The sequence below is a fragment of the Buteo buteo genome, chromosome 20, assembly GCF_964188355.1.
Source record: "Buteo buteo chromosome 20, bButBut1.hap1.1, whole genome shotgun sequence".
Classification (NCBI taxonomy): Eukaryota; Metazoa; Chordata; class Aves; order Accipitriformes; family Accipitridae; genus Buteo; species Buteo buteo.
This window is the reverse complement of record NC_134190.1, coordinates 25159285-25447642: the sequence shown is the minus strand read 5'-3', so window position 1 is coordinate 25447642 and position 288358 is coordinate 25159285. Positions and strand designations below refer to the sequence as shown.

The window sequence follows — 288358 nt, the reverse complement described above, 5'->3', positions numbered from 1 at the left end:
CTAGTTCATCACGAGGATATCAGTGATTCATTTGTTCTTTAGAAACTTCTCAAAAGAAACCACTGTCTTATGAATTTGGCTAGCTCTAACTCTTGCCTAAAAGAGCTTCAGCCAGCAGCCACTGGCACCTGAAGTCTAGCAGATACCACTGGCAGAAAAAAGACCTCGTGGTAGCCTACTATTTATAAAATTAAGTGGAAGAAATAATAATTCTTTATCTTCATAATTGTTTGTTATCTAGGATTTGTAGAAAGCGCACAAGACAATGAAGGTCTTAATATCTATTACACGGTCTCTGGAGGGCAAGACGATTCTTACCGGGGTTGTATTTGTACATGAGTCCCCGGCCAGGGATAATGGCACTTCTGTGCAACAGCTTCATTCCTATGCAACGTGGTTCATTTCAAAGTCCTCCCTGTAAGGAGATACACATGGATCCATCATAACTGTGTGAGTACCCAATATCTATAAAGGCCATCCTGAGGGCTGTGAAATTCTGCATGCTTCCATGACGAGAGGAAACAAATTAAGCCAGAGTGTGTATCACTTTACTTAATTACAACTGTAACTGGCTGAAAACAAGAGTGCAAAGTAATTCTACGGAAGAAGAAAATCTTACAAGAACTTGATAGGCCACTGTCATGACAAGATACCCCCTTCCAATTTAATAAAATGGTTTTAAGGCTCGCTTTCTGGCTGATCCCTTGCAAACCAGGGCTCTGGCATCACCTGTGAAACCTATTTCTTTCCAATCTCTTCACGACAACTTCCCTCCTTTCCTCTCGGAAGACTCAGAGTTAAACTGTTTATGACTGGAATGAACAAGCTTCTCTAGGTCATCGTTAATAAAGTTAAAGAAGGAGCGTACGACAGCTGCAGACAAAGCCTGTATTTTTCAGTGTGCCTGGCCACTAAGTGACGCAGAGAGTGGACCCCTCAAAAAGTTGGCCTTCTGTAGACTTTTCTTTTGATTTCTCTGTATTTTATTTGGAGTGCTTTATGCGTTAGGCATACTTGCAAAAGTATTTTCTTGAGACTCGGGAAGAATGGAATCCCACCGTGAAATCTACTATAGAGCACAGCGTACAGGCTGACGGGACCGGTGCAGTGCTTTGTCTTGCCATGATCCATGGCGGAAGGAAACAGGTTGTCTATAAACTTCTTCTCTGGGCTCCCCTTGTTTAATAAGACAAACAAGCAATTGACTTTCACCTCGAACGTGCTGATTTGCATTTGATGGAAGTGAGTTCCTGCATACACCATAACTGAATCCCTCTGGTGTCTTTGTGTATGCGTATGCGGCAGCCTTGGGCAGAATAAAAAGCTTTAGCTCAGTAGTTTTCCTGCTGGGTTGTATGGCATGTTTCCAGATGAACTACCACACAGCTTCCCGTACTGTGCTGAGGCATCATCTGTTCGTCTTCAAGCGATTGTACTTCCTGCTGGTTGCAACCTCCTGCTGGGTTTTTTGACCCACAAAATCGTGACATCTCCAAAAATACCCATATGCGTTGCCTGACTGTTGTTGCTTTATATCAGGTTAAATTTTCTGTGATTTATGAGTTTTCTAGATAGGCACAAAATGGTAGATGGGCTAGCAGGGGAGTGAACAGCACCAACCTACAAAAGAGTCTGGCAGCATTAGAACAGAGACAGTAGACCAAGAAGAGATGTTTGATCATAATAAATGCAGAGTTATTCACAGTGGCAGAATAAATAAAACCCAAGATCTGAAATCTACAATTCAGAATGAGGTAATGCCTCCAAGGAGCAATCGCAAATACAGCATTGAAGTGCCTCATTGACTCCTGTGTATTGACCTAATATTGACTTTGCTAAAGATTAAGCTTCCACAAATTGGCTGGGGAGAGAAATGGAAGCTTAAAGGTTTCTGACTGGAGTATTCTTGTGTATGCACCAATTCACCAAAACACTGAATGTTGTTTACCTTTATGCATAGTTTCTCTGAATCAACGTCTCAGCCCCTGATGAACTAGAAGTGATTGTTTCTGAGTAGATGAGTTCATTTTGGTCTTTTGGTGCATACTCAGACGGGAAATGGTGTGAAAGAGCATCCTGCTTTTGAGAGATTATCTATCTACACCAACACCTTAATTTAAATGACATACTAAGGATTTTCAACAGTTCCTTAAATTACTTGAATGAGTCTCACACAGCATAGGGTGGAAGTCTCAAATAATATACAACATGATCAATATTTAAATTGGATAAAATTTGGTTTGGTTTTTGTTTGGTTTTTTTCATTTGGAGAGGGGGAACATTAATCCCATGGTAGAGACTTGTTCCATGAGTATACATACAAAGATTGAGAGGCACGGCAATCTTGTTTTGAACAAAACAGTCCTTTAAATAAATGCATTCAGAAAACAACTTAAAAATTATTCTTTAAATATGGTAGACAAACTGTTAACTTTGTATGAAATGACTTTATAGTTTTTTGTGGGTTTAGCACTACTACAAGCTAGATATTCAAAATTTCTAGTAACTTTAGTTACCTGTAACGTTGAATGAATTTCATAATTTAATTTATTATAACTTTTATTTATTTTATGCTTTTTCACATTACTGGAGACTTATTCTTTGCTTTGCTCAGGATGGCATTTTTCATATTTTGAAAACCAAACAGTATAAGAAATATGGAATAGACTAAGAAACAGTGGTCACTGCTTCATACTGGGAGGGAACTGGAATGATCAGTGTGTCGGCACTCTATTATTCCCCTTATTTCAGTTAGGCATGGTTAACTAATGATGGATTTGGACGAAGGAAAATGGACAATAGAGTGCTTTATTCCAAAGGGCAATATGAAAGCAACCCTAAAACAAAGAAGTGTTTTAAAAAAGAAAAGAAAGTGAAAAGCTCAATCAGCACAAGGGATTTGAACTAGATCAGAGAAGGAAAAATAAAAATGTATGAATGCAAAATAGCTTCATTCATAGCAGAGAAATCAGGTTTATTTTTAGGCAAGATATATAAAAAGGTATCAGAAGAAAGTAATCTGGGTCAAGGTGCAAAGAGGTGACTGTATCAGAGCTGTTGTTTACAATAGGAGTGGGTGGGAGTAGGCCATGAGTGCATTAGCAAAAGAGCATCACTGGAAACAGTAAAAACTATAGAGTAGGTTGCACATTACTACCATTATCTGCAGACTTTTTCACTTTATAAAGCTGTTGTTATAATGTACTATGTAATAATATCTCTACCGTAAACTCTTTGACTGGGATTGCAATATGCAGTTATTTCTCTAAATTTGTGACATTTAGTGTTTACCTTTCTGTTCCTCTGCTAGTTTTTTGGTAATATTTTGTGCTTTGGACCTGTTTTTCACTCTTACATATGATGAATGTTACCACAAATCACAATGTCTCTTACTAGTTTTAGCATGTGCCCTCTTTCCAATACACTTTTCTCAAGGTTCGTTAAATGCCATTTCTGATTACTTCTGGAAAAGCGTCTGGCTATCTATCTGGAGTTGCGTATGAACACTATTATATAATCCAGATCAGTTTAGTATCTTTGCTGGGATCTGCTTTTCAAAGACTTCCATCTTTATTTGTACGGTGACAAATAGGAAAGCTATTTATTCAGCTGCTTCTTGTTATTTTTTTTAATGCTTAATTAATTCATGAAGTGATGATTTTGACTTTACAATAAGGGTAGCATTAAAATACCTGAAACTGTAGCAGCTGTTTCTGCTAATTTAAATTCCACTGTTATCTGTCCACAGGAATGTGCATTACTACCCCAGTAGAGACAAAACATAATGTACCCTTGTCCAATCCCATTTCTGTCCAGCTATTATTTTTTCCTTGACTTAGAATCATAGAATCACAGACTGGTTTGGGTTGGAAGGGACCTTTAAAGTTCATCTGGTCCAACCCCCCTGCAACGAGCAGGGACATCTTCATCTAGATCAGGTTGCTCAGAGCCCCGTCCAGCCTGACCTGGAATGGTTCCAGGGATGGGGCATCAACCACCTCTGGGCAACCTGTGCCAGTGTTTCACCACCCTCATTGTAAAACATTTCTTCCTTTTATCTAGTCTGAATCTATCTTCTTTTAGTTTAAAACCATTACCCCTTGTCCTATCACAACAGGCCCTGTTAAAAACTCTGTCCCCATCTTTCTTACAGGCCCCCTTTAGGTACTGGGGGGCTGCTCTAAGGTCTCCCCGGAGCCTTCTCTTCTCCAGGCTGAACAACCCCAACTCTCTCAGCCTGTCTTCATAGGAGAGGTCTTCCATCCCTCTGATTTTTATTTTTTTTTTTCCTGTGGCTGTCCTCTGTTGAAGTGTATGGTGTCAGCAAATATTAACAAGACCACAGTTGGTTTATTATAGAGCCATAAAGCTAAATTCCTGGTAAAAATATTTCATCTATATTTCATCAATATCACAAGCAATCAAAACCTAATCAAATCTAAAGGAACAGAATGCAGTTTTATTCAATGTCTACAGGTCATTAATTCACCCAATCCTCCTTGATTTACAATATCCTGAAATATTTTTTGAAGGTCTAAGGGACTCAGCTACTTAGCAGTAAAGTATTCAAGAGGAGGAAACTGAAAATGTCAGGTTGGTATATGTCTGTACCTGTCATTTAGTATTAAGGGCTTTTAACAGTTTGTGATGTTTTGGACTATGTTAAATTACTGGAATGACTAGATATGCAGTAACTTTGAATCTCATGGTACTTCCTAAGGTTTCTTAAGTGCATGAGGTTCCTAGCCCTGTTTGGGTTTTTTGGTGGGTTTTGGTGGTTGTTTTTTTTTTGAAATCACAGTCTTTGAGTTTGGGCTTTTGTTTTGGGGGTTTTGGGGGGATTGGGTTTGTTTTCTTTTGAAGCAGCTCATATATACCTTGAACTACTGTATGGATGCATTGAAACAAAATACTGTATTATTTTTTTAAACATTGCTTATATCTGCCTGTAACTATGCAATGAAGGGAACCTCATAGCAGACAACAGCCAAAAGAACAGACAGTTCTCTCCATCTTGTACTTGTAACCAGCTTGAATTTGCAAAGAAATGCTGTGTCCATTCATAATGTAAAAAAACCATGATGAAATAGTGAGCTGTGTTTGGAAAAAAACGAGTTTAACCTTTGGTTCATGTCAACTGGTAGCAGCAGGAGGAGTTCTATTAAGGAGTCACAGAATACCTGATATTCAGAACACAGCATCAGTTTGAACTTCGGACGTGGAGACACAGAGATACTGAAATATAAAAAGGTATTCCTTCAAGAAGCCTTTTGACATACCTTTAGGCTAACAGAATTCAATGGATTTGCTGATTTTCAACTTTTGCTTTCAGGTATAGTTTTTCACTTTGAGAAACAAAGTCAGCCACAGAGATGAAGCAACATTGTTTGTCTTTAACAGGGTAAGTCCTTCTGACACTACCGCAAACATCCTTTCTTGCTTCCAAAACACTGCTTTGATTCTTAATTGTCCTTTCCACAGGTATTCTTGTGAGCTTTGTGTAGCTTCAGTGTACTAACACGCAGTGTTTGATTAGGGTGTCAACTTGTTCATTTCTCTCCTTTTCTGATGCATGTCAACAAGCTGTTCACAGAATAATGATTCCGTTGTGAAACACCCTACCAAAATCCTAGAGATGCTTTTAAGGCAGAAAGTAACCATATTTATTGTGTAACCAGTGACATTCTCAACAAAACCATGACCACAAATATAAAAGGACCTTGCTTTCCAATTGGCTTTTGTCTTTACAACCTACATACTGCCTTTGGGGCTAAAATGAAGCAAGCTGTAGCTGATGTATGAAATAAAACATGGAACTCTGGTAGAAAATGAGTTTTGGAGAAAAAAAAAATAGCACAGTTTGCCATGACTGTTGGGAATCACGAGCAGCTGCCGGGGTCATCATTGCCCTCAATACGGAGTGCTTTTGGGACAGTACTGTCCTTCAGCTGCCTAGCTCCAGGGGTCCTGCTTTCGGCACACGGGGGGGCTGGAAGAAAACTGCTACACCAGAGGGTGAGGTTTGGTTCGGGGGCTTCACAGCTGGGCACTGCAGAGCCGGGACTTGCAACCTCAGGGCAGGTGACAGCAGGCAGGGAGCAATGCATGACTTGCAGACTGAAAGATTGAAAGATATTTTTTTTCACTTACCTTTACCAGAAATATTTGATAGTAGAAAGCTGTTTATTAGCTCTTAATGAATACGTGAAGGAGTAGAATTTCTGGTGCCTAAACGTGGTCATTAATTTATAGAAATGCATTTGGATCAACTGAGAACAGTGAGCATAGCCCTTCATGAGAGTTAAAGTGACTGTTGGTTGAAATGTTGATTGCTAGGTAAAGATTGGCCAGCTAAATCTTTATTCCGTACGCCACCTACCATATGACGTATGGATATGTCAAACTCACAGCTCACTGCTTTGGCAGGAATAAGATGAGATGTCAGATTCCTCTTCAGAAAGGCAGATACACAGACTGTCATGCAAATTTTGTTTTCTCCCCTAAAGCGTCTGATTCCTGTTTTTTAAATAAATAGTATAGCTTGTGTATCATGCAGTATACCTGGAACTTTTTCCATCAAGTTAAACATAACATTTGCAAATTTAAAAGCTAGTGACAAGAAGGTTGCATTAACTCTTCTTTCCAAGTATCAGAAAATGGTTGTCAATGCACCCCAAACTCAAAATCTTCTTAAAAAGACACAGTTAAATCAGTTTCATTACCTTCTCTGCATATGTTAATTGAACAAATTAACACTATAAGATTTATTACCTAATTATACCATTAACTGAAAACTTGTGTCCCGTTCTATACTTAAAGTAGCATCTTAAATTTATTTGTATTCCTTAAATAACAAAGCACTTAATTATCTAAGCTTCTCAATGTTCTCATAACTTTCTGTATATGTAATTAAAATATTAATACAGGCAGGCAAAAGCATGATAAAATATTGTTTGCAATATAATACACATACAAATATCTTACAGTTATTCTTGGAGTGCCCAATAACATCATTTGAAGTCCATTTGTATTGTATGGCATAATCTACCCCTTCAAGCATTTAAAAAATACAATATATGTTCTAACTTTAATTCGAGTCTTGATGGGATAAATTGTTGTTTGCTATATTTTGAAATACCGCTAAACATCTGAAGCTATTCACCATGCCTGTATACAAATTTCTTGACTTAATTAACATACGGCGAGTTCGCAGATTTCAATTTAATGACGTTTTGGCACATGATGCTGACTCATGGTTAAACAAAGGGGCTTGAGATAGTTCACATACATGAAGATTTATTAACAGGAAAGTTACGTTTGAGGAAAATTAAAAACAAGAAGCAGGGGAGAGAGGGAGAGGGGAAGGGGGAGGTGGGAGATGTTGTTATTGCTGACTTACTTAAGCATGCTTAATTCAAGGGTAGGTTCTGCACACTGCTTGGCTGTTAAGGTCTCTGAACGAATGCTGTTGTCACCCTAAATTAAACCAAAAGCTACAACCAAGGGCTAGGAAAAAGGGGGAAGGAAGGAGCGACCAGTGGCAGTCGCTGCCCAGGAGATCTACTGTAGAAACACTGTTGGGGTTTGCAGGTGTAAGGCCATGGGGGTAACAGCACGAGAGCAATTGCGTGAGAACAGCAGGGAAAAATATGTCACTGAGGCTCCAGAAAACACTTCCCTGGACTTGGGTGAAGGGATACGGAGCTGCACCTGGAAAGAGTTGCAGATAGGAGACCCTTACAGTACAAAAAACGAAGCCACCGAAGGCAACGTGCAGCACCTCTCAAGCCAGTGGGGATGGGTAGTTTATGGAGCTAAAGCTGTTCCTGAAACGATTTAGCCTATCCTTGTCTGCACATGAGTCCTGGTTAATTTACAAACATATACAGCGTACAGTCATTTTTGGCGGTGACCTTGGCTTGGAAGCTGTGGAGATGGACGGAGAGGGGGAAGAGCACTCGTCCTTGTCCTGCAGAGTCCAGCCGTGCCGGAGCTCCAGCCCCGCTCTTCTGGGAAAGTGGTTCTCATGGCTGTTATATCTAAGAAGCCTCAGCACTTGCGAGGAGAAAAGAGGTGATTGATTTTGCCATTACTTCCACTGTCAATAGATATTGTATAGAATATCTGATTTTACAAAAAAATCATATATATAAAAAAAAGACATATATAAAAACAGATGAATAAGTGGCTTAGCTACATAATCATATCGTAGTTATAAAAGTGGCAGCATTTAGCAATGGCTTTTAACTAGATTTCAGTTGTTTTCTGTTCTAAAGCAAAATTTTAGGGCAGCTTTCTGTAAAGCACTGTGGGAAACAAATTCATTTTAATGGTCTTCTGGGAAAAATGTGGAAAGACTCTCTTCAAGCACAACAATGTTCTGTTATTTGGGGCAATGATACATCCATAAAAGAAAAATCATCAAATGCTTGTCAGTCTATTATTTTCTTTAAAACACTTAAATATTTTTTCCAAGAACACTAAATATATATTTACAGTTACACAGATATCTGAAGACAGCAGCAGTCCTGTTGTCTGATTTGTGACAAGTCACAAGAGAGATGAGCCGGTGCATTTTCTATCTAGGTCACTGACATGAATGACTCAGTATTTCAGTAAATGAAAAAGCTGCTGTATGGTGTTTGTCCAAGGGGACGTGAAATGGATTTTGAATGTTCAATTCATAGGAGAAGAGTATTTCTTTTTGGAATCAAGCCGTATGTTAGAATGAAACCGTCTGCATGCCTAGAAAGAATATTTCGCTAGTGGGTATACCCTTACCTCATCCTGTGAAGCGGAGGTGGGAGGAGAGAGGTGACTCTGGAAACTTCTCCCCACCACTCAAAGTTGTGCCTTCGTGGAGCTGCTCTTCTTCCTGCCAAAGGGTGACCACCGGCACAACGCGCTGCTCGTGTTCCCACCCTTCCTCAAGCGATCGTGACCAAAGTGAGATGCAAAACCCGTCCCCAGCCTAGTGCCGTGAGAGTGCCGAACCCAAGACCTGTGGGGAAGGGTGGAAAAGGATGATCCGGACAAGGCTTTGGATTTTCTGAGCGTTGTGTGGAGACTCTTTCTCCAGACCCAGGACCATGGAGGTCCATGACTCATCTGTCCACGTTCAGAGGTGTGGGGCAGGTCGGGCGGACAGAGACACGCGTGTTCAGCTGCAGCGGACCTCCAGCTCGAACTGTGGGCTTACGCACCTTGGCCACCCTAACATTTTCAATTTCAAATGTCATTGCTCGGTGCTGATCCACCAAAAAACAGCTGCTCAGATGTCCCCCGGGCACTCGATCCGTATGTAAGGGAACCTGAAGCCTCTGTTGGGCTGTTCTCTGTGTCACCTCAATGACGGATGAGAACACCTTGGGTGTATAACGACGGCTGTTCCCTGGAACGCTTAACTTTGCTTTTATACCCCGCCAGACTAAGGACGGGATAGCAGAGCCTGTTGCAAGGCTGCTTCAGGCAGAGGAGAAAACCGCGGTGACGCTCACGTCCACGGTGCCCGCGGGGCTCAGGTTCCAGCAGACACCCCTTTGCCTGCAGCTGAACTGCTCCGCTCCAGGAACTCGTTGGTTGCTTTGTCTTAGTGAAATAAACTGTATGCATTGGAGAGTGCTGGGGTATCAGAGCAGAACTGCAGAGAAAAGAATTCCCTCGAAAGAAGAATTCAAACCAGACCTCGCTACTTCAAAATATAAGTCCTGATTCAAGGAAGCATCTTCTGAAAAGCATTTAAGCAAGGATGTAAAACCCATGCGTCATCCTCCCGTTCCCTGCTGCTTCTAAGTAGGTGATATTTCTCCTTTAAAGACTAAGGAGGAAGACAAATAATTTATTTACAATTTTTAAGCTTTTAGCATCTATCGTTGTAGTAATGACGAAACGAGATGTGGAATTCATACCTAACAGAAAATTAGAAGTCATAGATGGCACTTTTTTAATCCTCTCTACAGGTCACTTGCATTTAAAATTATGTGTCAGACACATACTTCAATATCTGTTTTTTTGACAAGAGCAATTGGCTCTTTGGCAATGACATGTAAGCTGCTCTTCGTTTTAAAGAAACTTGCTTTGCTCTGACATAGGGAGGTAAAAATTGTATCTTAACAAATTCTGTTTGACAGAAAATTGTCCCCCCCTTCCCACCTCTTAATTCAAATCTTAATGCTTTTCTTTACACCTGTATACATTAATTAAAAAGCAACAGAGACAATTCATTTCTCATAACTCGCTGAATGAGTATCAGATAATGACTTCTAGCTGGTTCCAATGCTTGTTGAGGATAGACCACTAGTTTTCATAGATTTTTGTTTATGAATTGTCCAACGAAACAATTCTCATTTTACATTTGTGGATTATTGTGCTCATGATGCTCTGTAGATTGACTTCATTTAAGATACAGAATATTAATCTGCACAATAAATGTCAGACATCTTCTGCCGTAAGTATCCTCTGACTACCATAACTTTACAAGGTCAAATTCTTTAATTTAATGTATCTGCCTTAATTTACATGTGAAATGTTTTGGCCTAGCTATAACCCATTATTATAGCTGAGAACAGGAATAAAAATAACTATATTTTTCAGTACTTTTTAATAGCATCTTTCACACCATGAAGTACTTAAGTCTTTAATTCCTTAGCACTACTGACCTATTCTGAAGAACCTTACTCCCTATTTGCTCCTTTAATACTGTATTTGCTACATGCCATTTTACAATTCACCATAGATTTACATATCTGTACTTAAAATTTCTCTGAAAAAAAATGGAGGTCATGCATCACAGAAAGTTTTCTGTATTCTTTTTAATCATCAGGGGTTCTTGTCAAAGAAGACATACCTCAGAAGTGGATCTGTGTTTTTCAGTTTTAATGCTCTTTTGAAAACTGGTAGAAATTGTGAGGGCAAAAAGTGTTTTCCGTTGTGCCATTTTGCTTGTTATATAACTTATTTCTCTTGGTATGTAAACCAGTGTTTAGCCTTTCAATTGTTATTGTCTAAAAGAAATGTTAGTTCTTTGCCAATTATTTTAGTAGCAAGACATGTTTAAATAATATTGCTTATTCATGATTGAAAATTGATATTGCAAAATAGAAAGTAATCCAGAACACAGTAATTGGGAACAGTCTCTCTTCCCTCTTCTGCATCTTCATTTGTCAATTATGAAATGTGGCAGTTGATTAAAATTTTGTCTAATAGCTTTTTATCTTTACTTTTGGAGTTTAAAAGGTGTGAAATAATGATTTGTCTACTTGTTCTTTGCCTTCAAAGATAAAAGATGTTTTATTTCCTTTATAGAACCTCACAAAAGGAAAGCAGATAATTATACCAAATGGTTATGTAAATCCCAATAGAAAGAGTAAATCTGCTCTTATGAAAGTATCCAATAAGTTCTTGAATTCACTGGAGATAGTGGGTTTTCATGTCTTTACAAGCTAAAGTTATACAAATGTCCAATTAGCATTATGAAATACTATTTTTCTTTTATTTTTAAAATAGTTTTTAAGGTTTTTCTTGTCTGATAAAAATGAATGAGATATTAATATAAAAACCATATAGTGTACGTGAAACAAAGCAAGGGATGCAAGATGTTAAAAAAAGTGAAAAGAAAATAATCTCCAAAGACTTGAAAAGGAGCTTTATAGCAATGCCCCTCACAATGTAAATATTCAAAATAATGGGAAGGTAAACGATGCTTCATTTTGGGAAATCTTTAGAGGCATTATTTTCCACTTGCTATGAATACATGCTGAAAATATTACTCTGTGCTTGCACTGACTGAGACTTGCTGGAATCTGAGTTATATTCCCCATGAAGCTTGCTTTAGAGCTGTTGTTGCATCCCTTCACCTTTTTATGAACTAGTTTTCTGCCTCTATAGAGTCAAGAAAGACAAAAGGGCTAATGCAGCTGAGTGACAATGTCTCTTGGGACTCAAGTTATTTTTGAGACTCAAAGCTCTTGAGTAAAAAATAACGTGTTTTAGAAATACCTCTGCTAAGCCATGTTTCCACTTGCATCATACAGAATGAAGGCAAAGATTTCTATGTAGCTAAAAAAACCCCAACTGTTTAATACAACTAACAAGAACTCACAGGAAAAATATCTTTCAAAGGAATCTACATGGAAACACAGGATTGCTGTGTGAATTTTTAGTGACATCTTTTTCAATATAATTTTGTTTTAGTCATTTTCTTCAGCTGTTTTCTGTGATTTGTAACAAGGAATTGATCAAGTTCATGCATATGTCTGAGCCTTAGAACACACCTTTGACAGTTCAATGTCAATGATCATTCTATGAATTTCATATTTTTGTAATAGGTACAGAGAAAAGAGAAGCAGTGACTGGCTTCAGAAATCCCTCTCTAGATCATCACTGAATGTAAGTTTTGGGTAATTAATGAAAACAAACCTATACTTGAAAAGTATAAGGAAGAACTGAAGTTTCATTTTATAAAATCTGTTACTTCCTGGAAAAGGGGGAACCAACAACTTCATGGTCTGTCTTGGTTTTGGCTGCGATAGAGTTAATTGTCTTCCTAGTAGCTGGTACAGTGCTATGTTTTTGAGTTAGGTATGAGAAGAATGTGGCTAAGTAGTATTGAGACTAAACCAAGGATTTTTCAGCTTCTCATGTCCAGCCAGCAAGAAAGCTGGAGGGGCACAAGGAGTTGGGAGGGGACACAGCCAGGACAGCTGACCCCAACTGGCCAAAGGGGTATTCCAGACCATGGGACGTCATGCCCAGTATATAAACTGGGGGGAGTTGGCCTGGGGGGGATCGCTGCTTGGGAACTAACTAGGCATCAGTCGGTGAGTGGTGAGCAATTGCCTTGTGCATCACTTGTTTTGTATATTCCAATTATTTTATTAAAATTTTTGTAACTTTATTACTATTATTATCATTATTATTATTATTATTATTGTCTTCCTTTCTGTCCTATTAAACTCTATCTCAACCCACGAGTTTTACTTTTTTTCCCAATTCTCTCCCCCATCCCACTGGGTTGGGGGAGTGTGCGGTGCATGGTGCTTAGCTGCTGGCTGGGGTTAAACCACAACATGGTCCTAATTTAATTCTTTAAACTTTATATTTAACTATTTCAGTAATAAAATAGCAATTAGGCTCTTCAGCTCTTTTCCTGAAAGGAAAACAGAAGTGTCATTATACAGTGATATGAGATGGAAGAGGAGGAAGAGCTGGAGTGGAAAGAAATCAATATTAATGCTAGTAATATCAACATCTTATTTTTGTACTTTTACCTGAAGTATCTGGCAGCAAGTAAAATGTATGTTTTTAATCAGAATTATGACAGATTTCCATTCATTATTTTCTGTACTTGCTGTGAAATTATGAGTACATTTCTGTGGGATAAGTGACTTCTATATTAGTATCTCACATAATCTGTTTACTTAAATGTTTTTGAATGAAGAGAAATAGTATCAAAGTTATTAAAGTTTTATAATATTTTCTTCTTGAGATAATGACCATATAATTACAACAGTCGATTATGTAATTATATTTGTACTTGAGCTTGGATTTCATGTGAGTGGATCTAGTGATTCAATTTCTCCTGCTGATTATGCAGTGTCATAAAAATTCAGATAAATATGCTACAAAGCAAAATGTGAATAATGTAAGTTATTACGAAGAGAACTTGTTCAGTCCAAAGTTGCTTAATCATCATATGTTTAGTTTATTACTGCACTTTTTCCTTTTATTACTCTCAAGAAATTAGAACAAACTTTATAGGCTCTTAAGCCTCTGATTTATTTTATTATGTAAACTACCTTACATTTCTTAGTCTGTAGATTTTCATTATTAAGCAGCTGATTCTTGGACTTACTTAATAAGAAAAATTTATTGAGAATATCTCCATCAACCCTCCTGTTGATCATGCAGTCATGTTGACCATGTTCAGCAGCATATTGTAAGAAGGCTCTACAGTAAAGAAAGATGATGAGAAAGTCACACTTTCATCAGACAAGTGTAAGAAGCTGTGGGCTATTTCTATATAAGCCACAGAAGTTACAAAAAAAAAAAGTAGTTATATTTTGCAGACAGCATGGGCAAAAATATCTCTGTTTCTACATTAAACAAAATTATTTTCATTTGGAAGCAAGGTTCGGACCCCGATTCCTGAAGAGGAATGGTTTGTCGGAGGCTCCATGACCAAAGTAAATACAGAGGTGAGTGGAGTTTTAGGCACACTAAAAAAGCAGGCAGGATTTTGGGAGATAGTGCTTTTGGACATGACAGCTAAAGTCTGAAGAAGCCCAGTTTGGTTCAGATATGCCAGTATGAGAAAACACTTTTTCCTATTCCTTTTCTCCTTGTCCAACATGGACATAGGAAAAAAAGACATGACAATTAAACAAAAACCTTACAAAACAAGAATGAACAGAAACAAAGTTTGAGGATTCTGTAAACAGACCAGAAGAAGGAATACAAAATGCCTTTGTTCTTGATGTCTGTTCTGCATGTGAAAAAAGTTTCACTGTTCTACCACATCTCTACAGATTCTTTAGGAGATCTGCAGGCCCACAAAGGGGATAAACTGACTCACTGCTCCTTACGTGGAAATTTATTTGAAAAACAGAGCAGTATATGTGTTCTTAATATTTTGGAACTATAATGGAAACATTACTGAAAAAAAGCTGAGGCTTAATTCTTCTCTTTTATCTCCATTTCTGTCATCTATGATTCTGGAAAAGTCTTTAACTGACTTTGTTTTAATTTAACTAGCTGCAAGAACTGATCACATTCAAGTATGTACATTAGTCACTGAGCTGACCAGACTTTTATCAAATGGTCTTCTGGTTGAGTATAAACATTATTCAGATGGAATTTTTATTCCATGTTATGATAGAAGTTTTAAAAATGTCGGTTAATGCCCATAAGGAAATGGAATTCTTCCCATAAGAAGAATACTGGTAAGTGGTAAAGTCACGGTCCTTATGCTAGAAAATGCTGAAAATAATTGCCTGTATGTTACTTATTTAAGTCTTTATCATTAGTATTTTAATATTTAAAATGTATTATCTATCTCATGCTGTTATTTCATGTTAACTTTTGAGTGTCTGACTTTGTAATTTTGATTAATGTTATTTTAAGATGCTTATTGGTGTGTTATTTCCCATGTTCTAGGAAAAGCTATCTGACAACAAGAAATTCCATGAACTGGCATCGAAATATATAGTGTCAAAGCCATGTGATTTTCTAGGAACATTCACCCTTGCTACTGTGCAGAGTAAGTTAGTTGTTAACTGACTTTTGGACCAATGCTAAAGACACATAGGAAATTCTGATCATGGGAAAACTGTTCAGTTCATGTAGTTTAAACCAAATCAGGAGCGAAGTGTTTTATTGATTTCTTAATGATATGTAATTAACTTACAGCCAGCAGATCAGGATCAACATCAACATTGCAACAGGGAAACCACAGTCCTAGGGACTTGCAAAGCGTTAATACCTACAAATTGCGAAGCACGCTTCCATAATTATTCTCCAAAAGTTCTAATCTCATGCACACGCGGAGCGATGGCAAGTCTCCCTCCCCTCACAGGCAAGGGTTAGTTCCCCACTTCTGGGACTGTGGGTTTGCTAATTGCGGACACGTCCTGTGGGAGACAGGGATGCTCTCATTTCTGTCAACCTGGGCTATTCCCTGGCCTTTCAAGTTCTTGCATGTAGTCTGTCCCAAGACGGCTAGTCCTCCTCCTCCTCCTCCTCCTCCTCCTCCTCCTCCCCATGGCGGACACTGCAGCACCCTCCCTGTCCCTGCCGCCTCCCGCTGTAAGCTTTACACCTAGCGCAAGCTTTAAATTAGGAGGTTTTGCTGTGCCAGTTGCTACGTTATCAGGAAGGATTCCCTTATGGCATTTTGCTTTCCTTCTTTTTTAACTCTTTTTCACTCTCTTTTTTTTTTTATCCTAACATTTTTAATCCCTTTCAAAGGATGTATGGGGTGGGGGCAAGGGCTGTCTTCTGCGATGTTGCCAAAAAAGCTTTCACATACAACCAAATAAAATTAGGTTGCCCTTTAAGTATTGTTTTCATTTTATTTCCATTTTTTTTGTGTGCATGGGAATATGCATGGATGTTTTATTTATTTTTTTTTTTCTTTGTGCTTAAAAGTTCCAGTCATTTTAAGAAGTACCTTCTGCCACTTTAGTGACTGTCACAGGTTGGGAAACACTGACTCATTCTTACCTGAAGTATCTGGCATCTGGGTAATTGGGAATGCTGTTGCGAGGTTCATCACTTGATGGTTTTCCTGTCCAGAGCAGAGACTGGAGGGAAATGTTGTTTTCCTGCTGTCACCTTGCAGAGCAGCAGCTAACATTGGGCTGTTTGGAATTTTTAGCACTGCCAGCTGAGAAAAGCTGGCACGGGGTCAGTACGGACAGAGCCATCTGAGATTTAAACTGTTATGTCCAGGAAGTCATTCAGGACGGTGATCTGCACTCTGCTTATAATTGAAGATTTGATTAATGATGATTGGGCTTTAACAAGGTTAGCAAAAGATGCAAAGGCCAGCTCCTGGCAGGATTTCAGGTTTCTCCTTGGACTGCAACAGTACAGAAAAAAAGACATCATTTTTCACTATAGGAGAACAAACACAATTTTTTCTATGCTTACTTAGTCTTAAAAGTGCAAGCCATTTCAGCTACACTTGGAAGCATTACACAGCCTTATTTGCAGGCAGTATTATCCACATCTATAATCACATGTAGAATGTCTTCGTTCTGTTCTTTTCTTTCTGTCATATTAACACCTCTAATTGGCAAACCAGGCAATTTCCTATCTTCAGTTGTATGAGCCAAGGAAGAAACATTGGTAGTGAACAATTTGTGACCCTCTATCAATAATTGGAAGTGTTGACATCAATTAAAGGTCAACATTTTAACCTTATGAAAACACCTGCAAAACTGTCAAAATAAAAGGACTGAGCACTCAGTCATTTCAAAGGGTTGTTAGAAATAAAGGACTATAAAGGACCTCCTGCTTCAGAAAGCACAATCTCATGCGATATCAGAAAGATTCATCAGAAAATCTTTTTGATTAATATTCAGTTACTCTGGATATACTTATCTATCTTTGTAGTGGTAGTGTAAATGTAACAATATTTTTAAAAAACATTTACATTAAAAGATTAAAATGCTACATTGAAACAATGTTTACTTTGTTTTGTTTCTAATTTTCTGAGATATTAAGGTAATTTGAAAAAGAAGAATCTAACAAAGCCTGGTTTTTACTTTAGAGTTGGGTTGCTAAAGAAAAATCATTTTCCACACGCTGTATTCTACAACTCATTTACTCGCATTCACTTTATATATGGAAGTATAAAACTTAAATGTTTAAAGATCAATGTTTGAAACATTGACATTTTGCTAATGTCTGGAAAATAAATTCCATTTTACCCCTATGTAGAACAATTTGAAACAAACACTTTCTTTACCAGACTTTATTTTAGACTTTATTTTTCAAATCTGCATCCTTAACTTCCATTTGGGGTCATAGTATTGCAATCTACTGCAGATAACATATAAAGATATATTTAAGAAAGCCTATGTTTTGGGGTAATACTGTAATAAAAAGAAATTTTAAAAGGGAATAATACCATAAGAAAGGGAAATGTTCTTTCCCACTTTTGCCTTGCTTGTTAGAAACATCTGTCAGCATTAATTTAATCAATGGGACTAGCTGAAGCTTGTGAATGTAAAGAGAATACTTATTTCTCTTGCTTCATTACTATTTGAATACTAAATGATTTCAAATGTGTGAAAAAGGCTGATGAAAAGGACATGAAGCATGGTGTGAAAACTCGCATTAGTCCCTGATTGTATTCACAAGAAGAAACTAAATAGAGTAACATTGTTGCAGTGCTCTTTCTCTGGGTTCAGAATTGCAAAATCAATTGAGTTTATTTGCTAACATGCTCAAATCTACTTAACTATTGCAATGGATAGTAATTAAAGTATAGATCAACCCATTAGTTCTCATATATAATTACAGAGTTTGAATCTTAATGAAAATCACAGGTAAAAGTACAGATATGGTTACTATGCCTTTTTTATACCTCTTATGTTTTTCTGGCACAATGCTGCCTCTTTACAGACAACAGGACAGACATCTTGGTCATACTATTTTCCAAGATTTTTCTCAGATATCATGTAATAGCTATTTGTTGACCATTTTTGTAAAATTCCACTCAATGCTTCCTATCTCAGAAAAAAAAAAAAAAAGAAAAATGACAGATTTTTATTTGTCACAGTAGGTACATGAAATCAAAGTGTTCAAGAATGACAGTTCAGTTCTGAATGGACCAATACTTCAAGATACACCTGACAAACCTTTACTGCTTTCTTCTAGAAGGAGCACAAGACGACAGCGGTACAATGCCAGTCCCATTCCATATGTTGTACATACAAAACCAGGACAGACCAAGGTTACTAGCCGCTATACTGGTGTGCCATTATATAAGTTTCCTTCTACTTTCTAGAATTAATCTCCATCAGCCATAAGGGTATTTGTTACTATGTGACCAATGACTTGATGTGGGTCCACTGCCCCTCTCCTTCCCTATATTGACTAAGCTTTTGTCCAGAATATTTAGGAGTAGTACCATAGCAGTAAATAAAACAGATAGACAGACAGATAGACATTCAGCATTGAAAGTTAAGTGATATTAACTCTGACTTTTTCACTTCAAATATGTTGAAAGAACTTACTTAGTTGTCAGTTGTTTTCTAAACTCAGTCAAGTCAAAGGGTAGAGGACTTTTTTTTCCTGCAGTTATCCTTACACAATGGATTAAAAGTTGTTAGAACTGTCTCTGCATTAAGAGTAAATATTTAGTTACACACCATGTGTTATTTTCCTTCTGCCTCAGACATGGAAATGGAAATAGACATCAGCAAAAAGATAAGTAAGTTAGACATCCTTCAGGTGTTGGGTTTTGGGGTCATTTTTTTCCATTTCTGTACATGTCCACGTAATCCATTTTAATCATATAACTTGAGCTACATTTTAAAGGTTATACGTGAGGAAAAGAAAATCATCCAGCCTATAGGTATGCGCACGAAACTCCAGCAATGGAAATGATTCTTCTTAAGAGATAAGAATAAGATTTTCTATAAAAAAATGCCAATGCTGCGACTCAGTTATTCATGAGAATATATATAGAAAAATTTCAGAGGAAAAAATTCAATCTTTACTAGCCTCCAATACATAGGTATAACTAAAGAATTTGGAATAAACAAGCTGCAGCAGATAAAAAACATATATTGGCTAACTTGAGCATCTTGCTGTTATGGTGATTACTAAACACTTACTGTCATATTACATCTACTGAGTGCTTATCCACTCTTCTAAAAAAAACTTAAAATCGAGCCCAGCAGAGAACTGATTTTGAGGTGCTGTCCTCAGAAGTTTAAATCAGACAACTGTCACATGCATGTAGGGGTGCTTAGAGTTTTACTGTCAAGTAGCTGATTGCTCACCAAATTACTGAACAACATGAGGCAGCTATGGCAAATTAATGTGTTGCTTACTGATTTTAACTTACTCACTTTCTTAGCTTTGGTATTGGTAATACACAAAAAATAGTACAATAGATGAGTGACTGTGACAAGGACTATAATAACAGAAAGGTAGATTACCGTTAAGAGGAAAATATGTGTACATCACATCTTGGGAGTGTAATAGAATTTTATGTAGTAGACATACAAATGTCTAGCCCCACTATAAGAAACTTGCTTTATTGCTACATTTAAAATTTGGAGGAAGAGAAATCCTGGAGATGCTATTTCATTTATACTATGTAATAAATATGTTTCTAGGAAGGCATAAAAGACTGAATGAAGCTAAAGTTCTAAAAGAAAACTGATTGTGGAGTAAAGTACTTTTCACCTGAAAGAAGCTACTAATAGAAAAGAAAATGCAATTAAAGACAGAAAGACCAAAAAAAAAAAAAAAAAAATCAGAGGTATGGTCTCAGAGCTTTAATTGCTTTAAAGGAGTATAGTTCAACAGATTGTAATGGGACCCTGCTGATTTCTATCCAATAAAGATTTGATACATAAAGTTAAGTACCAGGTTGTCATAGAAAAAAGAAAAATGCTTGTCTGTTCCTATGGCTTGCTTTTACAGGCAGTCAATGCTGATACTGAGCCCTATCTGAAGTACAACAAATAAATGGTCTCATCAGCTCCTCCTAAAGAAAGTGAGAAGATAAAAATCGCTACTCTTTCGGAGTTATGTGCTTTTTGAAACATATGCTTCTTGAATTTGAGACTTTTAGCATGCCTCCTTGCTTGAAGGGTACCAGTAAGGGTAAATACAGTTTACATGGGGTAGTTGTTACAGACAGTGTTCAATAACCAGTTTTTTGAGGGCATGTACCACAGAATTTTTTTTTTTCTAATTTCCAGTGCTTGTGGCTCTTTTCTAGATGATTTCAATATATAATTTTACCGAATTATAAATAAGGACCACTGAGAACAAACTTAACTATTGGCCAGAACAAACATGGTCAGAGCAATGTCTGGTATGTTCTCTTAAAGAGTAGAGGTCTGCCCTTCTGAAACCATGACACTTGTAACAGAGCGGCAAAGGGAAGCGTAAGCTTTACCTGCAATCCTTGATTTTTTAAAAAGAAAGATACTGGGGTTTAGTTTTAGTCTAAGATACGAACGATTCTTCTATGCCCCAGTTAAAGTCCCGACACATGCAATGCTCTGGTATAAAAAAGGGCTTGTATGTACCTACCTGGTAGTTGTAAGCATTTCCCAGAGATACATCATTTCCCTTCAAGTGGCACGTTTTCTTCTTCTTCTCACTACTGAACACGTCTCAACAAGATCACAAAGCGAGCCCATGTGAACCTCATGACGTTCAACAAGGCCAAGGGCAAGGTCCTGCCCGTGGGTCGGGTCCCTCTGGACGGCATCGCACCGCTCAGCTTGGTGTCATCTGCCAACTCGCTGAGGGCGCGCTCCATCCCACCGTCTGTGTGAAGATATTAAACAGTACCGGTCCCGGTACGGACCTCTGAGGGACATCGCTCGTCACTGATCTCCATAGCCATTATATTCTTCTATTTCCATGGTTTCCCTGTGGTATTGGAGGCCCCAGGTACATCATTTTCATCCCAAACTTCATTTTCTCAACTGAAAGAGAAGATAACATTTCTCTGACAAAACACATTACATCGATTACTGATAAATCTCAGAAAACACTACTTAATTTGCTATTACAACCAGATGGTCTATATGAAAGACTAGGACCAATACCACAGTATAAGAGTTCTTTCAGTAAAAGCTCTTCTGTTATTTTTGTTCTCGTGGCTGTTGCAGGGTTTTTTCAACATTTCTGAGCAACAACAACAACAAAATTATTCCTTTCTGCGATTCATTTAATTTTTGCTCTCTTTCTAGCTGAACACAATCGCCTGAGAAATGTCTGTAAACTATGAAGTACTGTTAACTTCTTAGGAGTTATAACTGTATCTTTATTATGCTTGCAATGAGACACATTTTTCTTTAGATACTAACAGCTTGAGTGCGTGTATTTGCAGTTCTTTAGGTTAACCACTTTTAGAAGCATTTTTCAAATATACTTATTCTGCATTTAACTGCGAAGCAATTTGATGTAGTCTTGTTGCAGCACAATAGGACATTCTAAGGAATTTAGTTTTTATATTTTTTAACTCTTTAATAAAAATATATTTCTTTCAACTGGATTCAACATTGAGAACAAAATATAACCACTAGTTTCTTTGTCTAGATGTCTCCTCTGCAAAAGTTTAATTGATTTAGACTTGCACTTTTATACTAAACCAATAAATTAACAGATGTAAAATCTGGGAATTCAGGAATCAAAAGAGAGCAAGATTCTATCATTCCGCACTAGAAACAAGTAATCTGAGTGATTATACCACAATGCATATAGAAATTTAAATATCATTTTAACAGTAATTTGGATATATTTAAACACATTACAAATTTCCTGCAATATATTTTAGTATGTGCAATTTACTATAGAAAAATGATCGGGCAGGTCTAGTAATCAGTGTCGTCACAAATGAATAGCCCTAAGCAGGTCTGAATAATGCAATTCTATGAGTCTCTGTTTGGGTACAGTTCCCAGACTATATTATAAATGAAAATTTTCCTCTTAATATGATAAAAATATATCACTAAATCTGTTAAAAGCAATCATATCCCTTTAAAATAATTCCCAGCAGAGATATTTCAAACCTGTATTTTTTGTGGACTTCAAGTCAATAAATCCTGATAGAATGACTAGCAATTACCTTCAGTGAACTAAAAAACGTTTTCCACTGAGAATGAAGTATCTTTTCACTTTATTAACTAACATCACTATTCCTCCCCAAACGATTAAAAACCAGCAGAAGCCATGACATTCCATATATTTGCAAATATCAGAGAATCTGAAGTGGTAATAAAAATGTGCAATTTGTAATCAAATCCATGACTATTTACAGAAGTTTTGCCATAGATTTATAGAAAATCAGGTCTCAACATTCTTACATTTGACTAAAAGAAAATCTGTGATTTCAAATCATGCTTAGAAAGCTTTGTTTTGACACAATCAGATAATTCTAGTTAATAAGTTTCAGCACCAAGGCTATTCACTTTACATTTATACAATCAATTTTCAAAAGCAAATGCTTTCTTGAGATACTTAGAGAAGCATGTTTTCCTTTGCTCAGCAAACGAGGATACCAATCTGGTATTGTTATTTTGCCTGGTTCTTGCAATAGCTGGTGTCACCACTCTGGGTAGTTCCACATTCAGACATTATTAGCCTTTAAACTGTCACATACCTAAAGTCTGGGTGTTACTTCTTGCAACACTGATTTCCTTTTTTTTCTGGGAGCAGATAGTGCTTACTGCTATAGTGAAACAAGCAAGTATTTTAAGATACATACAAACAATAAATCATTGTTTATTTTATAGCACTGCAATGGTAAATTGAATAAATTCATCCATGTAGGAAAAGGAACATCCCTCATCATATTAAAATGTCAGCTGGCAAGTTCAAACCCACTGTGATATCTCAAAAAAAACCCAAATTCTTCTGTTGTCCTTTAACAATGAATTGCCAAGAGCCTAATGAGTTTTCTCCAAAATATTACTCTGCTTATCAAGGTGGATTTTGTTGTTGCTCTTATTTTCTTTATGGTGTCAATATGCAGCTTTTCTCTTTGCTAAAGGATTGAAGAAGCTTTCCTGGAAACATCAACCTGAAAGACATATTTTATAGTGCTAAGCATTTACAATTTGTGTCCTCTTTTTATTCCAGTTTATATATCTGCTGTTACAATCCAAGTAGTGGTTCAGAAGCATTTTTCTCTATCATGAGATACAGCTATAAATGCAATATTCTAAGAGGTCAACTTTAGAATGAAGACTTGTTATCAAATAGCTTATTAAAAAGTATGCAGGTTGAAATTGAGATCCCTCCAGGTCTTTTCTTCTATCTTTTTACATGAAACCTGCTATTGTTTTGCAAACTAATGGACAAGTAATGCAGAAAGAACATGAAATAATATTGTGAAACTGGAGTCTAACATCTCCAAATGTAATCTGTCTCTCATAACAACATTTGCTGTTGTCAGGCATAAAGATATTCGCTCAAGGATTTCCAAGAGGATCTAGGATTTTACTGTGAGAATAACCAGGTAACCACATGAACCATTAGGAAAACTAGCTAATCATATGCTTAAGGTTTTCCAGAAGTAACAACTTTTGTAAGTCTGATTATAACACAAAGGTAATATTATCTTGATGAATATGAGAATTGCCCAAGTCACTTCACATGAACAGAAGATTTAGCTGGCTCTAATGGTATTCAGTCATAGCAACGCTGAAGTAAATAATAAACTTGCGTTATATTTGAAATTCAGACATATACACTGGACTCTTTTTAATTCCTGTAACATATATAAAATATGAAATATTCAAATAGAAGACACCTATTAAAAAAAACACATACCTGTCACAAATTGAAAGACTACAAAAGAATAAATATACAAATGGAAGTGGTTTGCTGTGGGAGATCTTGACACAGTGGACAGTAGTGCAGTAGAATGAGAAACTAGAAGGACATTGCAATACTTGGGTAGAACTAACATCAGAAGGTCAGACCCTTGGCTTTCACCTGGAAGAACAGTGCTACATTTAAGAGATTTGTAGAGCACAAGTAGATTAAATTTTCAGAATACATAATATCACATGTTTAAGTTTATATGGGTATGAATCGGAAGTTAAGCATATGAGCACATTTATAAGACTATGTTATCATCCTTCACATTAAGATTTCATTTTTTAAGAGGATACCTCCAGAGTGGAGACCTCACTGCAGTCAGAGAGGTAACGCTCTATCTCCACCCGGCATGGGAACCCAGAGCCAGCTCTTTCAGAGTCCTTCCTTGTAAAATGTACAAAACAATTGTCTTAGAAAGAGGTACCTTGTTTGTCTTCAACTTTCACCTGAGTATAGCAAGCGGGGTTTTTGCAAGTATGAATGGATACTTTTTGCATGGTTCTGTCTCTTGAGATTTGCTTAGGAATCATTTCATTTTCTACCTCCCTAAAACAGTAAGGTACTATTTTTTTCAGGCTTACATGCTATCTTCCCTGAAATTTCCCTGAATTTCTATTTATAATTCAGATTTTACAACAACTTACTTTTCAACAGTTAGAAACAAACTGGTCTTTTACTAAACAAAATGAAAAGGAGAAACAAAATCTTATCTTGTGTAATTGCGCTCCAAGAAAATAGGAAGAACATAGTAAGCCTATGAAATATGTTGAATTCTGCAACCAAAGTGCCTCTAGAATGAGAATATAAGGATGTGTTTAATAACAGCAGAATGCTTATAAATACTTACTCGCTAATAGAAAACCTTGTGACATTTAGTGATGTATTCCACGAGGAAATGAGTCAGAGTAGGGGGTCCTGAAAGAAAATTGTTTTCATTGTTCTTTAACCTATGGGGAAGAGAAGCTGTGTTATAAAATTTGTGTCTTAAAACTTGACATGTTATTTTAGTTGGGGTTTTGAGAATTTTTTTTCTAATTTAAATTTATGTTTGCTTTATGCAGGGTTACAGTCGTTCAGATTAAAATACCCCTCTCTTTCTAAAGACTGGAGAACTTCTTAAAATATTATATTTCCATCTGTCTCCATGTAAATTGAAGCGGCATCTGCAATAGTACCAAAACTGATGTTTGTAGTTCAGAAAATGTCATCAGAAGCAAGAGACTGAGGCTACAGGGATAACAAAACATAACCTAGACAGCAATTCTGTCTTCATTTAAAATCCTAAAATATCCTCCTGCTTTTGAGAAGTATCTTATAAGTAAAATTAATTTGTGAACATCTGTTCACTACAGGACAGAAGATGAGTTTCGTCAGAATATATTTCATTTTGATGTTTATTGTGTGTTATTTAGTACAAGCTGACTCTTTAGGAAATGAGTTGTGCTACAGCATTGGGTTTAAGGTAGATGTTTTATTTTTTTATACTACATGATGTGAATAAATGAAAACTATGATCTTACTGAAAATAAGAAGAATTGAAAATGTGGTGGTGTGCTTTTCAGACATCTAGCACTGAAAATACTGAAGGATGCTTTAAATTCAGTTCTTCATCAAAGTACTCAAGGCACCTAAAAATTTAGTCAGTCTGAAAAAATACTTACTAGATGTATCCCCAGCCTTGGCCTGGTATTCTGCACAATTTAGTTCTTGCAAAGAGAAATGTAATTTGTCTGATTGTCACAGATGCATAAAGACTTAAACCTTAGAGAACTTTGATATAAAACTACTAAATCTCAATTACCTTTGTAAAATGACACTGGAACTAAGGCAAAACCAATCAGGATTTATTTTCTTAGGCCTGTCAGTGGGAACTAATGAGTTTCTGCTATGGCTTCGATTAGTCCATCAGAAAAAGCCAGGCAACTTAATAATCCACAGAAACAAATGAATTAATCCAAAGTTTCCACAGAAATACTGTATTAATTCCTTTGTCACTAAGCAGTGTCAACAGATTCTTTTGAACAGGAGTCAGCACTGATATAAATGGAATCTAATTCACCCAGGTAAACTAATTTTGCTACTTTATGAACACAGAGCACCAGCATGATATTAACCAGATAATTAACAAATTTAGCACTTTACAGAATCATACAGCTCTGTAAGAGGATCTATTATCGCATTTGGCCAATTGTTAGTACCTTCTTTACACCGTCAGGAAACTAACATGATTATACCAAAAGCACAGCCTCATTAGTCCCCTCGGGGAATTAATTAACCTCTTTTATCTAGGAAACTGTAATAATCTTCTTAAGTTATGAGTTGCTGTGTTTATTATTGCCATGTAGGTCCAACAAATGTAATGAATGATTGAGTTTTGGAAACCCAGGAACACATTTATCTTCTGTCTGAATGAAAGGAGAGACTTCAGAAAGTGGGGGGAAAAAAAATAAAAATGTTTCCTTTCAAAGGGTGAGACATACAAAGGTATACAATTTCCTTCCCATATATTATTAAGAGTTTCACAGAGTTTTATTACTTAACTCCAGCATTTGTCACCCTCATAAATCAGTGATCCAAATTCATGAAAAGTTAACTGATTTAACAATGATTTAGCAGCTCTGGAGTGCAGCTGAAAAGTTAATCATTTTGCAACATCAATTTTGTTTTCTTCCTAGAATGTTTGACATCACTGGGGGCAGAGCTTAGGCAGGAAACCAAGTGTGAACAAACAATCCCTGCAAAACTGTAGTTTGGCTAGTGTAGCATACTGTAATATCCCTCTTCTGGGCAAAACAAACTGTGATAGGGAAGTCCATTATTCAAAAAAAAAAAAAAAAAAAAAAAAGTCAGGGCAAGCTTATCAGAGGATAAGGTGAAGAGCACATCTTTAGTTGAGTGCAGCATGGAGAAGTCCAAACAGTGAAACCTCAAACCACAAGCAATATAGTCTCACCAGCATAAAGACGCACCTTCTGGTATTTCGTACTGGCAGCCTCCTGCCAGGGCTCTGCCGTGCCACAGCCCCTGCCTGGCACCAGCTCGGATGTCACCACAGCGTGCTTCTCCGTGTTACGGTAAAGCCATGACCGAAAGCACCACAACTTGCTCCGTACTGGCGGCGCAAATGCTGAAAGAGCTGTGGATCCAAAATAAAACAGGGAAAGGACAAACTGAGCCAGAAGACTTTGTTGGCTGGTGAACAAATGGCTGGGGAGGGGAAAACGCATTTAGAGAAGAAATGAAAAGGTTTCTAAGTATGGGAGCAGCAAGCTTCACAGGTATACTGCCAATTCAGAAAATCAAACTTTAGCCAAGAGCTCATTACAGCCCAGAGGTCTATTGGGAGCCTTCACCTCTTTGACAACTGATGATGAGGGCAGCGTTATTAAGTCCGTTGGCACGCGTAAGGCTCCAGAACCTTTTGCTGGGTTTATCAGCATCAGGTCCATGCTACAGGGAGCTCTTACTGTCTCCTTTACAGCAGTTTTATGAAATAATGAAGTCAGTTTCATTCTGATGCTTTCCCAGCAATTTTTGGAGGTCCATTTCTAAAGGCAGATAAAGATGCAATGTGGCATAAATTTTCTGTGATGGAATTCAAGCAGAATAACTCTGACTCTTGGCTCAACTCCTTTTCTTCAAGATATACTAGTATGGCATCTTACAGATACGACCGTAAAGCCTGATACAGTACCTGGCAGTATATAAATGCTCATAGTAAGAGCAAATTTTGATGCAAAATGCTGCTATTCTGAGGCTGGATTTTTTAGGTTTTTTTTTTGGTTTTAAGTTGTAATCACATAGCCCAGTAAGCTTTTAACCAAATACAGGAAACCAAACACCCAAACACTTCTGCCACATGCAAAAATAATATCACTTCATCATTAAACTGCATTAAAATCTTGTTTGAATTTCCACTAAGAAAGTAAATGGTCTTTAGGTTTATTTACATCTGAAGTCACTTAGTGTGGACAAAATTCTAACCTCTTTAATTTTTCTTAAGAGTATCTATTCAGGAATGAATTGTTTAGCTAATCTACTTTAAGATCATACACCAACAATTTGAATTAAGAATCTTTATACCCTTCAATTTCATATGCAAATATATTTTTTTTCATAAATTTAAAAAACAAGATAAAGAACCACCACTCAATAACAGTATTTCATAAGCACGAGACTTTCATAGTAGGATAGTTGTCTCCCTTATGATACTCAAAAAATAATTCAAATTAACTGAAAATATTATTGTAGAGGATTAGTTAATCTGCACTAGACTCTTCTCTGTAGACACCTTTTTTCATCATTAAAGTGGCCTCATTTTAGGTTAACTCAAATCACAAATTTTAAGTATACTGAGGTCATTTTAATTCTACATGGAAAAAGTATTACTCGGATATTAAATGTGGTTTAACAATCTACTTTAAAAGTTCATTCATATGTATTTACCTGAGTGTGTCTGTATCTATCCTTAAGTTAAAGGATAAACATTGAAAAATCTAATGTGTACTTCTGAATAAAGTCACTATATCAATCAAATACTAGGATTCCAGAGATAACAATAAATAAGCTTTTCTGAAATTTTTGAGATGTGTTATCGGTTTAGTAACTTGGATATCTTGATGCAAAAATTTTAACTGGAGTTAAACGTATAGACATTAATATCAAACTCCCACCAAACTTCATTTTCTCTCTTCTATGAAAAAAATCTTTTCACAATGCTGAAAACTTGAAGAAAATGCCATTTCTTCAGTACAAATGAATGGCAATTTCTACAGTAACTTTATATATGAGTAAATCTCATGGACTTATAGAACTGAGCAAAATATTAGTTATAAAATTACTTTCACTGGGCTGAGTTCATCCTTAATGGCATTTTCAGGATTGCAGCTATCTGAAAGAAATTATGAATTTAGTTTCATTTCTAGAGTTAGTGTGCTTCAGTGCTGCAGCCCCAAAGCTGAATTCTAATCTGCAAATTTGTCTGAATTTCTGGAGGTGAATTTTCACACAAAGAGCAGAATCCAGCAGTGAGGGGGGCAGAAACAGCAATTTACAAGGGGAGAAACAAGCCCAAACCAGTGCTAGCAATAAAAGCTCTGTTAGCTGCAGACTTCTTGTGCCATCTCCACTAGAGAGTTTATAAAAACAGTAAAGAAAATTCTGTGACTCAGAGCTCCACTGCTATTGGCTTTACACAGTAGCCTGAGGTAGCATTTGCTCAGCCACAATCCTTTTCTGCAAAGAAAAATAAGTGCTGTAACTGTCCTCCCAACAAGAAGAGTGATGACCTCTTCCAGGGTAGACTCATTTGTTCATCTCAAAGACAGCGAAAATAGCACCAACTACTTTGTCCTATTGCAAAAAGTAAAATTGTCATTTTAGTCACGGTCAAGGAGACAGCAACTGCAGCAGCAATCATAATCTCATCTAAATAGCATTTTATGTGAGTTATCTACTTAATGAGATAGATTACATAATGAGTTATCTACTTAAACAAGCTAATCCAAAAGAATAGTAATATACGTAAAAAATAAAATAGCAAACAAAAAAAAAATGTTCTTTAGAATAACTACAATTGAATTCAGTATCTATCACTTCCAATAGAAACTTAAAGACAAAATTGGCAGAATTCAGCTTTGAGTAGCGGGTTTGCAGGTAATACAGAAGGGGAAGCCTTACTTATACCTTTGCTAACGGGGTCTCTGCCTCAGTAACTCGTTCACACTGCTCTACACTGACGTCTTCATCTTTCACAGCTCTGTTGGGAGACTGTTTAGCATGAGAGTGGGTGGTGGTATGCAGCGCTTTTCCCTTTTGGATTGCCTTAAGACTAAGCAAAATTTGCTGTCTCTTTGATCAATCTTGATTCATGTCCAAATGGCAGCCCTCTATCATTCAGAAGTAATTAATTCATATCACATCTTCATCTGCCCACTGACATTAATATCGGCACATTAACATTCAAGAAAACTAACCTAATAACAGCGCAGGCTTTGTGTGCCACGTCAGAAATTTGACAATTGTTAAATTCACTTACATAAAAATGCTTCTCCTGCTGAAATTTCACTCTTGTTTGCAGAGCAGAGTGGCGGCTATCAGAGTCTTGTCAGATGTTTTATTGTCTGTAACGCACACAAAACCAGAAACGGACAGTCAGGACCTCCTCTCTCTCTGGCTGCTGCCCAGTGAGAACAATGAAATGGATGCGATCCAAGCTCATTCTGCAGGAACAAGGAACAACATCCCATGCATGAAACACAACATCTCCCAAAAAGAGTCAAATCACTTAAAGCTGCATGTCCTTAATACTCACAAGGTAAAGTCTGAGTTGCAGCAGCGGATGAAAAGCAGAAAGTGTTGCAAGTGGTGTTTATCATAAGACTAAAATAACTTCATGCAATTTTGAGTATAAGTCTACCAATCAAAGTCAGGGAGGACTGTCCAAAGGAAAACCCAATTAAAATAATAGGAATTCCAGTTACTGCCCCCAGCAAACCCTTGGAACTCTTGGTAGGTCAATGTGCAGCAGCAAGTGATGCACTTGCTCAAAAGACTTTCTCTACATCCGTACTGACTCCTAGACATCACCATAACTTATTCTCAAGACTTCAGCATGAGAAGTTCCTGGATGCGCAGAAGATAATGCTGATAAATTGATTCACTAACCTCCACTATGAATAGCAAATGTATTTTATGAATAATACAGCAGAGGTATTCCAATAGAAGATAGTTCTCCACAGTGATGTAGGTTAAGCACAGGAAGGGGTTGCTGACAGAGACTCTGAAACCTCAACCCAGGAGGATTTTCAAAGCTCAACTGGATGACACCTTGCACAACTGATCTGTGAAGCTAGCTCTGGTTTGAGCTGGGGTTTGGTAAAGATGACCTGCTGAGATACTATTCAACTTTTTTTTTTCTGTGATTCCTATGATCTACTTTTCTAGTGAAAAATACTGAACAGGCTTTAAAATAAAAAGAAGCAATAAATTGAATAAAAGTTCTGTATGTGGAGAAGTAGATATGTGTACAAAGCATATATTTTAATTCTTTATTTCCAATGGAAATAGCATGTTTTAATAGGAAAAAAAACCACCACAAACCAAAACCATTGGTAATGGCCATACCTGAATAGAAAAGTTTAAACGACTACAAACAGAAAAGAATTGCATGTACTGCTGCAAAAGTTGAAGGGGTGAGCATGAAACAGCAAGACTTCAGAATCCATTCCTATTCAATATATGAAGAAAGAAAGAAAATCTATACAGCTGAATAAATTCTTCTGTAACAGGTGAATGGAGAAATCTGCACGTTACAAACTGATAGAACTGCGCTTGTGACTGAAAACATGGAAATTGAGTGAATATATGCGATAAAAATATGATTCAACAGAATTAAGGTAAAAGGTAACACTTCGCTAAAAAAGATTAAATTTCACTGAAGTGGGTGAATAATGGAAAGAATACCACGTACTATGTCAAACTTGGAGAATTCTGAAGTTTAAATAAAATATGGGAGACAAATGAAGAATTATATAAGGAAAAAAATGGCTCAGAGTTTCTATTTTCTCTGTTAAACAAAGGCTTCCTTTTCATAAAAATTCTGAAGACCATGTGTACATAGATAATCTTTAAATGCAGAGAAAGAAAGAATGAGTAACAATACGACCAAGAACAAAATCTAGCATATATCTGTAGGTAAAAATTTTTCTGTTTGTTTCAATGACAACCAGTCTTTTTCTATATTTCACCTCCCAGAATTTCCAGTAAAAATCCAAAATCAAAATAAAAGAACAGGGCTTCAGAAAAGTAGAAGGAAGAGGAGCAGTTTCTGTAATCCGCTCACTTACCAAGATTTTTGTAATTTCTTTCCTTCCTGTGCTGGATTTCATAATCTGCCCTTCTCCAAAGTGGCCAGAGTATTTGCTGAAAGAACAGTACCAAACTCCTCTTCATCAGCTCACCAGGACGTTCAGCATCAGCTGATAAAAGTGTGAGAATCTCAGATCTTGGTATTGCATAATAGGACTTGTAGTCAAGCATCGTTTCACTGGTTTTCACAGTAACAGTGCCAGCATTTTCCAGCCAAAAGAAACTTGTTTAAAGAAATGCTCCTTGGAAGAAGTTGGGAAATTCGCAAACTTGACCAGAGGAGGACCACACAGCCCTTACTGATTGTTTAGAAAGTAAACAGAATGAAAGAAGAGACGAATATCAACATCGGTTGACACCAGTGTGGATCAATACCTGTCCCTGACGCACTGGAAGCGAGTTAGCGCTAATTGCAAGTGCAGATTAAGACATTTCTCTTCTCTCACTAGGTGTAGCATTCACCTTTGTTTGAAGTATATATGTAATCCAGTCCTGCCCCCCTCAGTGTGCATCAGTACTTTCCCCCTACACCCTGCTTCCCCAGGCTAGCCAGAATTAGCTGAAGACAGAGGCTGAAAAGGTATTTAGGCAACTTGTTTTATGTGGCATGTGTTATTTAATTCATCTGATTGCTCAGGGCAATGGCTGTGTTTCAGGTATCTTGATCTATGCATGAACTAATAAATTTTTATGTATGCTTAGCCTTGGTCTACTGTTACAGCAAAAATTTATACCGTATGTGAAAAAGAAATCTTATCAAGTGCATCCACTTCTTCAACGTACATAGCCTTATTAAGGGTTTATTACCAGCTGCAAGGTATTGGCAATAATCTTGAACATTCATTAGACATTCATGAGAAAACAGTTTTAAGACATCAGTTGATTGCTACCAATTAGCAGGTTTGTAAGGGTTATGATTACAAAATTTTGAATAGCAGTATTAAACTATTTCATGAGATTTATAATTATGGAGGTAAACTAAGCCTCCTACCTAAATGGTTTAGTATTAGAATTTTTTTAAAACCTTACACCTCAGTAGTAAGATTATCAAGTATTGCTTTTACTCAGAATGACCGCCACATTGAGAAAATAATTAGGTGATGTTCTGTTTTTTTGCAGTACTGTCCTCATTCTTAATATGCACTAAACGTTGCACTGAATGTAAGGGGGGTGGTTTTATTTTGGGTTTTTGGAGACTGGTTGTTTTTTTTTTTTTCTCTTACCGTACCTGGAATGCATACATATGTTAAGGGAGCTTTCTTTATTTATTATTCACCTTCAGAGTACAGACAAGCAAAATTCATAAACAATTTATACCCAGGGAACAAAGCACACATATTTTAGGCTAATGTTTGCAGAGCAGGTATCTCCCATAACTGATTGCCAGGATGAACAGCTAGGCCTTGATATTTTGTTCTTTCTTCACTTTTAGCACGTCTTATGCTCACCTGCTGCATATTCCATTACAATTTTAGGCATTCAGCTTCAGCCAGTATTGCTGCATCTTACTTGTATCATAAATCTGACCCAAACAGGACCATTAGCTATAGAAAAATTAGGAATAAACTCTGTTCTCCTGGACAGCACCTGACCCTTTGAATAACCTGAGGGTCCTTTCTTTCTCTAAAATCCCGTGCTTTACGTGATATGTACATTTCCTTTTCAGCAAAGAAAGCAAGCAGGAGTCTTGCACATTATACAGGCTTCTATTATCCTCAAAGCTGATCTAATTTATCCATTATAAATGAAGCAGAAGCCTGACAGAAAAACATGACATCTGATGGTCTAATTAATATAATCACTTCCTAATAACATGGGTTTGCAAGTTCAGAGTTTACTTTCATCACCCTTTGTGCAAATAAATTCGATAGATCAAATGTTGACACGAATCCACAGCAATGGTGATCTAACCAAAGCCTTTTTAGCAAGTCATGAATTTCCTGCTTGAAATCTAATCTTGGAGAAAAAAATCTGCATTTTTTTCTCTCTTTTGGGACGTGAGCTGAAATTACAATGAAGCAAACATACATAGAATTGTAGTCATCCCTTTCAGATGTCATTTTTCTCTACTTGGTGCTCTGCATTAAGTGAAAAACTATGGAATAGCCTCTTACAAAACAGAAGAACTCCATTACTATTAATTTTAAATAGACTTCAATAGAAAGAGTTGTTCTAGAATTGCAGCAGCGTAATGTTGCAGACAGCCTTTCAAATTGCATCGGACACCAACTTTACATGTTAGATGCACCTTGGATACCTACTCACCTTCTGAAACCTAGCTATGCTACATTTCCAACTCTGCTCAGGTTTAACCAAACAAAATATTATGCAATATAAATACATTTCGGTAACTGAGGCAATTCTGAGAACATTTACTTTGTTAACCATGTATCCCTTTGACTGTCCAAGCTCATCATCTTTACTCAAAAAGATTCACACTGTAATTCAAGCAGTAACCATCATGAAAATACACTATAACCAAACTAATATTAAGGTTTTTATTCCAAGCAAGGAGATACATTTATTCTAGTTAACCCTTGCTTTTACTGATGCTGTATTCATAACAGTTTGTCCATCTGCCTTATAAAATTATAATACTTGCATAACAAGATTTGCATTTAGTGAATACTGCCTGTCGTTGAGCTGTTATTATGGTAAGGCTCAAATTACTGTGCAATACACGGTGCCAAAGAGAGAAGAGGCTGGTCAGACCATGTTTTGTGAGTGATACCTCTATTCTGAAAATCACTGCCTTCGTTTTTCACTTTTTTCCTTCTTGCAGGACTACAAATGAGTCTAACAAGGCACGTGTTTGCAAACAGCTTCTTAAAATAGTTGTCATTAAGACCAGATTAACAGTGAGAGAAGGTAAGGTAACCAGACTTTGTACAGCACGCTCCCTTTCTATGAAATATCCTGGAGCTGGCTCTTGGTCACAGCTCTGCCTGCACTCTGGGGACACATCCATCTGGCGTGCCCAGACTTCGCTGACCTCTGCGGTAGGCCACTGGTCTTCATCATCTTCACAATCAGATACACAGAGCTGTAGTCCAAAAATCTGTGGACAGTGTTCCTCACCTACAGGAATTCATTTCTCAAATTTTGACGCTTCACGCTCATTCTTGTTCCTCAATTTAGGTTTTCCTTGCCACAAGCGGTTACATGCAGACCCTCCAACTTTTCTCAAGTCTGAAATCTTGTGTATTTTCAGTCTTTCTCAAGACTTAGGTTTGTGTTTTATACAAACTATTTAGGAAATTATAAGTTATACATACATTCTTCTGGTCCTTGGTCTCCACAGTAATGCCAGCTTCTGCTAGAAGATACACGCAGCACTTTTGACTCCATAATGCATATCATAGCACAAAGAATGAGTCACTTTGTTGAGAGTGACTAAATTAAGATGTGTCGTGGGCATTGCTCCCCCTTTGGACTATTGTCATATGAAAAATGCAATACTAAGTCTTGACTGTCTTTACAGCGTGTGTGTTCATTCACAAGAGCAGACATTTACTTTACTTGCATGAAGAAACTACATGTACAGCACTGCGTGCTAATATCTAGTTTTCCTTTAACTTTGGACAGCAATACATATACCTGTCTCTTGAGCACTGAACTATGCTACTTTATACTGCGAACTTGGATGGCAATAAAAAGGTATTCCCACTAGATGTTTGTTGTGCATCTGTGAGGATGATTGCCTTAGAGACAGCCTGCGGGAAAATTAGAATAGCCTCATTTATCCAAACAAAGAGTAGTTTACAACACAGATTTCTGATATCATGCTGATATTGTCTTTTATATACATATATAATGAAATTCTGTTTTATCTTTATTTTTCTTTCTCAGATTGCTCTTTTTCTAGCCTTAGTCACATACTCTGGATTTGCTGTTGTCACACAGGTCTCATCTATACAACTGACTTTTCTGCAATTACAGCGTGAAACCCTTCCCTTCATTCTGTCGGGCTTCAAAAGTTTGATTTGGACATTTTGTTGTTTAAAAAACTGCCATCTCTTCCCTTGTTTTTCTCTCAAAAGAAGAGTGAGGGAAAGACTAGAAGAATCTTTTCTTCACCTTTCTATACTGTGCTTCTATCCAGTAGTATCACATTGCACTAACACTGTTGTTACTATATGCTCAATATTGATGGCATGTAAAGTAATGGCATAAATTTCTCGATAACACAAGTAGACATCTGTCCAGTGTTTGATCACCTAAAGCAGAAAAGGAACAACATTAGTCCTAACAAGTAGGACAGAGTCAGAATAATAGGGAAGAATGATGGTTAAAATATTAAAAGTAAAAATTTTTAAGGAAATAACTGAAGAAATCGTGAGATAAAAGAGCAACAATCAAAGATACTGATATACAATCTGCCCTTTTCTTCAAACAGCTATTCTTGAGTATGACTAGACAAGTATTAGCAGTCTGTAAGGATGTCTTGCGCAGAAAACACGTTCAGAGAGACAAGAAAGCAATTACTCTAGTTTCCAAGAAAGGCAAATAATTCTGTTATTTATACAACACCTGACATTTCTGCAAGATGGGTTGCTTTTAGAATCCAATAGACTGGTGACCAGAACTACACCTGGGCACTTATAAATAAATAAACAAAAAAACCCCCAAACCCAACAACCTAGCTTTAAATGTTTTATTTAATATATTCTGTATTCCTATGTAAAAATGTATATATAGTATTGCCTAAGTTCCCCAAGTTCATATACTAATAAAATACCTGCTGTCAGCCTTTGATCACAGAAATATTGATCCTTAAACCTTTTCATCCAAGGTATAACTTGGGATTTAGACTGAGACTTTGCTATGTGCTACATAATATTTAAAAGTAAAAAAATAGAAAAACTTTTTACAAAAATCATTAGTGAAATGATGACTGAAAAAAATAATATTGTACCTAAATCTCTGTGCTTCAGACTAAGAACAACATGCACTAAACAGGATTTCTACTTGCTTCAAAATTGCACCAAGTGCTGCATTGCTCGCATGTTACATTTGCTCTGTGATCTGTAACCTGTGATCTGGATATATTTGAAGCAATTGAGTCAGAGCACCCTACAGTTCTACTTCTCGGTTGCAAGATATAATTTCTTAAAGGGGGAAGGAATTTTCCCAACGTTATCATTAGCAACTGTTTATATTTTTCTAGGTATTTCACTGGGTTCCAGAGAAGGGTTGCTACCATATACATATAAGGCATTAGTCAATAGGTAGATAGTAGTCATGGCGAAGTCCTTTAGCATAGAACCTGAGACCATAATGCTTTTAGATCATTCAAATGATACTGTCAGTAGCACAGCTAAAATTTGTTCTCAAACCATTTGCACAAAAAGCAGAAAGCCATACTGTCACTCAGATCTGCATATATATGACAACTTTAAAATGTTTAACTCTTCTTCATTTAATGTAAGTTTTATCCCAGTAGAATAGTTAATGAAAGGAAAATAATGGGGAAAACTCCATCAAAGCAAGTTAGACAGTTGTTACTTACAATGCCAATATTGACTGCAAGTAAGTCAGACTTGTTTGCCCCGTCAAAAGCTAGGTTTTAAACCATAAAAGCTACAGTACCCTGCAATTGAATTAAGAGGAATTATGTACTCAAGCAAACTGTAATTGGCATGGATCACTTAGCACCAGAAAGTTACAGCACTTCAATTTGCAGAGAGGAAAAGGACCTTGATTATTGGCACAGAAAGGCTGCTAAGGAGCTTTACTTAGGGGTCAGGAGGCACAGAGATCCTTGATAGTTCAAGTGATTTTTTTATTATTTTTTTTCCCCCCAGGTGTGTTAGTCAATTCGTCTAGAAGATGCTTTCCTCCTCAACCTCCAACAACGGAAAGAAAGCACACTGCTCTGAAAACAAAAGCTACAGCCATGAAGCTTGAATACATAAGAGCATCCAAGAGAAGAGGCTTAGTAATTAACGTGAGCATGCTGATGGTTCATGGCATGAGAAACTACTAGTAAACACAGAATGAAAAAATATATGTCACAGCTCTGAATACATTTTGGCACTATAAATAAGAAAATTTGGAATCTCCACTGTCTTACATCACTAAAAGCACAAGAAAATGTGCTAATTATCTGTTCTTTAGAAGGAAAAGAATGACAAAAAAAAGTTTGTGAGGCTCATGAAATGCCACTTGATTCACCAGAAAGCCCTTACTGATTAACAGTAAAAGTTTTGAATTCCTTGAACGTGCCTACACTAAGCAAGAGAAGGCAAGCAGACTTGGGATAGATAAATTACATATTTAAGTCTATTTTTTTCTCTCTTGTTGTTTATTACGAGGGGGGGGGGGGGTCTTTTATTGTGTTTTTATGCCTGCAGTTGCGAAGGCAGCCAATTTTTAAGTCCAGTGCCAGTGACCAGAGCTACCTGGAAGTAGCTAAACTGAGATGTCTTTGGTTTGAATGCATAGAGGAAGCCACTAATTAGGTCTAACTGAAACAGGCTCAGAACTATACAGCAGATTACAGGGCTGTACTATCACCGCTGCCATTGAAGACTCTCTGCAGGCCTGTAACTAGTCTTGTGTTTTACTGACACCATACCCCTCAGTACAGAGATTGTTGCGGTAACACTTCATTAATCAGAAATGACCTGACAGAATATTGTCTCTTTCATATACGAATGCAACTAACCCAACCTCACATCCAATTTATGAACAGGTAAAAGAGAGTTTTTAGCAACTAAACCTGAAATCTCTGATTCTCATCCCACCCCCAGAAAACTGATTCCCATCTTGTCCCCTTAGCTCTGTCTTTTACTTCCCCAGCTGTGCCCCACTAACCAAAATGACTGTGTGCTACTTTACTATCTACAGTTTCCCAGCTATTGATTTCAGTCTCATGCTACGCAGTGCAATAGTTCAGCCTCAGCATGAGAAAAGTCGCTCCAGCATTCTGATGTCTTTCATTCCCAATAAATGCGCAGCCCACCAAAACTATCCTGTGACTGTCAGGATTTCAATCCTTAGGATCCTGCAGCGCTCCGAAGTGTTATTGTTACAGATTATACCTTGCCGCATAGTACATAAGATAGCACGCGGTCTGCGCACAGTCAAAAGCCATGTATATCCATCAACAGCAAAGGCAAGATTGGCACCTCAACAGAGGACTCCTGTTCGGGTAACACTGAATCCAAATTTTGTCAAACCATTAACCAAAGAGGCATTGGTTCGGGATTTGTCAATGCCTTATATCAGACGGTATTGCTGGCTAAGGTGCTGGCAAAATGGGTTAATGTGCAGGTGCCTTTAACCCTCTGTGGAACTATATACACCTTACTTCACAAAGGCCAGCGTATAAATTGAGTGCTAGCTATCTCCTGGTTATGCCAATTTATTCACAATCAGCTGCATGTTTTGTTATGTCTGCTTCAAGGGCACAGTCATCAGCATGCGTGATTGCCTTAATGATTCTGTGGAGCACTGTAGTCCATTAGGATAATTGGAAGCACATCCATATTCTAGCATGCATTCCTTTGCTAGCTAATATTCTTCAAAACATTTTAAAAAAAAAGAACAGTCTTGTACCCATCACACACACTGATTCAATGATTTGATACTGGAAGAGGATCAGACTCCATACACTTTGACCTCGAATATCAGGGGATGGAACAGACTTATTTTATCAGTGAGTTTCTCTAGTGGAACTGTAAAACACTGAAGAAGAACTATGCTATAAAAAAAAAGAATAAATCCTTTGTTTTGCAAATCACCCCAACATGGCTGCAAACTGGGAATCTTTATGCTAAAAAAATGTATTGGCAGCTATCAGAAGGGATTAGCAGGAGACGGTTGCTCAGTAAAGGGAGGCGAGCTCGGAGCTGGGGACGACAGCGAGCCCGGCAGGGCAGCACCCTCATTGGCAAGGGCACAGGCTCATGGTACCCACAGGAACCGAGCAGAGCGAGCCTGAGGATGGTAACAAAGTTCAGCTGAAGACCAGTGACGTCCAGAGAAGTCCATGGTGATGGAGCAGGTTGAAGGCCAGCCAAGGTGCAGCAAGACACATGGTCAGGCACAGGCACAGCTGCAGCATTGCTCGGGCAGATCCCAACAGTGAGAGCCTGAGCTTAAAGGCATCACCCAAGTGAAGGGGACAAGTGCCTATCAAGGCTTTGGAAACTTCTTGCTCAGACAGCTCACTAACTCAAGGCCATGCAGATGCCATGGCAAACTTGGTCTGGGGGCCAAAACAGCAGGACGCAGAAGAAGAGGGTGTTCACTGCCCTGACGAGTGTGGTCAAGAATAAGGTAATGCCATTATATTCCCCGTCGTCTCTGTATTAAGCTAAACAGACTCTGGCAATAGTTTAGAAACTATACTAGATTATTCATTTAAAATGCCTTCCTCATGCTCTTCGTCTTCTATAAGCAACTTTTGCTATAGCAAGAAGTGAGGACAAAGCCTTTCCATCAGCCTGGTCTTTCCTCAGAACCACTAGACTATCTGTTGAGCAACACTTGCTGTATCCAGCTCCAAAGTGGTAGGACACAGTATTTCCTAATCGTTCCAGTGACTGTTTCCCTAACAGAAACAAAAAGCTTGGCTGGCTTCAGTTGACCACAAAAGTTCTATCCAACACTCCAAGACACTAGAAAGGGAAACCAGCAGCTGCGGTTTCTCAGTTGTGCCTTAGACCAGCACTACTAATAGTCAACATCAGCATGCAGTTAACATCAAAACAAATAATCTTTGTTACAGCAGAGGTTACTCCCTAAAGCTCATACATATCACAAGGTAGCAAGATGACAAAACACTTGCTTTCAGAACTGAATACTTTTCTTCTGCCATTGGAATCAATATTAATGTTGTCCCTTGACTAGGGATTCAGTCAACCTAAGAAGATCTTCAAGCAGTAGTTTCCACTATCTTTTTTATTACCTACACAATATAAATGGTGCAGAGTGGTCCAGGCAATCTGTTCACCCTCACTGCTTGCAGTTCTATGACCTTTTCACAGCAACTACTTAGGATGTTATGCTTAAAAATTTTGACATCACTGGACTGCATCCTTAGATTTCCCTCCAGCTTTCAAATTGCACCTAATGTTTTTCATGGGTTCAGAGCAAAGTTGTTATACAGCTGAAATCAACCATCAAGGAGTTAATTTAATTCAGTCTTTACAGTCTGACTAAACACTGTGTTTTTCCTGGGTTTTAAATTTGTGCCATAGTAGAAACCTCAATGCCACTTAAGCTTTATAAGCTCTACCCATGATGAACAGAAATAGGATGTAAATATTTGTCTCTAAATATACCTAGAATTCAAGCTACTCAGTCAAAGGAAAAAAAAACCAAAACCTGCCAAGAATGAATTCAATATAGAAATTGTCATACCGCTAACCACAACAGCACTCAGGTACCGGAACAGACTTCCAGGGGAAGGAGCAATAGCAAAATACCCCGTTGTTTTTGAGGAGGAGATCAATGAATTTAGGAAAACAAGCATATAAAACATGGTGACTACATAATAAGGACTGGACTTAACAGACAGGTGAAATTTTTGAGTCCTTTCTGACTAAAATATCAAATAATATTATTGTGAATTTCTGATGATTGCAATGGAAGACTGAGTCTTAAGAAAAATGTCAGGCAAGGAGTGGGGGGATTGTCCTCTAAACATTTCTTCTGAGTGGCTAATGTTGATCCTTCCTCTTGCACGCATTAGAGTATTTCTAACAGTCTCTTTTTTCATTTTCTAAAGTATTAAAGAAATGGCTGAAAGTTGTAACTCAATGTGAAAGCAACTGTGAATTACCCTTCACTTTCATACCATCAAAAAGACACACTACTACGCCGCTACTGGCTTTAGAGTATGACAGCATCTCTGAAATAATGAAAATTTCAGGCCAGTTTCCCAACCCAAGCAGTACATGATAACATCCCTCCAAATCACCAATTGCTCAAATGAGATTACCAATGGGTACGTTCCGATCTCTTTCTAGAAATATATACAGTTTTACAAAACCTATATAAACAGCTCATTTCCCCTTAGATATATCACCATGATTTATCTTCAGATTTCGGTTCCTCCATTGAACTTTCTGTTCATTTTTCCAAAAACAGATAATGAAGTTCAAAAATTACACTCCTACACAATGTGGTATTTTCCCCCTTAAGAAATACATGTAGCTGTGCAGGTTCCATGGTAGTTTATTAAACTTCCAAAATCTTTAGTGTTTGCCTGCAGCTGGCAACAATTTTAAACGCTATCAATTTGTCAAAATATTTAACGTAGCCCATAAATATAGGAAGCCGTGGAAGTAGAATAGAACAGATCAAAGCAGGAAGAAACAGTGTGTCATTTCACACAAAAGCTAGTAAAAATTTGTAACTTGACAGAGGATTAAAACAAACAAAAAAATGTAACAGGGCTACTTATCATTAAGGCATTGGACCACAACTTCAGAATTTTAATTTGTCATCCTTTACCTCATCAGCTGAGTTAAGAATAGAAACCAAAACCATGGAGAAGGTCCTCTGCTACTCTGGTGAAGAGACAGCAAAACAATCAAAACCTAGATATTTTAAAATATAATACAAATATTTTAAAAAATCAAAAGAAGCCAGAACCTAAACAGAGTTTGAGCAAAACCTAAGATTTTGCAGTTTTAATTAGGGAGGGGAGGAGGGAGAGGGTCCTTGTTCACATTCGATTCGTGTCAAGCTCTTCTGAAAAAGCACTATATTTGCCAGATAAGTTCACCACTGCTCAGCTAGCACGAGGCTTATGGGAGCAATAGACTGCTGGAAGTTCATTATGTTGTCCACGGTGAAATGCTAACATCAGACAGCCATATGTTGCAATAAAAAGTTTGAGAGCCAACAAGTGCTGAACAAAACAGCGGGGACACAGAGCTATATCACAGCATGCGTGTGTCAAGACTCTGAGACGTCGTGCACCTGCAATCTTCAAAAACAGTGGAGGACAGAATAATTACATCATTGAGCAAATCGCGTTATGCCAGATGGCTATAAAGGAGCCCCTCCTCTCCTTCCCGAAACCTCTTCTTCCCTCCCCTCCCTTGGGAAAATTTAGCATTATCTTTTGCGTAAAACTCCAACTGTTTTATGCAATATACAGCAACAAAACAAGTTTCTCCTCTTATCAGAATATATGGGCTTCAGCCAGTATCTAGCAAAGAGAAGATGAAAACTCTATTGCTAACTAAAGTATCTGCATTTACTGGAGCAGAACCAGCCACAGGGCAAAGTTTATAACCTATCCACAAGAAGAAAGCTGCATTTATAGCAAGCCCAGCTGCTCTCTATTAGTGGTATTACCTCTATCTAGTCCTAGTTTAATCACAGGGGTTCACAAAAGTTGCTCTTAAAAACAAATCATTAACACTTGACACAAACTACAATGCTTATTTTTTTCAGAACATTTCCCAGAAGATACCAGGCAAAGCCCCATTCATAATCTTCCTTTTAAATTGCAATGCCATATCAGTCCATTCAGCAAGCAATTACGTCTAACGCTTGATCAAAGTAAAAGAAAACACAATCTTGCTTCCTTTAGCTTAATTATTGAGAAAACATTTAAGTAGTCAAACACGCATTTTAATTGCTTACAAAACAAGGAGAAGGGGACAAATATCTATGATTTGTAGTTCACTAGAAGCTGATATTTGAGGAGGATTTTTATTTAAGGTTTTCTTTTTTGGAGCAGCACATAGCATTTTTGCTTGGGTAATGTATTGTTTGCCAAGAAATAACCTAGATCTTCGGCAAAACGGGGAAGTTACAGTAAGTGCTGAGATTGTTCAATAAAACAAAAATCTAATATCTAATGTCAAGTTTTAGCATGTCCTTTGTAATTAACTAAGAAAAAAAAACTTGTTTATCTCTCTATCTACTGAGATTTTGGAAAGTTCTTTTCCTAAGCTGATGTAGAAGTCATTGATTTCTGATTTAGGATAAAACCAGCATGTGTTCACTTACATAATAATCTGCGTAGGCATCAAGGTCTGGACAACTGCCTACAGGATTTGATGTAATGATGTTCCCAGAACCATCACGTGTACCAAGAGGGCTTTGGGAAAGTCTGAGTGTCCAATTCCATACCCAAACCCCTTAAACATGAAAATTACTTTCTAGCTGTATTAGGATCTCTACCTATGAAGCCAGAGTTTAACACGTGGTAAAAGCTATACAAATACAGAAGATAATCACGGCTCTGAGAGCAGAAACAACAAAATTAACATCGATCATGGAATCATAGAATAATTTAGGATGGAAAGGACCTTTAAGATAATCAAGTCCAACCATTAACGTAGCACTGCCAAGTCCACAGCTAAACCATGTCCCTAAGCCGCACATCTACACATCTTTTAAATACCTCTGGGGGTGGTGACTCAACCACTTCCCTGGACAGCCTGTTCCAAAAATGTTGTTATAAAAGGACCACTGGGAGAGCAGCAGATAGAATAATACGCTGTGATCTAATGTCAGCAGCATAATACATGTGAATTTATATTCATGCACATGGCAGAAAATTTCATTACAATCTCTAAGCTTCTGCTTCATGTATTTCCACGTAATCTATTGAGATATGGATTTGAGTTCTTTTCCACAACAGGTTTCAACAGGTAATCATCAGGTAATTTCATTCTCTCTGAAATGCTGTATTTGTAACTATTTATTATCTTTTTCTGGCAATAAATAGGATAAAATTAGTTTCTTTTTTAAATTCTAGTCTTTAAATATGGTTTATTAAAATTCACATTTTTTTTTAATTATTACTCTGTAGTTCCAAATGTTTTGTTTTGTTTTCTTGCAGGGTATTAGCCTCATCAGTTTGAATTTCTTATGCTGTAAACTGAGATTTTGCATGAAAGGTGAGGCAGGCAAGATACAGTAACCACTACTAAAAGGATATTTTTCCATTTTGAAAACAAAACTCAAGTGATCTTGATTTAGCTAGGGAAGAAAATACATTTTTTGTTTATAGGAAATGGAATTGCTACTACTATTCTGCTTAGTACTCTGATTAACTTCAGGAGATGTAACTTTTAAAATTTTACTGTTTAGGAAAATTCTTCATGTATTAACCCAGATCACTGCATTGATTATCAATATTAAATTAATAGCTTCTGAGGACTGCAATACCAGAACATTAAGGAAAAAAATAAACAGAATTTGTGCATTAATCAAAGATAATTTATGTTGAAAGTTATTGTTGTCAACAAATGGGTGGTCCTGCTCCCTCCCTGTCCCAGACCCCCACCAGGAACTCACCCCCTTTTCCTTGTACTTGCATAGATACCAAGTTAACCGTATGGCAAGCCAATCCTGGAAGTTAAACAACGGAGAACTAACCGTACAAAAAAGCAATACTTTTCTTCCATTTAGCATCTCGCACCAGGTCACCATCGGATCAGACAAGCAATAATGCTGACATGAGGGGCAGGGCAGGAACACACAATTCCCAGAGAGGGAGGACAGCAGAAGCAGGACTGTTCCTGTGAATGAAGGCTAACCAATAAATCTGTTAATTAGATTATGCCCCTTCACTAGAGGAAAAGTTTTGATAGGGTTCTTATACAGTGCTGTAAAAAATTCTACCTGTAACTATAAAAATCTGCAGTGCTGCTACATCGCATAATTTCCCATAAAAAAAAACCAAAACAACTCTCTCTATTCGTAAGAAAATAATGGTTACTTTCTACAGATTGCCTTTGCAACTATTGGGAAGATTGTTCCAGGTGACCAAATACAGATTTTCAGCCTGGTGACAGAGTCTGAAGCTGACACCCATTCCTCTGACTAATGCAGAGGTTCAAGATCTAGGGCAAAACACCATTAATTTACCTAAAAAGCAAATAGCAGGCTCCAGGTAAGCTACTTTTCTTCAAGGAATAAACAAACCAAGAATCAATATTTTTATTGTTTTCAGGAAAGAACTGACACAAGGAATGTCAGGAACCAAGTTTTATGCAGGAGGCTGTTTTTCTTCGAACATGATGGAGGAGTTTACCGAAAAATTGTGGAATTACAATAAGGAACATTTTAGCCCATAACCTTTTCTTGACATTCTGTTTGCTCTTAATCACCCGTAAGTTCACTTAATATAAGAACTATGTTTTCTTAAAGATCATCCTGCATATTCTGGTGGGGGAAAAAAAAAAAAAAGAGACAGAACGTACATTCTTAAGCGAACTCAGATAGGCACACTGGCATTTGCACAGAATGTCAGATGTTGGGAGAAATCAAACACCGCATTTCATCTCTAGCTGTCAGCCTTGCAAGGTACTGATGCTGCTGCAAAGGTACTTCTAGGAAGAATACAATTCGAAAAGAAGAGAAAGGGTGAAACGATCTTAAAATATGAGAAGACTGTGTACTAATTAGATATCGGTTAGGCTAAACAGTCTTGCCCCTGACTTCAGCACGGCACATAAAAGGCACCGGGCACGCACCGACTGTCGCAGGCACCATTCTGCTGGTGCGGGGCGCTGGGCACCAAAGCAAGCGGCCACTGCTTAGCTCACATCCCTAGGTGCTGGTGGAGATTCTCTTGGCAGAGGATGTTTATCCTCATGTTTATTGTACTTGAGCATTAGTCAGATCATTAAAGTGACTGGCTACACTGCAGCTGCAGCGGTAGGGGAGGTTTGTGTTCAACCACTGAGACGGAATATTAAATGAGCCAAGGAAGAGAAACAAGGAGCTGGCTTGCACAGATTACCACAGCACAGGTAGCCTGTCAGACACTGGGTGATTTGCTTTATTAAGTATTCATTAAAGTATGCAGAGGGACTTCGTAGAAGGAAACTCAGCTTGACAGACAGACAATCCGTACACACTACTTGAAAAAAAATGCCACCTAAATCCTATGCACAGCGGAGAACTTGGAATCAAAAATTGTCACTTACATGCAACTTTCTGTATTAGTGATCTCCATGCCAGGCAGTCCACCGCCATTTATGTGTTTACAGAATAAAAGATGATGTAGCGCTTCTGTATGCTGTAAACAATTGTGTATAATATTAAAGCAACAGAAGATAATGGGGCAATTTAGAGGAGAGCAGAGGTTTTTTTCTTTCCTTCTTCAATCATGAGAGTATATGCAGGAAATATCTCACCTGTTTGATGCTGCCAATTAAATTACTCTAGACTTAAGTAATTAAAGGGTTTTTTTTTTTTCTTCTTTCAATAATTTGGAAGTTTCATATTGGACTTCAAAAGATGGCTGCCAAGGAAAGGTTTTAAAGCCAACATTTATGGATGCATTAATACAAGTTAGTACGGTACCTTAACTACTACAGACACAGATGACCAGAGGCAAGGAAGCCAGCTTCTTTCTATTCATCCAATATTGAAATTTGAATATTCAATATTGATACTTGACTACCTTTCACAAGGAACAACTGTTCTTCCCTTAAGCCCGCAGCAGCTTTGCCTCAGATCTATACCAGACACCCCAGTTCTAGCTCCTGACTCCTCAGGGAATTATAGCTTAATATAAATGAGCTGAAAAGCTGAAAAGAAAACTTCAGAAATGTAACACCATTTCTCTTGCAGACCCCTAGAGCTATTATTCCATATGGCTGCTTGTTGCAGAGTTTGAAGTGTATTTTCTTTTGCCATAATCAGACGTGCATGCACTGAAATAGTTGCTGAGACTGTTCCCAGTGCCTCAGCTAATTTTTGCATTAAAGTTTGCTGTTCAGTTTTATAAATAGCTAGTTCACCGGATTCAAAGAACTTGCATTTCCTGTGCAATAATTAAAGGAGTCAGCCTAAAAAAAAACCAACCCCAAAACAAACAAAAAACCCAAACATACACACACACACACACAAAAATAATCTTTAGCTATCTACACAAAACTAATATTCAGTACCAGTAATTTAACTACAAGACTTAGAAAAGTCACAGAAAGTGATATCCTGCCATAAGAATACTTAATTGTATCTTCAAAACATTTAAAATGCCATCTGTCTCATACAGAGATGGTTTCTTTGTTGTTTCCTCTATTTTTCCCAACCTTTGTGTTGGTGGAGAAGGGGAGCAGGAGCTGGAACGGCTTTTTTGATTAATTTTATACCAGCATGTCTTAGGGCATCCCCTGATCTATTGAGTTCCTTCCTTTTATGATTTTAGCTTTGCTCTTGCAAATCATTCAGACACTTTCCACCAGTAGAACAGTAACCTTTAGCTTTTATAGAGTAATGCTGTACAGAATCAAAGTACAGGCAGCAGTCAAACACTGCACTGACATTTAGGAAGCAGATGACGCCAATGGGGAGCAAAGGGCCTCACAGCAGGAGTAACGCTGCTCAAGTATCTCTGGAAAGTTACCTTCCAGATGTCTTTAACTAAATGGATAATCCTGCCCAAGGGTATGGTTATTCGGACTGTGGTTACAGCAGATCTGTGGTAGATGATTATCACCCCAGCTATCACTCCACAACACACTGGTCGTTGCTGCTCCATCCTACCATTCAATTGAAAGAAGGGTTTGTCTGGGTTTTTTTCTTAAAATCAGTTTATTATTTCACAGAAATGAGACTGCGAATAGATAGACAAATGTTCAAGCCAGGAAAAACAAAAATATTGAAAGAATATTGCCTCCAGTGTAGTGCAGAGAAAGACAGGAGGACATGGGAAAGGAAAGAAACTGGGAACAGAAATTACTTTAACTATGTCTGTCTTAGGCAGAATAATTCATGTAAGCCAGGAACTAACCTTCTAAATCTCTCTCATGCAATTTCACTTAATATTCCTCACATTTCCAGGAAACTGCTGTGTAATACAGTCCCTTACACTTTCCTAAAAAAATTATTTGCAAATGTCAGTGTTTTCACAATATACCAAGATATAAATATTACAATGTTATTGACTGTGGTTCATCTAAGTGGTTGAAGAACTGCAGCACTATTACTGAACAACAATTTCCCATGAAAATACACCCTTCCGCTGCCAGCCGAAGGACCATGTCTGTCTCCATATCACAAGCTGTACCTTTACAGGCCAGTGGCTTTTGCAACAGTAAGAGAAGAAGTCCTTAGCGAGAGAACCAAAATTAAACATTTAGTTATCTCCTAAGCTACCAGTATAAATGTTACAACAGTATTGCACAAAAGCCCACAAAATAAGCAAGCAAGAAAAAAGCCTACTCATGTCAAAATATGTGAAAGTGGCATCTACACAATCTCCTGGTATCAGAGTGCCACCTCGGATATTCCACGGCTTTGGAATACCAGGACATTTTGCCTGATTTTATATTAAGGACAGCCCTCTGGTTCAGTCTAAGAGAGGCAAAGGTTTTCACGTACAAGCTTCCTTGGGAACCATTAGAATAAAGTTCATGTAAAGATTAGCAGTCTACCATTTGGTCCTGGGCAATTAGAGGACTCTTCTCAAAATCTGTGTTCATTCAAAAGCTCAGTAGTTATGAAGCGGTCTTGCAATATTTATGTTACTGCAAGGCTGTTAGTCAAGTGAAAAAAAATAGTCAAACACTACCAGGTCTGGTAGAATGATAAACTGTTTGCCCGGCAGTGGAAGAACAAAAAATGAGAATGAGTAAGCACGTTTAAGAAACACCTTTCCGTTGTCTGCAAGTTTCTGCATGTCTGTACACATGAAGGAAACCTGGGAAGATTTGCAACTGCATTTGCAAATTGGTTGTCCACCTGTTTCTTTTTTTTTTTTTTTTTAAGAAACTTTAGTGAAAGGTGGCTAAAGAGCAAACACTGAATAAGGAATTTTATCTAACAAGCAGCAGTGTGTGACTTTACCTCAAAGATTGAAAAATTTAACAGAAACCTGTCCCTGGCAAAACCTCATTTGACATCAAGTATACCAAACGGAGTCATCACCAGTCAGATACATGTGCAAAGCTTTTGAGTTTTACAAATTACTAGAGTTGTTAAAAATAAGACAAATCATTTTTTAAGAAAAAGAGGGGGGGGAAGGTTTTCAAGTGAGCCCTTCTGGATACACTGTGATACATTCAGATACACTGTATTTTTCTGATGTACCTGTAAAATGAAAATCTCAAACGGGGCAGGTATCCTTTTACTACTTACATATTAGACAGTCCTTTCACACACCTTTTGCAGGCTTACCTTAGCGCTGTCGCTCACAAAAATAACAGGCCTCTCCCTGCACACACCAAGTCACCCTCCTGAAAGTCACACACGGAGTCACAGAGTGCATCCACCTCAGAAGACAGAAAGTCTTCACCTATCCTGTAAAAAAGCACCCTAAAAAGTCAGCTAAAAAGTTAGCTTCCAGCATCCTAACAGGAACATCCACAGACACAAACAGGGAGTTTTCTGGAGTCAATACATGTTTCTTGACTCACCCTCCAGCGACACAATCAGTGCTCGGAAACAGCGCAGCTCTTCTTTTGCACAGTTTGTCGATAACCGTCTACCTCACCAGCTCTTTCTCCTGACTCTTCCACCCACTGCCGCATCTACCCTTCATGGAGTAAGCGCAGGCTTCTCCCTTTGGATTAAGGTCAGGGAATTGTCTCTCTACTTCTTGGTCGGCCTCCTTGCCTTGACTCTTTCCTGCCTTGTAAAAGAAGGCTTCCACCCCTCAAGTGGGTGGATCAGTCAGGTAGCAGCGAGTTGAAGTTTTCATTCACTGCTTCCCAGCAAGACACTCACCAAAGGTAAAGCCATATACGTGCATGACCTAGAAAGGGCAAGATTTTTCAAGGATGATGAGTGCCTAAACCTCCGCTTGAAAGAGATTCGATATTATTTCAAATTATCTAATCTTAAAAAAGCTCCAAATCTCCTTCCAAGATATTCTCATCCTTTTTGTAAAAGGTAGGCAAAGGACCATTACTGCAGAAGATATGACAGCTCCGATTGTGCCTTGTGAAATATGGAAAGTGGCATTCAGCCTTCCCTAGCTGTTGATGGATTAAAAAGCAGCATTTCACATCAAAATGGTTAATTTCAGTGACCTTTCCACATTTAGAAAGAAAGATGAATAAGCCTACGCAAATTACTCTTGCAGGCAACTGACAAAATCCGGGTGCTCATTTTACGAAACTTCAGTGGCTTTCTTAACATGCAATCCCATCAGTAAGGACACGAAACTCAGGACATTTGCTGCAAACTCAAGAATGAAATGACAGTAACTGTAGAGAGAATTTCTGTTTCTATACCTTATTAAGGTCCAAATCTAGAGCTGACACACTACAGTAAGCTCTTGACAAGAGATGAAATTGCTGGGCTGCACCAACCAAGGAGCCATACCTGCTTGCTTCGTTTTTCTAGGGACAACTGCTGTCATGAGTAGATCACTTTGTTCTCCTATCAAACTGAGTGGCGGTGGGATGCCTAGTTCCATTTGTGGAAGACGAGCACACTGGGAACACCAGCAAGTCAAGCTGAGAAAATATTAGCTGGTACAAAAATGACAAAGTCATCTGGAAAAAAACAGATTAAAAATGTTTTTACATCACTGTTACAGTTTTAATAGCTGCTGCATATCAGCTAATGGAGGCAGCTCTGGGTCATTGCTGGATTGCACTATGTAACAAGACAAATTCATTAAATACACCCTTGGACATAAATGAAATAATAGAACCCAAACTGATGATACATCCCACTCCATTAAAAATAAAACAAAAAAAGAAAAAAGCACATCACACATTTGTGCATCTCAGTCATGAAATCATCTTAACAATTACTAGGTGTAAATGCAGAGCTGTCAACAAAGCAAGGAAAAGCCTAAGACTGGAAAACAGTTTCTCACACACACATGCATATATATATATATATATATACACACTTCTGCACACTGTAACTTTGTTTTGACTAATGTAAAAAACCTGTATGATACATTACAGTACAAGCACTACTATGAATGACACTTTCAACACCATTAGTAAATCTGCAGGTCATACACTCTACATCAGAGTGGCCTTGCCCAGTACAAATTTCAGCTGCGATTGTTGCTAACCTGTAAAAGTCCATACATTCCCCCAGTTCAGGATCAGAAATTGTGACTAACCTCCCCAAGAAAGACAACTGTGTCTGTAAAAGCAATGTATAAACACTCTAGCAGAAACCTAGAAGTCATTCAGGAAAGAGAAAGAGATATCTTCTACCGCCCAAGAAAAAAAATCTGAATAGCAAGAGGACAAAAAAGAAATGTATAACTGTTTCCCTTTCCCCCAATACAAAAAGATGACTTTTATGAACATGCCCTTAGTGAACTTCTATGCGAACATCTATCTCTAAACATTTGTTTGAAACTATAATCAAAAAATCTATTTTCTACACTGTCCTATAGAGTTCTTTAGAAAATCTGACAGGAACAATGTCAAAGTTTAGTTTGCATACCATAGTTCCCATAGTCCAAGTGTCTTCCCTTTTTTTTTTTTTTTTTTTTTTTTTGTCATTGCCAGCAAAACAAGCATTAGCATCACTGTGAAAGCCTTTTAAAAAGTAGTGGCTAATTGGTGCTTTTTTTTCCTTCTTTCCTTTCTTCTTCCTTGCTTTCTCTTTCTTTCTTTCCTTCCTTCCTTTCCTTTCTTTCTTTCCTTTCCCTCTTTCTTTCTTTCCTTTCCCTCTTTCCTTTCTCTCTTTTTTATCTTTTTGCTCAGGAAGGAAGCTTTTAGACACTGAAAGCTGACCTCTGCCGCTCCCCTCTCAAGTTAACATGGACCAACTGCCATCTGGCTGCTTATTTTGATAGAGCCAAAGATTATAAAAAACGCCACATGCTTTGACTGTGGAAATATATGGAAAAGGTAGAACAACACTTTGCATTTACTTTCCCCCTTTGGATCCATTCTGCTGACCAGACAAATAATTATTCCAGAGGAGTTACTGGAACCAAGCATAAAACTGTTCCACTAGCCATTCAAACCCCCTGTGGCTGCTGACATGTTTAATTAGGTCACTTTGATCACAGGTGAAAAATGTAGTCATTTTGTCAAGATTGCATATAGCTCAGAAACTTGGTTGTATCCTGCCTGTACTGTATAAATGTTATCTCGCTGCCAACATCACCATTAAGCTTCTGAAGTGAGGCATCATGGGAATCACATCAACATAAAGAAAAAAAAAAAAAAAAAAAAAAGCCAAAATGGTCTGTTTACATAATTTGAAAAAAAAAAAATTAAAAGGAAGGAGGTAGGGGAAATCTTTAAAGAAATGATGCACAGAGTAATTATCATGTAAAACACCATTAAAGCTATACTAAAATCACTAAACTCGGTTTTAATACATTCTGATACTTCTATTGTGTGCTGAGCATACCTATACCTCTGGGATGCCCCCTCAAATGAAGTGACCTGTAATTAATTGTTTCTGCAGAAGTTGTAGGCTTCTTAGCTCTGTTCTTGCACAGCCGTCATCCCCCTGTACAGTCACTGATACAACTGAGACGTTGCAGCCACACAATAGCTCCCTAACTAACTACACAGACAAATAGTAAATATATGACTTTCCTCATATCGTTCAAGTCCTTTAATAATCACTGCCATAGCACTCCCGAGCATTTTGCAAAGTCATAGCTCTCTTTTTTGTGTGGCTCGTAGTTTCAGCCTCACATTAAGAGCTGGAGGTAACAAAAGAGGACAAGTGGTATATCATTCAAAAAAGAAAAAAAGGCTCTACCTTTGAGATAATCCACCTTTTATCATAAATTGTATTTCAGGGATGTTTTTTTTTTTTAATAGAAATAGTTAATATGAACAAGATGATATGTTACATAAGCATACGTGGAAAACATTCTCCCATTCTCTCACTAAGCAAGTATATTCAATATCAGACACAAAGTTGCTATGGAAGACAAATAATATAATACAATACGTTATTCTGAAGAGACTGATTTCAGCAACACACAAGAAACCCCTATAGCAACTGTAATTCTGGGTCGAGGGTGGGGATGGAAGACCAGCGTGCATCTTTCACCATTCAGCAAGATCTGCTTATCATGCACAGGATTGAAGCTGTACCTCCCCCTGCTCCCAAATGCAAATCCATGCAGTATGTATTTTTAAAAGTTACATTTTAGTATGCGGCCCAGAGTTTGTAAAACAGTTCTTCAGCTTCTTCCTTGGAATATCTATTAGAATGATACTAAATCAGGAGGAGCTGTGGACTCCCTCGAGGTAGAGCAGCCTTCCAGAGAGATCTGGATAGACTAGAGAGCTGGGCAATCACCAGCCGTGTGAAATTTAACACGAGCAAGGGCCACATTCTGCACCTAGGAGGGGTAATCCTGCTTGTACAAACAAATTGGGGGACAAGGGGCTGGAGAGCAGTCCCACGGAAAGAGATCTGGGGATTTGGGTTGATGGCAAGTTGAATAGCAGTCAAGAGTGTGCCCTGGCAGCCAAAAGGGCCAACGGTGTCCTGGGGTGCATCGAGCTCAGCATCGCCAGTCCGTCCACTGGTGCAGCCCCACCTCGAGTACTGGGTGCGGTTTTGGGTGCCTCAGTATCAGAAGGACATCGGACTATTAGAGTGTGTCCAGAGGAGGGTGACCAAGGTGGTGAACGGCCTCGAGGGCAAGACTTAGGAGGAACGGCTGAGGTGACTTGGTCTGTTCAGGTTGGAGAAGAGAAGGCTGAGGGGTGACCTCCTCGCAATCTACACCTTCCTCAAGGCGGGCAGCGGAGGGGGAAGTTCTGATCTCCTCTTTCTGGTGACCAGCGGTAGGACACGAGGGAATGGCACGAGGCTGCATCAGGGGAAGTTCAGACTGGACGTTAGGAAAGCATGTTTACTTGATCACTTCAGATCAGTTCAGGATTGTGCTTTTGAAACACATCTGACCGTCCCACTTGCTGTGCTCTGGTTCACATTGTGGAGCAGTCCCCAAGCGCCGGAGCAGCATTTCTTTCAGATGAGGCTGAACCAGAAGACACAGTCCCGTCTCTAACGTCCATTCAGTCCCTGGGACCAGGCTAGAATTAGTCCAAAGTAAACCCTTAATGCATGTAGTGTGGGTTTCCAGTCCTCAGCTCCAGTTGTTTTATAAAGCACCAGTTGTTTTGCTTTATAACTCTAGTCCTATAAAGTGGCACTAATGTTAATTAATGGCTCTCAACTCAGTCTGAAGTGAGGGGGTCCTCACATGTTTGCAAAGGTACAAAGAAGTTTACGCTGCTGCCCTCTCTATTTGTACGGCAGACTTACATGTAAGCCAAAAGTGACAAGACACAATTACAGAATAAAAGGAAAGGCTATCAAAATGTTTACTTCAGCTGTCTCATACATCACTGACACTTAGGAAATAAGACATCGAAATGCTTCCATCTGCTCTTAGCTTTCTTTTTTTCACTAGCATCAACTTTTCTATACAGCAAGAAAGCTTTAAGTCATTATGAATGGGCTGGTTTGTTCACAACAGATTTTTAAGACCTGAAATTGTCAATCTAGAATACCATACTTAGGCAACCAGTTTACTTCTCAGACTGTTAAAAATGGTTGAATGGGGCAGATCTATATTCCAGACTTAATATTTAATACCAGCCTATAACATATTCCTCAAGTAACACTGTGAAGCTTTGGAAAATATATTCATTATTCATATTTCTGAAAACAACAGAAAGGATTACATGAAATGAAACATACACACATTTTAAGGTGGCCATAAAAAACCCACGTATTTAGAAGCAGATTGTGCTTCACTACATATTTGCCTAAGTACATAAGTGTTGATTTACTACGTATTAATGTATGCCTCAGTTAACATTTTGGTATTTGGAAACAGTCTATAGTTAAAATTGGGAAAAGAGGGAAATCACTGAATTTTCCATCTCAAGTAAAAATCAAATCTCTAATGTGGTTTTGTTCTGACGCAAGCCTACCCTTCTAAAAAATTTCAAAGTCTTAATCTTAGAAACACTCAGACTCTACATATCAGGGAGATGGACATAATTTTCTTTTTTCCTCACAGCTGCTATAATTTTTTACATTTCACATTGTCCATAACTCCAGGGATGAAATTATCAGTAAAGTTCAGTTCCAAAAAAATATGAACAGGACAAGAACACCATATTAACTAGAATGGTTTTCTAGCCCTTAGCGCTGGGTAGCCCAAACAGAACTCTCCTGAAGCTGGAAGTTTCCAACCTTTGAGTTTGGTGGCTATCATTTATCCAACCCAAACATAATAAACGTGTCAAGGACCTACTGACGCACTTGGACCATCAGCCCTAGAAGTCTTTCCCAGCACTTCCACCACTTTCTCAATACCTATTTGTGAAGCTGGGGTAATAGGAAGGACGCTTCTGCCCTGTTATTTATCATCCATCTTTTCTGACATATATGTTTTATCAGTAAATTCCTAACCAGGTCTACTGCTGTTTGATTTTTCATACCATTCCTTTGAGGAAGTTGTGACTACTACTAAAGATATTAATTTGTTTCATTAATGTTTACATTAGATTATTTCCAGAGAAGCAAAGATTGATTCTGGACAAAAACCTTTTAAACTCAAAATAGCCTTGATGAACTTTCTGGTGATCTCTGCTCCAGAGAAGATAAGAATATTTAAATTTTCTTGGTTAAGCTAAGACACATCCATGACTTGCTGGCATCTACTTGTCCAACAACAAAACAACCTGCACAGGCCTTGGTATTTGGTGTCTCTAGTCTATGAAAGCACCATTTGTTTTATTTCTTATAGAAGAGAAAGTGATCTCACTGAAAACCAAAACTACACTCAAATAATAATAATAATCATCATAGCTTATGGATATCTTCTTCACAAAATCGCTAGAGAAATACTTTGCCTAAATTATAGTGTCGAACACTGTCATCTGAGCAGCTTTGTGTCCCCGTCTAGCGCGATATACACAGGTTTAGAAGTCTGTTACTGCTTAAAGTTAATGATCGCATTGTTCAGTACGAGAGCTAAAGCCTACTTTTTTATATCTTGAAATCTCACATTCACACTCTGCAATTACACAAGTGGAACAATTCAGAAAGAGTTAAAATCTCACAATTAAATGGACCTGCAAAACCTGCCGTAGTCTAGCAGGGAGAGGTTCTGATTTTCATCTATCAGGAGTTAAACATCTTTCAGTTGGTTTCAATCAGCTAGCAGTATCTTCTGCATTTATACTTCCAGTCTTAGAAAACAGCTGCTCAGAGTAAAGGAATGAGAAAGAGCTATCATTTATCTTTTAGTGTACTAAAGGCTAAATCAGGTCTCTGTTCAAATCACATCTTATTAAGATAGACTCTGTGCTTAATGTGTAGAGGGAACAATACAGCAGAACCTTGACTTCAGCATGGACATATAGCTATCGTTTTCATCTGTACGGTTACTATAACTGTCAGTTAGTATCAACAATGTCCTTTCCATGGGAAGCTTGACTTATTTTCACATTACCGTTTTGCAGTTGTAACATCTCCTAGAAGGAATTAAAGTTCGTATAGAATGAAGTTTTAAGAAAAATGTTGATATATTTCAAGATTTTCATGGAACAAGGGTATGTTTCAATTCATCAGATGACTATACCTCACCCAATGGGAAAGATGAATTCGGGGAAATATCAGTCTTTGATATGTCTTTTCTTTGGTATACATTTATAGTATTTTTTTTGCCTGGGTTGATGTTTTCCAAGATACATGAGCTTAGTTTTTTATGTCCGCTACCAGAAAAGTAAAATCCTTTTACAGTTCATGAGAGTGAAAAAATTCCCACAGACAACCCTACAGAGATTGAAGGTTTCTAAAATTAAAAACAGAAAAAAAAAAAAAAAAAAGTTGGATTCTCTGTCAACCCAGACCATTCACTGAATCTGAAATGCAGAGAACAGGCCCAGTTATTCAGGAAAAAAACCCATGCAGCATTAGGGATGACACCGGTCTCAACCAAATCAGCCCCAAACCTAAATGTACTCTTTATAGGGACCTTCAAATTTTACAGGTATCACACGGGCAAATATTTTTATTTGGTTTTAATAAAGTGTGAGGTTTTTAGCTTGTATCCATTCATTGTGCTTTTTAGCAGCTTTGTCCATATATACTTTTTTTCCTGACTTCTAAGAATCCACAGGTGGAGAAAAACCCAATACTATAATCCCATCATTGCAATAAAACTCTCATTTGCAATTCAGGCGTAAGCCTGAATGTGAGCAAGTTAACTTACTGAAGCACAGTTATTGCAACTATATATTTTTCTGGTACTAACAATGTGAAGGTCAGCAGACAGTACTTTAATTTAGACTTTGGCATTCAACATCTTACTGCAGTTTCTGTTCAGGCATAGAAAAGTATATCATCATACACTTGATATCAGCATATTGTCAGGAGTATAGATTTGTTTGTTTGGGGGCTTTGTGGCTTGTTTTTAATTCAGTGACAAAAAAGGGTTTGTTTGGTTTTTTTCTATTTCCACCTGTAATAAGCCTTTTACCCACCAAGCGCCTCATCACTATAGCTTCAATGTACTAACAGTAATGAGACAGCAGTCAAGTATCAAGACCTAAAGATACACAAGTATAGCAAATGCTATGATCATTCATGGACCTTTAAATCTATCATGCACACAGGGATTTAAGAAATTCTGCTTCTAACTGTAGAACATCAAATATTCCACTTATTCCTCTTTTTTTTTTTTCCAGAATTTTTTTAGAAATGGGCTGTGTTCTCCTCATCTCTTTTTTTAAATACCAATACACAAATATTTCTGTGATTTAGCTTCCTTGTTTATTGATGACAACCTCTTACTTACAGACTTAACAACACTTACCCACTTTCCTTATTTGATTTAGATTTCAACTTGTTAGCATAATCCTACACATACAGGGAAAAAGAATTACAGACTTAGGATTAGTATCACGCCTTGTTTAATTTCATTTCCCACTGAAACATCAAGGAAAAAAGTCTCCTGTGTCTGAAGTGCTGCATTCAGTTATTTCTCCCTTTTCCATCATTATTTTCGAAAAGCATATCACCTCTGTTTTAAGGATAACTTCTGATCCTATTCATTTCAATGGGAACAAGAACACATTCTTGTCTATCTGCAGTCTTCCAGCCCATTCTCATTCTCCCCTTTCCTACAAATCATACCTGGATACACACTCATTGATCATACCTAGAAAAATGAAGTTTGACCGCAGGCTCCCCATAAGCTCCCCCAGCCTTCACTCCTGCTGTGCATACCCTGCCCGACACCTCTCTGACTCTGGCCCCTTACCACATTTCAGAAACTTTTTCAAGCTGCAAGTTGTTAATACTTCATGAGGAAGGAGCGAATGATGTTGTTATGCGGCTGGTTTGGGTAGATGAAGATTTTTTTCACCACGTCTGATTTGCAAGGTGAAGCTGCTTGGCTGCAATATGCATTTCCAAATTTTAACAAAGTTGTCACAGAACTGCTCTGGCTGTTCTACAGAATATATTTGAAACATCGCTCCATTCATTTCTATATTCTGACTTTCATGTGTCCAATATTCTATTAGAGGTAACTATGCCCAAGACAGAGAGCAGTGCCTTTACCTGCACCCACAGAAACACAGGACTCGCGCAAACGTCAATGATGGATGACTTGCTCCTGTTTTTCCTTTCCAGCTGAGCGAGTTTGGACTTTGCTAGCTGCGACGTGCACACACGTACACACGTATGCATCTCTCAGGTAGCTAGTGTTGGACACAGCCGATCCGGTGGCCGGCACCCGCACGCTGGTGTCCTGCAGTTCTTGTCCCCTAGACCCTCCAGTCCCTCAGACCCTTGATCCAGCTCTAGTCGACAGCACTCAGACCTCTCACCCAACTTCTCTGCTAGCCCAACTGGATATTCATTAGTGTTCACACGCACATACACTGAGGATAGCGAGTGCACCCTCACAGAACATAGAATTAGGATTTAATGGGAATCTAGGACAAACTGCAGTTCAAGAACAAGAGCTCTGTCACACAAATTTACAGACCAGCAAGCTGTTTAAACATGACCAGACCTCTTTAGCCCCTCTCCTCCCTATTTTCCCACGCCTTTTCCTCCCCAACCCACCTGGATCCCTTCTTTTCCCCACCTTTGCTCTTTCCCCTAATCATCTCAAAATACACTACACGCATCCCCCAAATCCCCTTCCATAAAATCCCCAAAATTATCACTGCCCCATCGCAAATTGCTCTTTCCCCTGTATCCCGTAGTAAACCCTATCCCCCTGTAAGCAATAACCCCTGTCAGTTTAAGTGGTCCTCTAGGGAGAGCACTTCTGTCCTTGCGTCATCCTGGTGGGTTTCACACCAGGAGCACTGGTCTAGCTGTTCTCCTTGGCTGGCTGTAGGAGAAGCCAACTGAGCGCTCTCCATTCTCACTGAGGAGGTGATGCTGTGCCTCTGATCCTTCCTGGATGCTTCTGCTTAATTTGCCTAGTATACATTCAAATAACTTGAAATATCGTCCCACCACTGAACTGTATAACTTTTTGCCCACAGTCACCAGCTTTAAATACGACTGTGTCAACCTTGCAGCTGGTGGAAGGTGCGCTTGCTGTAGGCTGAGAAGGCAGCTCCTCCTCCTGGATGTGCTGGTGCTACAGTGGGCAAAAATTGACCCAAGAGATGATTTTTTTTTTTCCAGGCTCCTTAATTTTATTGATCAGATATTGAACATCAAAAAAAACCACCATGCCATAGGACTCCTCTAGCATAGGCTTCTTACCTCTGACATATCTACCTGGAACACCACAGCACTTCAGCTGCAAGTTTGGAAGGGGCTTATGAAGGTTGTCAGTGCTGGCCCCAGCATTTCAGAATCACAACATTAAGTCCTGTTAAACTTCAGGGGGGTTTCTGAGTGTAAACTTTATGGTTTGACTGGCCATGATTATTTATTTAAGATTAGAAATAAAATTTGTTCAACAGAAGCTAATCCTGGCATTTCTATTTTTAGTTTTGTCGGGTTTTGTATAAAAGCAAGATCCAACAACTAAAGTTCCAGCACCCAATTCACTATCCTACCCAGAATCTTCCTCTCGCACTCTGTCTTTTAATCCTAATTTACTTTATTGATCAGGATAATTATTTCATTGCTGAGGAGTCTGACTCTTTGACAGAACATGTATCACCAAGGCTACACAAGTTTATGGTTTACGATCAACTAAGGGACTTTATTTAACTTATTCCAAGGTTGAAAAAGACATTCTGAGAAGGTCTTTTACATTTATTTTCATGAACACATCCTGGAATAAATTACTGCTATATCTATCTAGTGCAGACAGGGATTCTGGCTTGAAAATAGTTCTTCAAAATGAATCTGCAAAAGCAAATTAACTACTTATTGTGCATATTTTTTTATTTCATATTGGATTTAAAAAAAATTAGTGTTATAAAAATGAGATTAAGTGCTATAAGTTAGGGTTCCAGTATTTACTGTCTCCACCAAAAAAAGATATTTGAATAACCATACTTAGAATAACATATAATATTTATGATTCGTTCAAGTAAAATCCTATGTCTAACTCAGTTTATATAGCATTGTATAGACAGATTTACAACGAAAAAAATCAAGCTGGTGCAAAGACCGATAAAATTACGTTTCACCAGATTCAATGCAATACAATGTCCACAGCACTCCAAAAATCCTTCAGCTAGTGCTTAAAGTAGTAATTTTTGTTAAGAAAATATTACAGACATTCAGAAAACATTAAGAAAATACAACAATAACTTAATAATTTTAAGATAATAAAAGTACCAATTATTTGGGTGAAAAAAACAGAAACCAAAAACCTGAAAGATGCTAATGACAGGGTCTAGTTTCATATTTCGATTTGTGTTACAAATACATGTAGCTCAAAATAGACCAGGCATCACATTTTGTTCACAGTTGTTTCACCCACAAAAATGTTTTAAATGGTCATTCTCATCGAGTCTGCATAAGAAAAATACAAAAATACTTGAGTTGGCATGTAGAGCTACACTTCCCTAAAATAGTTGTTTGAATTTGCATGTAATCAAGAATTAAAAATTAATTTCTGTACTTGCTCTTTTTATATGTTTCTTTTAGGGGGTCCCTTTTGTCGAGTATCTGTAGCAGTTTTCCTTCACAAAAAAACGCATGTATATAAAAAAGACAGGAGTACCTTCCCTTCCATTCTCCATTTCACTAATGCCAGTGAAGAAACACTTGCAAAACTGTACAGAATTTTACTCCTCCCCATAAAACAGAAACAATACTACAATTTAAAAATGAACATTCAAAATAAATATTCCATACAGCTTTTAAGTAATCAACCAACCAAAAGGATGTTTTTGTTATAGGTGTTTCAATGTTTTAACTACTAACTACAGAAAGGGAAAAACTTCCGAGCTGTGATTTGTACAAATGTCAGTCAAACTATTCTCACTGCAGAGACTTCGACAAGAACTCGTGTACTCAGGTGTTGATGATAGTATTCAATCCTCTACTGAGGTAACTTGCCTCTCACAAAAACAACACAAAAAATACCGACTGCATTAAAATGCGCACGCAGTCAGATTGTCTAACAAAGACTTATGCTTCAAGCACCAAGCGCACATACACAGTTTCATCTAGAGTGTGCCAATTATTTCATACTAATGACAATGAAATGCACGAGGAGTTAGAGACCTCCACCAGGACAGTGGCAGGTACAGCAGTCAGTCATAAAACGCTTACAGTGGATACTACTAACTTTAAAGACGCCGAAGAACGGCACGTAGAAGGCAGCAGTATGGTGGAAGGAAGACTACAGTCATAAGCTGGCATTTCGGAGCAAGCTGCCTGTGCTACCGTTATTGTTCAGCACCCTGTTGGCAACTGCAATCGTGAGCTTGCACATGTTAAGATTCCAATATAGCGAGATATATTTAAGCTTTTTATGGCCAGCTAACAGCTGTTGCAGTTGAGAGGGGTGAGTCATTTCTCAGCTGTACAAACACAGTGTATAACAGACAAAAATTCACCCAGTATAGACTTCTGCGAAGAGCTCCCAGATGAATTGGGTAGTAGAACAAAAACTGAGTAAATGACATTCACATGGGCTTCCAGCAGGCCAATTTAAGATGAAGTTGGTGATACCACCTGAAGATGGTCAGGCCAAGAAGCTGAGTACAAGTTGCTTCTACAAATCCTCTGAGAAACCATTATATCCTCCCCAGAGGCATAATTTCAAAGTGCTGTTGTTCCTGCTATCAGCTATGGGAAGGAGGTCATTTTGCACACCATGTTGCCACTTTGGTGAGTAAAACAGCCTTAAGGCAAGTTCTCCCATAGAAACCATTCAAAATTCATGAAAGCATTAAACGTGGGATCAGACCAGCAGTAACTGAACCCAGAAAAGCTTTAATTCAGGTTTACCCATTTCCCTAGTAACTGTCGTAGAGAGATTTTTTTAATACATATGGTTTTCAGATCTTTCTTATTTCCCTATATCTTTTTTTTTTGTTCTGTTCTCCTTCTTTCAAGATATCTGCAACATCATAACAAAATCTGTAGAGACTAATAAATAAAAGGAACATAAAAAATCTTCAGCTTTGATTATAGATTTTCCTACAGATATCCAATGGGAAAGAGATCACTTAGCTCCGTGCCTTAGTTTTCATGTCAGTATATTATTGTTTGCAATTTTCCTCAGAAAACACAAATAATACCTCACTGCACACCTACGATGTCTCTGTCATTTGAGCCACGATTCATTCAGGCAGTCCCCCCCTTCCCATGCTCCCACACCGTCAACAGCCCATCACAGCTTACACACTTTCTTAATCCTGCACCAACCGTGTAGCTAAAACCCACAGTAGTAACCTACATCCAATCCCTAGTTTTGCATGGCTAGGGTTTGACAAAAACAAACACAAACAACCCAAAACTCAGTGAGCTCTGTAATATATTTCTCAAAAGAGCTATTAGTATGCAAGAATATGCCTTGCACGAGTGCCACGGGTTCTAAATGCTTCTAAAGATGTGAGCAGCCTGATCTCAGGTTGAGAGACACAGGAATAACAATTACAAGACTATACTAATTACAATCATTTTAATTGCAGTGTCATCGCTGCCAGAAGTAATGTATAAAATAGCAGCTGCAAAACGTCTTCCATCTAGTAAGCGTACCTTCCTTTTTGCATTCTTTCTAGTAGACTGCTTTCTTAATGTTAGATTATCTTAGTTGGTATTTAGATGGTATTTCACATTCTCGGCAGACACAAGAGGACTTAAGCTCATTTCTTAGAACATATTTCTGACTTGAATTCTGTCCAATAATATTGTTATTCGTCTAAGATTCTTGGATCTAAGAGTCATCTATAATTCATGAAGTCCTCACTACTCCACTGACTACAACTGCTGCAACAGTAAAAAGTACCCATTGAATATTGCACACGCCATCCAAAAATAAAATGGGGGAGGGGGGAAGAGAAATTCCAGGACACAAAGAAGAAAAGGCTCACAGAAACAGAAAAGCAGAATGTACCCTTCGCTGCCATTTATCATGAATCTGCCAAATCTATACTATTCCAACAGAAACCTTTTTTTTTTTTTTTTTTTTTATGAGCAGGACTGGGTAGAAGTTAAACATATGCAACACACTAAAATACTTACATTACTATCTAGCAGTTATTACTTTTCCCATGTGATAGGCTCATAATCTTGTTTATGGCAAAGAAGAATAATGTAAAGAATGACCGCCAATTATAAAGCAAGCTGAGCTTATCTCAGCACAAGGGGCACTGGAGGGTCACCTTTGTTTTGGATATATGCCTGCTCCAATGGGTCATCAGGTTGTATAAACAGCCTTCCCTGAGATAATTAGTAGAGAGCAACATCTTCATGGTATGTGACCAACAAGGTGTGTGGAGGGGAAAGTGTGTGCGTGGCTCAGCCCAACATAAAGTATAAAACTGGACAACTAATAACACAATCTTTGAAAAAAATGACAAGTTTGAGCTGACTTCAACCCACATACTCCTTCCCAGTGACTGGGGACACCCAGCATCATGACACAGGGAACGGTAATAGGAATTGTGTTCGTATTGTGGTTCAACAATCTATTGCAATTGCTGTATTATGCAGTATATTGCTGTATCACTGCTAAATAAAAATCCCATGTAACACTAAATATATCACATTAGTAAATTTCATATTAGATATTAAACCCTCCTTGTGGAATATCTAAAAGAACCTGATTAGAGACAATTGTCTCTGACAAGCAACAGCTCACCCCTCACCTGGAAAAATCCAGACAAAGAAGAGGTAGGGAGTCCTGGCAAAAAATGGGAAGAACAAACAGTGGAAGAGAGAACCAGGCCAGCAGCTTCTGCTCAACGGGGCAAAATCCTGAGGGAGAAGAAGAAGAGGGTATTAGTACCATGACACCTCCCTTCTGCAGAACACTGTGGCACCCACCTGCGACCTGACACCCGGTCACAGAAAAGTTGCTGCTTACCTGGAGCCAAAGCCCAGCACACGGTGGAGAGACTGCCAAGGCTGATCCAGCCCACGGGCTTCCACCCTCTCCTTTGATGTGGGCACCAACGATCCCGCAAAACGTGAGCTGGGAAAGACCAAGCAGGACAACAGAGTCCCAGAGACTAAAGGAAAGAGGACCAGAACTAAGGCTGCTTTCTCCTCAATCTTGGCAGTGCAGGGCAAGGGTGCAGGCAGGGGCAAGACTATTAGCCAAGCAGCACCTGCCTGCGTGGCTGGTGTCACAGGCAGATTTTTGGCCCCCATGACCACAGGATGCTCTTTGAAGACAATTCAAAGGCTTCTGGGAGGAATGGGATCTGCTTACCAAGAAGGGGCAAGGACACCATCAACGGGCTGGTTAACTGCAGAGCAGGCTTAAAACTCAATTTAATGAGGAGTGCTCTCTGAAGCCTGGAGACGAGTGAGGCCAAAGGGGACAAGACGAAAGCACGCATGGAGCTGAGCCACGGGAGAGGCTCCCACACTTCTCCCAGGGACGAGGGGCAGACGGCACGTCATCTCCAGTGCCTGTGCACCAACCCCTGCAGGCTGGGGAACAAGCCAGAAGAAACAGAGCTCCACCGCAGTCACATCGTTACAATGCCGTTGGAATCACAGAAAGTTGGTGGGAAAGCTCGTGTGACGGGAGTCCTGCAGGGGCCAGGTACAGGCCCTCAGGAAAGACAGAAAGGGCAGAAGAGGATGAAGCGTTGTGCACTCTGTAGAAGAGCAGTTTGAGTGATCTGTAGAGTGCCTTTGGGCCAAAATCAGAAAGACCACCAATGACAGAGACCCTGTAGTTGGTGCCTGCTACAGACCACTGGATGAGGCAGAAGTGGATGAAACCTTCTGCAGATACCTCCAACAAGCCTCAGGCCTACAGGACTTGCTTCCCATAGGGACTTTAACCCCTTGATATTTGCTGGGAAAGCAACACGGCAGTACAGACCACAGTGACCATAAGGCTGTAGAGTTTCAGATCAAAGGTGCGATCACAATTTATGCGAATAACAACAAAGTGGCAGGCGAGATAGATATGCTGGAAGGATAAACCACAATATGGGGAGACAATAACAGGCTGGATGATAGGAACAACATGAAAGACTTTTCTGTCTTTCAAGCAGCATTGGCATCCAAAAGAAGGTCAAGGTCCAGCTGGGCCTGCTGCTTCATGGGGTAGGGAACCCAGTGACAAAAGATATGGAGAAGGCCAAGTGCCCCAAGGTTTTGGTGGAGAAGGTCTGCTCTGAGGCTGACGAGCTGCCTAAGCCTGGCTGCAGACTTGGGAGCACCGAAGCGTGATCCTACACCACTGTAACTCCCCTGAGGGAAAGGAAGGTCAATAGACGTAGCGCACAGCTAAGAGATGTGTCAAAGAAGAGACACAGCAGTTGGTGCAGGAGGGAGCATGGTTGGGGGCTGGAAACTCTGCCCATGACAGGATACAAGTACTCAACAGCAGTGGTGTCACAACACAGAGCGTGGTCCCACGGCACAGCAGAAGCTGGACCTAGATGAGCTTCTGAGGGACAACGCGGCTACCGAATTCCTTGGGCCTCCCCCCAGGACGGGGGCACGTGGAGACAGTACCCTTGCTTGCAGGAGGTGTGGGCTCCTTGAGGAGGTGCCTTGCTAGGGTATGGGGCTGCGGGAGCAGGTGAGGAGGCTGTGAGAGCATCAGGGGGGATGAAGAGATGGGGATCAACAGAGAAGCCCCGCAGAGACAAACACCTTAAGCCCCAGCTCCACAGGAGGAGGGCAGCCAGAGTCTGTGGCCTAGGTCCCTCCTGGGGTTCCCCGCGCCAACGAGGACACGACCAAGCTGCGGCAAGTGCCCAGGTAGACCCCCCAGGTCAGTAGGCAGATGGAGCACAGGACCTATGGGGAGACGCTGACGTGGCTGGCTTAGGGCACTCTGGAGAAGAAAGACCAAGGAGGCTTTCTCAGCTACCTGCTCTCTTCAGCTACCCTGGGAAGTCCAGGAGAGGACACCGCCAGGCTCTTCTTGCAGCTTGGCATTGAAAGCACAAGAGACACCAATCCTAGCTGTACCAAGGGCAGGACTGTGCTTCTCATCATTTTCCCAGGAGAGCGCACCCTGTTAATTTGACAATTTTCTAGAAATTGCTGTCACGTCAGAAAAGTTGCAAATGAAAACCATGAATGTGTTTTTTCCTCTAAAACATAGAATCGAGAAACTAACTCCCTTAATTTAGAAAATGGACATGAATTAGTCAAAAAAGAGCACACGTCATTAGCTACCTTTGGGTTTCATTCCCAAAGCCTTATCTGTGCTTCATTTAGCTAAGAGCTGACAAGAGGGTTTCTGTGTTTCTCAGATCTGAAGTCTGATTCATCAGAAAATATATATCCCTCTAGAACTGTCTCCCAGATTGTAATCTCTAACTTGAAGACTCTTTGCCGGAATTCTACTTAATGTAAATATATCCACCAGGATTTCCTATAATCCAGAGAACCCTTAATAAATGTGATCAGGGTATTGACTTAAGAATCTCCTGCTAACGTAAGGCCACCTGACAAAGTGCTAGTGATACGCAAACGTATTTTTGAGGTGCCAATGGCCTGGGTAACTGGCCTCTATTACCAGTTAGCTTGCCAGGGCACTTTTCCTATGGGGAAAAGGTATTCCTTCTAGACAAACTGGTGAGAAAAGGAGACATTGATTACCTCTGAGTTTATGAGTCTCACTACACACACTTTTCATGTCATAAAACTCCAGAAATAGTTATACAAACACATCGGTGACATGAAATTTGGCTAATTACTAGCTTCATAATGAGACTAAATATAATGGGATGCAAATGGCTTATTATATGGGGTGACTGAATCATGGAAATAGCTGCTCAGGACTCTCCAACTCATTAAAGAGCCATCTCTTTTGGGAACTGAGCAGGCTGAAGAGAAAGCTGCCTAGAAGTCAGGAACTGTGTCCCCACGTAGTTAGCTTCACAACGAAATGGAGAGCTTTGGCAGGACTCTCCTGTCACCCTGACAGCACCAGGGAGCAGCGTGCCATGAAAACCAAGAAACAAGCAGGTTGGCCGGTTTCTCCCAAGAGCAAAGACAAAAATCAGTGTGATCCCATCAAAACATTTCCTCAGAATCAGAAAGTGTTTTTCTTATGGAAGGTTTTCAGTGGTTCTTCTTAAAGCGCCAGGCTATTAATAAATGTCAGCTGTATCTTTGGTGTTTTCATAAAAACAAATTCCAAAAAGCCTTTACTGCAGTTATTCCCTTCTCTCCTTCTGTTTTTACCCTCTTTTCTTGGATCTTGAAGTTGAAAGAACACCACTCTGTGTAAAATGATTCATAAATATTAATCAGAGGAAATACATGGGGAAGAAGAGCACAGTTAATGATTGCTTCGAGAAGGATATATTTTATGGGAAAATTAAATTATTTTATTACACTATTATTATAAGTTGTTAAAATTACAATTAATTTTCGTAAGTATTGTAGCAATAGTAAATTAATGTCAAAATCTGTTGGCTTTGCAGTTTTTTAATACAGAATAAACTATACACTGGGAAAAATGGTCCCTTCAATATCAAAATGTGGGTTTTGCTAAGAGAACCAAAATTTTTACATAGGTGCACATGAAAACACAATGATGTCCAATAGTGTGGTGGGTTGACCCTGGTTGGACTCCAGGTGCCCACCAAAGCCACTCTATCACTCACCCTCCCTAACTGGACAAGGGACAAGAAATATAATGAAAGGCTCATGGGTCGAGATAAGGGCAGGGAGAGATCACTCACCAATTACCATCATGGGCAAAACTGACTGGACTTGGGGAAAATTAACTTAATTTATTGCCAATCAAATCAAAGTATAGTAATGAGAAATAAAACCAAACCTTAAAAAAACTTCCCCCCACCCCTCCCTTCTTCCAGGCACAGCTTCACTCCCAAATTCTCACCTACCCCTCCCCAGCAGCACAGGGGGACAGGGAATAGGGGTTGGGGTCAGTTCCTCACCCCTTGTCTCTGCCGCTCCTTCCTCCTCAGGGGCAGGACTCCTCACTCGTCTCCTGCTCCAGCGTGGGGTCCCACCCACGGGAGACAGTCCTCCACAAACTTCTCCAACGTGGGTCCTTCCCACGGGCTGCAGTTCGTCACGAACTGCTCCAGCATGGGTCCCTCCCCGGGGCTGCAGTCCTTCAGGAGCACACTGCTCCAGCGTGGGTCTCCCACAGGGTCACAAGTCCTGCCAGAAAACCTGCTCTGTGGGCTCCTCTCTCCATGGGGCCACAGGTCCTGCCAGGAGCCTGCTCCAGCACGGGGTTCCCACAGGGTCACAGCCTCCTTCAGGAACCCATCTGCTCTGGCGTGGGGTCCTCCCCGGGCTGCAGGTGGAGATCTGCTCCACCGTGGACCTCCCTGGGCTGCAGGGGGACAGCCTGCCTCACCAGGGTCTTCATCACCATGGGCTGCAGGGGAATCTCTGCTCCGGCGCCTGGAGCATCTCCTCATCCTCCTTCTGCACTGACCTGGGGTCTGCAGGGCTGGGGCTCTCCAATACTCTTACTCCTCTCTACTGCTGCAGTTGCATAGGGGTTTTTTTTTTTCCCTCCTTTCTTAAATCTGTTCTCCCAGAAGCACTACCACCGTCGCTGATGGGCTCGGGCTCGGCCTCGGCCAGTGGCCGGTCCATCTTGGACAAGGGGGAAACTTCCAGCAGCTTGTCACAGAAGCCACCCCTGTAACCCCCCCACTAGCAAAACCTTGCTGTGCAAACCCAATACGAATAGTTAGGAAAAATCCTGAAAGTATATTTGGCTTTTTGCTGATGGAAACAGAGATATATAACTAATAATAGAACAACTTACCCAGTCTGATGCATAACAGCAAATTACGGTGTTATGTAGTGAGGTCCCACGAGTGCTCTATTACAGCACTCTGAGGTGTGGAAGTACTGCAATTAGGGGTCTAGATTCCACTGTCTATGACTATCCTCCAAAAGTAAGACTACTATTATTAAAATAATTTTTATGTATTTTATATATACACAAAATAATTATTATAGCAATAATTAAGACCCTTGGGAGCTTGTTTGATGTGTTATATGAGTAAGCTCCAAACATTGATGGCTGAGTTAGTTAACACTCAAGGTGAGACGGTCGATATGTTCTTTTATCTCCATTTTCAAATACAGAAAGAGAGACAAATTAAGAGATTGGCCAAAAGTATCACACTAGCAATTCAGGGGCCGAGACAAAAAAGGTCAGTTTGAAGTTGTGTTCTCAGTATCAACTGCAGGGACCATCACACGGTTTCAGTATAAAAAAATATTGAATAGTGGATTATACCCCTTTCTACACAGTGAACCAAAAGAAAATCTTTACCAACATTCTGGAAAAGAAAAACAGTATCAAAAAGATTATAGGACAAACCAGCAGAAGAAATACAATATCCCATTTTCATTTCATTTATTAAAAGTGCTATTTTGGAAATCTTGAGCAGTAGAGGAAAAGAGCTAAATGGAAAAAAGTTTTTTTTACTCAGTCATCCACTGTTCTCACTCAAATTCTGAGCCATCAAGCCAGGTCATAGCTACAGTGAGCAAGCACACAGTCTCCTCATCCTCATACAACTACCGCAGCCCACTAGAGGGGAAGTCTTTTTTGCTCCTGTACATGGAAAATGATGCTCATTTACATTGCCACACACAATAACCCTGTTCGTACTGGGAAACTAATCTGCAGAAAATACATGTCATGGTGCACAGCTAGAGAAGAAAGAGCATGACACATCAAACAGCTAGTCATCCTGAAAGAGGTCTATTTCTAAAGCTCCTCTCGGTAGTGAATAAAGTTAGGAAACTCTTCCATTTATAGGTGGCAGGGCATTCATTTCTAGACCAGAAAAGAAGAAGCACTTCTGGCAGCAATATCCACCCAAGATTCATAATTTCATTGTTTGCCAAGAGAAAATACTGAAAGGGAAGGGAAGGGAGAAGAGGATACAACATTAGGATGTGTTTAAAGGCTTAAAGTATGTCAGAAAGAAGAAAAAAAAAACAAGAATGCAGAGGCAAAGAGAAGGAATGAAATGCATGGATAATTTTAAGGAAAAAATAACAGAAGGACAACAGGCAGCTTGCTATGGTACTGTAAAAAGACAACTCTCAAGCATCCAGGTTGAAAATCCAGTTGCTCTGCCACAGCACATCCTATCTATGCTCATATTTGGCATTTCAACTGAGACCAGACTCCATTTTTTCTTTCCTAAACTTCATTTTAAAAGCCCAAGTGTAACTCCTATGTCATACACAGTTTTCCAAAGAAAAGAGGGAATACTAAGGCAAAGGCTCACGCTTGCATAGTTGGTTTGGGTTTGGTTGGGGTTTTTTCCAATTTAATAACTGAAAATCATTTTCTAGCAATTTCAGCATTACAAAGTCATCTTATAAAATCCTTCACTATCTGTTAAAATCTGCTACGTGATTGGACATGTGGTGGGAGTACAACTGTAGTCAGTTCAAATCAGGTTATCTCAGCTCACATCAGTCAATTCAAGTTCACAAGCTGTTCATCTGACCTTAGAATAAGATGACAGAATAGGGATGACCTTAGGATAGGCCATTTTTTAATGGTTACTTCTGAGTACAGAAGTAGTACTGTATTTGAAAAGATAACAACTTGGACATAGCATGCAAGGACTGTTTACATTTTGCATACAGTCCCTCTTTTTGCTCTGAGAAGGAACTGGAATTAAGCAGACAAATCTGGGAATAATTAGTCCCCGATGCAGATGTGCTTACGTCAGCAGCTACAAAGACTTTTGTTACTAGCACCTCAACTTCTGTGACTTTTATGACCTCAAATGCATCAAGGATTTTGAACAACTTTTAGTTAAATCCAGACTGACTCCCAAAACTACCCACTCCAGCTGTAAGTCAAAATCCCTCTGCTCCCAGCCAGTGCTGAACTTCCCATTGGTCATCAAAACGTACATTGAGAGAGAAAATATTTTGAGATGGAAGTGTCATTTATCCTTTGTATTCCCATAGGATATAATAGCAAACAAGCACATTACCAATGTCATTTTAGGATGGTGGTCCCAGTTCCACCACCATCCGAGATACTTAATGCACCTAATTAATGCAGCAGGTTAAAGGAGTCAACAAAAACATGGAGAAAAATGCCTATTTGCTCTGGACATTTTTGCACGTTCGAGCTAATCTAAACAAAAGTTAAAGAAGGCATTTTTCATTCAATATTCTGACCATAAGAACTGTTAATTTCATTTTCTCAGAATTTAGGAGTTGAGAAAAATACAGTTATATCTTATAGAAACAATGATTTTATGCAGGGGTTTTTTTTCTGTATTGAATGCAGCGTGAAGCATCAAAACTATTAGGTTACTTAGACCATCTTAATCTACAAGAATTTCAGGGAGTGAGCTCTTGGTTCCAATTTCATTCTGCCAAGCCTCGCTAGAGCTGAATTCTTTATCCAGAAGCTGACCAGGAGAATAGTTAACTAAGTTGGATGTATTCTATTTATTTATTCTTGACATTTTGCCAGAAGAAATCAAAATAAATGAAAAAAAAAACAACAAACAAACAACAAACCAAACCCCAAAACTTTTCCATTTTGAAAATTTAAAAGCAAGTTGAATTAATAACCGGAGTTAAATCTTTCCTGTGCCAAAGTAAAATACTTGAGAAAACACATGGCAGAATTTCACAGTTCTGGAGAAGTCTTTTCTTTTCCCTCAGGAGTTACAGGATTTTTATAGAATAAATTGTTTACAGAAGAAACCACCTCAAGAAAGAAAAGTCCCACCATAATTTTGGCTTTAGCTTTAGATCCACTCTAAACCAGTTAAATTTTGGGGCTCTACATACCATCTTTGACTTCCAGTAGTATAAAAGCATTCTATTTCGGTATCTCTAGAGTCACCTTGCACTCAAATATAGCAATACAAGACAGAAAAAAAATCACTAAAAATGCACATTTACTCTATGCACACAATACACTGATATTGCAGCAAGGCAACGGCTTACTGCAGGGAAATGGCTGTCAGCTGCCTCTGATGCGAATCAGCTCCATTTTGACCCAGTAGAATGGTTTTGTTTTGGTTTTTAAATAAGTCCAAATGCCCTGAGGAACACAAAAGGCACAGAAGTGGGGATGCACAGAAGTGGACTGCAAAAGCTGCTCCAGCTTTTGCTTTCAAGCTTCAGATATTTTCAAGGAAAAAGCACTTTACACAGTTACTGTACCACATAAAGTCATTTCAGTTCATTGACTAACAACATTGTTGTCCATTTTCTCAAAGTGATCTCTCATCACTCTACATCATCCAGAGTAGAATAATAGTAAGATTATCCGCACTTCATTGTCTTCTAACCACGAACATTTCTGAAATCTCAACAACTCAGTTAACCATTTCACTGCAAAACCTGCAAGGGTAAGAGTGTGCTCTCTGACCTGTCTAGGTTAACACTGTACTCTCCCGAGCCAAAGATATTTTCCTCCTCCCAACCAGGAGCTTGCAATGCAGTTTCCATAAAGAAGGAGGCATTATGAAAAAGGGTCCCTGCATGACAGGGTGCCTTTGGAGTACATTGGCATTATCCCCTCTGACTCAAAAGTAAACCACTAGTCAACATCCCACTGAAGCCAGTCTTCTAATACCCAAATGTGTCTGTATCCATTCCACAGAAGAACATTCTGCAGCGCTACGAACAACTAACAACTTTTGATACTTTTAAAGAAATTTAAGATGTTTGTAATTAGTGAGCAAACAGAGCCAGATTTTGCATCTTTTTTGCTTATAATTACATGGCTTAAAGCAGTATTTTACTATAAAGCCCTACTTGGAAAACTTTTTATTCATATGATCAAACTGAAATCAAGATATCCAGGACTGACTCAGCTAATAATTGCAAACACTGCAACAGTTGTTATCAAAGCAACAGAAAAGAACATGCCAGAAAGTGGAGTCCTCAGAAACCTGACCAGTTTGCTCAATAATTTTATACTTCTTATTACCAACTGTATCGACACACCAGTTCTGCAGGGAGAGACTGGTGTGATGGTTAATGATTTTAGCCCTTTAATAGCAAGTTAGCATCAGAACACACTTGTCCTGGTGAAAGTATGCAGAAGCATACCTGTCATTGATTTGAAAAGCAAATGGCCTTTCAGTTACTGAACGATAAAAAAATCCACAAGGCCAGTGTTACACAATAGGGAAGGGACAGAACACAGTGTTGATATTTTCAGTTAAATTGAAGTTTATGAACAACTTTGTTTGTTGTCTTTTTTGCCCCCATTTCCCCTGGAAACTATGCTTTCCTTCCCAAGGTTTAAACCCTGTAATTCATTTAAGAATTTTCTTACACACAAGTGTAAGATGTTCTATTTCTTACTTGAAACCAAATAGTTCTCTCAATTCTTACTAAAAGTCTCAGAAAATCATAGACAAGCTTGGTTTAACATATAGCAGAATATGCATCCAAGCACACTAAAGTTTTTCTTGCTTTTGTCAGCAAAATACATCTCAATACTCGATTCAATCCATCCTGACAAAATAACAAGATAATTCACGATATATCAAATTCTTCAGCTTTGTGTGATGATCTAGTCGGTTCAAGGAGGTAGAAAAATTTCTATGAAGATTAACCAGATTTGCATGCATTCCTTAAAGATGTGCCTTTAAACCCAGAAAACATTTCAGGACCAGGTGACCTGGTAACACAAAGGTGAACTGGATTTGTGTGTAGAACATCTAACAGGAAAGGAAAGGAAAGGAAAGCAGGATCATACAAAAAGAAAAAACGTGACTAAATTGGGTTAGATTCAAATAAACAGATAGTTATTTCCACTTCCATAAAGCTGATCATTAAGCATGTGCTGAACAGGAAGCAAGTGGTGCCTGAATAATATAAAATTATATATAACTTTATTGTATTTCATTCTTTATTATTATAGCCTATATTATGTTGTTAACTTCCAAACCAACAATATTTGATTGTCATGCTAGCATGTGCCAATATGAGGGCATGAACTCTGGTATAGTGGTAAACGTCTGAAAATAACCAGTGTAAAACCTGCTATTATGGTTAGTAAAGATTATATCTAAAATGGATGCATGTAGAGGATTTCCCTTTTGACACCTCCAAACAAAACCTATAGCCTCAAAACCCTGTTGAATTCCAGCTGGGGGAACACTCAAATCATGGGGGAATATCTCATTCTGGAGTGTCAACATTCTTTTGAATTTTTTTTCTGAGCAAAGAGCAATCAAGTAGCATCGGGCCAGAGAACCAGGGCACAGTGTACAGACTGATGCTCTCAGTGGGAGGTGGGGTAATAGAGGTTCCAGCAAATGCTTCTCTGAAGAGCTCCATGCTGTATATTAGATAGTAATTTCTCAGAGTAAAGCTTGACATTTTAAATTTTTATTTAAAGCAAGCCGGAGGCATCTAATCCAAAATCAATACCAGAAGGAACATAGTAGGCCTACTTTACACCTGTGGCTGTTATTTATTAAATATATTTGAGGCTTGACAGTAGATAGCTGAACGCTGAGTAGGTTGTATTTATTCCCCTTCATTTACTGATAGAAAATTAAAAATCACATCTATGCAAAAAGGTGAATTATGTCTTTCAAGAGCAGAATAACAGTGGCTACTTCATAATGGATTCTGGCCTAAAAAGTAATACAGATGGCTATTTACAGACCGTCTGATCTCTACAGTGAAATTTTCCGTGCTTTTCCTACAGTATGCCAAAGCATTTCATCCTCATTCTAACCCTAGTTTTTCAAACTTAGGAAAGACAAGAGTTGTACCGAAAGGTATCGACTGACGACTCGACCACAAATAACCAACACATGACAGTCACCTCCTGCACAACACTTCAGGAACACCACACTGAATTGTCATATTGGATCCAAGGCGGACTCAGCACAAGCAGAAAGAAAACCCTGCCTCTGATTAGCAGGTAACGTAAAGCTTTCACACATGCAGGACGCCGCATGAGATCCTCGGTGTTCAAAGGACAGTTGTTCTTTTTTCGCAAGCCAGGTACCAAACCAGTTCACACCTCCCGTAGAGCACTGCAGCAGGGAGAGGAGATTGCTCTGCCTTACAGGAGAGGTAAACAACCAAGAGAACCAACCTGTGGCAGCAGGCTGCAGAGGTTTCTTCCAAGAAGAAACAATAGATAAGAAGAAATTTCCTTTTAGCTCAGAAATATTTTGATTAGCCCTAATAATAAACACTTCGTTGCTTTTCTTTGAAACAAAACCAGAGTGTAAGAATGCATAAAATGCATTAAAATGTTAGTTTAACAGAAACTACAGTCTTCACGATACTAAGATTTTACTAGAATTTCCCAGTTACCTCATCTTGTTTTTGTGATATTTTAACTAACTTCAGGGTATGACTTAGTAATAGACTCAGGCTGCTTCTAATAAAACATCACTTTAGAAGATGACTAGTTAGTTGACTAATTTGAAATACATAAAACTTGTTTGCCAAATACTAAAAGCCATAGCAATCTTTTGTCTCAATAGGCCTATTTTAAAAATTTGGAATAAGCCATAAATGGCATAGACCAATTGACAATAATTTTCTTTCTGCAAGGAGGTAATGCACTTAAAAATGATGATGATTTAATTTAAAAAAAATAATCCTATACAACAATGAAAAAAACCCCTCTAGCCACTTCAAAGGGAGTCAAAGACACTAAAGGAGAAGCCAGAAGAAGAGATTCACCAGTGAGTATGGTATAGTCACTGATACCTATACTGCAAGCAGCAGACGGCATATAAGGGAAGTACATATTTCAGTAAAGAAGGAGACAAGATGCTAAGACAAACTGACAGCTGGTCTGTGCAATTCCTCTATGAATAGGAAGTGTGTATTTTGGCAGGGAATTAGGTGCACTTAAGTGCTTATAAACTCGAAGTGCTCAGAAAAACAATTTTTTTATTAAATCAGTACCCCAGAAGGCATTTTCCCCTCTTTCTTCTTGCAAGCTTTCACTCCTCTAGTCTGTTATGCAAGATAAATGAGGCAGTCCAAGCAAAACTTACATGGTGATTGAAAACAGAGTGGCAAATATATACCTACAAATCAAAGAAAGCTGTGCCAAGCCATGCCAGACTAAGTTATTAATAACATCATGATCTTTACAGGATGGGACTTGAAAGAAACGTCCCCTTAGTAAAGAGTTTTACTTACCTCAATTAAGCGCATCATGACCACTTTGAAAATGGGGAAGGCGCGCGGCAGGGAGTGATGCAAGAATGTGGTTTGAAAAAACATTACTTTCAACAAAGGATAGCAAATTTATTTATGCACTACACCTTTTGATATTGAGGGATGTTGTAGGGAGTCACTACTGAGAAGCTCTGGAAACAACTTTTCAAAAAATGGATGTATGAATGTAAAATTGGAATTTGGGTTCTTTACTTTAAATGGGCCAGATATTCAGGGGATTTGTCAAGTTGAAGTTCAGAAAATTAAGTCTCTTATCTGGACACACAGGCTGCAGCACAGTGCACAAACGTGACATGGGCTCAACTACTCAACAGTCAAAGTACTGAATAGTTGCTCAGTATCAACCATTTGGTGCATGAAGATTTTCTTTCCCACCATCAACTCAGATTACAGAAATACAAATACCAAGTCCCTTCAGCTGTGCAGTCCACAGGAGCAGTTATATAGTTCTGATATCAACTGACTTAGCTATGTACTAGTCCTCCAAGGTCCCTGATTTGGGCACACAATTCACATTCTGAGATCACTACATCAAAGAAATCTTTGAACTGATTCTTTATCTGTCCCAAAATAACAGGAAAATTTCAGCTTTATGATGATCTAGCTATTAATCTCAAAACAATTATTCATCTAAGTATGCTTTTTTTCTAGTAAATCAGTTTACTGGGTACCAGGTTCCAAATTCAAATGAACAAATGGCAGATCCCTGGTAGATTTATAATTCATTCATTTCCCAGTGCACAAGTGTCTACTAATTCACTCAAGCTCTTCCTCTGTGCTAACAGAGCTGTGTCACAGTTATACCTGTTCATGCAATACAAATACTGCTGACCTCAACAAGTTTTTGAAGAATAATTAAATCTCACTTTTTTTTCTTTTCCCCTCAAACACTAGGAAACATAACAGAACATGATGAACACCACAAATAGCTCCACATAGTACCTTTTAATCCAGACTCTGAACTGCTTTGATGTTTTGGGGGTTTTTTTGCTTGGATTCTCTCATTTTATAACATTTTCTTGTAACATTTTGGGTTCACTTTACCAATGGCAGAACCAGGGCATTGTCAGCTATCAGCAATTTCATCTATTTTGTCACTGATTGATTATGGTCTTTCCAACATCCTCAGAATTTTATCCCAGAAGCTAGCATAACCTGAACTCCAGTCAGAGCCCAGACCCTTAAAACTCTACAGTTTTCAGTCTTCTAATATATATGCGATCATTTTTTAATATTCATTTTACAAACATGGAATACACATTACATTTTTGCATTGCCCATAACAATTCCCTTCGCTTCAGTAATAGTATTTATGCTGAGCTACCTGAACACTATGCAAACACAAGTGTCTCAAAACCTAGCTCTTGTCACTAATTTACCTTTTGGCTATTTTCCTTCCTGCTGATGTCTGTCGGTTTTAAACACAGAGTATTTAAACCTACTTCAGTTCTGATTCACGTTTTAAGCGAATTGCTGTTCCAGTGGGACTTCTAAGAATTATATTCTTCTGCTTAAGATATTTACTTCATTTATTTGGTTAGTAATAATATATTTTGTTGAGAAATAATTCAGAGACAAGAAATTCGATGGATCTGCTACACTGTCTGGGGTTTTACTGATCATTTTGAGCCTCTGCACAACAGAACAGCTTCCAGATAGCTCCTACAAGCTGCATTTATAGATAAAATGCCCAAATATTATGATTTTTTTAATTAAAAAAAAAAAAGGCAGTTATAGTAGGCCTTCACAGAAGAGGAAAAAGCAAATGTTTCTATGTTTCACTATCCAGGAGGAAATGCAGGCGAGGCTGTAGAGAAAATTAGTTCAAAATAGCCTTCATGCACACCTTGTACCGGCACAGGACAGCCTCTCTTGCTGTACTGAATCTGGAGAACTTCATTGACTCACAAATCATGAAGTCAGACAGTTGGTCACACAAGTTGTCTTCACGGAGAACAAGTACAGATTTTATACGATGTCACTATCCAAGTACATTTTAGAGATACGATTTTGAAAATTATTTCATTAGGTAATTTAAAAAAATTGTCTGATACGTTTGTCTGCAAATTGGATTTTCTTAGTGTCTGAAATCTAACTTTATGATCCTCAGGGGAAAAATAGGATACTAGTACATTAAAGAAAGCCCTACATACTAGTCAGAGTAGGTGTGGTGTACATAGGAATGCCACCATCTAAGATTTTCAACTGTTATAATGAAATTCTCAGATTCTGTCACATAAAGGACAGTTCCCTATATCTATAGTGTCCCCACTGATGAAGCATGGCTCAATAGCCCCCATTCTGCTTTTGTGCCACAAAGTAATTTGGAAAAAATATACTATGTTTGGAGGAGAAAAAATACAGTTTCTCCTGAAACAACTTTTTGTCGAAAAGTACCTTTTTAGACATTCAGGCCATACATAACTGTATTCTGATTGAGACTGACTGGTAAGTGGAGCACAGGAAAGTAGCCAAAAGGATCAAAATGTATATTAAATACTTCTCAGGTTTGACACATACCTATTAAAACCATACATACTCTGAGATGGAACGTATGACCTGTTTTTGTAAATATTATTTAAGAAATCAATGATAACATTTAGTAGACATGTATTACTATTTCTCTATCTTAGTCTGTTCCCAAGTGCCACAACATGAAATTTAGACAGCTTTGGAAAAGAGGCTATTGTAAACATACACAGACTGAGAATGTAGTTTCCCTGGCAACCAAAAGATCTGAGAACAACTCATTCCTTCAGGTTGCAATTCAGTTTATGAGCTTCCACATCTGCTTGCATAGGAATGAGACACCTGGGATTACATTTCTAGAGTGATGAGTGAGAAATTAGAGAACAATAGACATTACATAGCTAATTTTGTGCCGTGATGAAAATGAGTCCTCTGATGTTCATTGTCGCGGACCACCCAGAATATCCGAGGGCACTAGGATTCATACCCTGATTAAGCATCCAGTCTCTTCCCTACTTAACTTGACAGGCGCCAAGACCTGTAAGAAAACCAAAGAGGATGCTCTCCTGCTTTGTACTAACACGGGTTAATGGACTATTTTGTTAAACAGAATGTAAGCATTCCTTTCTGTTAAGGAAGAATATAAGCCAGAGGAAGGAGGAAATATTGCACATTAGATGGCGATCAGGAAAGAGCAGGCATTTCTGTTTGCTGTTTGCAAGAACAACAGGTGCAAAAATGTCATTTACTATACAATTTTATTTAACTCTCAACATGAACAAAGTTACATGTACTCTGTTGGCTTGGATGGAAGGAATTACTGTGGCAGGATACTTTTATTTCCTAATGCAAATACTCAGTGTTTGCATTCCTTTACTGGCAAATTACTTTACTAGCAAATGACTTCGTATGGATGTTATCACTAGCAGGGTTATCTCATTCAGCCCGTCATCTACGAGCAAACTACATCAGCTAGGCTGCAATTAGTATGTCTGAGAAGAAAGTGAATTTTCAAGACTTGTATTCAACACGTTACTCAAGACTCAGATGGTCCTACATTAGTTCAGCTGAAATTATTGGATTTGTTATTATTATTATTAAGATTACCATCATTAATGAGTTTTGTGGATAAAATGATTTTTGAAGGGGTTATGGAGGATTTTTGCTTCCAACATCATTTAATATTCTTTCACTATGTAAAGTGAATGCAAAAATGACTGCACTATTGCTCCTTTCCCTACTAAATCTGTTCTGCTTCTGTCTGAATACCTTTTTGTTGTAGATTTCTAATGTTCAGAAATGTGCAGCAAGCTGTCTATAGTATACATAACCTGAATTATCTGAAGAAACTGTCTTGTGGAGACAAGTATCCCTAAAAATCATCAGGGCTTGCTTTTTAATTCTTTTTTTTAAAAAATCTAATATATGGCATTTTTCTAAGAGTTTTTTTAAAAGTGAGACTCAAGAATATTGATATCTCCTATAGAACTTCAGTACCAAGTTTTCTAACATACACAGCTCTCAATGCACTCTACTGAAAAAAAACCCAAACCACCAAAACCCCCCCAAAACCCCTCATAGTTTTACAGTCTTATTTAAGGTTGTTTTGAATTTGATTCAAGTAATAGCATGCCCCCAGTTTTTCACCTACTGCATGCTCACACTGCCTGAAAAGTTCAGACTTTTCAGAGTAAGGAATGCATTCAACCTTTAAATATCAATAACTGGGTAATTTTTTAGGTAAAATTCTGCTCTTCAACCCCTAACATAAGCACTTAATCTATGAACCCTCTTACCACTCTACTTGATGGCACTCATAGAATCTGAATACTGAGCTTCTTTTCATGTGGCGAATGCAGGTGGAACCTTCCACACAAAGCCCGGAGTTTATCCACCTGAAGGTAAAAACACAGTGGTCTTTCTTTCCATGGTCATTAGCACAAATTAAATTTTTGCAATGAAAAGTATAGCTTCCTCTTATATAGATTGCACATTGGTGCTAATAGAACCAAGCAAAAATGTATTTCCTCCACAACAGAGCAAATATTTTGAAAATTCAAGTACTTCACATTACATACCAAAATTTCCTTTACCTTCTCAGGATTTGAATCTCTAGGACCTGTTTCACATGTAAACTCATGACAATATGTGAGGAAGAACTGCTAAATCAAAAAAGCTGCATTTAAACTGATCCTTGAGAAACAAGCTTCAAGACAAGCAGCAATGTCATGTTGAAAGAAACCTTGCATTTTGGAATCGTTTCATAAATCTGTTTCCTTCCTATTTTCATCTATCAGCAACTTCAAGTCTTTCTGGAAGTTTTATCCTTCCAGCATTTTAAAGTAGTTGCTTGCTTCCCTACATCACTGAGAAAACCCTCTATCAGAAATCCTTTATTATCTTCCCCACGCAAATGCTCTTTAAACTATATGTCTTTATACTGGGCAAAATAACTAAATTGTAACCCTTGTAAATTCCCATAGCAGAACAAGGCTATATATGTTCAAACAGTAGTGCCCAAGTATCCTTCCATCTAGAAGTGATGATTACCCCAAATTTGCCCCCTGGCAGCACTTCTAGACAAGCCTGACCCCAAAAGTCTGTGGTCTCCCACACTGAGTCCTCTTACCTGCACGTCATTTACATACTACCCTATAAGCTAGAAACACATAAATTCAATCAATAGCAAAATTTAACACCCCTATTCCTTATTTCCCATCTTTGTAAATCCTAATTCTGGGCTATACTGTCCACGAGCTTAGGCAAACCTGAAAGGAGGAAAAAAGTGATTCTTAATAAGACTCCCCTTAAGGAACAGGAAGCCTGTCATTATGTCTTAACATACTAAGTAACTTGGAAGAAAAGTTCACATAGCTCGGGCTGAGTAAGGGTGCTTTCAAAGATTACATCTCAATCAGGATATGTCTCAGGACGCATGGGAAGAGGCAATCTTCTAAGACCAAATAAATAAAAGACTAGTTTTCAATGCACAGACCTTTCACTAAGTCTGAAATAAAAACAGGGACATCTAATGCTAAATATAGGTTGAGAAGAACCTCTCAGAGCTTCATTTGATTATATTAATTAATCTGAGAGAAAAGATTATTGGTACCAGCAGGAAAGAGAAAAAATATTAGTAAGGGGACAGATGATAAGATTCTTAGGACATTAGACAGATGGGCACGTGATTGCCTGGGGACCACTGGGGTCTAAGTTGAAGGTGGGAAAAATTAGAAGGTATTATAAAATCAATAAGCGTTAGGATGGCAAGAAGTCCCCTGTAGGTGTTCCCTTACCAGCAGCAGGGAAAACATCCCAGGCCCCTCAACCTTGGAAGTCAGTCATACACAAGTACGGTTGGAACAAAACCAGATTTATTGTCCTGCTCCAAGCTGCATTTATCAGATGCAGAGCTGCTCAACAGGGACTCCTAAACCACCCTGATCAAAAGGTTTAACTCTCTAGTGCCTTTCCTCCTGCCTCTCAGATAATTTCCCCGTATCGCCTCCACACCCTCCAAACACAGAGCACGCCTCTGTTTCCCCCTTCCCCAGTGGCCCCAGTTTAGCTGATTTTCTAGCATGATCTGGTATTTATGATACGGATACCCTGTTAATTTCCGTGTTGGTTATTAATTTTTTTAAGCTAACATGCCCCCATTCTGTTGTCTACGGTAAGCTGCCATTTTCACGTCACTGCCTTGTTAGCGATGCCATGGGTCAGGGTGGGCCATCTGCACAAACATCGCTTTCCTTTTGTAATCTGCAGCATCCTGAAACTCCTCATGTTGTTACCTTGTTAGCGGTGCCACAGGTCAGGGTTAGCCATCTGCATGCAAACCCTAATCCATAACCCAAGTGAGCTCCTGAATTTCAGAAGCAAACGAAGGCAGGCTTTTCAGTGCCAAGGCTCATCTCTTTGTATGCATCCCTTGAAAATTGGGACTCAAAGGTCAGCAATGGAGGAGGCGTTTGTGAAAAATGCTTTCTTATTGATAAGTGAGTGTTCTGAACATCATTAATAGCCTTATGCAGGTAACACCGACAGATTTAGCACCTTGGTGTAGCCATTCCAACTATTTTTTATTTTCCAACAGATTGGGCTTGCTCGGTCTTGCAGAAAACCTCTTTCCAGTTTCCTACTTAATAGCAGCTTCCCTGAATTATACCCAGCACAAAGATCCATCTAATGCAAAGATCATTCCACATCATGTTGAATACGGAACACGCCAAGCAATGTTGCTTTGCAGCCTTTGGATCTAAATCTTATGGTGGTTGCTAATATTTTGGTGACTGTGAGCTACCTGCCTTAAAATTTTTTTCGACCCATTTCATCTAACTACTGATAACCTTTTTTATTACAAACTGAGAAAATGTTATTCTTACTTAGAGAGCAGGGTTTAAATATAGTTTTGATTTTCATACCCACTTTTTAATCACCGGTCATTTTAGTCAGCTTTCCCCACTCCCCACCATCATCTGGACACAAATCTCTAACTGGTGTTAGAATTAGGACCTTCAAAAAACTTGATAACAAACAAACAAATAAAAATACAACTGGTGGACGTCATTTTAGCTTTCTGAAAGGCTCATATTGTACTCACCTAGCATCAAAATAAAATCTATTTGGCAAGTCCACCTCAGCACCTGCTTAGATCTCTTTTTCCCTGCCAATTCTCATTATCCTCTGCGCAAATAGTATAAGAACTCCACAGAGCATAAATATATTATCACTTCAATGTCCTAAAAATATTTTTTAAATGCAGTTTAGCCAAAACTTGTGAGAAATAAGAGCTGCTTCCATGCATTTTGTTGATTCTCTCCATACTGAAAAGTAATGTATAACATGTTAAGCAATGGGTTATAGAGCTTTCCGTTTTACATCTCTCAATTAAATTTGTTCCATTTGGTTAGTAGCAGGAAGTTGTTATAACCTATAGGTCTGACCAATAGAAAGTGTACATAAATAATTCCCCATCAGGGTTTCCATTATTTTATTTATGTATTTTATTTTTTGGTTTTGTTTTATTGTCTTAACTGTGGCTGACAGGAGTATCAGTCAACTGTAGTTGTCGCTCCTGGACAAGAAAAAAAATTATCTGGATACAGACGCCATACCTGCCAAAACCTACACAAGTCGTCCTAACAGCTAGTATTGCTGCAGGGACTTTTTATATGCAAGTAGATTAATTTCTTCTTTCAAAGTATATCTTCAGCTCCTCCAATACACATTTTGTTTATGTTTCAATACCTGAGACATGGGATAACATTAGGACCTCAACTTTGGCAAATCTTTCCAGTCCTTGTTACTCAGGAATGGTGAAGGTGAAGCAAGTGAACTCCACCAAATAAATGCCCACAAAGAACACTGATGTTCCAGACCTCTCATTAAATCACTAAGTTCTTGAACTCTCAAAGGGTCAGTATCTGACATAAGATCTTAGTCTCCAAAAATGACAATTCTAGAACATTCTCACTAGTGCATATAATTTTCCAAAACATACAGAGTGCATGAAAGGGGGAAAATATTTGCCTGTGTATTCATCTTGGAAAAGTGCAACTCAGGCTCTTAAGTGACTTCTTCTAATAGGCTTTTTTGTTGGATATTTTTTTATAGCTTTATTAAATGCTTTCCCTCTACCTTCTCTTATCCTGTTGGAGCCCAGTACTCTCTGACCAGGTTCTTTTAGATATTTCATGAGTGGAGGGTGTAATGTTTAACGTCAAATGTACTTGATAGAAGACAGTGGATGTTACATGGGATTTCTGATTTAGCAGAATGATACAAAATATACTGAAATCATAACACAAACTTAAGGTACACTTAGCAAAACACAGCAATTGCAATACACGGTTCAATCACGATACCAATGTGGTCCCCGTTACCGATGTCTACAATATACGCACCGTCACAACGCTAGGTGTTGGCTTTGCTCTAGCTACTGTGCTCTAGATTGGGTTGAAACCTCTGTAAAAGGAGGAGATGGCAACTTGCTTGAGATCAGCTGAGCACGGGTAACTGCAAGTTGTTTTGAGAGAACAGACTGAGGAAGCAGGGAGAGAAGAAAAGACGCGGTGTCAGTCCAAGTGAGAAGGCCACATAGCACTAGCAGAGATTTATAAACTTTATATAGACTTGTTCGGTTGCTGTAAGATTCCCTCCAGTGCAGCTCATATACATTCTTACTTTAGTATACAAGAACCTACCCATTTCCTTCCAGTTTCTACAGGCAGTGTTTCTGAAGATGCTAAAGCGACTGAGTAGGGAACTAGTCCTTCATCTTTCCATTCTCAAGTTTTCAGATCTTTGACCTAGCAGCATGCCCAGTCCTTCAGAAAAGGCTACGTTGATTTTGGAAACTTACATCAAAGCTGATGAGTACCTAAAAACAAGCCTACAACATCAGACTGGGCATTCAGACAATCATCCCTAGTGTCTGTGGACCTGCCTCCTGTGTCTACCTTTAACGTTTTTTTTCTTTGAGCTCTACATGTATCAGCTTCTCAAGGCTTTCATTTTGGAAGCTTCCTCGCTCTGGGCGGAATTTTGCTTTACAGTTTCAGAAAAAGACACGGAGCATGTCTAGTGACTACCAAGTCCTTCTCTATACATTTCTGGGTCCTAGCTAAAAAATGCATTCCTTATGATTCAGTGAAGATCTATAATTGCTGCAAGTATTTCTGAGTCAGTCTCTGACATTGCATTCAGCTCTAAATACTTTGTCTGAAATCCAAAGGATAAATAATATTTACATTCTTTTACTCATATTCTTATTCTGCCACCATAAAAGAGAGTAATTTATTCACCTGCTGTGTTCATCAACATTTCCCAAGTCTTATAGAATCAAACCACTTTGTTTATGCACTTTGGATTATGCATGTAATTAATAGCTTTTTCAACAGAAACTACGCACTTCTATACTATAAAGCCTTAAGTGTCCTTTTTTGAAAACACAGATGGTAAATTTAAAAATTGCTCCACTATTACTAGTTTTAACTATCTGGCCAAATGGTCATCGTCATGGCTATTAATTAAGGTAGGAAGAACTGCACTGTAAAAATACACAAGGGTCAGTACGGGTGAAATTTCTGCTTTATTGTTAATTTTGCTTCAAATTCTGCAAATGACAACCACATAGCATGTATCACTGTCTAATTAAGTGATTTTAGGGGCTTGGTAGCATTCCATCCCTAGGGAAGGGAATTAGATGACCAACTGATTTATTTTGTAGTTCATCACCATGCATACTGCTTACAGTGCATCCCTATCAAAAAAATGCAAAATCTAATGGTAATGAAAGAGTATGTTTCACATTGAAACAAAGGGAAGAGACATTTCATAGAACCACGGGCTGTAAGTGCCACCTGATGAAGCAGAAAAGGGACTACAAGATTCGATCTGGCTGTGTACAACCCTGAAAAAGACAGGAACTGTATTAGAAAGCCAAGACTATGCTTTTTCTTTTTTTCTCCCCCCCCCCCCCCCATTTTAATAAAGCTCCATCTGTACAAAAGCTTCAGCCGTTGCAGAGATCATTTCTAAAGGGACAAGAATACCACATACACTGGCAGAAGAAAAACATAAAATAATACCTGGAACCTTAAATCCCACTCACGTACCTGGTTCGAAGCAGTCCAATAGAGGCAACCTCCCCAAAAGGAGAGGCAATAAAACTAGGAGGCAAAAATGAAAATATGGAACAGAAAAGTATGAGAAAAAATACAGCTATATTTTACTACTACAAAAACTGTGAATTCCTGCATGCACATATTCTAAAACATGCTGCAGTAATAAAGAATAACTTGAAAGAACCAACACAAAGATATTGATAAACCAAAAGTAGGGAGTTAATGGAGCAATTCAAGGAACCTTGTTGTCTCCACAATTCTTTGGGGTTTATTTAAGCAAAAGTTACCTGGTTCCTTGTTGCTACTGCTAGTGATCTTTCTTCTCAAATTTAAAAGACACAAAAAGAAGCTTTTCCTCCATTTTCTTTGTTAAACACAAAGCCTGCCCATTTACTGATTCTAATATAAATAAGCATTTTTCTCTTCCTAGCTTCCAGACTAGATAAAGAGTAGTCTAAAAAAAGTTTAAGAAAACATAGACAATTGTCCAAATAAACTAGGGGATTTATTTGCATAGATATCCAAAGCTCTATATCAGCTGGGCTAAATAAGTTTTTGCTGTTAAAGACATTAATGTCTGTATTTTTTTTTCTGTACACAGAATTGTTTTACTTATTAGAAATCAAATTGTGACTTCACTATAAGTTGTTATAAATAGGTATATTACACATCTATGTAATTACTGCTGCAGAGCTTAATAGTTTATCTATATCATGATAACAATCCCCTCTGGGAAGAAAGGGCTGTTATTTAGGAAAAAGATGAGTGGGACTATAGACTCTGACACTTCAACCACTTTATCTCTGGACAAATGAGCTAGACCTTCTCTCAGATGTCACTTTCACAAGGATTTGCCGATAATAATATTACCAGCAATAGAATTTCAATGAGTTTTCATACAAATTTGATATTTTACTTTTGCTGATATAGTAAGCAAATCTGAAACCTGAATATTAAACTAAATTGGAGGAATGAGTAAATGAATACATGAGTATTCTATAAAGCAAAGCTGTCCAAACATTTATTCGTTTATTTGTCTTATTCACAGACTCAGTCTCTTAGACTATGAACCAGAGTTTTTGTCATCCCAGCTATTAAAGACATGGTTTTACATCTGTATGAATGCCAGTAATTTTTTATTGAAGTTTTATTTGACCTGACAGCATTTTCATAGCATTGAGAACTATGTTACACATTCAGCAATATTTTATATGTTTTACAACAATATTTACTGATTTCTTATGTGCTCTCCATGCTTCCAGAAAGCTCTTATTAAGTACCTCATGGGCGCAGCCAACTTACAGTTTATTTGTTTCATTAGGTCGGTAGCTAGTTCAGTGGCAGTATTCCACTAAATGACAGAATAGGATGTATTGATGTCAAATTATTAGACTGGAAACAAGCCTGAAGATGCCTAGAGAGAATCTACTGCACTACATCTGGATAATTGCTCTGTTGAGAAGAGTTATTTGACAACCCTTTGATAGAATGGTTGCTGAAAACAGCTCAAAGTTATTAAGCAGAACAAACAACAGCCAACCCTCCACGGGACAGGGCTTTTTGTTTATTGTTATCCCCTAATCTGTAGACATGGAAAAAGAAGCTACAGCTTCCCAGGTGGAATACATGGCACGCAGAAGAGAAAAGATCTACTTGATACAGATTTTGCATATCCATACGAGATAGGTATCTAGCGTGGCACTGGCATGGTTATTTTATGTGCAATAAGAACTTGTAGGAAAGAGGCAGAATGGACTCTGACCATTTTTAAAAACACTGGCAAATATCAGTTTTATAGAAAGACAGATTTAGATTCACAAAGCATGCAAATCAGAATTAAGCAAAACTCTCCCTATTGCAAGCACATCCTTAACTTTCCTGAAGGAAGTACATTTGTTTTAATTTTGCTTTAGTATTTTAGAAAGGAGGTTGGAACTAAGGCAAAGGTGAAATTCTTTCCTTTGTCTTACTGATTTTTTTTAAAAAAGTTTTCAACAACTTTTTAGAAAAGGAAGTGAGAGATTGATTCACATAGGAGCTTAACAGTACAGGGGCAAAACTTTGCACGCGTGATTCAGACTGGTTTTTCCACTACCAAAAATGATCAGAATCTTCGTTTCCTCCTTCTCGGGAAACTGTCCACCTCAACTTTCCTGGTGACATGGTTCAGCTTTATATGAGCATCTGATGGGTAAGTAACTGGATACCCAGGTCTCCCACTTCCTGAGAAGATCCCCTAACCATCAAACTAGACCACAGTCATTTTTACCATTCAGATACAAGCATTTTATGAGATGAAGCAGAAATCTAATAGGACAGGTTGAGAGAACTCCATGGCAAAACCAATAGAGCCAAAGTAAAGGCAAACAGAAGTATTCTTGCAGTCAGGATACTCTTTTAAGATGAGGTATATTGCTACCTATAGAAAGAGAAGGAAATTGAAATTAAGTCTCCAACATCCTGGAATTAATGCTATAATTTCTGAGAACTTAAGTGAGAAGTGGCACGACATGTCCAAAAACGTTTTTGCTCATACTCAAAACCTTTCGGAAGATTCAATCCTAGCTTACATTTAGTTTCAGGATGACAGAAAACTCATGTCCTAGCAGCGCTACCATTTACCACAGTGTAGCTCGTCATGTCCATTCTAGAGCTTACCAGGAAAGATGACTGCTGAGACGAGAGTCTTTTGCTTATTCAGTAATGACTGTAATTCTCCAAGGAATTGAAATGGAGTTTCAGGTACCTCAGAGCCCGTCTTAGAGATTGCACAGGGAGCTGAAGGTTGAAAAGGTCTCAGACTCCAGGTACCAGACAAGAAATCAGCGGAGCGTTGGAGCCCAAGTGTGTGCCTCAGGCAGGAGAGCTGAGCCTAGGGATGTGCCTTCATAACCCACTAGGAACAACAATTCATCTTTAACCAGACTGAGCTGTCACAAAAACAACAGTGGCTCCAACAACTGGGTTCACTTGCAATAGTGATGACCATATAACAGAGCACTGGGATAGTTGTCACTAACGATCTTTAATAAAACATGTTCTAAGCAACTTCTCAACTCACATGAGTGTTTTCAGTCATTTAACTCCACCAAGCTGCTTACCTCAATGGCAATGAAAGCACTTGAAGGAAAGTTTGTTTGCTTTCTCCGCTTCATGGCACGTAAACACCTTTCATGCAAAAGTCATAACTGAAGTCAGTCAGAAGACAGGAGTAGTATACCAAATTCACAAAGTTTCTTTGCAGGTTTCATTTCCTATAGAAGGCTCCTACGCTGAAGGAGGCTCAGCCTATAGTGTTTCAAAGATTTCAACAGATTTAAGTCAATCAGAAAAATAAGCAAAATAAACCACAATACTCATGAAGCATCTGGTCCTATTCCAAATGGATATTTTCCCAAGTTTTTCTCATAGTATAATTTCAAACTGGAGTATCTTTATAAATAACCACCTTAGGCATAACTGAATGTAATGAACATCACAAAGAAGAACAGTGAAAAAATCCAGACACGTGCTATTCTGAAGAACAAAATATTTGGATTACCTAGATTTTGAAGAAATGCATTTTAGCTATTCCCACCTCTCACCATCAACACTTCTAAACAGCAGCATACAAAACATGACAAGAACCAAAAGAATATTCTATTGCTACCAAAATGACTAATTTTAGAGATCTGTGTTTAGTGATGATAATGGATTTAAAAGTGGAAAGAATGGTTCCAAGTAGATAAAAACTGCATAAGTTTATTAATCCTCCCTCTTGCAACATGTACATCATCTTGAGACCTTCCACCTATAAAAGTGAAATGTCTTTTACACAATGGGTAACAAATGTAAATATATAACACATTAATTATGGTGCTATGAGTTTTCAAAAATTTGTGTTTAGATCATAAGATGGCAGTAATACTGATGTAACTGAATGGGATTTTGGATTCTATTCTGGTTAATGATACTAATTCTGTAATATCAGTAATACTTGTGTATGACTAATGGAAGCTTGTTATCAGTATAAAAGTGCAAATATTTAATGAAATAGAATGGTTTGTATTTTTTGTAACAGTTTATTCCAACCCCCTTTACAGTAGTATACATGGTGTCCATCTATAATGTAGGACAGTTAACCTAAAATCCAAACCTAAAAATCTAGATCTAAAATGTAGTCTAGAATCTGCAATGCACTTCTGAAGAAGGTTGGATTCTTCCTGTTTGGAAATGAATGCTCAGTAAAATATCAAATTAATGTCCATTTAAAATTCAGTTAGAAGAACTACAAATTTTTAAAGACTCTGAAGTAAGCACCTGAAAACAACTTCTTTTTTTTTTTCCCACCCAAGAATTATAGTTCCAGATTTCTAGTAGAGTCTTACAAATTCATGAAACAACTTGAGAACACTTCCACATCACTGGTAGTTTAAGAGTTTCCAAAGGATTATTCCTCTGGTTGTCTGTCTTTGTCCTCATACAACCTCTCTTTTTTAAATGCAAAGATTTACAAACATAGTCAAGGGAATCACCATGGGCAAAAGCTGTTCAACTTCAGAAAATAACACTTTAAGTCAATTTGACAGGAAGTTCCAGCACTTTCTGGCATAAATTGTTGCATAGATACAACATGACATTACCCTCAAATATGGACAAATTTAAAGTTTTCCAAGTGAAACATTACCGCTTCTAGTTCTGAAACTTAACTGGCAATCACACCACAAGCAAGGGGCTATTACAGATATATTGTGAGGGCTGAGATCAATTCTGGCATTCCCGTCAATGGAAAATCAGGGAACACAAAATCTTCAGTATACAAAGGTTGTTAGAGAAGATAACAGGAGAAAAAAAAATAAAAATCATTGACCCAGGTGCCATAGGGTAGGTTCCTGCTTGTTCGGTGAATTCCCTTGAATCTCAAAATCAATACCAAAAGCATTTAAGGAAAAAATACATTTTTAAAGGAAGAATTTGGACATTTTATTCAAAAGATATTAGTTCTAAGTGGCTAACAGTGAACATTTGTGTTTCTGTAAATTTGCACTAGGACCTCAAAATCTGTTCTATTGGTCAGATATTACTAATTCATTACTCACTAAAGGCTACAATGAAAACCAAAGATCCATTGTTTCTCTCTTACTGGTGGAATATAAACTCCACAGCAACCAAGTATGATGAAACATCAGCTACATTTGTTCATAGAAGTTACTATTTAAGCAGGAACTTAAAAGTTCTCTTTAAATTTATTAGAGTATAAGTTACAAGGAATGTTAGAAAGAAGGCAACCATAACTATGTTATCATATGTCTTCTCTTTGTAACCCCTTCCAAGGTTTACAACATGAAGAAGGAAAAAGCCTGTCACCTGGCAGCCAGCTTTTCAGCTTTCCTTATGTACATTTTATTATTTTTATTATAATAGCAATCAAAGGCTTTGTCAGTATGAGTACATTCACATACTAAAAGAACTTCTTGGTGTTCCCATCCATGGTGTGTCTATATATGTTCTTTATCTTGGTAATGGAAAGATTCAATACAGATACACTGACACCAACCAATTTCCATAAGGTATTTTTAGGTTTTTTTTCTAGGACAGCTGTGACAAAGTTGGATTCCCTGAGTCAGACATAGGCTGTGACTACAAGTACCACTGTATTTTAACAAATGAGCTGCCCAGAGTGTAGCGTGACAGCAAATAAGGGAAGAGTATGGAGAAAAAGGGGTATTGCCCTTTGTTAGGCAGCAGAGAGAGAAAAAAGTTGATAAAGTAGGAGACAGCATAAATCTAAAAAAGTAAACAGGAGGTTATGGTAATCCAATTCCTCTGGGTATTACTAGTGAAGGGAAGAAGAATTTGAAAGAGACATCTACGTTACTACAAAGTATATCTGCATCTTGATTATGTGTCATTATCTTGTCATATCTCAGGATCCACTCCCCAGCAATATAGAATACGTGCAATTCCTCATGGGAACCCGTTATTCCCTATAGACATTAGGGCCTCAGTAAGTATCCCAAGGTGCCTCATGTCTTGTTAACTGGAGTTACTTGGCCATCACTACTTAATGCATTTTATCTGCACTCTGCCCATATCTGTTCCAAATTGAGGTTAAGATAAGAATTAACCGTTTCTGTTTGTGAAGGGTGACTGCAAAAAGATGTTTTTGGAAACTGAAAGTGATGTCATAAGCATCATTATCTGAACTGTAGAAGCTACCAGGGCTTCAAGTGTTACATTTGTAGCAAATGGGGAAATCATAACAGATTTTATAACAGTGTTTTGTAATGGAAAGTGAATAGTAACTAGTGTGGGACAACAAGCATAAAAGAGCAGTAGCATCTGAAACTCACATTATTTGACAACTGCCACACGAAGAAAGAAACTTTTAAGCCTTCCAAAGCTCTTTTCTTTTTCAAAGCTGGCCACACAAAGGTGGTGATTACAGTTTAGAAATACATTTCAAATGCATTCTGAAACCTGTTTACAATTGATTGTCATCAATATTACAGTGACTGCTTGCAATGCATTTTAATATTGTATTGATGGAAGTCTGAACTGATCAATGCTGCGGCTTGCTCACCCTCATAGACGTTATGATTGACGAAAATAGTAAAGCTGCAATAACAGTTGGTTTTCCAGCACATAGGCTTTCCAAGCTATCCAGGAACCAATACCACTTACTTTTACGTACTCTGCACATTAAAGTAAGTGAATGTCAAGTTCAAAAGGTGCCACTCCATTCCTCTAAAATTTGTGACTGACCAGAAGGAGGTTCATTGAAAAACTTCCATATAGAAAAAATAGACAGCATAGGGGCAATGAAATTTAGCAGCTGTCTATTTGGACAAGCAGAGGCCTCATTCTATCCTGAAGAAATATCTTAAGAAATCATTGGAGTCCAGCTATAGTCTTATCTCAATAGAGTAACCCCTACTGTTAGGGAGTCAGGCAAAAGGGGTGCTGTACCCTGACCAGCAGCAGCAGAGATCAGTGGAAGAATTTTCACATTGCCCCAGGATGTAACACTTACCGTCACATACTGTCCTTCACCTTTCTCCCTCATGGGTTGAAACTTCTCTAAAGCAGTCTGCAGGATGTATTTTTTTTTTCTTTTTGAATGGGCGTGAGGTATGTATTCATATGGAGTGATTCAGTATTTTATCTCAGTCTTTCATATTTCATTCTCTGCATCAAGCCTTCAGTTAAAAATGAACATATAAAACATTTTCAAAGTTTACTTTTTACTTTTTTTTCATGACACATCGAGCAGCTTCTGCCAAAATTGTGGCTTTAGTAAGTATTTCAGATTTACTGTGACCTAAAACTGACAGAGGTGGAAAGAGGAAAAAAAAGGTAAGAAAGGGGGTGACTTATCTGATCTCAGCTGCAGAGCTTTGCTCCATGTATTGGCTTTAATCCTGGTTTGGAAAAAGTCTTTATAAATATTACTAATTTAAGAGAACTCAAATCAGAACTGCAATCAAAGTTTCCATGCCTCAGCTGTCAACAAAAAGGAAATTATCTCTCATTTGATGAATCAACAGCACACTAACAAAGAAATCCTTGCCTAGCAATACAGTAGGCAGAATTATCTCTGTTCATAAAATTTAAAAACATTTTTTTGTCATCAAGTGAAGTAGTAGTAATGGAAGTAAAATTCACGTAATCGTAAAAATAGTATTTGGAAGGCACCTGTAGAGTCTCTAGTCCAGCCTCCTGCTTGAAGTTGGTCTATCAACAACTCAGGTCAGCTGGGCTTTATCTAGTAAAGTCTTGAAAAGTTCTAGGATCAAGATACCGCTACCTGTTCCACTGCAGCATTACTCTACTAGCGTTAATGTTTTCTCCTTATGTCCAGCATGAACCTTCCAAGGTACAACCCGAGGCTATCATCTCTTGCTTATCATCCGCCATTGAAGAGGAGAGTTTGCGTCCATCACCTTTGTCACACTGTCAAGTAGCTGTAGGCCACCCTTCTAGGCTCCTCTGCTCTAGACTAAACAAGCCCATTTTCCTCAACCTCTCCTCACGGGACATGTGTACCCCAAATCATTGTGGTAGCCCTCCAGTAGACCCTCTCCAGCTACTCAAGGTGGTTCTTGAAGCAGGCACCCAAACCTGGACACAGTAGTTAGTCCATCTGTGTCTTCACCAGTGCCAAGTAGAGGAGAGTAACTTCCTTCAGATCTACCAGTCACGCTCACCCTAAGGAACTCCGGTGCACAGTTTGCCTTCTTTGAGATGAAAATACATTGCTGATTCCTACTCAGCTTGGCATCTACAAGGATATCGACAAGTCGGTTCCCCGCCTGTAATGCATGGATTATTCTACCCCTGGTACAGACCCTTGCATTTCTTCCATGCTGAAATTAATAGGTTTCTGTTGGCCCAACCCCCATGTTTCCCAAGGTCTCTCTGGGTTGAGGTTTGACTGTTTGGTACGCTTTCATCCACAAGTCTGATAGAAGTGCAGTCTGTCTCATGACCCAGGTCAGTGATGAAGATATTCAATAACCAGGGCCTCAGTATTGACCCCTGGAGCACTCTACTTCTTACCAACAACCACATAGATGTTCATCCATGGATTACTATGATTTTAACCACAAAGATCCAGCCAATGTTCAGTCCACCTAATTACCCATGTTTCCAGTCCATATTTCATGAGCTTCCAAGTGAAAATACTGTGGCAGATGGTGTAAAAATTCTAATTAAAATTAAGGTATATTGCATGCACCACACTTTCTGCTTCCCCTTCCTCATTTCAATGTAGAAAGCAATTACGTCAAGCATGATTTAGCCTCCATAAGTCCGTGCTGACTGTTCCTGACTATCTGTTTGCCGAGACAGCCAAAATTTAGACAGATATTAACGGGATGTGAAACTACTTCATGCAGAAACTTACTAAAACCAGGACGAATTTGCCACTCATTGCCAAAGAGTGGACAATCCAGATAGGTTCTAAACGCTAAGAAGAAATAATTAAACCATGAAATCTGTAATGGATTTGTGGGATGTGACTATTAATACAGGATTGTTAAAATGTATATCACCTGAGAGAATACTTTAATGCTAATTAAGTTTTATAGCACACCATAATTCGGATGACTCATGGCTCAGTTACAAGAAGGAAGAGCATTTGCTAACACAGGCACTTACGCATGCTAACTTCATCACTCAGTTTAGAATCAGAAATCATTTACCACTGCCTTTAATCATAAGCTCAATTCTATCTTTTCACCCTAAACTTCTCCTTTAAAACTCAGTTTCACACACATGGCTGTATGGAAGGAAAGTTTTTCCAGACAAACACCCTAACTGCCATTCCCAGATAACATTACGTCATATGATTGCATTCATATTCTTCTGCATGAAAATCTACTTTTGTCTTAAAGCAGGTGGTCTATCCTGTAAGGCTACCATTCTGCCTGTAACAGTGAAGTTAATGAGCACCAATTAGAAAGCAGGTGTTCAAGTACAGCTTTACTAAGCTTCCCGACTTTGAAAACAAAACTTGCTAGCTTATGCTGCTCCATGGACTGGTTTTTTTGCTCTTATTTCACATTGCAGGTCCTGGAGCATCTTCATTTTTTGTACTGCTCCACAGGTGAGACTGCATACGGCCAGGATTACATCATAGCACAAGGTGATCTCCCTGGTAACTGCAGATATTGAGTTTGTTTCCAAACAGCTTAGCTATTTCTCTGATTATGCACACACTTCTCTACAGCCCATCGGTGTAACTCTCTGGTAGCTCACAGAGGAGCTAGCATTTTGCTAATTGGTAGACCTGGGCAAAACCTGGGGGGTGACCGCTTTGAAATAAGAGTGACAGCTTTCAGAGCAGAAACATGAAGCAAAGTGAGAAAGAATAGAACAAAGGACTGCAGTGCAGAACTACGTCAATACAAAACTGATACACTCTTTTTCTAAGGGGAAAGAAAACTATTGAAATAAAATGTATATTTTTTTCATCATAATAGAATAGCAGCAGAGATTCACTGCACTGTGAGCAGATGCAGAAAAGAACAACCATGCATCAAACCTTCAGCACAGAGTAACCAAGAGTTAAAATCTCTTAGTCTTCAAGTATGAGCAAAACTGGTTTAAGTGCCTACATGGCAAGGCCAACCAGGTCAGATTACACATAACAGAAACAGCAGCACGCTGAGTTCCAGAAGGAGAATTTGTAACATTTAGACAATAAAGGGCCTTATGGTGGAAGCTTGGATTTGACAATTTTCTGCTTGAATAATTTTAAGAATTTCAGACCTTTTTCTTGGTTGGCAGAGGAAAGAAACCACAGGAATTTTGACCAGAGCAATTTCCAGCACTAACAGAAAGCTTTGCAGAATGGATTCTGGCAGCTTAGGGAAACAGGAAAATGTTGTATTTCAGAAGCATTTGTACATTTGATCTTCTAGAATGAAGACCAAAATGAACCACTGCATAACCATTAATTTTCAGTTTTGTAGTTGTTTAAGACAAAAGTTTTACATGTCAAAATACGATAGTTTCTTTTAAAAAGAAATCCAGAAATTCATTCATTTTTCTAATCATCCTCTCTAAGAATTTAAATATATAGTTTCACTGAGCAAGATTTTGGCATTCCAGTTGCAGCGATGTTACAAGATGTTCTGTGAACAGGCTGTCAGAAAAGGAAAAAAAAAACGACATGTAAAAGGAGCAGAGGGATGAAGAGTGACAAATAAAACCCAAGTAAGGGATGTGATGAAAAGGCTTGAGACAGAAAATGGTCCCGAGTTGGAAAAGACCTTTCAAATATTTGTGTTCTTTTCAAAGACAAGGAAACGAATAAAAATCTAAGTGAAAGAGCAGAGGGGAAACAAGAAAGTTTCACTTCTTGTTGGTAGAAAGAAGCAGTCTCCAGCAAAGAGCTGTATGCTGCAGTTCATTCTGAAGAACAGAAACACATGAAATTATGTACAATATGCCATCTGATTAAAGTAATGATGAGTTGAGCATGAAACATACTGTTTCAATTGTTAGTCTGGCAATTGTTAGTTAGACATTTAGATTTACATTTGTTACCTTTAGCAGAGACTCCAAATTACACTGGGAAATCAGAACGATAACAGAAATTACCATTAAAATTTCAGCTGTGATGGTAGCAATGTTTACAAATTCAGACAATAATAATGCAATCAATTGCTTTACTGATGCTAGCACACGTTTAATATAATTGACACCATTTACATGACTCATCAGCATTAGTCTAGTAAATTTTCTATCAATAATAAAAAGTGTAGAGACCACTGATGAGTGGCATTCCTCAGTATTGGGACCAGTATTGGGACCAACGCTGTTTAACGTCTTTGTCAGCAACATGGACAGCGGGACAGAGTGCACCCTTAGCAAGTTTGCTGATGACACCAAGCTGCATGGTGCGGTCGACACGCTGGGACTTTGACAAGCTGGAAAGGTGGGCCCATGCAAACCTCATGAAGTTCAACAAGGCCAAGTGCAAGGTCCTGCACGCGGGTCAGGGCAATCCCAAGCACAAACACAGGCTGGGCGATGAGTGGACTGAGACCAGGCCTGATGAGAAGGACCTCGGAGTGTTGGTTGACGAGAAGCTCAACATGATCTGGCGATGCGCGCTCACAGCCCAGAAAGCCAACCCTATCCTGGGCTGCATCAAAAGAAGCGTGACCAGCAGGTCAAGGGAGGGCATTCTCCCACTCTGCTCCACTCTGGTGAGACCCCACCTGCAGTACTGCGTCCAGCTCTGGGGCCCCCAACATCAAAAGGACACGAACCTGTTGGAGCGAGTCCAGAGGAGGGCTACCAGGATGATCAGGGGGCTGGAGCACCTCTCCTATGAGGAAAGGCTGAAAGAGTTGGGGTTGTTCAGCCTGGAGAAGAGAAGGCTCCAGGGAGACCTTGTAGCAGCCTGCCAGTACTTAAAGGGGGCCTGCAAGAAAGCTGGAGAGGGACTTTTTACAAGGGCATGTAGTGATAGAACAAGGGGTAGTGACTTCAAACTGAAAGAGGGTAGATTTAGATTAGGTGTAAGGAAGAAGTTCTTTACTGTGAGGGTGGTGAGGCACTGGCCCAGGTTGCCCAGAGAGGCTGTGGCTGCCCCATCCCTGGCAGTGCTCAAGGCCAGGTTGGATGGGTCTCGGAGCAACCTGGTCTGGTGGAAGGTGTCCCTGCCCATGGCAGGGGGGTAGGAACCAGACGATCTTTAAGGTCCCTTCCAACCCAAACCATTCTGTGATTCTGTGATTCTAAGTCTGGGATATCCGATAGCATCATCTCCAAATTCTAGAGCTTTTAAAACATATTAGATAACATCTGCCAGGAGTATTGAGGTAGATGACATGTCTTAAAAGATCGTACTGGACAGGGATTCTTTATTATTCCTTTTTTTGCTTTGTTGGCTGCATGAAAGAACAAGAAATTTTCTTTTATGTGGTTTTCAGTTTCACAAGGTCAATTGATCTCTCAGTTTACCTCAGAGATTACTTTGTGACTCCAAAGCCATCTAAATTTAAAAAAATAAAACAAACCCAAAACAACAAAAAAACCCAAACAAACAGAAAAACCAAACCATAAGCATTTTATCCAGGTTAAAAAGCCCAGTTCTCCTAAGGTGCCCAATTTAAAGTGTTAGGACATAGTAGAAAGATTATCATCAAATGATCTCTCACTTTTGAAAAACCAGCTAAGTAAGACTCTAAGCACTTCTATCCCAAAGAGTCTCCTGTGATTCCAGGTGAGCACATCAAAGAATCACCTTCTCAAACTAATCAAACACCACCCTAGGATTTAATATTACACCTATAGATCATTCATTTCTTTTATTAAAAATTGATGAGCTTCCACTTGGTAACATGCACCGTAAGAGCTCAAACTTTACTTTTATACTGTTAAGTTCATCCCTTCTATTATTCCAACACATCATAAGATCTATTTTGTTCTCTATGAAACCCTAGCTTATTAATACACCCTCCTTTCCTGCCAAGACAGTAAAGCAAGCATTAAATAAAATTGTTCCCAGAATGATCACAGACAAATTTTACTAATCACATCATTCAATTCTGATACTTCCAGTTTCAACACAACCTGTTATCTCCATTGTAGTCAACTCAGTATCCACTTTAAGGCCAAAGCTGGGGAGCTCTATATTCAAATATTAATTTGGAAGCTTCAGAGTCACCTGTGGGACTCACGTCATTTTCTGAATGTTGAAAGAAAACAGTAAAACTTGACTGTTCATAGATTACCGTATTTTACCACAAATTTCTTAATTTCATATATGCCACATGCTTTTTCTGTGTACTGTATAAAAAAAAAAATTATGGAAGCAAAAGTGATGCTGCTCCTTTAAAGAGCTTCACAATATATCTATGATCATCTGAGGGAAATCTAGTTATTCTGCTGGTAACAGAGGTAGCAGCAAGTAACACAAAACCAGTCAGCTGTTGGGAAGATGACAAATGAAATGGACGAATTTAAGTCTGAAGAACTTGTTTCCAAATATATTTACTAAGTTCTACATACACTGCATAAAATGATAATTCAAATTTTTTTTAGAAAATAATTTTGGTAACTTCAACTCCTACTGAGGAAAAATCTGTTACACCTTAAGATTAGTTGCAAAAGGGCATATAAGTAGTTTATTGGTAGCTCAGTCATTTCACTGATGGAGCAGATGATGTGGTTTATTCTCATTCTAAATTTCTGATCCAGTCTCCAGGCATTGTTAATAGGCCAATATAATCCTGTACATTTTTTAAGACTTAATTATCTCAAATTACCCATCACTATTTTGAAGAAAATAATACTCAAAGTAATTTAACTTGTGTATATTATTATAAAACCCTTCAAAATAAAAGGCCCTGTGGTTCATCACATAAAATGCAGGCACTGATAATTGCTCACATCTCTATAGTTCTATCAGACACATAAAAAACCAGCAAGTCCAGTGTAATAATGACATTAAATGAGTGACTCTTCACTCCCTATCTGTACATGTTATTGTCTCCACACAATGAAGGAGGAAGATTGACACGTATTCACTTCCCATCCATTTCGTTCCGATAGAAGCAAATAATTTTGAAGCAGAAAAGCCAGTTACCATATAAAATAATTCAGCTATGATATAACATTCCTATATTTACACAATATGCAACATGTCTTTGCCAAGCACTCCTTTATTTTTTTTATTCATTGCTAAGTAAATCCATGGAATGAATCATCAGGTTGATTAGCGTACTATTTTTTCCTGTCTTTCTGAACAATTTCCTTGTCAAGACAGGTGAAATAAAAATTTAGGTAACAGTCCTAGTCCAAAGAGACCAATATTATCTCTTATTTTGCTACTCAGCCCATTTCCAATTTTAGTGATTTTATTTTACTTTAAAGAAGCCATAGGTTTAAAACTGGAGTAAATAAAGTGGCTGTCCCGCAACCTCCACACTGCACCAAAACAGCTACAAAATTTTATTTCAGAACATCTCCATCTCCATCCCTTCTTTTATCAGGAGAGTACTAAAGCTGCCATCAGTTCATTTAATTCCATTATATCTGTTAATCCATACTTCTATTAGATGGTATTTAAGACTCTGTGTAGTTGTGTTTACACTTTTCATTGATTTCCACTAGCTTTAAGAAAGTAAAATTACACTAACCTTTACATGTTCAACGTTTTTATTTTAAAACGAAACCTACAGTTTTGGTTAAAAGACTCAAGAAAACAATACTAATATAACAAACGGTTACAGGACCCTTTCTACCTCCACCAAAAAAAGAAGGTAAGTGGAGAAAGAAAGTGAAGAAAGTTGTACAAGCAGACACAACTGATTAATAATAAAACTGAAAAGAATGCTTGATCAACCTCGTAACCTTCTATGACGTAACGAACGGCGTGGTGGACGAGGGGAGAGCAGTGGACGATGTTTATCCCGACTTCAGCAAAGCGTTCAGCACTGCCTCCCGTAAAGTTCTCACTGACAAACTGATGAGGTACAACCCAGGTCAGTGAACGGTGCGGTGGGTGGACAACCGGCTGAACTGCCAGGCCCAGAGATCAGCGGCACAAACTCCAGCTGGAGCCCGGTCAACTAGTTGCGCGCCCCAGGAAACGTTAACGGGGCCAATACTGTTTAACGTCTTCATTAATGGCTGGGATGACGGGAGGGAGTGCACCCTCAGCACGTTTGCAGATGACACAAAATTGCGAGAAGTCGCCAACACACCAAATGGGTTTGTGGCCATTCGGGGGACCTCAACAGGTTGGAGAAATGGGTCAGCAAGAATCTCTTGAAGTTCAGCAAAGGGAAACACGACGCACTGCTCCTGCAGGGCCCCCGGGCTACAAAATCCTTGACACCTGCACCCAATACAATGGCACAAGATGTTCAATAGCTATTACTTCTTTCTAGAAGACAGCTCTCCAAGCACTAACTTGCAGCTCAAGCCCCAGCATTCCTAGGGATTCATTATAAGGTGGAATAGAGCAAGTTTACAACAGAATATTGCCAAAACCCATCCTTATTCACTTTATTTTGAAAGAAGTGATTATCTGTTGTCTCACAGTACATGCCATAGAGTCATTATGTCAGCTTTTCTAATTCATAGCACCGTATTGTGAGCACTTAACTTCCTCGTAATGCATTATATTTCATAATGGTAGATTACACTCCCAAGACAGTTTGGTCATGGAACAAAGCTTACTCCTTTCCATCCATAAACCCTTGTCAACTGAACACACACCCCTTCACAGATACTCCTATTTAAAATCTGCAGAAAGTGTATTCCACTTCAAACATCTAAGGCAAATTTATGTTATTTCAATTTCTGCTCGCTTCCCTTAGCAGGTAGTAAAATTCAAATTACCTAAAAGATAAAAATAAATTTTATCTTAATCCTCTATGTTTTTCACCTAATATATAAAAAATAAATGTGCTTTAAATATGTATGATGTTCAGGAAAGCATCCAGGCCTATGATACTTAAGAGGAGAAGCATCAACTGTTATTTATCCTCCAATTTTAAATTCAATATAAAGGTGTATTCAAATATTTACACATAATTGAAGAGGGATTGCTTCAATGCAGTAGTAAAAGCATCATTCGGGGAGATGCTATATTTTTCCTAAAGCAAATTAGAAACACGCACACAGAAATATTTTGAAGTACTGACCTGATGTTTAATTGTACTCACATTGCAGTACAGCTGAGGCTCTTTTGTCACCTCTCACTTGGATGCCGTCTCACTTGAGCACATCATACTTATTTCATTAAAATCAAAACAAAACAGAGAAAAGCTATTATGGAAATTCAAGCCTACAAATGGGTGACTAGCAAGTGATCTTCAGTATACTTGCATTTGGGAGTCCAAATTTATTATTTACTATTATTTTAGTCTGACATTTAATTACCACAGTTTATTATCACTATTTGATGTAAAAGAATTAGTTGTCATATTTATTAAAATATTATATGTAGAAATATGTTCATATCCACACATGCACAGAAAAAAAATAAGCAACAAATGTCCTCAGCTTTTCTAGAAAATCAGCTGGAGTATATAATCATATTTCAGAAAAATAAACATTGAAGTACCCCAGTGCCAAGGTGATGAGGTTCCACATTTTCTCACTCTTAGATAGCTTCAAAATCATAAAAAAATATAATAAAGAAAACTCTTTGCAGGGGAAAAAAAGATAAATTAATATATGTCATTACTAAAAATGCTGAATAGAATTGAATGAAGGTCAAAGCTGCTAATCCTTTTTCTGGCACTTTGTCTTCAGTATGCAAATTTGCAGTTGAAATCAACTGCAATTTCTTAGTTAGTCTTAGTGTTTTGGCAATTTCTTGATAAGCAAATTTTCTGCTGCCACTTTCATTTAATCCGCTCTTTTAAAAGAAAATGTCGATGTACATTTTTACTATTGTCCACATTAAAAAAAAAAAAAAAAAAGCCTACATTTGCTTCCTGGACTTTATATTGTGCAACAACAAATGAAGCAATCAAGTCAAATGTAAAGAGAATTACTGAAGAACCACAAATATAATGTGTGAAATCTCATAACTTTTAATGGCTATCATAAAGCCTTGTATGTGCTCACCTGCTATCTCTCTACATATGCTTATAAATAATTAGGTCTGTCATGGTGTCCTAACTGTAAAACAGTGACATAAAGTAATCCACTATTACACTAGTCCCAAGTAAGTCAATTTATAGTTACCATTACTTCCAGTAACTTTCCTGGCTTTGCTTACTTTATGAGTCTATAAAAAACATCAACTCCAGCTTTAAATGAAAATAAAAATTTTAAGTACTATAAATTAACTTCGTTGTCTGGAAGGAGGTGAAGGAAGCCCAGAAAAGCAAACTTTTGAGCAGGGTCTCTTCAGCGGCATACAGATAAGGTTGGTCAGCAGGCTGCTACACTCCCTCTCTAAGTTAACATATCCCACCCGCCAAATGACTTGCTTTTTCTCCCAGTCCTTACTACTCCACAAGAAAGCCTCAAGGGTAGATGCCAAGATCTCAGCACTCTCTCCAAGGCAGATCAGACAGGGAGGAAAGCTAAGGTTGTCTAAGTATCTGGTCTTTTCAAGTGTGCTTTCAAGGAACATGCAGCCACGGGGTGAAAGCAGATGTTACTCAGTCCAAATTCCAACGTCAACGCAAAAGTTAAAGACAGATGAACTACGGTCTTACAGACACAAGTAGGGAGGAACTCACTAGCTAACCAGGGGGATGGAGGCAGGTCGCTTCCAAGAATATTCACTTGCACGATCACAACCACAACACGACACTCTCTGTTTGTCAGTTATTCTTACCGTTGCTATGGGCCAGGCCATGTAATTTATTTGGGTTTGGCCCTACCAAGTTAATATAGCAACTCTCATTCTGTGGCTAGCTACCTTCCTTTTTCACCAGTTACCATGGTGTGTGTGCACATGTCCTGACTCACCACAAATGCAGGGTGTTTCTGCTAACTTACACAAATACTTTATGCTTGCCTGACAGCAGTCCATGCATCCTCCCTTTGTTAAAAGCCCTGTCAGCTCTTGCTTAGTAACTCTTACACTGGACCAGCCTTAGACCAACACCAGCTCGCAGGAGTTTAATCCATCACTGAGTTCCTAGTGCTTTCCCAGAGACCCACTATGAAGACGCCTTTTCGGGTCTGCCCTGCACGTGACAACGCATTAGCCTACCATTACGCTTCCACCTACTCAAGTAGCACAGTACTATCCTAGATAGAAATACAAGCACTTGTTAAACAAAATTACAACCACCAGAGCACGACAACACATTCAAAATTCCCACGACTATGAGTGACCACTGTGGTATCATTTCAAACTTAGGTAGAAACTTTCCTATGTGTCCACTTAACATGGTGCCATAAAGTCCCTTTGGCCTCGCTGATCAGTTTAATTGACGCTTTATACTCCTGCTCAAAATCTTGTAACACCTGCTTTGTCTCTTTGAACAGAAGATTTTGAAAGTAGTGAAAGGAATTTTTATTCTAGGTAGGAATGTACCCTGGACCATAGATTTCTTAAGTGGACAGGAACAATTGACTGGAGTCCAAAAGCACTTTTTCCAGATTAGAGGCACGTCCAGATTTTTTTAATTAAGGTAGAGTCTAAATATGTATCCATGTCTGCAATTCATACTGCAGTAGAAAGATCAGGTAGTAATGTGAAATTTTGCAAGTCGTGGGCTTTATTTCTGAAGTCTATAGGAAAAGAAGTAAAGGTATCTCTGGTACCAGCAATCAAGGTAGAAATTTACCATATGATATTAAAATTAAAATAAAACCTCAACTGAGCAAAACCAGGAAAAAAAACCCTGGTAGCTGGTGGTTATGTTTTCCTTGAAACCCTCGGTCCAACTAGCTCTACAGCAGAAGAATGTTAAAAACACCAGAGACAGTGTAGCTGTGTATGCTACATGGGAAAAAAAAATAATATCTAACAGCCCTCGAGTGTTATTCTCCCTCCAGAGAGGAAAAATATGATTTCATTGATTTCAGGATCAAAGAATGCAGTTCACAAATGAAAAACAGAAAATTGGAAAATTGAACACGCGTGTGAAGGAATCACCTTGGCCCGTGTCAGAAAAGAACGTCAGCCCTTTGGAGTCCCAGCTCCAGAAAGCAGGACATTAATACCAGCTGAACAAGACATACCGGGGAACTGGAAGGTGTTGTCTCAGGGAGGAAGCACAGGCACTGCAAGATTTTGAGTGAGAACATGGAGTGCCAGGAGATCAAGATGACCAAAGAGACAGATCCAGCTGTGTCAGGTTCAACAATGAGAAACTAAAAGCAATGAAAAACATGTGAAAAACTGCTCTTGTTTTCATTTACCTCCCAGGAGCCAGAAGACTGCATAGTGAATCCCACCACAGGTTCATAAAAGCTTAATTTTTCTGGAACATCAAACTCTCACAGGTAATATAGGTTTTGAGAATGGACATCTCATCACCTGAATAAAGAAAAAAGAACTCCGATTATCTACTCTTAATTTTGAAAAAGCTGCTTTTCAGTTTAACTGATTTAGCCAAGATTTAAACAAATCAAGCGATTTTCTTGCAGAAACAAGAAATGCTTTTGAATTAGTGCTAATTAAAGCTGTGCTTCAGCCTTCATAAATTTTGTTTTGCTGACAATGTTGTCATGCAGGTTGCCTTAGGTTATAATCAGTCCTTTCTATCTCTCCTCTAATCATTTGTCACAAACCCTGATGGGGAATAGTGTCAGATTCTAAAGGAGTTCCCAGCCAAAGTTTTAAAAGGCTCTTTCCACAAATAAGGAGTAATGAGCACAGCAAGTTGAGTGCAATACAATATATCTAGTGAATGCATGAGTGTACATAAACTGTAAAGAGAGAGATCAGCACTTTACTGGAAAACACAATTTGACAGTGGGAATTGAAAAGTTCCCATTTTTTCTACTAATTGCACTAGAATATGTAACATAAATATGTTTTAAATTTAAATTTCAGACTAGATAGAAGGAAGAAATGTTTTACAATGAGGGTGGTGAAACACTGGCACAGGTTGCCCAGAGAAGTTGTGGCTGCCCCATCCCTAGAAATATTCCAGGTCAGGCTGGACAGGGCTCTGAGCAACCTGACCTAGTGGAAGATGTTCCTGCTCATTGCAGGGGGGTTGGACCAGATGAACTTTAAAGGTCCCTTCTAACCTAAACTATTCTATCATTCCATGATTTCTTCCAAGAAACGCTTGTATAGAGATCTTATGCTTGTGTAGACTTTTCAACTTTTTCAAAATTACTTCTATAGCCACAAAGACAAATGAATCAGCATTCTCAATACACAGCAGCATGTTTTTTTACTTGAAGTTGACCAGGGCAGGTGGTTTCTATCCTAGAATCATTGATTTATTATACATTATAGGCTATTGAAATGTGGTTTTTATTTTCTTTGGGAATATGATGCAATAGTAAACATGTTCCTTGTTTCCAATTAAAACCTTACTACTGCAACTGTATGAACATTAGTTCAGATCATTTGGAAGCACAAATTAATTTTGTGCACATTTACAGCATATGTAACATATGACACAGGCACGCTCTGTGTCTCATCTCTTTGGGAACAGATATAACCGGTATGTACCTACCCTTACAGTTTGTTATGAGAGCTGCTTCACATCAGAATGCTCTCACTTGACACATGCTACATCACTCCTTGACACATAGCTGGAATAAAATAAATAAATAAATAAATGTTTCCATTGTAGATAAAACTCTCATGTGGAAAAGAAGAAATTGCATGCCAAGAATTCCCCAGCAAGGAGGAGGGCGCAGAGCGGAACGGTCCGTTGCCTTCCGACTCTGCCTGGCTCCCCGTGTCCCACCCTTCCAGAAGGAAGCCTTCCCGTGGTTACCCGAGTATAAGAGGAAACCAAGTCAAGCATCATGAGATTCATTCAGTGGCATGTTTCCAAGCCCAAGTCTCGTGTGCCTCTCTCTGCTGTTCGTCCCACTTTTTGCCATGCTACTGCCTAGTTGTTGTTGGCACCTTTTTCCTCTTTGGCTCCTTCCCTTTTCTTTTGCCGCCTTCTCCTCTTTTCACATATCCTTTGTCTTCTTCACATTCTCTTCCCTTGTGCTCCTCCACAGAAGAAGTGCCTGGCCCTCTCCCCGAGCGCGGCAGTAAGCTGCTGTGCAGGTCAGACCGGGCTAGGACAGAAGCCCCGGGTTTGCAGCTGGGAAAATCAGGCAGGAGACACCACCGGGAAGCAACTGTGCACCCCTTGCTCTGCAAGCCTTGAAAGGATCTTCCCAGTTAAGAAAATGAAAGCTACACTGGGCCAAACACCACAGCAAGTTTCTGCAGACGTGTTCAGGCTTCTGCTTATTCCTTAGCCTCCCACTTCATCTTGAGTAGCTACTGCCCCCCACCTCCAGAGAAAGAACAAACCACCCGGGTAAAGGCTCTCCTTTCTAGCCTTCGTCCTGGACAAGTCTCTGGTCCCCTACTGTAAGTTCTTACTGCAAAACCCTCCCTCCCGCAGTTCCCAGTTGGGGATTCACGTGTGGATGCTGCAGAGCACGTGCCTGCTCTGTATAGAGATCTTGAAACAAGACCCTCTGCTTCCACAGTTTGGTGCCGCCTTCTCCGGCTCAGACCCTCCTCGTAGGGATCTGACCTTAGATCTTGGCATCTGACACATGCCAGGGCTTCACATACCACCTCCTGAAAAACACTTATGATCCCCTGTGGGGAGGATTGTGGTACTGTGATCCACAGAACAGAAGCAAAGCGAGCAGAAAGTAACACCAGCGTGACTTCCTAAAATGACAGTAGCAGGAATCGATGGCAGAAAGTGACGCTTTAGTATCACTCTTCTGCCACAGGCACTGGTGGGGTAAACTCATCTTTGTAATACAGGTAGAAGGAAAAAACAGCATTTGCCCACACCACGAGGATGCAGGGGCTCACGGGATACCTTTCAATCCACTGATATACGGACAGCTTGCAGACAGCGTTGCAAACTAATACCAGCCCCCAGTAACACTCGGTGGGATATAAGCAGTTAGTCAATAATTGTTCTCAGCTCAGTGATTCACCTCATAAAGAAACGTATAAGGTAGATATACCCAAGAATGTTATAGTTGCCACAAAAATAGCTAACAGGCTTGAAAAACATCTGCATTTAAATCCTGAAAGGGTTATTAATTTGTCAGCAGGCAGCGTATGTGACAGAGTGAGATATGTCTGTGCTGAGTTACAATTTCTATTTGCATTCTGCTGAATACTACTCTGACCTTGTCTAAAGAATCTACTCTACTGCATTGCGGTCACCCTGCCTGGAAATTCATTGAAGGAGTATAACTAAGAGGCTTCTGGGACTGTCAGCTTCACTACTGGCCAACCTCCAAGAAAAAATTTATTTTATCATCAGGAGGAGTCAGTAGGGGAAAAAGAAAAATTAAAATCAGTGGAGCTGTTGTTTCTTAGTCTCAGCATGCAACACCAAGAGGACATCATATCTAAAAGTACAGTTCTTCTGCAACAGGGCCAACCACTGTAACAAGTGAAAAAGACAAAGGAAAGAGGACAGAGGAACCAGCTCAAAGCCCAAATCAGCAAAGCAAGTCATGCTAGGGGCAGCATCCCCCAAGATTTCAGTAGTTTTCAAGTGCACACATGAACATTGAAGTTCAGACAGATATCTCTACAAGTAGGAGACTTATTTGCTAAGTTACATCAAGCCTGTCACACTTTTCCAAAACAGATTGTACTAGAAATTCAAAGTACCAACAGCCTGAGTGAAACAGCTTTAGTCAATATAAAGACTGAGGAGCTTGCACCTCTTGGTTTTGGGGCCTGGTGTGAGGTTGCAGTCAACAACCAGAGACAGTTATCAAGCAAAAACCCCAAACTTGGGTATGTGCTAGAGAGTCCCGAAGCTATCAACAGTGACTACGCTTTACCGAAAGGGTGAGAAAAAGTTGACAGGTCATACCAGTAGAAAAAGAGAATGTGGAAAACACGTATGAAATCAAACGCCTGAAGTGTCCAAGTATGCATTTTCCAACGTATCAAAGGAGGAGAAGGAAGCAGTGTGGGAATACGATAGGATTGACAGCCTGAGCTTTTGAAACATTGGACTGGATGGAGTAGTAAGGCTGGCAGGGGTGGGACGGGACTATGGAGTTTAAATGAGTAGTGGTGGGAATGCAGGTCTGGGAGGCCTTGCCACAGAAAATCAGGAACTCAGAGGTACTTACCTGCACCTATTAGAAGCCACTGGATTTCATCATATCACACAATGTCTGAGATTCAATAATTTTTTGACCAGGTTTAATCTCCATGCCTAACTTCAGTTAGGCCTAATCAACAGTCTCTTCCATAATTTCCCAGCTATAGCACTCTCAAACGTCTGATTGCAGGCTCATGTCAGAAATTCTGCATCTCACTAGAATGCTGTTGTTATTTAAGCCTACAGGATCTATTCAGTTCTCCTTTACGGCACTGACTCTAGAACCATGCCAAATAAACACCTGACTGACAGCTCAGTCCCTTCACTGAGCGGATAACGTTCATGCACAGCAAGTTTTTTGACTAATAGGTGAATAACGTTTAAATTTCTCCTCTGTGCATAATATTATCACAAGCTGCTGTATACCATTATAGGAATATCACTAAGATTATTCCATAACGCAGCAGAAGGGGAAAAAAAATCATCCCAAAACTGTAGACAGTAATTTATGGAGAAATGAATGCACAGTGTACATTTTACAAAACATCAGATCGGCTTGAAGGTTAACTAATGGCACAAATGAAGTCTGTGCTCTGTGCTGCAACAGAAATTCTGTGAATAGGGAGAAAGAGTAAATGAAAGCTTTCTATCACCGTTTCCATGCAAGGAAATTTCACACTTGCAGACTTTCAGCCATTATCCAGCAATACAATACCTCAGAAATAAGGTTCACAGAAACCATCCATAACTGAAATAACATATTCATTTTATGAAATTATAAGACTTTTTTTCCCACTTCATATACAGAAGAGAATAAAGACAAAATTAGAATCCCATTAAAATCTCTGTTTAGCTAGTCAAAGAAACTATAACCGACTAATAATAATATCATCTACTGTAGCAATCTCTGATGTATTTCCTCCAGCAAGATTCAGAACAAGTTCTATAGAAGGGCCCAAATATTGCAGTGAGATCTATCACACAAATATGCATCCCTTTTTCTGTCATAATGCGCACTGTACTAATGATTCTTACATTACATTGTATAATACCACTGTAGATGCCTATTCCAAAAAAAGAATGTAACAGTAGATGTCAAGGTAATTCTAGTCCACATTTATGTTAGAGATGATCTGCTTCATCTAATACCTGATTTTAAGATGTAATCAGACAAGAACTCATAATAAAATTTAAATGTTTTCAAAAATTATTGCCACTACCTTCCTGTAATTTGAGTGCTTATAGTGTCAATGTAAAGCAAAATATGTTTTCTTTTAAAAGCACTGGTTACACAGAGAAATTGCTATATTTTAATTAGAGGAGTAAAGATATTTTATTCTCCGCTGCACTAGTTACCATTTGCACAACAATTCAAAAAAGCAGAGGTCTGCAGAGACGTTAATCAGAACTTTAAGGATTAATATCATGCTACTCCTGCATGCTGCTGGCATTTCAGTGGGTGTCTCCTCCTTTTGAATAACAAGATTGCTTTTGCCATATTTCAAAGAGCTGTAAACTCCTGTTACTAAATCAACTGATTTGTCCATGCAACAGCTTGGAGAAAGAACCTGTTAGGAAGCAGAGTTTACATCCTGGACTTAAGAGGTTGTATTCTGAGCCCTATTCTGTCCCTGCTTTCTACTCTCATAGGCATAAATAGGCACCCATGTTCATTTTTGTTTCCACAGTTCTCTAAAAATTGCCATGAGAAAGTATTTTTGGACACTGCACTCTTCACTCTTTTTAGCTCTGTTAATTGAGCGAGTCACAGAATCAAGAGCAGGGTTAGCTACAGTATCTGGCATCATTTTGGTTCTCCATCTGTCTTAGAAGACAAATGAATTGTGAGTTGATAGTACTCTTTCCCCTTTGTGTTATCAATCAACTCAGATATCAATACAGTCTGTTTAAGCACATTTTAAGTACAAAGGTTAACTTCCTGCCTTCTGCAGAAAGCAAATCCAACTTGTCCCCCATTTTTCTTTATGGACAAGAGCCATGAAAGTTTTTCATTCTGTTTTGCAAAAAAAAAAAAAAAAAAAGCACAAGATCCTGTCAGTGTCACTTGACAGTATTCTATTTCTCCTTGTATGTGTGTGATTTCAGGCATGTGAAATAATTTGCTTTCACATCCTCATGCTTTATCTACAACATTGCCAAATTTCAGTATGATAAACAACGAAACCCTCAAAAGGAACCAATTCTCCCAAGGAAGGTGGGAAGGTAGAGAGAAAATAAGAATACAAGCTGTTCATACAGTGTCTGAAATATTTGCAATATTTGATGTTTGTGCTGTATCACAGCTGTTCCTATATAGGGTAACATATAATTTTTCTGGAGGAGGATTGTCAAGGCTGACTGCATTAACTTTGAAGTATTGTTCCCTTAGGTTATAAATTTCTGCAAATCCAAAGCATGAAGCTGTTTGGAAGAAAGGGAAAAATCCCAGAACTGTAAGCTGTATTAGTAGTCAAGGAGACTGCTGTTTGATACTTGCCTTGAACAAACAGTACGGACAGAAATACAGCCTAGAACTAAACAGTGCCATTACAGTCTTGACAGCTAAGTCATACACTTCGCATTAATGATCTCCAGCTATTAATGCCAATGTCAATTAATGCCACCCTTACGATGCACAGCCTTGAACGGGAATTAAACCGAGGTAAAAATGAAAGGGCTCTCCCAAAATCAGGCGAAGTCAGAGAGGTGTTTAAAAAAAAAAATTCTCTTTAAAAAGAACTTGGTAATCATCCAAGATATGAGGACACTGAAGCAAGAAGAGCCCTTACCTGGCACCTTCCCAGCTTTCCTGCAACTTCACGAGGAGCACAGGAGCCGCCCTGGAGAGTATGACATCTCGGGAATCTTTCTGCTTTTTTTTTCAAGCTAAATACAAATGGATCGGCTCAGTTTCTCTTAAGCCACTTAAAGGTGTTTAACCTACTCTTTAGTAGGTTTACTGAGTAAGCTACAGTGGAACTAACCTCTGGAAGGTTCCACTGATCTAAATGTTTTTTTGTTGGTCACTTGGAGGAGTGAGGGGAGCTGTGGGGTATTAAGAAACACTGCTGTACAAAACCTCTATCTCTTTCAGAGACTAAAGGAAATCTGCTCTCTGCTAGGCCAGATAACTTCTGGCAAATCTGTTCCTTTCTCATTTGTCCCCACTACCTAGTGTTATCCTCTTCCACTTAATTTTTCTGATCAAAAGAACAAGGCAAAAATGTTTGCAACCCCAAGCTCATGCTCTGAGTATTTACTCTCCTCTTCTCCTTGTATCACTGAAGGAGTTCCCATCATCTCTATGAGAACAGCTCAATCAGCCTCTCTGGCTCAAACTCCATGTTTAACAGTTTGGTGAGTTTTTTTCATGTTTATTCTCCCCCCTGTGCCAACTGGTAGCATCTATTAACAAAAGTTTTAGTCCACAGCATATTGCAGTGCACCAGAATGCCACTCTTAAGCATGCCAGAAGTGAAGCTGGTATTAAATAACTGAAGCCAGGTGTCGCGGTTTAACCCCAGCCAGCAACAAGGCACCACACAGCCTCTCAATCGCTCCCCCCCACCCAATGGGATGGGGAGGAGTATCAAAAAAAAAAGTAAATTGTGCATTGAGATAAGATCATTTTAATAACTAAAGTAAAATAAAAAGCAATATTAACAATAATAATAATAAAATATAATAATAATGGTAGTAATGAAAAGGAATATAATTTAAAAAAATAATAAACCCAAGAAAGGACAAGTGATGCACAACGCAATTGCTCACCACCCACTGAGCAACGCGGGAGCAGCGATCTGCCCCTCCCGGCCAACTCCCCCCAGTTTCTATACTGAACATGAGGGTCTGTGGTACGGAATATCCCTTTGGCTGGTTCGGATCAGCTCTCCTGGCCGTGCTCCCTCCCAGCTCCTTGTGTACCTGCTGCTGGCAGAGCACGGGAAACTGAAAAATCCTTAAATTAGGATAAGTGCTACTTAGCAACAACTAAAACATCAGTGTGTTATCAACATTCTTCTCACACTAAATCCAAAACACACTGTACCAGCTACTAAGAAGAAAATTAACTCTATCCCAGCTGAAACCAGGACACCAGGTTTTACAGGCAAACACCTGAAAAATTGGTATTTGGCAAGGGACTGTAATAAGGATTGTCCTTCAGAGACAGTTAATTTTGTCTTTAATCAGCTCCCTGTGCGTATACTCTTACTCCAAACATGTTCGTTACACTTCAAATAATGGATTAACTTAATTCACAGAAATGGACATAACTAAGCAAGGATCCTGCAACAAGGTGGACAGACAATAATCCTGAAAAAGGAAGGGGGAGAATAAGGGAACAGAACTGAGAGTGGCCCAAGAGCAACGAAAAACAGATCAGGCAGGTTTTTCTAGGGGACAGCTGGAAAAATAAACGTTAAGCGAAGGAGGAACATTACTGCTTTGGCAAAGAGGATAATGACTGTGATTCCCTGGAGAAGTGACTGAACACCCTGTCACTTCTCCAGGGAATCAGGTTCCAGACTCTTCTATCGAGCATTCCAATAAACTAGAACATTTCTAACTCAATGCCTTAGTAAATTGGGAAGGGTGAAAATTGAGATGTCACCTCACAAAACTGGCATGTTGCAAATACACCTTTGTTGATATTTGTGAAGCATTAGTTACTATAAGAAAAAGTGCCATGGAAAAGCCAATTAAAAATTCAGTCTTTAGAGCAGTATCTATAAATATTGTACTGCAAACAGTCTTAAAAAATGGAAACCAGGAAAATCATCTATATAGCTTACCCAGTGCACTGTAACTGTCCACAAAGAGGAGGAGACGTAACTAACAGCATAGAATTAGTCTTCAATGATTTCTTCAGCACATTTAGACTTCAGGACTGAATTCCAGTTGCACAGATCATCAATTAAAAGACATTTCTAATCTCACTCTGATTTATGTAATCTTTAAATTGTTCAAAAGGTGCATTCAGTTATATCATAGAATAGAATCATTAAGTTTGGAAAAGACCTCTAAGATCATAAAGTCCATAATTCTAGCTAATTCTCTGCAAGACAAAAAATCCTTTTTCTAAGTTCACCCCTACCATCCTTTTGAATAATACATCATTTCTTATTCTTCTTTGATTTTCTTCAATAGAAATGGCATTTAAAACCCCTTCTCCCTCCCTCAACAATCACAATCACATATTAAAAGTACAATTATCCCAAAAGCTCACATGCTGCCGTACTTAAAAAAAAAAAAAAGCTGAAATAATTTGTCATTTAAAAGACCAAAACAGCTACAAAACAAAACATAAAGGGTAAAATCCAACTGTCATTCTTGTTCTAAGTTGTTATTACACTCAGCGCCTAAATGGCCAATAGTTTGTAGCTGTAGGACAGCCCATTAAAGTCACTCAGATAATTTTTTTCTACCTGGTAATAATCACTACAGCCTCAATTGTCAGAGGTGACAAGGATTAAGCCACATCAGCAGCAGAGTTCTCTTCTGCTGCCTTGGCAGGCCTGCTAGCCGCTAGTAATTAAAGAATAATGCCATAACTCCTGTGTATCACTCAGCCACCACACTTCCGATCCCCAGAAAAACTCTGGTTTGCCCACTAGATTATTTAGCAACCTTGGGAATGAGGAGTGCAAAAAGGAGCAATTCAACCAAAACTGTCTGTATTTTTAAGGAAGCATGCTGAGACGCTTTTCCCCAATATCAATTGTTACAGTTCTGCGTGCAGTCTTACATTGGTTACGTCCACAATGATATTGTCTCACCAAGAACTAAGTACAATAATTCACTCTAAAACATGAACTGCTTTCCCTGACAATGTGACCTAAACCGAAGAGAGGAAAGTAATTTCTTTATGTTTCTCACTTAAAGGGAGAACCACTTTCATCATCAGCTGCTGATTAGGTGGCTTAAACTTTTGGCAGATATTCACAGACATTTAAAATTGATTTAGTGCAATAGTACTTACTGGTTTAATTTTTGTCATAAAGCCCTGAGGCAGCATGATAGGAAAAAAAAAACCAAACCACCTTTTGAGCCTTGGACACCAAAGGGACACTGAAGTACCCACTAGATTATAAAGGAAGTCTTTAAAAGAAATGGTTTATTAAAAATAGCCCATTCAATTGATAACTTCCCTTTTCTGGTTAGGAACTAACCAGTCATTAATGCTTTGATATCACACAGAAATAAAGAATTAAATAAGCAAATTAAAAGACCAGGTTATACAAGAACATCCCATTGTTCTTCACCGCAGCTAAGTACTGCACCCATGCTTTTTTTCACCAAAGACCTAGACGATAGTTGCAACCAAAAACATCCGAAGTAAAGCAAAGGTGATATGTTTCCTGTCCATTAAGTTATGCAGGCTTATATATGAAGTAGGTGCATTTTTAATGTTTCTGAATTTATATGATCAGTATTTTTAAGCCTACAGAAAATATTTATTTGACATACAATAGGACGGGACCGTGCATTTATTGAACATTGAAATACTAAACTTTACAAGATAGTAATCTACTGGTTTTCCATATTACTCTCTTCAATAGCAACCCAAGGTTGGCCCCATCATTCAGAAGAGCCTCCTTCTATTTTCAAATTATCATAAAAGGCTATTATTAAGCAAATGTGGAGAAGCAAAAAGCTCTTGCCTCAGGGAGTCTTGTCTTCTTTTTGATCAGGGAAATTAGTTTCCTTTTTGCTTTTTCTTCTATTTCTGTATAGTGACAAGCATTTTCATAAAATCATGTAGTTCTGTTGGAGGTTAAAGAACTATCTGTTGATGTATACAGTGCCTGGGCATCTTGCGACTGAATGCCTAGAATTTGTTCTTCAGCAGTGTAAAGGTAAAAAAGACATTTTTAGGATGTAAAATCAAGTCAGAAAATTAGTGGGTAATAAAGGGTTTCTACACTCTTTATCTCGGCAGGCCCAGTCAGTAATGATCACTAATAAATCCCTTTCACTCTCAATACTTGTAAAAAGCCTTCTTCATCATTTCTTTTTTGCAAAACAATTACCTATTTTTATCCCCACTGTTCAAAATGTAGTTCAGGACACCATCCCTAGGAATCTGATTTACAAAGTGCTTGAAGAACCATCTGAGATCAAATACTGTTCAGAATACAATCAAGGTAACAGCAATTCAGCTTTCTTCCTTGGCTGAGAAAGCCATTTCAGAACCAGAAAAGTAAGCTTCCCTTACAGTTTCCCTTTTAAAATGAGGCTTATATGCCAGGGGTGGGGGGCAACAATTAAAAAAGAAGAAAAAGAATGCCTTCTTTAAAGAATAGCTCCAAAAAAAAGAAGGACCTCAAATAAAAAATGGCCTTAAAGTTTTAAAATCAAACTAGTTTCAGTAGCTGTTATGTCTAATCTTTTTGTATGAAATGACATTAACTTATAATAAGGGATGCTCAAGAGAAAGATAATAAATTCACCTGAAATGCACTTCAGCTCTCACAAGAGAAGCGTCAAATAAATGCATTGCTTTGCAATTGTAAGAAAGGTATTAATATAAGCATTTATCAACAATTTCTCATAATTTTTAAATTGAAACAACTGTAAACCATTCCAAAACCATCCACAACTCGCACCATCAAGTAATCTCTTAACTTTTATTAAAATACATCGCACGTCAGACACAAAGTCAGCTATCAATATAGCAGTATGTAACACACAAGTAATTACAGCAATAAAAAGGTAAAGGCTTATGAGCTGTTGCATTTAGGAAATGGGGAAGCAACGTTATTTTTTTCAGCCAGCAGACAAAAAACAACTAAAAAACAGATAAAACCGACCAAAGACATAAATATAGAACCAGAACCAAAAGTTTTTATGCATGGAGAAGTGATCCTGCTTCCTCCACCTCCAGGTTGCCAGAGCAAGGTAGGAAACACCTCCACCTCTCATTTCCAGCTTATTGTGCTAAGGATGAAGGCACAGACATTTCCAAAACTAAACTTCTAACTGAAGTGTTATTGGTGAACACAGTATTACAGTGCAGTCTTAAGGTTAACATGCTAATAATTCTTAGAAAAGGACAGTTACTTCTCCTCCAGTAAGCCCCAGGCTAGTCTTTCACCTCTCTAATTCCTTCAACGTCAAAATGAAATTAAATGTGGAAAACTATCACAGTGTCTCATTTCCTAAGAAGAGTGGTTTTATCACAAGAGGGATCAGCACCTGAATGTTCTTTGGCTAAAATTTTATTTGTTTGCAACTATAGTTATGGAGAGAAAAATTGAAAGGTCAAAACGGTTATAACTAAGGAAGTTATTATTTTCAGTTAGCTCCTCATAACAGACTGGGTGACCTTTCCTAACAAAAATACTGTTAAGTTTAGCTCATTGTAGGTCATTTATTTAATAAGTTAGAAGCAGGTTCTTGGTCACTTACTGTGTCTTAGCTGAAGAGGTGTACTGCAGACAGAAGCTAAAACCAGTAGCAATATCCAACCTCTTTAGTATGACAGAAATACTCTAACCACAACGCGTTTGCTCTCAGATCTCTCCAACGTGTATCTGTATGATCGCTGATCTCATCGCCAGTGATTAAGACTGATACATCTGTGGAAAATCTCTTTCTAGCATCCACAAAAAAACCTCTGCTTCTCAAGTACAATAAAGCTTTTAAGAAAGCATTTGGGAATAAATTAGAGATGCCAGCCGGTGAATTTCAGCTATACAGTTAACTAATTTTTACATAGACTACAGCTGAAATACAGCACCCAACCTCATAAAGAATGTTTTGGTCACAAGTGGAATATGGTATTATTAAGACATGTATCAGTTGCTTGCAGCTTTGCCAAACTTGCACTTCCTGCTGAACTTGAAAAAACACATGTTCCAAAATTTCTGTCTGCATCAGATCCATTTTAGCAGGTTACCTGTCCCTCTCAGCGATGCACTGCTCAAGCCAAAACAAGACACATGAAGCTTCAGCATGAAGGAAAGTGTTAAACCTCTGTGAAAAGGTTAGGGGAGCTCGCAAGCATGAACAGGAGGAATACCAAAGAATCTAAAGGTGATGGGGATGAGGAAAAAAAGGGTTTTCCATCGTGAGTTAAGCCAACTGTAAAGTGGGACACGAAAATGAATAAGAGAGAAGATAGCTTGTGAAGAAATAGAGGGTAGAATGACGTCACTGGACTTAAGAGTTTGAGCGGCTCCTAGACAAACATCCCGTATGTTTGACAAAAATATGTTCTGCCACTGTATATTGTGAATCAGCAAGTGAGAGAAGAAAACTCACTATGATTTCTTGAATTACACTGTCATGCCTGCAAATCTTTGCAAAGTTCAAACAAAAAGACCCTTTTTTTTTTTTAATTAACATCATAGAACTGTAATACAATTATAGTTCTATGAGTCAAGCTGACAAGATTAATAAAAATGTCAAGGAGGTTATTGCTATAGCAGTATCCTCATCCTGGCTGCTCAGTTTTTGCCTTTTTTGTGTTTTGTTCTTTTTTCAGCATTATATTCTCAGAAGCTGCATTGTGTCTGTTACCATGGAAAATAAAACTGTTTTCAGCACTTTATTTACCTACACACCCCTTTTATTAGTTTAAGTCTAACTAGATTTGCCTGCAACCTCATATATCTTAAGTAGTGTAGAACCTACTTTGTGAATGTGACTACTCTAGCTCATATCGTTGACGATCTTTTTTCCATCAGAGGCAGATGAAGATGAGCATTTGGTGACTGAGTCCAAATCATCAGAGCTGACCGACTGAAGATAAAGCTAGCATAACCAGTTGCCTAAGTGATAGGGTCTATATGGATCTTTTTCAGCTATGACAGGAATGACTGAGGATCAAAACTTAAAAGCTGGGTGAGAAAACCGGGCAATAATACAGAGTTTAACAACGGTAGAACCTGGAGATGCTCATGATCTCTCAAAATAGACTGTACTCCTAGGTGCATATATTTAACAGCCTCTATGCCAAATACAGCCTTATTTTTCTTCTTTTATTATGCAACAGTACATTCTGTATCTCAGAAACAGTGGAATAGTATTTGGAGGGTTTTTCTGTTCTTAATAACCCTAGAGGGATTATTTTGTGTTTCAGCATCATCTTGGTTAACGTCTGCAATGATTACAGAATCATTATGAAAAGTATCCCACTGGAGACTCAGCAAGATATTCTATTGCAATATTTCGAAGCTAAGCTTTGAAATTGCCATACCATGTAAAACCACATTTCTAAAGTGCAGCTGACAAGATTAGCGTAGTATCTTTGCATCTTGTGTACAGCGTAAAAGTTGACTACCCACAGAGATAAAAAGTATCTTTCTCTCCTCTGTCTCTAGTGATTTTACTATCTGGGGCATCCACGCAGCCAAATTACTATCCTACAAACCACAAACAAAGGAATGAGAAGTACCTTCTCGTCCAGTAAGTGTAATTCTCCATTGTTAAGGCAAAACATGAATTCTTTTCATTAGTTAACTGATCAAGTTTAGTCTTAAAAGTGATTCAGCATTTACCTCTTCTTCTCTTAACAGAAAAATTTCATTAATCCATCCTCTCAAACAGCTGGTAACCATTTTCAGTTTCCAGACTAAAATTATTCGTGGTCACACGGATCAGTGGGGGCTGTAAAGCTGTCTCAGAAACTGAATTAACACGTGAGCTATTTTCTTTTCCTGAGATGCTTCTACAACGCTTACCTCTGACATGAAGATTTGCACTAACTAGCACATACCTACCAAAGCCACATTCACAGATGACAGGAGCATAACCATATCTTCAGGTTCTCCATCCCTCTAAACCTTTCTTGAACCTGTTCCAATTTTAATTCATTTTTTCAGTATTCCAGATGAGGTCTCCTGCCAGTGCCTTACAGAATGTCATTAATACTTTACCATTTCTCCTGGAAACAACTTTCCTGATATAACCTAAGGTCACAATTACATTTTGCAAAGACAGATCACATGGACAGTTCAGACTCAATAGGTGATGGAATACATGCACACAGATTTTTATGCCTTTAGTTATTTCCAAATTATAAGCTTCCTGCTTCTAGTAAAAATTCTCCTTGTCTCCATATGAATGACCTTGGATTTCATACTATTGTTTCACCTAATTTCTAATACCCTGTTCCTCAAAACCATCCAATTCATCATGTCTAAAATCCAGACCCTTTCTTTATACATGAGCTTTCTAACTTTATTGAATCAACAAGTTTGATTAACCTATTTCTAATTTTCTTTGTCTGCCTTGTACGGTCAGCCTGCAGTTCTTAAAGAATTCCACTTGTAAGTCATGTTCAAATCTGCCACACTACCTTTTCGGCAGGTATCACATCTTCTTACCTGCACCCACTAAAACAAGTTTCCTAACAGTCGTCATGTCATCGAACTTGAACTAACACTTTTGCTTTGTGATAGCATATGATAGGAGTTATTGAAACTTTGTGATTCAGATCTAGCACATTTCTTTCCTCCAGATAATCAGTTATATCCTCCATACAACCAGTTACATTTCAACAGATGACAGATTAGTCTCATACAACCTACATTTGTGTGTATATAATCAGTTTGCTACTGTTTCTTTTTCCTTGCTTCTCCTTCTGATATTATACTGAACTCCTCCAATTCCTTTCCCTGCACAGCTCCCGCTTAAATATAGTTACCATATTTGTTATCTTCCATTCATTCATCACCACCTATGACAGGATCTAAAAGTAGCTACAATAACAACTATAATTTCACATGCTAGTAAATAATACATTTGCTTAAAACATAATTAATTAGCTAATAACAAAAATGTAAATGTCTGGCAAAGACATTTTTTAAGTGATTTGCTGCCACAGACTGGCATTTCAATACTTGAAACTAAAGGTTGGGGATTTGACTAAGAATCAATGGAACAAATTTAAACTGTTAAGAATTTGGAGGTAGCAGCTTGGCATCCATTTTCCCAAGCTGATGAAAATAAATTATTCCTAATAAAACATTGGGCCTTGCTGCAATTAGCATATGGTGAAGACTTACAGAGACTTCGTAACTAACATGTATGCTAACATCACATGCAGGAACAACGAAAAGCTCCTTCATACGTATTTACCTTGAAGATCAAAATTTGTTTAATGCATTTCATGGCACAGTATGCTACTCTCAATATCTTATCCAGAAACTGACAAGAGCAGAAATTTCTAAATCTGCATCACTGAGTACTACACACACCCAGATCATGCAAGTGGGTGACTTCATTTCTTATTCATATTCATATCACATATAGTGTCTTCATCGCTAATAAGGCCTAAGGCCAAGCAATAAAAGTTGCTTGCTAAAAAGTTCAAGACTGGTGCTTCGCATGGTGCGTCAGCAAGGCAGGCTTAAAGACCCAAAAGCATAACAAACTTAACCATGATCTAACAGTTAACTCTTGAAGAACGCATCTCAAATGCACTTACCTGAAGGTGGTCTTTGTTGCACTTGCAGTTAGCTGCTTGCAATTAAGCCATGGAGTAATGGTATAGTTAAGAGTACAACCAAAACAGGCAGTTTAGACCAGGCTCAATATTCAAAATGTCTGTGGTTTGACCAGAGGAACTTCAGATGAAAGACAGATGCGATAGTCTTCCCTTCCTCCCAAGACTCCTGCTAAGTGAAAGCCCCTTGTGAAAGCTCTCTGCCAGGTCAGCCCAGACAACTGTATTGTATAAAACTTCGATGTGTTCTGTAAATTGCATATATGTAGTCAAGTATATGACTTAAAACATACGCTGGTCGAGGTACACAAACCGGACTACAGCTTGAAGGAATGTCAAAGTGTTACTGAACTTATAATTTTGACTTTCAGTTGTGAATATCAGTTTGTATGCCCCTCCCTTTTTTCTCTTCCCTTGTGCCCCTTTCCCTACTTTAAATGTGAGCGAAAGGCATCAAGCCTTTTCTTTTTTTCACTGACAGCAAAGACATCTCTCCTTGAACGAGTAAGAAGGAATGTCAGCGATGGCAATGAGAAGTACATCTTCCCAGATGGAAAAGGCCAAGTGACATGAGTCAGTTTACCACTTTGACACATAATAAAAAAGTCTTTAGAAATAGTTCGCATAGCTCCAGGGCCTGTTTCAAGCTTTTCTAACTGTATTCTAATACCAAGGTAAGCATTGCATTTTTCATTCCACAAATCCCATTCCCAGCCTGAACGAACACTGAAGAGTTTTATATCCTGCAGTATCACCATGATTTATCCACCAGAGACTTCTTTTCTCTCTTATCTAGGCTCAACCTGGCAACATGACTAAGCACTGTCTTCATGAATTTGCATAAATAGGCAGGACTTTTTGTCTCTAGGGTTTGCGGTCAGCGTCCACGAAGGCACTGGGGCTCTTGACAACTGACTGTGAGGTCTGATGATTTAGTCAAGTTCAAAGAACCCCCCCCCCATCCTAGAGACTGATGATGTATGGCAGAGCTCCAGGTGATGCTGGCTTGTCTGCCCCCATTCTGGCTGTGATGAGCAGTTTGAGGTCTGTGCTGACCCACATGTACTGTTACATTTGAGATGGCTTTAGCACAGTATCATAGGACTAGTACACTCTGAATGACAAAGGACGGTAGCAATTATACCTGCCTAAATTATGGCATGACCAAAGGCAAAAATAACATTGATTGTGTTCATTTTTCACAAGAGTTAGAGTCTGAAACTTGCAGATTTTGAATTTACTTCAAAGTGGCTAAAACTAGCTTGCCAGACTGTACTGAGTCAGCAGCAGCTTTCCTTTGGGGGTTAATGGAAGATATGAAGGAAGGAGATAATGTTAAGCTTATATACAGGATAACCTTAAAGAAGTTTTGAAGATTGAGTAAAATTATCCAACTGTAAAATTTTTGGTTTGATAGTTTGGCTAAAAAATTCCCTTCCCATTGACAAGGGCAGACTGAAATATGAAAGAAATGTTGAACCTCTTTGCGAGATGATACAAACACAAGGTCCCAACACTGCTGTTGAAAAGAAATACCAAAGTGATGTAAATACTGGCGTGAAAACTCCAAGCCTTGAGTCAAAACCTCTGCCATCAAAACAAGGTCAGGTATGATTCAATCAGTCAAAGTGTTATGTTGGGTTGATTTTCCAGAAATCAGCTTTTGGCAAGTACTATGTATTGCAAATACATCTACAAGTAAATAATTTTTAAATAAAATCATTCATTTGAAGGGCAGAGAACTACTAGTAGATTTATTTTGTCTTATCAAAAGATCATCTCCCTCTTTTACAATTACCTTCCTAAAACTAAAAAAAAATGCTATCATAATATTCAACTCTTTTCCACGACAAAGAACAAGAACCAGTAAGGGAGAACAGAGGGACGAATCTGACAGGCTGAATTGTACTCGAAAACTTCTTAGCCTTGAGAGTGGATGATCAATAATGACCTAATCTATTTCTGCAACACCGACTGATATCAAATTACTTTCTATTCATTAGAATAGTTTACTCTCTTCACTTCAGTGACCATCAAGAAAATACAACACACATGGATTTTCTCTGGTTATTCATCGGGAGAAAGTAGCAATATTACAAAAAAGATGAGTTGGATAATTTCCAGATGTCTTTTTTATTTCTTCATGTTATATTATAGACTAATTTCTTATTTCATGCTCTGGACAACCTACAAATCCACTTCCCAGGAAGTTATATCTGTGATTTCTTTTATGTACTAACACTAGCACTAATGCTGGGCACCCACCTTTCGTTCCCTGAAGAATTTTATGCCCCACTCCAGATTTGTACTTCCCACCCAGCAGCACTGCTTGCTTATGACCAGAAATGCATTAACTCATTTTCCATTAAATGAAGGTCCTGTATAGCCAGCTAAGAGGAGATGGAGGATCGGGTGGAAGAAATAGAAGAAAAACACCTGGATATCAGGCAGCTACTAATTATTAAGACCAGTACCGTACACCATAATAAATGCGCATACGTTCCTTTTCTAAGTAACATGGATGCCAGGAAAGACAAAGTTGCTGGAAACTTCGTAGCCGGCAGGATACAGGCCAAGCACCTTTTTATGTATCAGCCAGCACATCCATTTATAGAGAGTTTGACACTGCACTGTTTGAATAGGCTTTTATGTCACAGATAAATATTCCATGTTTGTGGTATGAGGTACCCTATAAAGAGAGACTTATTTCCTCTTTCGGTGAAAAATGGCCAACTAAAGCCCATCATTCACCATTTAAATGGCCACCAGCCAGTGACTAACAGCTAGCCCATTTGATCACAGAGTTGTAGCTTACTGATATGAAGTCATATTTCATGGCAGCTGTTGACTGAGAAATAGAAAGAAAACGCAGGGCTCGCAAGAGGGCTTTTGACAGTTGCTGCCACGAAATGTTTTCATTTGTCACTGTGACAGCAAACAACAAGATACTGACTGAAAAAGAGGGCACGAGGACACGGCTGTCTTCAGTTAACTTTCACTAAGCCTTGATACACAGACATGTAAACGCACTTGAGGTTACTTAAATTTTCCTGATTGTCCTCAATAACCTTATTAACCATTTATAGTTTAGACATGATATGCAGCTAACTATGTGTCACTGATGCTGCACTCATGCATAACAACAGTGGATGCAGTCCCAATTTCATTAAAACCTGTCTAAATCTAAAGGATTAATATTATTTTTTATCACAACTTTTCTTATGACTTTTGGCTTACTTATTTCCCATGGACAACAAAGTTTTCCATACTCTTTCCCTGGTTTTTCCCTACTATTCCGAAACATCTCCCAGGCTTCTTTTAAAAAAAAAAAAAAATTTTGCATTTCTAAAGAAACATCTTTCCCAGTCAAGCTTAACAATGCCTTTTTTCTACACCTGAAGTCATTCCTAATGCAATTTATTCTCCAGATAATGCTTAAATCAATGAAATAATCATGAAAGCACCACCCTTAACCAGATATAATAAGCCTATGGACTTAAACATGAAAAAACAACCCTATTATCTCTTAAGTATTGTTAGCATCATGCCGACAGCAGTATAATATTTATAAACTCTCTTACATGCTCCTTCCGTTGCACTTTCATTAGGCAAAACATACACCTATTGTAACCTGTACATTTTCAGTAATATATGCCACTGAACAAACAGGTCAAGGTAGCAATAGTCAGGTCTTATTTCAGGGAAAAAAAAGTGATTAATAAGCCATTCTTGTCCTGCAAAATTGCAAATAACAATATACTTAATTTCCACAAAGACAAAAGCCAGTGTCTGATGTCATGCTGAGCAGCCCTACTTCTAAAAGAGCTTTTACCTCCATTAACCTACCACTAAAAACAAGCCCTTCCCTATACCCCTACCCTTTTTTTTTCTTTTTAAACTTTTTCCCCCAAATAAGATACAATCCTGTTCTAAAAGTGATGATCATACCTTATAAACATCCATTGCTATGTCACTAGTCTTCTTGAAAGCTTAGAAATGGCCTTCTTTGTTTTCCTGAGAAATGTTCAAAAACTCCATGTATAAGCCTGGTAACAGAGGTCTACGAGTGAAAAACAGTCATATGCAGAGTCCTGGAAAGAAGGGAGAAAATCAACTGAGGGGGTCATGATGACATGAAAGGGGAATGAGTAAGACTAATGAGCCGGTCTGAAACATGCAATTAAAAGTTCTGTTTACGATATTTGAGGAGATTTCAGCTTTAAAAAATTTAATTAAAGGGAAGTTGTCACTAACCTTTATCATTGTAAAGATACGTGAACACCTGAGCCAATTAAGCGTGCCCAAATATGCCTAGGATTAATATTTGCCCTAATCTATAATATAGCTTGCAGACACGGAAGACAAAAAGACAAACTGAAAAGCAGCCTGTTTGAGAGGTGGTTTGGAGGAGCTGAGGCTTCTTTCAGGTGCATTTTTTTTGGCGGGGGCAGATTATCAGGAATTGTATGTCATCTTGTACACTACAGCAGCTGCTGCTAACACAGAATAATGGAAGAACGGGGGTTGCGAAGGCTGTCCGAGCAGCGGCCGTGGCTGGAGGGTGAAGAACAGAGCTCAAACAGCAGTAGGTAGCTGAGCACGAGCGACCAGCTACCTCTCGGTGCAAGTGATACCTTGGATAAAAGGTAGCGCCCGTCAGAAAATATGGGACCTTACAATCGCAAAGTTTTGACTGAGAGCTTGCCTTGTAGATGAGCCATAGAGAAGGATTTTAAATAACTGTAGACGTACTTTGGGAACAAAATATTTACTTGTTATTCATTAGCCTGTCTAACAGCTAAATTTATTGAAAGGAAAAAAGGAAAGATGTCTATCAAGCCATTTGATTTCCCTCATGAAGGCGGTGGTAGGGGAAGATTATCTCACCGGTATCTCACAATGTTTCAGCTTTCCCAGGATGCTGAGTAGGAGCGCAAAATGGTGTTTATTAGAGACCTCCAAAATCTGTACCTATCCCCTGTTGTTCCCCGTTTAGTCTTGGCAGAAAAGTAATACAAAGAAAGTCCCCAAGATTATAATGTTCCTGAGCCTACAGCTCTGTCTGTCATGAAGTACTCCATACACTGCAAATTATCATTTGCCACAGGACAGGAATACTGTGGATAGAAAAGAGACTGAGTAGAGCATACTATTAGGGCACAATCCCCACTGTCATCCTGCATGTCAGCAGTTCCAGGAGACCTTGCTCACCTAGTCATGGTCCCAACTTCAAGCTAAAAAATCATGAAATCTCACATTCGGTATAAGATTAAGCATTGTTCTTAATAAAGAAGACGATATCTGAAAATATCACAGATCTCAAAATATCACATTAATAATACTTTGCTGTTTATAAGTTCTTCTCCTGAACTCACCCAGCAGATTTCAAGTCTCACTCCCCTACAGTTAAGCTTCTCAAGAAGTGGAGGAACCAGACACTCTCCAAGGAGTTGATCCACAGAAAGGTCAACATACAAGTGCCTAAAGCATTGCACGTCACTGGCCTAAACAACTTTTCAAACTGTCACCATTACTCTGCCAATGAAAAATGTAGTCATTTCTACCTTTTCATACACTTTCACTTCATGTTCCCATTTCTTCAAATGATTCTACTGCCTGTCTCTCCCACACTTTCATCAAAAACTGTTTTGCTCTGCACTCTTCATTTCCTTGGGTCATTCACTGTATTAGAGTAGCTTTCCATTCCAAATGGAGAGAATATGGGGAATAATTTCTCCATTTCAATAAGCACTTCAGAGAAAGCCATTTTAGAATACCAAATTGCTCGCAGGAGCAGAGACCACTTTTCCTTCAAATAAAATCTGGTTTAGTAAAGGGACTGGAATTATCTTTAATAACAGCTGATATACAGAAAAAAGAGGGGGGGGGGGAGAAAAAAGCTATGTGATCAACTAAATATATCTGTATTTTGATTTTCACTTATCTCACCTCCATAAAGAAACTGGGCTTGATGCCAGCTTTACTATGTGAAATGACTTTTTTTCACATTCAGCAAAAGCTCTCTTGATACAGAGTCCCAGAAGAATATAATATGAATTCAGCCTTCCTCAACCATGTTACTCATAACCTGCAGGCATTTTCTTTTAAATAGTGTCAAAATCCAATAACTCTAATAAAAGGTGTAAATTCCCAGTACAAACTAATGTGAAGTTTAAGACACACACACACAAAACCAGCCAACAATACTATAGTGCAAGTTATGATCCATTACCCGGAGTCTGTGATTAGTCAACGTGTTCACGTGAATATGGTGCTTTTCTCAGTTATGGTGATGCAATCAAAAGCACAGCTAATTCTTTGAGATTTATCACCTTCATGTTAAATGCAAGTAGATCTCAAGACAGAATTGCAACATGGCTTACTGAATTATCAACAGGGGGGGAAAGAAAGTCAAATTCCAAACAGTCAGAGAGCTTTGAGCTGCTAAAGCGACTAAACACAACCACTTAACTCTACTGAACAGCCAACAGCCTGATTCGGAAGCTGTGCTCCCAGTGAGCACCTTGAAGGGCGAGCCTTTGCCTTGCTGGTCCAGGACTTGCCTATGCCAACAAATCCTGTGTTTCCCAGTCTCAAGGCAATGCCGGGTCCGGTGGCTGCCTGGGACAGGGAAAACTGGGGGCTCCCCAGAGTGGGTCATGGCAGGGCCTGGCAACCAGGATTATAATCCCACTGGGATGTTTTAAGTGTTGACAGTTCACTAACACTCTCCCAGTTTCCCTCCAGCTTCCTAGAACGAGAAACTTTGTCAAAGTCTACCAGAAAAACTATAAGGTAACAATGTACTTTTTGCAGGAGAGCGCCATAGAAAATACTTAAAATGTTCCACTGATAAGTATGACTTCAAAACAGATTCAAGATCTTCTGTCATGAAAAAGCTGGATATTTGGAGCACAGTGCTGGTTCATGCTGCCTCAGCACCAAACCACATATTTGGAGACTGCGAATGCAGCTTCTGCTTGAGACCAGACAAGAGTCACGTTTCTTGCTGTTAACGCGCCCTACTTCCAACTTCTTGAACTTTACCCTTAGAAAATTAAGCAACAGTCATTACCCACCTACAGCTGCCTAACTTCAGTTTATACTCTTGCTTTGTTTGCTATTTTAGAAGTTTGCCTTATTATTGGTGTCATTATCAGCGGTGGAAAAAAAAAAAAAAGATTTCAAGCAAGTACTTCATCCTTGGAAATTAACTATATAGATGGTAAGCAATGGCCATCCAGCTGACAGCAGATTGAAATTGCTTCACTAGACTTACCTCTGTAACATGATATTTATCCAATCACTGTACTCTTTAAGTTGGCCACATGTTCCAAGATACCCACATCTGCATATGAATAAAAACAACACTCTGACAAAAGACACCTTGAAATAGCAGGACTGTAAAGCTAATATAACTGTAAGGAATCATGCAAAGCACAGACTTTTCCCTAACTGTTTATTACTAGCTACATAATTTAAAAACATTTATTACTATTATTATTAAAATAATATTATTTTATGTTTATAGACAAGTCTATTAGGGAATGATAACATTTTTATTATTTTTTTACTCCAGTGTTTGGGTTTCATTTTAAAATACACATGCCTCATTTTTGGTGTTACATGAGAAGTGCAAAGTGTCAATATGTCATTTTTAAAAGGTCTAGCTAAACATATACTCTGTTCTTTTGGGGAATGAAAGATTTTTGCTTAAGCCTCAGCTAAAGCTACTTTTCTTCTGCACTAGCGTGTAGAAGCGATACAAGAGGATAATCTCCATTACAGTCAAAAGCATGACACTCTTAATACTGACAGAAGTACTTTTCTTTAGCTTCAACAACACAACCAAATGACAGAGGCAGAATCTTAACTTCTGATTCAAAGATAGGATATTCAGAGCAGTCAGCCTGGGTGTTCTGGATGTGTGAACATGCACCTGTGTTATAAGCAGAAATGTTAAATCAGGAGCTTAATGCTTATAGAGGGATTTCATTCACTTAGGTTAGCTTGTTGAACTAGATATATGTAAGCTCTGAGGTTAATAAATCTTGAAACAGAGCTCCACATGACTCAACAGACAATACTGTGCCTGTTAGAGCTGTGTAAGCAATTTCTTCAATACAGAGCATGCTTTTCCATTTTAGTATGTTTTATTACTACTGAATGAAGATGCTCATTCTTTATTGTTGGTTGCTCTTTCCAGTTGTAACTGATTATACCTCTATCCATCTGAAGTGATGGTGCAGCTCTCGGAGCCACCCGCATGAGCCTCCATATATTGTCTCTAAATCTGCATAGCCCAAATCATTAGAAATTCAGCCACCCCCCTCTTCTGGGGTAACAATTGCAGCTACTGATGAGACTCAAGCATATATACCCTCATTTAACATCTCCTCCTTGATGCAGTAAACTTGCAAAATACTCTTGCTTCCCTCCTTCAGAATCTCTACCCTTTAATTATGTCTGTCCTAGAAGATAAATACATACCAACTGCTTTTACCCCGGTCATGGTGGTTTCTTCATATTCTACTGATGCTGAAAAGTGAAAAGATGAAACCTTGCAGAAGACAAGTAAATATAGGCCAGCTCTGATGAAATCAAAACATCAATACTTGAGGAAGTCACATTAGGCTACTGAAGAGTAAAGTCAACTTGTGAGAAGGATTTCCTCCCACTCTGCCTTGATTCAAAGTGCATATAATTCCTCAGTCTTGCTCCCACCCTCTACTTGCTTTTTGCAGCATCGGAGTAATGTAAGCAAGATTAAGCCTTTTTTTTTGATGCTACTTCAATGAAGGTTTTTCTATGATTAGTGTGTAAGACCGACTGCATGTTTTCAACAACCCTGTACTAAAATGGAATCAATGCAGCTATTTCCCATCTTTTTAATATAACCACTCACATAGCCGCTCACATACATGGCACCTAATCAACCACTGCATTTGATACTCAATCACAGCACTAATCACCAGCTTTTAAAAATCCCCATCTCACTCCTGATTTAATAATTAGCGATGCTCACGATAGCTTGATGCATATGTTATGAAGAGTGAGCAACGTAACTACCCCAAACCTTCCCTTCCCTCCTTGTGGCAATTGAGGCTGTCATTACAAATAAACACTCAGCACCTGTATCAACGTTCAGAAGCCCAAACAGCAAGAGGCATATGTCAGCAGCATCTGATTTTCGTTACCGCACACACCATTACTCACTTAGTTTGTTGTACTTGTATCTAAGCCTTTAAATTTGCAAACTTGCCTTTCCCACTGTGCATTCATTGCCTTTTGCTGTCACTTCAGCCTTGTTTGGTAACCCTCAGCACTAGATAATTGATTACTCTCTTCACTATCTCTTTGTGCAAAGAGTCATACTAAATCGAAACTGCCACCTCTAAATTATTGTGCAGCCTTCACACTTAGGTATTAGCAGTACGTTAAAGTGCTATCTCCAATCTATACTATAAAGTTTATTGTTTTAATTAAAACATTCTCTGTGCTCTCTAAAGGGGATCATCCTTGCTTTCCCCTTGCTGCTCACTTACAAGTCATAAAAGTTTCTAATTATCCCATATGACTTTTGGAATGAATCCACATAATTTGACTTGCTCTGTTACAGTGACTTCATGTATGTACAAGTGTGCAGATGGATACATTTCATCAGTGAAGTGTATTTAGTGGAATATGCCATAATTTACTTTTCCAGGTGGGACGTCAACAGAATGTGTCATCAATATGTGCTCACATTACAGCGACCCTAACGATTTTTGATGCTGTGTTTTGTCTGGTGCTAATGTTTGACTTGGTCAGCCAGTGAGTTCCAGGAAGAGCAAGTTGAGTGAGGAAAAAAAGATGGGATCTGAATTTAGAAGGAATGTTAACGGTAGTCAGGACTACTTAGTACCCAAATAAGAACGAAGTACCAAAATGCCTGATGCAACCTTAGTACAGGAAGGGAACACCTTTCATCACTGAGAACTCAGATCTCACTTTCCAAAATGACTGATGTAAACTCTAGCCAGTTGTTCACATGGATGTTTGACTACACAGTCTAAAAAAGAAAGAGGGGTTACACATTTATAGGAGGTTAAGAGTCCGTCTGCAGCGGTGAGTCCATCAGGGTTAACCACATGTGGTTACTGCCAACTGCTGCTGTTTATCACAAAACTCAAGCAGTGAAGGTCCAAAACTGCCCAGGCCAAGTCCTTGCATCTCACGATTTTGAATACTAAGGTTGTAAACGTTAGCATAATGAAAAGACATCCGCTAAAAGTTTTTTCTCTAGAAGGTATCAAATGCATACATATAAGAGCCTTGGCTAATGTATACATTTAAGTCTGGCTGCTATTCCTTACCTGTTTTTAAGCACCGTGTCTTGTTCCACTCATGAACTTTCCAATAGCACATTGTACCACAGCCACAAGCAAGCACCTGAACACCAAGCCTTATAAAATCTATTCAGGTGTTCCCTCAACATGAACACAGATCCTCACCGCTGCAAAGAAAATTGATTTTAAGTTTAGAGGACACAACATTAGATCCTTCATTTAGAAATATTTCCTCTACAGATGGCTTACTTTGTTGTGACTTACTTTCAACAAGACCTTGAAAACTAAAACTAAGCTACTGCTGAACATAGTGAACCATTTATGCCGTAAGATAATTGTTCAAAATGAAACAGACAAATCCAAAACTCTGCAGAAAAATGGACATGTGTTTCATTTTAGAGGTAGCATTTTAGTTTCACTAAGGACCTATCAATCAATCAAGTTTGGTGGTTTGGGGTGTTTGGGGTTTTTTTTTAAAATGGAAGAAACTCCTGTATCAAAGCTATAGTATTTAATAATTGACTGAAATACAGAGTTTAAAACATTTAAACTTTTGAAGCAAAATGTGAAAATTGAGTTTTATTGTAAATGATGATGATCAAAAATCACCTGATGATTGAAATTCAGCTAGGTCCTTCTATCCAGTTGCATATACTAGGATGTAGTCACATTAAACAAGCCCCTGGTCCTGAAAAATACAGACTCATTTATCAATACGATCTCAAAATGTTATCTTTTCTGCGGTCTAATTCCAAGTCTGTGTTTCACTGAAGAAACAACAATACTTATGATCAGTGAATTTTTATGGTTTTTTAATTTTTAAAAAACTCTCTACAGTCTTTGTACTTTTCACCACTCAGCATGTGGCTCTTGCTATACTTAATGACAAATCCATTAATGAATGAATATACATAGAGAATTTTTAAACTCACTTTAAAATATTTCTCAAAACAACATTAAATTAATTTATGATTTTACAAGCAAAATAAAGTTAAGCTACTGTCTTCTAAATGAAGGCGAATTAAAGCAAGCATTAAATCCAAATTATCAGGATTTTATATTGAATTTATGAGCATACTTTTAGACATGCAGAAACTAACATTTCCAGAGTCACTAGTATTCTCGCGTGCTTCTTTACTGCCTGCCCTTCCCAAGCTGAATTCCACTTTCAGCTACAAGGGTGAGCGCTCCAGCAAATGAAACTCCAGGATGCAGAGTCAGGCACGCAGGAATGAGAAATACACAGCGAGTTACTATCTGTGCCCCTTCTGGTCTCGGTCATTTGTCCAATGTCACAAAGAACTTCAAAAGCACAAGGGATATCTTTGCATTTCTCAAATGCAGAGCCGAGTTACATTTACACATCTATCCTTTCTATTCCTATATTTCTTCACCTTGCACTGCCTGTCCTGAACTGTAAACACAATTAAGGACTGACCGTCGCGCTCGGTCACAGCACAGCGGTGGGAGTCACCACCATCGTGGTGGCTAGATAGACAGTGCTGTTGTTATGCTTAGTCCAAAAGAGATTTCTGACACTTAATTAGAAGTCTTCTAATCCTGTGCAGAGGTCATTTTTACATGACTTGGTAGAAAAAAAAGGTAGAAAACGGAGAGCAGGACAAGCAGTAAAGAAGTTTTTGGCATTCATATCACCCAAGATTTTTAAACTAAGCCTTTGGGTTTTGTCACTTGAAGCCACAACCTTCTAAAAATAATATTGTGTGTGTGATCTGAAATACAAAAGCACTTTTTTTTAAAAAAAAAAAAAAAAAAAAAAAAAAAGATCATCAGCCTTCCAGTTCTTCCCCATGTTTAATAACCACACTAGTATAAACTCTGGAAGGTTATGAAGCACCATCTCACAAAAAGTGAGGTTGCTGCTGCTGCACAGATAGCAGACTGTTTCCACAGTATTTGGAGGTAAGGAGCAGTGAGGAACTGCTGTCTTTTAAGACATTTTTGCTCCCTTAAGAGCACTTACCAGTGCTGAAAAGGGATTCCAGCCCTCAAGGAACAATGACAGGGAGTTTTAACAGTTATCTTCACAGAGACACTCAAAGGTGGAAAAGCAGTCAGTGATGTCATTCAACAATTTACAGTACAAAAGACAGCAGTACCAAAATTAAGAGCAAAAGGAATTTTAACCCCATATGTAGAATCCTGCCCAAACCAAAGCCTTTTTGAGGAACAGAGTTGCTCGTTTCCTTCCTGTTGGTTTTTCCCTCCAGCAGTTTGGTGTACCAAACCAGAAGTTAAATACAAGAGCACGCTGTCATAACTTCAGAAATCACTTGATTGAGATTGTTACACACACACCCCCCTTTTAGTTTCCACTCTTTTCGTAGTGTTAAGCTCACCCTTCTGCTTCTCTGGGTCCTAAAGTTGGACACTTCAGTCTGGTGGGGGTTGGGGGCTATGGCAAGCTGTCAGCATCTGGTGTACTTCACAGGTAGCAATATCGTTTTGCTGACTTACATGAATATGCCGACTTCTTCCTGACCTAGAGTTCACTTGGACTCACTTCTACATGTTTGCTAAGACTTTTTTTTTTTTTTTTTTTAACATCTTTTTCTTTACTGGTCTGCAATTCCATGTTACAGTCCTATTAACTACATTTTACATCTGTTAGATGCTATTTCTTTGTTCTCTTTGTTACCCTTCAAAGCCGTTTTGTCAGGTCTGCATTGTTTTAGCTGACCGCTGGCGCGTTGTTTGTAGCCATAAGCAGTGCCAGGCTATGCCCCATGTCTTGACATCACCGGTCTATACTCCTCTACGCTGCACTTGGTCCCCCCACTTCTTAAGGGTTCTGCTATCATGGCAGGCCTGTATATCTTTAAACTATACCGTTATGTCAGTCATAAATGTCTCATTCTACACAGAATAACAACTTATTACTACCATCTCGATAAAATTATGGTTGTACCATACAAAGAGAAGGAAAGTAAAATAACTGGCTGTAGTCACCTATGAAGTCAGAAGAAAAATTGCTATTACAGCTAAAAAAAGTCAAAAACAAAGCCCAGGCAGGTCAAGACAAATTCAGAGCAAGCCTGACAACTTCTGAGAGAGCCAGCCTCAGCTCTGAGGTCTTGCAATCTCGATAGCAAGCTTGTGTCCTGTTGTTAGCAAAGGCATCACTGTATTACTGACCTACAGGATATTACTGCCCCTATGGTCAAAGCAGAACTACAGCAACGTTTGCATGTGATACTATCATCTAATATCTCTGAGCAGGCCTGATTTCTAGGGTGGTGTTCACTTGCTCCTGTATCCATGCCAAGGCAGTGCAAGCCAAATGGAGTCATAAAAAAAAAAAAAAAAAAAAAAAAAAAAAAGGCGTTTCAGTTTTGCAGTAGATCTCCAAAAGAGATCTCCAAAAGATTACTGTCAAGCTGGGGAATCCTGTGAATTATTTATATCATGCATGTGGCTAGTAGTAGCAAGACATGGAGACAGGAACGAGTGCCTATATAGGAGAAGCTTTTAAATCCAGCTCCATCAGAGCAACAATCCCTATCTTCAGTCTCTTATTTTCATTCCCCAAGCTTACAGCTGTGAAACCAAGTACCAGCAGAGCTTTAAACTTCCTTTGACCTGCTGAACTAAACCATCCTGCTATTATGACTCTGTAAGGAACCACTGTTGTTGTGTGACATGCAACCAAAACTAAATCATCACAACACACTAAAACTAAACCCTACCTAGATATTGTCAACATCACAGTTCTGATTAAAATCTTGTGGTTTGAAATGACTGTTAAAAAAAAAAAAAAAAAAAAGCAGATCTGTATTCTGCCAGTATGCAGTTCCTAAACCAGAAGGAGAAGTCCTCAAGTGAGACGAATTACTTATTTACAGAGGGTCTAAATAATGCACCAGTAGGATCCAAAGTTGTTATTACCTAATCAATCTGAACAAAACTAGGTGATGAATTAATACAGCAACTTCATGTTTTTCAAGGACAAGTGGAAATGAATAAAAAGAATCAGCATTGGCCTGGAATTTATCAGTTTAGAGAACTTTTAGTCAAACTGCTTTCACATTCATCACACATTTTAATCTTCCCTACCATTGTGGAAATACATCTTTTTCAAGCACAATTAGGTTTAGCATTGTTTTGATCATGGAAATATTTTTAAATAAAGGGAAAATAATTAATTCCCTTCTTTAGAAAACATTACTTGAATGGATTTCTGAAGCTTGCTATCAGTGTTAAATAAATGATAGGACATTTTTCTTCAGATAATTAAGCATTTTGTTTGAATAAATTAATCAAGTCATATTAAGGAAGTAGAACACAAACTTTCCTAACTCCAGGCTTAATGTTCCGTTGTATTCCTATTGAGGAAGTTGCCCTCTGAATGACTACTTCTGCATCTTCAAATGCAATTTAAAATCAGTCAACATTTCTTTAAGTAAATATAATATTTCCTAAAGCCTTTGTTTTCTTTCCTCCATTTCTCTGCCCTCTCTACAGTCCCTCACTGCAGCAGGACTCATGCAGGTGAGAGACAGCCATAAACATCACTGAAGTCGTCTTTTACTTCACAGTCTGTGAAGGTTCTTCAACTTGCATAGTGCCCCAACTTGCTTTAAAACCTCCCACCTCTTCCACAAAGAATTTTCTTTCAGAATATGAAATAGTCCTGCCTGGCCATTTGATTAAACAGGGCTGTTATTGACATCCCAATAATTGAAATCCTGTCATTTCCAACTACTTTCCCTTCCAGAGCCTCAAATACATCTGATTTGAAACCTGTCAGGCTGCCTACATTTCCCCTTGCCCACTCACAGTGGGCCTTTGGTTGGTTAGATAATTCTGGCTGATTAGCATTTGGATTTGATTTTTCCTGTAGCCCAACTTATCTCAAGATACACAGCAAAGAACATTTAGTTTTTAAATCCAAACTTCATCCCCGCTACTTACTTCTATTGCTATTATTAATGTGCCAATGCATATTAATAGGGTGCCTCTTCTCTACTTTTCATCCTAGTTCTGAAAGATCTCATACAATGGAGAAAATTTTATATCTTAGCAATTTATGTGCACAAGCAATCACCTGTATGCTCTTCAAAATGCCAAGCTTTATTTAATTTGCAGTGTGCTGAATCATTTCATCTATCATGAGAACAGAGGAGCCTTCTCACAAGCTTGACTAGTTGAAACATTTGCTTAACCTATCACCTAATATCACTCAACATACCCAAATTAACTTGTAAAATGCTCGTCACTAGGCTAACATCTTAAATCAATCGTCAGTTAAAACTCCACATTTTCAACAGCATGATCTACAGGGAAATTTACTCGTTATGCTATTTTGATGAAGAGCCTCAAACTAACAGAAAAGGTTTCCTGAAGTTGTTAAGAAAAATTTCTCTAGTGTTTCCTCTAGGTTAGAAATTAGGTTTTCACATGTATCAGAGTCAATGGCAAAAAGATTTTCTTTCAGTTGAAAGCATCTCTAGAGTTTTGATTTCTTTATATCAAATACTAATCTGCTAGAGACTACCACCAGCAAACCTCTTCTGTGGCCAGTAATGGATCAGATGTTAGAAGAACATCATGATCTTATGATTCACTTTTAAATAAACATCACTTCAACTTCATTGTAGGTTTTTGAATTAGGAATGCTGCAGTGAAGATTAATTACATATAAATATCACGCAAATAGTAGATATTTTACCTGCTTATAATTTCATTTTTCACCAAATGTCCCCAGGAGTTCTTCAAGTTTTTAAGACTCAAGGAAAGGAAAAATGAAAAGACAAATACAGATATCTTTGTGTGTTAGCTGCACTAGTAATCACGGATTTTTTTTTTTAAATAAGCAGTAGTATAACACCTTACCTGGCAAAACTGTAGCCACCATGAATTTGCTCGAGTCTATGCATATTGCACGACGACTCAGAAGATCTGGGTTCACACACCATCTTAATCATGCTTTTACTGCAGAGACATAAGTAAGTCATCTTCAGCGTTCCTTTGTTTCTGACTGTATTTCATACTAACGCTTCATTATTTCACAGAGGTTTTGCAAGGATAAAGTGACCAACAAGACACTTGTAGTGTGGAAGGAAGCAGCTTTTAATACGTAACATGCTTTTTATATACTCTACCACAGACGTAGGGAAGGAACATCTACTTCGTAAAAGGTTGGCTCTTTTCCTACTGCCAACCTATTTATGCATGCATTAACGTTATCAGAAACTTACAGGACGGAGGAACTGCAACACCCAAGAAGGCTGGAGGAGTGGCTATTTCCAGACTCTTGTCCTCGCACATTATGCCACAACCTCATTATATGATTTTATATTCTTTTGGCACAGGGTCTGCGTGTCTGTCAGCGGAGGATTAGGGCTTGGAAATGTACAGCACGCTGCTGAGGGAGCTGAGCAAAGGGAGCGACAGAGCTCCGCGTTTGCCTGCTGCTGCATAGGCTGAGCATAAAAGATGTACGGCACCCTTTTCCAGCAAGCTCCTCCGACATTGGTCTCAAACGTTTAACCCATGGTTATCAACAAAGGAATTTCTTGAATCTGTTAAATATACAGTCCACTGAAGCAGGAGATTTAAAAATATTGGGGTTTTATACATATTAAATAACTGCAAATGAAGAAGCTGTAGAAATTTAAATAGATTGAGCAACTAGTGACACAATAATGCATTTTTAATCTTCACTCCACTGTTAAGACTTGGCTGCAGGTCATAAACAAAGCTTTTTAGTCTGGTGTCTAACCAGCATATCCTAATTTGAACTGAATTGGGACACCAGTTAACTTTTTAAGCGCGCAAGTTTGCAAATACTACAAGATAACACTGCCAGCAGCCCTCACACAGGAGAGGGACGACTTCATCAGACATTGGGACATGATTCGCATCCCCCTTCCCCTCAGTGCACAATTCTGGTTCGCTGTCGAGGCGTATGGGCAGATCACGTCAGCCTAGGCACCACCATTTTGAACACTGCATTTGCCCCATGACTAAGCAAGAAATATCCACACATCAGCTTCTGCCAGTCTGACACCTAGAAAGTGAATGTACTCGTCACTATATACACACTAAGATCTGTGCTCTTTCCAGAGAATCCTGAGAAATCCAACCCACCAGCTAATGTTAAAATGTCATAGTCTGAGAAATGTATCACTCAGAAGACATGCGCAATAAAAGCCTAAACGTGAAGTAACTTAATCAGCACCCTTCAAGCAGTGATTTCTGTAGATAGTGTCTACTATTGGCAATTCCAGAAATTAATTTTACAGAGATTCTTCTGTTGGAAATTTAAAAGAAGAGCTGCACAAATTTAGAATAGCGAATGTGGTCTTACTGAAATGTTATTAAAATTAATACAGATAGCTTGTCTAATGATAGACAGTGATCAGCACAGAGCCATAAATAGGACTGACTGTCCTTCAAATGCACCATTTCAGATCAAGCTAATCAATATTAGGTGCTCGTCACAAAATTAACAACTTGCTCAGAAGAGTATCTTCTAGAAAACAGTATTTACAGAGATTAAATATTACATATTCACCATAAAGCAAATCCCAGTGTGCTGATTTTGTCAAAAAGACCTTGATTTTAAGCTTACACTCATATCTATTGCTGTACATTTTACTTCATACATTCAGAGGCTACCTGGAAAACAACAAACATTTACCTCAGAGATATATGGATTGTTCTGCATGAATTGCTCTTGGCCAGATTCTGTATCTCTTAGAAACAAACAAAACAAAAGAAAACTTAGCAAAAAAAATAATCCTATAACTCATATTTTAAGGTACTTGCAAAAACTGTAATGGTAAGATATTAAGACTTCATTATCCATAAAAAAATGTCTCTATTACTTTTGAGCTAACCAGTGAGTTTACATAGCTTTCAAATCTACACCTTCATTAGAAACCTCTGTTCCTCTTGTTTTGGTTAAATGAAACATATTCAAGTAGAGTAGCAGCTGACTTTATCTTTCTTCCTTCCTCTCCCTGCTTCATCCAACATGTTGTCCTTAAATTACTCACTGCACTGGTTTCCATCAACACAGAAACATCTAAAGAATAAAGAATAATAAAAATCTTACTCCCTCTCTGTAACAAAATACACTATGGTGATATGCTGAAAGCCTCTGCATGGGACATTGATCCTATAAAACCGTAGCCCCTCTGGGTATCAGTGCAACCATCATGATACAGTTCATCAGCCAAATCATTTTCCTCCATCTTCCAGAATGGAAGGAGCGCCAGGGAGGGAGATGTCCCTTAACTGCAAAGTAATATTATGGAAAGGATAAGTGGATAGGGAAGAAAGAGGTATTTTCATTCACGTTCATTGTTGAAGTTTCAGAACGTTACAAACTCCCACATTATCTCTAGTCCTTGCTAAACAAGCCTACATTGCCTGTTACAGAAATGAAATGTTAATATTCCTTAAGTACTCTGAATGGGGAAAAAAATTGTACTAAAAACCATCGCATGCCTTTCAAGAAAGAATTCATGCTTCTTTGCAAAAGACTGCAATACCTTTTTCACACTGTTAAGCTGCAAAAAATAGGCACGTCCATGGGGAAAAATATCCCAAAAGAATTGAAGGGAGATAGGGAGGAACGCCATACACTAATATTTCACTATATAATGGTAAACTGCAGCATTACAACACTACCTCAGTGGCTATCTTTCCGCACACACTTCACTCCCTGTGACATTTTAGGATCTAAAGAAAAAAATGCACACACATCATCTTTATCAGAAAGAGCAACTGTACACCTCTTCCCCTCAAACTGCACAAGGGCTTCACAGGGAAAAGTTTTCAGGAACATCAGGTGATCAGCATCGTGCTTCTTTCTGGTTCCTCAGGCACAGCTTCTGTCTGGTAAGTCTTCCCAAAATAAAGAGACAAAAACTTTATGTTACATGAAACTATGCAGTTTCAGTAGCAGATTCACAGTATATACTTTTTGCCTTGTCTCTTTTGCTTTATGTTTCAAAGAGACAAGTTAAAATAAAGAGAACATCGATAAAACTCCTGAACCAGTTGAAATGAGAACCTCATTTGCTTACATCCCTGGCACTCAGGTTTATTTCTAGCCATTAGGAATAAGTGCAGCTTAGCTCAGATAAGAGGATATAGTAGTCCCAACTCCATCCAAAAGCTGACTTTATCGCATGACTTCTCTCCATGCTGTCACTTCTGTCTTAGTCATAGCCCTACATCTGCAGTACAAATGTCAAAATATACATTCACCTTGCTTCCATTCCTAAGGCCCTTTATTTGTCTCGTTCTGTCCCAGAACAGAGCAAAATAATTTTTTTTTTTTTTTAAGGTTAAATATTGTACTGACTTCATCTTCAGCTATCCTAATTGCAGGTCTGTAAAATCTAGGTAAAGGGAGCCTCAAGTGATACTAATTTTGAGCAACTTTTGCTATCAAGCATTGACCCTACCAACAATTTAGGAGTTCTGTGTGTTTCTTAAGTTTAAAGATGGAGTTATCAAACTGATTTCATGACTGTACTAAATCTTCCACTCACAGCAGGCCCTTTACTGTTCTGTCTCTCAATTCAAAGGTCAAAATTTCATTGATCCAAATGAACGAATTTATTAACTTAATTTTAATCTATTTTTATCCAGCAGCTTTCTATCATTCACCAGCTTACCAGGAAACATCATCAGTGACGTCTTCGATCACATTCACAAGATGAGGATATGTCAGCAAGAAGACTGAATGTTTGTGAAACTGGACTTTGACACTATTTTTCTTCCTCTGAAAAGCTGCTTGTAATGATCTCTCCATGCCAGTTGCTTTCCTCAATTTGTCCTTCTATTTTCCTTTCAAAAGAGAAATTTTAATGAAGACAAGATTTCCACCAGTGTTCAGGTGATCTTAGAAATGTTTTCCTGTTAGGTGGACACGAAATATCCATAGTTCATAGAGGAAAAGCAGGAGCAGAATCTCATCAGCAGGCAAGGACACAATAACCATGAACTAACAGGTAGCAAGTGAAGTCACACATCATGATGTCTAGTGATGGGGGGGAATCTCTGTTCAATACTAATTCAGTAATGGAGATATTGCTGACAAAAAAAAGTACTGAAGGTAATTCTACCAAAGATAGTAGCTTCACATGGCCAACAGATGAAATCATGAACCAGCTGTATAAAGGCTGTCGTCCCAAATAATCTCTCTCAACCACAAGTGAAGACTTTGCTGCGTAAAGCAAAAAATCTTCTTGTCGTCAAGAATAGTGAGTCTCCATTTTAATTACCAGCACTCTGAATAAGGTGCATAAACCTGCCATTATTGCTCTCAACAGGACACTGCTATTTCCAAAAGGCAATCATTTTAGGTAACAGTGAAAGATTTTTTTTTTTTTGCTGACCTTACTTTGGCTTCTCTATTGTCAGTTCAGGATTCCTTTCATGCCTTGTGCATTTCTATTCTTTTCAAGTATTTTCTGAAGGACGCTTTTATCAAAGTATGATCATGTCTTGATAGTGGTTTCGGTTTTTCTGATTAATGCTGAGGGGCCTTCATAGTTAGTGTATATACACTTCTTTTCACACTGTGTCCAATCATTCTGGTTATAACGCATGGTGAGGGTCTCTCTTCAATTGGGATTTCAGTTAAGCTGTATCTTCATAGATTTTTCTAACTTTCTAAACAAATACCTCTCATCTCTTGGTTTACAGGAGCTAGGAGCTGTGTGTATTTACTGGGTCCATAAAACTATAGCATGTTTTCAGACCTGCTTCTGGCAACACATTTGTTCACGTGCATCATGATAACAGACTTGTCCATGTTACAGTTTCTTCCAAGCTTAGACCTCATTTGAGAAAATCTATCAAAATATTGAAGTTATGTAGCAAATGATACCTCTCAAAAATCTAAAGGTCACATTATAGCATTTTAATGAACTTCTAAGCCCAAAGCAAACAGAAACAATAAACGGTGGATACGGAGAATTCACAGTTTAATAACGATCGTCAGATGCCCGTGATCTCAGTACAATGTGATCACTGTACGGCCAGGAGTTCATTATACATTTGGCGCAGGATGGGACACATACTGGCAAGGCTGGCAGCCAGCATTTGTTTCAACTCCTTTGCTGATATTCCACAACCCTGTTATTCCTAGTTGATCTTACACAGTCATTTCCATTGTAAAACTTGAACTTTGTGCAAACAGCTGAGTTTTCATCCTGCTGTATAACTAAAACAGTCCGGGCTATGAGCACTGTCTTCCCCAACACACTTACCCTTCAAGCTCTGCTTCCCGCTTTGTGATGCTACATTTTTATTTTACATCCTCTCTTCAGAAATGGTGGTCTCTAGTAATTCAGAGGCAAATCTGTATTAGCAGAAGCCTTCACTAAAATGAACGCTGCAAGTGTGAACTCTTTGTGCTGATAGGAAATTTTTGGCACCTCTGAACTTCCGCTGGGCTGAACCTGTCCCTGCACGGGGCTCAGAATTCAGCCACAGCAGCACTCGACAGTGCAAATCAGCTCCTCTCACCTCTGAGCTGCTTCACCTCTATACTACATTCTGTCTCGGCTCCATTAGGAATTTTCTTAAGGCTCTTTCTCTGTCAGTGTGATATTCAAGATGACAAAATTCAGTTTCATGCTCAAGCACATTCTAAGCTGCAAGGCTGTGGGATGTGACCGACTTAGAAATTCAGCAGCCTATGAAGAAAACTTGTACAAAAAATAAGCAGCAAAGTGCTGCTTTTTTGCTAGTTCACAAGTTACATTCAGTATTTCTCAGAACGATAAAAGACAATGTATGTGGCCAAAAGTCAGTGGTTGAAAAAACACAGAAGGTGTGAGAAGAGGATGGAATGTGCCAGTTTTAGCTGGTGATGCATTCTTCATTTCTCTTCCTCTCGCATCTGTGAAAAACAACCCATTAACTGTTAAAAGTTTCGTGACGCACACCACTTCCCAAAAGCTTGCTGTCAGGCATTCGCAGGCCCTTCAGGTGAAAGTGCATCCATCTGAGTGCACCCCCGAGAACACAGACTGAGAGGGGGTTCTTTTAGTCAAGTTTATTCAGCTATAGCAGGTAACTACTTACCCTGTCTGACTGTATAGTGTTGATTAAAATAATGAAAGGGTCACTGCTTCATTGCTCTAGAGACTTTAGACTGATATGCATAAGTGCACACTGAGTAGTAGCCAAAGCTCAGGACACCACAATATTGAATATTGTTCAGATTTATGTCCCCCCCTGCCTTTTTTTCCAATATAAAGGTTGTTACCTCATCACAATTAACTGTCTTGTTTAGTTAATTACTCATGATTATGCCATTGCTAGAGAAATTTAAACATTATAGGGATTTTTCCAACTCAGAAAGCTGTTTCTAAAATACCTCCTCTAATCAAGCAGCAATTATGTTATTCCCTACTAACACCATGAGCATGTTGACCCAGCTAGTCATGTTCTGGCAACCACAAAGAGAAAAAATACATAGCAACAGTGACTACTCCATAGAAACAACAGCTGTGGAACAAAAGGAAAATCCACAGAAACATTTTAAATGCTCACACTTGGTCATTTCACTGCTTTGGGTTCTATCATTTCAGCAAAAGATGTTTTAGAAAAAATAACAAAACAGTTTTGACTGAAACAATAAATACATTATTTGTATTAAAAAATGTTTAAAAGAATTTATTTTTTTAAAAGCTAAAAACTGTAAATCCAAATGATAATAAATCGGGAAATTGGCCAGGGATAGGTTGTCTGAAAGAAAAAGAGGCACAGAGCTAACTACTGGCTCCCACTTGAGACTACAAAACAGCAGCAAAGGCTTCAGGGTAACCAACTACCCAGCATTTAACTTTAGGGAATTTCATATTAATGCCAATATATGAGGGAGTACGCTTATAGCTGCTAAGTCTCACTTCCACTCTTCTTCCAATACATTAGTATCAAGATACAGGAATCATTGGTGCAAAGCCACACTTTGCAATAGAAGCCTATAGCTGCTGCAAAAGGCTGTTCTTGTTTCTAGGCTCCTACGCCAATTTTGTTACCTCACTCCTCTACCTGCTTCATCTCTGTTAGTTATCCTCTTCCCTGCTCTCCTATCTTAAACCTCCACGTTCCCCAATCAGCTCATACCCCTTCCTTCTTCCCTTACTCCCACCTGCTTTTAACTGTACCCTGGATCTTCCTTATATTGTCCTCTACCTCTTCCATATGCCAGTCTTGGCTTTATTGCCCAGTCTTTTATTCCTCTCTTTCTCGACATTCTCAGCTGCTCCCCTCTCAGCTGGTACCTTTCTCCTCCTGCACATGGCCAGGGCACCCCACGAGGAAGCAGGACCCCAAGGAGATTCTTCTCACCCTCAAGGAGTCACAAGAAATCATTGTGGATAAAGTGCCTCCAGTCAGCGTATTGGAAAAGTCAGAGGAAAGCTGAAGACTAAATCATCTGTAAATGCTAATGACAGCCCTGACAACTCTCTGCACTACGCATGTAAACCACGGTTTCATCCTCAACTGTAAAAATTTGGCCAAGATACCAGCAACTGCAAAAATAGCATCCTGCATGAAGTATCAAATAAATTTTGCTATCGGCTATGGCTTATGCACGCCTTATAAGTGGCACTAGCTGGAAAGAAATATGTTTAATTGCTACATTGCTTTCTCAGGCATGGTAGTTCAGAGAATTTCTATCAAGCTTAAGATTTTCTGTGTAGCCCGCATTCGCTCAGATAACCAGTTTCTACTCAAACGTTCCTCATGTCTTCTCTGGTCAACTGCACTCAATTTCTCCATTTCCTTACAACGTGTTGGCATCATATGCAGTGCTTCTTAAGGAACTTGTATTTATTCTTTTAAGAAAATACAACTTTCCTGTTGTTAATTGTGGTTTTTAGCATTTAACATTCAAGACACTATGGCTTAAACCAGGAGCTTTTTGCTTCTTGCTCGCATCCATTCCAGATATAACCGTTTTCAGAAGTACCACACTAACTTGGGCTTTACATTTCTTAATGCCATGTTTAATTTTCATTGCAAATAGCTAAAGAATAACTCTCTTGCAGGCTTTCTATAGTTAAATTGCCAGCATCTTCAAAATTTCCTATCAGCCTGTACAGTAGCATAATTTGCCCCTCAAATATAAGCTGAATCTCAGCTGTACTACACTCATTTGAAAACCATATAAATTTTTTTTAATTGATTGAAATACATATCCCTTGATTAGAGACTATTCAAGACAGAGGTTGGGCTTGTCTTTATGTATCCCCAGAAAATAAAAGATGCATGCTTGCATACAGCCTCACTGTAAATATTATCCATTTTCAAACATACTATGATTAAGAACTTTCATTTTTAAAAAACACTTCAACATGTGCCTTTCAAGAACTCATTTAAGAGATGGTTATATCAAGGGGGTTGCCTTTTTTCCTTTTTTTTACATAGCAGCCACAAAATCATTCAGAATCCTCTATGTTTCTTTAAGCTGTAATTACATTTCCTTTTGCGCTCTTGTAGCACATTGTCAATAAAGAAATGGGAATAAGAGAAACATGGAACTCTAGCACTTGCTTTAAAAATAAGATTTCATACTAAACATACTGTATGCAAAACAACAATGTACCCAGAGGTTTTAAAAAACCAATAACTTCAAGGAAACCTTTCAGGCTAGTATCCTCAATGCAAACAGGGGTGTTTTTCTTTGGTTTGGTTTTTGGTTTTTTTTTTTTAATTCCTATTTTCTCCAGAAAGTTCTGTTGCATTCAAAGGTATGCATGACTTTGTGTCATCTTTTTTTTCTTTTTTTTTTTTTTTGGGGGGGGGGGCGACACGACACGACCATCTATAAAAATTTAGCTAACAAACTTTTATGATGCCAAGGAAGCAATCTGCAATGTTAACACAGTTCTGCCCTAATTATCTAGCTTTGTAAAACTCTCTTACACACAATTCAAAGCAATAGCAGCAGAGGCCTGAACCATGCTCTCAATTCACCTCAATAAATGCTTTTATGAGCAGAGGTACACTTGGAACACAAAACCCAAGATTTTATTCTACTATTGTCATTTTCTGCTATGACTTTAGCTAAAGCAGCAAAATAAATTTGAAGAGTTCAGGAAGTCAGAACATGCAGCATTTAAGACATATTTTGCACACAGAAGTAATGTTGAACAAATTAAAGAAATAAAGGTTATTAAAAGCAAGTCAAAGTTTTACGACTCATTACTGCTACCAGTTTATCTGCAGTGAGCTTTTTCCTTCTTTTTCCAAAGCCTACCTGCTACCGAGTTGCACATGTGAGCCCAAGCCGGGGTGCCTTTGACAGCACATAAATGCCTGAGATGACGGAAGGCTGCTTACCTCAAAAAAAAAAAAAGAAAAGAAAAGCATTTTTTATGGGATGTCCCTCTGGTCATCATATTCCTGAAACTAAAGACTGAGTGCTTCACAGGATGCCTACAGCAACAAACCGAACTCACGAGCCCCTTATTAGCTCTGTCCCTGAGAAAGTTCGCTAGCTTGCAGAGCCTGGTTTCAGTGACAACTCTTTTCTTGCTTGGGTACTCCTGCACCTTCTCTATAATTAATGATATTACCTCTGACACTATGGTGTCTCCATGCATCGAAAGCTGAATGGACATCATGTAGCAATCATGCTACACCTGCAATCTGTTGTTCCTGTTTTCCATTTGCCAGCAAAATCAATTTCAGACTTCTACAAAAACCCCTAGAACATTTCTTACAATATGAGAAATTATTTTGTATGGTGTTCCAAAGGTAACTAACTACAGAAAGTTAAAGCAACTGCACTGTCACTGCTATTATTCAGGGCACTTGAATCAATGCCAGGTTTAAAAAAAAAAATCCCTTTGTTGTATAATGAACAGTGCCAACATAATTTGAAATCTAACTCATAAAGCAAAACTCTACCTTAGGCCACAAGAAACACTGTGTTATCCAGCATTTGAGAGATCTGCAAACAAGACTGTTAATGATTTTTTTCACTACCACACCTCCTTTAAGTTTCGTGGAGATTAATTTGAAGGGGCCTGAAAACAGGTATGCTTGATTCACACAGAGTGCAGGATCCACTCCTCGGAATGCAATATGCTACATATAGCTACTTGATCTCATTTGTTAAGTTTAAAGTGGGAAATGTCCATACACTAATGCCAAACCTGAGAAGAGAATTAATTTTATCAAAAGCTAACATAACATAAAAACGTACCTCTTGACAGCACGTTTCTGAACAAGCAACCATGCAGTCAATTATGGTGGCTTTCAGGATATTTAAAAGCTATTTTTGAAAAATGATACAGGTTTGGGGTTTTTTTATTCCTGTATTTCTGTGCACACCCAAAGCCACGAATTTATAAGAATTCCTACAGTTCTTATGAGCTACACTTATCCACTTAGTCACAGCTTCAGACCTAGAAGATTCCCCTCTCTTGTATTACTGACACTGAAGCTCACATCATTTTTACATTTTCAACAATTACATCACTAATTTTTCATACCATGTTGCTTATTTTTAGCATAGGTATTATTTTTGTCAAAATAAATAATATGCTCCTTCTCCCATGTTAAAAAAATTTAAATTGTGATAAACTTAGGAAAACAGAAAACCCGTATGTTTCTTTACTGAATTACCATCAAAGCAATTATTGCATCTTGGGTTTCTTCAGTTTCTGGACAAGTGTTCTAGATATGGGAAAGGCAAAACACAACATTTATTCTCTGTCCTATGTACATTAGTCCACTAACAACAAACCTTCCATGAACCATAGCTTTTAAATAGGTTAGTTCCCTCTAACGCAGCAGAAGTTAAACATTGCAGTAGTCTTGTGGAGCACTATCTTCAAAACCGTCTCTTCGAAAGTAAATCCAAAGCCTTAAATACCAGGAAGTATCTGAAGGTAATAATAATTACATTCAGTGCTTTACTTCTTTGGAGGATGCATCCTCATGAACATTTGCAGTAGCTTAACATTAAAAAGCAGTTTCACAGACCATATTTAATACTGCACAGCCCTAGATTTGGCCAACTAATTTTTATTGGGACTCCTTCTTGAGACCCAGAGGTCATTACTTCTTGCCTTATAGCATCACACATCTCTAACTCAAAAAATTTCATCAGACAGAGGATGAACTTTTCAGCCTCTTCAATAAGCCAATATGTATGCCTTCCTGCTTAGACAGAGGCTGAACCAGTTCCATAAATAAATACAGAAATAAGCTCCACTTTCCACAGACAATTCCCTAAGCCACTTAGCAATTGCTTCTACATGGATACCAAAGCAGCCGGTTTAAAAAATAAATTAAAAAAAACCAAAACCAACCAACCAAACAAAACTATCTGAGAGAGCAGCATATGCCAAGTATTTAAAATCTTTAAAAACCATAGTTTTCATATACATATAAATGCGTATATACTGAAATGTATGCACCTATGATCCCTACACGTGGATTGTATCCATTACATTTTATTGCATATCATGTAGTACAAGCTGCTTGCTCTTCAGGTGCAAGCTCTGGCTAGTGCTACAGTAGTTCCAGGTAAAGCTAATTTTGTGACGATTATAGAAAGACTTTCCTGAGCTGTTTGGTGCCGAACTGTTTGAGTGGCAAAGCAAACCTTTGCGAACACCCCTAAGAGCAGGCCAAAAGGCACTGGGGAATAAATAAAGGCAAAGTTCTGAGGCAGGCTGATCTATCAGATAATGTTTGTTAAGGAATAAAATGAAAACCCACTGTTGACCCCAGCGTTAGCCAGAACGAAGCGTGCCAGCGCTGGATGACATCTGAATGGCTGGCAAGCACAACTGCCTTGACTGTGAAGGCAGATGTTATCTTCTGTGGCAGAACCTAGCTGAAAGCCAGAGAAAATAGAGAAAGTTTTATCAATTAGTGGAATAAATAAAAAAAAAAAGACAGAATTTCTGTGCGTGTGCGTCTTTAGAAGAAGCCATGGAACCTGATAACACGCAGGAAATGGAAAAGAAAGTTATTCACGACAGACTGCACACCTCATGTCTGAGCAGATAGGGTATTCTGAAAAGTTCACAAAGACATTGCTTTTCTAAGTCATAGTCTTTCTCATTTACTGCCTGAAATGCAGCACATAGTCACTGTTCCCTAGACACACACATAATACTTTCTACGTATGGAAAGCAGTTTGACTATGAAATAAAACAGAGCTAATGGCATGAAAAGCACAATAACACTGGTTTTCTAGGTTAGGTTAACTTGAAATAAAACAACAACCTAATACGCTTTAGAATTTCTACTACATGCCTGAAGTTTTAACTGTCACTTCCTTTAATTCTCAGAAAAAAGCTTTTTTCTGGACTACTTTGCTGACACCTAGTGAGCCTCGGCTCAAACAGCTTCAGGAATACAAGCTTCTAGAAAAAGAGAGGTGGTAACAGAGCAACTGTCCTTTTCATTCCACTTGTGGTAAAATATTTTATATGGCCATGTCTTCGTCGTATGTCAACTTGGAGAACACTAATACCGATGAGATGTAAAAATATGGAAAGATGGTAAAGAGGAGAAAGGGAGAAGCGGCACAATGAAAACAAGCAATGGTCAAAGTCTTTCCCTCTCAGCCGAAATATCTTTTACAAGAATGACTGACTCAAAGAAATTTGCCACTGGTTGTGACTTAAATCTTTTCCTTTTTGTGCCTCACATATTTAACAGGGATATCTCAGCGCCTGTAACTACCAGTTAATGGCTCCTTTGGTGTTTGTTTTTAATGTTAAATAGAAACTACAAGCACCTCCTTATTATTGTCTCAAAATTAATTCCAATCTAATCTTATCATTACAATAGTATCAACATGTCACTTCATCCTTGGCTTAGTTTGGGACAATGGCAATTTCACATGAGATTCTCAGCTTCCCTGAAGTAGCTTAGTATTGCCTAGGAAACAGACATCAGTTAGATGATAAGGCATTTTCTGATGTCAAGGAATTTTGCAACTTACAATGGACACAAAAGCAGTTTTATTTTTTAAAAAAATCAACCTCCTGTTTTAAATAGAAATTGAAACGCTGAACCTAAGAGCTGACTACCTGTGATAACAATGATGAATAAGATCACATTTTACTTCCCTGAAAAATGGCTCCAAGAGGTCACGATCATTAGTCTTGCATAAAAAATGGGACAACACATACTGCTACCAACTGTCATGTAAGCTAGTCTCTTGAGAGCTGCTGGTCGGGAATTCTTAGGTTTCCCTAGAAGAACTTACTCTCTGTCTTTCTGAAATACATGGTTTAACTAACTAAAATCTTAGAAAATGCACAAATGTTTGGATGCTTAAAAACACCTACGCAGAGAGAGTTGTGCTGCTCTACACCTTCAGTATAGCAAATTTAGGGTAATCAAACTTAACTTCACTGATATAAAAGAAGCCACTAAAACAAACACTATGTAGTTCTTTGTATCATAACAGAGATAGATGCTAAGGATTGCATAGGCTGGATATGACTACAAAGCAGTAGAGAATACACAATTTGGTTAGTGAAAGAAATTAGCCGGTGCCTTCGGGGAATGCTTTGCTTACAATGCTTCTGACAGTAGATGTGCTTCTCTTCTCAGACACCGCTCAAGCTGTCCACTGTGGTACCAAACCAGTCCCTGCTACTTTCCTTCCTCATCAGCCTGATATCTTAGCTTAGGCGCTTTGGCCAGTCAGAACTTAATCCTGCATTTAAATAGGAAGTTCAGCCGCTTTCTTTCTTTCTCCAAGGCACAATAATCAAAATAAGTATTTCCAGCTAGAGAAGACAGTGCACTTAAGAAAGCTCTGGGATTATTATCATAACTCTCACATTCTGGCTGCTGAACCTCTGAGACTAAAAAGCAAATTATGTCCAAAACATGTACAACTATATGTCTATAATTTGTATTTTATGCACGCAAGATTACCAGTTATCCGTGAAAGATAAAACTGTTCAGATAAAACATCAGCTTTTAATATAGTTTTGCCATGGAACTATATTAAGAATAGTATAGTTAAGCATTTAGACCCAGACCTTAATCAAAGCTTCAGTGTTTAAGCAGCTTTTTGAAAGTTGCAATTAATTGTCTGTAAGTGTAATATACACTTCATTGCTTAACTACATTTAAGTGTGATTAATTGTACTTTTTTACTTATAGGTCAGACTTTATCCACATGATATATTTCACCTTTATCCATGATAAATTTCAGACTCAAACTCTATTACACAAATCAAACAATTACCTTAAAATTCCAAAGTGATTTTTCTGTTGCTAAGTTTCAAATAAAATCTCTGTCATCAAAAGGCAAATTAAAACTTTCATTTTGTGCATAAATTTTCCTTTTATTAAAAGTATGCTTTTACTCTATACACATTTAGTATTTTTCATTACTCACTTGGTTTGGCCTGAGCTGCAAAAGATTATTGTTAGTAGTTAAGGAAAAAAAAGTGGATCATTTAATACGTCATTCACTAAGATGTGTATTAACTGTAATTGATATATCCAAAATTATTACTTCCACATTTACCCTTTAAAACAATAATTACAGACTTTAAAGAGTATAATATATAGAGAGGACAAGTGTATACATATAAATAAATATATATAAAGGAAATAATATATTCCTACTGAAAAACAAAAAAAAAGAAAGTGGGAAGAGAAACAGACCAGGCAAGATCGTTTTATCAAACAAGTTCAGGAGCAGAGCTACTTCTATTTCAAAAGCTTTCACCCCTTCGCCTTAACCTTGTTTAGATGAATGGCAGAAACTGCTTTGTTCTCATTTTGATTGTCTTGATCCCTCCTCAGATCTCTCTTATCTCCACTTAATGCAAGGAACAATTTCTTCTTGAGAAAAATCACGAAGATGGTTTTTATCGACTGTCCTATTACCATAGTTTGTCTTGTAAAACCCACAAGGTGCAAGACACAGTAACATGCACCAAACCCCTGAACTGTCTAAAAATAGACATTTGTATTGTTTCTAAGCTTTCCACTGTCAGAGCCTTTTGCAAATACCAACAATTTAATCCTTGGAACATACCTGATTTCCATATTCCCAATGCACCGATACTAAACAAAGAAACAAAACTGGTGTGATTAAATTCACGGAGAACTGCATCCAAATTCCAGATGCCCCCAGTTCCTCAACATAAACTGTTAGATGCTGCTGCTTTCAGTACAGCCATGGGCACTGTGAATCTACCACACAATCAAGCCATCAAGACAATTTGGAATGGTAACAGAATTCACAAAGATTTGATATGATAATTGAAAACACAATATATGCCTAAAACTTTCCTATTTAGTGTGAGAAAAGCAAAAGTACACTATCCATGTTTAACACCCAGCACCTGCATAATGTATTGCCAGTCTCAGTAACTCTTTTGTAGTTCAATACACATGTGGCATTAGGGACAAAGTAATATACATTAATTTTATATCAAAAAAATACATTACCAATTTTCATTATAATGCAGCCAACCAGCAATGCCTCAAACAGATTAAAGAGGCAGGCACACTGCCTTTTCATACATAATACATTTGTGATCCATTTGAATAAATGCTTCTGGTAAAAGCACAACAGTACAAAAACTGCAATAGCAAGCCAGTCATCCTGTTGTCTTTAAAATACATGCTCTTGTAACATAGGCATAGTTAAGAACCAAACATATGCCAACTCTTGTAAAAGAAATCTACGATAAATAAATCTACAGTGATACTGGAGAGAGTCCAGCAAAGGCCACAAAGATGATGAAGGGACTGGAGCATCTCTCCTAGGACGAAAGGCTGAGAGAGCTGGGACTGTTCAGCCTGGAGAAGAGAAGGCTCAGGGAGATCTCCTCAACAAGTATAAATACCTGAAGGGAGGGTACAAAGAAGATGGAGCCAGGCTCTTTTCAGTGGTGCCCAGTGACAGGCCCAGAGACAACGGGCACAAATTGAACCACAGGAGGTTCCCTCTGAACATCAGGAAACACTTTCTTACTGTGGGGGTGACCAAGCACTGGCACAGGTTGCCCAGAGAGGTTGTGGAGTCTCTCATCCTTGGAGAAATCCAAAAGCCAGCTGGATACAGTCCTAGGCAGCCGGCTGTAGGTGACCCTGCTTGAGCAATGGGGTTGGACCAGACGACCTCCCGAGGCCCCTGCCAACCTCAGCCCTTCTGTGATACCACAACTAACATCCCTAGTTACAAGTAATAGACCTAGAGACCATTCTCCCTAAAATAAAACTAATTCAATAAATAGAATGTACAATAAAATAGAGGCGATTGAGATCCACTCCAACTTTCTCATATGGCCATCCTCCTTCCCTTTTTCCCCAGTCTTTTTTCTTCTCAAATACAAGAACTCATTCCACAACAGTGCAAAAGAGTGTCCTATTCATGAAGTAGTACTCTGAGAAGATCTCTGGCTGTACAAGACTTCATACCCCAAACACATGGGTTGGATACTTCCAGGGCCTGGTTTTCCATTTGGCCATTTTGATATAATACAGACCAGCAACCACTGCTCATCCAGTGAGAACTAGCTCCTGTAGCTTTATTATTAACTTTTTAATTTTATTTTTTTTAAAGGATAAAAAAGGAGGCCGCTCACTCAAACCTGCCTAAAAACAAAGGTCAACTCAGTACTAAATTTCTCACTCAGTATGGAGGGATCAAGCTTAATTTTTATTGTGCTGACCTAACACAGTGTTACACTAATGCCAATTGGTCAAATTTTTGCAATCCAAACATCACCAACCAGCATTTTTCTTCATAATGATTTCATTTCCATTGTGTTCTGCCATTCTACCTCCTATTGTGAAATTTCTCCTGTTATGCATAGATCATCTATTTCTTAATGGGCTTCTCACTGCATCCAAATAACAAACATACTGAACTTGAAACATAACTCACCTGAGACGTCTTGCTTTGAAAGAATAAAGAACAGCTTTATTTGCCCTTGGGAAGTAAGGATTACTATGCAGAATTTGGAGACCAAAATGCAAAAAGGAAAACATACTGCATGTGTTCAGTGATTTATTTTTGTTCTTTGCAAAAGTTGCTTCTTTGTTAGCTCATTTTTTTCCAGAATGATAAAGTATCTTCTAAATACTTAAAATTAAAACTCGGTATGCAACTATTCTATGATATAAATTTTTGAGCTTTATTATTCTGCAATGTAGTGTCAAGAAGAAATGCAAAGCAACTTATTTTATGGGTGAAATGAAGTAAACATTTTTCTTTGAAGACACAAAGTCATTTAAGCTTTGGTTGCAAAGATTATTTTTTCTTCTGATCTGCACATTTTATGCAAAACATTTTAATTAAAACAATATTGATTTATGCAAGTTAAAGCATCACAGAATAGTTTGGGTTGGAAGGGACCTTTAAAGGTCATCTGGTCCAACCCCCCTGCAACAAGCAGGAACATCTTCAACTAGAGCAGGTTGCTCAGAGCCTCGTCCAGCCTGAGCTGGAATATTTCCAGGGATGGGGCATCAACCACCTCTCTGGGCAACCTGTGCCAGTGCTTCACCACCCTCACTGTAAAACATGTCTTCCTTATATCTAGTCTGAATCTATCTTCTTTTAGTTTAAAACTGTTACCCCTTGTCCTGTTACAACAGGCCCAGCTAAAAAGTTTGTCCCCATCTTTCTTATAAGCGCCCAGTATTGAAATTTAATACAAGGGAATTAATATTTGCAAATGATGAGTCAAAAAGGGAGATATATTGAACACATCTTACTTCACAAAGCATTTCTAGACATTCTCTGCACACACAGTCTTGTCACAATCTTATACAGTACTAACGGGCTTCATCATCAGTCAACACTTACCTTCCAAGTACATATTGATCAGATTAGAAAACAAACTGAAAGATAAGCTGAATCACTTACAGTGCCCCTCCCAAACTGATCTACTATTACTTTGCTGTAATCGCAGCTCACTCAAAGCAAGCAAGGTAGACAGGAACGAATTCAAATTAAAAAGAGGAAAGCATGATGTGACATATGATATAGTAAGGTCAGTTAACAGGAAAAGATACTCCAGGTTATGTTTTTCTCAAAAAAACCCTCCACCTTTTAGACTCAAGTTACACAAGCTGGTGGAAGAGAGGCTTTGGGGGAGGAGTTGTATATATTGGCTGCCATTCTTGTAGCAGTTTAACAGAGAAACTGAAAACATTCAGTTATTTGCAGGCAATTCATGTAAAAACAGCGTCTTAACAAGTTACACTGCCTTCTGTTAAACCACGTTAAGCTCTTTTCACAGAAGGTTACAGCTTCCTAACTCTTCTTTTTTTGTGTAAGTTTTCTTGTTCTAAGATAGCACCCTGGAAAAAAAACCCAAGTTTTTACATCAGCAGTCAAACATCTGTTGTCTTTCTTGCCAAAGTAGGATATCTCATACCCTCTGACAGCAAAAACTAAAATAACTACTGCAGTTCTCAGAGTGATTGCAACACAAATAATAGCTTTACCAAAAAATTAAAGGGCAATTTCCATTTCAAATAATAGCTCTAACTGAAAAATATTTTAACCATGTTGTTCTTCCCACTCTTTCTTCTGCCAACTTTTCTAGTGTTGGTCCAATAGCTCTTCTTAGTTTTGGATATATGTTTTAAAGGCTGAATATGCAAGTAAATACCAAGAAATTTCTATTTCTATTCCAGACTTCACAGGCAAATTGAGATTGGCAATACACACTTACCGTTTAGTTTTAAAAGCCCAGATTTTAATTTTCCTTTTTCTGTATTAATATACAGACAGACATAATACATTATCACTTACACTGGATGTTTTAACTTTATTATAAGAACAAAAGGTATAGAAAAAGGTAGTGTAATAGTTGGAAAAGTTTGAGCGAAAGCTGCGTATTGCAGATTAAAAGATACCTGAAGCTCCAGTAAATGGTACATCTTGGGATCCACAGAAATGTCAAGAACTGTATCTTCTTTCTTCATCTGTTTAATAGACCTTCTATTTTACACAACTGATAAGCAACTTGTTTCATATGAACCCACCTCTGCAGCATTGTTTTTTTAAGCCATGTGTATGTTCTAAAAGCCTTCAGATATTTGTATACACCTATAATGCTTATACAATGCAAACATGATGGTTAAAAACGAAAATGTTGTATATGAGCACTAGTCAAGCTCTATTTCAAGAGTCATTAGGAAGCCACTTTGTATGTCTAGCTCCAGGTAATTAGAACAGGGTAACTGTCCAAGCAAGAAATGAAAAAAAAACCACACATAATAGAGAAAAATTGAACTTTCTACAATATTGATTTCATTATCAAAAGAATTTAATGAAGGATTTAATGAAGTCCAGAATGAGAAATAGTTTCTCTATAATCCAGTTTGTACATATACCATAACAACATACTTTTGATAAAAAATTCCTTTTCAATGATGACAACTGTACTTACTGTTAATTTGGAATCGTACTGCTTACTGTGATAAAAACTTGGCTTTTTCTTCTTCCTTATGATCTCTGAAAGTGGAACAAATCACAACGGTGAGAACAAAAAGTTCAATTGGAGTGACCTATGAGCTAAAAAGTATGAATGTAGGCACAGAGCTCGGGGAAAAAGTATTTCTGAAGAAGAGTTTGGACGACAAGATCTTTCTATGTAGTATAGCCTGCACAGCATAGTGTATATTTGAAAGATTAGGTTGCTTATTTTAAAATACTTATAAAATTTACAAGGAATTTCAAAGGATTCTGATGAAGCCTTAATACCTCCACTTTATTCAGAAAACTGTTTTACCATTAATTTCTAAGAGAAATTTGTGTAACATATGTTTTTAAATATTCTCCAAAATACATGTATTTATCATGCCAAATATCAGAAAAAAAAAAAGAAGGAAATACCTTCTGCAATCCTGCATTTTCCAGACCTTCAAATTTATAGTGCTGCATGCTTAGTAACAGCACAATTAATGTCTGTGAATGGTTTTTCTTGAGTAATCCATTCAGTACCAATAGCAGAGCCAAATATGGAGAAAGTACATCCACGTTCTACAGTATGTCAGGGCTGCTTATTTTATTGATATTCCTTTCCATAGAGACATTTTATTACCCACTTGTGCTATAAAGATGAGTAAGAAACAGTTCATATTTTCACCTGTTTGAAGCCGTACGTCAGGGAGCAGCAAGGGCAGGCTGCTTGGAAAGGAAAGCGGAGCTGGGAGCCAAGCAGGGTGAGCACCGGAATGAAAAACCAGAGCAGGTCCGTGACAGCAGCCAAGGCCAGCTAACATATCAGTGACTGCCAGATGAGGCTTAAAACAAGGCAGATCTGAGGTCACGCTAGAAAGATGACTTAGCAAGGTAGGGCCTGATCTGATGAGGGTAACGAGCCTGCAACAGATCAATGATTGCCAGGCAAGTCCGTAGTAATGAGGCAGGTCCAATTCCAGCCGCACCAAATTGTCCCCCAGCCTGGGCAGCGAAACCCCTGGGAAAGCAGGCTTAAGCACTCTGGCCCCTGACATAATACTGCATTTCAAAAAAGCTTTTCACTGAACTTTCCCACGCCTCCTCATTCCATTCCTGCTGGTGGTTTTGCAGACACCTACAGAGCTAATGCCAAGCCTCTTAAGAAACAGAGCTAACAGAACAGAAATAACAGTGACTGCCAACATCAATCGCTTCAATGATCTAACAGTCTTTGGCATAACTAGGATCACCAGTGGGTATTTATTTGGGGAACTACCCTTTTCCCCACCACCCTCACAGAAAAACACATTCTGAAAAAAATGTGCACAGTTCACTCACTGAGAGTTACTATGGGGCTTGACATCTCCACTGTACCTACAGCAATAATGGTGCAACAAATCCACTGCTGCAAAGGTGGCATTTGAAGTGTATGTGCCTTGAAAATTCTCAGTGGGAATGACTTGCACAAGGACGAACTGTGTGCATCACCTTCAGAGAGGAAGGTCTTGGTGAAAGACACAAGTCCACAGCAACTCAGAACTCCAATGAGCATCTGGTGGATCTCCTGGAAGTCTGAGCATGGTGCTCCAAGGTCCAGTAAAGCACAATTCAACCCTCCCATCTTATATTTATTTATTGTCATGTCTAAACTACAAATATTTCCTGAAGGAGATTTTCATACATTTGTTTCACTGTGAGTTATTTTAAAGGAAAAAAAAAAAAATTAATTCCAAGATGGAAAGACAATGGAAAGACCTCTACACCTAGAGTTTCAAACAGCATTCATTTCTGCAGTCAAACCAGTTATGAAACTTAAGTCTCCACTAAAATAAAATTATTCTGTCTTCTAATAAATTTTTTATTTCTTTAAATATTAGCTTTAGTCAAAAGATATATTTAGTATGTTTATTTAATAAACTAATTAATGCACCCTTCAAATTCCATATATTGATTTGACATAAAACTGAAGACAGCTTCTCCATTGCAGCATTTATGTATGACAGATACACCAGAAACATTGGTTCTTTCTGCTTCCTCTTCTGCAGCACCTGTTATTGTGAATGACTAGTGGACCACTAAGATACATGACCTACTGGACTCAGCAACAAAAATACACTGGATTTTGGATGATTAAATAAGTGTGCTTGATGTGTGAAGCCAACAGCGTTCAACTATATGGAGCTGCTAACATTTCTTCCTTAAGATGGATTCCTATGTGAAAAGTTTCCTGTCTAGCTGAGACACCAAAAAGGCTGCAGCACATAAGTAAAAAAGGAGAAGGGAGAATAAAGAGAGAGAACTATATAAAATTAAAACATTGCAAAATTAGAGGCAGAAACAAAGCTAAAATTCATGTCATAAAACTAATAACCTTGACGAAGATTGACTCAAATCTGGTGTACTAGCACATGAAAAAAATATCCAAGCATTCTTATGGAACTATTTTTTTCCTATCCATTACATATTTATAAGCCATGAACCAGATAGTAAGGAATTCTGGCAGCTGTCAAATGCTTGTTTTCCTATGTAACACAATAAAATTGTTCTCCAAGTGGTGAAACAGGTGTGACATTTTTCCAGTCTCACCTACCTTATTTAGACAGCAAGCAAACTAGAAACTATCAGCTCGGAGATAAATCTTGGAACATCATCTTGAGGGCTATTAACTAATACGAATAAGCAACTGGGCTTAGCTTTCCATAGATACACACACCCAAAAAATAAAAAAAGCTTTACCTTTAGCTGCTTGGAGGTAAGCCCTGATACAAGCCTGTTTACCACTGAAAAGTAACAATGTTCAAGTCAATCTTTATTCAAGGTAAAATTACACACACAATAGTGAGATAGGAACATTAAATATTTGTCATGATTTGTCAAGACATCAAAGGTAGTACTTCAATCTATTTACCAAACTTAATACTACTCTAAGACTTAGCATTCATAAGCCTGTTGTAGAGGTTTATTGAGAACAATTTTCTAAAAATACCGTAATGGAGTCTCTGCCTTAGAATAAATATTTTTAGAGGTGATCCATTGTATAGCTAACTACATATTGATATTTACATTTAACAACAGAAAAGAACCCTTAGAAACCTTTTATTTAACACTACTTGACATCACACAGAAGTGCTACCCCACGCAGTACCCAGTGCTCTGGAGGCTGAAGGGTTTTAAGATCCACAGAAGCAATGTAATTCATATCTGTTCGAATGGTCTTTTTGTAGACTGGACATGAATACAAACATGGATCTTTTGAAGCTGAAAAGACAGAAGAGACATAAACCCCAATGAAACTAGGTTGAAAAAAACAGGGAGGGCCCTAAGGGACTTGGCAGAAGGCAAATGTAAAATTGAATTGAAGTTCAACAGCACACAGCTCTCCATCACCACCAAAGAAAACTGTTCACTACAGTGTTATTGCCAGCTGAAGACCACATATGGCTTGAAATTTCTGTAGGTTTAAGATTTAACATCAGCACCTAGGAACTGGATGTAGCAAGAAATGTAAATGGATGCTCTAGTGTGATTAGCGTTATTGTTAGTTCAGTCTGCCCACTGAACATTACTTCTTATCAATATATTATTAATGTATCAAAATAAAAAATGCCCTAGGTTGAACAACCTATTTTGAAATGCATTTAGTTATTTCAGAGTATAAATTGTCAACTTCGCTGCAGAATTAGAATAGTAGTCTAGACATGCTTAATACTTCAGTGTTCATTATTTAGCATCTTGGCTGCTTTCACAGTGATCACGCCTCTTACAAAAGATCAGCTACACAAAATCCTGGGAAAACAGCATGTAAGCAGGCTTTGCTTTTAGAGGTGGAATGCCTTCCAACAGAAGTTTCCAATTTTACATTCAACAGTTGATAGCCCTATTCTATCTTACATGCCTATTCAACAGCATTTCCTATTTTATATGCAAAAAAAACCCACAGTAGCATAAATTACACATTTTCATAAAACGGCACTGTCGTCCAGCCCTGTAAGTTTCCTTTCCATTCTTACACTCCTTTTCTGCCTCAAAGACAAAACATTTTCCACCACCTCATTCCACCTCTTGCTTGCTTCTGTTAGCTCAAAAATAGCCTTGTACAGAAAAAAAATATGTATTTTTATAAACAAACATGTTACATATATAACATGTTATCTATAAATACCTTATATAAGATACACTTTTAAAATATGTATGTTGTGCATACATACTTAAGTTTTATATTACATAAATAATATCATATATTTTATATATATATATTATATTGCTAATGAAAGACTGAATGCTAGCATATTTGTCAGAGGAGGCAGAGAACAGTTCATCTGTAATGGGTTTTAAAAGTTATTGACACCATTAAGACCAGAAGATAGAGACCTATCTAAATATTAGGGGGAAAAAAGGGCCTATTATCAATTACGAAGGAAGGCTGAAAGCTCACTTTATACGGAAGACTGGGACGTGTCCCCTGTTGAAAAAGATCCAGTATGTATACAATGAATAGCGACAGCCTCATGAAATCCCTAAAGCCTGAAAGACTTCCATGCAGTTGAATAAAAGTTACACTGAATTCTATCAAAATAACATCCTTTACAAAGCAGTTACTTACTGTTATTCTCTGCATATATCCTTATAACCGGCATCATCTCGAAGAGCACCTTGGGCTTAGATTCAGTCAGTCTCATGTTTCTTCTGTCCCAACCAGCTCCTTCCAAATACAGCCCATACACGTAGACACCTTCCAAAGGAGGGCTTGTGATATCATCCTTCATCCATTTAGTGACCTCATTGCACAGCACTACACTGTCAAGAGCCCATCCTTTATTAGCCCTTGTTATTTCCTGCCCCAAACAGATGAAAGTATGGAGGTTACATTTTCACATGTGCACAGAGCCATTTTTTCCAAGCATTTATTAGAAATATATTTGGATGGTCACAATTTATCCTCTTCAATACAAAAAAATTCCATTTTTATGATATCCATGTTTACAGCAGTTTGACTTCTCTCTAAGCTAGTGATGGCATCTTACTACAACAAAGCTTTCAGTACTTTATCCACTATATTTGATTTTGAATCTTTCCATTACATACAATATCTTAAGACCGTACCAAGTAACATGACCACTGAATGCCCATGGTAACTGGCTCCTGCAAATATGAAAATTTCACAGCTTTCATGAGATGAGAAAACATTAACTGCATGTGCTAAGTAAAACAGTTCCAATGACAAAACCAAAACGCATAATTTGCTGCATATTTTCTGGGGTTACCTTCCTTTTCCTGTACCTATACTCTTCATTAACTGAGTATAATGATCAAGAGCTCACTCAGGTCTAAAGCTACATAAAGAGACTGCAAAAAACTAAGAGAACACTTGAAGATAGACGTGCTTAAGATTCAGCATATACTTTAAATTTAGTCAGTCAGTGCACTGGGCAACACTGCTTTGTCTTGCCCGATCCCCTACTATCCCATGCCATTAAGCTATGCCAGACCTAAGTTTTATCCCAGTCTTGTAAATGTTTTCCAAGGTCTTTGTTTGAAGTAATAGGAATTAATGCTTGTCCCATAACACAGTTAATTAGCTTTAAAAGAGCAGAAGGGTTATAGTTCAATGATCATTCTGGTTCTTCGTCTTTCTCATTGCTATTTGTTCCACCACAAAGCAAAGCACAGAAAGTCACTTTGGTTTTCACTGGGGCCATTAGGTTGTTATGTACCCACATTCTTTTTTTAGGAACCAGAAAAGTTCTGTAGATTCTGTTTCAGATCCTGCTATTAAACCCTTGCCACGAGCTTGGGTCCAAAAGAAAACCCCAGTTTAGGATTCTACTCAAAAGAAATATCTTGTTATATAATTCCAAGGCTATATGCCTGCAATTTTAGTAAAAGCATGTCAACAATTAGAACTTCAGTTTGACAGCTGAAAATTACACTACCCAGACCTCAGAGCAAGAGGGGAGATTTTCTTTCTTGGCAAATCTTCATTCTCTCCTCCAAAAGTTAGCTTTTTTTCTGAGGTCCCATTGGATTCCCACCTGAGTACTCTTTCCCAATTTTACAGATTCCAGACAATTACTGTCTCCAGTGTGCCCCTTTATGCTGACCAACAAAGGTATTTATTGCCTCCTTTTAAAGCAAAAAGTAGCTTACTTGTCAAATGCAACTAGCCTGCCAAGAAACCAACACGATCACCAAGTCAACAGAGATACATATATTAACAAATACATCAAACTTTATACTTAGTACATCAATAAAGGAAATACTTTTCCACTTCATGAAGAGAGACTGAATCAGCTACTGAACTGCAGATGTGTAATTCAAGACTAATTCTGAATAGCTGCTCTGGCAAGTCTCCAGCCAGGTAGTACTAATCACAGACCAAAAAGGAGGGGGGAAAAAAGGAAAATAAATTCATGAGCTTAACACCTTTTCTCAGATATATCTCAGTGGTAACATGAGACATTACTTCTCCAGTTTACCTTATTAATGTTGTAAGGTAGCCCCTACATACATGGGGCTCGGTCAAAGTAGGAAATACATTTTAACACATTAGTGGTTGACATTCTGAGAAAATATGTGCAGAGGAAGAACACTTCACTCAGGAAATGTTAGACAGTTATGCAGTCACGTATCTTCCCTGCTGACAAGATGGAGCCATGTGTATAGCTCAGCCTTCATCACACAATATATATATTTTTTAAAAAAAGTATATCAAAGAATGAGCAGAGCAAGACTTTAAACACAATTTACCTGCCTTATTGCAGTTAAAAATCCTTGAGGATTAAAAAACCCCGTCATCCAGAAGCAGTTTGGTCGGCTTTCAAAAATCCAATTGTAAAACTGGTGGTTTCTTTCTAAAAGCTCAGTAAACCAGAAACCAAGTGTACTGGAAGCCCAAGATACCTAAAGATAGTAAACAGCATGTTCATTTTTAAATTTTATTCAACATTTTTAAAGCATCATATTCATGTCAATAAAAGGTAATTCTTCACAAGGTAGTAAACAACATAATATTAGCAAAGCATATTTAAAGCTCATTTTTCATATCTTAACTTCTAACCTGATAGTAGATAAATGTTGCACCCCACTGAAACCTGAAGCAAATTCTTGATCTTTTCAAATTCATGCCTACCGTTCCATTTAGACATGCTTAATGGTTCCAGTGGTAATTGTCCATTTTATGATGTTTTTGCAAAATTAGATAGCTGTGTAAACTAGGAAGAAATAGTGTATGCATGTCTTTCTAAAGCCAAGGCCAATGCATCAAGATAACAGGATTTCTGCAAAAACTATTCTGCTTTTTTCTGAGAAAAGCTAAGGAAAATTGAGCTTGAACTATGTGAAGATTAATGATGATTTTTCTCTTTGAATAGTTGTATCAAACTTGTGCTGTGAAGCATCTACTTAGGTCTAGGTTTTGTACCATGAAAACACTTTGTCAATAAACACAAAAGAAGCAAACACCAAAAAAACCTCACTGTTTTTCCTTCCATCAGTTTCCAACAGCTGTAGTTGTCCCTGAAAACAATTTCCATGGGGAGAGGCTGAGACAGCTGGGATTGTTTAGCCTGGAGAAGACTCAGAGGAGATATTATCAATGTTTATACTTCACGTGTGGAAAATGGAAGAAGATGGAGCCAGATCCTTGTCAGTGATAGGAGAAGAGGCAATGGGCACAAGACAAAACGTGGGAAATTCCATCTAAACTTAAGTGATTTCTTGTTTGCTTGATTGGTGGTTGGTTGGTTTTTACTGTGAGGGTGATCAAACATCGGAACAGGTTGCCCAGAGAGATTGTAGACTCTTGATTCTGGAGAGTCCTAGGAAACCTGCTCTAACTGACCCTGCTTTCAGAAGTGGGGCTAAACTTGACTATCTCCAGACATCCCTTCCAGCCTCTACTATTCTGTCATTCTATGACTACAAGTCGTAATCTCAAAGAAAAGCAACAGTGTAGTCCGCTATTTTTTAAAATCCATCATCACATTTTAAATTACTCTCTTCTCTCTAGCTTTTTATCCTGCCAATATGCAACAGGCTGTTAAAATGGGGAAATACCTGCATCTCCCACATTCGTTTCTATTTTCATAAATGAAAAAGGGCTTGTTTTGGCAGTGTTTATTTTAGCCCAAAATCTACTCCAGCAGTTGCACAGTCCTGGTTAACACTTGTGTTTCAAAAAAGTATTTACTGTATGTCTAGCAGTTTAAACTAGCTCTACACAAATAACTTTTTTTTTCCCCCTTACAAAACAAGTGATGTACACCTACTTTTTTCCAGCTAGCAGGAATCCTTCCATCATACATGCAGTCTAAAGCATCCCTCAGATTTTCACTCATAACAATTGTCCCATCAATGGCAAGTTTTAAATCAGTCAGAGTACTTCTCACTAAGGAAATAACTCTCTGCATTCGTTCAATCTCCTGTCGCAAAAATATGTTCATAGGCTGAAAAGGTCCCATGTTCTTTAGTTTCTCTTTTACCTGTAGGTAGAAAACCAAAGATCCTTCAACAGAAGTAAAAAACAGAGATTAGGCCCCAATACATTTTTTAAGACATAATACTTTTATTTAGGAAATGAAATGGTCAGTTTGACATTCTCCTTGAATCCTCTGCAAGACAAAAATACAGGATTTGTTCCAAAAGAAAACTATGATGCTGAGACTGGCTACATTTTTAGTCTAACTCAAGATTTAGTCTGTATGTCATTCTATGAGCCAACGTCATTTCAACAGCACGTAGGCCATACCCTATTTCAAGTATTTCAGCTTTAATTCCAACAGACAGTTGCCAAGGTTCACTTTGCACAAATCAAGAGTGATTGCCCCAGCCACTTTGCCTCAGCATAGTAGCGCTATTTATCAGCAATGCCTGGGAACTATCACAGTGCCAGGCAGTCTTATATTCTAATAAAACTTGCTGATGTATTTTTCACCAAAAATTTAAAGTTAAGAAATTAACAACTGTATGGACATAACTAGAAATTTTGTAGTCAATATGGTCCTATTGGGAGATAGATGAAAAAATTATATATAACAGGTATTGAATCCTATACAGGGTAACAGAACAGCCCTGTTCTTAGTAACATGCATAACCTTTCTATCAGTACACAAAAAGGAACTTAAATAGTTTTCACCATGTGAAAAAGCTTAGTGCTCCACATTCGCTTTTATTAATACAAACTAAATTTCAATTTGTCATTTTCGATCAGAGCTAATCTGCCCAGGAAGAGCTCTTGTAAACCTCACAGGGCCTATACAACCTAACTGTACCTATACAATGACACTATATAATATATGTCATTATTAAGCCACCTATCTATTCCTGGAGATGTCAAGTAGAATTTGAAGAGACTTGGACTAACAACTACAAGGAGATTTACCCTATCAGTAAAGCAGTACCCTTCTGAGAAACTCAACAAATTGCAATCCTTTGCAGATCTCAGACACCTGCTTCAGCCTTTTGGAAAGTCATAAAGCTCAGGCTTCTCGAAAGACCATAGGTCAGAAACGACATCGAGTGCAAACTTTTGGAAGTGTGCTAGATAATCATCAGTATTCCAAATTCAGTTACGTTAACTCATCTGTTCAGAAAAAATATATTATCATAATTACGCCATTTGAGGAAAGGAATATCGTGTAATACAAAATGGGCTACAGAAAACATAAACCAACAGATGTAAAACATGGATACCTAAAGAGAGTCTGTACTCATGAGCATACCCCACATAAAGGAAACTTATTACTGTGTAAAAACAGAAAAGAGGGCATTAGATAGTACAAGTCTCCTTGCTCCTTCTCATAACTCAGCATCCTGACAGGAGAAATTTGGCATTCATAAGCCACCTAACCTTGTATCAGGTCCTCATGCTAACCTCCATTAAAGAGCAAGTAAAATGGCAGAAGACTAAGAATAGGAATTTTCACTCTCCTCAAGAAGGAGATGACAGGCAAATTATCTAACTAATAAAACATCTTACTGCCTAGATGAGCAGGTGGCTACTTCAAAAATCTGTTAAAGTACAAACACGGGTGTGAACTTCTTTCTGATGACACATTGGTGTGATTCACATCCATTTCCTAACAAAAGTGTTATAAACGCTTTATTACTGACATAACTAATCTTACTTGCTTTTAAGCTTTCACAGCTATAATGAAACACAAAAGTTCAGCATCCCCCAATACAGGAAATATAGGAACCTTAACTATTTTAGAAGCATTTTCCTCTCATTTATTTGAAGCTCATAACCAGCCTCACCTACGAAGTATCATGTCAGCACCCTGAAATTCTAGGGCTCTAAAGAACAACTAAAAACTATGGGAAGACCCAGAAACAACACAAATTGTCCAAACACTCAATTAAAGTGTGGTCTCCAGGTTGAGGACACAGAATACAGTTGATTGGAGCGTCCATGCATCTAGTCATCAGTAAGTGTTTTCAAACTGTAAGAAAACCCTCTCACCTTGGGAATCAATTCCATCTTCCACAAACAGAAGGAAAGTTTCATTTCAGAAAGAAAGAAATGACTGCAAGGCAGCAGGTGTCCATTAAAAATATAATTACATAGGCTATTATGTGTTAATATGGATCCTGAGATACTAACACCAGGCTTCAATCAATGAAACCTTTCACTTGACAAGCTCTTCAGCATTCACTTCACTGAAGGAGAAAGCAACCTAAAAATATCTTCAGGATGTAAGTTGAATCCCAAAGTAATACACATATGAAAGCTGTAATACTTTTAGAAGCATGAATACACTTGCAACACGACCTTAGTTCTCCACAGTGTCAACAACCTTAGTTAAAAGCTGATGATCCTACCTCCCCCATAGTGCAAATGACAACTTAAGCATTGAGTGGTTTAATATTTTGAAAAAGCTCTTACAAAAGCACTTCAGTGCACATTTAGGGACTTCATTATAAATGTTAAGAGTCTGGTCAGACTCCTTTAAAGTATGTTTTTGAAGTATTGCCTGTATGAATTCAGACATGCTTTTAGAAAAATTAGTATCATTACTTTTTTTTTTTTTTTTTTAATCCACACAAAGCAAGATGGAGCAAATGTTTTTGATAGAATGTCATTAACTCACTTCAAATGGTACATAATCAGCAGGAAGCTTTTCCAGCATATCATCAGCCAGTCTGGTTACAACTGCCTCTCGGGTTTCACCTCCTCCACCAGAGCTATCTTTAGGCTGAATACTGAGGATGATGTCCAATACATCTTTGGAAAGTTTACTTTGGTAAGTGATATCTGCATTGGGGTGCAAACCAAACACCTCCGGTGTGTCGTAAGCAGGAAGACTCTACATAGTAAAATACAAAAAGAGCACAACTGGAGATGCATTTATAAGCTAATCATTGAAAAAAAAAAAAAAAACAACAAAAAAACCAACCCAACCACAACAAAACCAAATAACAAACACACAAAACCCCAAACCCTTACACTGTAAAATAAGAGGCTAGATCTCTTCAAACAGTCTTAGGGCAAGTAAGTTGCTGTAATCTATTTATCATGTCACAGCCCAAATCACACCAAGGTTAACAACAAATTCAGTTTTAACCTCTATCAGCTTGTACTTTCATATATCTACACTTTATTTCTGTGAGGTTGTACCCCATGTCTGGAACTCTATTCTTTGCCCTCTTTAATAACTGTATACCTTTGGGTATGTCCCTCAAGCAAATCACATGAAAAAGAAAAGATTCCTGTCATGACAATGATAACATTGACGACAACAATTAGTTATCACCAATAAATATACAGACTGTTAGAAAACAATAAAGAATCTGTGAATAAAAGACAAAATACAGGTACAAAGAAGGAAAGACAAAATATAGGGACTCAGGAACTTGTGAGAAACAAGTTAATTGGGTTTTTTGGTGTTTAAAAGCTTTCATTTACCAACCTGTATGTACTGAAGGTATTGATCCACCGTAGTACATTTGGGAATGCTGTATCCTTTGTAGAAGCTGAATTCCTGACTGAATGTATTTTCACTGAACCAAACCTTTACAAAGGTGTTCATGAGTCTTTTGTCATAGTCATCTGTCACACGGCCACCATACTGGATCTCACCTATCATGTAACAAACAGTACTCCAGGAGATGCCCTAAAACCAAGCAGAAAGCACTGACTTCAGCTAATCCTCTTCTCACCTATTTACATCTCCCTTAGTAAGAACAGCTGATATATCAAGTCCCGCATCTCTGTCCCTTTTGGAAGAAAGTTATTTTCTTACTACTCTTTTTCCTATAACCATGCATTCCCAGAACACCTTCAATGATTCCTCAGAATAGAATTCATCAACAACTAATTCAAGATGCTACTCCAGCATCTGAGCAAGAGGAATACAGCTAAACTCCAATCATGCTTTCAACTTCACATAAAATGCCAATTGCAAAGTGATCTGCCACAGACCTCTACATGACAACTGACCATATGAAAGTGAGGAATGTAAGATGAATTCTTACATCATCATTTAAAGCCACTTTCAACTTCTTTAGGCTGTCAAGATAGGTTGGAGGAGCCAAATTTTATTATTTTTACTCAAAATAGATTTAAACAAAAGAATATTTTAAATACAGTGGCCCATTTTTAACTCTCTGACTTAATTAGCATTGAAAAGAAGGTCTATACTTCTAAGATTTATATTTCTGAAGTTTTCAGAGGAGACAGCTGCGAGGGGGGTTTTTTTTTGGTTGTTTTTTTAATGAACAGGTTAACATAGAAATTTAACATGCACAGGATTAAAAGCCTAATTTAAGCATGCTGGTATACCGACATGTATACTTGGAATGTTGAATGTCTGTGGAAAAAAAGAAAAGAAGAATTTGAAATCATGTTGGTGTTTCAGTTATTGGGAACTATGTATATACATTCCACCACTAGAAAGATCCATCACCCTAATCCACCTTCCCCACAAAGACATTAATTACCTTCTTCGCATCCAAGCCATCCAAGTGGTTTTGAATGAACTGCACAGTAGCATTGAAATCGGCTTGATTAAACTCATAGGGTATATTCCAACCCAGAGATCCAAACTTGCGTCTTTCTTGAACAGTGGAGTGTAGAAAGGCTACAGCATACAACATTGGTTTCCACTGTACCATGTCACTGACATCTAGTAAATCCTGGCTGACACCTATTGATTGTAAGTGGGCTTTATAAGAAACACAGTATTTTTCAAAACTACTTCAAATCAGTGCTAAAACATCATTCCTAGAGATATTTAGTTGGCTCTCTGCCTCTCCGAAGAGTAAATTATTGTCCGACAAAGTGTTCTATGCTGGAGACAGTCTATAGCATGTTATTAAGTTGCTCAAATTAAAAGAGTAAACTTCAGAAAAAAACAACCCATAATTTACTAATAGCTGCATCCACATTAAGTTACTTTCTGCACAGACTCTTTGACCATTATTTTATGCAATGTAAAGAGCACTTAATAGCCAAAGATTAACATGTTGCTTTTCTGCCAAAAGACACAAGAAGATTAAAAATGTAAACACTTTGAACTGAGATATTTGAAGCCAATCTTTCAGAAAAGAAAAAGCATTTCCTGTTTTGCTATCCAATTAGTTCTGCCAACAGAACTGCAGCAGAGCTTCTCTTCCTTTTAATTTTCACAAATTCTAACTCAAACCAAGAACCAAGATGCATCTTGTCATCGTTCTGATCAGTTCCTCATACTAGGTTACACCTACTATCAGTGGCTACAATGCGACCACATAATAACAGAGAGTCCAAAAATGAGCAAAATTTAAATCATTACCACTCCAGCACTCACCACTATATGTTCTCTTCAGTCCAGCTCTCAGCCCTTGTGGCGGTTCATTGGTAAACTTAATAGACATTTGAAGAAGGGTGATGGGGAACTGTTTGTGAATGTCCGTTGTCATCCACAGTCGAAAGCTTTCATGGACAGTCTCTGTCTCTGTTACAGTGTCCATCAACTCATCCAAAAAGTCAAGTCCAAGGTGGCAGTTTTGCAGAAGTGCCCAACCTCCCTAGTTTAAAACAACAAAATATAAAGTTACCAACACCGTTTACAAACTGAAATTGCTAAAATCACTCTTTGTTTATGCTGTAGATTAGGAACAAAGCCAACACATCTAAGCTGTAGCAAAATACAGCATGATGAAGTGCTTATCAGAACCCTTAAAGGAAGAAATCTTCCACAGTCAATTTTGCACCACTGGCTCACCAAATCAAAACCAAGGCCTTAATGATGTGATTTCATGTACGTTTCATGTACAGAGACCAGTAATGGTACACAAGCAAGTAACAAAGTAATTTTTCTCCAAAAGAAAGCACATGTGAGCTAAGCTGTGGGCTGTTCCTTCTGGAGGCACTGTTAGCTGGTTTGGTTTTATTGTCTAAACAAGTGGTCCTTACTTGTCCCATCTGGTCTTCTCAGGTAGTCCCTACCTTTTCCATGTCAGTATGCTTACAACATATCTGGACATGACTATGACAGCTGATAAACACTGATAAATCTTGACTTATATAAGGGTAGCTTATATAAGCTACTCAGAAGTAGCTCCATAGAGCAAACTGCTAAACCTTGCTCCTTACAAGGGTCACAGGCTTGGAAAATAACCAAATACATATACTTAATTAATCTGTTGCTATCAATCAATAGATATCAGACTTTCTCATATGAATTACCATACTTCACATAGACATCTCGCATACCTCTTCATTAAGAGGGTGAAATGGCAAGAGAACGTAACTGCATTTCTCTTAACTAAAAGGAGCTCTTCTTCCCTATCTTTTGAATGAGTTTCTTCTCATCTGATCTGCTAATTAGCTCTTAATGTGAAGTTGTCAAACGAGAATTTGAGGCAAGAGTCATAGGAAAACTAGCTATGTAGACAGGGAAGAAGCTCATAACAGGAGCACAAGAATTTTAATCTGTTCGCATCAGCAGGCATAGCAGTACTACCACCTGATGGGCAAAGCATGCTGAATTGGAACATCTCAGCTTTTCTTTCTCATATAGGAAACTTTATTCCTTAATTCTTCCACATTTCACCTGTAAAATGCCTGTGCTGTCAGATTGTCCATCCCAATTCAAAACCCAGACTACAGCAATACAAAATACTTTGCTATCCAGCCTTGTTTTTCTCAAGGTTATGTAACTATCAGTAGTATATTTGGAATTAATCTTCATTTAACAAAATATATTTGAATTACTAAAAATACAAAACTGAAAAAATATTGTGAAATACTTGCTGAAGAATATTTAATATTCATGCAATCCAAACAATCAATTCAGCTATGTTCATCAGTCAAAAACCTACAACAAAAAACTCCATTTTATATGAAAAATACTAATGTCTGCACAGTATCAAAAAGCTTGTTATGGCCAATTAAATGTGAAAAGACAGTTCTATTAAGAGACGTATTTATACAAATAAATATAGGTTTTTTCGTCAGCATTAACTACCCACCAAACAACTTGATTTCATGACAGGACTTTCATTTATAAGTGTTTAAAACAGATATAAACAACGTTCAGATTTTTGTCTCTTACATGAGCCATTGTCTGCTGTAGAAGTTTACGAGCATGGATTTCTTGTCCCTGGCCCATGGAAACATAACGTGTCTCTGTCTTCAGTCTTTTTCCCAAAGCAATAATTGAGTCCGTAGGATCAGAGCCCATGGAAAGAAAGCATATGAGAGGAGTACGTGGATCTGACTCTTCCCAAGTCTTCTCCAAGTCCAAGATGACTCCTTCTGCGTATTTCTCCCCCATTGTGTCAATGATGTATTTTCTTGCCTATATTAGAAAGGGTAAATTTAACCTGTGATGTAATCATATAATACTGTTTTCTTCCCAGTGTAAATACAACCAGTAAGTAAACCGAAGAGCAAAGGCTGCTATAAATTTCTGTCAGAAATACAAATATGCAACAAATGCATTTTTACATTACAATATCATACTGTCTTTGAAGGTGCTATTTCTTACAGCCTTCTAGGAGAAGTTAAAACTTGAGAAAACAATTATTCTACTACATATATCTGCATGTATTGCTATATATAATACCTATAATTACAGCATAATAAAAATAATAACCTTACTAAACCTTTAGAATGATTTTAATGATTTAAAGATGTTATCTCCATCAGATAGCATAACTCCTAACCTTAAAATCTAGCTTTCCTTTCCAAACATTAGAGAAAAAAGGAGGAAGGAAGATATGCTTCAAAGTCTTTAGGTCTTTTCCACCTTCATGCTTAAACAAACAATGACTTAATAGTAGTAATGATGAAAATAACTATCACTAAGTAGAAGATACAGAGGAACAGCCGAATACCATCTCTGTTTATTCCTTATTTATTTCAAAAATTGTTAGATTATCGTTCCTTTTTACTAATAGAAAAGGCTCTTTCTTGTATTCTTTCCCACTACATTGCTTTCGTCTTAGACCAATCTTCCCCTTAATACCTGTGTTACTTCTCAAACAAAAGATATTTGGCATTTAGCATTTGAGAAAGTATCAGTTTTCATAAAACCATCGTAAGATGAAAGTGTATCTTGCCCCCATTAATGGAACTGAGGAACTAATTTTGTATGATCAGTTTCAGACACATAGCATACAGCTGAGAGATTCATTATACAGTATTATTTAACTTTCTATTGACTGCAGTTACACCAATAATTGCTGAAACTTTCTCTGAATCCAGTCATAATATCTAAAGGTTCACATCCATAAAATTAATACCACACTTTTAGTGATGCATTCTGACTTCAGTAAATTGCCAACCATTGCTCTGAAATTGTCAGCAATTGCGTAATTTTTATTCTTTTGCACTGGACATTGATGGGGCTCCTAGAAGTTGATTTTTCTTAAAAATAGGTCTAACCATTTAATAAACTTTAATTTTATATTTCTCTCCTTTCTAAATAGATGGCTTGAAATTAAAAATTTTGAACAGACCTTAATACAGGTTCTTCTCAGGTGGGTCTAATTGTTCCATGCAAGAAATGGTTCCTCAGTTAAATTGTTTTAATGTTTTGTTTTCTCTCAACCAACTGAGTTCACAAAAAGATTTTAGTTCAGCCTAACATGAGGACATTTCTACAACTCCAGTGAATAATATCAACAAGGACAGCCAAAAACACCTTCTGAACTGATAAAGCAGAACTGAATAAACACATACGTTTCCAGATGAAATCCCATCTCCATAATAAAATCCTTGGCTAATATTCGTTCAACATATTGGAATAATTTTGCTAACACTGCACTTGTAACAAATGCATAAATTGTCTGAAAAGAATTTCAGAAAATGCAACATAAAGGTCCATTACAAAAAGGAGCTTAGCATTAAATAAAAAAGTACTGAACTGCAATCCTGTAACTATTATTGTAGTGACACCTAAATAGTCTAAGTTGGCTACATAAATGTACCTGAGCTATGGTTCTGTCAGGACACCAAGATCTGATGAGAAGAAGATGTCTGAAGCAGTCCAGGGATTGACCATAGCCACTAGGAACCAGTTCTTCTTCAGGATTCTCACTATCAAACCAGATTTTCCACTGTTTCTCTGCTCTGGAAATCTGCAGTTATGCCATGAAAGGAGTAAATCTCACTAAACAGACAAGTCACATTTCAACTGCCACTAGCTCACACACTCCTAATGAGGGTCAGAGACATGTAATCCACACACAGGCACTTGTTTAACAATGGCAGTACACAGATTTAGTAGAGCTATTAAAAAAAGGAAGGATACGCCTTCAGATTTTAAGTACAAAATTGTATAATGCAACAATGCCCTTGAGTATTCACATTCTGAAAAAAAATGAGCTACTACTCAGTATTTTCCATTAATGATATAATGGCATAGCAAGGTCAGAACACAGACAGCTAGGCTCACACATAGCTTTGAGAACACTAGGTACATACCAGCTCCCCACATGACTGTAGAGAAGGTACTCCTCACATATACCAAATGCTATTTATTTACTCCATTAGCTACCGTACACTTACTATCCATTAAGGCTATTCATATAAGTGTTGAATTTACTGAACATCCTTTCCCTAACTCTCACTCCAGGTAATCAGAGAAATATTGGAACGAGCATCATAAAACATAATATAAGAAAGCACAACAGGGATGCAAGAAAGTATAACAACTAGAAGACGACTCAAGTTTCATTATGTAAATTGGATAATACCGAGTTGTATCCCAATCTGAAAGTATTATAATTATATAGGGTGTGAAACATTCTACTTCTTTTAATTTTCCTGGGGGTTTTTAAGTCTTTTTATCAATACAGGTTGCTAAGCAGCTGGGGCCACAACTGTGACTATCTGCTGTCAGTTTGATTCCGTTCTATAAAACAAATCAGTTTCCCACCACATGCCTTGATCACTACCAGACGATCACTGTCAAACAAGGGATCCATTTTAAAAAGCTCTTACTTACTTGATCAAGAATATCCGAAAATTGTTTAAGCTTACTGAGCTCCACCAAGTTCAGCCAAGTCATATCCAGAATCCATTTAGCTGGCTTAGGAGGACAAGCTTTAAGGTCTAGAGAAGCACCACCTGCAAGAAATTAGGGATTGGTTATAATTAGAACTGTTGGAGACTCCCAAAAGACAAAAAAAAAAAAAAAAAAAAAAAAAAAAGACCTATTTGGAAAATGTAAACTAGATACTGCCAGACTATTTCACATGACTAAGTCTTCCCAGTCTGGAGAAAGACTTTTAAACTGTTAGCATCGCTTTCTGTTCATATTTGCTTGCTTGTCCTCCTGCAGTTACCAGATAAACTAAAAGATGTTTAGTATAATAATAATTTTTCTAAGTCAAACACATACCTGGTGCTATTTGAGCAGCAGACAAACATCAACTGAAAGGATACTTAACAATTTTCCTTTTAAATTCTCACGATTCTCAAAGCTATATTTATCAAAATTGGGTGTGCTGCTATAAATTAGAACTACCATACAATGTTGTCTGTTACCAGAACAGAATGATAATCATGTATTCTTTCAATTGACTGGATTCTCATGTGCAAACAGAAGCAGCGGGTTGGCTAGGAGATATAACTACAGCTCACAAATTTTCTACAATAATATAGATGCTCTACTTAAAATTGTTCTGTAGTTCCAACCTTTAATAAGTGTCAGAAATTCTTCATGCTTCACTCTGTTTCTTTGTATATCAATCTTCAATGTAAGTAATAACGTGAAAAGAAATTTGTGCTCCTCATACAGTCCTCGGGCAGCATATTTGAACACTTCATATGTCATATGTTCAATAATATTAGTAATCCTCTTGCTAGTTATAGGGCTCTTGGTAGACCTGTTGGAAGAAAGGTCTGCAGTTGAAAGTCGATTTGCATAGGCTTTATTAAAAGGAGTACTATGTAAACGACACAAAGCCGTAGTTCAGAACATTTAAAGCATGAAAAAAAAAAAATCACAAACACAGACTATCAGACAGCAAGCTAGCAACAACTTTCAGATTGAAGGAGGAATAAAAAACAATTCCTTTCTAATCAAGTCTTTCTGCATAGCTGAAAATCAACACAGTATAATGGGTTTTGTTACCTAATGCCTAGTTTTTAAGGACCGTAAGTACATTTGAAGGTTCTTTGCCTTAGTAAGTAACAGACAAAGGTTTACGGGTATTTAAACTGACAATTCCTGTCAAGATTGTATCAAGCAACACTTCTTTCTGCCTTTAGTTTACAACAAATCTTTACTGTACTACAACCACCTTCAGGACTGAGTAAATACAAATGATACATATTGTTAGCTAAATTACCTGGCTAGGGAGCGGTCAAAAAGCCCCAAAAACTGCCAAAGCGAAGTTTGATACATCACATTGACCATGCTCATCTCAGTAATAAGGAAGTATAAGATGCTACCTCGAGCTGCAACTGAAGAACAGGAAACAAGACCGTGTTCAAAGTAGAAATGCAGAGCAGAAAACTTTAGCTCTCTACAGCAAGTACAGTGAGTTTAACACTAATGCTAACTGAAGATCCTTGAGTTGCTCCGTTCTGTACTGGCCAGAAAAATAACTAAAATGTTAATTTAATCCTCATTCATACATCAGAAAAAAAAATATCTTTTCTGTAAGTAATGCATACTATGTAAAGCCCAGTTTGCAAACACAAGCATATTTGGAAGGCATCTGGATGGTATACTGCAATATTCAGATCATCAGTAGAACATATAAGAAGTAAGACAGTTTGAAGTACTTTTTGAGTATCCAAACAAATTTCTCTTTACAGACTTTTAGAGGAGTCATATAAAATCCAAATGAACTATATTGATTTAACTTCCCCAGAACTGATTTAACTTACTTTCAGCAGTCATTTTGTTTTAAATACAAAAGTTTTACAAAATCTGTAATGATTTCTGGTACAATAACTGTACCATTTTTACACATTTGCTACAACGCAGGTGCTACACTTAATTCCAGAAAACATTTTTTTTCCAACTTTTTTCAGATGCTTTCACCTGTCAGTTAAAAGTCAAAAGACTGATGAAATGTGCTGACTATAATAACTTAAGGATCTGTGATGTGATAAACAAAACATTCATCCAAACAGATACAAAAAGCATTTACAATTATACTGGCCCCCTAAAAGAATGTCAACATGTGAACTCAAAACATACAGTTACCTAAATACCCTAATGACTGGTCTCGTTCACAGTCCGTAAAAAGTGTCAACATTTTAACAGCTAAGAAAGAACAACCAAGCCCTCCCAAGTTTCTTACCCAGTAGACTAGATGGACAGGTAGGCTTGTATATAGAGCAATGGAAAGTCTAGGGAGAGACTAGATCATTCCATTTTATAAATTCCACATGAAGCATAACATTGACTTTTTTCTCCACCATAGCTCAATACATTTCCTGGATACGTTTTACTTACAGAACACGAATCCTTCCCACCCGGTAGGGTCTTCCTGATCTCATTCTACCATTTCTAAGTATTGCTGTTTTAACCGTATGCTCCAGTCATTTGTCCTTCATCACTACCTTCACTTACCAGGTCTATACTCTTCACGGGCTGAGTTGATCTGTACCTCCGTTTCAGCAGAAGTTTGCAGTTTCTGTGTTACCTCCTCAGCAGTCTTCTTAGTGTTACTCAATACAATTATTAGACTTTCATCATCTGCCAGAGAACTCTTAGTGCTTGTAAGTCGGAACAAAAGGTTATCTTCTAGGTCTTTAATCCTCCTTTTGTTCATGGTCACATCTTCAATAAGATCTGTTCTTTCTTTCTCTAATTCCTGTTGGAATACACAGCAATATTTGGAAAACAGAAGAGTAACCAAAAATAAAAACAAAATTAAACAAGATATTTATTTTTAAAAGTACTGATCCTACTAAAACAGTGTAGGTCAAGAGTAACTGCATTAATTTGGGGAAAGAATTCCAGTGGTATTTCTGACAGCAGGTCTATTGGCAGGTTTCTGAACCTGCTACATTAGTATGCATTAACAAATGGTTTCAACAAATACTATGGAGCATGCTCGTATCATGCCAAATTAGATGTTCAAAATAGTAATTGTTTTTCTTCTCTTTCTGTTTCGGACAAAGACAAGTGCAAACACCTTTCCAGGCACAGGATTTTATTTTACTCCATCTAATACCATCTTCATTTATGCCCTGTTTTCCAATCACCATATTGAAAATATAGTCTTGGTAATAACGAGCATCCTTAGTCAACGAATCAAGCATCAAATATTTCAAGAAGTGCATCTAAAAATACTCCTCCATCAAACAAGGATAACTTCAGTCTCTCACTAAAATGCTTCATTTATTAAGAAAAGAAAGCATATAGAATTCAAACTGAGTTTCTTCACTAGAAGTATACAAAAGGTATATTGAAACATCATCATCAGGAAGAAAAGATTTATTGGGACTGTTATAGAATAGCATAAATGTCATAACTTAGAAGATGTGCATACAGATTCAAAAGATTCTGACAAAAACTAATGAAAAAAAGACAAGAGAACTACAGTTAACTCCATTTCAATCAACTGATGCCTAACCAAACTAAAGAAAAGCAGGTAGCAATTATGAAGCAAGACAAGCATTATGCAAGTTCGATGAAGCAGAAACAATTTTTAAAAGTATAGCATTAAAAGAATGTTAGCATCCAATTAAATAATTATCATGCAGAGAAATCATTCTGAGCCAAATTAAATTTCATGTTTTGCTGAGTTCAATTTAAAAGGTTAAACATATTTTAGAGTGCAATGCATTTAAAAAACAGAAAGCTGAGTTTTCCTCACAAGAAGAGCCTGAGAAACAAGTTGGAAACAGAATGACCAAACTAAAGCAAGTGAAGTAACCGTAGGTGAAAACTTTAGTGAAAAATCCAACTACTAAGCTTTTAAAATATTTTTTGCAGATCAGGAAGAGTACACAGTTGTATGTTTTCTCCATGTCTTAAAAAATTTCCAGTCATAACATCAAGGATGTAAGAAAAACTAAGCCAAGTTACCATATATATAAATTCAAGGAACTTGCACCAAAGAGGCTATTTCGAAATCAGTTTTATGGAATTGCTTTCACAAACTGACTTCATTTTACAGGCTGTACCAAAGAATGCTAGATCTTGTTAATATTCATAACATATAAAAGCTGCTACGTAGCTTATATCATTCTGTCACAAAATGATTCACAAGTGCAAGAATTTGCATCAACTGTTCCTTACAAAACTTGAGGCTTTATCTACCACAAATCTTGAAATTTGAATGTGAAACTTCAAAAAGCCATAAATAGTTCATGCATAACTACTAATCTGGCATTTCTATTTCTACAACAGTAAATAAGCAAGTTTTTTGTCAAATTACCTAACATACAATGTATCAAAACAATCATATAATTAAAACAGTATAAGTTACACTACATTCAGATATATATCAAGTCTCTCAAATCCAATTATTCCAAGAAATAGAGTAGAATTAAATTTATACAGATATACCAGCTGCCCTTTGGCCTTCTTATGCTTAATTCACATCTTGCAAATTGGTTTAACATTCTGACGGAAAGGAAGCAATCAGTACCAGTATTCTCACCAGTAATCAATCAATTCTCCAAGATGCATGCCACGCAGATTCTGGGGCATACCAGACAACACAGGAACAGAAAGTCAGACTTTGCCAGATCTTTAAATGATATGCTGTAAACCCTCCTTTTCCTCATCTTATGTCTGAATCTCATTCATTCTAAGTGCAGAACCATATTGGAGACAGTGAGGCATGAAGGATCTAAATGTACACACAAACATTGAAGAACACTAACTTCAGATAAATAATCTCTTCTCTTTTGGGGGGAGAAGTTCCACACATACATTCTAACACTGGATATCACCAAGCAGTCATACCACTCAAATCATTTGGCAAATGGTCACCCAGTTAAATAATTCCACCACCTCCCTACCAAAGCCTACAAGAAGGTAGCAAGAATTCAGACACTTAAGAGGGAAATCCTCAAATTCCCAAAGGTGCACAATTAGTTATCATAGGAAAAAAAAGGTTTGGGATGGTGGGATATGTCCAAATTGACTCTTCAGGAAACCTTGAACCACAGGGTGCAAAAACAGAGGCCAAGCAAACTGAAAAGGGGTAAGTATATTCTACAAAAGTCCCCCTGCCTGTCAAGTGGTCCACTTGTCATTTATCTGGAAGAACTCTACCCAGACAGTTACAAACGAAGCAGTAGTGAGTAGACCACTCTGAGAAGCCCAGGTCCAGAGAGCACAGTATGTCCACCAATTAGACATTCGAAGTTAGTGGCAAAGATACCACAGAATAGTAGAATAATTTTAGTTTGGAAGGGACCTCCAGATATGAACCAGTCCAACCCCCTGCTCAAAGCAGGTCTAAATAGGTCAGTTGCTCAGGGCCATGTCCAGTTGAGTCTTGAACCCCTTCAAGAATGGAGATTCCACAACATCCCTGGGTAATCTGTTCTTGGTTTTGACCACTCTTAATGCAATTATTATTTTTTTCCTAATATCTAATCAGAATTTCCCATGTTCCAACTTGCGTCCGTTACTTCTCAGTCTACTGCTTTGCGCTTCTGAGAAAACTTAAGCTCATATGTTTTCTGTGTCCTCCAAGCAGGCATACAGCAACTGCGATGACGAGGAATTTGCTGATAAAATTACTGTCATCTTGAGGAATGCACTGTATTGCAGGCCCCAGAAGTGAAGTTTGGCATTAGGCTTTGTGAATATACACATCACAGTGTGTTTCACGCAGACAGTGATAATCCCATTACACAGTGGGTTGACAAGCTGTCACTGGTTGAAGCGAAGCTGATAGTGCAATGAAGCTGCCTGACAAAATACAAGCCTTCATAGACTGAGTATAATTTCTCTCATGAGATCCATGGACTGATCAGGAATGAAATGCAACTATTTGACATTAACAAGATGACTAGAGCCATTAAGGAGGAATGTCTTACATTGGGGAGAGGTGGGAGAGGACGACGGGAGGACCTCAACAGATGCCACAATAAGGGAACAAACACATTTCTCTCTAGCGAAGGTAAACTGGAACTATTGTCAAAATCTCAGTAAATACACACAGACGGACAGTGTCTCATTTGACTTCAACATTGCCTGACCTTATAGTTACACAGATTAGGTGTCCAATAGTTCAAAAGATACCAGCCAGCCTCCATCCAGAACTGCTGGCGGCTTGTTTACTGGGATTGTCAACCTGAACTTGGACTTCCTCAACTAATACATCTCCAATGTCAAAATAGGTAGTTAGCCCGTTTCCCCTTGGAGCAAGGAAGTAACTAAGTCTGAATCCTTTGCACCAGGTTACATCACCATGAGCTCCACAAGTTTGCAGACAGGAGATCAGTTTTTATTCCAGGCCCTTTTCCTTTTCACAGGCCATTCTCATGAGGTTGTAACTCTTTGAGGCAGGAAAAATAAAGTGAGTATGGTACAGTTGCAACAACAAAGACAAATAGAAACTTCCACTTGAATGAGTCAATTGCTTCTGTGCCAGTTTTTAAACCATCATAAATAGGTTATATTAAGAACAAACACAACAGATCCAGAAACTTACCCTGCAATATGGGAATGGAGTAATATGTTAAAATGAAAGTAAAACCTTCTACTGGTAAATGTAAGATGTATAGCCAGGAAAAAGATACAAATAATTCTTTTACCTGTTTCTCTGTGAGAATGACTCTGCCTAAGAGTTGATTTTCAAGACCTTTCATGGTCACAGTAAAGTCAATGATGGAGGTTCGAGCACTAATTTCAGGAGAGTAACCTGGATTTGGCAGTTTTGTAGTAATGTAAAGTCTGAAGCCATTCATAACATCTACTTCCTTATCACCAACCTTCACCTTAAGGAAAATATTAAAAAGAAGTCTTGAGATATCAAGAATCAGTACACACACTTTCAGATACTGCATGTAGAAACAAAGGTTACATTTTTCTGTTCAAAGGCATAAAAATCCAGCTTTAAATTATACATCTGAAGCAAAGAATTTATTGACACTATCTAAGGAACATTTTAAATTACTTATTCACAGATTATTTCAATTTTTAAAAATTATAAGCAAAGGGATAAGGAATTCTATAGGTTAAATATATTAATTGTTTGTGATCTTAAACTTTAACCCTATTCTTTTTTAGTATTAACATTAATCAAATTTAAATACAAGTTTAATCTTTCATAATCATATACTTATTAGGAGTTATTTTGTTGAGGGCGGGGGGGGGGGGGCTGTTTCCACTTGTTTGCTCATTTGTTTTACTTTTACCTTGTTGGCTGAACCTGTTTTAATGAAGTTTCTTTCCAAAATATTATCAAGTGCTGGGTCAAGCTCTTCTCCAACATCTTCAATCAAAAGAGGTCTTCCCAAAGAAAGACTGTCTTCTAAGTGATTTCTAAAATACTTGTGATTCAAAGAAGTGACCTAAAAATACAATCATGGACCTACATATTATGTTGTGCCCAGTTACTGAGCTTTTTTTTTATATATTTATAAATTATTTCATTTTATTTAAATTACTGACAAAAACGATGATCCTATAGTTAGACAAGGATTAAAGCAAAGATTGCGACCACAAGAAAAGGTAGCATCAGTGTACCATATTCTCAAGTCCCATTGAATGCAAATTTCCATTTTTCAACTACAAATTAGAAGCAAAGCAATGCCGAGCACTTAAAGTTTTGATATCCTATGAGTGCAACTAGGCCAGAAATTAACAGGAACCTTTTATCACCTTCAATTTTATCTTGGCTAACATCCCCAAGTCAAACTGCAGCAAGGTCAATCCCAAGATTAGGGCTCTTTTTTTTTCCCCCTTCAAAATTAGAGGGTTACATTGAACAAGCCATTAAATAGTCTTTGCTTTAAAAAGTAGTCCTCAGTAAAATTGTGATTAATTTTAAACATGTACAAAAGCACATTCAGCTTAGTTTGTTTATAACTCCATAGTTAAAGTCTAATAATCCTTTTTTAACATAACTAGCCAGGCAACCATTAAAGGGTTCCACACTGAGATAACAATCACCATGAATGAAAGTCGTTTCCTAGTAATACTCGCAGAGCCACTCTATTATCATCCTTCAAACTCCCCTTTATCTTTTTCAGGCATATCTTTAAAAAGCTGGTTTACTGGTGCAATCATAATTATAGCAAGCAAGGACTTCCTTTCTCCTATTTTCCCCTGTTTGCATTTAATTGGTGTATCGTGCCTCAGACTGTGCGTTGTTGCAATAGTGTCTTCCCTGTGTATCTGCAGAATATTTAACACCTGATATCAATGCTAAGACAACACAAATTACCAATAATTTCTGATTAAAAGATGATAAAAATGTCATCCTGTGCATCTTCATTTTAAAATGTTTATATGAACCTGCATTAATCACTTATTCGGGGGTTTTTTTCTAATGCTTATAGTATTCTGCAAACATGCTTCAGCCTTTATCAGACATTACCCATCCAGGCTATTTTCCAGCAGTTTATGTTTCATTAAAATAAATTCATTGAACAAATGGATCACTGGTACTAACAAGCTTCACATATACATTTTCATATCTAGCCAAATCTCAATTCTACCAAAATGTATCTGAGATGTCCTTTATGTCCAGACTAGGCATTTTATATAAAAGGCATTTGCTAAGTATTATGTGAATCACTGAATTATAATTGTTTTTTAAACTAAGAGTTCCTAGGGATTATAAGAGCACCAGCATTCCTATTACCTGAAGTTCATTTCTGCTTTCCTTATTTTTAATCCAGATTTTACCCTGTGCCTGTGGATCGATTAATAAAGGATAACGAGATGCTTTAGTGACAATGATTCCATTCTGTACGGATAAGTCATCATTTGGTAATCCCTGCAGGTTCCATTCACTGATAGTTGGAGCATCAGTCAACATTTCTATGAGGTTCAAGTTGTTACCAAAGGGGATTTTCCGGCTTTTCATTTCCTTTTGCCAGTCATTTAATAGCAGACTGCGGAACTCTTGGTTAAAAGGACCAGAATAGGACAGAAAAGCTGTAGCCAAGAGTACATCACCTTCAAGAGAAAAAGGAAGACAAGGAAAGAAAACAAAACATTACAACTTTGCCAATTCTATTCACGAATAAGCTGCTTCCTTCTATAGTTATTACATGGTTTGCCTGGTAACCGAGGAACGCACTTTGACCCATAAAGAAGAAAAATCAGCCTTTTTTCCAAGGCTTGTTACATAGCAAGATAACGCTACATTTCAGTAGATGCCATGTTTACTTTATCCTTACAATGCAACTGTAGGGATCAAGAGATGGGCATCTGGCAGCCAACCAAGCTCAACCCAACACACACAACTATTCCAAACAGCAGATCCTGCACAAGTAGGACATGGCAAAATAAGCTCACTCATAAACTTCCAATTCCATCATTTACTTGCACAATCATGAGAACAGGCTTAAACAATATTTTGGGGGGACAAAAGAACCTTCAATTAGGAGTACTAATTAAGAACAAATCAATTACAATTATTACTACTACTACTAAAAAAATTGTAGCAAATGTCATTATAGAGGTATTAAGTGTGACAAGTTTTCCCTCCTAAGTTTCATGACATCACAGTTACTTACTTTTTTTTTTTTTGGTACCTCCAAAGTAAGAATGCAGGATTCAAAATGGAGAAGATACTGTACTTTTATACTGAGTACTAATATTTTTTAGACTTTTTCAAGTTATCTTTAGAAAACACATGATGAGTGCGTGGAGAAGGTATTCTGCATTTTTAGTAAGTTTATAATACACATACACATATTATACCAGCAAATAAAATACAACCTATCTACTATAATACAACCTATATAACAATGTCTGCTTTTTACAGTATTTCAAGGCAGAAGTCAGAGAAGAAACTTCAGACCACAGTAGAGGACAAGATAAGTTTCATTTACTTGATCTAACTAATAAATTAATTCTTTATTACAAAGTACTTCAGTTTCCAAGTGCACATCTATAAAATGAAAATGAACTTCAAAGAAACAAAAGTTTTATGTACATTAGTAAATGCATTTAAAAATATTGATTTCTACATAAAAATGCCAGTGCCTGAATAACAGTCTTCCTCTCATTCATATGTATTGTCAGTTATAGACACTTTATTGGCAATTGCTAACATATCACTCTCTTTGGACTCCTGACTACAAACATCAAGTTAAAACAGGGTCCCAAGTATGCACTGCATGTTATACATGTCAAGTAAAAGGCTATGCACAGCATACATAGTTACTATATTATTTTTTTTTAAATATGAACTTTAGTCTTATATTGTATTTTTAACATAGCAGTGCTTTAGCAAGAGAATTAATAACAATTACCCTCATTTTAACAACAGGGAAGCTAAGCTACAAAGGAAAAGTTTGAAATTTCAAATATTTTCAGTTTCACTACCCATCACAACTCAAGTGACTAACTTCCAAGTTCAAAGGTGTGGACAAAAGCTTACCCACTAGCCTCTTGGTTTGAATGGCAAATTCTTTACTCTGCTCTGTCCACCTCTCTTTTTCACCTGCTAAACCACTTATAAGACTTGAAGCAGTTCGCATTTTATGACGGCAACGCTCAGCGTCTTCAAGCAAAGTCTAGAGAAAACCACACAGCAAGAAATACGATTTACAGTCATGTATCTGATAGGCCAGAAAAATCTCTACATCTAATTAAACCAGTAGCTAAAAAACAGCTTAAAAACAGATTTTCAAACATTTATATCATCATGCAGAGAAGGAGGGAAAGTGGGATGGAAAAAATGTATCAGGAAAAACTATCAACTGTCATAAATGTGATTCAACTTTTTAATATTTCTACTCTCAGCTTTCATGTTGGCATACATGTCAAATGATATGTGAAATGCTATACACAGATAATATACATTAATGAAACTTGATGTTACAGTAGTAGGCGCTAAACAAATAATCCAAATAAAATAGTTTCTGAGGAGGTAGGAGGAAGCGGGAGAGAGGATCAGTGGTGAAGGAGAGAGGTGAGATCCAAAGAGACAATATCCAAATAACACCTCTCTTATCCTCTGTCCATCAACATTCTTTCCAAGGAATAACAGTGTAACTGAGAGAACGCGTTAAGTTTTCCTTAAAGTAAGGGTGGCAACTTCTTTTCTGTGAAGAGCAGTTCACCTGTTTTTCTCTCATTGCTTTTTCATACTCTGCCTGCACAATATCTAATTCTTCTTGCTTGGCACCCAGTTCTTCTTGAGCTTTCTGCAGATCCAGCATAGCAGTCGTTAGACGATTCTCCTGGATTGCTAAATTAGCCTATGAAGCATACAAATATGTAAGTGTATTCATACAGACATCATCTCAAAGCATTCACTCTAATGCATCTCAAAGTTTTACTGTACTACATTTCAATCATTTCATCAAGCTGCTCAGCAGAGATTTCATCATTCATTAAAACTTCTTATTTGAATTTTACAGCAAACTAACTTCTTACTGCAGGTAGCTGCAGTTAAGCAGTTGGTCCAACATCAACTAGAAAAACTCCTGAGAATACCAGCCATTCTCCATCTGACACAAAAGATAGTCTGATCCAGCCTGCAAAAAAGACTGGTGCCACTTAGAAGCCTATTGGATTTCTCCAACCAACATGCTTTGTCTAATGAAAGATACTACCTCTAACTACAAATCTTGCTTCCCTCTCAGTCATTCTCATAAATACAAGCTATTCTGTGTTAAAATCATGCTTGACCATGTTCTTCCTGACTTTCATTCTTACCTTTTAACAACTATTTAGGTCTGGTTTTCTCTAAATAACACTGAAGAACAGAGTGTCTGTACATGTGTTCTTATGAACTGAGATCTGGAATGTTGAAAGAACCAGATCTCGATTTTTTTTCGTACTTAATTCTTAATTAAGGTAAATCACTTGTATTAGCAAAATTAAACTAGATGACAGCTGCTTCAACCCCATTCAGAAGGGTTTTGTGCATAAAACTGCACAATCTCATAATTTTGACAACTTACAAGTGGTAGTACATTTGAAATGCATTTTACTGTAGTTACTATTTTCAAGAGAATAAATTCCTAAAGACGTATGCACCAGTTGGAATAAGGCAGCTGATGTTTCCAGCAGATGAAATCCTCAGGTGCACACAGGTGGGGAAGGGAAGGAGCAAAGGGTGTTTGTGTGCCTCCCATTGATCAACATACTTACCTTTAAAGGTAATACTTCTTTGTTAATGGAAAAAAATACAGCCATAGCTTTGGTCCATGAGCAAAGGCCAGCAACATTCCCACATACTCTCTTAGCTGTCTCAATGTTGTAGTCCACCATTTCGAAATAAGGGCTCAAAAGTTCTACCACTTCTTCATTAATAGTGTCCTTTGGAAATTGCTAAAAAAAAAAAAGTGCAGTACACATAATGCATGTAATACATGTAAACTATACATACATGTATTTCAGCCCACATAGAACGCTACCAAGATCACAAGTGTTACTTACAAACAGCTAATATGAAGTTCTCTGTCTCATGCATCTTTGAGAGCTTGCCAAAGTCCGTTCTATATTCTTACAAAATGGAAAAAAAGTTTGCCTTCATTTATGATCTTCACTATCATACACTATCCATTACTGTTACACAGCTAACTGTTGATAGAAAATATCACTAATATCCTGCTTGAAATTCTGTTTTCCTTTAGACTGAATAAGGAACTTAATCTTCAAAAAGAAAAGGAAAAGCTTAGCTCTGGTTCATAAACATACATTCTACAAGACAGTCCTTTCAAAGGGCAAGCCAGGTACCTTCTCCTTAAACTACCTTATCTCATTAGTGGAATGTGTTTCAATTTTAAGAATTGATTTTGACCCTTTCTTTTCTCCAAAAAACATATCTTCCATTTTTCATCCCTGAAAGCTCTCAATTTTCTCCCTCAAATTTATTTTGATGGTCAAATATTCTATATAAGTTTGGTTGCCTTTAAAGATATATTTACAAGGTATAATGATAGTCCATCACTGAAGAACTTGAAAAATAGCTGTTCCCTGAAGCACAAATAGGTTTATTTATGCACAAGCAACTCATGTTGAAGCGTTTCAGTAAATTAAAAATCCTTACTAGTAGATGCAATGTGAATACTACAGAAATGGCATCCATGGCACTATCAACCACAAAGCTGGTCAAGCCTGCCACCTGTGATTTCCCACTGGACAAGAGACAGATTAAGCTAACTCCTCAAAATGCAGAAATCTGAGATAACAACATCCAGTGGGGCAGGACAATGTACAATTTATTCTGAGGAGATTAATCATAGTATTGTTAGTTTAAATTATGAACAGGGATTTATTCACTAGTTACCCTTCCCATTTCCCTAAACACATGCTATGGAGCTGAAAATCCCAAATTTAAAAAAAATTCTGATTTTGTACATCTCAATACAACTACGCTTTTCCAGGCCACTGCACAAGTTGCACTGCTGAAAATTATTGAAAAGTTAGGTACCAGAAAAAAGATGTTTTCTATCAACTTTGCTTTAATGGAACAGATAAGCAATGGCTATTCAAACCAAATGCTTAAAGCTTTGAATCATTTGTCACTGAAAGTAATTTCATTGTCTTACTTACGAGAAACTATGATTGATTTATGACCTGACTTTGCCAGAAGGATTCAAGTTTATTTCATTATGACATACTTATTTTTAAGCCCTTAACATTTCCGATCTATTGTGTGTCTGATTCCCCTTGCACATTTGTCCTCCTACGAACACCAGAGAAAACACTGTCCTGTATTTTCTTAAATTAAAAAATATCAAAACCAGGGTCGCACAAGCACCTGTAAGTTCTGTAAGAAGTTCCCTGCTGTCATCAGTTTCAAAGATTCCTGCCATGATGGGATGGTACAGCATTTTTCCTGATCAATTTTTACATTGTTCACTTTTCGCTGGAAAAGCAGTAACACACAGTCCATGATACGCATAATGAGGTGAGGAGGTCGACCCAGTGTGCGGACAGTGGCAATATCTGCAGGTTTTATTGTCTATGAATTTAAAACAAAGGGTAAAGCAATTACTGTCATTGTTTATTTAATAAGACATAGAGCACAAGCTCACCAACAGTATTAATCCACTGGAGAAGATAAAACTTATTTTTGATTGAAAAAAATTTTACCTCTAAAAAGCATGAAGCTAAAAGGACCCTCCAACCAGATTTTCACTGCTACCTCCTAGCAAATACCGGGAAACCTCAGCTCAGCCACCTCCACAGCAGCACCTAAAAGCTTAAAACTACCATGCACATATTTGACAAAACAAAGAACTAAACAGAAACGTCTTGAAATTTTACCTATTTTTTTAAAACGCAAATCTATTGACCAGAAACTGAGTCTAGAAAGGAAAATACGTTCGGTTGATATTTGGAAAATGAAGGTGAATTAAGGAAACCAGTGAGACGGCCTGACACGCGTATAGATTTGCACCTTCTGATTCATCTTACTGGCAATGTTCCTGTTGCAGAAGCAGGTCTGTGAGAAAAACAAATAAATTATAATAATGTGTGAAAACGTAGGCCCTATTAAGTAAGGCTAAGCCTAGGATGCAAATCTAATACTATAACTTGTAACTCTTGTGTACATCATGAATCGGAAAGCAATATCAGAAAAGTAGTGAAGATGTCTCCTTAGAGAAGCACTGATTTGAGCAGTAGTGCATACAGCACCACATACAGAGCAAAAAACCACTGAACAATGGTAACTGCTGATGGACAGGCCCATTCCTATAACAGACACAACTTGGATCAGAAGATTTGCTTATTCACAGGCAGTTTGATCAGCCTGATCAGTAACAAACGGTAAGCAACAGGTTATTTATTGCAGGTGGTACGACACCTTGCTTCTAGCCTAGCACACGCCTCACTGGGAATTCATAAAGCAAGATTTTAGTTAAAAGTATTTATACTTCAAGAAAGGGATTGTAAATTACTGAAGATTATCCTGATCACCTTCCTTCTGCCTGCCTTTTGTCTCCTTTCAGTATTTTGCTGCTCATTGAGTTCAGTGTGCACCTGATAATTCATTAGAGTTTTTCCAGGTATCTGTGGAAGCTTTAACCAGTGTTTCTTGGTGACCTTTAGGAAATTCAGGCCAGCCTCTTTTGCTACCATCCAAATTGTGGCAAAAAGAACTGCATTTAATTTCAATTTGTTTATTTACTTCTAGTTGTGCATTTAATGTGCCATTTTAGTTGTAGGGCAAAATGCAATTAAGTTTTATTGAACTTTGACAATTCTTACTCAAAACTTTAAAAAATTAATCTTGCTATATGTTTAAAAATGCTTGTACACTGTTCTCTACCCACCTGTCTCCTAACATGGCATTTAGCAGTCCTAAAACATGCCAAAAATGGAGTGAAATAACCAACCACAGATTTTTTTTTTTATTATTTGAGAAGTGATCTTTCTATTAATCAAATATTTTAATAGACATTTGTCTACACTGCAAGCAGAATTCCTTTATAGGAATCCATAGCTGGAAACCTGCAAATCCATAATGATTGAGAGATTAATTTTTGGAAAGATGCAGCCCTATACAGACTCATACAGAGAATTTGCTTGCTTAAATGAGTTTCTGAATGAATGAATGCATGCTGAGAAAACAGATATGCATGCTGATCGGCTTGCTTTTATGATAGCTTTCCTTTCCCCTCTAGACATAGGCAAAACAATTTATTACAGCAAATGCAAGAATTTCAAGATTAAGCCTGTCCTGGTTTCAGCTGGGATACAGTTAATTTTCTTCCTAGTAGCTGGTATAGTGTTATGTTTTGGGTTCAGTGTGAGAAGAATGTTGCTAACACACTGAAGTTTTCAGTTGTTGCTAAGTAGTGTTTATCCTAAGTCAAGGATTTTTCAGCTTCTCTTGCCCAGCCAGCAAGAAGGCTGGAGGGGCACAAGGAGTTGGGAGGGGACACAGCCAGGACAGCTGACCCAAACTGGCCAAAGGGATATTCCAGACCATGGGATGTCACGCTCAGTATATAAACTGGGGGGAGTTGGCCTGGGTTCGAGGATCGCTGCTCGGGAACTAACTGGACATTGGTTGGCAAGTGGTGACCAATTGCATTGTGTATGACTTGTTTTGTATATTCCAATTCTTTTAGTAGTATTATTATTGCTGTCATTTTTTATTATTATTATCATTTTCTTCCTTTCTGTTGTATTAAACTGTCTTTATCTCAACCCATGAGTTTTGCTCCCCCCCCGATTTTCTCCCCCATCCCACTGGGTGTGGGGGGAAGCGAGTCAGCGGCTATGTGGGGGTTAAACCACAACAAAACCCAACTACCTTACCCCATTGTGAAGTCTCACAATAATGCTAATATAGCATTTCCTTAAAAACAGATTTTTATTTATTAGAATCCAAAATTTGAAGAAGAGCAGTATGGTTTTGGTTTGGTAACTTTAGCCAAAACCAGAAAGTAAGCTGTAATAAAATGCAGGACACTGCTTTTCTTTGCATAACTCAGAGTGCCCCGTTAGCATTGTTTGCTTATGCACTTGTCAGAATGCTTGTCCACCTCTGGGGTTTTTTTTTTTTTTACCTTCCTTCTGTAGCTAAGTATCAGGATCTTATCATCCAGACTCGTTCTCTTCTTCTGTTCTTATCAGCTGTCATGTCATCAGCCTCCATTTAGACATTTCTACTCTGCCCTTCAAGAATCATGGCAGTCAGAGATTGTTTAGCACCTCTCCTTCAAAGTGAAGTCATTCAGAAGATCCATGAAAACTTATTTATACTAGATTTTGAAGACTTTGATTCAAAGGAACATCACAATAGTCTTTAAACATCACAACTGTTGGCAGCCTCTCAAGTGGAAAGGAAAACCTTTCAGTAAATCTACATAACAACCTTTGAAGTTTATCTGTCTTTCGGGTTTTTCCTTCATTCTTTTCTAGTTCTTGAGATGCCAGCCTCCAATATTAGATTTACTTCAGAACCCACTGCTGCTGCTCACAACAGAAATGCCTTGAGGGACATTCTAGTATAGAGTCAGACAAACAGATATTAAAACATAATACTATGCAAGATGAACAAAACCTAATCTTTTTTCATCATTGATGATGCATCATGTAAAGACATGGGCACAGTGTTATCACTCTATTAAAAAAGCTTTACAAAAAGAGTATGTTGAAAGACATGAAGTCCCATGGTGAACACTAGAAATCTGGGTAATGCCACAACTCATAAGAAAAAAAAGAAATTATTTTTGAAGGCAGAAGAGAGGGAATCAACAAACTTACTCAAAATGCAATTCATGGGTGAAAAATAAAACAAGAGGTTTAGATTTGGATGGAATTATACTGTTTTTACATGGAAGGCACTTCACTCATTGCACACAGGCTGTTTTACAACAGTATCAACGTTCAGTTACTGGTCTAATATCGACCTGTAGCACACCATATATCAACTACAGTTTCAAATAAAAGTTAAAACTTGCCCATTTCTGAAAAACTGCCTATTTGGGGTTTGGTACTCAGGTGGAAAAAGAAAAAACAAAACTGAACTTAAATAGCCTCAAAATACTTACATTTATTTGCATACATTTTCTGTCAACTGATGAGTTACACGATGCACCTGCAACCTTATGTTTGTTTTCAAAGAAGCCCACCTTAGTAGTAAAATAATGTTATACGTGGTACAAGTACTAACCTGTAAGGCTGCTTCTGCCTCTTCCAAAGCAGGTTTAGCAGCTTCCAGCTTCTCTTCAGCAATGGCTTTGTCAACTGAGATACTGTCTACAATAGCTTGAGCTTTGTCTTTCACTTTCTGAACTTCACCCTTCACCATCTCAGCAGCCTGAGCTTTTACAGTAACTTCTTTCAATACCTAGAATGTGAGAAAACCCACATGACAAATATTAAAGAAAACACGTAGTTGGAAGAAGGCATTAATTTTTGTTGTAAAATTTTATCTGTTGAATTCCAGAACCAGAGAACTCAAACAAGATGACTTTCATCACTGTTATAAGTTTCCAAGATCCCTTTTTTCCCCCAACACTTAACTTCTCTTGATTAATCTTTTCAAAACAGAATAAAGACTAGCAAAAAAAAAAAATATCAAACAGCAATACACTTTGAAGGCTGTACATACCATGTCAGCTTTCTCATTGGCAATTTTAAGTTCCTTTTCTTTTACCTCCAGCTCTCTGCTTAGAGCAGCCACTGAGTCAGAGGCCTCTTTCAACTTTTCCAGTCCAGTATTCATTCTGGAGTTAAAAAGCAAAATAAGCAGCATGTAATTCCCTATGTAATTTACATTCCACTTTCCAAATTATTCCATCAATACAAGGAACCACATGAACCAGAACAAACATAAGCAAAAGATGTTTTGCACCAAAAATAAAACTTGTACAGGAACTTCCACACAAGTGTATGATGTCTTCAGAATCAAGAAAGTGAACAATAAAGAATTACACACAGAGAGTCTGTGGCTTGAATTTTTACCCACTTCTACCTCAAACTGTATGCCTTTATCATTGCATAAAAACCCTATACATTGCTTCCATGTATGTCACCATCTCTGCTGAGCTCCAACCCGATACTGAAATGACTGAGTTCTATACAGCAGAAACATTTTCTGATCACTAGAATCCTGAGAAATATCTCAAATCACTATTTCTTGTTTGAAGACGATATTGAAAAGGCTAATAAAATCAAAGTCTTGAAATCAAGACCAACCAAAAGAGAGTAACTGAAAAATAGCACTGAGAGAAAATTTCTCATTCAGCATTAAATTCCCCCTTCAACAGTGCCGTCTGTCTGTTGAAGATAAGTCCTCACTTGGGACTTTCCACACAAGTTTAAGTGGCCTCTACAGAGGCTGCTATTGCAAAGGCTAAGCAGTACTTGGACAGCTAAACAAATACAGAAGAACAGATAAAGAGTAACACCTACCAAAGCAATTCAGACTATGCAACTACGGTTAAGTGAAACAAATTGATGTGCGTGAACTAATCTGGTACAGTTGAGGCATCAGAAGGTAGAAAACAGAACCAGACCCCTCTGTTTTACAAGTCTTCACCCACAACGTAACTACAGATTTCTAACTCAATTTGGCTTTGCAGCCAAAAAATGTTTCAAAGTGAAATAAACTAGTTTAAGCCTTTCTTAAAGGTTTCCAGCTCTTTGTGCCAATCTTTTAAAATTGAGAAGACAGTTTTTCTTAAGAGTGATACCGGTTGATACACTAAATGCTCATTTTACATTCTATTTGAGTATTTCTGACATGAAGACAAGCCATGCATTGAAACAAACCATAACAGAATATACCTATTTGGGGAAGAACACTACAGAAAGACAGTAGTAAACTGAGCAGTTTACCTGTTTGCTAATGTCTGCACTTCAGCATGCTTTTCTTTGTATGTGGTTTTATATCCCTGAATAAAGGACAGGTAGGATTTGGGAGTCACATGTGTAGAACGTCTGTATCTTTGAAAGTAATCAGAACACTTCTCTGCCACTCCATCCTGGAATGAGCCCATACACTGAACAATTTCCCTCTTTGTATCGGCAGTGCAGTCCATATCAAATGAGGACAGGAAATGTTCAGATACTTAGGAGAAAGAAAAACATATATGTAATTAAATATTCAGGAAAAACTCTTAGCTTATAAACAAGGCAATATAAAACATGTCAGCATCTATTATGTCAGCTTTCACCCACCTTCTGAAACCCCAGTCGTCTTTACTCTCCACCACCAGATTGTCAACATTATTCCACACTTCTCAGTAAAAAGTATAGCCAAGGATCTGGTATTCTTTCACCTCCAAAGTGTGCAACTGCTTTTTCTCTCTGAACCTAACTACTAGCTGCCAGGGACTGGGTAATCACAGCCTTCCTCTGTATGCCTGATCACAGGCACAGTCACTAATAATCTCTTTCTTTAGTAGTATTTTGCCTTCTTTACTAATGCCTTTAAGCCATCTTCAAGGGTAGTTTTTCTTCAAACTGTGTTCAAAGCCCTTCCTCTGTTAGAAATATTTCAACAGTTTAATACAGCCAGCTTTAAAGAAGAAAACATCTATAACAAGTTTTAGAACCAAGTAAGTTTCTTCTGCCAGTGTGCTGCCAAAATTCAAACCAACTAACACAACTTTGTGAGCATCGATCACAGAATTAAATATCTGCAAAGACAAAACCTACACCCACCTGCCACTAGAGCAGCCTTAGGCCATCGGCTGAACCAATCAATAGTGCATCCAGAAATGAGAGCAGGGAACTTCAGGGCCCTATTTCGGAATTTTTCACCTACTGGTGAAAAGCAAAGAACCACATGAAGGTTCTGACGGACTCTGGTCATGAAGTAGTCATACAGAACCTCACTCGCTGGAGGTCTACGCGGATGTTCCTTTTTGAAGGTGGGTATGAGATCACTGATGATCTCATCTACTTCATCACGTGCAAATAAGTTTGACACCTTTGAGAAAAAGGAAGATTTTTTTCACACGTTATGAGATGATCCAAAGTAGAGTATATAGCATAAGGTTCATTTAATACATAGCATTTCAGACACTGAGGTCATTAGGACCCACCCTACTCCTTTAAACCAGGACTTTTACTCAAGTGATTCCATTAAACACACCTAACTTGCTGTAAAACCCACTCTCCCATGTGAAAAACAAAGAATCCATGTACAACAGCTTTGCTTTCTTCTCTTAATAATCTAATAACTAGTAGGAATTACTCTGAAACACACCCCTGAAATAATAAATAAAAAAAACAAATAATAAAAGCCATCCCATCCATTCTGGACATAAATTTACCATACAAAAACTAATTGTACACTAATGAGATATTTAATTTAACAGACAATTTTGTTAAACTTCAGTGATATTCCCCAAGTCTCACTTTTTTTTTTTTTTAATCTATTCTCATGTCACTGACTGCTTGTGAACACATTTAAAAGGGTCTGACTTAGACAATTTCTCTGTATGGAATGATGATGCTCATTCTTAATTTTACAATAGCTTTATCTCACTCTAACCTAGTATAATGGACTGTTTCCATTTTTTATAATATTGTAATGATAAAAAGCACTTAAGTTTCAGTTTGTGGAAGTGTGCCCCTTGACATTTAAAAGAATATTCAAATATATTTGGTTATTTTACTTCAGAATTATAAAATTTTAAAAGCAGAAAAATGATCATGAGAAGGCATCTTACTTCTCCTGATGATAAAACATTGTTCAGGTATTCCAAGAAAGACTCATCTTTGATCTCGTTGTCTGTAAAAAGAAAACAGATGCCTTTGCCTTGCAGTCCTGCTGTTCTGTACAAAAGTTTCAGATCTTCCATCAAGTTTAGAGTGTTGTACGATCTACAAAAAAGGACAGTTGTACTAATATTCATTCCTTTTAAAAAAGCGCTTCTGGTTAAAAGAAAAAGAACAAGCAAGTTTAAGTAAGAAACAATCTCTTGGATTTTAAGGCAAGAAGGTGCCGAAGTCCAGGCATTTTCATTTAGATTGGGAGGAAACACATAGCTCATTACAAAGTCTCATACTAAGCACCTAATCCATTCTTCTTCCTGCTCTCCTTTTCACCTTCCACATCAATAAAAAAATTTAAAAACACATTAAAAAAATCCTACAACCCCACACCCCAAACCCCACCAAAAACAACAACAAAAAAACCCAAACCTGAAGTCTTATCATGCTATTTATTTCTCTTTTTCTAGTAAAAGTGACAAGACATATATTACCTAAGCCTAGCTGACCCCAGCCCCTCTGATATCTGAGGACAAGCTGTAACCCAATGGGTTTCATTTTCTGCCAAACTTTGTTACACTTTAATGCAACAGGCTTTATATAGGCCTTCTTATGATCCTCAGGTGCCAAGGCAACTTTAGGTGGGAAGCTGCACACCACATTCTTAATTCAATATTTCATCCTCTAGTGGCTTCATAATTCTTTGTGAATGATATCCAGCAATTTGTTACTGCTTTTGTCAGCTGTACTGTAATCTCTCCTGAAGTCATTCCTATTTCAGATAGATCCTCTGATGAGATCCTCACTAAAAGGCTTGCCCGCATGTGAATCTACAATTTCTTCTGCAGCCAACACAGCTGCAAAAGAATTAAAATAATTTTGCTTCTCTACAACTACATTTTATGAGTGCCAAAAATATTTCCTGATCATTGGCTTCTCCTACAGACACTTTGGGAGGCACTCATTCCAAAATATTTAGAGAAGAATTTTTTTATATATATATCTTTTATGAGTTATGCCAAAAGAAACCATGTTGGCTTGAATATTATGAAATAAGTTAAGATATACTTGGAAAAGACTGTCAAAAGACTGACATATACATAAGATATACCAAATTAATGGGCAGGGATGAGGATTCCACCTCCTCACACAGGTGTTATTTCAAATATTACAAGACAGACTCATAAAGGCAGTATAGGTAGAAACCACCAACAAATGCACAGTACACTAAACTGTACTGAAAGTAAAGACATAAAGATAACTTGACACCACCAACATTCCTTTCTTTCTGTGAAACACACGAAACTGTTTACTACTCCAAAGATGGTAAAAGCTCAGACTTATTGTAGAAAATCAAGCAAATTTAGTAAGTCTCAGAGGATTTTCATGTCTTTCCACTCTAGGCAACAGTGCTCAGCCTATATTAAGCTTGTTCTTTCTGCCGCTGCAGAGACTGGGCACCTGTTTTATTTATAGGAAGAGTTCAAACACAAAGTACTTATTTACTTGAATTTTAATTAATGCTCACCTTGTTAACATTATCTGGAACATATCATAGCCAGCTATGAAAGATGCCAATCTTGCCAAACTCTGCTTTCCTGAGCCACCAACTCCAACTAAAAGAGCATTTCCACGAGGAGTGCGAATCACCCGAGAAATCTGTGTAAGATCACAGTCATTTATTGCTACTATGTGTAAAATTTACACACCCAAAGATCCTATGCTACTGCAGTAATAAAGTTGTATTAGAAATACAGAACAAATGAAAATTTTAAGGTTCAATTAAGAGATTCTATATTATTATTATTATTAATACATTCTATGAATGTTTGCACTTTGCAATATTTTCTGTAAACCTTCTAATAGTATAGCAACCACTTGATTCCATCACTGTGAACTTTCAATTATCAGTAGAATTGCATCTCACACCTCCAGAAAGCGCAAGTAAATCTCAGCTGTGATTTGTTAGTGATCTGCTATCACAGCATGACAAATTATTAAAATTAGGAAGGAAATATTAATTTCCCCAATACCATACCATCTGGACAACTTTAGCAAGACTCATCTCTCCAGGCCCCTTCATTGTGACCAGAAGGACAAGTTGTCCCAGGCATGTTAAATTCAAGACACACAGTCTTCAGTATTCTCTGCAGCAGGTAATAATACTACCTTTATAATCAAACTTCTTAAGCTTCTTGTTTACTTGATTACAAAATGCACAATATCAGTATGAATATTGGGTCACAGTGGAACATCTCCCAGGTAGGTCTCCCTTTCTTTCTCATTTCATTATTTATCTTTTAAAGCAAAAGGCAGCAGTTACCTACTACTCCACATTGCCCTTCAATTCATGGCAGTGCAATGTAAATGAACATGCAATTCAGAGCAAAAAAATTTTCAGCACTGTGAACTGCATGCAGCACCCGTCCCACTGTCCACAGCCAAAAAACGATGCCAAGAAATCTGGAAATGGGTAGAAGATGTTACCTGATGCTGAAAAAATATGCCTTTAAGCACAGGAGACAAACTTGGTCCACACCCCATCAGTTGGACACAGATAGATACTCATAGTACACAGAAAAGCCTACATTAATTTCCAGAATAGCATGGAGCCACTTGCTTCTCAAAGGCAAGGTAATACCAACCAGCTGGTTAGCAGCTGGTTTCCTCTGCACAAGCAACAACACAGAGTATTGGCTCCTGTTGTTATTCTGAACATCCCTCGGACACCCCTAGAATTCCATCATGGCAATTAGCAGCCGGGGATACCGATTTACTTTCCTTTCCTCTAACATACTTTTTTTTCAAGTTATTAAAAATAGTCATGTCAATTTCCTGCAGTTTTAAACCTATATATCTTACATATTGAGTGTAACGTACTTGTTATTTTTCATAGATTAACATTTTATAAGCAAAGATAATATCAAGTATGAAGGTTTACTCTAAGCATACTTAGCATTTAACCAAAGAAAAATAGATTTGCACACCACCCTTGGAATATTGCTGCTCACTTCAATTACAGCTGCTACATCTTTTCCAGGCAGAGGCAAACGAGCTATAAATTGGAAGCTTTGTTCTGTGCTTAAGATACTCCTCAGCTTTAACCCGTTCAAGTCATCCTACGTCAGCTCAGATCAGGCATTACCTTAACTGTGCTTATCTAGCTTTCTCTTAGAGGCTGTCTCAAGTCTAGCTCATGCATAAATCTCAGACCTGCACAGCTGTAAATGCTGCTTTCAAGAATACAGGATCAGATAAGCACTATATATTCATTTTATCCAAGTGAAAATTAAGATAATGTTTTAGATATTTAGCATCTAGCTACCCAAAGAAGAGATTCCTGATGACAGGTGGCTCTTCAATGGAGAAAAAAAAAATAAATAAATTTTTTTTTTTGCTAGATCCTGAATTCATATAGATTTTTTTACTAGGAATAAACCAGAAACTTGTTACTGAGTGTGATGATGACTTAACAGTTTTCATAAAGAAATCCATAGCAGAACATCACCCCTTTTGCAGGGAAGACTGAAAAGATAGGGACTAATTTTGTGAAATGACAAGAATCCACCCCAAAATTTTGAAAACAGCAGATGCAATGTGTTTGTCAACTATAATTAAATTTAAATTGGTTTGATATTTCTTATATTATTTGTTAGGATGGTACAATCCAATATTCAGTTCTTAATAATTTATGATAAGAAACACAGACAACCTCACTGTGCAACTGAGAAACAATAGGTTTTTTAGTTTAAAAAAAAAAAAGTTTCTCCTTTTTATGAAGCCTGCTCTGTGTGGACAATCCTATCAAGCTGTGCTGTGCTAAAAATTATGGTCAGCTCCAATCCATATTCAAAGGAGTTTTAAAAGAAGTGAGCATACTATTGATCTACAAAGGAAATTGGGACTACATTTATTCTTACTCTGCTGTGCCTACTCCTTCATAAGCAACCAATTATGTCCTAACCTGAATTTCATTTGACTCATTCCAAAGAGAGGAAGCGCTCTCAGAAGAATTAGCAAGAAGAAAGGTTGAAATAGAGTTCAAATAATTCGGACCATGACCCCACCAGACATAAAAGACAGATAAAAGAATAGCTCCATGCGGTGCATTTTCAGAAAAGCTGAGTTTTAATATCTAGTCACAGAGTGACAGACAAAATATTTGCTAGCAATAAATTACTTGCATCAGTTTTAGAAGTAATTTACCTTGACTCATGCACACCTCCACTCATAGGCTTTGAGGGCAAGTGAACAACAACAACAACAAATGGCAATCCGGTAAGACTGTACCTTGACTAAATGAATCATAGCATCCTCGAAGAAAACCAGGTCCATTCCAGTACCACGCACATTCTCATTGTATGTTTGTAAAAACCTATTTAAACGATTCCGTAGCTGATGAAAGGAGTCAATTGGCTCATAGATTTTGGGAATATCTAAATTAACTTCCTCTGATTTTTCACCTAGAACAAAAAGCAAGTAACAATATCTTAGCAGTTTAAATGACTGATGAAGGCTCAATGTGGGGATGAGTAAGTGAAGGTTATTAGAAGTCTCTTTAACCCCCCAGAAACAGGTTTATTACACATAGTACTACACATTAGATGCACATATGAGTGTGCTGCCTATACCCTGCCTACAAGGAATGGTAAGTTCAGCTGCTTAATTCTCAGAGACAAAACCAGCAAAAACTAAGGAGCTTGCTTTCTCTACATCTGAAACTTGAATGATGAAAACCTGAAATCAACTTAGATGCTAGAAGCTAAAGTAGCAGTAGAGAATAAAGATAAATAAATATTGCAGTTAAAAATTGCAAATGTTTTTTGTAAAAGACAGACACTCTAAGTTGATTAATTCACTGCACTAGTAAAAGAAAAATTACTACTAAAATGAACAATTACCACAACAAAAAACCCCTACAGCCACTGTGAAAAGGCATACATTTGTTTCATCAAGTGATCTGAAAGCCACAAGGAATTGTCAACTCCTCCCCACCCAAAGGAAAGCAGGAAATCGTGCTGCTGTCTCATTTTTCCATTCATAAGCATTAATCATGCTTAAAGGTGACATGCCTTCATTAATAAGAATTGTCACTCACAGCAAATAAAACCACAGAAAGGTTGAGGTTGGCAGGGACCTCGGGAGGTCGTCTGGTCCAACTCCCCTGCTCAAGGATGGATGCCTAGAGCCCATTCCCCAAGACCATGTCCAGCTGGCTTTTGAATTTCTCCAAGGATGGAGACTGCACAACCTCTCTGGGCAACCTGTGCTGGTGCTTGGTCACCCCCATAGTGAGAAAGGGTTTCCTGATGTTCAGAGGGAACCTCCTGTGCTTCAGTTTGTGCCCGTTGCCTCTGGGCCTGTCACTGGGCACCACTGAAAAGAGCCTGGCTCCATCTTCTTTGTACCCTCCCTTCAGGTATTTATACATATTGAGGAGATCTCCCTGAGCCTTCTCTTCTCCAGACTGAACAGTCCCAGCTCACTCGGCCTTTCCTCATCTAAGAGTCTTTTAGCCATCTCTGTGGCCCTTCGTTGGACTCTCTCCAGTATGTCCATGTCTTTCTTGTACTGGGGAGCCCAGACTGGGACACGGGACTCCAGGTGTGGCCTCACCACTGCTGAATAAAGGGGAAGGGTCACCTCCCTCGACCTGCTAGAACATTCCTTCTAATGCAGTGCAGGATGCCACTAGCCTTTTTTTCCTGAAAGGGCACATAGCTGGCTTGTGTTCAACTTGGTGTCCACCAGCACCCCCAGGTCCTTTTCTGCAAAGCTGCTTTCCAGATGAGTGGCTGCCAGTTTATACTAGTGCATGGGATTCTTCCTCCCCAGGTGCAGGACTTGGCACTTCCCTCTGTTGAACCTTATGAGGTTCTTGTCAAGGTCCCTCTGGATGGCAGCACAACCCTCTGGCGTATCAACCATTTTGCCCAGTTTTGTGTCATCTGGGAACTTCCTGAGGGCACACTCTGCCCCATCATCCACATCACTGATGAAGATGTTGAAGACAACTGGACCCAGTATTGACCCCTGGGGTACACCACTAGTTACTGGCCGCCAACTAGACTTTGTGCCACTGATCACCACTCTCTGGGCTTGGCCATTCAGCCAGTTTTCAACCCATCTCACTGCTCATCCAGCCCATACTTCATCAACAAGTAATTAACAAACTTCATTGGAAGAGTGCCAGCAAGCAAACACCATGGGAGTTTTGGGTTGGTTTGGTTTTCCTCAAAAAATAATAGCAGACACAGTACAATTTTGCTCTTATTTATATAGAGCTAGCTCCATTAGTTTCAAGATTTCATGATCTATATGCTGCAGGATATATTTTTCCAGTTACCATGTCAGTCATTACTAACAATCAGTTTTGCTAAGCCTCCTCTTACTTACTGAAGAAATATATTATTCACAATATTATCTCTAACTGGTGGAATTAAAATCAATAAAACAAATAATTACAGTAAAATAAGTAGCTCCCTAATGCTTAGTAAAGCACTGGAAGTCAGTGGAAAGGGAAGTAAAGGTGGGAAAAAAAAAGCAATCAAACTGTATTGTATTTAGAATAGTATCTATAATATTTTTCTCATTTTAATTTTTTCTCCATTTCCTTCTTGCATATTTTGCTTTTACAGATTAGCAGTGGTCCAATAATCATGCAGCTTCCAAGGGAAAAACAAAACAAAACAAAACCCCAAACATATATATAAAAAATAGTTTAAGGAAATTGCCTTTTACCACAGAACCAAACCTCTCAAAATAAAATGATGATTAAATCTCATGCATCTGTCCCTCATAATGCATCTGTGTATACCTGAAGTCACCTTAATTTCAGAATTCTTTAGCTCTGTATTGTTTCTGCATATATGAACACTCCCTTAGATTGAGACCTAATTAAATTAACCAACTTAATTTAACCTGTAAAGCACTGGTTAAACAAAAGGAGTGTTCCAGCTGGAAATAAGTTTCTTATAAGTTGAATGAGACATTTAAACAAGTCAGCTACTGATAAGGAACTAATAAGGAATACAGCAAGGAGTTAAACTGTAGTGATGTTTTGACAGTTTCAAACCATTTAAGAGAATCATATCTGCTTAATCCTGTTCCTGTGGTTTTATTATTAATGTCAAAAGACAGCATGATCAAGTACTACACCTAAGAAAGGGCAGACGCATTACTTACAGAGGCAGCTAGTGCAATATATTATTTTAAACTCTTCTCTAATCTCAGGATTCAGAATCACAAGTACTAAATAGCAATGTCAAAACTAACTGATAAAAAACACCTTTGAACAGTTTGAGGGTCTCAAGAACACTAGCACCACTAAATTTCTGTGAGGCTAAGATCTCAAAGTTGATGTTTGACTTAAATACATGAAGACTCGAGGTGAAGTATCTCGGGGACAAATACGTTGTGACTGTACAACCCAGAGATACAGGGAGTATATGTAAACACATCACTAACCTGAGCATACGGTTATTTGAAATTGATGTCCGATATATTTTTTGTATATTTAATATATATTTTATGTATTATTTAAAGATATATATTCTATATACATTCTTATATAATCAATAATAAATTATAGATTTAATAGAAATCCAGTTCTTGTTCTTACACTTCCATCATAATGGGCAAAACTAAATTCCATTAAAGGGACAATTAAAACACAATTACACTTGTTATTCTTCTCACTTAAACCCAAAACAGAAAGGCATTCTCAAGGCTCTGACAAACATATTGAGAATAAAACATATCCCTTCTAAATGAGGGCCTCCTACTTCATATTTAGATGAAGTTTCATGTTAAAAGCCATATTACAGGGCATGTACATTTAAACTGTCACCAGGAAGCAAGTTATTTTGAGAAATACATGTTTCTTTTTGCATTTATTTTTCAGTTAAACATAATGGTTTCTAGTGTGGATTCAAATTTTCACATTAAAAGTCACTCTTCACTCTCTCAGTATGTATTCTGGCTTGTATTTCAGTGCTCTCAACAGTGCTGCAGTTTAGCAAGTTACTTAAGGGTATATTTGACTACATGCTCACAGCAGTTTGCATTTTACTTCTATTTGGTTCCTTCCAATCAAACACATCCTATCCTTTACTCTCCTTTTGTCACTGCCTTCAGACTACTCATTTATCCAAGACGAGATTTAAATGGCATTTGACCACTCATGCCAAACTTTTATTGTCTCCACTATCCATCATTACAGTTATAGGAACACAGATAATTGAATCATTCAGTGGCTTAAATAACGACCTTCCCCAAAACCTAAACAACTGTTTTCTGTTCTTTTGCATCAACTAACAAATAATCCCAGCTCATTTAGCAAGGTCAGTGACACAGTGTTTTTCTTTAAAAGACACAAAGACAATGTTATAAGCCATATGGATAATTCAAGAGGTCTTACTGGCATTCAGAAGATTTTGAAAAAATACTCATTTGTTATAAAATCATGTACCAGGTATTTCCTAAGAAGTACTGGATTAGCCCAGAGCCAGTATTCTTTCACCAGGTTTCTAGCGGATGGTAGCTAGAGTGCTAATCTTTACTCAGTACTGCAACCCTACCACTTCAAGTCATTCATATTTCACTTCTTTCAACATTTTAGAATAATATAGACTTATGCTCACTATTTGGCAGTTTTGTCTCTCTACCACATCAATGGAAATGGAAGTAAGGCCCTCCTATAGATAACCTGGGTATAAATACAGACTTAAAAATCCCATGAGTGTAAAGATGTGCCACAGTTGGTTACACAGACTACCTTCAAAGTCACTGGACAGAACAGCAACCCTTGATGCATGAACTTACTATATATTTTTAAGACATATTTCTACTAGCACCTATTTTATCATATGCCCTTCCCTATTCTTGCCTTCTCCAGGGTTATCAGACTCCATTTTTACCAGTTTTTTCAGGTGCATCCCTTAAAAAGTCAACGAAGAATGCATCAATTTCAGGATCCAGCAAAGCTTCTGCTTCTTCAAATTCCTCCTCAATAAGTTTTGCCACAGCTGCATCAAACCAGTTTACATCTTCTGAGGTTGTGAAACGATCAGCAATAACACACTTACATTCATGCTTCCACAGTTTTATCAGTACCTATATAAAAAAAAAACCAAACAACCCACCCCCCCCACACACACATTACAGTCAGATTAGGCTTGCAACAAAGCTATGCCACTTAAAAGCCACACTTTTATTTTTTTTAAAAAGGTATTAACATTACAAAAGAAACAGTAGTATTTTGGGGTTTATTCAGGAGAGGTACCTTGAGCTTTCCATTCTGCCCAATAGTATTTTAAGCTTACATTCAGTTAATTATGCAAGAAGCCTTAATCTAGCATTCCAAACCAAACCATTATTTACTAAATTAAGGTTTTATTTCCCCAGCCCTAAAACCGTATCCATACCTGATAACACATGTTTATGCACTGACAAACCACTTTTTAAACTGATCATTAAGTAGAAGATTTGTGGAAATAATAGCATCATGGCATGAATAATTTCATGCCTAAACCAGATGTCACTCCCAATACTTTAACCAAAGTAGTTTAGAGAAAAAAAAAAAGTTTAAGTGTGTATATTATTCCTTCTCCAAATTCAATATACCTTTAAAGTCCTTCAGTTTGGTCATAGGATGGAGAAGGAAAACCTGCCAGGTTCTTAATCCTAGCAGCCCTGGTTTTAATCCTACACTATTACTACAAAGTAGTAGAAAAAATTCCAAGTACTCCTTGAAGACCTCTTGTTTGAGCCTACAGCACTTTGTAGAAATGACACTATGTCAAGTCTCAGAACTAATACGTAAATTTATACAATCAGATTTTCAGCAATTGTTTGTTTTACTTCAGAAGACATTAATTGAGAAAATACATATAATCATCTTAGTGCTGTATATTTTTATCTTCAGAAATTAAAATCGATTCTGAAATTGGAATTTTAGATGTAGTAGAATTCAGGAGCTTATTCAAGAAGCAGGGAAGTACATTAAAGATGAAGTGATTATATAACCCAAATGTATAACAAATTTTCCATGATTACCGTAAACACTGCTTTTGCAGCACTTCATGTTTCAGTGCTCAAAACACTAAATGACTTTTCCTTAAAATAATTACAAAAGAAATGATGCATAAAGTATTGAGCTTTTCTGGAAGAAAGGTCGATTGGGGGGGGAAGTCACTATTACTCATTACTACTTCTTCCTTTTAAACTGTAAGGCAGAAATCATTTGTTAGACAGATACTAGGCAGTGACTGAAAGCCTCAAGACACTAGTGGAGAGAGGGGAACTGTTTGGTTTTTTTAATCAATACATACACATTTTCACGGGGGTAAAATAAGTTCATTTCTTCTCATGATCTTCTTTGCTTGATCCTTTCAAACAAGCTAGCATTTGTCAATAATAGAACAAGCAGATAGAAGCAAACCCTCTTCTGCCAAAAGAAGTGGGTTTTGTTACAGCTGTGAAACAAAGTTGTCATTTCAGTTGGCACTATAAAAGCCAGACTAAAATGTCTTTGCCTCAAAAAAAATGCTGAAAAACTTTTTTAATAGAAATTATATTTTTCTAAAGCAAACTCAAATGCCAAGAAGTTAGACTCTTCATCCTCTTTGCTACACTAATTATACACTCATTATAACAAAGCCACTGATGTGCTGCACTTGCCTTTGGTTCACTGATCACTTCTGACGCAGTGTTCAGCATTCCTTGCCAAATTCTTGAGAGGTCTCGAAGGTTGAAGACATAATGGAACTTGGCTGGTGTGGGCAACATTTTTAGCTTGGTAATCTGCCACAGCCTGCGTGTCAGTGGAACCAATCTGGCTACTGTTTTCTTCACATCATCTGAAAATCCCCGCTCACTACAATAGTGCCCTTCTCCAATTACACCTGTGAAAAAAAGAACTGCCAATGAAAGATTTTTGTAAAACACACTAGTGCAACAGCAAGAGCTATGATCTTCTTAATTGTTTTCTTTTTTTAATCCCCCAAACCTTTTCTAATTTGTTGAAACGGCTTTCCAGTCTTTATTCAAATCTTGATTCACCTGGTCTTAACACCATCCTGCCACCAGCTCACTGGGTATTTAGCTTTTCATTTACTGTCTGTTAAAAATGTTCTTTCATCTACCAAAATAGCTTCCACAGCCTGTGAATAGCTAATCTCTTCTGAGACCAATATGATCCTGTCATTTGTGAAAGTCTAGTCATTAGTCACTCATTTTTAGCACCAGTAGCAGCTTAGCAACTCTGCAGCATTGTCACTAAAACTAGGAATGGCCTTCATGCTGTCCTTCCTAATACTTAGCATACCAAGAGATTTCAGAGATGTCACTGGACCTGAAAAACTTACAGTTTGCTGAAGTTGCAGGTGGGGAGTGATTACTGAAGGAAAATGTGCTGGTAAGCAAATCAGAGTGGGAAAAAGTCTCTATTTTAATCATAATGTTTATAAATAGAGGGATAAGGAAAAATCGACTACCATTTTCAAAAATGGGATAGATACAAAGCTATTTTCCCTTTACCGAAAATTTTGTCAATGGAAGAATTAGAAGGCAGAGTACAGTTGAACACAGAAAATTGTCTCTTGAGCCTTTGTGGAATGTCATTGCGACCTCCTCCAGGGTGGATCATGGCAGCCAAAAACTGAATGTCCACAATGTTGGTAAATTCACCAGGCTTTTCCAGGTTATACAGTCCATTCTGTTCCATCAGCTGCCTAACTATCTCATTAGTGACCTGTAAAATAACCAGGTATTACATAACAGAATATTATGCAGAAAACTAAATGAAATACAAAACATACTTGTGTACTTGAAAGACCTAATAAGGAGCATACCATTATTTTCTCCCCCAACCCCCTGCTTATTTGCTTCAGGAGAAAAATGCACTGCTAGGAATAAACATATTTAGACTGTTATTTTTATTGGTAGTATCTATGGGCAAAAGTCCTGGGAGTAGAGAGGAATCCCTAGCTTAGAATAATCCTTCATACTTCAATTCATTCTCACTTGAAGGCTGCATGACTTCCAGTACTGTTGTATTGGAAATACTTCTCCCCTTTTAACCCAAAATTTCCAGTTTGTTCTCATCAAGCCCAAAGTGATGCATCTTCACATATTGCATTTACTGCCAAATATTTTGACAAAATTTCCACATGCAGCAATCACAAACATGGTTTTTCAAGCTGCAAACACAGAATTATTTCCATACAAAAGAATACAAGATTCCTTTCCTTAGTCATAAATGGACCCCTCGCTTTTCTGTTTGACCAGCTGAGAACATCCCACAGACAGTACATTATACAACTACACTTCTCTAGAAATGCTAACATTAGTTTCCAAGGCAATATACTGCAGAACAATCTTGACTACATACATAATTATTACTTCCATTTTTTCTAAAGCTGAGAAGTCACTTCTTGCCTCTCAGCACTCACAGTATTTTAATTATTGTCCACACAGGCAGTTTGCTATCATGATTTGTGTGCCAAAGGTTTTTTTCTTGTAAATTTTTTTTATGTTTTAAATATTTTTTAATTAAAATACGAGTGTTGGTAAAAAACTATTAAAATTATACAGGCATATTTTAAGGAGTACTCAAACTGCTTCTGGTAGTCAGTATATTTATTTTCAATTAATTCATGACAATATAAAACTAGACGGGTTCTTTAAAAATTAAGCACTACAATATCAAATTCACCCCCCTACTGCCTGATTAAGAACAGTAGCCAGTTTTACAGTGCAGCAAAGAAAGAAAGAAAATATCTTTTGCCTTCTTATTTCCTCTTTTACAAACTAACCTGATCTCCCCATTCATTTATTATGGGCATATTCACATCATCAATGAAGACAGTCATCTTTTTGCCTGCAGGCGGACCATAAGTTGTGCCCATGCGCTTGTCCACATAACTTTCTATTGTACGCTGTTGAAAAAGCAATTATTAGCATAGTTACAAAGAGCCCTTCCTTTCATACATGATTCAATCAATTAAACATATTGACAGTTTTGTTACACAGAATTTTACTAAGGAAGGTTTAGACAACACCTCTGCTGGAGCTAATTGCACAAGTCCAACTAGAATGACTGAAATCTCACACTATACAGCATTAGGTCAGTATCAGACATAACAAATGTCTAGTGTAGACAACCATGCCTAACAGTTTCATGATTTCAAAACCATATCAAACTTTTTTTTCATTTTATTCATTTATCACCAAAATTGATGGTTACTAGCAATAAAGATTAAACTAACAATCTGTCAGATCTGAAAGATGTGATTCTTAAAGACCTTTCCAGCAGACATCAATGTACTTCATAAAAGCATACAGTGATAATTAAAGTCACATACATAAACAGACTTGACAAAATAACTTTGCTTAATAGAAGACTTACAACTACTTTTCTTCCCATCATCTTTCCATTGCTCTGTTCTTCTTAAGGTTCAGTTTTTATTTATTCTATACCAAGTGAAAGCTCACTTAACCATTCATAGTTACTCTTCAGTGCAAATCTAAATATCTGCATTCTTACATTGTGCCTAGGCTCCTGTACAGTAGCCTGGAAAGCCTTCTTACACAAGTGGCATCAGTTAGACCAAGATTTTAGAAAGGCAGAGCAATTTAAAAGCACATGTGCCATAACAGACAGTGCTTTGGTTTAGATTGTTATCAGAGACTTGACTGTTAGACTTGCACATCTATTTCAGATGTCTTGATCATCAATAGACTATCATCTATTGTCAATAAACTTGACACCTATTTTATTAAAACAGATGTACCGACACTACTTTTTGTTTATGTAGCCCAATAAATAAAGGAATATACTAAGAAAAATAAGACCAGAATTACATACTTGTATATTAAACATGTTAATAGTTTCTACTATACTATAGAGCCAGATGACAGATGATGCATCAATCTTATAGACAGCACTTCTGATTAAAGCACAGACAGTGCTTCGGCTTGGCATACCAAACCACATTAAAAATATTTCCCATATATATTGCCAGCAGGTTAAAAGAAACTTGAAATAATTCAAAGTAGCTCAGTAGAAATTTGGACAGGCAGCACAGTTCAGGATTTAAGTATTCATAGTTCTATTTAGAGCAGCTGCACTGCATGTGTTACCTTTTTAATGAGTAATTTAATCTACTGAAATTTAAATTGCAGACAGCACACTTTTTATGACAGATTGTTGTGGGTAGCACTTATTTTACTCACGGCTTTTAGTGAATCTGAAGGAAGCCACTGACAGCTCTACCCAATTAGTGAGAACTGATACATTTGACATAAAAACATTAAATGTGATGAAGTAAGTAATATGCAAGGTATTGTAACAGTCCAAGAACAGCTCAGTAAGTACCAAAGAAGTTGAAGGGAACATGGTTTTTACAGAAATCTTTTAAGTCACGTGTCAGGACAGAGTCCTTTTGAGCAGGTGCTTATTTGTTTCTGCACTCATTTTCAATTAAACAAACTACTTTCAGAAGCATCCTCCTCGCAAATTCTCAGAACAATCTCTGAATCCAGTTACATTGTATTAGAAAGTGAATGACTACTATACCTGGAAAATTAATGGGGTAGTTGCAGATGAAAAATTCAAACTCTTAGCTGTGTGGTTTTCAGGGTTATATTTTGACATAAAACCTTTGATGATAACAGTCTTTGCAGTTCCTTGCTCACCAATTAGTAGGACAGCCTAGACAAAGACAACATTGAAATAAGATGAAACACAAGAACTGGGTGTCTTGGCAAAGCCTCAGCAATCCCATTGATCTTTTAAACTGAAATAAAACTAGAAAAGTTATGTAAAGTGAATTCTCAACAAGGCACATGTGAAAGCAAAATAGTTAATATCTCGTCATGTCACTCAGCACGATTTAACTAACAAAGCAATGGATTATTCGTAAAAGGAGCTGAATATTTCAAAAAGAATGTACCATCTAGAGTCTCAGTATCTGAAAGATTTTAATGACTGTTATTGTTTACCATATCCTGCTTATCTGACATGGTTTTGGTGAAGAACAGGTTGCATAACCTAAAGGTACATAAACTCTGTAACTGCCCTATGTGAGCAGAGTTCATATCAGCAGAGCCTGGCACAAGGCTGCCCTGTGTGCTGCCCCCTCTCCAACAGCTACATGAAAAGATTGATTCTGTTCTGACCTGATCTCAGCTGTAATTACGGTTATTTACACTACAGAACAGATGGGTGAGGGGAAGACAAAAAAGTCCAGAAGCAGTGAGTATTCAAGAGTTCAAGCATATTTACATGAATGTACCTCCTGGAATCACCATTTTATGTTAAAAAAAAAAAAAAAAAAAAAGTTCTTCCTTTCAATAATATAATATTACATTTCTAATTCAAAAACTTTATTACATGTACTGTTAGCACTATTTAAATGTTAAATATAGACAAAGTACCTTGCCCTGCTTTGCGATGGTTTCAATAAGGAAATCCATTCTCACATTGTCAACATTAGGTACAAGAATGGAGCCATACTCTGGAGTGCTGCTACTGGGATATACATACTCTTCAACACGTGTATCCCAGTGCATCCATTTACCTAATAAGAAAGAAACAAAGCTAATGTTTTAGAAATATAAGGCATCATCGCTTCTTTTATTTTTCATAGAGTTAACCCATCTATGAGTGCCTCTGTCTCACATACAGTAATCCCACTTTGTAAATTCAGACCAAAGTTACAGAATCATACAATCATAGACTCTCTCAGGTTGGATCTAAGAGGCTTACTCCTCTTTCCTACATAAATTATGACAAGGACAAAGCTTGCCTATTTTTGTTCACTTGACAATTCATCATCACAAAGTCCATGCAGCTTTCTGTAGCAATATAGCCACATTCTGATTTCTCACAGGAAACAGGGAAAAAGCTTTATACGACATCACCAGTAAAGTGTAGCTGTAAAACAAAACTTGCCAAGGAACACAAAAGAAGGTAAGCTACAAAAACCTTCTGAATTAATTCTCTGAAAGCAGCACAATTTTAAGATTACGTTTAAGTTTTACCCCATACCACCCAGCTGGGTTACTAACCGTCATATGCCACATAATAATCGAACATGGTATCTTCACTGCCTTCTGGGATACAGGGAAGATCAAGTTTTATTGTTGCATGGTTTCGAAGCCAGTGCTCCATTTTGCATCTGTCTTCCAGTTCTAGTAATGCTCCTACACTCCACATAAGAGAGAAGACGTACAGCCTTTCCAGGTATTTTGGAGTCAACTCCCCTCCTTGCTCCTGAAGGATTGAGTTAGGTTTTTATTTTCAATAGCCTGAAAATTCTACTTCATAATCATTAGTAACATCAGGTTAAAAGCCTTCAGTCATGTTTAAATTTACTGACGTCTTCATCAAAGAACAGACCGAATCAATATCAAGTAGACCACAAAATATAGAAAAGCAGCCTGTAAATACCAGTTGTAATCAACCATTACAGCATTTGATTCAAGTTCTAGTTTATAATCTGATAACAATCCACCAAAAAAACCCTGAAATAAACGTGCTTTCTGACACATGCTACATGTCAGTGCTTAACATCAAATCCAGATGTGAAAGAGGGCGCATCCTAGCTATTATTTTCTAAAAAAGGAAGGTATTCCTTACTAACCTGCATCTTCATTTATATTCCAAGTCATCAAAGAATCTCTTCTCTATGTAATCTCATGATTTAAAATTATCTCTGTTAGATTAAGTAAATACAAAAAAATCTACATGACTTTACCTTAGGTGGGATAAGGCCCTGCAGCATATTAATGCTCTGCATAATCACAAAGGCTTCCAACATCTCAGTCTTCCATTGCAGAGACTGAATGCTGAAGCGGTATAAGTCTGGGAATGACGAAGAATACAGCTGACGTAGAACTTCAGCCTCTTGGAAGGAACGTCTTTTCAAAAATCCCTGTTGCAAAGCATGGTGAGAAAATAAATATAGTTCCCAATGCGAGTCTCAGTAAATTCAGCTGTAGTAATTCAAAAGGTACAGCAAGCATGGAAAGTTGATTTCTTTTTTGGGGGTTCAGATTCCCTGCCTGTTGGGCAGGGTTTGGCCAGCAGGAGGTCAAACTTTACTCAAGTATGCATAACTCCTACTAGATGTAAAACACAGATACTGAAGAAAAAAAGCCCTTTAAAGTTTTCAACTGCACAAAAATAATTCTTTTCAAATTTTTTTTTAATCACAATGGCTGTTTAAGATATACAACATCTCTGCAAAGAAAGACGATCATATGTACTGAACACAAGTTTGATTTATTCTGCACAACATTAGTTTCTAGCAGTGATAGAGGGCACCCCAGAAACATCTGGCAGCTGCAGAAAAAAAGTTAGGATTTCACACGGGGATGTCTACTGGTGTGTGTAGTGGGGATTTTTATGCATCTCAGTATCTGTAATGCTGGATAAACAAAACCTAATTAAAACTACCTATTTCTCAAGATCACAGAACAGGATTTGTTCTTTGATGCCTTTAGCTCAAAGTAGTAACCTACTTCTTTGAGTTACCTAGAAGCTTTCTCTCATTTGTGTGGCAGAATGCTTCTCATTTACATGGCATGAATTTATTTCCTGCATAAAATACACTCATCAGCAAAAACACTTGCGGACTCTTCCCCAAAATTCAAACTAAAATTTGGCACAAACTGAAATCAAATAACTTCCATCTAAACATCAGAAAAAACTTCTTTTGTTGTTGTTGTGAGGGTGGTCAAACACTGTAACAGGCTTCTCAGTGAGTTTCTGGAGTCTCCATCTCAAAACTCAACAGGTCACAGTCCCAAGCAACCTACCCTAGTCGACTCTGCTTTGAGTGAGGTGTAATCAACTGCACGATCTCCAGAGGTCCCTTCCAACCTCAACTATTTTGTGCTTCTGTGATTCTTCTCTATACTTCTACCTTCATAATCTTTTGAAAGTCTATCTTTTACTGCCTAAAATAAGTAAACTCTGGGACTGATTACAAATAGGTAGATATATGAAAAAGCTTTCTAGAAACAGGTAGGTGGAAAACAAAGTGCTAAAGATTAAATGGCAGAACTACTTAAAATAGATATCTGGAACTTCACCAGCTGTTCAGAAAATAGTAGAGATAAGTAGAAAAGTTGGTAAGATGTTTTTTCTTTGGAGGAGGTTGATGAGTGACAGATCAAATACCTCAGATCACTTTGCAAAAGCTGCTTAAGAAGCATGTCAGACAAGAACAGCAATATGAAAAGGTTGAGATCTATTTCACTGAATTTGGAAATTGCTTATGTCATGATATTACATCCCAATAGGCTGCTATATTTAGTTGTTTATAAATTGTAAGGATGTGAAATCTAAATATATACAACTTCCTGAGCAATTTGTATTTGTTGTTAAATATTTTTCGAACTTCTTCTGAAATATCAACAAATACTATGTTTCATTGTACATCTGAGAATTAGGAACTAAAGAAAGAAAACTCCATTTAATTCTATTACAAAAGTAAGGAAATCCTCTAGTGAACAAAGCAAGATTAACATCTACCCTGATCTGCTGGGACTATGTAGTATATCGCACTACAACACAGATTTAAAGGAAGATGTACTGAAAGAGCCATCAAGATATTTTATTTATGAAGTAAAACCAAATCAAACAAAACCCAAATAAATGCTATTGGCTCAAATGATAAATAGCTATAGGTTGCAATTTTATAGCCAATTTTGGGGGGGGGAGAGGAAGGGAGGTTGGAAGGCACGTTTCATGGCTGAAATGAACATAATTTGTTTTGTGGTATCCAAAAGAAAAAAAAAAAAGAAAAAAACAGGTTCTTCTTTTCTTTTTGACTGTTGCTACCACTGAAATACATTAGAAGCATAAGGTCATGGATTAAGTGAAACTACTTTCATGCAACACTTCAACACAACTCATTTAGCCTGCATATCCCTTCAAAGTGAGGAGGCAAATCATGACTGATAAGGCAAAATAAAATGCTTTTGTTTGTTTTTTACTGTCTTTGCAGCTGAATCTATAGCTCAATTTAAACTGAAACATTCAAGAAGTTGTTGCCTGCAAATTAACCAATACGAGGAGGCAGAGCTGCAAGAACCTATCATCACAGGCCCTATGCAGTGCTCCAAGTACAGAAAGGAACAACACAAGCAGAATCTTATGGCAGCCATTGTCCTAGATGCATAATTTACACTTGGACTTTCTCGAGTATCCATATTATTTAAAAAAAAAAAAAGAAAAAGTAAAGCCTTCCATTCATATACACAAGGCACTTGTGTTGACTGCATGTATTTGCATTGTTAAAACTTCAGTAACAGCCAAATTTTTAGGAAACTTATTAAACACTTTTTTTTTCTATTAAGAATGCAAACATTTTAGACTTGGCAAAGAAACCTATCAAATGAATTAGCAATGATTCTCGAGTATTGCTAAGTAGCTGTGATTGAACAGCCAGCTCTGTATGATTTAATTTCATTCTAAAAGGGAAAGGCTCTAGGCACTCCTAGAGAAATACGGTAACAGCCTTCTGCAGCAACCCCTAGACCTTCACAAACAGCAAACCTCCACAGGCAACAAATCACAGCACATGGGTGCCTCCATCATAGGAGAGAGTCTCTGATGACAGTCACACTCCTTTTCCTCTTAAATGGCTAAGGCTAAGCCAGGTTCTGATGCCTCCCCTAGTGAATCTTGCTGCTCCTCACCTATTCTCAGGGCATTATACCTGACCTACCATTTCAGATCTGCAGGTGGAAAGGAAACCTCACTTCTGTTGCCAGAAATCACAAGTTTACAGTCTTCCTCATCTTGATAGTTTCTGTTGAGCAAAGCTTTGAATGCAGTCTCTCAATCCATCTCTTTTCTATTACTGGGCTAGGGATCTTGAGTCTGCAGTGTCTCTGCGGAGATCCTGCTGAACTGTTTACTCTCCCTGAAGGCACACACGTCTTCGCACCCCTTCCCACAGCTCCTTCACCTGGTAACTCCATGCCCAGGGCACACTTCCCTGGGGGGGAGGGGCGGCGCTCCACTGTCTCCAGCCCCAGGAAAAGGCATCAGGCACCGCTGGCCACCCAGGGCTTGGGCAGCAGCGTACCGTCTCTCTCTCAATTTCCACCTCTGCTGAAACCTCCGATACACTAAGGACAGTTGTTCTAGGCACTGCCCTAGACCATGCCCCATGGCATGTCAACTTCTCCACTGCCAGACACATCGGGGATTTACGGAGAAGGAATCTGGTTATAAACAAGCAAGCTATACAACACTTAGAAGCAAGAGAAGCTTTATGGGTTAATACAGTAAGAAATCTGAGAATAATACAGAGTAATCATTACAAAAGGCTTCCTCAACTACTAACATCTGAAAGTTAATATGAATCCAACTGTATTTTCATCTGGCTTGTTAAGCAACACTGTCTTACTTGAGCATTAGTTGTATTTTCCACTGGTATTCTATTTGATTTGGAAAATGAAACGAATAAATGAGACTGTGAAATATTCATTTTAAAAATTATTAAAAAAACTTGTTAATGCGATACTTTGTAGAAAGGAAGACAGTAAAATTCAGTCTGCCAGCTCATAGTAACCTGTGAAGTTTTGTTCTTTTGAGTCTGCAAACAGGGAGGTATTTAGGCTACAAGGGCCTGGACGATGTTCTGATTTCATAAACAGAAAGACTAAATTATTCCTAGCTTAAAATTAAAGTTTAAAGCCCATATGAAGAAACATTAATTTGGGATTAGACAGAAGAAAGGTATATTAAATTGGGTTTCAGGAGAAGGTAATAAAGTAATTTTCTCTATGATGACAGGAATCAGTGCCTTAGCCACAAGGAAGAAAGTTTTAATTTTTGATACGCATGAGACAGTCCACATTTCATCAAAGCAAAGTAACGTCAACAAAATATTCTCAGTAAGACTGACTAGACAAGAGAAAAATAAAGAGAAAATAAATTAATATTTCTTTTAATTTAATTTTTTAAAAAGTCTTAATCCTGAGGAGCCTACTTCAATGAATTTCTAAGGCAATATAGGGCTTACCATTAAAGAAAAAGATACTCAGAAACAAACTTTTTTTACTGCTATTGTCTCTGTTGTTTTCTCAAAAGGGGACACAACTGGAATTAAATGCTGAAAGTTTTGCTGAAATATATTATTACAGAGCATTATGTAGATTCTTGGGAACTCTTACGTTTCATCTTTACCAAGATATTTGCTACACGAAAAAAAAACATTGTATGCTCAAGTCTCTAAATGTGTGATTCACTGTATCATGACCAGCATTCAGTCAACATAAGGATTTAATTTTTCTGGTTTTTGGAAGATGAAAGATGACATACAAGAAAAAACTCACTTTATATATCACTTTGAAATTTGAATATTGCTAAATGCTGTTCTTCCCTCCAAAACACACCTATAACGTGTTCTGTTTTTCCCACTCATTCATTCCATGCCAGAGACAGAGTAACCACTGCTTGGTTCTTCAGACATTTTGCTTCTAGAAATGTTAACAGACAACTTAACCAGGTAAGAACATCAACACTTTGATGCTGCATTGACTTCATTTCTGGTTCTAAATCCCAACTGCAATTAATTTTAAGAAATATCACGAGAACTTGTGTTTTCTTGAGGATTTCTGGACTCCTGAATCAGCCTGTTTACTCTTTATTCTTCCTTGGTCTGAAGCTGTATTAGGGGCTGCCAGGTAGTTGGTATTTTGACAACCGAGTTGCTCTTCAATTGTATAAAATACCTTGAATTACAAATTTGGCCCAAAGTGAAATACCCGTGTTTTTAAAAGTGCAATAAGTTGACTATGTTCCTGAAAACATTACATTATTCACTCTTGTATAAAATACCAGAAACATTGCTATATTAAATACTGACCTCTAACTTTATACAGTGTAAAATGCATTTTACAACAAAAGTCACAAAATTAGGTCCTAAAGTAACAACAGTGAAGTGTTGAATAAGTAATCAGTAAAACTTCCAATACATAAACAATCAGTTAGTTATTGTACCTCAAGGATAGGGCTCCAGCTGAGAACTGATGAGCTCATGAATACCATCCCATTCCTTGAAACAGTTGCTGGAGAAGCATTATCAATACTATGAGGTTCAAAGACTATTTTGCAATTTGGTGCCATAGGTATCCGATCTCCATTTGCTAGCGTTAGAGTTCTGTTATCATCCAGGACAGAATTAAGGTTCTCAATCCAAATAGCATCAACTGGACCATCAAGAACTATCCAGATGTGGTCACCTATAAAGCAAAATAACCGATACAAATGCCTATGAAGAAAGTTCTAGTTTCTTTCAAAGACCAGTTTCTTCTCTCTGCAAACAAATTTTGAACTCATTCTGAATTCACACACAGAGCTAGAATCTCAGCTTTTAATACAATTACCTTTTCCATTACTCAATTTCAATTAAGTACTTCATTTTGTCACCTACTGATAATTATCCATTGCTCAGTATATAAAGTGTCATCAGCATGTCAGTTTGTAATAGTGTGAAACAGTTTTATGGATCCAGTCTTCATTGCAGTAATAAGTTAGGTTTATTTCAACTTGCATAAAACAGCATAAATAAGATAGAAACTATACATCTATTTAAAACCACCATTCATTTCCAAAGAGTTTGCATAAATGTAGTGAGATTAAATGAAAGGAAGACTGGAAAAATCACTCTTTCAGATAGCATGCTCACTTTCTTAAGTAAAGGAGGTCCATTAGGGGAAGATACTTATTGTTGGTTCTCCTGCTTGTAAACTTGATCCAGCTCTCTGAAGGTTTTCCCAGCTTTTTCCATTTAGTAACAGAAATGGATCTTAAAGCCTGCCTCTGTTTCCTAGGAGGGTCTGGGTCTGGCCCGCTCACCTCACTCCGGCAGTGAGCAACAGGCCCTGGCTGGAAAGGGAGCCTGCCTTAGCTTCTGGCTCCCCATCCCCTAGGGAGTAGCCAGCCCTGCTGTGCATTGCTAGATGGTCCTTTAGTCAGAGATGGTCCCACTCTCATCCACCTTCAGAGTGAGTCCGCACTGTCTAGGCCGAGGTGGCTTGGGGTGTTGCTAGGTATGAACCGATGTCGTGGTTTAACACCAGCCAGAAACTGAGCACCACGCAGCCACTCACTCACTCCCCACCCACCCAGTGGGATGAGGGAGAAAATTGGGAAAAGAAGTAAAACTCGTGGGTTGAGATAAGAACAGTTTAATAGAACAGAAAAGAAGAAACTAATAATGATAACACTAATAAAATGACGACAGCAATAATGAAAGGATTGGAATGTACAAATGATGCACAGTGCAATTGCTCACCACCCGCCGACTGACACCCAGCCAGTCCCCAAGCGGCGATCCCCCTGCCCCCTCTTCCCAGTTCCTATACTAGATGGGACGTCCCATGGTATGGAATACCCTGTTGGCCACTTTGGGTCAGCTGTCCTGGCTGTGTCCTGTGCCAACTTCTTGTGTCCCTCCAGCTTTCTCGCTGGCTGGGTTTGAGAAGCTGAAAAATCCTTGACTATAGTCCTAACACTACTTAGCAACAACTGAAAACATCAGTGTTATCAACATTCTTCACACACTGAACTCAAAACATAGCACTGTACCAGCTACTAGGGAGACAGTTAACTCTATCCCAGCTGAAACCAGGGCAACCAAGAAGGATCCGGATGAGAAACTTTCACACCTCTGAGGCAAATAGCTACAGTGCAGGCATCTCAGGCACGGGATGGTCTGGAGTTCTCATCATAAAGAGACACTACAAAGTGTTGCAAACAGTGAATCTGAAGAAGTCATTGAGTATGCTAATTTATATTTCATGTTGAGGGGAAAAATAGAAAAAAACCAACAGTTAATGCTATACTACATTCTCAGGGGTGCTACATTTTCTAGATTTGAAACAAAACCAACAAAATTAAATCCAAAAGTATTTTCTATTTTAAAAGTATCTGTATCCTTAAAGATAAGAATTTTTGTATGAAAATTGACAGTACAACAAACATTAGAATTTTCTCTTTTTTTTTTTTCCTTTAGTCCTTCAGGCCTAATGATAAGGTCACATACTAATATTCAGACAAAACAAGGAAGAAACCATCTAGCATCAAACCATCAAGGTCTCTCTTTTAGTTAATATAGCATTCTAAGAATATATGCCAGCATTATTTCAGGCAGAAATTGCTTGCCTAAACAGAATTATCTAGTGCCATTTGAGATGAACTATGGTATGTGCAGGGCTAGCAGGAGGTGTGACACAAAGGAGACTCACATCCTTCTAGTATGGTGGCTGGAGACCAGGTAGAAATCCTGACAGCACCAAAATTTTTTATAGTATACCAGTGTTGGGTGAACTAACTCTTACCTTCCACTTTTCTTCCATTCAAGGGCCTATCATTTGAAAGAGAGGGATCAGCAAATTCAGTGAAACAGTATTTGCTACACTACACAGTTTGAACACAAAGCGTTTAGAACAGAATCTGTGCAACAGACAGAAGTTCTTGCACCAATATTCCAATGCTTCCATGTAAGTAAAAAAAAAAAAAAGTTTGCTAATGTGCTTTAGAGAGATGTCCTGCAGCTTGTTTTGTTTTGGAGAGAATTTTTTTCCATTATACCTTTCTTGGCTCTTAAAGTTTTTCTCCAGAGTGTTGAAAATATTCCATCTGTCCAATCATTTGTTGCCACATCAAGACGACCAAACATTTGTGAAGCAGTTATAGCTTTAGGATTCATTCTCATTTCACGATGTGGCTGTCCACAATCTATGAAAGCAGATCATCGGTTAATTTTGGTATTTCTTTTCAACAGCCAGAGAACTTTGACAAATTCAAAATCATTATACCCAAATGTGTGGTTTAACATGCATTCACCATTATAAGAAGTTGTGTATTTACTTGGAAAACTTATCTCTTGCTATACATCAACATTTGTTAATTGGAGCCATCAAAATTTAGAGTAGAACAAAGTTCTGAAACTTTTGAAAGTATAAGTCACATTTCATAGATTCATTGGGAACAGAAGAGCAGCAAGATGAAATTTATTCAAGGTTTAGCTTAATATTTTGAAGGCTTTTCAAACAATAAAACTTTAAAGCCTTTGGTTTCGATGCACTTTTTTAAAACCCAATGACTAAATACCAGACAGACCCTCCACATGATCGTTTTTTGGTTTTTCCCCATTGTGCACTTGCATACATCTTAGAATAGGCAAAGTATATAATATGAGCATATCCCTGTGAAGCCTCTTGGGCAGCTGAATTCCATCTAGCCATACCATGATCATATAACCCTTATATTTTCTGCATTAACAACAGCTTAAAAACTCCTATGCCAGACATCTTTAGAAAAGCTAATATTAAAACTTAATCAGGCACCACTAATAAGATGTTGAAAGAGCGAGCTAAAAAAATGGCTTATCTTAAAATCTTAATTATAATCACAGTTCACTAACATGTAAGATAGAAGCCTGGCAAATCACGTAGTTTTAAATTTCATGAGGTTATGCCAGAAGATCAGCTTGAAAAAAGTATTGTGGCAGCTTTATCTTGGTAGTAGTTCACATTTCCATGCTACAGAAATACAGGAAAATAGTATAATGCAACTATCTGTTCTTTCTGCTTTTTTTCCCTGAATGGAACATTTACGCTTACATGTAGAGCTTACAGTGTTTCTTAAGCACACTAAGTACTGCATGGATGAGAAACTGGCTGCACCATTTTTTACAGAACATTTACGCTTACATGTAGAGCTTACAGTGTTTCTTAAGCACACTAAGTACTGCATGGATGAGAAACTGGCTGCACCATTTTTTACAGAAGCCATCCATTTCTGGAAAATTGTATAAGCAGCCTACTGAAGCCTGTGAAATGGTATAACACCAGCTTACCTCAAAAGAGATGTTTTTTCTCCTCCAGTTATGAACTTTTAGTTTAATAGGATCAAACAGAAGTTCTTCCACTAATATTTTTGTTTAGAAACACAGAGGACAAAAAACACACACTCCTCAAGCATCCAGCCAGGACACAAAATGAATACCCTTGAAGACTTTGTCCCTGCCTAAACTAGTAACTATCTCCTAGCAGCAACAAATGATATAAGTATTTATTTTATACTGCAGATAAAGACCCTGTTTTGTGAATTGTGTTCAAAAAGGACTATATACTTATGATTAGGGGAAGGTTTCAGCATTACTTCAGCCCAACCTGGGAGATGCTTTAATCACTTGTCTGAGCTGCCTACCCAAACAGTATTCCTCTTTCTCAATGTTTCTAGAATGAGAACTTCTGATGTAAGTATCATAATATTGGAAATAGGATATGTATTATATGACCTTGAATGTCAGACAGTTTCAAGCTTTTAAAAGATACTACCACAACAATTAGTATTCACAACACACAAACAGATTCTTTCAGTAATATTTTCTCACAGTGAAGTAATTGAGGATTTCTGTGAAGAAACAATGTTGTTTAAAGTTTACAATGTAACAGTTTAATAACAGTTTACAACATAAATACTCACACACCTGTCATGGCTTTCATTAAAGTGTGGATGCAAACAGTTTTTCCTGCACCACTAGGTCCTAGAGTCATCAATCCATGCCTTACTCTCTGGGTTTCGAAAAGTTGGATAACTTTCAGTTTCCAAGGAGGATGACAAACAAGCCCAGCTTCCTCCACCTATAGATAGTGACAGAAAATCAAATTACTACTATTTTAGTGCACAAGATATTTTGATTTAAAAAAAAAAAAAAAAAAAAAAATCTTCAGCAGAAGACTACACTCTTTGTAAAGGTTTTGTGTATATAGAAAACTGTTTGGAAAAAGAAGGGACACTTAGTATTTAAATATGTATTCAGAAAAATAAAAGAAGATAGACCATCCTTTTTTTTTTTTCCCCCACCTCTTCTTAGGGTTAAAGCATCATTTTAAGGAAAAGACAAGAATTTTACAAACACTCTCACTAGCAATGTCTTTCATAGCCACAGAGCGCTTTTACTTGCCTCTCAGAACAGTTGCCTTTTTATGATGATGATGACTTGTGTTTCTAAATGTTTACAATAGCCAAAAGTTTTTCTGTAAAACATTTTGTTAAATATTTCTCAGTGTACAGATGGACCTTTCAGTAACTTCTTAATATCATCTTTCTAAGAAAAGACACGATGTTTTAGAACCAAATGTCACATGCTTGTTTACTATTTTACTAGTTCCAAGCTTAAAGAAGTTATCTCACTACAGTGGTATTGCTGTCACTTGTGAAAGTGACTCAGCTGGAAGTGAACAAGAAAGTTTTTAGCCAGTAGAGAAAAGCTAGAACTATTTCGTAAGAATTCATAGCACACTATATGTTTTTGACAGTCAAAAAAATTTCTAAAAACTCAAGAACATGTTATAAAAGTGAAGCTCTCAAAATAACAATTATATTTTAATTCAAGTATAATTTCTGTTTTTGAATTATGTTCCACAAAAAAATCTCAGAAACTATTATCAGTAAAAAGAGGTCTTTTTACTGATAAGATAGAAAACTCAGCTTTTACAATTACTGTCACATAGAACCATGGAACTGGCACTACCACTTGCTATATTACTCGCCTATCAAACCTCATGTCAGTTCAATTTATCTCGCTCTGCAAGGAAGCCAGGAACAGAAAGCAGCACAAGATGGATTCATCAACAGCAACCATGAAGTATATGGTGCCACCAACCCCTCATCGCCATGAAGAACACCACTGTTGAAGCAATGGAGTTTGCAAAGCACAACGAAGACATCAGATACACCATTTTCATGGATACATGATAAAATTCTGCTATCATTTACATCTTAACAGCTCTTGCAGTTGACACCAAACCAGTTAAGCTGCCTTTCTTTCCAGTATAGAATGTAGCCTTCTGACTTGTTTCCAGAGACCAAATATATACAGCAATATATCCAAAACCTAATGATGCACGGACAGAACATACCTGAACTGATTTCTTTCTTCACATAAAACAAGATGGTCATGTTAGTTATTCCTTCACTCTAATCCAATGCCATCAGTGGACACCTGTCTTTTCTTAACAGTTTCTAACACTCATGATTCTATAATAATCTTGTAGATTCTTGTATACTTCCCTTATCGAAAAATAAACATGTTGACAAGCAGACTTGACATGTGCTCAAAAGATCCTCTGTTAACAGTTGTAGATATGTACTGGGTCTAGTTGGGATGGAGTTAATTTTCTTGGTAGTAGCCCATATGATGCCATGGTTTAGATATGTAACCAAAACAGCGTTGGTAACACACCAGTGTTTTGGCTATTGCTGAACCGTACTTGCACAGCATCAAAGCCACCTCTGTTTCTCACACTGCCCCATCAGCAAGCAGGCTGGGGGAGGGCAAGAAGTTGGGAGGGAACACAGCTAGGACAGTTGACTCGGACTAACCAAAGGGATACTCCGTATCACAGAATAGTTTGAGTTGGGAGGGACTTTTAAAGGTATCCAGTCCAACCCCACTGCAAGTGATAACATCCCGCTCAGCAACAAAACTGGGGGGAAGTTTCTCCAAAGTAGCCATTGCTCAAAGACTGGCTGGGCATCAGTCTGTTGGTGGTGAGCAATCGCTTTTGCATCACTTGTCTCTTTTCCTTTTTTTTCTTCATTTATTAAACTCTCTCAATCTAGACCTATGAGCTTTTTTTCCCCTCTCTTTTCCCCCTCTGAATCTCTCCCACAACCCGCTGGGGGAAAGTAAGCAAGTGACTGGGTGTTGGCTTAGCTGCTAGCTGGGGTCAAACCCATCACAACATGTAAACATAGAGAAACACTTCAATTCAAGTAATGCCTATTTCTTTGTTATGATATTTTCCCAACAACTCCTGTCCCCCTTCCCTATAAAAATAGTCCTCGTGAACTTGATTCTGTCCTAACCTAGCTGTTTTCATTGTACTAAGTCATTATAGCTCTGAAAACACAGCGAAGAGCTCTATTTAATAAAACCTTGATTCACTTCCAAGACAAATAAAACAGCCTACCATTTCTGGTTTCTCCAGATTTTAAATTTTAGCAATATGAGAAAAATATGCCAAAATAAACTAACAAAACTTTCAAACACTGTCATAGCACTAAAAAGGCACCATGAGATCCCTAGACCTGAACTTTTGATAAATTTGGGGTTACATAAGATAATTACAGTGCCTAAAGCTCTTCAAGTTTCCAACACTGCTTCAGTATGGGCTAACATTACACCCTACTTAGAAGCAAGTGACAATGGTTTGTTGTTAAAAGCTTTGACACTTTCTATGTCTGGCTTCACACATCATCACCAGTAGAAACATGAAGACCATGTTATTAAGACCTCTTTTTAATTTATTAGGAAATGACAATTTAAAGCATGAGATTCAAGTTCTTTACAGTTTCTCCTAATAAAAGCTTAATTTGCAAGTCCTTTTTTAAAGCCAACTGTATAAACTACAGAAAGCAAAACAGTTTTATAAACATTAGCTGATGATCCAACTCTTCCTTGTTAGGAAAGCCAGAAGCAGACCTCTTCGTTTGTATCTAATCATATTAAATATAAATAAATAAAAAGTCATAAACTCAAATTCTTCAGAAATGCATTTCTGATTTTCAATTTCTTTCATTTTGGGGTTTTTTTCACATTTTTGAGTTGTTTATTTGTCTGTTTAACTATTAGATAATTATCTGAGAAATTATTGAAATTCTGGAGGAAAGTTTAATAGAGGTGATCATTTAAGTGTACATACTTCATTAGCCTTCTATATCCCACTGATGTTCTTAAGTTGGCCCTATTGAAATATTCCAAAAGATCTAATGGGAGATGAAGTAGAGGAAGTGTCAGTTTAGGTAAGTCTTTTCTCAAGCTCATGTTCTGACTGTTAGACTTTACACAAGTACTAAATCCTGGGTCACATAAGGCAAGCGTATATCCACACATTTTTAAAACTGGTCACCACAAATGACTCGCAAGAAAACCACAGGATGCCACAATCACAATTCACTGACATCCTTAAGAATAAGGTTAATAGTAATATGCCAATGGTAAAGATTTATGGAAAAGCTTACTCTGCCTCTAAATAGTAAAACATATTACTACCAGCTGGGTAGATGAAACACCAGTAATTTTCTTAGATGTCACTTCACAATAGTCATGCCACAGCAGCACAGATCAAGAGAAACATTACCTGTTTGTCAATGGCGGCTTCCAATTCAGGATAGCCTACTTTATCAAGCTGGATATCTGGAAACAGATCTTCAATTAGACTCAGGAATAAGGGTTCATCTTCATCAATCTAGTGAAAATCAGGGGTGGGGGAAACAGATTAAAACCTATTTTATTTATTCTAGCATCTTAAAAAACAATCCTGAACTCTTGCAGAGCTAAAGAAATATTTGAAAACATAAGGAACCATCTACAGTAACACTCTAGGTGCTAAACACTCTAGCAGGACACAGCAGAAGGAGATCATATGATGCTGCCAATAATCAAAAGCTATTGAAAATAAACTGCTAACATACAGACTGAATTTATTAAAGTAGATTTTAGCAATAACATTTATACAAATAGGAAATTATTTGTCTAAGGTGTAAAAAAAGATAATAAAAGAGATGAAGTATCACAGCAACAGAAGAGGTTCTGTTAGCTATTTAAGACAGATGAGATGGTACTCATTACTACAAATAAGGATTATTTCAAAAGAGTGACTAAACACTTCAGGTCAAAGGTTCTAAAGAGGTTACTATATAGACTTCTCTTTGGTCGCTTATTTTTATAGGTAGCAAGGAAAATATGTAAAAACAATTCTGAACAATTCAAGGCGGTGTGGTTCAACCCAGGTAGGCAGCCAAGCACCACACAGCCCCTTGCTCACTCCCTCCCCAGCCCTATATAAGGTACTACAACAAAAATAAAGTCTATCCCAGCCAAAACTAGTACCCAAGTCCATCCAGAAAATGGAACATTTCCAGGCTATCTTCAGTGTAAAGGCCACATCCAATCTTCTAGTGATCACCTTAACAGTTTTAAATTGTATTTCCAAGAAAACCCACATAGCTCCAAAGTGCAGTTTAATTAATTTACCAGGCCCTCGGAACTTACTAGTTTAGACAGGTTCATGTCTCTCAGCACACGCATGACAATGGTAGATTCAGTATCTGTGGGATTTGCTCTTTTTGCTGCTCCTAATGTACGTAGCACTGACAATATATTCCGCAAGCCAAAATCATAATGCACCTAGAAGATATGCAAAGTTTGAGAAAATCTTATCCCAGTTAACAGGGATGAAACAATTCTTATTTATCATTTAAGATATGTATTTGTATAAGAAGTGTTACATGTGGCACAAATGCTTCCAAATATCCAACAACTAGTCTTTGGCTGTATGACTATGGGAGACTTCATTCCCCACCTCTGCTACCATCTACCAAACTGCAAGGTGTGACAGAAAAAAGAAATGTCATCACAAGTCTTTGAACAAAGATAAGGTTCCCAAGGACTATTAAGAAATAAATAAGCAGTATTATTTTGAATTCTCTGTGGACCTTGGAAACTGACTTTATTTGAGAAACACCTAAACAAGCACAGGCAGCACAAACCAAATGCCTCTCAATCCGTTCTATAAGACCGACTAATATACAAGCCCTTTATTTGCCTCAACAATCACCATTCATTAAAGCTAAATCTTAATAATAAGCAGTGTTCTGAATGACAGTCCCATTCTTGTAAGATAACCTGTAGCAGGAGTTAATCCTCCAGGACAGCAGAGGGTTGCACTACTAAAACGCAAATGTCATTTAGCTTACTTAGTGAACATGAACTTTTCCATTTTCTTCACATAGATAACAATAATTTGTGAAATCACATATAATTTTTCCCCTAAGATAATTTCTCCTCATATGAAAATAATCACCTGCTTTGACAGTTGCTCTTCACACAGCTTGTACAGCGTAAAGAATTTCCTTGCCAATACAACATTAGCAATGAAACCACAACTAGCCAATTTGACACGAATTATGATTTGACGATCAGGAACCATCATAGCCACCGAACGGAAATTGATCTTCAAGTTTTCAGGAAGTTCTTGCCGTCCAGCATATCCTGGATTCTGGAGAGAAGAACAGGTTTTGAAGTTGACTGCAACTTGCACAAACAGAAGAATCAGCAAAGGAACATGTAACCTGGTTAGACAAAAATAGTTTTTTGGCTTTAAATCACATGTAAAAATGAATTGCCATGCAGATTTACCACCATATCTCTACAGCATTTTAGCCTCTCTTACATCCATGAGGTATGAAAAATGTTCCACCTAAACACTTCAAATCTGTATTTATAGCCTTATATGTCCTGTTTTTACCAGCTACTTCTACGTATATCTCTATGGCCACTTCTCTGTACTACCAGAATGCAACATGCACAATTAATCTGATGTTGAGATAACTTGTATTTACTACACTGGCTGCATTTGTTAATTGCATGTGCTTGATGTCATTGAAATAAAAGCCTGTAAACTGTCTTTGTAGTAATGCTCAATGTTCTCAAACTGCCAGTGAGTTCTAAGAGCTGAGTGACAATAAGAGTTAGCAAGTACACTTAACACACCAGGTTAGAAGCGATTATTGTACAATCAACACTGGCATATTAGAAACCTACTGAATACCTACCATAGTAAGAAAGATGCCAAATTCTGGGTTCATTTCCACATTATCACCATCAGTAAAAATAAAGCTTTTCTTACGTTCCTTCTTACACGTCAGCACAACTGCAATTTGCTGTGCAGCTACCGATAGTACTGGTAAATCAATACGATTGAACTCATCAAAGCAACCCCAGGAGCCAGACTGAGCAAGACCTTCAAAGAGAAAAGCAACTAAGCATCTGACCATTATGTTGTTAACTCTTTTTTGGTGCAATTCATAAGCCAAAAATCAGGTTAATCTACCTCAGGAAAAAAAAAAAAGTTTATTTTTGAGGGTTGGGAAAGAGTCAAGGAGAAGAGTTTAACTCTTTTTTAAGCAAAAAGTTGCAAAATTCCAAAAGTCCTCAAGCTTGTCTAGGATACTACATCCTTCAATTTCTGCTCCTTCTCTCAGCATCTTGAATGTTTTACTGGTCCTCCCTATCCCCCAGAAAAAATCCCTGCAATAAGTCTATGAAAATATGATGGGTTGTCAATAGCTTATCGCACAGATTAAAACGAACGATAAAGTTGACTTCACCTGGAAAGAAGTTAGGGGTCAGTCTGTGCCACAACTGCATTCTTCCTCGTATATTTTGGGGAAAACAAAACAAAAAATCATCAACACAGTCACTTGCAACAACACAAGAGTCAAGGACCTCCACTTGATCTCTAATTCAACATCTGCCATGACTGAGAGGTATCAATTTCTGGTGCCTAAAAAAAGTCATCTGCATCTAACGTCAGTGAGCTGTGCCAATTGTTTTTAACATATATAGCACTGTTCATGCACTTCCTTCAACTGATAAAAACTTTGACATTTGAAGGAGACAAAATACTGAAATCGGAATCCAACACATTCCACCAGTTCAGAAATAAATTTCACAGATTTTTTCTTTTTGTACTTGCCATCCTCCTTAATTATTTCAAGTGTCTTTTTGTATCCTTTCATAAACTGTCTTATGTTTTCAGACATTTCTATTCCTTGAAGACCATGTTGCAAATGTATTTTACATTCATAAGATATTAATTACTTGCATTAATTAAAAGGCTGAAAACCACCTTTGATTATTTGTTGACCTTGCTTTATAAAGATGTTCTCTTAGCATTTGTAACTTTCACATAGTCCATAGAATCATATAATCACAGAATATCCTGAGTTGTAAAGGACTCATGAGGATCATCAAGTCCAAATCCTGACTCCACACAGGGCTACCCAACAGTTAAACCATACATCTAAGAGTGTTGTCCAAACACTACTTGAACACCAACAGGCTTTGGGCCCTGACTACTTCCTTGGGGAAAAAAGTTTTCCTAATATCCAATCTGAATTTCACCTGACACAGCTTTAAGCCATTCCCTCATGTCCTATTACCAGACACTAGAGAGAAGAAATCAGCGCCTCCCTCTGCGCTCCCCCTCATGAGGAAGTTGTAGACAGCAACAAGGGCACCCCTCAGTCTCCTCCTTTTCCAAGCTGAACAAACCTAGTACACTCAGCTGTTCCTCGTAAATCATGCCTTCTAGTTCTTTCACCATCTTTGTTGCTCTCCTTTGGATACATTCTATTATTTTTATATGCTTCTTACGTTGTTGACCCCAAAACTGTACACGGTACTTGAGACGAGAGCACTCCAGTGCTGAGCACAGTGGGACAATCACTTCTTTTGACCGATTAGTTATGCTGCGCTTAACGCACCCAAGGATACAGTTGACCCTTTCAGCCAACATCTTACCTTTGGTCCACATTTACCTTTGAAGATCCTCCCAAGTCCTCGGAAATCCATCTGGTCTGAACAGTTGAAGACCACTACATATTTTCCAAGGCACCGTCCCATGTCTTTGATGGTTTCAGTTTTTCCAGTTCCTGCAGGTCCCACAGGTGCTCCACCCATGCTCATGCCTAAAGCTTGAGCCAAAGTGATGTAACATCTAAAAGGCAACAGGCTATCATCACTTAATGGCCTGCAGCCAGAGAAACTTACTCAAGTGTGTTACATGAGGAAGGTCTGATTTAAGGAGACAAGGAAACTGCTGAAATTACATGCCTCTAATTACAATTTAAATCAGTAAGAAGGAAAACCCTTCACTCAGCCCCTAATGCAGGTAATATTAAGGTTCATCTCCTCATACATAAAGTGGAAGAACAGATAATCCTCAATAATCAACAACCTGAAAGATCACAAGAAGGGAAGAAAGCAGATACAGAGATGCTGCCTAATCTAGTTTGGTTAGCTTAGTTCCTGAATTACTTCAACTGAAGTAGTTCTAAACTACATTATACTATGGAGTACAATAATGAAAGACAGCTAACCTTTCCCTTCTCATCCGCCTTAAAGTTTGATCATACAGTGTATCCCATTTTCATAAATGAAACTTGTATGCCTAATGCAGTAAAACACCAGCTAACAATTATATCTAAAGAGATGCTCTAGAATTTGCTGTATGGAATAGTTTAAAAAAACCAAAAACAACCCACAACCAACCAAACCCACCCAATGCCCTTTATTTTGCCAATGATAGCTTATAAAGCATCCTTTGTGTTGTTCCAGTTAGGTAGGTAGGCCCCTCTCTTAATAGGACTGCAATTCCTTCAAAACCCTTCTAGATCAAAGGCAGAATCTTGTCATGTGGCAGAAATTGAACTGGAAGTTACTCGTATTGTAAGGCACAGAAACTAAAATATTAATGCCTTCCATTTAAAATTATTGACTTTGATAAGACTGTGAAGGATAAACTCTGCAGAGATCTATTTTGCATCCAAAAGGAATGACTAAATTGCTCTTGTGAAAGCCTAGGTTTGGCATCAAAGCATAAAGGAATAAAATCAGTCTTTTTCACCTGTCTGTAAGAGGTGTTATGACAAGCCTGTCAGTACAGCCCAAGAATTCATTCTGGTATGTGAAACCCACATCAGTGATCTTAATCATCATTTTATCAGAGTCTTCATTAAAATAAAATCTACACTGTTTCAGCCACTCGAAGTCTGTAGGGCTCTTGATATGCATGCAACACTAAGAAAAGAGGGGAAAAAAAGGCTGTGATATTCATGGTTAACATTTACTTTTGCATTTGTATTACCTCATCTTAGTAGTACTGCAAAGGCAGCACTGCAATCACAATGAAAGACAGAAAGAACAGCTACTTACACAAGAATAGTGGAGACCCTATCTTGATTTTTTTACCACAAAAATTGCTAATGTGTTAGTGCTGTCCCTGAAACCCATACTAAGGCAAAGGAATTTCAGGCTTTAAACAAGTGTGTCAAAATTCTAAATAAAAATGAACAGTCCATAAGTCTCAAACAAAATTCATTAAGTTCAGTTAACATTAAAGCTGTCATTTCTTTTACTCATCTCTACCATTTTATTTTTACTTATGAGTAGGAAGCATGTAATGCAATACTTGATTTTAAAAAATGTCAGGAGAATTGCATGGAAACACATGCAAATTGGAAAAAAGGTATTTCAAGACACTGTCATGGTGCAGATATTAGTTAAAAAAATTCAACAGAGCTGGAAGTAATTCAAAGTTGACCAACTGAATATTAAAACAGGATTAAAAAAGATGTCCTACAGGTTGTATCTAAAAATTATACTTTACATAAGATGATTATAACTTGAAACAACTGGTTCTACAATGAAAAGATAGGTGCCTGCTTATCAGCAATGGGTTAAACTCAGTAATTCTTTCCTCAGCTTAATTTCAGAGTCAGGTCCAGAGCTTCCTATAGGTAAAAAGGTAGGTTAGCTTTTAAGTTTGATTGTTTAAGCAGTAAATGCTTTCATTTTCCTAATTTTAGTATCCTGTGGCAGCATGAGAGGGTGTGAAGTGAATAAATAAATCCCTAAGTAATAATTAGGTATGCTACTGAAACAAAAACAGAGGGGATAGCTGCTTCAACCAACTTCAAACTTTTTCCTGTACTATAACTCTACCTTCAATCTATTCACTCCTCAAAACTCACAATGTAGTCCAGAGAAAGGACAATTACCGGCAACACAATGTGTGAGGAAAAAGAAGTCCCTAACTGATCAGGCAACAGAGGCATCTAACTTAAGCGGGCCAATACAAAGTATTATAAAATTCTGCTATTGCTTGTGGGCAAAAAAGCCACTGAACTACTTAAAGGGAAACTAAGACATGGACTGAAGCAACATCAGCATTTTTATAATACTCCAGGTCACATAATCATTACAGTCCTCAAATTAAATGTTTAGCTTAAGAGGAAGGAGTTCATAGGTACAGTAATATTTTCCTCTTGTCCTTTCACACTGTTTTATGTGGAAACCACCTCATAACTCATTGTAAATTTTTCCATACTTACCAGACCATCAAAAATGTCCCTCTGATGCACATGAATAGTGATTAATGTCTCGTATTTAACTCGCTCGACTGGACTAAGGTCTTTTGTTGTCATATCTATCAGCTTGTTTAGAAGATCCAGGAAAAACTGGTTCGTCTTTCGCATAGCTTTTTTATCATACCTGGCATTAGTCAAAGCTTCTTCTGAGTCTCTTGTCCAAATCATTTGGATCCCCAACAACCCAACCTTAGGAAACATAAAAGTATATGCTTCATAATCTTTTCTCTTTCACCCAAAATGAACATTCACAGATACAGATAAACTAAAGAAATGGTTCTGCTACTATTTGTTTAAAATTAGTTTTTCATGCATCCATATAGAGATCACTGAACCCATGCATTTGTTTTATGTGTCCCAACTCCATTCATAAACATAGTTAAGTCCACACTTCCACCTTGTAGATACCGCCTACAGTGCACTGCTGATAAAACTGTTCAATATAATTTACAGCATATATAAATACTATATATAATTAATATGCTTTATATATAATTAATAACTAATCAGTGAATAATTAATGCTTCAATTTAAAATATTTTTTCAATAATTCACAAACCCTTTCTTCCTTCTCCAACAACATTCCTGATAACAAGTGAAGAAGCTTCTACTAAAGAAATAATTTTCCCTCAGCACTAGCCTCTGCTCCAAATCTTTACCAATATATAGTGTCCTCCTGAATATATAAACAAATATACAGTTTTACTGCTTTTCCTTCAGCAGACAAGTATTAAGCTGGTAAAGAAACAGTGTTAACTCCATTGCATTAATTTACTGCATTCGGCATTATTTTTGAACAAGAGCTTCAGGGTAAGTTTTCTTTTGGTTTCAGATATGTAAACTGTAACTTAAAAGACTGAGGTGATTAAGATAAATTTAAATGTCAGTTTTACATTTATAACACTGGCTGCAATTTTGATTGCAAAGACAAGAAAAAAAACCATCAACATGCTACATATCTGTGAACAATTCTTCATTGATTTAACAATAATATTACCTGGGCTGGATAAGTAGAAAGAAATTCAGTCAGCTGGAAACTAGTTTCCTGGATGTGCGCAGCTGCCTGGCAAATAACATGATGCAGTGACAGCTGGGATTCCTTCAACAAAGAATTGAGCCAAACTTCCACATTACCTTCAGCCATTACAGGTCTAGTCAGCTCTATAGTCTCACCCTCTCGTGAACTAACCGACAATATACGATCATATATCTAATAAAAGCAAAGCGAGAACATTTGTGTTTATAAATTCATTGTTATCTTTACCATAACTGTCTGATTTTCCTGCCATCACTCCATTAAACTTATTTAGGTAACTAATAAATTATACCAACCTGTTAAATGAAATATAAAAACAATTAAATCATTACTGCTGGCATGCAGAAAGGCTTTAAACAAAACACTGTCACCTGAACAAGGACACAAACCCCAATACACTGACAATCCCTGAATTTCACTTAAGTTTAAATGACAACATCCACTTTCCAGTCACAATAAAGGAAACCTTCCACCATTACTCGTGGGTTAATATCCTAAGAAAATTTACAGGCTTACAATCAAAAATAACGGAAACACAAAAGGAACATGGTCAATGAAACTAATTTCAAATGCATGGGGAGGTAGTGAATTTCTAAGAAAATTTATACATCCACAGGGAAAGAAGAATTTTTGTTGCTATCTGTTCTTGTAAAGGGTATAAGAAAACAGTTCCTCAAACAGTATGTTTGAAGGGATATTAAGGATAACTAAAAAAGGTGAGAGACTAGATACGCTTTTTCTTACAATCAAAAAATGAATGAAAAAGTACAAATACAGGCAATCTAAAGATACAAATATGTCATAAAGAATCAGAAAGCTTATCTGAGAGGATGCTAGCCTACATTAAGCCACATAAGACAGTTCAGTACCTGGGTGTTTTCTTCTGAAACCTAAGTACTGGTGCAAATTTTTGTTTTGCTATTCTACATAGAGTTTTCCTATTACATAAATGAGGATATGAAACTAAATCTTACATGAAGAAAGCCTACACAGCATCAAATAGTTGACAAGCTTGGTAAAACAGCTGAATGCCCTATGCACCCAGGTAGGTTTCTTATTTAACAAGTATCACACATGGTTAATTCGAAAGAATGTAACATTGAGGTGTGGGCAGTACATACCCTTTCATGGAACCTGACAGTTTTAATGTTGTCAAAGATATTCAGCAGATGTGCCTGTATATTGTGAGAGTCTGATGCCTGGCCAAGAATTTCTAAGAGAGCAGGATCTGACACAAAGAAGAATCGTGGAAAGAGAAGACGCTTTTTCTCTAGGTACCTGCATTTTAAAAAAAAAATTGAGGGGGCAGGGGGTAGATGGTATGTGAATTAGGTTAATTTATACATCCTTCCCTCTTTAAAGGTCACATTTCTCACTGTGTATCACTGCAATTTTTAGCAGTGGCAATGATGACAATTCTTATCCATCACACCTTCATGTTAAGCACCTGCTCTAAAGCTACTCTTCTAGCATCAAAAATCACTTCATGGAAAGCTTTTATTATTTGCTATAACGTAAGCACCAGTAAAAAGAAAAGAAACTAAACCAAAATAAAATATTTTAACATTGAGTCTGTTACTTGCTATTTAGGTGTCTCATACTGAATTCTTCCCAGATTCATGAAGGGTCCAAATAAGACATACATATCTAGCCTGCCTTCTGGATTGAAACTAGGCTGAAACAAGCTTTGGTTGCAACAGAGATAGACAGTGAGTGACAGCATAGTCACAAATCAAACACTTATCAGTGAGTTGCTAGCAATTTCTTTAGAGGTGTTGTATCATCCCACTAACTTGTTTGCTCAGTTCAACTGAACTCATAGTAGAGCAAGAGCATGATCTTTGAAAAGTCCGTGGGACAATACTCAAGCAATTGCTCTTTCCCTAGTTACACAATTCGCAACCATCTGCCCAAGACTGTGGTCTTGTAGTAATCTTACCCTGTGAGTGATTTCTGACAGATTTCAAGCTGTTCTAGTAAATGTGGTAGTAACTGTCCCATGATTTCATCTCCAATGCAGCACTGAACAACATTAGGTGTTTCATGAGCTCGGGTCATGATCCTCACCCAGGATTTATCAATGTTGGAGAAACGCTTTGCTTCCTGTTGAAACATGACAACGAATGTGGAAGGGAAGAGATGGAGGAAGGAAGACAGAAAAGGGAAAAGGCACTTGCTTGCAGAATTGGCACCCAGTAATGTCACCAGTAATCTTCCACTAGTAATCCCCGTGTCCAACTTCTAAAGATTTTCCAGCTTAGAAAAACACAAATCTTTCTGCTTACACAACACAGCTTATTTTATACTTGACTGTCAAGCCTGCTATCTACTTTCTCTTTCAGTCATTCTTAGAGAAAAAGACAGAAAACCCATTACGCTTGAATTGCATGCTTCAGATTTGAAGATTTTTTTCTAAAAACTAAAGTTAATTTTTCATTTGAAAAGCTATGTAGGAAAGTTTAAGAAAAGGATACCTAGGTACTGCTAGGCTAGTGACAGGTACTACTAAACTAGTCTAACTAGGCTAGGCTACTACTACACACAACACTTAAACACATATTGTTTAACAATTTTACAATCTAGAAATAAAAAGATCAACTAGCTTATACAATTTTATTATTCTTCCTAATGCAAGACTGCTGTTGGCATTGTTAACCTAATTTCTAAGCAAGACTAGGTTTGTTAAGTACCAAAAACTGAAGTTTATGTCACTGCATCAATTATGACACCACAGTTAAGTTTTATTCTTAAAATGTAGAAAACCAAACTGAAAAAAGGCATGTCTGAAAACCTTTGGAAGCTGCTTTGCTATGTCACCACCAACAAAAACAGCTTCTAAATAAATCCACAAGTTCTGCACAGTCATCCAGTTCTCAATGATATCTGTTGTGCTGGAAAGATAGTGCACCCATTTCTGAATCTGTGTCTTGAAGGGTGTGTTGTATCTAAAATAAAAAGAAGACACTTCCTTTATTTCAAGAAGGAAACAAGTGTCTTGAAAGCCACCACATTACCCATAAGGATGAGGAATAATTTTGCTGCTTGTATCTTTGTCAAGCAAATCTATAAAAACCTGCACTTAATTCAGCTAGTTAGCAGCTATAAACCAAATCAACTTGCTACTTTGTACACATGGTGCATAGCACAGCTCTGATCCCACAGAAGCTGAATAGGAGCAAGATTTCAATTTCACTCTAAGATAAAGTGGTTTCAAAAAAGGACTATGCAACATCTTGTAAGCTGCAAGACTCCCAGAGGTCCTTATCAACTGAAATCTTGCTTTTCAACATCTGCCTCATGATCAGGTTCTGTGTTCCTTATTTTATCTGCGGGCTTTGGCATGTGAAACCAAACAAACTGAAGCTCATTTTCGTTAGCAATTTCAGCGCCTTCGGCATGAGGCAGCAACTTATCACTGGGGCCAGAGTAGCAGTGCCTGTAATGCCCGTAGTAAGCCTGCCACAACCAGGCAGTGGTCCCCTTTATGCTCGTCACCACTTTCTTGCATCGATGAAAATTGTCTAGTTGTTTATTGAGGAAGTCTGAACTGCATCCACATGCTTTCAAAAGAACTTATTGGAGGGATACAGAGAATAAGAACTAGCCCATGAACAGTTCAAGGACAAGCAAGCTCTTAGTTTTTATCTAGATGTTTATTTTCCTTCTCCTCTGTGAAAGATAGATTTGTTCAATAAAACAAAGCCTCTTCCTGATATTTTTAACTCTCCCCCCCATTCCTGTTACCTGTTATTCATGAGAGAGCCAAGCATCATCAAGCTGTCCTCCATGGTAGCAATTGTTTCCGACATGCTGTCACCTCTTAAAAGAAGTTCCCCACGGGTTTTAAAGTTTGCGAAGATAAACGTTTTGTTGTCCCATTCAGCTATCACTTGTTTTAACTTCTGCTCAATGTCTCTCTCCTTCACAGCACTTATGCAGATATCCTTTTAAATAAATAGGATGTCAAAACAAGCTATGAATGCTTCAAGTCTCCGGTATACAAATCTAACTCGTATTTCCTTTAACCCTAGTAAGGCTGATGAGCAACTATATATCAAGTGGAAAGACCTACAGACATACAAACACCATAGCTAATAACCTGTACACTACATCATGATATGGCTAGCTTTGAGGGGAATAAAAGACTAATACAGTGATTGTTTTTCATATCTTTAATGTTGCAAACCAAGGCACATCACAAATTAACTCCTGGGCCAAGTTGCATAATTTAGAAAGAGGAGTTGACACCACAATATATTGGTGTCATTATTTTATACAAAAAGCTGAAGTGATAGTTTATTTCTCTGTTCTTTCTTTAGAAATATACTGTTTTCCTTCTTACTACCGTTACTTCTACACTATTCAAGCAGATTGTTTTGTTTCATGCACCCATTTCTCTTCCTTCACAATACCTCTATTTCTTCTTTATATCTTAATAGTGGAGCTTCCATTATGTTCCTCAGTTTGAATGTTTCACTTTCCACATCAAAGCTGTGTTCAGTGAGATCTGTAATCTGCTTCCAGTGCCGAGGCATCATTGCTTTACTTGACATACGCTCAAGCAATGGGCAACATTCACTGAAGTCCTCAATGGTCTTCTTTAGGTCAAAAAAGGCCTGCCATTCCTTTACACCGCGAGGAAGCTTACGGCATCTATGTAGAAACAATGCAAGTTTTTTCAAACAGTTTCAAATATTCTTTGTTACCCATTTAACCACAGTATATGGTTTTAACAGCAGACCACATACCTCCCAAAATCAGGTTACCTGTATTTTGAAGATTCTGTATGTGAGAAAATCTGCTTCCAGTCTATTTCATTGACTGATAGCTGGGCAGGCACCTACAGGCTCCCCTTAAGGGGTGTAGCTGCATAATTCTAATACACTTTGTCCAAGCTATCTTCAAAAACAATTGAACCACTTTACATCCTGATTTCATCTTTTGGTGAGGCTCATGATATGCACTGCTCTGTGTTCTAGAAAAAACCCTGTTCCTCAGCACATGCGGGTTTAAGTCTTTAAATCGTTTGATTCCTGGTTCAATGAAAAGTTCAGCTTCTATCCATGCAATATATCCCATTTTGTAGGAAAACTGTTCAGCAATTAAACATCTAGGGTGAATCTGTCTCTCATGAATAGTAATATTACAACAAAGTGACATTTCCCTTCATGTACAAAATAAATAGCCATTGTAACATATATTCCAATCTCGTCAAAAAAAGTTAAGAAGCTCTCTAAGGAACAGTAATCCTCAATATTTAGAATCTGAACTAGGTCCTTTATAAAGTTGGTAAGGGATATATTTTTCAATTAAAATTCACATTTTCCATGTTTCAGTGAACAAATATAGGCTCAGATATGATTATTGGTGCTAATCAATTATAATCATATTTAAGAAGTAACAGAAGTATTTTAGGCATCTTTACCACAGCAGAGCAGCAGTTTCTCACCTGTTCTGAAACTCCAGAAGTTCACTGTTAATTTTTCCAGTGTCTAACTCTGACCAAAGAATATCATAGTAGCCACTGACTGTGTCAATGACATTATTATATAGATTATAGAGTTTCTGTAACAGATTCAGTTGCTTCTTTATTTCAAGCAGCTGAGGATACCGAGTAACAGGCAAACCAAAAAGATCTTCCCCACCAGTACAAGTAATATATTTCCGAAAAAGATTATCAAATCGATTCTAAGAAAGAAAAAGAAAAAGATTAAACTAACTAACATTAAATTACTAAATATTCAAGATCTGGCATTATGTTTAGAGCTTCATTAGTGATTAAAATCTAGTAAATACTAGAAAGATATACAGGAGATACTAGCCACTTACACTGTCAACAGTTTTGTCAACAATTTTCATGAGAAAACTAACTTCCAGTTAGCTTGGAGGCACATCTTTAGAAGTTGTCAGGGTAGCCATTTACTCCATGTGGCACAGTGATAGAACAACAAATGCTAAGCTTGCACTTGAAAGAGGTATAGCACGACATGCAAAGCGAAGAAAGATGCATGCAGCAAATTCTACCTCTCCAAGCATGCTGTGCAATTCTTTTATCAAAGGGTTGAAGTAAGATTTACTACTGTTTAAGCAATAAAGAAAAACAAAATTTAATTGTCAATTGCAATATAACTGAGGGAACATAGTAGGAAGCCAAATGAATAGCACTATGGCAAAAGGAAAACCAATAGAAGTCATCATTACAGGAAAAGAAATTAATCATGGTACAAAAAAAACATTTCAATAGGAAAAATAGTCTGTTTAAAAGGAAACCTTTAGTATTATTTTAAAAAAAAGGGGAGAAAAAGGGCAGAAGATTGGGCAGAATTGTATTCATGAGGAAAAGACACAATAATGAACAACAACACAGTCTATAGGCAAATACACTAAACTTTAGAGTAGGCTTTCAGCAGGATACTTGATTCTAGTAATTTTTACTCATTATCTATGCATTCTCTTAGCTGCTAAAAAAAAAATAATCTAATTTTAACCAGCATTCTTTGCCAATGCATAGAAAAAATACCAACTTAGCTTTCATTAAGTGAAAACAGACTTTGCCCAATCAGTAACCCTGTGTGTCAATGAAAATTAGTTCAACTACTCCGATTCATTCTCAGACCCTTCAGTGTTAGTTTACTTGCAGTAAGTATTAAGCAATGTCTTAGAATTAACAGTACCTGAAACATAGTAAGCCTGTCACTGGCTTCCTGAGGCTCTAAGCCAACCACCATTGGCCCATTCTAAAAGAAAAAGAAAAAAAAAAAAAAGCATATTTAGAGGGTGTAAATAGCCACATGTTATTTCTAATCAGCATTATTAGCATTTTGTAAATGCTAAACTCAAACATTTTTGTGGCTGTGGGATTCTACCCCTATGTCAGATAACAGGAGAACCAAGAGATCACAGTTACCTACTAGAAGAAGCACCTTATTAAAAAAAAAAGAACAAAGGCAGCAATTAATTGTCTTTTTAATATAGAATTTTCCATAACACTCTAAAAGCTAGGCAATGGTAGCTTCTTTTTCAAGTAAAATCAGCATTACTTAGAAGATGATACAAGACTGGTTCAGCTTGACTCATTTATATTCTACTGAGAAAGAATATAAGAGCTTAAGTCATTTGTACTTATATCCAACATCAGAAAACGCTTCTTGCACTCTAACATAATGTCTCATTAATCCCAATCTTCTTCACATTTGTTCACGCTAACTAGCTGTTTATCATAAACCCTAAATGTCTCAAGTCTTAATCTTTAAGATCTGATTACCAGCATTACATACTTCAGTCACATACCAAAAAAACCCTGCCCTGCTCTGAAACTCAAATACCACATTAACAAGAATAAACATATTCTTCCGACAGTAGAGGCACATCCCATTAATTAGTCAACTCCACAATCGTTCCACGCTCCCACTGCTCCTCAAAAACTCCTCTAATACAACACACTACAAACACTTGCCTGATCATAATCTGAATAGAACTGTGCACAGTCTTCAGTAAAAGTCTTCACAGTGCTGATAAGCTCTCCTCTGAAGTTTGGCTGCAAAGCAATGAGTTCATTCTGCACTTCATTTGCACGGACTAGCAGTTTTTCCCAAGTGTAGTGCAAAGTGTCCACCTTCTCTGTCTCTTCCTTGGCCACAAGAAGATTGTATTTGTTTAACATAGCATAGGATTCCTGTCAGAAGGTTGGATCACGATACACAAAATGGTAACTGAAGTTAATTTTACACATATATGTATGCTAACATTTAAAATTTTTAAGAACAGAGAATGATTTGTTAGAAAATCTATTCTTTTTGCATAGCAATCATCACAATCTGGCAAACTAATACCAAAGTCAAAGAAACATCAAAATGAAAAGTAGCTAGCTCTCCGTAACTCCTTACCTTTCACATAGCATTCTTCTTTCTGATAGGATAGCTGTCCTAGTGCAACCTGTCTCTCTAAAAAACTATTTCTAGTTAAAGTACTCCTTAAATCCACAGGTTTTAGTTTCATTTTAATGAGAATATTTTTCTGATGCATATCTTCAGTTATCTGCTATGACTCAAGCTGAATATTACGGGAGGTAAGCTGTGAGAAAGCATCTAAGCAGAGGCCTTCAAGCAAGCAAAGCAAACAAACTTCTATTCCATAAAGACCTTTAAGCCCTACTTCATGTTTTCAACTAAAAAGAATTAGGAAACCACATCAAAAGTTACCACAGCTAATATGTTGCAACTATTTCAAATGTTATAACTATTCATCATTCAGAATAAGGAATCTACTTAAAAATTTATGTAACGGCCCTTTGTTTTCTCAGAACATTGATCTCCACTTGTATCACCAACATATAAACACTCCACATATTGAAACCTTTAGTCAAGTTTCACAAAAACACAACTGAAATTCACTTACTGTAAATTAACATAGGGTAGGGTAGCAATGAATTTTGTGGCATAACAGTTTCATCTGAAAATTTTTGTAGAAAGTGGTATTATTTCCATTTACATTTTCCAGTTTGATCAAATTGCAGACAAATTGCAAAAATGGAAACTTAACTACCTATCTGCCACCCCACTATGAGGAAAATACATCAACCTCCGTTAAAAAATCTGAAGCATGACTCCTTGTGCTTAGGGAATTGAGGCTTCTGCTTGCACAATTAGAAACTTAAGAATCTTTGGTTACCATGGCTTTTGCCTTGGCTCCACATCATATGGCAAACCAAGATAGGTCTTATAGCAGGAGCTTCCTGAATGTCATCTCCTAAGAGACCTCATTACCTACAATTTCACAGAAGGTTCCAGATAAGCTTTGCTTTTGACTGTAAACTACTTGTCCTGTGTTTGCTCCTTCACACAACTAGGGAGACCCTCACAGCTTTTAAGGCTGAGATACACATTCTTTCTTGGCTGTATTCTGAAAATATGGAAGGCCTCCACGCTCATTTTCATTATTTGCACATACGAGTATATACTGCATTCCATAATTTACCTCAGCTCATAGAAAACAGAATCAGAAAACACAGGTACAAGACATTTGTCCAACAGTAAACACAGTTTTTGCGTCTCCAAAACAGAATATTAGAGTTGTCATTATTTGGTAGATAAGAATTCTGTGTTGTTACTTTAATTTAAAACAATAAGGACACAACCCTGACAAAATTATGTGCAATCAGGAATAATGAACATGTCTTAGGAAAAAAAAATTCTACTGAATGTCTAGTCAATGGTGCATTTTCCCAAACTATAGTATTCTTAAATCCATACTCTGGTCAGGAATGCGGAGAAACAGTTACTATTTGTTTTTAATTCTCCCATTCGACCAGAAGCCCCTACATTGTCACATGTTCAATAAATGTATTCTAGTAAGTGAAATACATTAAGGAAGTCAATTGTTTATGTTGATTTCAAGCCATGATATAGCTGATAAAGCAATCACTCTCACGCATTCTCACATAGTCTGCCTAACATTAGCTTTCTCCTCTTCTGTGGGCTAAGCTAAAAAAAAAGAAAAGAAAAAAAGAGGAAAAACAATGCTTTTCCTATACAGAACCCCTCCACAAAGTACTAAAAGCTTTCTTTTATTGAATATCTGTATTCTCATCTTCTTGTTCCCTAAATCACTCAATTTCTGCACTACCCACTAAACCACCTCTTGCCTCAACAAGTTTGCATTTGTCCAAGTCGGAGTTCCCTGCAAAAAAGGTTTACAGAACACAACAGGTCTGCCACCCAACATTTAACACATTAAATCATACCTTTTCAAAGTGCACTGTTAAGATTTAACCCAGAAAATATTTGCTCTGTTGAAACAGTACCCATACATGCCACATTTCTGTTAACTACCTCAATGGGCCCAACTTGAGAGTCTATGGAGATCTGTAGTTCTCTGATCTCTTTTAAAGCTGACATAGCTATTCTTATATCATCCAGATCCTTGATGCGGCGATTTAACTTCTTGCCAGTTTCCTCTATAAAAGTGAAAATTGCCTCCATCTCTGTTCGGTACTTCTTATTACAATGACTTCCCAGCAAAGTCATCCAGGCTTTGGTTTCTGCTCTCAGTGCTAGCTTCAGATCAGCTAAAGACATTGAACAATAAATTGTTATTTAGATATTGTACATATTTAAGATGTACTTTTAATCTTTTTTTCAGTATGTGTTCTCTTCACTCCCAGTTCTGGTTTTCCAGTCTGACTATCCATGTACAGAGAAGATGAAATCACACTGACACCTTTGAGTGGTTTATAGGATTGCTTGCAATTCAGGATTGCTTTCTTCCTAATCTTCTCAGAATGTATCACCCTTCCCACTGGAAAGATGAGGCTGGACTCCACACTTGTCAGCTTGCTCATGTATCATTATACACATTTCTGTCCTACACATCACTAACAAACTGGTTAATATTCTCATCTAAGTCTAAAAACTTTTCAAAAATTAATCTTTAAAAAAAATAAAGGAAAAAGGATCTGATTATGCAAGCTGAAGAAACAGAAAGTTTCATCTGACATTTAATGAAACCAAATGGTCCCTCAACCACTTAATTTTTATAAGTCATCTGTAGCATCAGTGGAACCAAGTGACAAACATTTAGAGAGAAAATTGAAGTCTTGCTGATTTGCTGCCCAATTCTGCAACAATACAGTCCATTTCTCCAAAGCTCTGCCATTAAATTCAGATTTCTTCCTCACAGTTCTCAACAGAAGAGTTGAAAATCAATGCCAACGCAAGCGTTACATAAAATTCTAGCTGTATATAATTTCAACCCTGTCACCTACTCAGTCCCTGTTCAGATTTCACTTGTGTGTCTTCCTTTTTACACAGTGCCTCTTCCCAGGCTTAGCTCTCACACCTGATGGTCTTTTTGATTTATTAAACGTCAGAACTACCTCACCTCCATTGAGTTGCAACAGCCAGCTTGTTTCTCTAGTTCTTTGCCTTAAAATATAAGCAAAGACATTTGGTTAACACTCTTGCCTACTGAAAGAAACATTCTGCTTCCTCAGATTTGACGCCCACTGCAAAATCAGTTGCATACATTTCTTACAGTCCATCATAGTTCCCAACTGTCCTTTCCATTATAATGGTGTAAAATGCTTATACAAAATTTAGTTAGGTGATGTGGAACCTGAGCTACAAAAAAATAAAGATTTGAGGCCTGGCTTTCATGGCAAAAAGGGAATCAGCAACACGCATGTTTCACTTAATTAACTGTGTTAAATAAAAGGCTTTTCAGCTGTCTCATTACATGCAGCCAGGGAAGAAGAAAAGCAACATCATCTTACTCCCATGAAATATGTAGCTAGGGGGGTCAGTGACAAGGATAGACAAGCATCTACCATCCACCTTGTAAGTAAGCAGGAGTATCCGGGTGGGAAAAAAAACTCTAGCTGAGCCTCACAGATACCCTTGCATTGGTGTTCTGTTTGCATGCATTTACAGCCAAAACAGCAAACAGCCATTCTCTCTCTTTCTCCTTTCCGTCTTTAATCTAGTTTACCCATCCAAAACTGAGCCTCATCGCTCTTTCCTACAGGAGTCAGAAAGTATATGTCTCTAGAGAGAAGTGGAAAGCTGAACTCTACCAGTGTATAGTGCAATAGCTCCCACGCAGATGTATTCAGGCTCAGAATCGATTTTCAGCTCCAAGTCTTGGAAATGCAGAATTTCAGATTCAAATTCAGAGAGTAATGGATTTCCCATCATTAATTTATTAATGGTTTCCTCCTTGTCCCTCTGCCATACATGGTGGTAACAACTAAAACGCTCCAAAGCTGTAAGAACTTCCTGAAACACATTAGAAGCTTCTCAGAATTATATGTATAGCATACATATAATTTCTTAGCATCTGCTCATTGTTAGAAAACATTAATAACTTCATAGTGGAGCAGGTTGCATCACCTCACTAAACAGAACGCTGCTGATAAATTTATGCTAAAGCAAGTCCCATTAGCAATCACAAGCCTTGCCAGGCACTGTATGCTAATCACATTCAATTTGTCAAACCAGTTACCATATTTTCCAATGAAGTGATTCTTCAGTCAATAAAATCCTAGGAATCCATGGGAAGTAAAATACTCCTTTAAGACTAGGATACAGTACACTTGTTCCTCCCTACCGCTTATTGGACTAGCAGGTGACACCTGAGCTCCAGGGCCCAACATAACAAGAACAGCAGCAACTCAATTCGTTCTCGAATAACGAAGACATCAGACAATTTTTTTTTTATATGTACAGCATTGGTGATGTTAACATTAAATTGTACACTCAATTCAGTTATCTTTGATTTGAATATCATGTAAGGAGTGTGCAAGAGAATTCTTTTTCTGGTTCTCAAGAGTTCAGGAAAATGTCAAAGTTAAATCACTATCTCTTCAACTAATTAAACAAGTAAATGAGAGGCAACTGCTCCAAGAGATAATCCACATCCTGACTTACCATAAACATAGTGCTTGCAAGCATTTAAACCTGGCTAAATTATAAAAGTTTCCAGTTACAAAATACTGAGTATCGAAATACCAAGATAACTAACCACCATTGTCAACTGCACCTTAGTCTTCAGCACAAGCCTGTATGTCATTGTGCTAGTTAAGCTTTAGTACCACTGAAGTTACAAGGCTTTGAATCAAAAATTTCCACCTGGCAAGGCTCCACTGTAAGGTTGGACTGGCCCCAGGAGGAACTGATGCAGAGTTCCCCACAGAAATATCGGTTCAATACCTACAGTTCAGTAGAGTTCACAGAATAAAAGGGCAAAGAAATGATGCATATCCCTTAAGCTATCTCCTAACCTGCAGTAGCAAATCCTATGCAGCACTTCACAAATGCCAAGCTGACAGCCAGTTTTCTTCCAAAAACCTTCATAAACTCTTCATAATGGGCCAGAAGTCATGCTGGCTTCATTAGAATTTCTATGTGAATAAAACTGTATTTAACACACTTGTACTATTCCTACCAGTTCAGTATTAAATACACACAACTCAACTATACCTAGATTTTTTTTATGATGTTTTACCAATCAGAGATATGTTTTTAATCAGACCTAAGTTTTACTTCATGTAATATTCAAAACCTCATAAATTTTTGAACAGAGTACACTTAAACCATGTTACACGTTCAAAGCATATTTGCAAATTTGCAGCCACATATTTTCCATCCACCATCCTACAGTTTTTCATTCATATGTTTAATCACTGCTTTAAATGCCTACCCTTATTGCCCAAGGATATTAAAAGTAATACATTAATATTCCTTGGATGGTGGTATTAAATTAACATCTCAATTGTCTTACCCTTTTTGTAGAATTAATAGCAGTGCTGAGTAAAGATACTAATTTAATAACTTCTTTGTTCTCTGAAACACTCTTGAAGTAGTTCTGGCTTTGCAGAGGATCAGATAAACTGAGTGACGCTGCATCTGACACACTATCTATAAAGGCAAATTCAAATACAAAAGCAGTTTTAAGGCAGACTTATTGTTTAGGCCAAGTAAATTCCTATAGACAAGAACTAATGACCTATTTTTCAATAAGCATACATTTTAAAGTTATGTATTCTTATTAATCAAAAGGGCAACTAGAAGTCTGGGTGTCCAATATAGTTGACACAAATTCATAAACCTCTCAATTTTAGGAAATGCTTCATCTAGGTACTCTGCCAAATTTGGAACAAGTTCCATTGCAATCTTTCAAATATAATCTTTCATTTTCTCTCACCCCTCCCCAAGGTTTACCCTATACACTTCACCTAAGTGACTTACTGATATGTCAGCACTGAGCAAATCCATAAATATTTTTATTTTCTGAAATAATGTGGGGTAGACCACAACTGAGAATTTAAAATACAAATGAACATTAAATCCAAGAAGATGATCATAGCCAGTTCTCAAAAGGAAAGAAAGATAAAAGTAAGGTCAATAAGTTCACAAATTGAACCTACCATCATTTCTTATTTCATCTCGGGCAAGAGAAATTCTTAGTTTTGAAAGAACAATTTCATTTCTTAGACAGTTCAAGTATTACTTCCCTACTTTTTAGGTGTATAAGAGGGAGCTAACCTAAATAGATTCAATATATTTTTGAAGCACCTGAAGTACGAAGTAGAACAATTAATTTGGCTTGATTCTAAACCAATTCAGATGATTCATTCAAGAACCATCTTGAATCAGAACTTCATTCAGGAAAAACCCAGCAACCAAAGGTACCGTCTTAAATCTCCTTGACTTAATGCATTCAACAACTTAATTCCATGTCAGATTACAAAACAGTTTAAGATCCTTTTAGAAACTTTAGTCTATTCTATCCTCTACACAATCTTCTCTCCACCCATACTACAATTACTGTAGCCATTTCTATTCAATACCAGGTTTTGTTTTAAGTTCATCTTACCCTTCTTAAAGGAATTTCAGCACAAGTGTCAAGATGCCATTTGAACGTGCCAAGTTACAAACCACACTGGCAAATCATGAAAGATCTTTTGTGTAGCAATAGTGACCGTAATTGTTTTCCAAACTCATTCACAATTTCTAGTATGCTGCCCAAGTTGACACCCTAACAGCTTTTCACACGCTGCAGGTAGGACCCAAAGCAGTACAACACTGAGAGGCACAAAAAAATCCCCCTTACTAAAACCCACACAAAGGCAAGTATCTTCAGGCAAGCCTGGTTTCTAATCACAAAGGGAAGCTCTGGCATTGTTATTATACCCTATTTCTCCTCTGAGGTAATTTAAAAATCTATGAAGTCTTCATTCTACCGCTTTTGATGCATTTTGTATTTAATATCCTTTAACGCATTCTGTATAAATCACATTTACCTAACATTCAAACTGAGTGATGTCAGAGTTTATCATTACCAGGGATGTTTTTCTTTCCAGTCTCTTTCATTCCATCATCAGAATCACTGTCTCTGCTCTCGCACCGCAACATAGACACTTTTCTCTCTAACATTTTCTTCTGGGGAAGAAATAAAATTTCATTTTCTATTTGCAGTAGTTTTGAAACATTAGTTTTAAGTAAGGCTGTCAAAGACACAAACCTTGCATATTCTCTCCTTACTCCACTGTCCAACTCCTTTCATTACTTTCACAATACTATCTACAGCTTTATTGAGTGTCTGCTGTACCTCATCCAAAGAGGGTATCATGACAATATTAGGGATAGATAGGTTAATACTAGTCCTAATTATAGGTTGAGCACTTTTTTTCTCCTTGGAAGCATTGTGATTTCCTAATAAAAGACAAAAAAAAAAAAAAAAAAAACCAACAAAAAAAACATTGTTCACATATTTTTCAAGACATCAAACTAGGCATTGTGATTATATAAACCAATAAATATATCCTAGTGTTGAGTATCGAGTGTAATTTCTTAAGGAAAAAAAGATTCCTGAGTAATTTACAAGATGTACTGGTATAATCTATAGCAGCACAAAAGTGCCATGCTATTTCTCTCCATGAAGCTCCTCTTCAACTTGTTCTGCACAGCTAAACTCTGTTTAGCAGAAAACTTTGTTATCTGGCCTGTACTCCCAGTTAGCATATTAAACTGGGCACAAAAACTCCTTAGAATCTCATAATATTGATGCCTTATATGCTATACAGACCAAATACAAATGCCTTTATTTTCGTTTCTTAAAAGTACGTAACAAGAAAACACTTCAGAAGAGTGTTCCATCATGATGTGTAGAAAGATCTGAACACAATCAGTAAGAGAAAGAGAACACACCTCTTTCTCTATTGTTTTTTTCATACAGTTTCATGTAAAAGCCAAGGTCAAACAGGTAACCACTTATCAACTCCAGCTCCAAATATAGTATCCAGCTTCATAACAGTACCTTCAGTCCTAAGAGAAACAGCATCGCAATGACACATTCCTACTGTCAGAGGAAAAAAAATTCCTTTGGAAATATATCATGTTGTCAATTCTGATTTGACAAGACAGCTTATTCAAAGTCCCTTTGTTTTCCCCTCTTTTACGTATGCGGCTCTTTTTTTTATAGGTCTGGGATATTACATTTACATATTTCTTTTTATAGGCTAAGAAAGCAAAGTACTGCAATAGGGCCACCTAAGAAGTTGATCACAGAAGATGCATGGATGCGCTTGCGTATGGACTCCAGAGCGTTTCGAGTGACTTTCAAAAGGGCGTCAATATTACAGTGATTGAAGTAGGAAAGCAGTTCATCAGCTTCTTCCTCGAACAGTTCCAAATCCATTCTCTTCCTCTTTGTTGGAGGAGACAGGCCAGCCCATATCTCACTGGAATTGCGGGAGTAAGCCAAGCTTTTTGATCTTCTATCCTCTTCTGTTGCTAAAACATCATAAATAGTTAAATTGACTTAAGGGACTTGAAAACACAATAAAGCAGCACCTCCACGGGTGTCTGAAATATAGCTAAATTTTACAGACGTGTAGATTATACTCATTTGTAATCTGTACCTCAACATAACAGTCTTTTTACTCTTATTCACCTTCTCTACTCAGTTCAAACTGGCATGATTATCACCAAAATTTAGATGTTATTTCTTCTCTAGGAAGTCCAGCAATTAAGCAAGGCCTGTAAGTAGCTGCTCCTATGGCATTAACATTTCAACATGCAAATTAAGACTGATAATACTGACCTATTTTGCAGATGAGAGATGATTGTTAGATGATCCGTTATCCAGGCAAATTCAAACAAAAGTCTTTAAATATTACGTACTGATTGATACTTCAGTCAGCTAAGCTACAAGGTCCCCCAACACATACTATCAGCATGCAAAAGAAACATAAGCACAGAGCTACAATTCAATCTTCTTACCTGGGTTTTTTCCCCTTATTTCACCAGTGGCTACAACTGACTTCTCTTCTCTTCTGGCCTGAACCTCAGTGTCAAGTAACATGTTAATCAGCTCATTAGCAGCGTCTTCCACCAGCGAGCTTTTTAAATGTAAAGTCCGAGAACCTTTTATACAGAGCTCCTGTTATCAAACCAAAACAAACGTCTGTTCTTATCTTCCCAGTTCTCATGTCTATTTCAGTCATAGCAGCCTTTGTTAACACAGATGTCAAGGCCTCAGGTTTGTAAAAAACAAGATCAATACACAACATTATTTTTAAATTGGTTTGTTCCAAACTACCTAGTGTTGGATTCTTTGTTGTGACAAACAAGACATCATAAACATCTTTCAAAATTGCTATGGCTTGTTTCCTAAATCACATGACTTATCCATAGTTAATATCATGAGTCAACATTTATAAAGCCTCGTTCCAATAAAGGGCTCCCAAAAGCAAGTGCTTCTTAATTTTCTTGACTTTCCAATGTAGACATGGAAGATTAAACCTTTCTTTTAATTGCTGCCATTTTACATTACTTGGTTGTGCCATAAGGAGTATTAGCCAATCATATTTCCCATTTATAGCTAGACAGGTGATAAAAATCTACCAAAAGCTGTATTTATGATTAGAATAAACAAGAAAATTACTAACTGAGGGGAGAAGGAATCAAAGAATGAGATTTAATAAAATTCAGATATATATTAAATCAGCTTTCTAGCTGACTAATAACTTACATACTTACAGTTAATCCATCTCAACATAAAAATATTTTGATGGGGTGAAGGAAGGGGCTCTTCCCAGAATGCCTTCACCCAGGTATTTCTGAGTATATTTTGCATATCCCATTACCAACTCAGGAGAGCTTGAGATTAACAAAGATATTCAGTACTCAATCATTTCCATAATATTTACTCTCCCAGGCACCGAAGTGCACTTGTTATGGAGCTATTCACATGCATCAGATGAGCGATTCCCTTATTTAAAGGCACTAACAAACACCAATGATAAAAAAGATGCTATCACAGAGGAAAAACATTTAAGTTGAGTGATATCAAAGCATAAAAGAAGTATCATACAGTAGTTGGCCTGACATTAATAAGCTCAGAAAAGAAAATCTCAGGTCAGACCTCTTTGCATTTGGTATTTTTGGTCCTTTTTAAGGTTGAAGCCAAGCAAGTGGGGATTTCCTTATTTCATTTTCCCACGCATGGTTCATTAATTCCGTACTGTTTTTATCTCATAAAAAAGGAAAAATATCGTAATGCAAAGTCATTGAACTCTTCTTTATGAAGCTTTTATCTAATAACCTTAGTCTTTTGGAGAAATTCCTCACAGCTCAGTGGTTCATCTTCTGGCAACATACAGAGTGGCACTCTATTCATATCTTGAAAGACAGCATCAATGCGAAATTCAACCAAGTCATTCACTCGATCAAGCAGTAACTCCAGCCCAGCTTTTGAAGCAAACAGAATATTCAAGTCAAGCTTAAAAGTTTGAAACAATAGCCTTTGCAGAGCCCTCCTTAACTTTTTATTTCAACAAACTATCACCTTTAATTTTATATGGATTCTACACCTTAACCAGCTTACTTCAAACATCTAAACTTTTATGGCAACATTTACCACTGAAATCATAATTAATTTTTTGCATACCATATGCTCATCTAGCATATGCTATGCATATCCTAAAAGATAATAGGCAAAATATAATATATATGAGATGAGCTTGAAGTATATGCATTTCAAATACGAAGACATTAAAATGCAACTGAGGTCTAAGAATACTGCTCCTTCTCCTATAGCTTGAACTAGTCACCACTTGGAGAACCTACTAGCAACAGAAGCTTTTGACAAATAAAATATCTATCCATCAAAAAAAAAGCTGAAGACAAATTATAGTTAACAGAAAACAATCACTAGAATTTTCGCAGTTTAACAGCAATTCGCTTTCAATGCTGAAATTGAAATAGCAGCAAGGTCCCTGTTCCAGACTTAAACTACTTGTATTATTCAAAATTAAATTGAGTGTAACGTCAGGTTAGCATCCAAAATGCATTTTAATTTGCCATTTCAACTAAAGAAAATTCCCACTATAACTACTTACATCATTTCAAAAAACCAAAATCTGTTTGATATAGTAATTAAGCTGAAGCAAAAGGAACTTGGTATCTTCAGAAACAATATGCATCTTGGTGCAGTCTTCTGATAATCTTTTGAAAAGACTACAAGATCATCTGTTTCCTAAAGCTGTCACCCAAAATGTGGGTGCATTAGTTTTAAAGAGACTGATGTTAAAAAAAAAAGTTAATATGAAAAGCTCTTGAGCAGTGACAGTGCCAACTCAGCCAAGATATTATTCACTGAGAACTTTTTTTGTACATTACAGAAACAAAAGGCAAGATTAGGAAAAGTCTGAAACCTAGGAGCTCTTTTCAAAAGTAGCTATCACTCTTTGAATTCAGAATACACAGGACCTTTTGCACACTACTTTATGCTTGCTTTAATCCTAACTGCCATCCCATCCATATTAGTAAAAATTTGACAAATATGCAAGACAAAAAGAAGGTGTTGTTATAAAGCTGTTAAGTGTTGTTAAAATATAAAAGTTTCATGAAGTACAGGACAGGTAAAAATTCTGATTTCTTTCATGTATAAGGCAATTAAGTGCAAATCATATAGAACATAGTAAGCTTAATAATACAGCTTGCATTTGTATAGAAACAAACAAACATAAGTTAATGGAAGGAGGCAAGTGACTTACCTAGCTTGTAAAAAACCGTATTAATATATTTCTCAATATTCAAGGATGTCCAGGTCAGTAACATTAGGCCTGGCTGGATAGTATCATCTACATTTGCTAACTGAGGAGCCATCAGTTTTTCAACAGGGTGTTGTATTTTCAGTTTAATTCTTTTATATTCTGCTAGCATCATCTGACATAAACAGAGAATAAAAACATTGGTTAATATACACTGATTTGAACTACTTCACATACACATATTTATCACAACTTAAATGAAGAAAATTCCTCTGCATACACATCACTGAAATTCTTCAGAAACCATAACTAATCGTTTAGGAAATGTTTTCATTATTTTTGGCAAGAGTTCACTATTTGTTGCTCTTTATAGTAATGCGAATACTACCTGACATGGAAATTCATCTTTGTAGATTGTACTGGTTTTGGTTGGGATGGCACTAATTTTTTTCACAGTGGTTCATGTGCTGCGTGTTTTCGATTTGTAACCAAAACAGTCTTGATAACATACTGAAGTTTTGGCTGTTGCTGAACAGTGCTCATACAGCATTAAGGCCTTCTCTGCTTCTCACACTGCCCCACCAGTGAGTAGGCTGGGGACACACAAGAAGCTAGGAGGGAACGCAGATGGGACAGCTGACCTCAACTGACCAAAGGGATATCCCATACCTATGACATGATGCTTAAAAATAAAAGTTGGGGGAAGAAGGAAGGGGGACATTCCGAGCTACAGCGTTTGTCTTCCCAAGTAACCGTGATACAGCCTTGCTTGCCTGGAGATGGCTAAACACCAGCCTCCCGATGGGAAGTAGTAAATTAATTCCTTACTTTGCTTTGCTTGCGCATACAGTTTTTGCTTTCCTTGTTAAATTGTCTTTATCTCAGCCCACATGTTTTCTCTTTTAACCTTTGGATTCTCTCCCCCATCCCACTGCGGGAGTAAGCAAGCATCTGTGTGGTGCTTAGCTGCCTACTGGGGTTAAACCACAACACAGAAAAAGGTGTGCAAGTGTCAGTCTCTAAATGGATGCTCCAGGAGACAAAAAGTCCAAGGAAAAAAAAAAATGCATCTAAGTCAACTTTTCAGCAGTTTTATTAGACCAGCCTTACCAGAACTTTAATATGGTATTTGGTTTCTAATGCATCTTTAAGCAGCTGATCTAGTTTCACATGTTTTGCAAAAAACAACCCTTGCAATAACTTCATGACTTAATATGACATTTTTTTTCTTATTTCAGAATCAAGTAGCCCTTTGAAGCTATAGTTTTCTGGACAGCTATCTTTGAATCCTCATCTTGAGTCATCAGGAACCTTATCTGTTCATAGGCAGGCAAAATGATCCAAAGGATTTAAAGGATAAGAGAAAGGGAAGTTTTAGTTTCTCTTTTTTAATTCCACAGACATCTGTGTAAAATACTGGTGCAAGAACTATGCTACTACTTAAATGAATGCTTTACACTTTTTAAAGGCATACCACCTGTTCCTCCCTCCCAGCTATCCTCTCAGAACTAAGTGTATCCAATGGTGACTCCATTATTGGATGACAAATAAATTGCTTATCATTTAGAAAGCATGCAACAGAGCAAGGCATCTTGTAAGCCTCCTTTCCCCCCGCCATCCTCATCTCTTTCCCAAGCTCTGCAGAGCTTCCCTAAACCCATGCATCTTTGAAGTGACTTCACAGAAAATACAAAGCCAAGAAATTCTTTTAAGAAGTGCCTCAAGGCAGTCATAAAGACAAAAAATAGATTTGCCAATGTTTTCTTAATGCATAATAGTTGTTCTTCATTTTTTCTCCTCCATATGTAGAGAACCTAGACATCTTAACGTACACTACACCTACATAAAATAACTAAAATAAACCCACATGCAAATTGTTGACAATCTTCTTATACCAGTCTCTCTTCTGTTGAATAATACTTGCACATGGTGGGATTTCAAGGCACATGTGAGCCATGCAATCTGTTTCTCTGATTAAAGTTAATATTTGAGGGTCGAAATTCACAAATAATTCTCCCGTTTCCGGAGCTTGTACCAAGAGAGATGCCTGAAGTCCTCTTTTAGTTAATTCAATCTGCAGGAAACAAAGTCATCATTACGGATCAGACAAGCCAGTAGAACAAAATCCTTTTTTTTTGGACATAAAAATCACTTTGGCAGATACTAAAATCAGGTATTGCTGACAATAAAGATTGATGTGGTAGGAATCAACAAAACTTCATTAACACAATCTGTATGTACCCAAATGTTTAACTATCAAATTAACTGTTCTTTATCCAACAGACATTTTTCTGTTGGTTCTTGGATATCATAGGCTGCATTTCCAAGCCCAACATCAAAAGCAGAGCCATAAACTTTCTTCAATCCTCTTAAATCTGAACTCTCATTTCCTTAAAACTTATTGCACATTCTGCAATAAGGCTGCACACAACCTCCTTGATGAACTAAATTATTCTTGGATAACTTCTTCAGACATCTTTTGAATAAACTTATCCTCGTTTCTCCTCTTGCTTGTTTTCCACTACCTAACAGATATACCACGCTCCAATCTTAATGGAACTCCTAATTATATCCAACCTCTGGGCAAGTTTTTTAAAAAGACTAAAATTAATGTTCATTATAGATTTCTTTTTTTAATTCTTAAAAGGGAATGCTAATCACACTATTGGCTTTTTAATATTAGAATACCATTTGTTCTCCACGTAATTAGAAGGGAGAGCATTCATCAGACCACCACACATAGAAAACTGGGCTAATACCAGGAAGAAGTCATGCCTTAGAGAAATCTTTCCTACATGAAAAACTTTGCTGCTATTCCTATTTTTCAGTTGTCCTTTTGCTGACGTAATTTTATTGTTCTTTATTAACTTCTCAAATTTCACGTATCACACTACATTGAGATGAAGCTTGTTTTTAAGCAATAGTTTCAGAACCCATTGGTTTCTTTCAGTGTACTTTTTTCTTTTTTTATGGAACACACACTGAAAATTTGCACTCCCTTTCAGTGTCTAACATATAGTTGACTATACTGCTTGCTTCAGCTGTATCATGTATTATCATGACATTTTACACAGCACTTTTCAAGAAATCATCTAATCAAGTTTTGCCAGTGAAGTTGTCATGCTCTATCCACTAGCATCGAAGTCATTCAGCACAGCTGCCTTAATTAGGAGCTGAATTTTTTTCTGCAAAGTTCACCACCAAATCTTACCGCACTCTTCTTTGGACTTCAGACTCATTATTCCCACTAGCAATCTCTTCCTCTCCCATTTATGGTTTTTTCGTGTAATTTTCATTATTAAGGTAACAGAAATTGGTAACAGAAATAAGGGGTACATTGAAGGCAAAATCTTACACTGCCATGGAATTATGTTAACTTTCACACTTCATGGTATTTTACTATTTTAATATGCTCAAGTTGAACATCAGTGGCTATAGCACACAAAATAATGGCTTTAAATCTTATTCTATTAAAGAAAGTGGATAAACAAGGTGGTAACCATCCAGTAACATAAAAGAGGGGCTGGGGGGGAATGTTCGGAAATATCAGAAAGTGCCACTAAGCTTAACTATTTCCACTGTATAGAAAAATTAAAAGTAGTAGGAGTTACAGCCCTATTTCTGTTGCATTTTTATTTCCCACAGGACACTTGCCCTCCTCTCGTTTTTCTTTTGTTCAGGAGTAGAGCAGCAGCTCCACCTTGTGTTCTACGACACTCATGTCCACATCCATCTGCACTCTTGTTGCCACAGTGAGACTACTGAACAGCAGTCCCTTTTTTTTTCCGTATCTAGTAGACAAGTGTATTGATGTTAAAGTGGATATACAGATATACTTTTCATGTATTTTCAGGGCATGTGTGCTCGTTCCAAAACTTTGAAATTGTGTTTAAACCCACCTCCTTTTGTTCCCACCTAATAAGTATAAGGTTGGATAATGCTCAGCAAGTTTATATGGCTGCCACGTGCAATTTGACTCTGCTACAGGAGAAACCAGATGCTTACTTTTAGCACAGATCAGAATCAGATCACAGATCACCAGGAGCTCTCAAAGAAAGGCACCAGTTCAGGGGAGATGCCTTGGATGTTACAGTCATTTTGTAAAAGATGAAAGGAGAATGTACTCGACAGCTCCATCAGGCACGGTACGTGTCAGAAAATCTGATCACCAGATCATCTAGCCAAAGGAGACAGATATAGCCCCACACGAAGCATACATCCTCCTTAGTCTTTACAGCTGAGACAGGGAATATATCTTAAAAGTGCCCAGGCAAGGACATGATATCATCAGCAGGTACAATTCAGTGAAAGCTATCATCAGTATACTTGGAACAATGCAGCTATCCAGCACAGTGCTGGCATCAAAACAGAAACTGAGACCAAGATAGAAACACTAAACAAATGCCAAGGGCTTCCTGAAGCATCACAATTCCCTTCCATAAAACATGAGGGATGCACATACCAAACCAGCTCTGTGAAGAGCACATGAAATCAAAGATGGGCTTCTCAAGTTACCAAATAAGCATTTGAAGTTAAAGACATTTCTAAGTACAACAGCAGCAATTTTCATTACTGCCCAGGAGGACGACCAATTATACAGAAGTCAGTAGTGCCAAACTTAGATCTGATGTACCTGAAACATAATCTATAATGAAAAAACAGTTGAAGTAATACTCTTCAGGTTCCTTGATTCCCAACTGACAGTCAACACCAGATTAATCACCAGTAACATATAGACCGCACCAGAACCAAGGCAATCTGAATACAACATCTTATGCAACCTCTAATATTGTAGTCACTTCTCCTGTTTTACTATACCAAATTGACACAAACACTCCCACCTACAGTATCAGACAATCAAATCTGATGATCCTTTAAACCTTGATGGCAAATGCAAGTGTGAAAGGGGAAGGAAGAGTCAGGAAATCTTGGTATATTCAGATTGGACAAGAGACAGCAGGAACCTCTGGTCTCAGGTCTGGTGTAAGATTAGTTTTGAGAAGATGTTTATCAGCACCACAGATTTTCACATTGTACAAAAGTTGGGGCTGAGCTCCAAGAACAAAAGGCAGATGTGGTGCTAATTGTGCCACCACCTTCAAAACAGTTATCTGGACATTCTGGTCCTTCTTTTTGAGATTTGAGAGACTGAGGCCAATTTTTCTACAACACGGTCTTTGACAAGGCAACAAAGAAACTGGAGCTGGAAAATATGCCAATAGGATAGCAGAAACTTGCAGAGATTTCATGGCTATAAAGTAGTTCCCACAGAAGCCATCTGATAATATGAAGGCAGCCTATGTTCTTTGTTCTATGTACAAAACCCAAGAGGGCAAAATCAGTCAAATGAGATTTAGATCTTAAGGTAAACCATGTCTTCTGAAAAATATTCATACTACAAAGTGTTCTGCCTTACCAAATGGTTGATAGGAAATGAAATGTCTCTGTACTGTGTCTGGCTGAGATGGAGTTAATTTTCTTCATAACAGCTTGTATGGTGCTCCATTTCAGATTTGTAATCAAAACAGCACTGATAACACACTAATGTTTTAGCTATTGCTGAGCAGTGCGTGCACAGGCCTTCTCTGTCTCTCACTCTGCCCCCTGCAAATGAACAGATTGGGGGGTGGGAGGGGACAAAACCAGGCAGATGTACCAAAATAACCAAAGGGATACTCCGTGCCATATAACATCATGCTCAGCAATAAAAAGGGAGAGACAGACCTTGAGGGGGGTAGCCATCTTTTGCCCTGGAACTGGCTGGACATTGGCCTACCCATGGGAGGTGGCGAGTGACTGCCTTTGCAACACTTTGTTCTCTTCCTCCACTTCCTTCACTTACTAAACTACTTCTCATCTCAGCCCACAAGTTTTCTTGCTTTTACTTTCCCTTCTTCTTCCCTGCCTGACTGGCGGTGGACAGGGGGAAGTGAGCAACTGGTTGTGTGGTGCTTAGCTGCTTACTAGTGTTAACCCACATCATGCTCAAAATACACTCGTGTACCAAGTATGCTATTAATTCTACAGGATGCTCTATCTGTTGAGACTGGATGCTTTTTACGTGTACATTCACTCAGAGCGTACCCATGGATCATCACTCAAAAACCAAAACATATTGTCCAGACCAGAGGAAACCTCTGTCTGCTTTTACCTTAGCTAAGCAGCTGAGAGAACTCCTCTCCCCGTACATGAGCTTCTCAACACCAGAGTCAGTGGGACATGGCAGAGACAGAGGAGCAGCTAAGGCTACCACTGAATCTTCATTATAGATTTCCATAATAAATATTTTTCATTGTAACTTCTTAGTTATAATGAAAGTCTTTCTATTGCTCCTAAATTCAGCTACAGGCAGTAAGGCACTGTTCATGAACAGAAACACTTTCTTATGAAATACCTTTTCTTAATCCATCCCTCACTTAAGAAGCATCCTAAGTCTACAGCTTAGCATACATGACTACTACTATTAACCAGAGATTCCTTCACACTGCTGTAACCCAGTGTTCCACTGAGGCCTGAAACAACAGGAATCCAACCCAGTCTGTAAAGCTAAATGTTATTTGTCTACCAGCAACAAAAATCAGCCACATTTTTTTAAAAGAAATATCCTAACCAAAATCAGCTGGTTTACCTGCTGAAGCCATCCCCTGTGGTAGATCACCTCAAACTCCGTAAGAACTTTTGCTACTCTGTTGTAGTTGCGGATTATGCGCTTGCCCTCTGGTGTTCGCAGAACAGCTGGGTGCCGCTGGAAAGACTCCATGGGTTCCTGGATCCTATGGAATAAGTGGCGTGCCCACAAGATCTTACCAGCTATCGGAGGCAGATTACGAGCCAGTGGAGGGTCCTGCTTCTGCCTAGTGTAGATCTTACAGACTGTTTCTATGTCATGACTGTATTTTTGAAGTATTTTCTGATACTTTTCATCAATGCCAAGATTTGGGATTTGTAATCTGCTTAGAAAAATAATAATCATTTAAAAAAATTCCTTCAATCCTACTGAAATTCTTCTGATGCATTGTTGGAAAACACAGTTGTTCCAGATTCTCTTCCATTCTTTAGAAAATAACTACTTTAGCAGCAGAGTTTTCACTAAAGCTTGAACAAATGCTGTCACAACCTGATTCCGAGCAACCAAGATTTAGACCAGATGATAAAAGTTTCCAAGTAAGCCCACACATTTTCTGTTTTGTCACTGTTTTCAAACACTGAGCTAAAATTATGTGCAGCAATCTTTAACCAATCCACCACTAGCAGACTACTCCATTAAACAGAATATTATAAGAATATAATTGCTGCCTTGCAACAATGCGAATTTATCAAGACAAATTTTACTGCTTCTTAATACAAGCATTTTACTCTCTCCTAACTGCACTGTGGTAACAAATTAATGTCATTGTTCAAGGACAAAACTAAGGCAAATATGCTAACAGCCATAAAGTATTCCTGCACTTATGCTAATTTTGAAAGAAGTAGTTCAAAGTCCACTTATATTTTGCATTTTCCGATACAAAAAATATGGGTTTTATTCATCCACACTGCTGAGAAGACATCCCTTAACAGAGCTGAACAGTTCAGTGAGAGGAGGTCAAGGGGGGTTTTGTTTGTATTTAAGAAGATGCCTCCTGCTCTGCTCTCCCAACTTCCCACCATCCTCAAAGTGTTACTTCCATTGCCTGGCAGAATTCTAGCAATCTAGATAGGACATAGTACCTTTCAAATTTCTTCAACATATTCAGTGCTCTTTCAGTGTTCAGAATATTTTCAAAGGTGATGTCCATGAAAATCCTTAATTGACCCTGAAGGAGAACAAATAATTCTACAGCAGAGAACTACATAAGGCACACACCTCAAATATGCCAAGTATTATTTGACAGGATTTATCATGCACTATATTAGAACATAATTTTTTTCTGTGAAAGTAACCTCAGTAAGTACCAATTTTCCCTTTTTTCCTTCCCTCAAGAATTAAATAAAATACAACCAACTTTCAAGGCTTTTTCTTTCCAAGTTCCCACCACAGCTGTGCAACCAACAAAAGCTTTTGTACCCTCAAATGTTACACCATGCTGAGAGCCCTCAAAGAATGCTTGCTTGCCTCTTCGGCAGCCAGTGAGCCAAGCATTTATTTTAATTTTTTTCTTCTACAGATACTCTTTCCTTCCACCAGCTTGTGATTTCAGAACTATGGGAAAGGTAATTATCTTATTTGTGCTATGTCCCCATTCACCCAATGAAATCATCCATTTTTGTGTTATTCTTGCTAGCATAACCTCCAAATAAAGTACACTAATGAAAACTCCTTTTGTTGGAGGCTCTCAAGGCCCCTTCCAGCCTATTGCATGAAACTGGTCTGAAAGTTAAATAATAAATGCAAGCTTTAAAGTGGAGATACATTAGAATATTTTTTCAATTTCAGAATACAAACTTTGAAATTTGCATAATTTCTTTGGGGGTAACTCAGAGAGAGTTATTTTTGTTTTCCTGAGGATTTATCAGTAAACTGAATTCTTATTTGAATCACAAAACCTACATGAAGATCATTTATCTCTTTGCAAAACTCTTCATAGTCTTGGTCAAAATCAGTCTTCCGTTGATCCAGGAAATTGTAAGGCCTTTTCTTCATGATGTCAACAATGCTCTAAACAGTTTCACAGAAAAAGAAAATTATCACCAAAAAATTGCCTTATCAAAAAGACTTATCACACCAAAATTTTTAGCACAACAGGCTGTGCACATCACATTTTACCTTTGCCACTAGTTACCAGTATTTTCTGAGCAGTATAAGCAAACCACTTAAATGACATATTTGCAGGAAACAAGCTAGTGCAGTAGCCATATAAATTTCATTTATATTATTTAGTTCTGTTTTAAGTCAATTAACTGACAGAAAATTCAGACTCTTGCTTTTCATCAGACATTTGTTACCCATTAAATATTATCTCATGCAGAGGTTCATTATTTCTATTTAAAAGTTAACAAATTTCAACATAGGAAAATATTTTCTCAGTAGTATTTTCCATGTCTTTAAATTAACAGATTCCATAGAAAATAGGACCATTCAAAAGTCACAGTAAGATGCAGCACATCACCCGCCCAGGACTTACTATTCCTGTCTTCTCTTACATAGCTGCTGCCCACTCAAATGAAAGTACATCTTAATCAGCATCTCCCTCGAGCTGTACACACAGTTAAAGGATTTCTAATGATGAACCACAGTTCAACATCCTAGTAGTTTACCACAGTACAGCTATGAAGCTCAACATATTTTCAGCACAGCAGACTTCCACCATTTTATTGTAACTCAACTGAACTTCAGTTTTATTGCTTTGCTGTAAATAAAAATTTCATCTTTTCCTCTAAAAACAAGCAAATCCTAGATAGTAACTAAGTGGTAAAGCATAACTGCAACATAATAACTTACTATCGTAAAACTTTTTCAAGTAATATAATCAGTCACATAATTATAGCTATGGTCCATACCAAATACTTCAGTACCTCAATTTTGACACTGTTAAAAAAGTACAATCACTTTCTGCCCTTTATGCATACTATCCAGAACCTTCCATGCAGTATTTTCTACCCAAGCATGTATAAATTTCCCCTTACCCTCCCTCCACCCCCAAATGAAACTGACTTCACCGTAACTAGGTCTCACACAGAGCTTACTTTAGGTCTTGAGTACTGCAAGAGATAATGCTGACTATCTGTATAGAGTTTGCAGACTGCATCACAGCCTGGGCTAATGGTCACAGGCAGCTTTTCAAATACAAATGCCCCAAATAAACAAGATGCTTGTGTTCCAGCCTACCAAAATAGTATCTTTATAGTATGACCTGAAAATTCTCAGCAACCTGAGCTCCTGAAAAGCCTGCTGGCACAACTTTAGAGAGCAGCTCTCAGTGAAAGGAGCAAAATTTAGAGCAGCCCACACCTATCCTGCCCACATGGAATAGTCTTGGACCAAGCTATCCTTCCAGTTGTGCCCAGGTTTCTTCTCAGACGACTATAGAAGAGAACAAAGGAGAAAACTGGCCATTATGAAGGATGCAGTCGAGGAATCAAAACCCCAGACTGCAACAAGGAGTGAATCAAACCCGGATGGACCATGGAATGCTCACATTCTACCCTACAGTTACTTAACTAAAGCAAAGTGATTTATTCATGGTCATAACAAAAAGGAAAAGGACAGGGTAAAGCAAATTAGAATGCCACGTTTGCCGGTACTGCCACTGTATCGCATGTAGTCTCTAAAAGCAGCCTACAAACTCCACACATTGAATACTTCTGATTTAATATTTACAAGTGCCATAATTATAATACTGCACTAAGATACACACACAATAAGGTAAGTTAACCCAGGCTCAGTAAAAGCAGGGAAGACTCTACTTGATAGAAAAGAAAGTTAACCTCAGAAAGAAAGAAGGAAAATGGCATGATTTAGCATATTTATATTCTTAGAATAGCTCCTTGTTCAAGTCTCACTACTACTAAATAAAAGGACCAGGAAAGAAACCTGAATAGTAATACTAACAAGCAAAGGGATTTTGCTGTTACAAAAGAAAATGCCTAAGTTTGAAGAGCTTTCCAGAGCAAACCAGCTAAGTCAATTCTCTTCCTCCCTCAACCTAAAGATATGAATTAACCCTTTTATCCCCCCATAAAACACAAAACTGAAGACTGTACTCTAGATCTAGAGTACAGATTTTAAGTAAAGTTAATAATCTGTTTTGCTGGAATTAAGCTCACTGTTTCCTTAATGAAACAAGTAAATCTGAGAGTCCAAGTTTTTTAGAGGGTTTGGAAGTTTTTCTGATTATTTATTTGAAGAAATCAAAGTTACGTTTGTTTGTATTTATGCAACACAGAAATTCAGCTAGGGCTTTTTTCACCCCAAGCTGCAAGAAAATCTGACTTCAGTGTCAACCACTGTGGCAACGGAGCCAGCCTCAGCAGCAAGCACTGATCAGGTACCCCTAGATTAATGGGCAAGAGATGAAGACAATCTGCAGTTTTGGTCACAGTATACTTATGTATCCAGCAAAACATTTGTGAAGACAGAAATGTTGCACTTCTCACTTTTTCTCCTGATTGCAACACAAAACCATGGCTCCAGTTACTCCTGTTACATAGTCCTCCCATTTTGTTGCTTTTTACAATCAACTCTGATTTTAACATACCTCTTTCCCATGTCCTCCTGCCCTGTGTTCATCTTGTCTGCTCGCTTCCCCAGCAATCACATACTTACATTGCTATTACACAGTAATTTTAACACAACTTACAGAGTTAATTTTTCTCTTGATAAACACTTTTCTAAATCTCATAATTATTTATTTTTTAAAGTTCAAGTCAGATTGACAGGATACCCAAAATTTACTACGTACCTCATATTTTGTGATCATTCCTTCCAATCCCTCTATCTTAGACTCCTGTAGAACCGAGTAGGTTTTCATAGTATTGAACACATCTATTATCTTTACCAGACGTCGATGAAAGGTTTCAAATTTTCCAAAGATATACATCTCACTAAAATCAAACTGTCTTTCAGCTGGATTTTGTTCCAATTTCTCTTTTACCTTGTGAAAGCAATTTTGATACTCCTAAAACAAAAGAATTTAAAAGAAGAATGTCAAGCATATAATAAAAGGCATAATCATCAGCTAGAACAAAATTCACACAGATATTATCCTAACTTGATAGCAAGTAGAAGTTTCATCAAGAAATGATTATTAACATGATAAAGACAGTAAAAGAATTTGTCTCTGAAAACTAACCCAACAATACCATTACAGGATCACCCATTTCATCAAATGAATGAACTACACATATATGTATTGGTACATTTCATCCTTAGCTAGCATGAAATTCTGTTCTGTCCATTTTATAGCCGGGCTTGATGTATTTACTGAATATCCAAGATGACAACCCAGGTTGCAGTTTTCAGAGACTGAAAATACTGATTGTGTGCTAGGCAGTTTTATTGAATAATAATGTTTCAGATTTTCCAAAATCACATTCCAGAACAAAAACCCTTTGGAAGTTGGAATGCTACTCCATAGCAGCATATAGTTTTCATCCACTTTCTTAACTGGGCACAAACCTTACTCCAAACATGTTAAAAGTAAATTCTTTCCAAAGTCAGATTACATAGCTAACAGATTTGCTTGGAATGGTTTCTTTCAATAATAGTTCTCTAAAATATAATGTTCATTATTTTTTAATCACATATACGTATGAATAACCCCACTTGGAGATATTAATACAAAGGGCCCAGAGTTTCCTAAATTGTTAGTGATTCAAATTTTAAGTTTTAATCTATTATTTTTCTGAAAGCTTTTGGAAGTATTAAGACTCAAATAAAAACCTAATCCTTCAACATACTTTAATGAAGCAATTTAATAATTTACTGTATCTATACAGAAATACACAAATATACTACTCATTGCTGATAGTAAGATGTCATATAAATTTACACTAATTTGTGTTATAACTATGCAAGATTTGCTGCTTCAGAAGTTGTCAGGATAAAGTTCTAGTCGTCCAAACACATATTATTGAAGAATCAAAAAGTAATAATGGAGAAAGTCTAATACAGACCTTCCAATATCTACATAGAGCTTATCAAAAAGACAAAGCTAAGCTTTTCACAGTAACACATGGACAGAGGCCAAGAGGCAACAGGCATAAATTGAAACAGAAGATGTTCTGACTAGATATAAGGAGAAAATCTTTCACCCTAAGGACAGTCAAGCGGTTAAAGAGGTTGCCCAGCAATGCTGGGCAGTCTCTCAATCCCTGGAGAACTTCAAGACAGGACTGGATAAAGGACTGGGCAACCAAGCTTGATCTCACAGCTGCCCCTGCTTTGGCTTTGAGCAGAAGGTTGAACTAGATACCTGCTGAGGACCCTTCCAAGCTGAATAATCCTATGATACTATGTTCTAAAGGAAGGGGGAAAAAAAAATTTAAAAAAATCCCAAAATGGTCATGGAAGTGTATGCAAAAAAACAAACCACAAAAGGCTATCTTTCCAATGGGTCTATGCAACCTGAACAGCTGAATTCTTCTCAGTTCACTAAATTGTGCTTTCTAAAGGTATAGGTTATCCACACATCTCTGAAATATATTCAGTTCAGTAACTCCACATTTTCATTTCTATCACACATCCCTCCTCATCACATGAGAGGACACTTTCTAGAGAAACTCAGGCATGAAAATCCAAGTAATTCTCACATAAGAAGCACAGTTAAGTTAGGCTAAGCATCAAAATCCTGTTTGTGGAAGATCAGCAGAAACCCAGGTAAATCCCCTGGTAGCTCTAATATAAATGTTCCAGTTACAAAGGATATTTTTAAATTGGTTCATTTTCTTTCATTATAACATTGCTTCCTCATATAAAATAGAGTTTTCCTAATCATGCTTTCCTAAATCTCACTTTATATTCTGTTTTCCACATGTTCTTCCCACCTACCTGTTTAAGTCTAATGGCTGCTTGTAGCTTTTCCATAACTCTCTCCTGAGGTTGATTCCAGATAGTGGCTGTATTGTTGTTTGTAATGTAAGATTTACATGCTGTAATCATCTGATTGGTCACCTAAAAGCAGTTTTAACCTTGTGAAAAAGACATTTCAAGACAAAGCAGACCTTGCCCTTCTTTCAGTCTCACCCCATACCTCTGACTCCACCAGCCTAAAGCCTGCAAAATACCAATACCAAACACCAGCCACATAGACAGACTATCATCCTTGCAATATCCAGCCTCCAGACCATTACACAACCAAAATATTGTTGATGAACTACGCTCACCCTCAATCTATTCATGTCAGGGTTAAGATTATCCCTGATCTTCAAGTATGAAAAAAATTCTTACAACTGCAAATTACAGACAGTAAACTAAGTTCTAACTTTTAGGTAGTTTTATCACTATTTCCAATTCTCTATACATTCAAAAAGCAGCATTAAATTAAACAAAATGCTGCTTCTTCAATCACTTGGTGCCTTTGTATTTTCTGTCTCTCACTCAAGCAACACCACACAAAAAATATCTGTGAAAATTTCCTTTCACGCTGTAGCACTGACCTTCACAAACAACGAAGATATCTTTTCAGACGTGTTGTAATACTGAGAGATACTCTGAATCATTTTAATTGCGTTTATCAGTCCTGGAATAGCATCCACCATGGATACCTGGGAAGAAACACAGTTTGAGTTCTACTCAGTACTTTTCTTGCCATACATTAGCTAGACACATAATTAGAGAATACAGGAACATTATGAACATCACCTTCCTAATGTTTCTGCCTCAGTTTACCTGGGCTTCTCCTGTGGAGCAGCCTGTCCTACTTCATCCTCCAAGCTCTACAATTCAGTTTGGGTGAAAAATTTTCACTAGTCTCGGCTGGAAGAACTCTGGTCAGCGAGTGAAACTTGATAGAGACAAAGTCCTCTTCAAAAGTACCACTTATTTTCACAAAAAGTACGTTTGTACACTCTTTTGCTAACCTGGTGGAAGCTTGCGTATAAGGAGAGCCCAAAAATCCCATTAAGCCTCACGGCACTCATTTGAATAAAGGAAATATGAAGAACAGCTTTCCTATAGTACTGTCATTTAGGTAATAAAAAAATTATATACGACAGATGAAGTGCCTAGGAGAAGATGATCTTATAGCCCATTCTTTGGGGTGCAGGCACCCAAGGGTTGTTGAAGGGGCTGCAGCGGCGGCCGCTCCTGTGAGGAGAGACGAGGGGCTGCCCCGGGCCGGTTCCAGCCGGTTCCCGCCGGTTCCCGCCGAGCCCCTCAGCCTCGGGGAAAGCCCGGGGAAGAAAGGGCAAAAGGGCTGAGGGAAACGGGGTGAGAAACAGCCCTGCCAGCCCCGAGGGGAGAGCGGGAGGAGGGCGGGAGGTGCTCCCCTGCCCGGCAGGGACGGCCCTGCGTTCCCGGCGAGGAGCCATGCCGGAGCGGGGACCAGCGTGAGGCGGCAGGAGCTGGGAGAGGAGCTGGGAAGGGCGGACCGCAACCCCCATTCCCCGTCCCCCTCGGCGGGGAGGAGGTAGGAGCGGTCAGGCATGAAGGGGCGAAGCTGAGCCGGGGGGGAAATGTGGTTTTAATTTTTGTCTTTGTTTCTCACTACCCAATCTATTTTCCCTGTCAAAAAAAATGAAATTACTTTTCCCCTAGTCGAGTCTGTTTTGCCCATGATGATAACAGGTAAGTGATCTCCCCGTCTTTGAAAAATCCATGAGCTTTTTCATCCTATATCCTCCCCCCATCCTTTTGAGGAGGTGGAGTGACAGAGTGCTTAGCCCATTGCCAAGGTTAACACACCACACGCGTTTTAATTCTCCATACCCTGCAGGGTTTTCAGTGTCTTGCGTACAAAAGAAAGGCCTTCTGCTGAATACTTTGAAGAGAAGCATCATTTTAAAAGCCCAGCAGTCCTGTTTTCAGCCCATGAATGGGCCAGACAGATTTTTTTAGACCGCTCCTCCTCACATCTGAATTTCCAAAGCAATGACAGTTTTACTGAATTGCCAAAGTGGTGCTCAACATGGGACAGGTAAGTATCAGTAAGGGAGAGGTCCACACCTCCCTGGCTTCCACCCGAAGTGCTACACCCTCTCAAAGCTAAACATCTCTGAAGCTGGCACCACTTCCTCCTTGGTAAATGCCAGCATGGGGAGCACAAAGCAGATCAAGTCCAACAGACCCTGTAGAGTGCCAATAGCAAGCACACTCACTTTAACTCTGTTTGGTATGGGTATTGTACTAACCATTCCTCGGAGGGACTCAAATATCAGATTGGGAAACACTGAAAGAACACACTGTTCTAATACCATCCAGTAAATGGAAACAAACAGAGCCATACCATGGTTGCTCAGAGCACTGTTTGGAAGCAATTACACTTTAGGAAAAGCATGGAGAGAGAGAGGTAGCTAGGATGGTCAAAGCTTTGCGTCTTCATGGCTACTCATTATATTTCTCTGACTAGCAAGACCCAGAGTCAGTTGCAAAACCAGTTTTAGTAAAAGCAACCATTTGCCACCTACTTTAGCAGATAATGGGACAGTACATCTTCCCTCCAATCCTTTAGGTTGGCTGGTTTTGTTTACTACTTGTTACACTTGCTTGTTATCCTGTTACTACAGTGTGAGAAGGTGATTTATATTTACACCTTAATATTTACATAACTATGTTTGTTTTCCTAACCCCAGAAGCTGAAAATTGCCTTATAAATGTTAAGCTAAGCATGACCTGACCACCAACACAAAGACAAAAGCTCAGCCTTTGTCTTTAGCATAGCACTAGGTTCACTTTCACCCCCCCCTTTTTTTTTTCTTTTAATCGCAAAGATTTCACTTCCTCCCACAGCACAGAATCCATCTTCATCATCAGACCAGAAGCTTCATAGATACCACAGCAAGAAAATAACAAGTACTTGATTGTGTAGCCAGAAATTCGCACTAGGCCACTTATGGCATAACTGAACAAAGTCTCACATTGGAGATGCATACCTAAAATGCTACCTATGTCATTTCCAAACTGATCCTACAACACTCATTTTAGTTGTCTCAAGAGATTTATGTTAAGAATTTAAAAGTTCTGCTTACAGGATCACTATTGTATAATGGGTCACAACATTTTTCCAGAGAATATAGATACTTCACATTATCTTTAGCTTCATTTGCTGCATCTGTGATGCGAATATCCAACGCTCGCCAGTTCTAAGAACAGAAAGTTGAAAAAAAAAAACCACCACACATTTCAGAAAAACTGTTTTGAGATCAGTCTGTTCTGTCATTAGCCTTTAAACACATTTGAAAGCACAGATCCGTTACTTCAGAGTTACACTTGTTTACACAAGATAAGGAACAGGTCCTCATTTTGCTTTCATTAATTTGACTGTGAACATACAGTTAGACCACTGAGCTTAACAAGTTATGTCAGTAGTAGCATCAAGTCAAGCTGCTATAAAATACATAGACATCATCTGGTAACTATTTTTGCTTGGACTGATGAATATATAACCATGTATTTGATGAGCCAAAACTGTTTTATTCACTTATTTTTTGGTTTGTGATGGGACTTTAACTTGTTATGTCCATTTAAGAAGTTAAGACTCCACAAGCAGTTTGAACAGACGCTGTAACTACACAAGAGGTTTAAAAAAAGAGGGGTTTTATCTTCTTTTCATTAAATACCCAGTTCATTAATTCAATTTTCTGATTTAATAATCAACTTTTCAAAGATTTATAAGTATTTATTTCTGTTGAGCCATGTGGATGCAGTACATTATCAGCCTTTAGACAAAGGGGAGTCCCAGTCTTTTCCCGTAAATTAAACTAGATTTAAAATTTATCTACTCAACGTGAAGAATAGGGAAGGACAAAGACAACAAAAACCAAAGATGCTTCAATATTTTCCCCACCAGCAACATTACATACATCACCAAAATGAACTAAGGCATACAGAGCATTTCTAGTCTTTACATCTGGCATAATTCAAAACAGAAACCTTCAGCAGTTTGGATTTAGCAGCAGCAAGTACTCCAAGCACTGCCTTCACATCTGGGCTCTTCAGCTGGTCTGTAAGGTAGTTGAATTTTGACAATCTCTTTTTCCAGTAATCAAGCTCTACTCGTGGTCCAAGGTCATCAGCTTCCTTTCTCAACTGGTCATTTACTGCAAGAACCTTTTATCGTACAATAATATTAGTGAGTGATGCTAATATTTACCTGCATGGATAGCATGGATTAATTCATAATTTAACTCCTAGTATTAACCTCCTGTGATAAATTACCTAACTCAGCCACCACCACCTCACATAAGAGACTTTAATTTTGCTTTGCCTTTTTAGTTTTGAGTTAAAGAGGGAGTAGCATCTCAAGAGCACCGTTACAGACAATTACATTTTCTGCAAATAACCTGCAAAGCATATTCCAAAGTATGATTTTAACCACTGAAAATAGTGTTCACTGAATTATCACATTCATTCTGCTTTCATTAAATCCACTGGGAATCACTAGCTGTTTTCTACTTTAAGAATAGTTGATTATCAAAAACAGGGGATTAAGCTTCCAAAGACATGTGTATGGTTTATTTACTAGTAGATGGAAAAAGCTCTCAATAATATTCTCATTGAGAAGTAAAAGCACACAAAACATGCCAACAGTACTTTAAAACACAGGGAATGATCACATCTACAACTTCATAGAAAGGTAGCTATATGCCAACAGGATTAAACTCATCTGCCAATATGCTGATGTTGTTGTATTTCACATTTGTCCAGTGTATCACCTGTTCAATTTGTTTGGTCCATCCTTTCATGCAGGCTTCTATTCTTTCAAGAGCATCTATGCTGTTAGCAACCACCAAGTAATCTGAAGGTCCTCTTAGAGTTTTCAGATCATATGTTTCACATTTCTTCAGATCAACCTAAAATACAAGTTTAAAAAAAATTGAAATGCTGAAATGTTCATGCCAAATAATCCAGGAACTTTAAAAAGTAACTGGCTGCCCCACTTGGGGTGTCTCACTTCATATTCCCACTTCAGTTTAAATTAAACTGGTTTGAGCCAGAACTGGGCTCCAGAATCTGGAGAATTCACCAGCCTGGCAGCTGTACTCTCATGTTCTTTCCTTCACAATGGCCAAGTAGAAATTAAGAGTTAAAGCAACTGTTTATCATACATTAATCAATCTTGGTTTAAGAGTGGCCACAGCCATTGGAGAGTCAAGAAGTTAATAGCTTTAAAAAACTGGTGCCAGAGCAAACAAGAACAGAAGCACCTGCAGAATTGTTAAAGCCACAGACCAAAGTGTAACAAGTTACTGATGACAACAAACAAGTGGGGTTTTTTTTCTCCAGTTTAACACACACAATTTTTATGAGTATCCTACAACAGCAATTAATTCAAAAGCTCCAGAACAAGAGACATTCTACAGCTAGCTCAGTTTGTTTGCCTCATGAGCATACTACCTTTTCCAACAGACTTTGCTGAGCTCCTGATAGCACACTAACAAACACTTCAAGGGAACAAAGGAAGTCCTGCTTAATCTTGGAAGCTTGTTGAGGTTCACCACTTTTGACCCAACCACAGTCCATAGTCTGTAAGGCTGGAATGAAGATTTCTGATATCAACTGCTCAACACTTTTTAGTAAGCCATCTCGACCTACATTCATCATATTAAAATTTATTTCCTGTAAAAGAAACACAATACAACTTAAAAAACCCAAAATTTTGCCATCATTATATTTATTCCAGTCCTATTGTCCTGAGCATCTCAGAAGTTACCAGTGTGTACAAGTGCTCTTCAAGCTAACAGCACAATTCTTGCTAGCAGGGGCTGCAAGGTTTGCACAGGGTCACAGTGTGTCATACAAAACTGCAGAAACTAAGATCTGAAAACACTTCCAAAACATGAGAGTATAAGAGACCTATAAAGCTCAGTTTATATGGGTGAGTAAAATGATTCCAGCCTGCCACTTCTATCAGAATTATATTTTTTAATATATTCATACATACGTATGTATATACATAGGCAGACATCAATGTACTTAAAAGGCTTAGATACCAAAAGAATTACGAACTACAGTTAATTCTGACTTGCAATTGGCCAAAGATTTTGGTTCAGGAAGAATTCTTCTCTATAGTTTGAAAGAGAACAATTCACAGAACATCTGCTTTTCAGACATTCTGAAAAAGACTCTGAAGACTTCCAAGGTAAATTACATTAATCTGCCAGCTATTTTTTGCTTCATTAGAAGGTACCACAAGAGTTTTTTTCAACAACAATTTAACACCAAACAACTTGTATTTAAGTATCAAACATTAGATGTGTCTTCAGACATATAATTTTTACTTTTCAACTTGTCTCTCCTAGTTTTAAGGTATTATCTACTATGAGCAAGGGCTATATCATTACTTATGAAGAAGTCTGCTTTAGACATCTTCCAGTTGCAATTACCAACTTGCAAGCATTAAGCAAAAAAAATCTTCAAGTGTTTAATAGTATATAATTGACCAAAATCTAAGACAGATCTTTCAAAATCATCAAAAAAAATTAAGAGGTTAAGCATAAAACTTTAAAGCATATATCTGTAGAAAACAAGTAATAATCTGGTGATGACAACCAGCTCACCCACCCTTTGCTCTTCTGTTTCTTGCCTATCTGGTCAAAATACAGTTTTAAGAGGTTTTCCTAGAAATGAGGAAAGTTAAAATTTGCTGGCTTCGGAGTTGTACTTGAAAGTTCCCATTCTGAAGTGTACAGAAAATTTTCCACAACACTAGATTTTCATTTAGCCCATCATTCTTATTTTAGCACTCTGATAAGTTTGTCTACAACTGTATGATTCCCTACATTTTGCTCTGTGCTCCTCACTACTGGAGCATTTGATCCAGCTTTACTCACTTCAGACTGTCCTAGATTTAAGGACTCTCTCACCAGTAAAAACTTTTTCATATATAATTTGCATATACACTCTCAGAAATAAAACTATTTTTGTTTGTTTAATGGATTTGCTAGCACTTATTGAAATTTAACAGCTTATTATTTAGGTATTGACCGATTACTCTTTGTCATTCTGGATTGTCATAAATATTCTTCCTTAGCAACATTTCTTCATAGCAATAATACACTTGAAGTTGCTACTGCTAGGTAGTGTTGGCTTTTCTATTCCCCTCCTTTTTTGTCCTGTGTTTATTTAGCCAAACTGTATCCTTCTGCTCATTCCTCCACATCAAAGGCTGTCAAATTACGCGCTGAGAGCAAATACCCCAAGATGAAAATTAATTTTATACAAGATTATGTACAGTGATCAGCAGTCACTGACTCTTACCTGATGGATATTCTCAGTTGTGATGAGTTTAAAAAGATTGTCTCTAATGAAGAAAATGCATACACCAGTTAAAGCAACTTCTTTTCCCTCTGTCACAAATACTTTAGGTTTCTTCTTTGTCAAATGAGAGTTCATTCCTGTTTCTGGAAGGCCGAAGTTCTCTATAGATTCAAATAAAAAAACCATTTAAAACCCACTGATTATTTATTCAAAGAAAAGTCTTCTAAACAAACACTTCAGTCGTCATTTGTCTATCTTCAAGTCCCAGTCCCCTGGAGCCACCCCATGGGACTATCCACAGACAGTACACAGCATCCAGAATCTTCACAGCACAGTAAGAACTATTTCATCTACTTTTGCCATTTGTGCATCAAAAGCCTTTCATTTCTATTCACTTATTTGTTTTCTACTCCTTCTAAGCAAAGGTTCAGGTTCAAGATCCTCTTACATAGCTCTCTATCACGCAGTTGCAGGTAATGCTCTATTGCTTTAAAAAAAAAAAGTCAGCAAACGTAGCTTACTTCAGAGAAGCTATTATCAACTGTCTTTCCTTAAAAAGATGTAGACATAAGTCTGACATAGAAAAAAAGAAAAACAGTATTTCTGGAAACAAGGAAAGAGATGCCACAGCAGATTCTTTAGGGGGAAAACAAAACAAAACAAACAGCAAGGGAGCTATAAGGGACTTCCCTGCCCTTTCTTCTTCCCGCAACATGAATATGCTGCTCCCATGTTTAGGCTTGTTGGCAACACTTGTAAAGAGTCACCAAGAAGTAGCAGTATCTCCGGGGGAAAAAAATAATTCTCTTAAATTGTGGTTTTGGCCCTGTTACTTCTCTGCTACTAGTTTTCTGGTGTTACCTCAAAATAAAATCATGTGCATACACATCTCAGTGAGACACTGAAACAATAAAAAGATCAAAGAGTGAATTGTTGATACTGGTAGTAAAGGACAACATCCAAAAAATTGCAAAAAGTGACAAGTCCCTTGCCCTTTTTTCTTTCAGGCACATGGTCATCTGCCCCAGAGATCCCTATTTTGCTTCACGTGGCCACTGGTAAGTCCCCTCCCCACCCTTTTTTTCACATCACCTTTCCCACTCCCCTTTTTCATCACAGCTCCTGCAGAAGTCTTTTTTGTTTACCTTAGAAGTACATCAAGGACTCTGTCACCAGTTTTGACTGAGAATCTTAATGTGATTTATTGCCAATTAACATTAACTTGCCCTATCCTTGTACTTCAGTAATTACAGAGGCTAGACCAGCAATAGTTATCCCAGTTCTCAGGGCATTCCCACAACGTATGGAGCTAGAGTAAGGGATACACTCTGCAGTCTCTTTAGAAAAGAGGTACTGTTACTGAAAAGGGTGCTTGAAGTTATTACACTGCATATTAAAAGTGTCATTCAAAACACTGCAAAAAATCTGCATGTGAGGGTGGGCATAAAACCAGACTTTGAAATGGCCCCTTCGAACTCTAGAGTACATCTTCTTGAACTCAGAGATACACAGCCTTCTGTTCTGCAGGCACACAAAGTATCTTGTAGGCACCCTTCATGGGACCATCTTCTGCCCTAACAGAAGGGTCCGCTGATCCACATCTGGGTCAGAAAACCAGCTTGTATTTGAGGTGGTGCGTAGTAAGTGCCCTTGCCAACAAGATGCATGTAATACCACAAAAATTCACTTCACTTTACTGCTAAGTAGCCATCACTATAACTGCGATTTCTGCTTTGCTAGTCTGTGAACCACAACCCCAGCACGATCAGCACAGAAAATTCTTTTAAAGACTCTGCCACAATGATACTGTAGGATTATCTGATCAGTTTGGGGGTGGGTGAGGGAGACTGATAGATTCCCAGGCTTTGTCCCTTGCCTCACACTCCCTCCAACATACTTCCACCACTTCAACTCAAGCATGTTAAAACTTGTTTAGCAGATTTCTAAATTAGCGTCTGAGTCTGTATTTTCATTTGATTTTCTTTCTATGTACATTTAAATTTTAATTGTTAGAGTTGCTGATATCATATTACACAGTCTTTTGATACCTTTTAGGTATATACATACATATATGCTGAAAATACATAAATAACTATTTATACACTCATATAGGTATGTTTACATATGTATAAACACAGATATACATAGATATATTTACAAGGCCTTTACGGGGGTAAACAAGTGGGGTGAACTCCCACCAACCAATCACAGGTCTCAGAGGTCACACAGCACCTGGCTAGTCCCAATGGCAGCAGCACTGGAGGCTCTGGGACAGAAGCCATGGGCAAAGGGAGGATGTCCTTGTCACCGGAGTCCTGAGCTGCCTCCAGGGTGAGATGGAGGCTTCTCCCTGACATGTGGTAACATGGGGGCACTGGGGAAGGGAAGGGGATATGAGCAGAAGGGAATTCTGGGATAATGGCCCTGCTACCCATAATGCAGGCCTCCTGGGGCCATTAGTCATATAGCAGGACCACCTGGATAGATGGTCATACACCAAGAAATGTGGAGGGCTTCTAGGACAGACTGGTGGCACGATTGGAGGGGAGGAGACAGAACACCTGCCACTGCTCACCTTGTGTAAAAGTCATCTTTTAATTATCAAAAACCATTTCCCAGACCCCCAGGCAAGAGTTGCTAGGCTTGCAAGGAAGTACCTTGCTGCTGCATACTAGCAATATGCAGAGATGCACTAATAAGCTTCAGTAATTTCATCCATCTTCATTTCATGAGCAAGGATCAGTGTCCCAGTATGACCAAACTTGACTTGCCTTAAGGCCCAGTTTGTAAGAGCTTTACTATTTGCTTTTTCCCTGCATGCTTGTTCAGCACAACTAAAACATGCTGCAGAAGAACCTGAGTTGCTTTACCCGTATCTGTTGCCTCCACGTCTTGATAGTAGAACATCAGATGACGAAGACCTCCAGGGGCCAGGAACTTGTCAATGCGCTCTATCTGTTTAAGATAATGTTGAGATCATTATGCATAGCACACCCGCTACAAAAAGTTTAACGCTCAGCTTTTTAACAAAAAGGGCTGACAAACACTTATCACATGATCATTGTTCAATAATAAAATTATACCAGGCCCAGTTACTACTCCCCCAAAAATGATTGAGTTGCCTTGTACTTTAGGAGCACACACCTACTTAATTGAATAATTTAAATTTTTCCATGCTGAACACAACAGAATATAGCCAGGCCATGTTTCAGTTTACTGAAACCACTTACTGTACATGCTGTGTGTCGTTTCTCAAACCGAGGGCACAGGACATTTCTTCATGTACTGAAATGCAGCAGCACCTCACTGAAGTCCCTCACCCATGTTATTCTTACTGCCATTCAGCTAACTAGCTGAAAGCATAAAACTCACAGCTGCAATTATTCCATATCATAGCAACAGAGGAAGCCTTTATTTATATTTTAAGCATCAGGACAATTTCACAGTTCTCCAATTTAAGGCTGCCATCAAGCATCCTTGAACCATGTGTTGGTAGTGCAGTCCAGCAATCTCATGTATAGGCCATACAGGCCTAGGAAGAAAGTTAATTGCTCTACACTAGTATGCTGATCAGTGTTTCAGCACTTGAAAGTCTGGCCTAATCCATTATTTTTCTAGATCTATGAGACATTGTTTCATATAGTCCCTAACTACATAGCAATCTTCCAGCAGAAAAGGCTTCTACTTCTGGAAGTTCTTCTTCAGAAACATTTGCTAGTACCATTTTGGGCTTCCTAGTGCAGGAAGGTTAAGAGATCACCAGCAGCAGCAAAAAAGCCACATCTATCCCTCTTCCATTAATAATGGGCCTCAGTTACACCAAGATCACAAACTACTATTCCAGAAAATCTTGTCTGAGCCCTCCAAGATGAGGTCAAAACAACTATTATGCTTTTCTCTTTCCAAGTATAACAGCTGCCAATATTTTCTTCATCTGACAATTATTCTCAGGCAATATAGTTCGCCAGGAAACCCATTTAGAGATAGAATGCACAAGGGCTGAAACAAGTTCTGCTTTTTAACTTGTGTGACAGTGTTCTGCATAGCTTATTTCCTGTATCACACAGAATCACAGAAACATTGGAAAGGACCTCTGGGAAATCTGGAGGCCAGCCTCCTGTATCATCAATAGCAGCTTAGGTCATCTAGAACTTTGCCTAGGCTGAGTCTCAAAAACCTCAAGAAGAGAAATTCCACAACTCACTCGAGTAACCTATTCCCATGCTGCACGACCCTCCTGATGAAGAAGGGTCTCTTGAACAATTTGCAAGTTGTGGCTATTGCATTTGTCATATCACCTGCAACCGCTAAGAAGAGTTCAGATCTGTCATCTCCATAACTACTCTTCAAGCAACTGCAGGCTACTGTTTGACCGCCCCTCAATCTCTTCCTCTCCCTCTTCTCTTACTTTGCATGCCCCGTGTCCCTCTATCTTGGTAATCTTCCACTAGACTTCCTTCAGTTTCTCAACAATATTAACACTGAAATAGGAATGCATAAATTGAAGGTACACAGATGGAAAGAGAATACAAGAGAAATAAAAAAAAAGACAACCATGTTTAGTGTCAGGGAATAAAACAAGATCTACTTGCTGTCTACTCAGGTTTTAAAAAAATAATTATTTCTTTTCAAATCACAAAATGTATTTCCACTGCATACAATACTTACCATCAACTTTGATGCACCATTTCCTCAACATATATATGTCTAACTGCTTACCCCCTGCATTAACCCTCATGTGGTCAGTCAGATCACTTAGCCATTCTATTTTGGCAAGTAGTTGCCACCTGATTTAATCTCCTAAACTAGATCACAGTGTAGTCTCACAAATACTGGTGGTAGCCTAATGGAAACAACAATAGCATGCAGCCTACTGTGGACAGGACTCTTGAATCTATATATTCAAGGATTGGCAGACTTCATGCTGCAGTTCCAGTATGAAATACAGTCACAGGTTTTACTGTACTATCTATAACCACTGGAAAGCAGAAATTCTAACCAATTCAGTAGTGTTACAATAGGTCCTGAAACTAAGGACACTACTGTTTAACTTAATTACAAAATGCTGAGAAATATTTTTTCAATGAGAAGACCTGAGCAATCTCAGACATGAAGTCTGACAACTGTCTCACCAAGTATTTAACGGTAATATCAATTCTAAAGCACCCTATAAGCTTCACTATCAAATTCATCAGATTACCTGGTTACCATCAAGAATAGCATCTTCTACTTCTGCTTTGTCCAAATTCACACAAGAGGCAATGGTATCCAGTAAGTAATCATGCCTGCCATCCAGACGAGCACGTTTAGCCTCCCTCTCTTCCTTGAGCTTTTGCTGTTATAAAACACAAAGTGGACAACGAATTTACAATCTATTTTGAAGACAAAAATAAAGAAAATTCTAAAACTTATTTTAAAAAGTAAAGGCTATTACATTCTTCCATACTTGTGGTTTAAGGCACTCAAATGACATTTTTAGAAGTGACCCCTGTTATGATTTTACAGTTGTTTTCCTATGTTCTATTTTCAGATTTAGCACAAAAATTCTATCATGAGACTTTTGTACAATATTATTTATTTGTTGAAAGGCTCTGTAGGGGAATGAAAAATAAAGGTATTTCGTATGTGCAGCTGCATCACTCTGCAAGTTACCTTCAACACCCTAAGTCCATAGGCACAGCTTTTCAGTCTAGTCACATATGACCATCAAGACAGGATTCTGGCCCATCTTTGTTACTCGTGGAAGATATTGTAAGCATTCTCTAATAAAGACAGATGCTGCTGGAGGAAGCTAGGGTTTCATACATTATCTCTTTAACATAATGAGAAGTAAAACAAGCCACGAGCCTCAAGGTACACAAGTGTTTACAAATATGCTTTACTATAGCTATTACACCATTCTTCAAGCAGTATGCCTACTCTTCTAATTAAATTGAATTCCCATATGTAATATACCTCATTACATTATAGACAAAATAGCCTTCTGGAATAGTTACTGGTATTATTGTGCTTGTGGATTACAAGATTTAATATCATTTCATTTTCAAAAGAAATTTAGAATTATGTTTCATTGGTGGTAAATTCAATCTTTATTTCCCCAGTGATTATGAAAAACCTAGTAACTCTATAAAGTACGCACAAGTGATTTATCCACAAGCTTCTGCAGACCCAACAGGACTTGCATAATATACTTTATACCCTTATGTAAATATCTTTCCTACTTTCTGAAGGAATTTTCAAATATTTGGTAAACTCGTAATTACTAGCATGCCTTCATAAAGGCTGAATGCACTGGAAATGTTTATCCATGTAACAGACAAACAAAAATCCTGTTCTTTACACCGCTATGACTGAAGAATGCAGTAGCAGATTAATTTGTACATGTACTTTACACTATTGTACCTCTATCATTCCCTAACATGGCCTCCACTTTCCCCAAAGTGAAAATGTCAACACAGGATTGGCCTTTCCTACATATTCTGAAATTAGGGTAGAAATTTTGCCCTTAGTTAGACATACAAAAAGCAACCATTTGGGGCTGAATCAGCTTCACACTAGATAATACTAGTATCCTAAAAACTGTTGTTTCAGTAATTTGAGCACAACTGATAATGCATCTTTAACATAGAAGAATACAAACAATACTCTGCCAATTAGTTAGCTTTTATTTAATCCAGAAAAAAAAAATCTTTTTGTTTTACTCAAACTACTTGTGTACTCTGCTGTGTTTCCAGCATAGAACTGCAGATATATTGGTACACAAGGTATTCATCTTACATTGGTTATTAGTTCCCAACTCCACCTATATAGATGGCCCTTGATAAATTCACATCATGAGCAAAAGGCTCATGGGAGAACAAGTAGATTTCTATTTCAGATTTGTTTCCTTCCCAATTTTTGCATAGGGGTGCATTTCAAGCCCTTAATCCTTTTGTATCAACCAGAACTTCAGTGGAGTAATTCACTAACCTGTTCCAAAATTCAGTCTTTAGAATTCAAGATACTAACTTTAACTACACCCACATCTTGCTTCTAACCAGCAATGTGGTCATGGCCTGGGAGTTTTTGTATGTTTTATGTCCTGCAGGACTAACTACAGAAGTACGTATCCCTAAACAGCATCTGTACAAAAAAAAATACCAAAAAAAAGGCAGGTTTTTGTAATTCAAATAAACATCATTTAACAGACCACAGAAAGAGTAAGATTTGAAGATGGAAGGATTGCTACAACACATAAGCTCTCTCTTATGTAGTTAAGAGAGGAACTGCTGGTACATGCAGTAACGCTTGCATACAAACCCTGAAAAGTATCAGCAGCAATTCTGATCAAGGCCATACAACAAAGCCTCCTCATAATGTCCCACGATGCAGGAGGATCCAGATGGAACAGTATTTATAAGTGATAAATGCTTTCTCACTTAGATACCTGAAAAGATTGTCCAAGTTTTATATGGTACAGCTTTACCTCAGTTCTTCATCTAAAGAACAGCAGCACAGCCATGTTTAGTTTTGAGTTTCTTTTCCCCCTCTTAGTTATGGAACTAAGAAAGGCCATATGACAGTCCTACAACAGATGCAGGTCCAAAGCAAAAACTAATTAACCAAAAAGTCCTTCTTTGATGATTAGTCTAGTTATAACAAGTCACTTGTTTTATGTTACATAAAACCTTAAAATTCCTAATACTTAAATACCAAAAATTTAGCACAGGAAACTAATTTCAGTAGACATCTTCTCCTGAAGCAGAATAAAGGGGAGATTCCTAAATATATTATAACATATGCCTAAACCCATAACCATCACACCACCAGTCTGAAGCAACAAATGGGGATTAAGTTAAAATAAAGAAAAAATAAAAAAGCATTTTCTAACTACCACAAGAGTATATAAGTACATATACTTGAACAGAAGGTACTAGAAAAAAAAAGACTAGAAGTCAGAGATGCTAGGGGTCTTTCCTTTGAAAGAACAGCCTCAGAAGCCAAATATTGACTAATGCCAACTTCTCCATTACAGACTGCAGTTGCTGATGCGTCTGCAGACACTCCAAATAGAGTTAGCATGAATGTTATTTAGTATGCAAGTCATAACTGCACAAGTTAAAACTTGTTCCTGAACACAGTTTATCCAGCAAATGATGCATTTGGTTGTCAGAATACTGAACTGTATTGTCAATTACTGAATTTAGACACTCTTAGATGAAAGTCTTATGGATAAGCAATACACTTGAACTTTACTGGGAAGTTCAACAGTAAGAGTCAAAAAGTAAAAGCGTTCTATTGTTAATTTACTGTCTTATCCAAAACTTAGTTAACCAACATGGCATTCCTCTGTCTCTCCTTTAACTGACGAAGGTGTTTTATATCGCACAAGCATTGCTCAGAGTTCCCTGTAGAAGTAAACTGCAAACCATTTTACACTTTCCAAGCACCCTGAGTTTAACAGACACACACCTTTTTATTTGCTCCTCTCCAAAAAACACATACCCTACAGAATTAGGGCAGTCCCCTTAGCTAACTCAAATATCAAGCATCAGTCAGAGCTTTCCCACATTTGTTACAACATTGCATTAACCCAGGAACAGCTTGTTCAAACAACCAACTTTTAAAATTAGTCTAAGGGTCTTAACGAATTCTATATTTTCTTATTGTTTCTCAGTGCTACATAGTGTCTTCAAAATTCTATTCCCATTTTACAATTACAGGAAGAGAGAAGTTAAACTTCAATTTTCCTTGGTGGCAGAGCCCACCCCTATTTTGTTGCCAGATCTAGCATCAAGCTCTTCATTGTACCAGTAAAACATTTGTGAAATTATAGCATTACTAGAGCACTGCAACAATCTGGACAAGATACAAATACCAGTAGTCAAATGAATAAGTATCTCCCAGTGCATATTAACCTTTCAAAACAAATTGTGCAGCCAAGCCTTGACTGATACCCTACCAATTAACTTAAGACCAGTTACAGCAAGCTAAAAACACCTCTCATGACAAATACCTATCCCAAATACTATGTTTTGCTTTAAAAGGCAAAGTTTATCCATTTTTATATAATTGGAATGTTTTGTGAAACCAACATCATCCACTTATACCATTAACACACACATTTTTCTACACACACTCCCCCCAATTCACACCTTTACTCAAACTATATAGTTACTAGTCTCTACCTAGTCCAAAGTTCAGTTTTCCTTACCTTGATAACTCTGCCAATGCTCTGTTTCCAAAGTTGCTTTCTTCCAGCTCTAAACATTGTACTAGTGAATATAAGCATCAAGTACTGTTTTTCAGCAATAAGCCTTAAACCATGGTGCAAGATTCTTGATTCATCATTTTTCACTCTCCCCCCAACCTTTTGTATACATTTGTTTCATTCTTTCTCTGTAGGAACACCAAAAAAACCTTAGAAAATACAATAAAGACTAAAAAGCCAGCAACTGTTAACTCTAGCTCTGTATTTAAAATTCAGTTCTAATGTGCATTTAAATTACTTGAAAACTAAATTGGACTACTTGAGAAACTAGAGGTCTCTAAGCACCAGAATTTACTGCCTATAGATTAGGGGTTGAAAATTACTGCTACCAACCACAGTGTTGTTAAGGTGATATTGTTTATATACAAACACCACTAGATACAATTCATCATACTCAGGGGCAACATAACCATTTGCAAAAGTCAATTTTGTAACTGCTTATCTGATTTGTGTTTAGCCTTCTTAAGTAATCCTCATGTCAACAGACATCTTTGTTTCCTTGTCACAGATGATTGTTTAAATATATAGCAACAACAGTCAAGCAGCTTTCAAATAGCTTTTACCTACAGACTACTAAATTACTGAGTTTTCTATTCATATTTTTTATACAAGTACATTCAGTCTCAGTTATTTTTCAATCGTACAATGGTTGCTTAATAGAGCAATTTTTCTTCAGCAAGTAATGTTAAGTTTTTTCTTCTTAAAATAACCTTAATTTTTTCTACTTCAGTGACAGAATCTAATCTGATGTCCTCTTGAAAATGCCAAGAAAAACAAACTGATGATCCAGTATTAGGAACAAGAAAACCAAGACATTTCTACAGCTATTTCAGGCTTAGAATGCCCCTAAATATTTCTGCTTCCACTGATATCAATGTCAATCATATCTAAAAATCACTTGACCACCTCAGTGTTGCTAAAAATCACAAGTAGAAACCATTTCCCCCACATTATCTGATTTTACCATACAATTTTCCCCACCTACTATAGTGAAATCTGATCTTGTATACATGCTTGAAAGTGAAAAAAATTGCACTTGGTGTCAAAGTAAACATCTGTACCTTCTCTGAACCCTTCACAGCCTTCTCTTTTGAAATTAAACATGCTATTAAATAATAAACACTCGGTTAATTCCTAGATATATTCAGAACACTGAGGAATTGTTTACCTTTTTCCAGGATGTAGGTGATCTTTAATGTAAAAACTCAGCCCAACAGGCTTAACTTTGCCATGCATCAATAAAAGCTCTTTTTTAAAAAAAACAAGGCAAGGCAGAGGGGAGGGGAAGCTTAAATAAATCCCTCAAAGAACCACCTAAGAATCATGGAGCTTTTTCATAAAATGATGTAAGGTCATAGCAACTAACTTCCAGAACTACAAAATCATATAGGTTTAAAGAGATCTCTGGAAGTTAATCTAGTCCAGTGTTCTGCTCAAAGCAAGTCCAATTACATGTGTGCAGCTGAGTTTTGAATATCTCAGAGGATGGAGATTGCACAACCTCTTGGGCACTGTAACAGTGTTTGACCACCCAACATAAAGACTGTTCCTATCTAACTGGAATCTCCTAGGTTCCAGTTTGTGTATGTTGGCTCTTATTACCATACACCTTCATAAAAAGTTGGTCTCTGTCCTTTCCCTACCCTCCCATTAGATGATTGCAGGCTGCAATAATGTCTTCCCTTAGCCTTTTCTTCCTAGGGCTGAACAAACCCAGCTCTTTAGGTGTCTTCTCATACACCACACACTCTGGCCTCCTGACCATCTTGGTGACCCATTTCTGAACTTGCTCTGTCAACCT

The 288358-nt window shown here is 37.7% G+C and overlaps 1 protein-coding gene and 1 long non-coding RNA gene across 3 annotated transcripts; both read right to left on the bottom strand.

Moving 5' to 3' along the window:
* Nucleotides 1-15108: 15108 nt before the first annotated feature.
* On the bottom strand, nt 15109-27211 carry LOC142042406 (uncharacterized). The gene is made up of 4 exons (XR_012653757.1): nt 27051-27211; nt 24929-25028; nt 20779-21179; nt 15109-16576 (listed from the first exon to the last, which is right to left on the bottom strand). It is a non-coding gene; the product is annotated as an uncharacterized LOC142042406 (long non-coding RNA).
* Nucleotides 27212-161993: 134782 nt separating this feature from the next.
* DNAH5 (dynein axonemal heavy chain 5) lies at nt 161994-286557 on the bottom strand. 2 transcript variants are annotated; one of them, XM_075052488.1, is made up of 79 exons: nt 286501-286557; nt 282508-282642; nt 280143-280262; nt 277308-277421; nt 275445-275666; nt 274763-274900; nt 273981-274157; nt 273077-273190; nt 270548-270655; nt 269940-270062; nt 267853-268068; nt 265002-265109; nt 264182-264267; nt 263100-263421; nt 258339-258545; nt 256475-256646; nt 255022-255167; nt 253698-253857; nt 252966-253208; nt 251938-252128; nt 251756-251855; nt 250195-250319; nt 248489-248690; nt 246750-246985; nt 244376-244594; nt 243594-243656; nt 242369-242607; nt 241332-241572; nt 240664-240863; nt 239711-239864; nt 238859-239022; nt 238041-238197; nt 236881-237093; nt 235848-236072; nt 234362-234534; nt 233274-233452; nt 231507-231694; nt 230756-230950; nt 229945-230079; nt 229031-229138; nt 225373-225526; nt 223467-223613; nt 220872-221113; nt 215608-215784; nt 214919-215123; nt 214286-214428; nt 213426-213560; nt 211663-211785; nt 210386-210599; nt 209528-209751; nt 207766-207961; nt 203138-203310; nt 200376-200506; nt 198805-198958; nt 197792-198059; nt 196964-197195; nt 195735-195849; nt 195294-195470; nt 191424-191627; nt 189809-189988; nt 188773-188910; nt 188088-188223; nt 186339-186655; nt 184888-185043; nt 184285-184467; nt 180131-180374; nt 178896-179010; nt 178240-178430; nt 177548-177669; nt 176529-176678; nt 174650-174895; nt 172901-173120; nt 172053-172258; nt 171023-171226; nt 170204-170419; nt 167384-167596; nt 165864-166016; nt 163720-163951; nt 161994-162374 (listed from the first exon to the last, which is right to left on the bottom strand). In XM_075052488.1, exons 1-79 carry the CDS (start codon nt 286555-286557, stop codon nt 162223-162225), a joined length of 13863 nt encoding a protein of 4620 aa, XP_074908589.1. In that variant the 3' UTR covers nt 161994-162222. The 2 variants fall into 2 exon arrangements, with proteins under 2 accessions (XP_074908589.1, XP_074908588.1); XM_075052487.1 differs by having other exon boundaries at nt 250195-250331; nt 263100-263424; nt 277308-277468; nt 280178-280262.
* Nucleotides 286558-288358: the final 1801 nt, after the last annotated feature.

Bases quoted from the DNA above. Each gene is read 5' to 3' on its own strand.
- DNAH5 (XM_075052487.1), bottom strand. From the start codon at position 286,557: ATGTTTAGAGCTGGAAGAAAGCAACTTTGGAAACAGAGCATTGGCAGA. The intron at 253,858-255,021 runs GTTATTAGATAA...GTTTGATAACAG, and splicing joins AATTTCTCCAAAAGACTAAG to GAGCTCTGTATAAAAGGTTC. The intron at 162,375-163,719 runs GTAAGTAACTGC...CTGTCTTTTCAG, and splicing joins GATATATGCAGAGAATAACA to CTTCAAAAGATCCATGTTTG.